This window comes from Mobula birostris, chromosome 18 (assembly GCF_030028105.1).
Source record: "Mobula birostris isolate sMobBir1 chromosome 18, sMobBir1.hap1, whole genome shotgun sequence".
In the NCBI taxonomy this organism is placed as follows: domain Eukaryota; kingdom Metazoa; phylum Chordata; class Chondrichthyes; order Myliobatiformes; family Myliobatidae; genus Mobula; species Mobula birostris.
In genome coordinates this window covers 30,637,949-30,926,306 of record NC_092387.1, presented here as the reverse complement: position 1 = coordinate 30,926,306, position 288,358 = coordinate 30,637,949, and the positions used below count along the sequence as shown (strand labels likewise).

Here is a 288,358-nt window from a genome sequence, read left to right as displayed (position 1 = left end):
ACCCTTGGAGGTCGACGGGGGGGGGGGATATGGGGTTGCATGGGGTGGGGGTGCTACCTCCCTGAAATGGTGGTGATACCTCACTGAAATAAGTTTTTGCAGGGTGGGATGTCTGCTGCAGCAACCAGTGGCCCTGTGATCTCTGTCTCGGAGGCCGAAGCCAGGCTGTCTTTCAAGGGGGTGAAACCACACAAGCTGACAGGCCCCGATGGAGTACCTGGTAGGGCTTTGAAAACCTGCGCCAACCAATTGGCGGGATTGTTTGCTTTTCACACTTCCATACATTACAAATACATATGTCAGAATGCTGTTTATTGAGCTCAGCATTTAACACAATCATTTCTACAGTTCTGATCGAAAAGCACCAGAACCTGGGCCTCTGTATCTCCCTCTGCAACTGAATCTTTGACTTCTGCTCCGGGAGACCACAATCTGAGCAGATCAGAAATAACATCTCCACTTCATTGACAATCAACACTGGCACACCTCAGGGATGTGTGCTTAGCCCACTGCTCTACTCTCTACACTCATGACTGTGTGGCTAGGCACAGCTCAAATGCCAATCTATAAATTTGCTGATGTTACAACTATTGTTAGCAAAAGTTTAGATGGTGACGAGAGGATGTACAAAAACAAGCTATATCAGCTAGTTGAGTAGTGTCACTGTAACAACCATGCACTCAATGTCAGTAAGGCCACAGAACTAACTGTGGACTTCAAAAAGGGCAAGATGAGGGAACACACAAAAGTCCTCATAGGAGGCTCAGAAGTGGAAAGAGAAAGCAATTTCAAGTTCCCGGGTGTCAATATCTCTCAGGATCTACCCTGAGCCCAACATATCGATGTAGCTACAAAGAAGGCACAACAGCGGCTATATTTTATTAGGAGTTTGAGGAAGTTTGGTATGTCACCAAAGACACTCACAAATCTCTACAGATGTACCATGGAGAGCATTTTAACTGGCTGCATCACCATCTGGTATGGGGGGTGGGGGGCTACTGCACAGGTTTGAAAGAAACAGCAGAAAGTTTTTTTTAAACTTAGTCAACCCCATCATGAGCACTAGCCTCCACAGTATCCAGGACATCTTCGAGGAGCAATGCCTCAAAAAGGTAGCATCCATCATTAAGGACCCCCCATCACCCGGGACATGCCCTCTTCTCATTATTACCAGGAACAGGAACCTGAAGGCAGGCACTCAGTGATTCAGGAACAGCCCATTAGGTCTGCTCCACCATTCCATCATGGCTGATTTAATACCCCCTCCTGCATTCTCCCTGTAACCTTTGACACCTTTACTAATCAAGAACCTATCGATCTCTGCTTTAAATATACACAATGACTTGGCCTCCATGGCAATGAATTAAGAAACTCCTCCTCATTTCTGTTGTAATGTAATGCCGTTGCATTCTGATCCTTCAAATCAAAGAAACAATAGCGTTGGAGTTGTGGTTATGTGAAGGGTGGAAGAAATATATCTCTCTGTTTTTCTTGAATTTGCCTTAATTTGAATTAAAATTTATTGAATTACAGCAAGTGCTGGGAACATATCTTTCAGATGCGAATTATATGTGCATAAAGCAAGTTAAAAAACAATTCATGTAAATGATATCTATATCAATTATTCTTTACCTCAGGATCAGTTCCTTCAGCTTGTCCTTCATTGAATAAAAGATCAGATTGAATTAAAGCTTGCTCTCACTTAGACAAAACAACTTTAAACTAGTTCTATTTGGAAATCTTTCCCATGTAAAGTACATGGAGAAAGTAAGGAGGCATGGGATCCAAGGGGACACTGCTTTGTGGATCCAGAACTGGCCTGCCCTCAGAAGGCAAAGAGTGGTTGTAGACGGGTCATGTTCTGCATGGAGGTCGGTCACCAGTGGAGTGCCTCAGGGATCTGTTACTCTTCATGATTTTTATAAATGACCTGGATGAGGAATGGAGGGATGGGTTAGTAAGTTTGCTGATGACACAAAGGTTGGAGGTGTTGTGGATAGTGTGGAAGGCTGTCAGAGGTTACAGTGGGACATTGATAGGATGCAAAACTGGGCTGAGAAGTGGCAGATGGAGTTCAACCCAGGTAAGTGTGAAGTGGTTCAGTTTGGTCGGTCAAACATGATGGGCAGAATATAGTATTAATGGTAAGACTCTTGGCAGTGTGGAGGATCAGAGGGATCTTGGGATCCGAATCCATAGGACACTCAAAGCAGCTGCACGGGTTGACTCTGTGATTAAGAAGGCATGTGGTGTATTGGCCTTCATCAATCGTGGAATTGAATTTAGGAGCTGAGAGGTAATGTTGCAGCTATATAGGACCTTGGTCAGACCCCACTTGGAGGACTGTGCTCAGTTCTGGTCGCCTCACTACAGGAAGGATGTGGAAGCCATAGAAAGGGTGCAGACTTTCAAGGATGTTGCCTGGATTGGGGAGCATGCCTTATGAGAATAGGTTGAGTGAACTCAGCCTTCTCTCCTTGGAGCGACAGAGAATGAGAGGTGACCTGATAGAGGTGTATAAGATGATGAGAGTCATTGATCGTGTGGATAGTCAAAGGCTTTTTCCCAGGGCTGAAATGGTTGCCACAAGAGGACACAGGTTTAAGGTGCTGGGGAGTAAGTACAGAGGAGATGTCAGGGGTAAGTTTTTACTCAGAGAGTGGTGAGTGTGTGGAATGGGCTGCCGGCAACGGTGGTGGAGGTGGATACAATGGGGTCTTTTAAGAGACTTTTGGATGGGTACATGGAGCTTAGAAAAATAGAGGGCTATAGGTAAACCTAGTAATTTCTAAGGTAGGGACATGTTCGGCACAAATTTGTCGGCCGAAGGGCCTGTATTGTGCTGTAGGTTTTCTATGTTTCTATGTTACCTGCTGTGCCAAATGTACCACAATGTTCTGCCTTCTGCATATTCGATCTCAATCATCAGTACACCATCCTCTTCAAAGCTGTCAATAACGATTGATGATATTGGGGTGGTCCAGCAGAGAGAGCCGCCTCACCTTATTCAATGTGCAATACTAGTTGCCCAGCTACAAGAAAGATGTCACTAAGTTGAGAAAGGTTGCAGAGAAAGATTCACAAGATTTTTACCAGGACTGGAGGGCTTGCGTAAAAAGGAGACCCTGATAGGCTACGAGTTATTTCCCTGGAACATAAGAGACTAAAAAGTAATGTTATAGAGAATATAACATAACGAGCACCATAAATAGTCACTTCTTTTCTCCCCAGGGAAAAAATCAAAAACTCCGACCTATTTACTTCTGAGTTTTCAGAATGACACAGGGAATAAAACGTAATGAAAATATCGCCTTGAACTTGCGTACTTCTACATTTTTAAATTTACCAATTAAGAAACTATTTTTGAAAAAAAGCGTTGTTCCCATGGAAACGAATATTACCAACTGTGTTGGAAAAGCATGAGCACAGCAAAAGCCCCTGTGATCTGCCCGATACTCTGGGGGTGTAAAGCGACTGACTCACGGGTGCAGAATGCACTGTGATGCGATGGAGCTGGGTGCAGCGCTGCAAAGCGGAAAGTTGAGGTAATGTGTAAAAAAAGCTCCTTGTTGCCGACGTGCTAATATTAAATATCATGGCGACATAACATCGCTGATTCGACCTTTGGATTTGTGTACACTACACAACTTGGACGGAGAAGGTGGGCGCGGAGCCGGTGCTGATGTGGACGGAATTCAGAGCTGGGCCGGCGGAAGCGGATAGTTCCACCTATCTCTTCTCCTGCCCTGCCCCCTCTGTCAACCCCGCCCCTCCAGCCCGTCTCCCTCCTGTGGCCCCGCCCCTCCAGCCCGGCTCCCACTGTGGCCCCGCCCCTCTGCCCGTCTCCCTCCTGTAGCCCCGCCCCCTCTAGCCCGTCTCCCTCCTGTGGCCCTGCCCCCGCGCGGCTCCGCGGAGCGGCCGATGACGTGGCGCTGCCGGAGCCGCTCGGTGGCGCGCGCCTGCTGAGGCCGAGCCAGAGCCGGAGCCAGGAGCGCAGCGGCCGATCTCGTAGCTCAGTGCCGCCGATATGCCGCTCTGGACCGTGTCTCTGCTGTTGGCGTGTATTAGTCTCAATGTGCTGCGCGGTCGAGCAGATGAACACGACCACACGGTAAGACTGGGTGGGCTCCTTTGCCTCCCGCTCCCGGGGTGGTGGTACAGGCCCCGGGCCGCCCTCATCCCTGGCCTAGTGGCAGTCTCCGATTCCCAAACCTGGTGGCGTGCCCGCTGACCTTCTGCAGTGGCGGCCCAGGGATTGGGGCCCGCCCTTTCTGGCATTTGGTGCGGCCTCAGACCCGAGGCCTAGGGAGCGGCCTCAGGTGGCTAATGGTGTGGATGTGGCGGCTGAGTGACCGATGTCGGCGCGGTACCCAGGCCTGATACAACTATCCAGCGTGTTGGGTAGGAGGAGAGCGATCCGAGATGGTTTAACCTGAAGTGACAGGCTAATTGGTGTTATAGCTGATGAAAAGGCAGCTGGCTGTTAATTCCCTAATTCCAAGTATTAATTGTCTGCATCAGAAACTGTCAATTATTTGATGGTCTGTACAGTATACATTGCACCCCCCCCCCCGCCACTCTGTTTCTGTTGACAGCTCGGGGACGCGTATGCTGAGTTGGTGCTCAATTTTATATACGAAGACAACTCAATTATATTAAAAACTGCCTGTGATGCGTACAAGAGCTATTTGGAAAATTGCCTGTCATCAAAGCCAGTTTCTGTAACAAATGTGGTGTTGAATCTTATAATGGCTGAGAATTATTTAAAAGTTAACTTAAATTCTACATATTCTCCACGTTGAGATCAAATATTTGCAGCTGTAGTGAATTAAGAGGACAGGTCTAAACTTCAAAGAGTTGCAGTTGATTGGGTGGACAGGAAGTAGATGTAATATAATCTTAAGAGGTGTGACAGTTTGGAAGGAAGAAGGAACAATGGCAGCATAGACCAGAGGGCACAATTCTAGCAGGGGAATAAGAACAGAACATTCTGAAGTGTAGTTGTAGGTTATCTGAGAAAATGATAAAATTATAAATACAGTTGAGAATGTCAGTGCAAAATAGCCATCATCTATAGTTACAGCTTCAAGTTTTGCTGTAGTTATGGCTGAAACTGGAGCATTGCCTCTGGAAGCAGATCTCTGAGAGGGTGCAGATTTAATATGATTGTAGGGTGAAGGATAGAACATCAAAGCACAGTACAGGCCCTTAAGCCCATGATGTTGTTGCGACCTTTTAATCTACTCTAAAATACATTGGACTCTTCCCTCCCATAATGCCCTCCATTTTCTATTGTCTATGTGCCTATCTGTTAATGCTGGTAAGTCTACCTCAACTGCCACCATTGGTAGTGCTTTCCATTCACCCAGTACTTTCTGTAAAAACAACTTGTCTTTGATATTCTACCATATTCTTTCTTCCATTTACCTTAAAATTATGTTCTCTTGTATTAGCCATTTCTCCCTGGGGGAAAAGTCTCTGGCTGTCCGCTCAAACTTTGTCTCTTATCATCTTATACATATCTAGCAAGTTCTCTCTCATTGTTCACTCCAAAGAGAAAAGCCATACCTCAATCAATTCTTGCAAAATATGCTCTACAATCTAGTCAGTATCCTGGTAAATCTTTGCACTCTCTCTAAAGTTTCCATATCCTTCCTGTAATTGTTGTTAGTTAGTATGGCATTCACACTTCTAAAGTGGCCAGGGAGGGGCAAATGCGAGTCTGTCCTTTCGGGAGCTGAGATTGGCTCAGTCTTCATCTGGCACCTCATCCATAGCCGTTCCAACATTGGTGGTCCTGAGCTAGCATCGCCTGATGGAGTCCTTGAAGCACACAAGTCTCCACACAACATCAACATGTTAATCCAGGTTGTGGAGGTTTCCTGTAATGAGGTGACCAGAACTGAACACAATATTCCAAGTGTGACCTAAGCAGGGATGTGAATAGATAAGGTGAATTAATCTGATGTAAATAACTAAGGGTATGGACAATTATTGGAGAATCAGTTCCAGCTGCTATTGGGTTCAGTTTAAGGGGCACACAATGAAGCAGGTGTGAAGAAACAAACGTAACTTATTTTTAAGCAACACACACAAAAAATGCTGGTGAACGCAGCAGGCCAGGCAGCATCTGTAGGAAGAGGTACAGTCAACGTTTCGGGCCGAGACCTTTTGTCAGCATTTTTTGTGTGTGTTGCTTGAATTTCCAGCATCTGCAGATTTCCTTGTGTTAACTTATTTTTAAATTCAGACCTTATCTAAAATTTGAATTTACTGGGATCTGGGCACCGCTGGTAAAATGGAATTTATTGCCTAATCGTACATTATTTACATAAGGCACTGTCTTGCACAACTGAAGTCCATCATTTCAATGCTGGTGATTTGTTCTGTGTATTCTCAAGTATTAGGTTCTGTACATCCACTTGAGAAGTACTTCATCACATTCTGAGCACACTGTGCCGATGATAAAAGACTTTGGAGACTTCACCAATAGGTTGCTTGGTGTAGGATACTCAGCCTCTGAGCTCCTTCAAACGCAATGAGTTTCTGGTTAAAGTTAACCACTAGGATATTGATAATAGTGGAGTTGGAATGATTTGGGAATGTTTGGTTTAAAAGACAACTGCATTTGTATCTAAAGGGAACAATTTGCAGGGTTCTGGGGTGGGTTGGAGAGTAGAGCAGGCTGGGTTGTTCTTATTTTGGGATGATGTGGACTGGACAGAGTGAGTAAACCCATTCTGTGCTATAATGATTCAGTGGTTCTGGGAAGTGTATGAGCTTGACCATCAAAGTAACTGATTATTCTTGCCAGGGCTATCGATACACTGATTAGATATATTACATTAGATATGAGTTACAGTGTTCTGTCTCTTGAGAGAACATTGGAAATGTCTTGTATTTTATGGGTATAGTTGTTGCTGGCAGTTGGACTACTTGAATCTGCCAACCTCCACTTTAAATATACCTGGCACTTGGGACAGTTTGACAGTGAGGCAGTGGGCATCAAACAAGCATTGTGATAGTTAGTCTATTAATTAATATCACAATTAATTGATATTCAGAGTGATCTATGTCAGGAAGATCATCTGTATCCAAGAAAGATGTTAGTTTTTTTTTATCCCAATTTCCTTCCTTATAACAAAACAATCCAAATTGTTAAGGTCAATAATAAAAAGGGTGCCAACACCAACTTCTTTATTATATCATTAGTTACAGGTTTCTAATTACGAAATAAACCTTTCACCATCATGATCAGTCTCCTATTATCAAACCAGTTTTGGATCCAGCTTGGCAATTTGCTTACCTCCAATGGTGTCCAATCTCTTGCCTAGTCTCCCATGTGCGTCCTTTTCCAAGACCTTTGTGAAAAGTCATTCAGGCTTACATCAACCTGTTCTTCGTTCATTTTGTTACCTCTTCAAAACTTCACATACAATTGCAAGGAAAAGTTTGTGAACCCTTTGAAATTATCTGGTTTTCTGCATTAATTATTCAGAATGTGTTCTGATCTTCATCTGTCACAACAATAGACAAATACAGTCAGCCTAAACTAATAGCACAAGAACAATTTTACTTTTCATGTCTTTATTGAACACATTGTTTAATCATTCACAGTCCTGGCTGTACGGAGTATGTGAACCCTTGTATTTAGTAACCTCCTTTAGCAGCAATAAGCTCCACCAAACATTTCCTGTAGTTGCTGATCAGACTTGCACAACGGTGAGGAATTTTAGATTACTGCTCCATAGAAAAGCATTTCAGTTCATCGGTATTTCTGGGATACTTTGCAAGAACAGCCCTCTTCAGGTCATGCCACAGCATCTCAATTAGGTTAAGGTCTGGACTCTGTTTTGGCCATTTCAAAACACAAATTTTCTTCTTTTTAAATTGTTCTGTTGTTGATTTACTCTTGTGTTTTGGATCATTGTCTTGTATCATCCTACTTCTATTAAACTTCAGGTGACAGACCACTACCCTGATAGTCTTCTGTAAAATGTCTTGATACAATACTAAATTCATTGTTCCCTCAATGATTGCCAGCTGTCCAGGCCCTGAGGCAGCAAAGCAGTCCCAAACCATGATGCTCCTTCCACCAAGCTTCACCGTTGGGATGAGGTTTTTTGGGTTGGTGTGCATTTCTGCCTAAAAGTTCAACTTTTGTCTCATGTATCCACCGAACATTGTCCCGTAAGTGTTGTGGAACATCCAGGTGGTCTTTTGCAGATTTGAGATGTACAGCAATAGTTTTTTTTTTTGCAGAGCAGCAGTTTCCTCCGTGCTGTCATTCTCATTCAGTGTTTTTCTTATAGTGGGCACATGACAGGGACTTAAGCAAGTTCTGGAGATTTCTGCAGGTCTTTTGCTGTTACCCTTGGGTTCTTTTACACTCTTTCTGCATTACATGTTGTGCTCTTGGTGTGATCTTTGCAGGATGCTCACTCCTTGGGAGAGTAGAAATGGTACTGAAATTCCTCCATTTGTAGACAATTACTCTTACTGTGGACTGATGAACACTCAGGTCTTTAAAAATGCTTTTGTAGCCCTTTCCAGTTTCATGCATCTGTACAATTTTTCTTTTAAGGTCCTCTGAAAGTTTTTTGATCAAGGCATAGTGCACATAAGCAGTTCTTTTTCGAGAAGGGCAGGCAGTTTCAGTAACGTGAATTTGTGTGTCTTTTTTTATAGGGCAGGGCACCTCTACAACCCACACCTCCAATCTCATCTCATTGATTGGAATACTCCAGATAACTTTTGTAGACAGTATTATCCCAGAGATTCACATACTTTTTTGAACCTAGACTGATTTTTTTTTTTAAATCGTCAGTATTGCGGAGAAGTACAATTGTTAGTGTGTTATTTAGGCAGATTGTGTTTGTTTATTATTGTGACTTAGATGAAAATCAAACCACCTTTTATGAGTTATGCAGACCAACAGTTAACTGCAAAGCATTCACAAACTTTTTTCTTGCAACTGTGTACTACTTGGACAGGATGTCCCTCTATGTTTTCTATGTTATCTTTGATTAATCCTCGCTTTTCCAAGTACCCAATAACCTTGTTCCTTAGAGATTTTTTCCAGTGATTTCCCTACCACTGATGTTAGTCTCAGTAACTATGTGGCTTATCCCTGTTGCCTGGACAAAATGTTCATATTGTCCTCCTCCTCTGCTCATCTGGCACCTCAGCTTGGCCAGTGAAGACTTAAACATCTCTTCTACAGCCCCAGAAATGTTTTCCTTTGCCTCTCAGCAATCAGGGATACATCACTTACGGCCCTAGGATTTTATTCACCTTTGATGCTCCTAAAACATCTAATTTTTTTTTAACTAGTGGTTTGTTTTAGTATTCTCTGAATTCTCAAATTTTCTTTCTCGTCAGTGAGTACAGGAACTTTTGCACAGGTCCTGTCTTTTGGTATTGAAATTGGCTTTTTCCCCAACTTATGACCCCAACTTGTAGCCTGTAAGGAATTTGTAGCTTCTCATGACCACATAGGTTCCCTCTGGTTGCTCCAGTTTTCTCCCACATCCCATAGACATACAGGTTAGGTTAATTGTCACATGGGTTTAATCGGGAAGCTGGGGCTCATTGGGCCAGAAGGGCCTGTCACCGTGTTGGTAAGTCTAAAAATCGTCTATATACTCTCATAATTACCTTGAAACTTATAGTTGTGGTCAGTATCACCAAAATATACACCTTCTGACATTTTCGAATACTTACCAAATAAAACATTGAACAGTACAGCATAGGAACAAGTCCTTTGTTCCCTGATGTTTGTGCTGACCACAATGCCAAATAAAGCTGCATATCTGCCTATTCGTTGTCAATATCCCTCAATTTCCTGTCTATTCATCTGCCCATCTGAATGTCTCTTAAAAGATGGTATTATATCTGCTTCCATCACTTCCTCTGGAAGCGTGTTATAGGCACCTGCCACTCCCAATGTCAATAACTTGCCATGTAATTCTCCTTTAATCTTTCCCCCATCACCTTAAAACTGTGCCCTCTAGAGTTTGCAGTTTCCGTTCTGGGAAAAAGACTGTTAACTGTCTCCCTGATCATAAGTTTTTTTCTACTTCTATCAAGTCATCCTTCAGTCTTGGGCACAATTCAAAAATTCCACCTCTGATGCACCTTTCACGAGATGATCCCAGTTAATATTGGGGAAGTTGAATTGCTCCACTGCTCTATCCTTATAATTCTTACACTTCTCTGTGATTTGCCTATAAATCTACTTCTGTATGTACATGTACTCATGTGTCACTGTGCTAGGGTTCTCCCTGGGGCTTTATTATTTATTATGTAAGTCCAACTCTGATTTAACTTCAAAAAAGCATTACCTCACACTTGTTTGAGTTAAATTCCATCTGCCATTACTTTCCCATTTGATTTAGATCCTCATATAACTTTGGTGAACTTACTTCACTATCTACCACATAATTAATTTTGATGGCATCCACATCATTAATATAAATGGCAAATGCCAGTCCCTGCAGCAGAGTACTGGTCTTAGGTCTTCAATCTGAAAAAAGCAACCCTCTAATACCACCCTCTGACCCTCCCACCAAGCTGATTTTGTACCCATTTTGCTATCTCACCCTGGGTGACACATGAGTTCACCTTTCGGACCAACCTACCATGCTGGACTTTATTGAAAACCTTCCTAAATTCATGTAAGTATTTACTGGTCTCCCATTAATACTCTTGGTCACCTCTTCAAACAAAAAGTGAATTAAGTTCTCAAAATCACTATTCAAAACTATGTTGACTATCTCTGACCAGTCTTGCCTTTCCAAATCCAGGTAGATCCTGTATCTCAGGAACCACTCCGGTAACTTGCCTACTACTGATGTTAGGCTCACTAGGCTGTTGTTCCCTGGCTTTTTCCTTGCAGAACTTCCAGACTTCCAAATACCTCAGCATAGTTAAGGAGGATATAAAAGTCTTTGCCGGAGGCCAAACAAATTCTTCCCTTGCCGCCCACAGCATTCCAAGGATGCACCTTGACAGGTCATAGGAATTTATCTCCCTATGCACCTCAAGACTGCCAACACTAACACATCCTCTTTCTTAAGAATGATAGGTTGGTTGAGAAAGGGGTCAGTCTCATTTAGACAATTTATTAATTGATGTATATTTTCTTCTTTCATGTCTGTGTGGTGCTGGGAGTGATTACATTTATTTTCTATCTTCTAATTGTCCCTTAACTTGGATAAGAAAGATTGTGTTACATGGTGTTGTCTGAAGGTCAGGCCAGCTATGAATGTACCTGAAGGACATTAGATGACCAATTGGAATTTTATGTAAGTCCAGTATTTTAATGTATTTTAAACATTTCTTTTGAAATTATTTTTATTTCTATATTCTAGATTTGATTTTGTTGAAAGTCTGGTGGTTCAGTTGCATTCCTTGCAGATAATTGGAACTTTGAAAAGAAAATGTGGAGATGAAACAACCTGGAGGTGTAACCACCTGACTGGTTAATAACGTTGAGGGGACAAGGTGGTGGTTTGAAGAGAGCTGGATTTGGCATTCTGATTCAATAGAGCATCCTGACTGGGACTCCCAAGTCCCTTCGCACATCTGAATTCTAAATTTTTTCTCCTCTCCTGTTTAGAAAATAATCCAGATATTTATTCTTCCTAACAAAGTGCATAACCTTACACTTCTCTACGCTGTGTTCCATCTGGCAATTCTTTACCCACTATCCTAACCTGTCCAAGTCCTTTGGCAGACTTCCTGCCTCTGCAATACTACCTGTGCCTCCACTTATCTTTGGTATTGTCCACAAAACTGGCAGCTATCAGCTGTAAGTTCAAACAATCAAGCTTGCAACTATGGTGTTTTTATGAAATCTGGGCAAAATAAATAACCAGACTAAACTGCAAGCTGTTCTCATGCGAATTATGACTGTGGTCATTATCTATTGATGGTGATGAGACTGAGTGTCAAATGGAGATAGAAACAAAGGGTTTTCATAATATTCATTAGCTCATGTGGAAAATGAAACAGTGTTCAAGTTTTGGGTTGCCCAGTCTTTTATCAGAATAAAAAAAAGTAGAAAACAAACATTTAAGTTCTAAAGTTGAGAACAAATGGAATGCTTGTGATAAGGCAAAGGCAGACTGAACAATGTAAACAGTGGTGTTGCTGCCTAAGAGAAGATGAAGGCTTGTTGATCACAGCTACTTTCTGGAGGAGATATAAATTGAGGAAAATAAGTAAGGGCAGAGGAGTGGATTAAAACAAATATTGCTGAAATTGAGAGAAACAGAGCACATCTTTTGTGAAAATCTAAAAATAAAGCTGGATGGTGGAAATACCCAGCAGCTGTAGTATATCAGGCAGGCTGTGTTGTCTTGGATGATGTTGAACCATCCAAGGATCGAAGCTTCAACAACATAATTGACTTCAAGCAGCATTTGTGGGAAGAGAAACAGAATTGCTGTTTCAGTCCATGAGGTCATTGACCTGCCCCTACAATATAATAGTTTAACAATATACAGTTTAATGCCTCTGACTGGAAGATCATTGATTTGGAATGTTAACTCCCTCCAAGTTGCTATCTGACCAGCTTTATTTTCATTTCAGAGTTCTATGGCCTGTTTATTTAATATAAATTTTTGGTCAAGAGCAAGATGCACTTCAGGGCACAGTAACCTGTTTGGTTTCTATATGCATATCAGTTATGCCATTCACACTAATAGGATGAAGCTACAGATACACTGCAGCATTTACCAAGGCTACTTTGATAACGTTTGTCTAACTTCAATTTATCAAGAAAGACAAACACCTGGAAATATCACCACCACCATTCTCAAGGCAAATTATATTCCAACTTAGAAATACAATAGAATCCAGTCAATTGAGGTACATCGGGATCAGTATATTTTGGCCCAGTTAAGCAGCTGCCTAATTAGCTGAAGTTTCATGGCAATAGTTAAAAAGTAAAACTAAGTGGCAGAGTATGTATTTAAATGAAATACAGAACAAATTAGAACACTATCAGTACTATAGTGCTATAAAACTGTATTAGTTCCTAATAGTTATCAGTGGAGCTGCGGCGTTCGTTGACTGTAAATGAACAAAATCGGCACAGACACCTAGTATAAATAATGGACTTCATACAATGCTATCGACAATTGCATCCTCCAAATCTTCATTTTCATTGTAACATTTAAGATAATTATCGATAACTTCAAATTCTTCACAGTTCCTAATTCGTTGCAGTAGTGAAATCATTTCCTTTTCACTCCTACCCATTTCTGGCATCTCCAAGTTAAATGCCGGAAACCATGGTGAACAAAACGGTTCTGAATTTTCTTACTACGTATTTCTTGCCAACTTTCAGTGACAAAATTCACTGCTTTTTCAACACAAGCACACGCAACTGGCGCTATTTAAAAACTGTTTGCTCTATGCATGATGTAGAGTGTAACAATCACAAATGCACTTGACTGACACTAGTTAGAAACTGTCTGGCAACAGTCTCCAGCCTCAGTTAAGTGGCATAGTGTCCAAAATAAATGAAGGGAATCCCAGCTATTTTTTGGATTAGTTTTTCTTTTAAGAGTTGTCCCAATTAACCATAATCTATACTGTAATTTCTTCTGAGCTGCTGGGTCAGCATAATGGGCACTCCACCAACTGCAATGCTTTTGATCTAAGCATCGCGACAGGCAAGGGAGGCCGTTCATTTCAGTAAAGGTCTATCCAATTTTTTTAGAAATACTAATGTTTCCATATATAACTTGCTCTTTTTCCTCCACTCTTCCCTTTAAAATTGCCTGGTACTCCAGTTTCTGTCCTGTCTTTGAGCTCACACAGTTTACTGGAACATTTATTGTGTAATATATTAAAAGTAAATGTAAGTGTTAAAGTATTAATAGGAGGTAAATATGCCAGTGTGGTACCACCGAAGTTTTTTTGTTGGTGGGGGTAAGGTCGTTGCCTTGTTGCTGCTTGTGCTTGAGAGGGAGAGTTGAGGTGGTGGGCTTTGGGGTTCTAACGTTTTAACTGTCATTCATTCTTTGGGGCACTTCTCTGTTTTCGTGGATATTTGCGAAGAAAAAGAACTTCAGGATGTATATTGTATATATTTCTCTGACATTAAATGTACTTATTGCTTGTATTCCTTTTTTGTGGAAATCCTCTCATTGTATTAATAAATTCAATTAGTATACCCAATTATCTTTGAATGTTTACACTTACGCACATATGATCCACTGCTAATTTAATACAGAGCAGTGAATTTGTAGGCTAAGTACAAAGCAGCTGTTTATGAAGTCAGAGTTACATACCTAGCACCATCAGAAATATTGAAAATTGTTCAAAACTTAGAAATATTTATTTATTCTTCATTCTTTTGCTGTTTTATTTTACAGAATACATACTAGTGTAATATTCCTCAATTTTATTTTAAAAGTTTACAAATACTTAATTAGTTTGGCGTAGCATTGTAAGTGCTGTGCTCTGGTGTTCTTTGTGCATTATTTTAAGCGATAAGTTTCTGTCTCACAGGAATTTGGTGCTTTTTGTTTATGAAGTTATAAATCAGCTTTATTTGTCACATGTACTTTGAAATTTCAAAACATACATTGAAATGCATCATTTTCATCAACAACCAACACAGTCTGAGGATGTGCTGGGGGCGCCCCACTAGTGTAACCATGCTTCTAGCGCCAACAAGCATGCCCACAACTGACCAACCCTAACCCATATGCCTTTGGAATATGGGAAGATGCTGGGCTACCCAGAGGAAACCCACGCAGTCACAGGGTGATTGTACAAACCCCTTATACACAGTGGTGGGAAATGAACCTCAGTTACTGGCACTGTAAAGCAGTATGCTGAAGAGATATGATTAACTGCATTCTATGGTACAAGTATGTATGTTTCCTCCTTCCCACCCTTGTCTTCATTGGCTCTTTTTAAAATAAAAATCGGCTTATTTTGATGCATTGTAACTGCCATGTGGAATTTCCCAATTATCTGGCATTGTGTCAGTTGCTATTAAGCTGCAAATTAGCCTGTGTTTGTATATACAGAAATAAGGAGGGTGGGGAAAAATATGACCAAATAGCTCCTTTTGCAGAGAAGAGGAAGGGCTTTGAAACATTTTACTGGGGTAAGCAAAAAAATGTAAACAATTCTAAAAAGGGGATAAGTAGACAATTTTAATAAAATATTGGTTAGAACAGAATATCCAAATTAGTTTCAGTCATCACCCAGTGATAAAATTCAGTAACTCTGTTCGTTTTTATTTGTATTTTCAGTAAAATTTGGAGAGAATGAGACTAAACAATCAATGCAAAACTAGGAAAATGCAGTTAAGTTGAACTTTGCTACGTTTTCATGGAGGTCCCTGCAAACACCCAAATATTTCTGCTGGGCTAGTTTCAAAGACTGGAAGATCTTGTAATAGTTATTATCATGAGGGTCAAGGTATTAGAGAATATAATTGGACTAAATCTAGACAACTTATCAGGTCCCAATGGCCTGCATCCAGGGGCTATAAAGGAAGCATGCAGGAAGGGACCAGTTGATTGGAAAACCACATTTGGCTTGATTATTCAAGAAGGGAGGAAGATAAAAAGCAGGGAACTATAAGATCTGTTGTTGGCAAGATAGTGGCATCTATAGTCAAGGAAGAAATAGTTAATCATTTTTAAAAATTTCAAACAATCTGCTGGAGGACCTCAGTGGGTCAAGCCACTTCTGTGCACATCATCCAATTTGCCTCCTGCATTTGTTTCTCCTAATGTGGCCTCCTCTACAGTGGCAAGTGGATCAGGTGATGATCCACAGAGCATGTGCACTCTGTCTGTAGTGGTCATCCTGAGCTCCCAGTTGCATGCCATTTCAATTCCTCTTCCTCATCTCATACCAACCTGTCCATCCTTGGCCTTCTCCACTTCCAGAATGAGACGTGACACAAACTGGAGGAACAATTGAGTAGTCTATAACTGAATGGTACTAACATTAAATTTTCTAATTCCAGGTAATCCTTATCTCTTTGTTCTGACCCTCACCAAAACACTTTGTCCTTATGATGCACCTCTGTTCTTGCTACTTTTGTCTCCTTTTCCATACCCCTGCACCCAAATCATGAAGTGCCAATAAATCTAAGCATTTTAGTGTACAAGTCAGAAAACGTTAGAGGGCAGGTATATCCAATATTTGGGAAGCTAAATAACATATTGATCTTTATTGCAAAAGAGCTGAACTTTAGAAATAGGTATTCAGTTGTACCTTGTACTGATGTATTGATTTAAGCTAATTCATGGGATAAATGTTATCCTGTCAAAGTGGCTAAAAAACAGATTAAAGTTCTTAGGTGTTCAGAAAAATGTAAGATCCCTAGGAGGGCACTGATGGAGTAGATGTTGAGCAACAAACCATCTGCTGGATGGTTTCAGTTGTTTGTGCAGCATTTGTTCCTCCAGCAGATGGTTTGTTACTTTGTATTCCAGTATCTGTAGTCTCTTGTGTCTCCAGGGTAGTTATTGAGATATTTTCATTAAATGGTGAATCTTGAACAAGAGAATGGAGTTACAAGATTGGGGGCAGTCACTTAAAACTGAGTTGAATAGTTACTTCATTGAGGGCATTTGTAGAAGATAAATTTCTGAAAGATCCGATAATTGAGGACTATAGAGAAATGGCATAGAAGTGATGATGAAATAAGGGTAGATCAATATTGATCATATTGGAGAATGAGAGGCTGAGTGACCTGTGCTGTTACTTATGTGATATTTTCCTTGTGCCTTGTTGCCTCATTATACAACATGGGCAATTGAACTTTTTTTAGTTAAGGAATTCAGATTCCTTATAGATGGAATGTTAATTAAACAGAACTATGTTGCTATGACTTTGAAAAACCTTTCAAGACAAAAGGGAAATGGAACATATCAGAATTTAGTTTGGAGACAATTTGAGGTGAGTTGTATGATCAAGAAAGGCTGAAGAATGGTTCTTAAATGTAAGCATTTACTAGCATGTGTGCAGGCAGTTGATTGACAGAGGAATACTTTCTAGGTAGGTTTTTAAAAAACTGGTGCATATGTTGAATAAGGAATCATGAGTCTAGGTTTTAATTCTGATTATCGACATCAGAGACTCGTATGTGTGAGAGAAGATTCCTGATAGCAGCAGGATTGGGCCATTCATCCCATCATGTCTGCCCCATCATTCAATCATAGCTGATTGTTTTTTCTCAACCCTGTTACCTTCTACCCATAGTCCTTATCAATCTCTCCCTTAAATACACCCAATGACATGGCCACCACAGTCCTCAGTGGCAATAGGTTCCACACATTCACCACCCCGTGACTGAAGAAGTTCCTCCTCTTCTCACTTCTAAATGTATGTCCGATTACAGGTTTCCCCCACCATCCGAAGGTAGAGCGTTCCTATGAAACGGTTCGTAAGCCGGAATATCGTAAGGCAAAGAAGCAATTACTATTTATTTATATGGGAAAAATTTGTGAGCGTTCGCAGACCCAAAAAATAACCTACCAAATCATGCCAAATAGCACATAAAACCTAAAATAACAGTAACATATAGTAAAAGCAGGAATGATATGATAAATACACAGCCTGTATAAAGTAGAAATACTTTTCTACAATCATTGCCGCACTGTTCTCCGCAGTGAAAATCTCACGCAAGCGCTCTCAGCCAAAACACGGCGCAAGTGCTCTTGGCAAAAACACGGCGCAAGCACTCCCGGCAAAAACACTCTCTCCAGTAACCTTTAAGCTATGAAGCTGCCAAATCATACCAAATAACACGTAAAAATACACAGCCTATATAAAGTAAAAATAATGTATGTACAGTGTAGTATCACGGGAATGGGGAAGACAGCGCCGAGCACACTGATGATGAGTTGTTGGAGGTTGGGGTGGTACAGTGGTCCCCAACCTCCAGGCTGCTGACCGATACCGATCTGCGAAGCATGCAGGGGTGCAGCGGTGGCCGGGACGCACCCAGCACATCTTTAAGAAAAAAGCGGAAATAAACAAGCTAAATAATTAGTCCTTCCAGCTGAGGTGACACTTCACCTGTGAGTCGGCTGGGGTGATATACTGCATCCGGTGCTCCTGATGTGGCCTTCTATATATTGGCGAGACCCGACGCAGACTGGGAGATCGTTTCACTGAACACCTACGCTCTGTCCGCCAGAGAAAGCAGGATCTCCCAGTGGCCACACATTTTAATTCCACGTCCCATTCCGATATGATATCCACGGCTTCCTCTACTGTCAAGATGAAGCCACACTCAAGTTAGAGGAACAACACCTTATATTCCGTCTGGGTAGCCTCCAACCTGATGGCATGAACATTGACTTATCAAACTTCCGCTAATGCCCCACTTCCTCCTCGTACCCCATCCGTTATTTATTTATATACACACATTCTTTCTCTCTCTCTCCTTTTTCTCCCTCTGTCCCTCTCACTATACCCCTTGCCCATCCTCTGGGTCTTTCCCCCCTCCCCCTTTTCTTTCTCCCTGGGCCTCCTGTCCCTTGATCCTCTCATATCCCTTTTGCCAATCTACTGTCCAGCTCTTGGTTCCATCCCTCCCCCCCCCCCCCCCACCGTCTTCTCCTATCAATTTGGATCTCCCCCTCTCCCTCCCACTTTCAACTCTCTTACTAGCTCTTCTTTCAGTTAGATCTGACGAAGGGTCTCAGCCCGAAATGTCGACTGTACCTCTTCCTAGAGATGCTGCCTGGCCTGCTGCGTTCACCAGCAACTTTGATGTGTGTTAATTAATTAGGTGCTCCCCGGCACGTAAATGTCGGCCCAGATCAGAGGTGAGGCAATCGGCAGGAGGAGAGATAGCAGCACACCACACGTGCGCAGCCTTCCAGTGAAAATGATATCGTATCCGTTAAATAGGGGCCATGGACAATTCTGATTTGATGGAGACAGACATGAAAGCACAGAGGAACATCTGGAGAAATTTCTGAAATGCAGGTCTGCTGCTGTTGTTACTGCGCGATCAAGAATCTTTCCAGAGGAAAGGCCTCAAAATCCCCGGCTTTGCCGGCTGTTTGCGACAGAGTTTGAGGTCGAATCGTTTGGATAGAGATGGTGCTCGGTACTCTGTGTCGGAGAGCTGATTGGAGGCTCAAAGTTTTCGGACGACTCAGAGTCAGACTGTGGTCGGGTATGGCGGGGAGAGTTTTTCTTCCTTCTCTCCTCTGCGTGAGATGTGGGACATTTGAGAGACTTTGAACTTTTTACTGTGCTCATGGACTGTTCTTCATTAAGCTATGGTATTGTTGCACTGTTGTAACTATATGTTATAATTATGTGGTTTTGTTTGTTTTTTAAGTCTTGGTCTGTCCTGTGTTTTTGTGATATCACGCCAGAGGAAACATTGTATCATTTCTTAATGCATGCATTAACTAAATGACAATAAAAGAGGACTGCGTGTCTTCATAATCTAAAAAATTAATTAGCTTGTTTATTTCGGCTTTTTTTCTTAAAGATGTGTTGGGTGCGTCCCGGCTACTGCTACATTCTCCGCGGCAATGTATCGGTCCGCGGCCCGGGGGTGTCATCTCATTGTTGTCTGTTTCCATTAGGACAGGCAGGTCATCTTCTTCTATGTCTGCCTGCCTCGATGTCGAAGGTCAAGATTTGTCATCTGCTGTGGCTGATGTGGAAGGCTTGAAAAACGACAGTATGCTTGACTGCTTAGCCTCGCGCATTTTTTCTATCATACAGTTCTTTGTAAGGACTCAAACCATCTTGCAAATATGTCCTAAACCGACGAACCCTTTCAAAATTAAAGTCGTATTTTTCTGCAATCATTGAAGCAAAAATCTCACACAGTTGCTTCACGTTCAGTTCCTGGACAACTTCACTTTCGGTCCGTTCGCTACTGCATTCGGTTTTGATTGTTATACTTTCCTCTTCCAATTGCATCAGCTCTTCATTTATCAGTTCTTGGTCATGGGATGCCAAAAACTCTTCAACATCATCTTCGTCAACTTCCACAAGCCAAACTCACTTTGTCCTTACTTCGTTCACCATGATCAAAATGCTTAATTATGTCTAGTTTTACACTAAGTGTAACACCCTTACGAGCTCTTTTAGGCTTTTCTGATACCTTAGAACTCATCTTGCTAACGGCTGCTCACAGACACATGTTTAAGCAATGCCGGGTAGAATGCAGTTCCGGGGAGGGCGCTGCCTTTTATCGCGCACTGCCTTTTTTTTGTAACAGTGAAAACACCTTCTGTTAGCGAAAACGGGTGAAAACACCTGTTAGTGAAAACAGGTAACTAATGTAAGTCTTTCGTAACAGCGAGGTTTCGTAAAGCGAACGTTTGAAAAGCTGGGGACACCTGTATTCTGAGGCTGTGCCCTCATCTTAGAATGGCCTGCTAATGAAAACATCTTCTCCATGTCCACTTCAACCGGGCTTTTCAGTATTCTGTAGGTTTCAATGAGATCCCTCCTTCTGAATTCCTTCAAGTACAGGCCCAGAACCATCAAATGCTCTCGTATGTTAAGATATTCTGGCCTCTTATTGAAGCAACTATTGGATTTGAAACTTTAATTAGTGTTAAACTACTGCTTTTTAACTTCTCCAGAAAGTTACTCTTAATAGTTGAGGACAGTCACAACCATCTATGCATCAAAATCTACAGTCTGCTGATAATTCTTAAGATTAGAGGAGAAAGAAGTCACACATCAAAAAAAGCCAGGTGTACTTTTTGCTAGTTTGCTGCTTTTAGTATTTTTGCTGGTTGGTATTACACTTTGTCTAAGTGTCCTGAGTTTGATTTGAATTCTGCTTGAAATGTTAGGAATGCAAAGGTAAGTCATTAGTTTAAGCAGTCCATACTAAATTGGTTGCTGACACTTGCCTATGTGTAAGGGGCTGAATAGGTGGAATACTGGTAGGTGTACAAGTGTATGATAGAAAGGAGTCAAAACCTCAGGATTGGTGTTGAACATACACTTGTCACAGTAGATTGTACAAAACAAACTGAATTGGTGCACAGCTCAGATTCAGTGGTTTAAACATTACAGAACATGTGTTTCTAAGTAACATTTTAATAATTACATTTAACCACATAATTACAGTAACTGTGGTGGAATAAAGATCTACATAATACTTTAGTTTAAGTTTGTGCCTTTTGGAGAATTTCCTGTTTCTGATTTAAGCCGCCTGGAGTATTGATTCTGTATTTTCCTCTGGTGTTGATTTTGGTTATAAAGTCAGTGCCAACAGACAAAATCTGGTCTTCTAAGTGATTATATATCACCCACTTTTGATAGTTAATAAAATTTGCTCTTTAAGACATGAGAGCAGAATTGGTCCATTTGGCCCATTGAGTCTTTTCAGCCATTTTATCTTGGCCGATTTATTATCCCACCCCATTCTGCCTTCTCCTTGTAACCTTTGACACCCTGATTAATCAAGAACCTATCAACCTACACCTTAAATATACCCAATGACTTGGCTTGCACAGCTGTTGACAATAAATTCTATAGATACACCACCGTCTGGCTAAAAAAAAATTTCCTCCTCTCTGTTCTAAATGGATGTCCCTCTATTCTGAGGCTGTGCCCTCTGGTTCTAGAGACCCTGCTCTAGGAAACATCTTCTCCACATCCACTCCATCTAGGCATTTCAATATTCAATAGGTTTCAATGAGAATCCCCCCCCCCCACTCTTCTAAACTCTAGTGAGTCCAAGCCCAGAGCCATCAAACGCTCCTCATATGTTAACCCTTTCATTCCTGGAATCCTCCTGAGCCTCCTCTGGACCCTCACTAATGCCAGTACATCTTTTCTTAGATAAGAGGCCTAAAACAGCTCACAATACAAAGTACGGTCTGACCAATGCCTTATAAACTCTCAGCATTGCATTCTTGCTGTTATATACTAATCCTCTTGAAATGAATGCTGACACTGCATTTGCCTTCCTTACCACCAGCTGAACCTGCAAGTTAACCTGCAGGGAATCCTGCACAAGGACTCCCAAGTCCCTTTGTACCTTTGATTTTTGAATTTTCTCCCCATTTAGAAAACAGTCTATACCTTTATTCCTTCTATCAAAGTGGATGACCGAACACCTCCCTGCACTATATTCCATCTACCACTTTTTTGCCCATTCTCCCTATCTGTCTAAGTCCTTTTGCAGTCACCCTGTTTCCTCAACACTACCTGATTTATTTGGGAAGTCTATTGACAGAAGATTCATTTAATGTTTTACTGAAATGTTCATATGGTCATCTTATGTTAGAGAAGCCATTTATTTTTCGAGGTATAACTGAAGCACTAGTAATTTTATCTTCCAACTTGTTTTTTATTAGTACGAAGATAAAGAAGAAGTCGTCTTATGGATGAATACTGTTGGGCCCTACCATAACCGGCAAGAGACATACAAATACTTTTCCCTACCCTTCTGTGCAGGGAAGAAAAAGACTATTAACCATTACCATGAAACATTGGGAGAAGCTCTTCAAGGAGTAGAGTTGGAGTTTAGTGGTCTTGACATCAAATTTAAAGGTAGGATATCTTCCTTTTACCACTTTCTTTGATGTTATTCAAAGTACATGATGGGAAATGCCAAATGTAATTTCGGTTCCAAAATACAATGCCAGAGGATGCAGGCAAGACTGAAAACAGCCAAGAAGTCCTTGCTAAGGATGTAGAGGACTGTGCTGTTCTACAGAAGGTATAGTCTAGTTGATGACCAAAAGGGAGAAGAATGCCAACGGAATGAGGGCGAGGAAATCTGGGAACTTCTCCCAGCAAAGAGATCGGCAAAGATGGAAATCAGAGTTTGAATTCACAAGATCACAAGACAAAGGAGCGGAAGTAGGCCATTCGGCCCATCGAGTCTGCTCCGCAGCTCCCCCATGAGCTAAACTATTCACCCATCTAGTTCCAATTTCCAGCTTTTTCCCCATATGCCTTGATACCCTGACTAATTAGATACCTGTCAATCTCCTCCTTAAACACCCTCAAAGATTGGGCCTCCACAGCCGTATGTGGCAACGAATTCCACAAATCCACGACCCTCTGGCTAAAAAAATTACTCCTCATCTCTGTTTTAACTGGGTACCCTCTAATTCTAAGACTATGGTCACTTGTCCTGGACTCACCCACCAAGGGAAACAACCTTTCCACATCTACTCTGTCCAACCCTTTCAACATTCGAAACGTTTCTATGAGATCCCCTCTCATTCTTCTATACTCTAATGAATACAATCCAAGAGCCGACAGACGCTCCTCATATGTTAGCCCCTGCATTCCAGGAATCATCCTCGTAAATCTTCTCTGAACTCTCTCCAACATCAGTATATCCTTTCTAAGATAGGGGGCCCAAAACTGCACACAGTATTCCAAATGAGGTCTCACTAATGCCCCATAGATCCTCATCAACACCTCCTTACTCTTATACACTATTCCTCTTGAAGTGAATGCCAACATAGCATTCGCTTTCCTTACCGCCAATCCAACTTGGTGGTTAACCTTTAGGGTATCCTGCACGAGGACCCCCAAGTCCCTTTGCACTTCCGATTTTTGAATTTTCTCCCCATCTAAATAATAATCTGCCCGATTATTTCTTCTTCCGAAATGTACAACCGTACATTTGTCAACGTTGTATCTCATCTGCCATTTCTTTGCCCACTCTCCTAAACTGACTAAGTCTCCCTGCAACCTTTCCGTTTCTTCAACATTTCCTGCTCCTCTACCTATCTTGGTGTCATCCGCAAACTTGGCCACAAAACCATTTAATCCATAATCCAAATCATCGATATACATCGTAAAAAGAAGCGGCACCGACCCCTAGTCGGTGCCACGGAACACCACTGATAACCGGCAACCAGTCAGAATAGGATCCCTTTATTCCCACCCTTTGCTTTCTGCCTATCAGCGAACGCTCCACCCATTTCAATATCTTTCCTATAATTCCATGGGCTCTCATCTTATTAAGCAGCCTCATATGCGGCACCTTGTCGAAGGCCTTTTGAAAATCCAAATACACAACATCCACAGCCTCTCCCTTGTCAATCTTATTTGAGATTACCTCAAAAAATTTCAATAAGTTGGTAAGGCAGGATCTTCCATTCATGAAACCATGCTGGCTTCGGCCTATCTTGTCATGCACCTTGAGGTATTTCATAACCTCGTCCTTGAGGATTGACTCCAATATCTTTCCAACCACCGATGTCAGACTAATAGGTCTGTAATTTTCTTTTTGCTGCCTCCTTCCTTTCTTAAATAGCGGAACTATGTTTGCAACCTTCCAGTCCTCCGGAACCATGCCAGAGTCTATTGATTCCTGGAAGATCATTTCCAATGCTTCCACAATCTCCAAAGCCACCTCCTTCAGGGCCCTTGGGTACACCTCATCCGGACCGGGAGACTTATCTATTCTTAGTCCACTTAGCTTCCCAAGCACTTTCTCTCTAGTTATCTTGGCTGTACCTAATTCTATTCCCTGATACCTCTGGCTATCAGGTATATTGCTCATGTCTTCCACTGTGAAGACTGATGCAAAATAACTCATTCAGTTCCTCCGCCATCTCTTTGTTATCCATTATAATTACTCCAGCATCATTTTCAATCGGTCCCATATCTACCCTTGTCACTCTTTTACTCTTCATATATTTAAAAAAACTCTTAGTATCCTTTTTTATGTTAATCGCCAACTTCCTTTCATAATTCATCTTTTTTTTCCTAATGACTTTCTTAGTTTCTTTCTGTAAGTTTTTAAAGGTCTTCCAGTCCTCATTTTTCCCTCTAATTTTTGCTTCCTTGTACACCGTTTCTTTTGCTTTTATTTTTGCCTTAACCTCTCTCGTTAGCCACATTTGTGCCATTTTTCCATTCATGATTTTCTTTTTTCTTGGAATATATTTTTCCTGTATTTTCCTTATTTCTTGTAGGAATTTCATCCAATTCTGCTCTGCCGTCCCTCCATTTAGTTTACCTTTCCAATTGACTTGGGCCAGTTCCTCTCTCATACCACTGTAATTTCCCCTGTTCCACTGAAATATCAATACACCTGATACCAGCTTCTTCTTTTCAAATTTGAAACTGAACTCAATCATATTATGATCACTACTTCCAAGAGGTTCTTTTACCTCCAGTTCCCTAATCGCCTCAGGTTCGTGACACAGCACCCAATCCAAAACAGCTGGTCCCCTGGTGGGCTTCTGGACAAGTTGCAACAAAAAGCCATCCTGTAGGCATTCTACAAACTCCCTCTCCTGAGATCCATTACCTTCCCGACTTTCCCAATCCACTTTCATATTAAAATCCCCCATAATTATCTTGACATTGTCCTTCTGACACGCTTTTTCTATTTCCAGCTGCAACTTGTAGTCCACATCCCGAATGCTGTTTGGAGGCCTGTATATAACTGCTATTAGTGTCTTTTTATCCTTGCCATTTCTTAATTCTACCCATAAGGATTCTACCTCTTCTGATCCTATGTCCCTTCTTTCTATTGATTTGATATCGTTACTTACCATCAGGGCCACGCCACCCCCTTTACCTACCTTTCTATCTTTCCTGTACACTGTGTATCCTGGGATATTCAGCTCCCAATCACATCCATCATTTAGCCATGACTCGGTGATGGCCACAATGTCATACCTTTTAACCTGCAGCTGTGCAGCAAGGTCATCCACTTTATTTCTGATGCTGTGTGCATTTAAGTACGGTACATTTAGATCATTACCTGTTGCCTCTTGTGCTATATTTCTATTTTGCAGCAAATTATCCTGTATGTTCACCAGCCTGTCCTTCTTCCCATCTTTGCTGCACAGTATTTTTGACTTATTTCTATTTTCCTCTTCCTCGATCCTAACACCTTGGTTTTCTTCCCCTTGCCAACTTAGTTTAAACCCTCCCTAACAGCTATATTAAACAATCCCGCTAGGATATTAGTACCTTTTGAGTTCAGGTGTAATCCATCTTTTTTGTACAAGTCATACCTTCCCCAAAATAGATCCCAATGATTCAAGAATTTGAAACCCTGCCCCCTGCACCAGTTACTTAGCCACACATTCATCTGCTTAATTTTGCTATTCTTACCATCATTAGTGTGCAGCTCAGGCAGCAATCCTGATATTATTACTCTGGAGGTCTGGCTTTTCAATTTTCTTCCTAGCTCCCAGTAATCTTTCTTCAGGACCTCCTCTCTTTTTCTGTCTATGTCATTGGTACCAACATGTACCAAGACTTCCGGCTGCTCGCCTCCTCTCCTCAGAATACTCTGGACTCGATCTGAGACATCCCGTACCTTGGCACCAGGGAGGCAACACATCCGGGTATCCTTGTCCGGCTCGCAGAATCTCTTGTCTGTCCCCCTTACGATGGAGTCCCCTATAACTACCGCATTTCTTCTTGCTCTCTTGATTTTGGCACTGGGCAGAATGCTAGAGTCTCGTTCACTGTGGTCCTCCTCTGTCAGGTCTCCCTCTTCAACAGAATCCAAAATGATATATCGATTTCTGAGGGAGACTGTCACAGGGGTGCTATCCACTACCTCTCCATAGGTAGTATCTATCACCTCCTTACTTTCCCTAATTAGCCGAAGGTCATCTATTTCCATCTCCAGCACCTTAACACGGTCCTTCAGGAGCCTCATCTCAGTGCATCTGGTGCAGATGTAATCCTTGGGGAGGCTGGGAGTCTCCCAGGGTCCCCACATCTGGCACTCCAAGCACAACACTAATCCTAGATGCATACCTCTAATGCTACTGTTTGTACCAAATACCAAAAAAATAACTTACTCTGTTACTATGAGACTCAATCGTCACAGGAAGCCTCTTCCCGTCTCTGCCGAAGCCCGCTGAGCCAAGCCCTTTCACTCTGCACCCTCTCACTCCGCAGCCCGCTCCGACGCTGCCCGCTGGATATGGCGGTTTTCTTTTTAAACTGTTTGCACTCAACTGGCTGACGTCACGCGCCTGCGCAGTCTGGCCTCTCTCCTACTCCGAGAAATAAAATGTCTTCTCACTGGAAATCCTTAGCCTCTTACTGCTGTCTTCTTGATCCGAAGAGAAAAAGTCTGCGACTTTCTTCCCCTCTTTAGACTGTTCGCGCTCAACTGGCTGATGTCACGCACCTGCGCAGTCTGGCCTCTCTCCTACTCCGAGAAATAAAATGTCTGCTCGCTGGAAATCCTTAGCCTCTTACCGCTGTCTTCTTGATCCGAAGAGAATTGAGGGGGTGTTGTAGAGCAGAATAGCAATAAAAAAGAAATTCCTGATCTAGAAGGCTGAGGATAGATAGGACTATGAGAAGCAAATTCTTTCTTATAAGGAGCTCTGTAGTTCTAATTCACAAGTAATGAACATGTCACAGAACTTTTTATTGTCAACTTGGATAAATTACACTTGGTTTCTTCAGCTAAATCATTGACATAGATTATTGTGAACAGCCAAGGCACTTCCCCACCAGACAGAGCCTTCTAATCTGAAAATTATTTTCTGTTTTGTGTCTTTTAATGCACATAAGAAAATAAGAAATAGGGAGCAGAACTCAATGATTTAATCACATTTACAACCAATTCTCACCCTGCCCTCACCTTCACACGGTCAATCTTATTCTCAGTGTCCGGTCTCTATCTCAAGGACAGGCTAACCACTTACTATCCATTTATGACTGACTCCGACAGCTATCTTAACCTCTATCCAGCCTGCTCCCTGTAAGGATTCCATTACATTCTCCCAGTTCCTCCATTGAATTTGCTGCGATGATGAACCTACCTATACAGGTGCCTGTGAATTGTCTCCCACATCTTCCCTTCTACCATTGTTAATGAAGACCCTGGCTGTATCTCATCCCTTTCTCACAGCTTGATTCCACCCTCTCTCTTCAGGAACTGAACAAGTATACAATTCTTCTGCTTTACCTTCCATCTAATCCCTCCTCCCCCACTTTCACAGATTATTATCTTGTATTTCTGCCACTTTCTAAGAGATTCCACCATTAGACACATCTTTTCCTCTTCTCCCCTTTTGACATTTCACAAGAACCAGTTCCTTCACATCTCCCTGATCTACCCTTCTTCTCCTTTTTCCTTATGGCATGTTTTCTTGCCTCTGCAGGCAATGCAACACTTGGCCTTTCACCTCTTTCCATTCCCCCCCCTCCCCCACCCTGCCACTTGAATTTCCCATTCCGTTACATAAGGCATAAAAGCAGGAGTTGGCCATCTGGCCTGTCGAGCCTGCTTCGCCATTCAATAAGTTCATGGCTGATCTGGCCATGGACTTATCTCCACCTATCTGCCTTTCCCCCATAACTCTTAGTTCCCCTACTGCAAAAATCTATCCGATCTTGTCTTATATATATTTACTCAGGTAACCTCCTCTGCTTCATTGGGCAGAGAATTCCATAGATTCACCACTCTCTGGGAAAAGCAGTTCCTCCTCATCTGTCGTAAATCTACTCCCCTGAATCTTGAGGCTGTGTCCCCGAGTACTGGTCTCACCCACCAGTGGAAACAGCTTTCTTGCATCTATCTGATCTGTTCCTTTCATAATTTTATATGTTTCTATAAGATCTCCTCTCATTCTGAATTCCAGCGAGTACAGTTCCAAGTGACTCAATCTATCCTCGTAGTCTACATCCCCTCATCTCTGGTATCAACCTGGTGAACCTCCTCTGCACCACCTCCAAAGCCAGTATATCCTTCCTCAAGTAAGGAGACCAGAACTGCACGCAGTACTCCAGGTGCGGCCTCACCATTACCCGATACAGTTGCAGCAAAACATCCCTGCTCTTAAATTCAATCCATCTAGCAATGAAGGCCAACATCCCATTTGCCTTCTTGGTAGCCTGCTGCACCTGCAAACCAATCGTTTGTGATTCATGCACAGCACTCCCAAGACCCTCTGCACAGCATCATGCTGCAATTTTTTTAACCATTTAAATAATGATCTGCTCTTCCATTTTACCTACCAAAGTGGATGACCTGACATTTGCTAGCACTGTATTGCATCTGCCACACCCTTGCCCACTCACTTAACCTATCTATATCTCTCTGAAGCCTCTGCGTATCTAATGAACAATTCACTTTTCAACTCAACTTAGTATCATCAGCATATTTAGATACACTACACTCAGTCCTCTCTTCCAGATTGTTAATGTATATCGTGAACAGTTGAGGGTCCAGCACCTACCCCTGCAGCACACCACTCACCACTGATTACTAACCAGAGTATACCCATGTATTCCAACTCCCTGTTTTCTATTAGTTAACCAATTCTCTATCCATGCTAATGCATCACCCCCCAACTCTGTGCATCCTTATCATATGGGTATGCCTTTTATGCGGCGCTATATCAAACGCAGTCTGGAAATTCAAGTAATAAACGTCCATCTGTTCCCCTCTAACTACTGTGTATGTTATATCCTCAAAGTACCCCAAGTAAATTTGTCAAACAGGACCTGCCTTTATTGAATCCATGCTTCGTCTGCCTGATGGATCCATTTCTTTCCCGATACCTCATTATTTTTTTCCTTGCTGATAGTTTCAAGCATTTTCCCAACTACAAATATTAAACTATCTGGCCTATAGTTACCTGCCTTTGCCTGCATCCTTTTTTGAACAATGGCGTGACCTTTGCCATCTTCCAATCCGCCAGGACCAGTCCAGAGAATTTTGGTAAATTATCACCAAAGCCCATTGTGATGTGCTCTAATACTATTTAAATTCTTGTGTAGCACCTTATTTAAGGCCTTCAGTAGTGAAAGTTCATCAGTGTGTACTTCGACTAATTTGCCTATATTTGTTCTGCTGGGTACCGCCTCAAAAAAACTAACCTTTTTTAAATATTTTTCCCTTTGTCCATGTTGATACTGTGCAATAAGTGCTTTGTTACCACTCCCTTAATTGATTTCAATATTTTCCCACTGCTGATTCTTTTATTCCATTGTTCTATTCCTAACTGTTCTTTTGTTCTATTTCCTATCTCCTGATTTCTTGAATAATGTGGTTATGTTTGCTATGTTTCCATTCTGTGGGAGCTGCTTCAGAATCTATGGAACTTAGGAAGATCTCAACCAGTTAACTAGCACACCACAATCACAACCTTCAGAGCTCTAGAATGCAGATTATCAGCTCCTGAGAGCTGTCTTTCAGTTCCACCTATTTTTCAGGAACTCTGCAATTCTAAGAAGTTCACATTCACTCTGGGCCCACAGTTTAATATTGATTCTTGAGGGTGGGTGGAGGGGGAATATGTATTTAATTTGTCTGACACATTCAAAATATTTTTCATGGCAATCTACAGAGGAACCTTGTTAGGTTTTACCATTTGTTTTCTTTTTGCATATCTGTATATTGACTGAGAAAAGATAGGTTAGCTATTGTTTGGTTTGCTTTGGAATAGAGGAGGCTTAAAGAGAACTTTATTGAACTTACGGGAACTAGTTATGAAGTAGACCTACACAGTTTTAAATAATTAATTGGATGATTTGTAGATAGAATTTTCTTTCATCCCAAGGTCTAATATTTACTGCTGGAAAGGATTTCAAGGCTGTAACCTGGAGTTTAATACTTCTAATGCATTTGTTATAACTGGTAAGGTAGCAAATGACAATAGCTGGATGATAGCTTCATTGAACATTTCAGATTTGAAGTTAGAAATTTGCATATTTAAGAAACATGTCAGTATTGTGCAAAACATATAGTTAATAATTTAGTAAATAGTGTTGAATAAAAGATTATTTTGAGGAATGCTTACATTTTGCAATAGTATCATTCTCTACCCATTCCTAGTTATCTTGATGGGCATCACTATCTTGAATTGCTTTAGTCTGAAAGGTAATGATGTTCCCAAAGTGTTTTCTTTTGGGGGTAAGTTTGACTAGGGCAGAAATGAGATATAGCACAAAAACAGGCACTTTAGTCCAATCATCCATTGATACTAATCCATTTACCAGCACTTAATTATATACATTGGTGCTCCATGCTACAAAATTGTTGAGAATACCCTTCACCACCACCCACTTAGACAGTGATTTCCAGATTCCTATCACCTCAGTGAAAAAACTCTTCCTTAGATCCCCTCTATACCTCTTATCACTTCTCTATGTCTCCATGTTCCTGTCAACAACGCAACTGTTTTTGTGTCGTCTGCAAGCTTCCAATCTTTCCTTCAATATTCGTATTCAAATTTGTTAATGTCTATAACAATGAAGGTTCCAGCATTAATTCTTGTGCTATACCATTGGTCATAGGCTTCCAGTCCCAAAACCACCCCCCCCCCCCCCACACTTTTATCCAGAGCCTCCTATTACCAAGCTACTGTTGGATCCAATTTCCCTGGATCCCTTGGGACCTTGTCAAACTTTACTGATGTTCATATGGACTACATCAATTACTCTGCTTTTTTCAATATATTAAAATTTTCATAATCAGTCTCCTAATGAAGCCATACCTTTGATAAATACCTGACTTTGCAAGGGCAGATTAATCCTGTTCCCCAGATTTTTTCCCCCAATAAATTTCCCACCACTGATATTTGACTTGCCAACTTGTATTACCTGGCATATTCCTGCTGACCTTATTGAATAAGATCAGAATCAGGTTTATTAATACTGACATGTCATGAAATGTGTTGTTTTGTGGATAGCAGTACAGTGCAAGACATAAAAATTACTATAAACTGCAAAATCAAATGAATAGTGCAAAAGATGAATTGATGAGGTACTGTTCATGGACTGTTCATAAATCTGATGGTGGAAGGGAAGAAGCTGTTGCTAAAATTTTGAGTGTGGGTCTTCAGGCTCCTGTACTTCTTCCCTAATGAAGAATGCTGTCACTATCTGCTCAACAGAGCCTGCTCCCATTTGGATGAGCAGGGTAGCACTGTGAGGATCCTATTTTTTGATTTCTCAAGTGCCTTCATTACCATATAGCCCTCATTGCTGGGGGAAAAGCTTCGTTCAATGCAGGTTGGCACTTCCATTGTATCCTGGATAATGGATTACCTGACTGGCAACCACAATTTGCGCGGCTTCAAAGCTGTGTGTCAGACATGGCTGTAAGCAACACTCAGGCCCCACAAGGGTCTGTATCAGCTCCCTGCTTGTTTCCCCTTTATACCTCAGACTTTAGTTACAACACTGAGTCATGTCATCTGCAGAAATTCTCTGCTGACTCAGCAATAGTTGGATGTATGACAGGAGGATGAATACAGGGCCCTAGTGGAGAACTTTGTCAAATGGTGCAAGCTGAATCATCTGCAGCTCAACATCAGTAAGACAGAGGAGATGCTGATGGACTTTAGGAAGACTAAGCCTGCACTGCTCCCTGTTACTTTTGATTGTGAGGATGTGGTGAGGGACTGTAGGTACCTGGGGTTGCACCTGGATGACAGACTTGAGTGGAGCACCAACACCGAGGCTGTGTACAAGAAGGACCAGAGTTGCCTCTACTTCCTGAAGAGACTGGGGTCATTTGGAGTTGGCAGACCACATGCTCTATCAGTCTGTTGTTGCCAGTGCAATGCAGTGGTGTGCTGGGGCAGTGGCATCAACATGGATGATGCCAATAAGCTCAATAAAAAGGCTGACTCTGTTACAAGAGTCAAACTGGACACCCTGGAGGCTGTGGTAGAACAAAGGACTCTACTGAAAATCTTGACAGTTCTGGACACTGTTTCTCATCCTCTGCATGCTACCTTGGCTAAACATAGGAGCACTTCTAGTAATAGATTGAGACAACTGTGCTGCTCTGAAGAGCGCTATATGAGGTCATTCTTACCCTTGGCCATTAGGCTCTATAATGAGTCAACCTATAGCCCAGGAAGTGATGACCCCCTCCTGTTAGTGTTTGAGGTAACCTACTTGTTATTCTTTTTTACCTCTGTTCTAATATTTGTATATCTGTGCACTTGTAATGCTACTGTGACACTGTAATTTCCTTTGGGATCAATTAAATATCTATCTATCTATCTTGGTTCTTGGGACATATCAGTGTAGAATGGGGTTTGTGCTCAAGGTTCTTACAAAACCATCAGATGTAGGAGCAAAATTAAGCCATTTGGCTTACCAACTCAGGCTCATTTAATTATGGTGCTGCTTTTTTACCCCATTCTCCCACCTTTTCCCTGTACCCCTTAACTCTGGAGAATGGAGTGCCATGGGCATCCAATCCTCTAGATAGAATGGCCTGGGAACTTACAGTTGTAAATGAAGCTCTCATTCAAAAGTGAAGAATAAATATGACAATTTCAAGTCAGTCAGCTTACTGTTAGTGAGTGGATCTTTTAGTATAGTATTCCAGGACAAGATTAACATGGTTTGGGTAAATGTGAGCTATTTGAGGCTGTGCAATTTAATGGAAAATTGAGGTTGAATAACTATGTTGCAGTGACCATGAGAACGTTTGAAGGCAGTGCAGTTAATTTGTTCACACAGTCTTTCCCAGAAAAACTACTTGTTAACAAAGTTAAAGTCCTTGTGACAAAGGAGGTTGGCATGTATAACAAATGGCAACTGGGTAGAAAGTGAGTTGAAGTGATTGCCTCAGGTTTTTTTGCGTCATAAATTAAATGAGGTGAAAATATTGTCAATGAAGAGATAATGAACTTCAGGATGATTGAAACAGTGTGATGGAACTGGTGCACAAAAATTGAATTAAATTAAAAGCAGAAAAGTAAAGTGATTTATCAAGCAAGGCGAGCTGTTGAGATTTCAAGACAAACATACTCCTGTGAGGAATATAGGCAAGGATGGCGAGGTTTGAGATCTGAGGATGCTGAGAGATGTTGAAAATTTGGTTAAACATAATATTCAAAACACAAGTTTGTTTATCACGTGTACATCGAAATGCGGAGTGAAGTGTGTTGTTTGTATTTACAATGAACACACTCTGGAGTGTGCTGGGGGAGGCCCCCAAATGTCGCCACATATTGATAGAACACAACAGAACACAACAAAACCAAAAACAACTAACAACAAAGTAACAACAGCAAAACAAATCCCATTAACCTCAGGATAGTTCATCTTTGTCCTCCAGCCTCCAGTAGACTTGGCAAATGGTCACAAGCTCGCAGATGTTGGGCTTGGACTTAGACAATGGGCTCAGAGATTTGCAGATTCAAAGCTCTGGCCATTGGGCCAGACTTCTGATCTGACCCTCGTTGGGCCTCAATCCTTGGTATCAACCCTAGGACCCGCTGATCACCAAACATTAGGTGTCGAACTTCGGATTTGCCAGTTACCCAGCACTAGGACTCAAAAGTCGGGAGGAGAAGATGGCGGCGCACCTGCGTGTGCGCACCCCTCTGGTGAAAAATGATATCGTATCTGTTAAATAGGGGTCGTGGACAATTCTGATTTGTTGGAGAATGGACGTGAAAGCACAGAGGAACGTCTGGAGAAATTTCTGAAACATCTGTTGGCTGCTGTCGTTACTGTGTGGTCAGGAATCTTTCAGACGGTAGGCCTCAAAATCCCCGGCCTTGCCTGCTTTTGGTGACCAAGAAGGAGGGCGAGTCGTTCGGACAGAGATGGCGCTCAGTACTCGGTGTCGGAGAGCTGATCAGAGCTCGAAGTTTTTGGATGACTGAGTCGGATTGTGGTCGGCATGGCAGGGAGAGTTTTTCTTCCTTCTCTGATCTGTGTGAGATGTGGGACATTTGAGAAACTTTGAATTTTGCTGTGCTCATGGACTTCTTCATCAAGTTATGGTATTGTTACACTGTTTGTAACTATATGTTATAATTATGCGGTCTTGTCAGTCTTTTCAGTCTTGGTTTGTCCTGTGTTTTGTGATATCACACCGGAGGAAATAATGTATCGTTTCTTAATGCATGCATTACTAAATGATAGTAAAAGAGGACTACGTGTCTTCATAATCATCATCATCAACTTTGGGCTAGATGATTCATGAACCCTGGGGGTTATCAGGCCTTGTTCCTCCTGCCCGCAAGGAACTCCACCTTTGGGACCTGCTGACATCTCGCTGACTCTGGGGAGCCCATCAACCCTCATCCATGCTGGTTTGCCATCCTGACATCCAGCCAGACATTCTGACCTGGTGTGCAGATGTCACATATTCACGTCACTATCCTTCAAACATAGAGTGAAAACTTAGACTCTGACATAACCTATAACTCCCCAACATCCCAGTCCCTAAACCCTAATCTGATCCCCTCCCCAACTCCCCTGTCTGTCCCCCAAAACTCTACAAACCTAAAAGGAGCAAATAAAAACATCTAAATAAACAACTAAACCTGAGCTTCAAAGCCGAAGCACATGGAAGATTTAGGAAGCTGAAATCAGACAGGATCTTTGAGGAATATGAAGGAAAGGAGATAAATACTGTGTCAGGAGGCCTAACGAGTAGAATTGCAGACGTTAAAAGTAAGAGAGTAATTAGGAGCACTAAAACACGAAGGAAAGAATTTATGCTTGGGGCCAGAGGAAGTGGGCAAGATACTAAATGACTATTTCACATTGCTACTCTCCAGGAATAAGGATGAGAGGATAGTACGATCAGGAAGGGGTGTGCTGATGCTGTCCAGCATGTTGATATCAATAATGAAGAGATGTTGGGGTTCTTGAAGAATATTAAGTCCCCAGTATCAGATAGAATCTGTTCCAGGTTATTGAGAGAGGAAAAAGAAAATGTTGCTTAGGATGAGAGATCCCTCTTCAGCCGTTGGTGAGGTGCAAGAGCACTGGAGAATAGCTTAGGTTGTATATCTGTTCACAAAGGTCAGTTGAGACAAACCAAGAAACTATAGGACTGTGAGCCTTACAGCTGTGGTAGGAAAATTATTGGAGATGATTCTTGGGAATAAGGTTTACTTGCACCTGGCAAAGCATAGACTTATTAGAGATCATCATCATGCTCTATGTGGAACAAGTGATGCCTTCCAAATTTATGTAAGACTTTTTTGAGAAGGTGATGAAGATGATTGAGGTGGCGCAGTCAATTAGGTAATTTGTGATTCGGGAAAGCTTATGGTTATTTGGTATATTAGATTCAAAATTGGCTTGACCATAAAAAATGGTGGAGATGTGTCATTCTGACCGGAGTTCTATGGTAGTGATATTTGGCAAAGATTAGTGCTGGGATCTCTCTTGTTTGTGCTTAATATTTAGGCTAAAATGCAGGTAGGCTGATTAATATGTTTGCAGATGATGCAAAAACTGGACGAGTTATGGATAGTGCGGAGGGTTGTCAAAGGATTTAGCAGAATGCACACTAGTTGGAAATGAGGGAACAAAGCTCAGAACCCTGCTTATGTCGATGAGATCCCATTTCATTCTTCTAAGCCCCATTGAGTATAGATCATCATTAACAATCGTTTTGACAGAGCAAATCCATATTTAAGCTTGTCATAATTTTATTATTTTTAAAATAGTTATGGAAAGGAATAGGACTGACCAACAAATCAAAGCCCAAAATTGGGGTAAAGCTAATATTGATAACATTGGGCAGGAATACTGTATGCAGTGGTTGATTGGGAGAGGGTATTAGCAAGTAAAAGGACATATGCTAAGTTGGAAACATTTAAAAGTGAAATAAGATCTCTAGGCCAGCATGTTTCTATTAGAGTGTAAGATAAGGCAGGTAGGATTATTGAAGCCAGGCTCTAGTCAGGAAAAAGGTGGCATATGTCAGGTATAAGCATCTGGGACAGAGTGAAACCCTTGAGGGTCATAAGGATTGTAGGAGTATACTTAAGGAAATTAGGAGAGCAAAAAAAGAGACTTGAGGTACCCTGGGCATATAAGTTAAAGGAAAATCCTGAGGTTCTGTAAGTATATTAAGCATAACAAAGGAGAGAATGGGTCCCCGTAGGATTAGTGTTGCCACCTATGTGTGGAGCCACAGGAGATGTGCAAGGTTTTAAATAAATACGTCATCTCTATTGCCTTTGAGAAGGTCACATGATCTAGAAATTTGGGAAAGAGAACAGCGAGTCTTGATACTTAATCAACATTAAGAAGGTGGTGGTGCTAGTAGTGTTGAGGTACAAAAAGGTAGCTAAATCCCTGAGGCTTGACCAAATGTATCTTAGATACAACCCTGAGATTCATTTTCTTGTGAGCATTCACAGTAAGTTCAAGAACCACAATAGAATCAATGAAAGACTGCACCCAACAGGACGGACAAACTGTGCAAAGACAGAAAAAAACCTCATAATAATGATAATAAGTAATCAGTAAATATCAAGAACATAAGATGAAAAGTCATTGAAAGTGAGTCCATAGGTTGTGGGGACAGTTTGGTGATGGGGTATGTGAAGTTGTCTCTTCTGGTTCAAGAGCCTAATGGTTGAGGGTTAATAACTGTTCCTGAAGCTGGTGGTGTGGGTCCTGAGGCTGTTGTACCTTCCTGTGAAGAGAGCATGGCATTGATGGCAGGGATACTTGATGATGGATGCTGATTTCTTGTGACAGCACTCCATGTAGATTGTCAAAAGATGAGGGGTTTACCCATGATGGATTGGGCCGTATCCACTACTTTTTGTATGATTTTCCATTCAGGGGCACTGGTGCTTCCATACCAGACCATGATACAACCAGTTAATATACCCTCCACCACACATCTAATTTTGTCAAAGTTCAAAGGAAGTAGAGACGCTTATGTGCTTTTTTAATTGCACTTACATTCTGGGTCCAGGGCAAACCCTCTGAAGTTATATAATTGAGGAATTTAAAGTTGCTGACCTACTCCACCTCTGATCCCCTGATGAGGACTGGCTCGTGGACCTCCGGTTTCTTCCTCCTGAAATCAATAATCAGTTCTTTGGTCTTGCTGACATTGAGTAAGAGGTTGTTGTTGTGGCACAACTCAGTCAGGTTTTCAAACTCACTTCTATATGCTGACCTTTAATTCAACTAACAACTGTGGTTTGTCAACAAATTTAAATATGGTATTGGAGCTTAACCTCATAGTCATGAGTAGAGAAGGGGGCTAAGCACACAGCATTGTTTTATGGAGATGTTGCCAATCCAAACTGACTGGGGTTTGTAAGTGAGATAATTGAGGATCCAGTTCTACAAGGAGGTATTGAGGCCTAAGTGTTGAAGCTTATTGATTAGTTTTGAGTAGATGATAGTATTGAATGCTGAGCTGTAGTCAATGAAGAGCATCCTGATGTATGCATCTTCACTGCCCAGGTGTTCAGGGTTGAGTGAAGAGCCAATGAAATAGCATCTGCTGTTGACCTGTTGTGCTGGTGGACAGATTGGAGCGGATCCAACTTGCTTAACAGGCAGGAGTTGATATTACAACTTCCTGTAGCTTCTTTCGGTCTTGTACAGTAGCCCCTCCCCTAACCAGACGATGATTCAGCATGTCCGAATACTCTCCTGGGTATCTCAGACTGCCAAAGCAACAGGTTCGAGATATCGGTGAATACTAGACAGCTGAACAGCACAGGTTTTTAGTACTCGAACAGGTGCACCATCTGGGCTGGATGCTCTTCACGTGTTCACCCTCCTGAGGATGCTCTCACGTCAGCCTCAGAGACTGAAATCACAGGGTAATCCGGAGCTGTGGGTGTTCCACCATGTTTTGACGGTAAAAGTGAGCATAAAACATTGAGTTCATCTGGGGTGGTTTCACTTTGTAGGAGGTGATACATTCAAGCCCTCCTACAGCTGTCAAACAACCTTCAGTGATTCATGTTTGGTCTGGAATTGCCACTTTGCATGTGAGAAGGCTTTCTTGAAATTGTACTGGACCTCTTATATTTTACTTGATTGTCACTCTTGAATGCCACAGACCTGGCCTTCAGCAGATTGTGGATCTCATGGTTCATCAAGGGCAGTGATTCCCAATGGGGGCAGTACCATCCCCCCAAGTGGGTGGTTATGTATCTTAAAGAGGTGTCAGGGGAAATAGAAGTGATTGGGGGCATTCAAGATTCTTGGGAGGACGGTAAGCAGTACCTTAACTTGAGTCATGAGATCTGACTGGCTGATGGGCATTCCCAGTTTGTATTATTCTTTTACTTAAATTTAGCCCTGTTAATGACGGATAGATAAATCTCTGAGTCTGCAGGCGGTGAAGTCTTGAATTCTAAACCCGATAAGAAACAGAAACTACAGAAAGTTCTGGTGTATGGTTTTATTCCTTTCCCGTCAGATCAGCAACACCCCATGTGTTTCATTTGTAATACAGTAGTGTCTAATGAAGCCATGAAACCATCAAAATTGCAGGAACACTTCCTTAAAAGACACCCTTTAAAGGCTACTTAAGGTATTACTCAGTTCCAGAAGCATTTGAAAAGCATTGCACCCTCGAGTAATTTGCTAAGAAAGCTAACAATTACCTTAATAGTGGTCTCATTCCTTCTTATAACATTTCCAAAATGATAACAAAGTGTAGAAAATCTCAGACAGTTGGTGAAAGATTAATAATGCCTGCTGCATCAAAAGTGCTCAAAATGGATACCAGTATTTTAAGCAACACACATCAAAGTTGCTGGTGGACGCAGCAGGCCAGGCAGCATCTCTAGGAAGAGGTGCAGTCGACGTTTCAGGCCGAAACCCTTTGTCAGGACTAACTGAAGGAAGAGTGAGTAAGGGATTTGAAAGCTGGAGGGGGAGGGGGAGATCCAAAATGATAGGAGAAGACGGGGGGGGGGGGGTGGATGGAGCCAAGAGCTGGACAGGTGATAGGCAAAAGGGATACGAGAGGATCATGGGACAGGAGGTCCTGGAAGAAAGACAAGGCGGGGGGGGGGGGAGCCAGAGGATGGGCAAGGGGTATATTAAGAGGGACAGAGGGAGAAAAAGGAGAGTGAGAGGAAGAGTGTGTGTATAAAAATAAGTAACAGATGGGGTACGAGGGGGAGGTGGGGCATTAGCGGAAGTTAGAGAAGTCGATGTTCATGCCATCAGGTTGGCGGCTACCCAGACGGAATATAAGGTGTTGTTCCTCCAACCTGAGTGTGGCTTCATCTTTACAGTAGAGGAGGCCATGGATAGACATGTCAGAATGGGAATGGGATGTAGAATTAAAATGTGTGGCCACTGGGAGATCCTGCTTTCTCTGGCGGACAGAGCGTAGATGTTCAGCAAAGCGGTCTCCCAGTCTGCGTCGGGTCTCGCCAATATATAAAAGGCCACATCGGGAGCACCGGACGCAGTATATCACCCCAGCCGACTCACAGGTGAAGTGTTGCCTCACCTGGAAGGACTGTTTGGGGCCCTGAATGGTGGTAAGGGAGGAAGTGTAAGGGCATGTGTAGCACTTGTTCTGCTTACATGGATAAGTGCCAGGAGGGAGATCAGTGGGGAGGGATGGGGGGGACGAATGGACAAGGGCGTCGCGTAGGGAGCGATCCCTGCGGAATGCAGAGAGACGGGGGGAAGGAAAAATGTGCTTAGTGGTGGGATCCCTTTGGAGGTGGCGGAAGTTACGGAGAATAATATGTTGGACCCGGAGGCTGGTGGGGTGGTAGGTGAGGACCAGGGGAACCCTATTCCTAGTGGGGTGGCGGGAGGATGGAGTGACAGATCACCATGCGGTTTAGTGGCATTTATGAAAAAAGAAATTCCAAGTCTGTTCGCAATTCATTGTGTAATTCATCATCATTATCTCTCAGCCAAAAACCTCAGCCAGTGGCTTTTTTCAAGCATGACTCTTGTAATATCCGCCATCCACAAAATTAAGGCTCATCCATTAAATGGCAGAGTATTTCACCAGTTACGCCAAGATAACGATGAAGAGTTTAAACGCTTGCTTCTTCATACTGAAATGCGTTGGATGTCAAATGGCTGCTGCTTAAAAAGTTTCTTTGATCTTTTTGACACTGTGGTTGAATTTTTGCTCAAAGTCGAGAAGGGCTTGAGAAACAAGATTAAAATTCTATGTGGAGGTGTGTCATACCTAGCCGATCTGTATGACAAAATGAGCATTCTAAATATGAAGCTACAGGGTGAGAATTTCAATTTAATCTGGGCAAAAAGGGCAGTGTTCGCTTTTATCAGAAAATTAGAAATATATAAGCAAAACTTTGGGAGAAGAATATTCTCACAGTTTCCTTGCATGGAAAGTATAACACTCTCATTCACAAACATGATTTGCAAGAGTATTGCTTACACCTGCAGTCACTGAAGAAGGATTTTCAGAATTGATTCAAGGATTTGAACGATCTGGAAATTCTGGACCAGATAATTAACCCATTTCTTTGCAAGGTGGAAGAACAGGAAGAGAGCTTGCATGAAGAAATTATAGAAATTCAGAATAATGAGGAAGCAAAAATACATTTTGAAAATAGCAGCTTTTGTGGAATGTGGCTACACTGTCACATAAAGCTTCCTAGTCTTTGGTGAAAAGAGCCAAACTGCTCTTCATTGCATTTTCATCTCTTACCTTGTTGAAAGAGGCTTCAGTGCAGTGAACCACATACTCAGAAAAAACAGAAACTATTTGGACATTGTTATGCGTGGGGACTTAAGGCTTTTGCTGTCACAACTTGAACCAGATATTTCAACTCATGCCTGGCTTGGAGTCCTCCCCTCCTCCTCCTCTTTCAGCCATAGCAATGTACCTTCATCCACTTAAAGGTGCTCTACCTGCATACTTGAGAGTTAAGTCTGCTGAGTCCTTCAGAAGATCTTGAAATCTCTAGTTAAAGGCAAATTACAGACTGCGGATTGCTGTGAGAGTAGTTCAGAGTAGTATATTTAGAAGTTTTGTAAGCTGCTCACAGCACTTTGTCATGGTTCGCCAGCGCCATCTTGCCCAAGTAAGAGACCAAGAGGGCAGGATGGCAGATGCTATCTACATGGACAGGCTTTTAATAAGGCCGGTGTCCAGAAGGTTAAATCTCATGGAATCCATGGTGAGCTAACCAATTGGATACAGAATTGACTTAGCGGAAGGAGGCCTGTTGTTTGGTATATCCACTTGGATGAAGAACTTTGTCTTCCATTTTTAGTAGGCAGCCGTCGATCCCAGAGGATCATGGGTTTGCGTCTCTGGTGGACTGTGTCCTCTCCAGGGCGCAAGCCTGGGCGGGAGGATTTGAAGAACTGGCTGTTGCCTATGCAGCGGGTTCCCCCTCTCCACGTCACTGATGTAGTCCAAGGGAAGGGCAAGCACGATACAGCTTGGCACCAGTGTCGTCACAGAGGTTGCCAGAGTGAAGTTGTAAACAACATCAAACTGCCTTAGAAACCCCGGCTCTGGATTTCTTCCTCGGGCTTTACTCCCAAAGTCTTTCCTATGGTGAGTATGGCCGCAAGGCAGCGGGGTTTAAAATCAGAGTTTTCGTTCTCCTAGGTGGACTGCCGTAAATGCTGATGAGCCCCACCTGCCCGAGGCAACTGGTTTTGAGGCGCCAGTGGTCTGCCTTGCCCCTTGTCAGTAGAAACAGTAACCTAGTAGCTAAGCCACACGTGAAGGCCAAGAATTAGACTTAGTTGTCAGATGCTGTTAGAGACGCGCCATTTGGAGCATTTTATAGGTAGTGAGAGCTTATCCCCACAACCACCCCTGCTATGACAATCTTAGAAACCTCTTCCATTATTATGAAGCTGAAATTCTAGGTCTACACACGTCAGTGGAAACATCAAGTTTCTTCATACATGAACCTTCAATGGTTTCTCCTTCCTATTGCAACAGTTTGAATATCAACATTCCTTGAATTCTGGCTACTTGGTTATTTTTGAATTAACTTATTCACATTTGACTGCCATGAGCGAGTTCCTAAACCCCAGAATTACCTGAGGTTCTCTGCTTCACTATCTTTTCCACCTCCAAAACACTCTATAGAACTTAGTTACAAGCTTTAGGGTATCTTTTCTAATATCCCATTTTGATCTGGTGTTGAGGATTATTTGGAAATGTGCTTTTTTTTTAGAAGTGCCTTGGGGCTCCACCAACAACACACATAGTTTATTGCAAAGTCTACGCACCATCACAGACTTCAAAGCTGAACGCAGTGGTGTTTCCAGCATTGCTGCCTCTCTCCCAGATGAGCTAAATCTTTTATACGCTAGGTTCAATATCACCAACACTAAGTCCGAGGAGAGCCACTGAAGCGGCCTGCACCTTAGTCATCTCTGAGACTGAGGTACGCAAGTGCTTCCAACGAGTGGACAGTCACAAGGCTGTGGGACCAGACGGCATCCCAGCACAAATACTCAGGATGTGCACAGCACAACTGTCAGATGTGTTTACAGACATTTTTAATATCTCCCTCTCCCTCTCCCTCTCCCTCTCCCTCTCCCTCTCCCTCTCCCTCTCCCTCTCCCTCTCCCTCTCCCTCTCCCTCTCCCTCTCCCTCTCCACTAATAGTCTCCAAACAACTGATACTAGAACGTACAATCATCACAGCGATATTTGATTCTGTGCTTTGCGCTCCCTGGAGTACAAATCAATACTAAGTATTAAAAATTTAAGTTATAAATCATAAATAGAAAAGGGAAAGTAAGGTAGAGCAAAAAAACTGAGAGGCAGGTCCGGATATTGGAGGGTACGGCCCAGATCCGGGTCAGGATCCGTTCAGCAGTCTTATCACAGTTGGAAAGAAGCTGTTCCCAAATCTGGCTGTACAAGTCTTCAAGCTCCTGAGCCTTCTTCCGGAGGGAAGAGGGACGAAAAGTGTGGCTGGGTGGGTCGTGTCCTTGATTATCCTGGCAGCACTGCTCTGACAGCGTGTGGTGTAAAGTGAGTCCAAGGATGGAAGATTGGTTTGTGTGATGTGCTGGGCTGTGTTCACGATCTTCTGCAGCTTCTTACGGTCTTGGACAGGACAACTTCCATACCAGATTGTGATGCACCAAATTGTGTAGTGTTCCTTCCTGCTTCAAAACATCCACCATTGTCCCTGTACCTAAAAGGACCAAGGTAACATGGCTGAACGATTGGCATCCTATCGCACTCACCTCAAGCAAATGCTTTGAGAGGCTGGTTAAGGACTACATGTGAAGCATGCTACCACCCACACTGGACCCTCTACAATTTGCCTACCGACACAACTGATCAACAGATATCGCAATAGCCACAGCTCTACTCACCGTCCTTACACATCTGGAGAAGAACGATGCTTATATGAGAATGCTGTTGTTGGACTACAGTTCGGCATTCAACTCCATAATTCCCTCCAGGCTTGACAGGAAGCTCAGAGACCTCGATCTTCACCCTGCCTTGTGCAGCTGGATCCTGGACTTGCTGTCAGATTGCTGGCAGGTGGTAAGAGTGAGCACCCTCACCTCTGCCCCTCTGACCCTCAACATAGGTGCCCATCAGGGCTGTGTCCTAAGCCCCCTCCTTTACACTCTGTATACCCATGACTGTGTCGCCACCCACAGCTCCAATCTGCTAATTAAATTTGCTGACAATACTGCATTGATTGGCCTAATCTCAAATAATAACGAGGCAGCCTACAGAGAAAAAGTCATCACCCTGACACAGTGGTGTCAAGAAAACAACTTTTCCCTCAATATCGCAAAAACAAAGGAACTGGTTGTGGACTACGGGAGGAATGAGTTAGGCTAACCCCTATTGACATCAATGGATCTCAGGTTGAGAGGATGAACAGCTTTAAGTGCCTCATCATACGCATCACCGAGGATCTCACATGGTCTGTACATACTGGCTGTGTGGTGAAAAAAGTACAACAGCACCTCTTTCACCTCAGATAGTTGAAGAAGTTTGGTATGGGCCTCCAAATCCTAAGAACTTTCTGCAGGGGCATAATTGAGAGCATCCTGACTGGCTTTATCACTACCTGGTATGGAAACTATACTTCCCTCAATCGCAGGACTCTGCAGAGAGTGGTGCGGACAGTGGTGAACTTTCCACTATTCAGGACATTTACAAAGACGGGTGTGTAAAAAGGGCCCAAAGGATCATTAGGGACCCGAGTCACCCCGACCACAAACTTTTCCAGCTGCTACCATCCGGGTAACAGTACCACAGCATAAAAGCCAGGACCAACAGGTTCCAGGACAGCTTCTTCCACCAGGCCGTCAGGCTGATTAATTCACGCTGATACAATTGTATTTCTATGTTATATTGACTGTCCTGTTATACATCTATTTATCACGAATTACTATAAATTGCACGTTGCCCATTTAGACGGAGACATAGCGTAAAGATTTTTACACCTCATGTATGTGAAGAATGTAAGAAATAAAATCAATTCAATTCATATTTCTACATTAAAGGAACTGTTGAATCAAGTTCTTGTTTTGTGTGTTACTCTTGTAAAATGTTTGCTTCATAACTATCTTCCCCATCTTGTAAATATGCTTACAGCTATTTTAACGTGATGATAGGGTGTGCCAAATTAAATATAACAATCAGCTTAATCAGTATTTGAAAGAGTATTGTTAAAATAGTGGTTGACGTTTTACAAGAGAAGGCTTTTAATTGGACATAAAGCTGACATTGAATCTCAGAGGGGTAAAATTAAAAATATAAAAGCAAAATGTAGAAGCATCAACAAAATTTGAATTAATACTCAGTGAGTCAGGCAGGATCTGCAAAAAGAGAAATGGAGTTCATTTGCATTGATATTTCAGCCAATATGAGCTAATCATCCAAAATTGAATCAGCTCCTTCCTCTCTCTTGCTCTTTCACTCTCTTGTGCGTGTACACATACACACACACCTGTGATTTAGAGGTTAAGATTCCTGGAATCGTACAATATGGAAATAGGCCCTTTGACACAACTCATCCATGCCCAACCAAGTTGTGTACCTGAGCTAGTACCATTTCTCCACTTTTGGCTCAGACTTCTCTAAACCTTTCCTGTCCACATACCTGTCTAAACATATTTTGAATGCTATAGTTGTTCTGACCTTTATCACTTTCTCTCACAGCTCCCTTAATATACCCACTACCGGTAGGGGGGAGACCTTGTCCTCAGATCTCTTGTAAACCTTTCCCCTCTCACCTAACCCTATGCGCTCTAGGTTTAAACTCCCCTATCCTGGGAAAATGACTGTGATCATTCACCTATGACCCTCTTGATTTTGTAAACCAGTTGAGGACTCCCCTGAACTTCCTATGCTCTATGGGAAAAAAAAGAGTCCAACTTATCCATTATCTCGTTTATTGGTCAGGCCTTCCAGTCCCAATACATCCTTGTGAATGTTTTCTGAACCCTTCCTATCTTTTAACGTTCTTTGTATACCTCAGATATTATTGCAAGTGTGATCTCACCAATCATTTCTACAGCTGTAACATGATATCTTAGCTCTTGTACTCATTGCTCTCTGCTTCCTTCCCAGATGATCGTTTTAGCAGAGATGTTGCTTATTTAATTTTTTTGCTAGTGCTTAAAGGAAATACAGAAATGACTTTTGTCACCTCCATAATTTCCTTGGTGGTTTCTTACAGTTCTATTTGTTTCAAAAGGTTATATTTTACATCTCAAAATTAAAGATGTTGTTAAATTAATTACATTAATTAAATAAATTATAATGAATATATTTAATTTAAATAAAAATATATTAATATTGCATTAGAACACCTGTATGATTTACTTTATTGTCTTTAATTTGAATTTGTTCCCTTTTGGTTTGAAGTTGAACATAAAAAATAAACCAGTACGGCAAAGGAGCAGGCCCTTTGGCCCACGGTGTCTGACGAATGTGATGCTGAATTCAACTAAATCTTTTCTGTTTGAACCTGACATACACACCTGCATTCCCTGCATATTTGTGTATCAGTGTTAACAACCTCTTAAACACCACTACTCCTTGCAGCTGGTTTGAGGCACCTATGACTCTGAAAAAATTTGCCCTGTACTACTTTAAATTTAATGCATATATTTGATTTTTTTCTACCTCTAGGGAAAAAGATTCTATCTTTAACACAGCACACACAAATGCTGGAGGATCTCTGGTCAGGCAGCATCTATGAAAATGAATAAACATTCAATGTTTTGGGCTGAGTTGCGATGCCAGAATATAAAGGTCGGGGTGGGAGGGAAGGAGGACTAGCTAGGGATGGGTGAATCTAGGTGAGTGGGAAAAGTAAAGGGCTAGAGAAGAAGGAATCTGATAGGAGAGGAGAGTGGACCATGGGAGAAAGAGAAGAAGGCAACATTTCAGTTGTCATATGTCCCTTGCACGATGAAATTCCTTTGCTAATTACTTTGACCTTTCCCTATCCTATCCCAATTTTTTATGTTGCAGTAAAATCTATCTTTCCATCAAAAGCTTTAATTAGGTTCTAGGTGTTCCCTGATATTTAATTTTTTAAAAATTCTTCTTTGTTTATCGCCCCTTGGGATGTTTCCTTTAATCTACGTGTTCAGTGAATTGTAGAGCTTTCATTGTACTGACATAGCTATTATATTTTGTAGCAGAAAGTTACATACTGTAAATGGATACTTTTTTTGGATGCAGTGCCAGATCCAAGAAGTAAATTGATAATACTACTAATTGACTGCAGTTGTTTGATAATTTTATGAAACTTGCTTTTGGAATTGTTTGGGGGGTGGGTGAGTGAGAAAACCTATTAAAGTCTAAGATTTCTAGACCAATCAAGATTTTTATATGTTATATGTGTATATGTTTGCAATGCTAATTGATAACATTATTTTATTTAGATGATGTCATGCAAAGTACTTACTGTGAAATTGAGCTGGATAAACAAAAGCGAGATGCCTTTATTTATGCCATAAAGAACCACTACTGGTACCAGATGTACATTGATGATTTGCCAATTTGGGGTAAGTGACTATTAAATTATTAAATTCAGTTCAATCAAGTACGTTTACAGGATTGTAAATTAAGTCTTACTTCTTCCCCTTTTTTTGGAGGGGGGGGGGGTGGTAAATGCGTCTCTTTCACTCTTTGCCAAAAGTATCACAATAGGAGCAGAGCCAGTCAACTTTGGTGCCTGCTGTAATGTAAAGTTAGTTTAACACCAATCTGCTTTGGTTTCATAACAACTACCTTAGTTTTAAAGTGTTAAATTATTTCTCCAACTGAACTGTTAGGTGAAGAGATCTGAATTTCAGTGCCCATTATGTATAGAATGAATGCTTCACCCCCGAATGGCTTTAACCAACAACAGAAGAATGATCTTCATTTTGTTTTGTACCTTTTTCCATATCTTTTCGTTTAAAAATAATCTACAATCCTGCATTTAATAATAGAAAGGCTAGCATCATTTGTAGTTTGCAGAAGAGTGCCAAATTTTTGTCATCATATTTTGAAACATTTCTCAACTTTATATAAAAGGTATGGCTTTAAGCTTTCAGCTGCATCTCTTAATTTTATTTTTCCCAATGAACAGAATTCTTTTTGTCATGTTTCTGCACAAATTTCTTGAAAACTTCAATTAAGTCACCCTTTGCCTTTACAGTTCTAGGGAAATTAGTCCAAGTTTGTGTTTTTTTTTTCTGATTCAGATCCATGACATCATTCCCAAGGTTGCCCAGAACTCTACTTCCAAGTGCAGACTAACCTTGGTTGTAGAGCCTTTGAAAGACAGTGTACAGAAACAGGCCCTTCAACCCATGCTGACATCAACCATCCATTTACGCTAATCCTAAATTAATCATACTGCATAGAAACAAGCCATCTACTTATGTTTGTGCCAACCATTAAGCAACCACTTATGCTAATCTCATTTTATTCTCCCTATATTCCCATCAAGTCCTCCAAGATTCTCCCACTCTTATATACTCTAGTGAGTGGTAGAATTTGGGAAGTGTTGATGGGAACTAGGGGCAATTTGCAGTGGTTGATTAACTTACTATCCAGCACATCATTGAGATGTATGCATCTATGCATAGCTGCAACTTGTTTCAAACCACTTGCTTTCTCAGACTGTAGAGGGAAGAAACTAATGTTTCGCCATTTGAATTCTGTTTTCAATACTTGTCCAGGACTTTTAGTGAATTATGTGTTGCATTTATATTGTTGAATATGTCACATTTTTTTGATTTATCCCTTGATTCTATCATTTAAAGGATTAGTAAATGCAAGGTATCATTCAAGTTCCAGCTTATCCCTAGCCTCATCTCGTGAATTGGACAAAATCTTTAATTTTGAGATGTAAAGTATAACCTTTGTGTTCCAGATATTTCTTCACCAGTGTCTTGTGCATGATGTCCCAATTCCTATACTCTGTTCACCAACTTATGCTTACAACTTCTTTAGTGTGCCTGAACTATATGCTTGTACCCCTAGATCTTTCCGTTCTACAACACTCTCCAGGACTCTGAAACTCACTGTGTCAGTACTGTACTGGGTTAACTTCTGCAAAGGCATCACTCAGTACTAGTCTTGAGTTAAATTCTATCTGCCATTCCTTTTTGCCCATTTTTACAATTAATCTAGATCCTGTTGGAACTTTAAACAACCTTCTTCACTATCCACTGTACTACTGAATTTTGTGTCATCTGCAAACTTATGCCATCTACAGTATGTTTTCATCCAAATACTTAATATTTTTGATAAACAGTAGTCGACCTAGTATCAATCCCTGTAGTACAGTTCTCATCATTAGTTTCCAATCTGAACAACAGCCCTTTGACTTCTTCCACTATGTCAACTTTGTATCCAAGTAGCTAGCTCACCTTGGATACCATGTGATCTTGCCATCAACCTCCTAGAACAGGGGTGGCCAACCTTTTATATTCCATGCGTCAATTTTTTCATGCACGAGTTCAGGTGTGCCATACAACTCTTGTACCCCCATTCAATTCTTGTGAAATAATGTAAATATAGACATATTTAGCATTTTTACATGATATATTGATTTAATATAAAAACAAGATAAACGTTACTTAATGAGACTTCTAACAAATATATTTTGTCTTAATTTTGATTTCTCCCTTTTTCTTAATCACATATTCTTTCCATAACTCAGACCCAGGCACTAGCTTCAGTTTTCTTTCTATTTCAGTCTGGTGTTGTGTTTTATAGTGTCTATTAAGATCATGTCTTCTATCATATGAGAAAGTGTTTTCACAAACAATACGCAACGGTTTTCCTGGCGGACCTGCTATAAATAAGAACTCATTTTCCCACTGTTCATTGAATTCATGCTTACTATCACTTTCTGCTTTTACTTTGCTCATTTTCTTTTGCACTGTGATGGGTAATTGAATGTAAAAACAAGGCTTAATTTTTGAAAAAGTACAAAACTGCAAATGTTCACAAAGGACGAACAAAGCACAACTCTGTAACTCACGGGTGTCAATTGTAAACTGACCGGCAAAAATCTGTGACACACCGCTGGTGCAGACGCCTGGCGCCTCAGGATCAAACAAGTATCAAACGTGTATTGAACAGTTATGGAACTACTGCAGAACAAAAGTCCTCCTTTCCTAGTTTGACTCATTGAATATTTTTTTTAAAATTGAAAACAGATTAATGTGAAAGAAGATAATATTTGCCAAAAGATGCAAACGAAATAATAAAATCACTAAAAATAATTGCTGTGTTTTAGATTTATTCTCAGTAAAACCCATTTCTAGCTCTAAGCTACTTGAATTCCTGTTATAGATTTTTTTATTCTACAAATTGGTTTTTGGTTAATACTTTTTGCATGAGTAGGCTTACTTCTTTATTATTATCACTGGGGTGCGATGCGCCACTTCTAATCATCCAATGCGCCACTTTTGGCTTATGCGCCATGGGTTGGCCATCCCTGTCCTAGAAGGACAAAGATAACAAGCATATGGGGAAACCTAACTTTTCAAGTTCTCCTCCCAAGTGGCATATCATCCTGGTAGAAACATCGCCTCCCTGCTGTGCATTTGTTTCTTGATTGCCTGTACATATGCATTAATGAAGCACAGACGTAGTAATTTTTTATCTCGATGGCACATTTTGAGAGTCATTTACTCATTAAGTCATGTGCAGTGTATTTGTATATACAGTTGTTTTTGGAAACGATGTTACAATGAGGTAAAGCAATATTCAACAAATTAACTATTTGCAAAGAGAAATGGAAATGCTTTCTAACTAGCAAGGTCCGGTGCATGTTTTTGTTTGTGCAGGGATTGTAGGTGAAGCAGATGAAAATGGAGAAGACCATTACCTCTGGACCTACAAAAAACTTGAGATAGGTTACAATGGCAATCGAATTGTAGATGTCAACTTAACCAGTGAAGGAAAGGTCAAGTTGGTGGCCAATACAAAAATTCCAATGTCTTATTCGGTGAGTACAATTTTTTAAAAATCTGAGTTTTTGCATTATTAGAATAAAATGTTGCTGAGAATTCAACTAGTGTTCATTTTGGGCTTCTCTTACATATTATGGGTGGGAGGATTGAGGTATGTATTTACCAAAAGTGATGTAAGGCACTCCCTCCCCTTCCCTCTGCTAGCTTGCAGGTCACACTTGGGCAAGGTCTAGTACCTGCTTAGCACCTCCCACTGTTTTCTGGGATTTTTAGCATGTTTCTGTATCTGAGGTAACTACACTATCTTATTTGTAGTTTGCTCATTTTAAGGTAATATCTAATTCCATTTTTTTAAAACTGTATTAATTTGATATTTTACCACCCTTTGTGCAAAAGTACTTTTACAACCTTGTGCTTCTGATTACTTCTGTGTCTGCTGTCACTGTATAAAGGCAAGTGCAAAACATGTTGCAGATCCCTTGGTTAATAATGTAGAAACAGAACTAATCTATCCCATTCCCTTCCCCTCCCTTTGTGTTGTAACCTGCAGTTTCTAATGGTCAATCTTGTTATTTTTAGCCTTGTAATTTATGAATGTGCCTGGGCCTCATGTAAAAGAAAATTTGCTTAACTTCAACAATTGTTTGAAGTCATGAGAACTTGAGGTCTCCATTTGTCACTTACTTTAAAATATCTTGTTTGTACTTAATTGTTTCAGCTTGCTGAATTTAAGATTACACTAAAATTAGTTTTTTTCGAGCAGAACACAGGTAGCTATTACTGGATGAGCAAACTAGCGGTTCACCATTGAAAATTTAAAAGTTGCAAGAAAATGTTTGTGAACCCCTTGCAATTACCTGGCTTTCTGCATTAATTACTCATAAAATATTGTCTGATCTTCATCTAAGACACAGTAATAGACAACCACAATCTGCCTAAACTAATAACACACAAGCAATTGTATTTTTCATGTCTTTATTGAACACATTCTTCAATCATTCACAGTCCAGGCTGGAAAAAGGAGGTGAACCCTTATATTTAATAACTGTTAAAATCTCCTTTAGCAGCAATAACCTCCACCAAACATTTCCTGTAGCCGCTGACTTGCACATTGGCGTGGAGGAATTTTAGACCATTCCTCCATACAAAACAGCCCCATAGCATGATGCTCCTTCCACCATGCTTCACAGTTGGGATGAAGTTTTGGTGTTAGTGTCCTTCCATGAACACCATCCTTTTCAGTGTTTTTCTTATAGTGGACACATGAACAGAGACTTCAGCAAATTCTACAGTTTTCTGCAGGCCTTTTGTTTTTCCCCTTGGGTTCTTTTTCCCCTTCTTCAGCATTGTACATAGCGCTCTTGGTGTGATCTTTGCAGGACACCCACTCCTAGGGAGAGTAGCAACCATACTGAGGTTCCTCCATTTGTAGACAATTACTCTTATTGTGGACTGATGAACACTCAGGTCTTTAGAAATGCTTTTGTAGCCTTTTCCAGTTTCATGCATCTCTACAATTTTTTTTCTAAGGTCCTCTGCAAGTTGTTTTGATCAAGGCATGGTGCACATAAACAGATCTTTCTTGAGAACAGCAAGCTCTGTCAGTAACCTGACTTTGTGTGTCTTTTTCATAGGGAAGGGCACCTCTACAACCCACATCTCCAATTCATCTCATTGATTGGAACACCTGACTCAAAATAGCTTCTGTAGAAGGCATTACCCCAGCAGTTCACATACTTTTTTGAACCTCGGCTGTGATTGTTTAAATGGTGTACTCAGTGTTGACAAGAAGTAGTACAATTAGTTTAGGCAGCACCTACAGGAGCATAAGCCACTGACAGTAGCTCCCCGGAGTCCTCAGTTCCAGGCCATTCTTTCACGTTGTTTATAGGAGTAGCCCAGCTTCTTTGTATATACTTCCTTTCCCAGGCCTTTGGAGATTTGGTTGGCAATTTTGTTGCACTGGATTTTTGCAGGATAAGGTTGCTGTCCCCATGCCCAACCCTCCTCCTTTTGCAGCCAGGCTTGGGACCATCTATGGTGGAGTTCTACCCTATCTATGCCTCATAATATTTTATACTTCGAACAGATCTGCAAACTCTCAATTGTTTAAGTTAGTCGCTTAAGAAGGGTAATAAATGATTATTGATTGCTACAAGAAAAAGTAATTTGCAGGGCAACAGGGGATGATGGTACAATAAAATATTTTAATAGTTCTTTGGACAGGTGGATGCTGTAACTAATGTAATCACCGTTATGTTTTCCTTGACTCAAATGCCCATCCATATTTGTGCTAAGAAAGATAAATTACTTAATCATTGTAAGATTGATAGCTTAACAATGAGGCAGTATTTTAGATCTTAACATAAATGACATGGAATTTTGTACACAAATATTTCAGACATAATGCAAATTGTGAAGGTGTGTTCCTATTAAACATATCTCTGCCAAATTCATCTTGTGTGTTGTGTATTGTTTTAAACTTTTTTCCCTGTTTTTGTTTAGATGAAATGGAAGAAATCTGATGTGAAGTTTGAAGACCGATTTGATAAATATCTTGATCCATCCTTTTTTCAACACAGGGTATGTTGCATTTACAAGTTACTATTTTCACGTTTTCCTCCAGTTTATTTTCTTCTCTCTGTCCTTGAATCATTGTAGTATAAGCCTCACTATTTCTTCGAAATGCTTACGTTGAATCTGGGTAAATAACATTCTGAAATCCAGGGTGCAGGTTGTTGCTTTAAGTGTTAGTTTTATTGTAAGTTTGTCCACGGACATTTATTTTAAGATTGTAGAACTTAGAAGATTAAAAAGATAAAGACTATTTTGTCAGGTAAATTGAAACACAGTGAAATATGTTGTTTGCTTCAACGCCTAGCACAGTCCATGGATTGTGCTGGGGGCAGCCCACAAGTGTTCCCACACATCTGGTGCCATAATCGCATGCCCACAAGTCACTAATTTTAACTAATTGGAATGCGGGAGGATACGCAGTCACGGAGAGAGCATACAAACTTTTTAGATAGCCCAGGAATTGAACTCCCAATTGGTCAGCACTGGCGCTATAAAGTGTTGCCCTAACACTATGCTACCGTAAATATTTTAAGTCAGAAAATGTATTTTTCTGTATTGACAGATTCACTGGTTTTCTATCTTCAATTCCTTCATGATGGTTATTTTCTTGGTTGGATTGGTTTCCATGATTTTAATGCGTACATTGCGAAAGGATTATGCTCGGTACAGTAAGGAAGAAGAAATGGATGATATGGTAAGGGTAACTTCTAAGATAAAGATTATTTTGTCAATGATAGCTATTTCTCCTCTACTTGTGGGAACTTGCTTTATTTTATTCATATTCTTCATGTTTTCAAAAATATTTTATCATTTCTACTTGTAATCATCTAAATTCCAAGGAGATCAATCACAGCTTTTGCACACTATCCACATAAATGAATCTGCACTCCCCCATCAATCTTTGAGTTTATTTTGTTACATTTCTGTGGCTCCCTGCCACATCTTTCTAAAAGTGTGGTACCCAGAAATAAATGTGAGCAGAAAATGTAGAGATGTTGGTAATTTAGCCATCTTTCCTGCAGTAACCTCTTAGCCTTTGATTCCCTTAGGATCTTATAGATTTGTGTTTTGAATATATTCAGCAACTGAACATCCTCGGCCACCTTGAGACAATGATTTAGTTGTAGCCAAATCAATGATGATAAAGATCCTGTATTTATGAACACAAGATTCTGCATCCTTATTGTGTAACCCCTTGTAACCTAATTATTATCGTTAATCTGCTAGCACCCTACACACCCCCATCACCATCTGCACCTCCCAATTACCATGTAAAATATAAATGGCCTTACAAATCTGCCTTTGCATTATTTCTCCTGCTTGTCCCCACTGAAAAAAACCTGTACAGCTCAAGTATGGATCACTACTCTGGATGAAAGAATGGTTGTGCCACAACATACCTGAAGATCCTGTTGTTGGAGTCTTCTGTGATGTCAATAGCCGAAGTGTTTAAAGTTTATACAGTGTAGTTCTAAAGCATTCAAATAATCCAGCCCATCCAAAATAGCAAAAATATTGATTGTAATTGTGCTGGCTAGAATTTAATGATAGTTCTTTGTATATAATTGCTAGGCACTCTTTTTGGAAGTTAACCCTTTTTAAAATTATGTTTTAACAGGACAGAGATCTGGGAGATGAATATGGATGGAAACAAGTTCATGGGGACGTATTCAGGCCATCTAGTCATCCATTAGTATTTTCATCGCTGATAGGGTCTGGTTGCCAGATTTTTTTTGTGTCCCTTATTGTCATCATTGTGGCAATGATAGAAGACTTGTACACAGAGTAAGTACACATATTGCATTATTGGTCAGTTCATTTTAAAGTGGTTTGAACAGTAAGCATTTTGGCAGAAATCTTTTATGCATTGTTCTTTTTGTACTGAGAAATAGACAGCTGTAACTGTATACTTGGAACACAACAGCTGACTTTGACAAGCCTAAATCTCATTTGGTGGGTTTCTTACTGCCTTGTGTGTCTTTGTACTTCCCAAGCAAGAAACTCCCTGGTAATGCTGACCATCGAGGTCAAGTTGCTAATGGCTAGTACTGGGTATGAGGCAGAGGTGGTAGCAGATGGAGCATGTTCTGCCTGGAAGTTGACGACTACTGCAGGGATCTATCCTGTGACTCCTGCTCTTTGTGATTTTTTTATATGTGACTTGGATAAGAAAGTAGAGGATAGGTTCGTAAATTTGCAGATGACATGAAGGTTGGAGGTGTTGTTAACAGTGTAGAAGGTTTTCATAGTTTACAGTGGGTTAGAGACAGGATGCAGAGTTGGCTAGAGAAGTGGAAGGTGGCGTTCAAGCCAGAAAAATATGAAGTGAAATGCTTTGGAAGATCAAACTTGAAGGCAAGGTTAGTGGCAGGATTTAAGCAGTGTGCAGGAACAGAGTGATGTTGGCTCCAAGTCCACAGACCCTCAAAGTTGCCAGATAAGTTGATCGGGTGGTTAAGAAGGCTTATGATGTGTTGGCCTTCATTAGTTGCGGGAGCAGGGGAATTAAGTTTAAGAGCCATGAGGTAATGTTGCAGCTCTATAAAACCAGTTAGACCAGACTTGGAGTATTGTGTTCAGTCCTACCTGCTTTGTTATAGGAAGGATGTGAGAGCTTCAGAGATGGTGCAAAGGAGATATACCAGGATGCTGCCTGGATTAGAGAACATTTCTTATGAGGAAAGGTTTAGTAAGCTAGGGTTTTCCTTTTTGGAGCAAAGGAAGATGAGTGGCAACTTGATAGAGGTGTATCAGCTTATAAGAGGCATAGAGTGGACAGCCATTATCTTTTTCCCACAGAGGCAATGGGAAATACCAGAGGACAACCATTTAAGGTGAAAGGAGAAAAGTTTAGGGTAGATGTCAGAAATAGTTTTTTTTAAACACAGCGTGGTGAGTGCCTGGAGCTCACTGCTTGGGGATGGTGGTAGAGGCTGATACAAAAGGAACACTTTAAAGACGCTAGATGGCACACGGTTGTATTAAGAGACTTCCCATCAAGATGTTGCCAATGTATAGTGCTCCTTCAGTTGACATCTTCCAGAGAGCTCACAAAAATGTCTTTTTTTACTTCTTTTACATCTACTTTTCACCTTGAATGTGTTTCTGGGACTGTTAGAGCCTGCGATTTACAGTTTGAAGATCCTTTGAGTGATCCAGCGCTTGCTGTCTCTGAGAAGATTCCAGGAAGCGAGCATGTACTCAGATGGCCTTGATGTGAAGAAATTTCGAGACAGGGTGTGAGCGAATGTTTGACTCTGTTTTGCCGGTTAAAGTGCCCATTAATCACTGATTAAAGCGTCGAGGAAGATTGAAACATTGAGGCAAATGCAGAAGGCGAGTAAGAGCTCAGTGCTGACTGCCTTCCTTTTGATTGCTGCCGGAGAAGGAATCTGTGTGTGGCCTATTGCTGCGTGGTTCACTGGCAGACGAGTAGGCTGTCTGCCTCATGGTGTCCCTCGTTTTTGATGAATGTTAGTGATATCGTAAGATGGTATTGTGGTTCTGTGTTTATAGATTGGACTTCTACGTTTTTGGACTGAGGACTTTTTCAGACTTAGTTTTTATACTTTGTGTTTTTTATGGCCCGTTCCTTTTCTGTTTTGCTGTGTGAAGGGAGAGTGTGCGTTAATGTGTTCTGTTGTGTTCTTTTTGAGCGGTGGTGGGTTGTTTTTTGGTGGTCGGTGTTCCTTTTCCTTTGTGTGGGGAGAGGGGTTTTTGGAGTTGATGAACAGGATGCTGTTTTTTTTTGCAGAGGGGGTGTAGGTTTGATGTTTCACTCTGAACAAGTCTTTGTTTCGTGGCTATCTGGAGAAGACAAATTTCAGAGTTGTGTATAAATACATGCTTTGATAATAAATGAACCATTGAACAATGGGGGGTTATGAACTACGTGGAAGGAAATGGTTAGATTGATCGTGGAGTAGGTCTCATATTGTGCTATACTATTCTATATTCTATAGTAACCAATGATGGTTGAGTAAGTCTGTGTTCACATTCTTTGTACTATTTACCTGAACCTGGAGAAGAAAGTTTGTGTTTGAATGTTGCTCGTAGTTTGATCTGACTTCCTGCCACACCTTACTGAGCTTCTGAACTGACTGATATTACTTCCAGTAGCTTCACAATAGCTGATAGGAAAATACATCTTTATCCACATTTACAATCGCCCAGTGACTCATTTGTTACCTTAGTGCTATCAAATTTGTGATCTTCATTTTATTCTATGTAAAGTAGGCTGCTTCTCAGTAGGTAGCTTAACTGCCACGTGCTTTCGTGCATCCTCTTTTGGGAGTTATTGATATGGATATAAGTTGAAATTGTATGGTATCTGGGCATACAGCCACAATTTATTTTAGCTTTCGTTTCCACATGCACAAAGTGTTCCATTGTTCCATGTGGTGTAGGGAAAAAGGCATAGAACTTAACATTTGAGGATGAATGTTTGAAGACCTGATTGTATTGAGGTCGGTATAAATGTCATTGGAGGGGGAAAATGAAGTGATCAGGGAAGAAAAGGTGTGACCCTGAAGGGAAAGCTATAGAAATGGATTTGTAGGGTGTCCTTATTTAGCTACATTATGATTAGTCAAAAATGTATACAATTTTTTATGGTAGGAATGTTGCTGTATTTGAAATGAACCTCATAATTTCAAAATAATTTTAAGCAACTGGCCTTTAAACATCCCTCTGGCCTAGGTTTTCATAGAAACCAACTCGTATGTTGTGATGATATTGGGTTTGCTGACCATGGAATTCTAAATTCAAATGAAGATCTTAAGTCCTATCCAATATCGATAGATAAGGGTGCCCTCACTAAAGGGAGGTTATACTGTAACTACCTAATCTTCAAAGAGTAGTTCACTTCCTTGTCTATCCTCCAAGGTGAGTTTAGCTGCCAATACCCACTATTTATGCAGTGCCCCCCACCAAGGAGGAAATACAGTAGCATGCAAAAGTTTGGGCACCCAGGTCAAAATTTCTGTTACTGTGAATAGCTAAGCGAGTAAAAGATGAACTGATTTCCAAAAGGCATAAAGTTAAAGATGACACATTTCTTTAATATTTTAAGCAAGAAAACTTTTTTATTTCTATCTTTTACAGTTTCAAAATAACAAAAAAGGAAAAGGACCCGAAGCAAAAGTTTGGGCACCCTGCATGGCAGTACTTAGTAACACCCCCTTGGGCAAGTATCACAGCTTGTAAACACTTTCTGTAGCCAGCTAAGAGTCCTTCAATTCTTGTTTGGGGGACTTTCGCCTATTCCTCCTTGCAAAAGGCTTCTAGTTCTGTGAGATTCTTGGGCTATCTTGCATGCACTGCTCTTTTGAGGTCTATCCACAGATTCTCAGTTATGTTTAGGTCAGGACTGTGAAGGCCATGGCAAAACCTTCAGCTTGCGCCTCATTGTGGATTTTGAGGTGTGTTTAGGATCATTATCCTGTTGTAGAAGCCATTCTCTTTTCATCTTTGGCTTTTTTACAGACGGTGTGATGTTTGCTTCCAGAATTTGCTGGTATTTAATTGAATTCATTCTTCCCTCTGTCAGTGAAATGTTCCCCGTGCCACTGGCTGCAACACAAGCCCAAATCCACCCGCGTGCTTAACAGTTGGAGAGGGGTTCTTTTCATGAAATTCTGCACCCTTTTTTCTCCAAACATACCTTTGCTCATTGCGGTCAAAAAGTTCTATTTTAACTTCATCAGTCCACAGGACTTGTTTCCAAAATACAGCAGGTTTGTTTAGATGTTCCTTTTAACCTTTTGAATAGAACTTTTTGGCTGCATCATCGAGAATCTGTGGATAGACCACAAAAGAGCAATGCATGCAAGACGGCCCAAGAATCTCACAGAACTAGAAGCCTTTTGCAAGGAAGAATGGGCAGAAATCCCCCAAACAAGAATTGAAAGACTCTTAGCTGGCTACAAGAAGCATTTACAAGCTGTGATACTTGCCAAAGGGGGTGTTACTAAGTACTGCCATGCAGGGTGCCCAAACTTTTGCTTCGGGCCCTTTTCCTTTCTTATTATTTTGAAACTGTAAAAGATGAAAATAAAGTTTTCCTGCTTAAAATATTAAAGAAATGTGTCATCTTCAACTTTATGCCTTTTGGAAATCAGTTCATCTTTTACTCGCTTAGCTATTCACAGTAACAGAAATTTTGGCCAGGGGTGCCCAAACTTGTGCATGCCACTGTATTACTAGCTAACAAAGTTGTTTAAACACAGTTCATTTATTTTCAGTGATAGGCAGTTAAATAGTTAAATCCAAACACAATTCTTAAAACTCATTTAAAACTCAGAGGATTTCTATCTTATAATAGACTTCTAGATTGCAGACCATTTCTAAAACTCAATTGATTTTTCAAATCAAGGTATGATTCCTATAAGTCAAAAAAAATATACCCCACGAACCGTAGATGAATCAGTCGTCCATCGCAGATGTCAAAGGCAGAGGACTGGATTCTCGTGTTTCTGTAATTTTTCTTGATGTTCTTTAACAATTCCAAATAAGTCTGAAATGGTGGCTACATTTTTGTCCTTTCTCTGCCACTTGGGTGATATCATGTGTGATATTTTTTCAGATACCTTTTAACACAGTGATCTAAAAGTTTACGGAGACAGAGATCCCAGGTGCCCACAACTAATGCTCTGAAGCTGACTCTTTGTGCGCACAAACTTTTCAACTTGTACCTGCTTGTGCAACTGGACCACTCAATTTCCACACTTGCAGACCCCATTGAGATTGGATTATTAACGACCCCTCCTCATCACCATCAGCATAGGTGCGTCACAGGGCTGTGTGCTCAGCCCCCTGCTCTACTCTATACTAATGACTGAGGCTAAGCACAGCTTCATTGCCATATTTAAGTATGCTGACAACACCACTGTCGTTGGCTGAATCAAAGGTGTTGACTCAACATATAGGAAGAAGATTGAAAATCTGGCTGAGTGGTGCCACAACAACAACCTCTCAATGTCAGCAAGACCAGGGAACTGATTTTTGACTTCAGGAGGAGAAACAGAGGTCCACAAGGCAGTCCTCAGTGGAGGATCAGAGGTGGAGTGGATCAGCAACATTAAATTTCTTGGTGTTTCAGTTCACAGGATCAATCGTGGATCCAGCACGCAAGTGCAATTACAAAGAAAGCACAGCAGTACCTCTACTTCCATAGAAGTTTATGAATAGTTTGCTTATCTAAGGTTTTGACAAACTTAGAGATGTGAGGTGGACAGAATATTGACTGGTTGCATCATGGCCTTGTATGGAAACGCTAATACCCTTGAATGGAAGAGCCTACAAAAGGTAGTGGATACAGTCTATTTCATCCCAGATAAAGCCCTGTCCATCCATGAGTACATCTACACGGAGTATTGTCATAGGAAAGCAGCATCCATCATCAAACATCACCCACCATTCAGGCCATGCAGTCTTCTTACTGCTACCATCAGGAAAGAGGTATAGGAAGGACCCTCACCACCAGGTTCAGGAACACTTATTACCCCCTCAACTATTGGGCTCTTGAACCAGAGAGGATAACTTCACTCAGTTTATCATTGAACTGTTCCCACAAAATAAAGACATTTTCAAGGTCTCTTCATCTCATGTTCTCGGTATTTATTGCTTATTTATATTATTATTATTATTATTATTATTATTCTTTTTTTCTTTTTTATTTGCAGTTTGTTGCATTTTGCACATTGGTTGTCTTCCATTGATTCTATTGTCCTTTGTATTTATTGTCAATATCTGCAAAAAAATGTATCTCAGTATTTTATATGGTGATATTTCTGTACTTTGATAATAAATTTACTTTGAACTTTAAACTTGTTAATATATCAACTATTGATATGCTAAATTATAATCTACTCTTCAAACTTCCTTGAACTAAGCAACTTAGCCAGTCTTGTCTAGTTTGAAATATGCCAAATTAAATAACCCCTTATCTTGTACTGCTCCTCTTCAGCAGTTAGACTAAGTTCTGTGGGACAGCAATTCTGTGGCTCTTGTTTTCAAAGGCTTGTTTTTTTACTTCAAACTGATTACTGTTTGCTATTTACATTAAGAACTGAGGAATGACTTCCGTTTACAACAAGAAGCTGAACAAAGAATATTAGTTGGGAGTTTAACTTACTCAAAAACATCATTATGATCCTTAGTAGTGGCAGCTGCCAGTGTTTAGAAAACTGAGCTTTGCAAAAAACAAAGCTTCCTGGACCAAAAGGCAGTGAATATTGTCACAATGTATAGGTACTCTATATTGTTCAGTTTGTCAATTAGTTCTCTGCCCTCACCTTCAGTTGCTTCCTCAGAAAACTGGTACAATTGAATAATTGACAGATGAATGAGTAAGGTAAATAATAAATCCATAGGAAAGGTCAATTTGGAACAGAAATCTTGGGAACCAGTGACAGCTGGACAACAGAACACAAATTTAAATGGCTTATATAGATCTAAGTAAGAAAGTTGTTCGCATAAATTCTTGGAGTCTAATGTGTGTCCTTTCCAACTTCCCTCAGTCAGTTTGTGATGCTGAGCAGGAAATTAGCCCTTAATGTTCTATATTTTTATAATAAGTGAACATAAAACTTATTGATGTGCCTTCATCACTCTCCTCATACAAATTGGTTTCCATCATTTCAGTAGCTAGCAAAATATGAATTTTATTAGCGATTGCTTATTGTACCATCCAACAGCAGGCACCAGTGGTCTGTGACACATCCACATGCTGCACTAAACAGCATTATATGGGGTGAATTGTGCTGCTGAGATGCTGTAGCAGGCCTCTGTTCTTTTAGCTGACTATAGCAGAGCAATAGCCAGGGAAGACCACTTTTGATCCCTATCTCATGTGCTAAGAAGTGTGTCATTTGAAGAATCACTGAGATACTCCGGATAGCTGCTCAAATTATCATAGTAGTCAGCGAGCAAGATCCCTGTAGCTCACCATGGTGTCATGGAGCAAAGGGAAAGGAGATGGCTTCAAAGTTGATGCATGAAAGTTACTTGGTTCTGATCCTTGTCTTTAGTGCCTCTATGCTGTAGTGCCAAACTGTATTGGTCTCTGCTGTTCCTTTGGATTCATCAGCTGCATGGAGAGGGGGAGCCTGCTGCATGGGCAATGGCTTACTCTCCATGTCATACTGCCCTGGCTTGCGTATCACATCAACAACTAGGATGTAATATCCATGGTTGACCCCGAGTAATGGAGGTCTTCAAGTGCTATTTGATGCTTACTGTGCAAGATTTGCAGCTGAAAAATGAGACCTTAATTCACATTTTCCTAATTGGCTTAAAATACTGCTATTTTTTCTGTTCTTGGATACTGCATGCAATTTCTATTAGAAGTATTGATGTTAAGCAAGGCACTGGATCCCTTTTTGGATTTTGTTTTATAATGTCACTAAAATTTTTTTTTGTTACTAATATTTACCATTGCTTGGCTATTTTGTCAAAAGATCAAAACAAAACTGAAATGCTTGAGATGTGGATTACAAATTACAACAGGAGATAGAAAAGGCGTGTCAGAAGAGGCACTAAAGACAAGGATCAGAACCAAGTAACTTTCATGGTAATCATTGGGGATTTTAACATGGAAGTGTACTGAGAAACCAAGGCCAGTACTGGACCTCAGGAGAGAGAATTTTCAGAATGTCTGTGGGATGGCTTTTTAAGAACAGCTTCTTGTTGAGCCCACTAGGGGATTGGCTTTGCTGGATTGGGTGGTGTGCAATGATCCAGAGGTGATAAGAGAGCTTAAGGTTAAGGAACCCTTAGGGAACAGAGATCGAGTTCTCTTTGAAACTTGAGAAGGAGAAACTAAATTCCAGTGTGTCGGTATTTCAGTGGAATAAGGGAAATTACAATGGCGTGAGAGGGGAACTGACCAAGGTTGATTGGAAAGGGACTCTAGCAGGAAGGACAGCAGAGCAGCAATGGCCGGAGTTTCTGTGAAAAATGAGGGAAGTGCAAGACAGATATATTCTAAATAAGAAATTTTCAAATGGAAGAAGGACACTACTGTGGCTGACAAGTGAAGTCAGAACCAAAGTAAAAGCAAAAGAGAGGGCATACAAGGAAGCCAAAACTAGTGGAAAGATAGAGGATTGGGAAGCTTTTAAAAATTTGAGAGGGAAAAGATGAATTATGAAAGGAAGCTGGCGACTAATATCAAAGAAGATACTAAAAGCTTTTTTACGTATATTAAGGGTAAAAGAGTTGAGGGTAGATATAGGACTAATAGAAAAGGACACTGGAGATATTGTAATGACAGATGCAGAGATGGCAGAGGAACTGAATGCGTATTTTGCATCAGTCTTCGCAGTGGAAAACATCTGCAGTATACTGGACATTCAAGAGTGTCAGGGAAATGAAATATGTGCAGTGAAAATTGCGACTGAGAAGGTGCTCAGGAAGTTTAATAGTCTGAGGGTAGATAAATCTCCTGGACCTGTTGGAATGTACCCTCGGGTTCTGAAGAAAGTAGCTGGAGTGATTGCGGAGGTATAACAATGATCTTTCAAGAATCGATAGATTCTGGCATTGTTCTGGATGACTGGAAAATTGCAAATGTTAGTCCGCTATTTAAGAAGGGTGGGAGGCAGCAGAAAGGAAACTATAGACCTGTTAGCCTGACATCAGTGGTTGGGAAGTTGTTGGAATCGATTGTTAGGGATGAGATTACAGAATACCTGGAGGCACATGACAAGACATGCCAAAGCCAGCATGGTTTCCTGAAAGGAAAATCCTGCCTGACAAACCTACTGAAATTTTTTGAGGAAATTACAAACAGGGTGAGACAAAGGAGATGCAGTAGGTGTGGTGTACTTGGCTTTTCAGAAGGCCTTTGACTAGGTGCTGCACATGAGGCTGCTAAGCAAGATAAGAGCCCATGGAATTACAGGGAAGTTACTGACATGGGTGGAGCATTGGTTGATCGGCAGAAAACAGAGAATGGAAATAAAGGATCCTATTCTGGCTGGCTGCCAGTTACCAGTGGAGTTCCTCAGGGACTGCTGCTTTTTACGATGTATGTCAATGATTTGGACAATGAAGGCCTTAGATAGTTTAGGGGAATGGGCAAAGAAGTGGCAAGTGAAATAGAATGTTGGAAAGTGTATGGTCATGCACTTTGGTGGAGGAAATAAACGGACAGACTACAAGGGGTGATTGATAAGTTTGTGGCCTAAGGTAGAAGGAGTCAATTTTAGAAAACCTAGGACACTTATTTTTCAACATAGTCCCCTCCTACATTTACACACTTAGTCCAGCAGTCGTGGAGCATACGGATCCCTTCTTTGTAGAAGTCAGCGTCTTGGACCTCCAGAAAGTGGTCCACAGCAGGGGTGATTGATAAGTTTGTGGCCTAAGGTAGAAGAAGATGAGTTATTACCTTAAAACTTTCTGCATAATCACTCAAAGAGTTGAACTGCACATGCATGTAACAAGAGCTGTATAACTCATCTCCTTCTACTTTAGGCCACAAACTTATCAATCACCCCTCATATTATTGAGATGGGGAGGGACTTCAAAATGCAGAGATGTAAAGGGACTTGGGAGTCCTTGTGCAGGATGCCCTAAAGGTTAACCTCCAGGTTGAGTCGGTGGTGAAGAAGGCGAGTGCAATGTTGGCATTCATTTCTAGAGCTTAGAATATAAGAGCAGGGATGTGATGGTGAGGCTCTATAAGGCACTTGTGAGACCACACTTGGAGTATTGTGTGCAGTTTTGGGCTCCTTATTTTAGAAAGGATATGCTGACGTTGGAGAGGGTTCAGAGAAGATTCATGAGAATGATTCCAGAAATGAAAGGGTTACCATATGAGGAACGTCTGGCAGCTCTTAGGCTGTATTCCCTGGAGTTCAGGAGAATGAGGGGGGCTCTCATAGAAATATCCCGAATGTTAAAAGGTCTGAACAGATTGGATATGGCAAAGATATTTCCCATGGTAAGGGAGTCCAGGGCAAGAGGGGACAACTTCAGGATTGAAGGACGTCCATTTCGAACAGAGATGCGAAGAAATTTCTTTTGTCAGAGGGTGGTAAATCTGTGGAATTTGTTGCAACGCGTGGCTGCGGAAGCCAAGTCAATGGGTGCGTTTAGATTAGATTAGATTAGATTATGAGGACACGCAGTCCTCTTTTATTGTCATTTAGTAATGCATGCATTAAGAAATGATACAATGTTCCTCCAGTGTGATATCACAGAAACACAAGACAGACCAAGGCTGAAAAACTGACAAAAAAAAACCCTACATAATCATAACATATAGTTACAACAGTGCAAGCAATACTGTAATTTGGTAGAGAACAGACCATGGGCACGGTAAAAAAAAAGTCTCGAAGTCTCTCGAAAGTCCCATTATCTCACGCAGACGGTAGAAGGAAGAAAAATCTCCCTGCCATGAGCTTCCAGCGCTGCAAACTTGCTGATGCAGCACCCTGGAAGCACCCGACCACAGTCCGACTCTGAGTCCGTCCGAAAACTTGGAGCCTCCGACCAGCCCTCCAACACCGAGCACCATCTCTGCCGAGCACTTTGACCCCAGCCCCGGCTGCCAGCAACGGGCAAAGCCGACGATTTAGGGCCTTCCCCTCCAGAGATTCTCGATCGCAGAGTAGCAGCGGCAGTGAACCGGGCATTTCAGAAGTTCCAGATGTTCCTCCGTGCTTCTCACGTCTGTCTCCATCAAATCTGAATTGTGCACGGCCTCCTACTTACAAATACCGATATCATTCACTGGAGAGGCCGTGCAGAGTTAGATAGGTTCTTGATTAGCCAGGGCATCAAAGGGTATGGGGAGAAGGCAGGGGAGTGGGGATGACTGGAAGAATTGGATCAGCCCATGATTGAATGGCGGAGCAGACTCGATGGGCTAAATGGCCTACTTGTGCTCCTGTTTCTTATGGTCTTTAATTATCTTAATAATGTCTATTGTGAGATATTCCTGGTGGTTCACAGACTTGTTTCTGATGCTGGGTTGTAAACATCAGGGTGGTCCTTGGTTCAAGCCAAGCTTGTTCTAAGTCAGTTGCTCACACAGCTGTTTGCTACTTCAGATAACTGGTGTTCTTTTGCAGGAAAGGGAGATTATGAAATTCTGATCTGATTGAAATCATAGAACCATCATAACACTGGGAATTGTTCTGACCATTATGTCTTCACTGGTTCCAGTCCGAGCAACCCTGGCAATAGCAGTCCCCCATTCCTTCCTTGGTCCTCCAAATTATTTTCCCTCAGTTCCTGATCAAAATTTGTTTGATTCTATTCTCACCCTTACAAGCAGTAAGTTCCACTTCCTAACTGGTGCCTTTATATTTTTATCTTGCTACTTGTCCAAAATTTCAAACTGCCCCAGATCCTTGAATCATGAGCTAACAGGAACATCTCTCTTTTTGTCCTGTTAAAATCAGTCATGATCCTGTATGCTTATGTTAAATCTGATCGTCATCCCATCATCTGTGCTGGAGCCAGATTTTGGCATTGGTGGCTTATGTATTAAATATACTAAGTTTGACTGTTAAGCTAATGTGAAAACTATCTGCTTATGAAGTACCCTTGCCTTATCATTGATATTCTGTTCCTCATGTTCCTATAGTTATACCAAGAAATATCCAGTACTGTGCAAAAGTCTTAGCCACATAAAGCGAAGATGCTGTCAAAAATTATGAGAAGTTTCTAAATATCAAAAAATTTACCATGAAAAGCAGTAACAGTAAAAAACTAAATGAAATCAATACCTTTAAAACTGCATCAATTCTCTTAAGTTTACTGTCGTGCCTTTTATTAGAAAATCAGCTGATGGGTTGTTCCAAGCATCTTGGAGAACCTATCACAATGTTGCAGACTTTGGCTTGCATCTGTCTCTCCAGGTAATCCCAGACAATGTCAATGATGTTGAGATCAGGGCTCTGTTTCAGAACCCCTTGTTCTTCTTTTTGCTGAAGATACTCCTTTATGATCATTCCTGTCATTGTCCTGCTGCAGAATGAAATTGGCATTGCATGATGGATGAGAATCTGCTCGTACTTCTCAGCATTGAGGATTCCATTAATTCTGACCAGATCACCAAATCAAATGAATGCTTTTAAATCTAAAATTTGCGGTTTTATAGTGACACACTAATGCAGAAGACAAAAAATAATAACCTGAAACAAAATTTATATAAAAAATCTAGGGTGCCTAAGACTTTTGCACAGTACTGTATTTGTATGAAGAATATAATTTATAATTTTTTCATCCTCTATATGCCAAAGCATTTGCAGCATAATAGAAGCAGCTGTAGGATGGAATTATGGGGGTGTGGGGGAAGTTAAATTCCAAGCGAGAATGAAGTCATTCATTTAATATTTCATGAGGCGGCCTTCTCCATGTTTCTGTGAAAAATACGTTACTCACAAATGTCTTTGGTAATAAGCTCTTATCCATTTTCTGATTTTTTTTCCCCCCCCCTTTCCAGGAGAGGATCCATGCTAAGTACAGCGATATTTGTGTTTGCTGCAACATCGCCGCTGAATGGCTATTTTGGAGGGAGTCTGTATGCTCGACAAGGAGGTACTTTAAATGTCTGATATTTTTGCAATTTCCCAGTTTTCCTTCCTGGGTATACAGATTGTATTTGTATTTCAAGTGTTTCACTATTAACCAATTAATATGTGAACTAAAAGAGTGAAATTGACATGCCCCTCTATCAACCCAAGTTTTTGTTTACTTGTTACTTGTAACAAGTCTTTCATAGCCTTCCAGCACAGATCTTCTTTGTTTTGCAGATTGGAGCTTCCATTTCTTTATTGCTTCTTGATATTTATTACCTTACCCAAATATTAGTTGTTTTTAGTGCCCCCTCCCCATATTTCCACACAACCATTTGTACGTTTGGTTACCCAATCTTTTTCACCTTACTTATCTGTGAGCATGTGCACAGTTTCAGTATTTGTATTCCTTAAATCCTTCCTACTCTGCAACCTAATATGCTGCTGCCTCCTCTACTGTTGTCCAACAAAATCCCAAAATGCATCATCTTGCACTTAATCAGAACTAAATTCATTTGATAGCACTCTGTCAAACTGTCCGTCTTGATTTACATTCTTTATAGTATTAGAAAATTCAGTGAATAAATAAGATAAATAGTAAAAATCCCTTTCTCATTTTAAGGGTATCAGGAGCCAAAGGACATGGTGTGGGGAAGTTTTAAAAAGGATTGAGGAAAAGAATATCAGGAACATACTGCCACAGCAGGTAGTGGAGTCAGATGCAAGCACATTGTAGAACATAGAACAGTACAGCACAATGCAAGTCCCTCGGCCCATGATGTTGTGCGGACCCTTTAACCTAGTGGTTGCCAACCGCTCGATCGCGATGGACTGGTTGATCTTTGAGACTTTCCCAATAGATCCCGAAAAAAATGAAAAATAAATACACAAATACTGTTGTAATGTGAGCATTATAAAAATAAGTAATACTAATTAGGATAATGGTAATTTTAGCAGTACTTCCGCTACTGAAAGCTGTTTGTACAGAGAGATTGTTCCCAGGTTGCGGGGTTTTAGGGTTTTAGCTCCGTTCTTTCTGCCTAGTGCACATGTGCGTAGCTCCCCTGCCATGCACCGTGGTAGAAAAGACTGAAAGTAAAACCCTGCAACCCAGAGATACTATCATAATTAGTATTACTTATTTTTATAATGCTCACATTACAACACCTTTAATTCTATGTTTCATTATTTAATTTTATTTCAACACAAAAAATAAATGAATAAAAATTGACTGTTGCACTCAGTATGATGACTGAAGCTGAATATTTTTTGCTAGTTCCCTGAAATTTGGCTCATAACTACAGATAGCCAGTTTGAGACAGTCTGTGAGGTGTCTGTCAGTAAGTAGGGTTGCTAACTGTCCCGTATTAGCCGGGAGATCCCATATATTGGGCTAAATTGGCTTGTCCCATACGGGACCGCCCTTGTCCCATATTTCCCCCGCTGAGGTAGAGCGTTCCGATGAAACCTTTCGTAAGTGGAAATGGCGTAAAGTGAAGAAGCAATTACCATTAATTTATATGAGAAAAATTTTTGAGCGTTCCCAGACCCAAAAAATAACCTACCAAATCATACCAAATAACACATAAAACCTAAAATAACACTAACATATAGTAAAAAGTAGGAATGATACGATAAATACACAACCTATATAAAGTAGAAATAATGTATGTACAGTGTAGTTTCACTTAACAGAATCGGGAAGATTAAACCAAAACCGATATGTAGAAAAAAATCGGCACCTACACGCATGCGCATACAGGTGCCCACACAAGGCTTCATGGTCATGGTAGTCTTTCTCGGGGTAAACACGAGTGTCCCATATTTGACTGCTACTTTTGTCCCTTATCTGGGAGTGAGAAAGTGGGCAACCCTATCAGTAAGACAGCTCCTATACTTAGATTTCATAATTTTCATCTGTTGCAGCACAGCACCCTCGCAAACCTCCTGACGGACCGAATATTTGAATGGACAGTTTCCTTTGTTAGATTGAATGTTGAATCTGCCATGTTTTCAGGTGTTTTGTATTGGTAAACTGTTACTGAGACACTAGTATAAGTTTCAGAGGTACACAAGATAATGACACCGCTGTTTTTTGTTTCCCAGTTCTTTTACATTTGGGGAATGTTGGAATTTAAAGGGGGAGAAGTGTTGTAATGTGAACATTATAAAGATAAGTTAATACCAATTAGGATATTGGCAATATAGCAATACTCCCGCTATGGAAAGCTGTTTGTAAACAGAGGTTGTTTCTGGGGTTGCGGGGTTTTACTTCTGGTCTTTTCTGCGCTTGTGTGTATAAGCCCCTCTGCCGCATTGGTTTTGCCGTCCCAGATAAAGTTGTACCTTTGGACATGAAGTTGTCGAGTGGTCCTTTTCAAAGTAGAAGTTACTGCAAAAGGTATGAAGTATTGTAATATTCTTAAAGAAAGACAGTTATGGCCTGTTTGATATGCTAGTTACAGTGTTTTCTTGGTTGAATTAATTTGAAAGTTTGACAAAAGCATTTTATGTAATTCAAATACATTTAACCCAAATAAAAGGCGTCAAGTTGGAAGTACAATCTGAGTTGTTTTTTCTCTAAACAATTTAGTGGGTAGATCTTGCCTTTCACTAAGGCTGAGGTAGGGGATCTTGGGCTTAAAAAGGTTGGCGACTACTACTTTAACCTATTCCAAAGTTAATCTAACCCTTCCCTCCCATGTGGCCCATCATTTTTCTCTTCATCCATGTGCCTATCTAAGAGTCTTATGTCAGTAATGTATCTGATTCTACCTCCACACTATGCACTAACCACTCCCTGTGTGTGTAAAAAAAAAAGAGAGGAACCCTATACTTTCTTCCAAACACCGTAAAGTTATGCCCTCTTGTTTTAGCCATTTCTGCCCTAGGCTGTCCACTTGATAAATGCCTCATCATCTTATCCACTTTTATCAAGTCACCTGTCATCCTCCTCTTCTCCAAAGAGAACATAGGACAGTACAGCACAGGCTCTTCAGCCCACAATGTTGTGGTGAACCAATTAAATTCAGAATCAAATAGTCATCTAAACTAATCACTTCTGCTAATACAATATGCATATCATTCCGTTTCGCTGACATTCAAGTGCCTATCTAAACATCTAAGGTCCCTAATGTATCTGCTTTTACCATTATCCCAGGTAGCACATTCCAGGCACCCGCCACTCTGCATTTTCAAAAATAAACAACAATTTGCCTCTCGTATCTCCTTTGAACTTACCCCTCTCACCTTAAATGCATGCTCTCTAGTATTAGACATTTCAACCCTAGGGAGAAAGATACTGTCTACTCTATCTGTGAGTCAGGTTTACTATCAGTAGCATATGTCTAGAAATTTGTTGTGCAGCAGTAGTACAGTGCAGTACATAAAAAATTATAAATTACAGTAAGTATATATGCGTGTGTATGTTAAATGATAAGTTAAATATTTAATATAAATTAAATAATAATGCAAAATAAGAAAAAGTGTGGCAGTGTACATGAGTTGTTCCTGAAAAATTGAGTATGTCTTCAGGCTCATGTACCTCCTCCTTGATGGTAGCAATGAGAAGAGGGCGTGTCCTGGGTGATGGTTGTTGGCTTTTTGGGGCATCACCACCCTTCAAAGGTCTTCTGGATGCTCGGGAGGCTAATGTCCATCATTAATCTGTCTGAGTTTACAACTTTCTGCGGCTTTTTCCGATCCTGTACAATGGCCCCTCCATACCGGATGGTGATAGAACTAGCTAGAATGCTCTCCATGGGTCATCTGTAGAAACATGCTATAGTCTTTGGTGACATACTTAAGCCTCCTCGAGCTCCTAATATAATACAGCTGGTGTCACGTCTTTGTAATTGCATTGATGTGTTGGGTCCTGGATAGATCTTCAGAGATGTTGACATCGAGGAAGTTGAAACCTCTCACCCTTTCCAATGCTGATTCTTTGATGAGGATTGGTGTGTGTTCCCTTGGCTTCCTCTTCTTGAAATCCACAATCAATACCTTGGTCTTACTGACATGGAGTGCAAGGTAGTTGTTGCAACAGCGCTCACCCAGCTGATTTATCTCCCTCCTGTATGCCTTTTATTATCATCTGAAATTCTGCCAATAAGAGTTGAGTCTTCGGCAAATTTATAGATGGCATGTGAGCTGTGCCTTGCCATACGCTTATGGATGAAGAGAGAGTAAAGCAGTGGGCTAAGCACACATCCCTGAGTCATGTCAGTTTTGATGCCTCTCATAACCTTATAAACCTCTATCAGATATCCTCTCAGTTTCTGCTGATCTAGAGTGAACAACCCAAAGTTGTCCAACCTCATTATAGCACATGCCGTCTAATCCAGGCAGCATCCTGGTTAGCCTCTCCTGCAAAGCCATGGCATCCTTCCTATAAATAGGTAACTAGAACTGTTGCAATAGTGACGAGGTGATAGTTAAAGAAAAGGGGTGACTTGTCAGGCCACACTGTTACTTGAGTTGCAAGCCTTGTCATAACACTAAACAACACTGGCTTTCTGTTGAGTGACATTGACAAAAATGAGATAATGTAAAGAAAAGCTGGATTTTGTTAACACAAGATTTGCATTTATTGCAAGTAACCCTGATTGAAATTGCTAATTATAAACGTGGAAGAAGTCAGTTGAATACCTGCATGTTTTACAAAGCCATTTTTCAGATAGACATCACTGATGTAATGCTGAAGCACTTGACTATTAGAATGTATTTGAATTTGGTCCTACAGTTTTATACTTCATGTGTATAAAATCATGACTGGTGTACATAGGGTGAATGCATACTGTCTTTTTCCCAGGTTTTGTGTATCAGGAGCTAGAGCGCATAAATTTAAGATGAGAGGGGGAAGGTTTAATAGAAACCTGAGGAGCTTCTTTTTCACCCAGAGGATGGTCAGTATATGGAATGAGCTATAGAAGTGGTTGAAGCAGTTACATGAATGGCATTTAAAAGGAACTTGGACGCTGCATGGGTAGGAAAGGTTTAGACAGATATGGGCCAAACAGAAGCAAATAAGACTAGCTCAGATGGGAATCTTGATTGGCATGAACCAGTTGGCTGAAGAGTCTGTTTATGTGCTGTATGACTAATGATAATAATATCAGTACTTCTTCATCCACTAGGTGGTGCAAATGCACTAATTTTCTTCTAGTTTCTAACAGCCTGATTGGCAAAGACATGGGCAAAATACAAGTTTCCCTATTAACTCTTGCTGTATTAAGCATAGCCTGGAAATATAGGTTTACCCCGCCATCTGAAGGTAGAGTGTTCCTATAAAATGTTCATAAGCCGAAATGTTGTAAAGCGAAGAAGCAATTACCATTTATGTATATGGGAAAATTTTGTGAGCGTTCGCAGACCCAAAAATAACCTACCAAATCATGCCAAATAACACATAAAACCTAAAATAACAGTACCATATAGTAAAAGCAGGAATGATATGATAAATACACAGCCTATATAAAATAGAAATACTTTTCCACAATCATTGCTGGCACAGATCTCCGTAGCGAAAATCTCATGCAGGTGCCGTCGGCAGAAAATCTCACACAAGCGCTTTTGGCAAAAACATGGTGCAAGCGCTCTCCAGTAATCTTTAAACTATGAATCTGCCAAATCATACCAAATAACATGTAAAAATACACAGCCGATATAAAGTAGAAATAATGTATGTACAGTGTAGTATCACTTACGGGATTTGGTTCAGCACCAAGCACACTGATGATGGTGCGTTAGACTGAGTTGTCACAGGCTGGGTGGTGCAGTGGCCCCCACCCTCCGGGCCACCAACCGATACATTGCCGTGAAGCATGCAGGGGTCCAGCGGTAGCCAGGACGCACCCAGCACATCTTTAAGAAAAAAGCCGAAATAAACATGCCAATTAATTATGTGTGGGGCGGCACCTAATTAATTAGCATGTTTATTTCGGCTTTTTTCTTAAAGATGTGCTGTGTGCCTCCCGGCTACTGCTGCATTCTCCGCGATTCAGTACAGTATCTGTCCGGGGCCCGGGTGTTGGGGTGGTGGGACACGGGGGTGTCATCTCATCATCGATCAGGGCAGGCAGCTCATTTTCTCCTATGGCTACCTGCCTCGATGTTGAAGGTCGAGGTTCATCGTCTGCTGTGGCTGATGTGGAAGGCTTGCTTGACTGCTGAGCCTTGCACATTTTTCTATCATACAGTTCTTTGTGAGGACTCAAAGAATCTTGCAAATATCCCCTAAACCTATGTACCCTTTCAAAATTAAAGTCGTACTTTATCATTACTCATTCGGTTTCAATTGTTATCCTTTCCTCTTCCAATTGTATCAGCTCTTCTTCTATCAGTTCTTGGTCATGGGATGCCAAAACCTCTTCAACATCATCTTCGTCAGCTTCCACAAGCCAAACTCATTTTGTCCTTGCTTCGTTCACCACGATCGAAATGCTTAATTATGTCTAGTTTTACACTAAGTGTAACACCCTTACGAGCTCTTTCAGGCTTTTCGGACACCATAGAACTCATCTTGCAAACGACTGCTCACAGGCTCGTGTTAAAGCAATGCTGGCGAAAATGCCGTCACGAATCCGGGGAGAGCAGCTGCTCTGGGCGCGCGCTGCTTTTATCGCGCGCTGAATTTTTTCCGTAATAATGAAAACATCTTCTGAAAGCGAAAATAGAGTACTAACGTAGGTCTTTCATAACAGTAAGGTTTCGTAAAGTGAATGTTTGAAAAGCGGGGGACACCTGTAGTGACTTTTCTAAGTCTTCACTGTTTATTAGGTGGTTTTTTAAAATTTAAATGGGCATACATTCTTACCAGGAGCTGACTGTAACTACCTTCAGTTTTATGTCGAAATGCAACTGATAGCAGAGACAGAATATCTCAAATTATTCATTTGTATGAGTACATGAGGCCATTCAACCTATAGTGTCAGAAAGCAGAGTGGAACTCTGTCTTTTTACAAAAAAAACCCATGCTCTGACTTACTAATAATATGATAGTTTTCCCTCAAATTTTCACATAAGTCACTAAAAGAGAAAGTTTTTTTGCTTGATAAATACCCTAATACATTGGTACCAACCATCACTAAATCATCTGTAATATTCTGATTTCCCCCAGAATAGTAACTTATTGTTCCTCCCCTCTGCAGAATTTACTGCTGGGTTTGAGTTTGCAGCTGTTGCTCACCCTTTTGTACAAATTGCCCTTGATGGAAGAGTGAGAACTCTGATGATTCCTGGAGCAACTTAGAGGGAGCCGAGTGGAATCTTTGTTCAGGGAAAAAGTACAGAGAACTTGAGTCATCCTTGTGGCAGAAGTTAGGAGCAGGAGGGCTATAGAGATGGAGGTCTGAAAAATTGATGGGTAGGCGTGGTATCTGAGGGATGAGCTACAGGTGTAAATGAGAAAAAAAATAATCAGGATTAGAAGAAACTTGGTGTAATTGCTCCAGGAGGGAATGGAGACCCTAGTGTTCAATCTCCATCAGGTAATGTCAGAGAGAGATTGGAATGTATATGATGAAAATGCTTAATAAGCTGTAAGGCATCTTAAGTCATCTTTGGCTTTGAGGTGCTTTGTAAATTTAGATACTGACATTCTTTTTTAAGTTAATATTATCCTGCATTAGTTAATAAGAATATGACTCCAAAATACAAACCATAAGGATAAGATTCTGCAGATGATAGAAATCCAGAGCAACAAACACAAATTGCTAGAAGAGCTCAGCAGGTCAGGCAGCATCTCTGGAAATGAATTAACATTCTACATTTCAGGTCGAGAACCTTCATCAGGACTGGAAAGAACGGGTGAAGAAGCCTGAATAAAAAGTTGTGGGGGTGAAGGGGGTTGGAGAAGAAGAACAAACTAGAAGGTGATAGGTAAAGCCAGGTGGGTGGGGGAGGGGGATAAGAGGCTGTGAGGTGTTAGATGGAAAAGATAATAAGCTGAAGAAGAAGAGAGTGGACCATGGGAGAAAGGGAAGGAGGAGGGGCACCGGGGGAGGTGATAGGCAGGTGTGGAGGAGAAAAGAACTAAGAAGGGAGCCAGAATTGGGAATAGAAGAAGAGGGAAAAGGGATGGGGAAAATTACTTGAAGATGAGAAAATCGATGTTCATGCCATTGGGTTGGAGGCTCACTCCAAAATATAAATCTTTTACTGTAGTTTAATACTAATGTGACTGAAATTAATATTGAATTTGTGCTTTTTTCCCATTTAAACAGGCAGAAGATGGATAAAACAAATGTTCATTGGGGCTTTTCTGATCCCAGCTATGGTGTGTGGAACTGCATTCTTCATAAACTTCATTGCGATCTATTATCATGCATCCAGGGCTATTCCTTTTGGAACAATGGTGAGCATGACAGCACTGAACACAAACATTAGAGGGTATTGGGCTTTAGCAGTGATAAGTGAAAATTAAATTTGCTCCTAGCTCATCCTTCCGTAGAAAATAATGGTTGCTACTCCTGCATGAAAATCGGTTTTCTGAATTAAAGCAGAAAGCAGGTCAGTCAGTATTTGTGGGAAGAAGAAATGGATGCTTCTGACTCTTAAGGGTCATAAACACAAGAGATTCTATAAATTCAGGAAATTTTAAGCAACTCACATAAAATGCTGGAGGGATTCGGGGAAAATTGATTTTTTGTTGCAAGGTTAAGTGGGGAGGAATGGATATAATAAAGAACATATCTCTGATAGAATGAGGTCATGTTGGCCATCATGCTAAGCTGTTTACAGAACCATCTGGTTGATAAAAGAATGAAGGTTGTTAGAAAACAAGGGGCTATGTCAAAACTGTAAAATGCAGGTCTGAACTGTTACAAAGAATGGAAGTCAAAAGAATGCTGGGGATACCAATCAGATAAGGCAACATTTATAGAGTAAAGAAACCGAGTTTGTATTGAAAGTAGATAACCTTGTATCAGGGCTATCAAGTGGAAAAAGCAAATTACAGATTGAGGACCCCTTATCCGAAATACTTGGGGCCAGAAACGTTTCAGATTTTGGATTTTTTTTTATTTTGGAATACTTGCATCTATATAATGCAATATCTTGGGAATGGGACAGTCTGATGTGATGGAGCTGGATCGACCACAGACAGTCGGAGTTGAATCACTGTCCCCAGCCACATCTATTACTGGGTTCCAGCGATGTGATTGGCTTCATATCCACCATCAATTACAAACAAGTGCCTGTTCCACAGACAGTACGACTGGAGGGGAAGTTTTATATAACATCTTTAATAATTTTGGTTCATGAAACAATAACGTGTACATTGAACCATCAGATAGATAAGCTACGAGGAGTGATTGATAAGTTTGTGGCCTAAGATAGAAGGAGTCAATTTTAGAAAACCTAGCACATTTATTTTTCAACATAGTCCCTTCCTACATTTACACACTTAGTCCAGAGGTCGTGGAGCATACGGATCTTGGACCTCCAGAAAGTTTCCACAGCAGGGGTGATTGATAAATTCGTGACAGAAGGAGATGAGTTATACAGCTCTCATTACATGCACATGCAGTTCAACTCTTTGAGTGGTTATGCAGAAAGTTTGAAGTTAATAACTCATCTGAGGTGATTGATAAGTTTGTGGTCTAAGGTAGAAGAAGATGAATTATTGACTTCAATTTCTGCATAATTGCTGCAGGAGGGAATGGAGACCCTAGTGTTCAATCTCCATCAGGTAATGTCAGAGAGAGATTGGAATGTATATGATGAAAATGCTTAATAAGCTGTAAGGCATCTTAAGTCATCTTTGGCTTTGAGGTGCTTTGTAAATTTAGATACTGACATTCTTTTTTAAGTTAATATTATCCTGCATTAGCTCATAAGAATATGACTCCAAAATACAAACCATAAGGGTAAGATTCTGCAGATGATAGAAATCCAGAGCAACAAACACAAGTTGCTGGAAGAGCTCAGCAGGTCAAGCAGCATCTATAGAAATGAATAGACATAGAACATTTCAGGCCGAGAACCTTCATCAGGACTGGAAAGAACGGGTGAAGAAGCCTGAATAAAAAGTTGAGGGGGTTGGGGGAGAAGAATAAGCTAGAAGTGATACACATCAAAGTTGCTGGTGAACGCAGCAGGCCAGGCAGCATCTGTAGGAAGAGGTGCAGTCGACGTATCAGGCCGGGACCCTTTGCCAGGACGTTGACTGTATCTGTTCCTATAGATGCTGCCTGGCCTGCTGCATTCACCAGCATTTTTTGTGTGCGTTGCTTGAGAGTATTGTGAGTAGTTTAGGCCCCTTATCTCAGAAAAGATGTGTTGGCATTTTAGAGGGTCCAGAGCAGGTTCATGAGAATGATTATGGGAGTGAAAGGGTTAGCATATGAGGAACATTTGGCTCTGGGCCTGTACTCACTGGAGTTTAGAAGAGTAAGTGATGATATCATTGAATCCTATTGTATATTAAAATACATCTGCATTATATATTTGCTGCAATTATGATACACAAGTAATGTTAGACATAGTAACTGCCTTTCTATTTCCTCTCAAAGAATATTTTAATTCTTAATGTCGAAGAACCTAAATAGTTAAATCTTGGCTTGGAAGGATATAGCTCATTAATTTTTCTCTTCTTAGTATCAGACTATAATGTCATATTCTGGCTCATTAAATGGGCTCTGGTGTTATATTTTAATTGATCCACAACACCTATTCTGACACTATACAAAAAAGTTTCTTGGTTTGGAAATTTGTTTTGAATCAACCTGTCTTTTATAAATATTCTGTGACGCAAGTGGTAAAACTGATTAATATCGCACACAATATTTTAGTTATTGCAGTATAAACGTGCAGCAAAATTGTATTGACCTTTAAGTGCTTGTTTTCCTCCTTTGAAGGTTGCCGTTTGCTGCATATGTTTTTTTGTCATCCTCCCACTAAACTTAGTGGGGACTATTCTTGGCAGAAACATGTCAGGACAGCCCAACTTCCCTTGCCGTGTAAATGCAGTACCACGTCCAATTCCAGAGAAGAAATGGTAAGTACAGATCTGTCAACTCTACTCAGTTGTACATTATATAATTTGAGAAAATGAGTTATGTTAAATTCAAGGCAGACTCATACAAGCAGTAGAATTTATTTTTGGGAGAAAACTTAGTAGATAAAACCGTGCTGCGGATTCTGTTTTTAAAATTGGTTGGACTTGGTGAGATTGATCACTTTTGGTCAGGGGCTCTTTGTCAGAATTTAGTTTTCAGTCTTGTAGGCATTAGTATATGTGGCTGTGTTGCTCTTGTGTTTTCTCGGCACTTTAAGCAGTATCTACTATGAAGGAAAACAAAGGGACAGAAGTGAAATCCTAGTTTTATTCTCACTCTGTCATGTGCACACACATGGTTAATCTTGCAATACTTAGGACTCAGCAGTTAGACTGGAGCCTACGCAATATCCATTGCTCCCGGGGCTAGTTGTAGGAGTCTTTGCTGTGCTCCAAGAGTCCACATTATCTGCTCTTCACAACTGCTAGTCTCTTGACTTGGATGATGACAATGTCATCATCATTCCCTTGGTTGGAACTCTCAAAGTCTTCACTGCTGAGCACCAGAAATATCACTGATCTGGCTTGCTCGGTGGGAAGTGGGGAGGTGGCTGTGAGTTTCTGGAAACTTCTCTTGGCTTGACAATTGGTGGGCTAGATGGAAGAACACTAATAGTTTCTTTTAAAGATGAATGGGTGTGTGGGGATAGGACTCTGGGTGCAACCCTCTGGACCAGGTTGACCCAGCAAACTGTTGCTCCATTTAGTCTGCCTATTTTTTTCCCTCATTTCCTAGACTAATACTTGTGTTAAATATTGAAATCAGCTGATAGATCTGCATTATGTCATTATCACCTATTCTTGTTAATAGTGTCACTAATCTGTGAGTTCAGACTGAATGTCTGACTCAGCTAGATTTTGTGGGATTTGCATCCCACACTTGGCCAAGATCAGCTTGGCCAGCCTCCCTATGATTCCCAGCTCCCTGTTCTGAGGAGCTGCTAGGCCACAGTCAGCTTTCAGTACCACTTCAATTAGGGGACAGCTTCAGAGGACAAATTTCATGTTTTCTGGAAGCTACAGTCATTATTTTGACCAATGACTTTTGGGTAAGAAGACAGATTTTGGAAGACTCGAGACTGCAGATTCTGGAAACTGGAGCAAAAGAAACTCTGGGTCTAGCAGTATCTGTGAGGAAAAGAATTATCAACATTTTGGGTGGAAAAACGTACATCAGTGTGAAATAAGGTGAAATAGCTAGTATAAAGTGAAGGGAAGTGATGAGACAGGAGTTCAAGGTGATTGGTGGATTGAGGAGGGGTTTAAGGTTACAGGCAGGTTGAGCAGGGAGGTGAAGGGGTGGAGTTAGGAGACAGTGGCAACCCATCATCACCTATCTTCATCCCCCCTCCCTCCTGGTTCTATAGCTATACACGTTTTATCCACATCCTCTGTTTCTAGTTTGATCTGTCATTCACCTCACCACCAGTGGTTCCCATCTCATTTCCTTATCTATCTACAACGTTTGTAATTGCGGCACTGGTAACATTTGTAATCTTCCTTATCCTGCTATGTCCTCTGACTTGTCACAATTCCTTTCCTGATGCTGTTCAACATGCAGGGTTCCTCCAGAGGTTTGTAGTGAGACACAGTGCTCTATGCTCCACCTTCCTTTCCTATCAGATTGCATCAGCTAAAATGCTGGGGGAACTCAGCAGGCCAGGCACCATCTGTGGAAAAAAGTACAGTTGAAGTTTCGGGCCGAACCCCTTTGGCAGGACTGGAGAAAAAAACAGGTGGGGTGAGGGGAGAGAGAAACATCAGGTGATAGGTGAAACCTTGGGGGGGGTGGGGGGTAAAGAGCTAGGAAGTTGATTTGTGAAAGAGGCATAAGGCCATGGAAGAAAGAAATGGAGGGGAGGGGCACCAGTGGGGGCAATGGGCGGGCAAGGAAATATGATGAGGAAGCGAAAGGGGGGTGGAAAATGATGAATGGAGAGTTGGATGGCTGGAAGTTTGAGAAATCGATGTTCCTGCCATCAGGTTGGAGGCTACCCAAATGGAATATTAGGTGTTGTTCCTCCAACCTAAGGTGTAGCAGGTGAAAGGATACATTGGAGGAAGCTCTCACTTAAAACCAGACTAAAAAACTATTTTATAGTGGAAATATCAAAAAATGCCACATCAATGGATAAGTGTATCTGTTGTAGTATTGTTAGCTGATGCTTACTTTGATCTTATATTACAGGTTCATGGAGCCAGCTGTTATCGTATGTCTTGGTGGAATCCTACCATTTGGTTCCATTTTTATTGAGATGTAAGTTTTGTTTTACTGTTGTACCTCAGCAATTTTTTTGTTGGCCTAGTTTTTGTAGAATCAACTTTGAAAACAGCCAAAATTGATCAAATAATTTCTGTGGCATGGGTTTCATCTTTCCTGACAGTAGCTGCTGTCAAGTGTCTGTTCAAAGATAGACAAAAGAAGGCATAAGACATCCTTGCCTTCAGTGGATGGAGCCCTGGGTACAATGGTTGGGACATGATGTTAGTTGTATGGGTTTTGGTGATCTGGTGTATTATGTGTACTTCTGGCCCCAAACTATAGAAAGAACATGATTAAGCTAGGGCGGGTGCAGTAACCTCATAGAAATTTATAAAATCTTAGGAGCAGAGATAAGGTGAATGGTCACAATATTTTTCCCAAAGTAGGGCATAAGTTTAAGGTGAGAGAGGAAAGATTTAAAGGGGACTCAAGGGGCCATTTTTCCCACAGAAGGTCGTGGTGCATGGAACAAGCTGCCAGAGGAAGTGATAGAGGTGGGTACAATTATAACACTTAAATGATATTGGACAAGTGAATGGATAGGAAAGGATTAGACTGAAATGAGCCAAACAGAGGCAATTGGCTCAGGAAGGCACTTCAGTTACCAATGGATAAGTTAGGCTAAGGGGCCTATTTCTGAGATGTTTAACTCTTTGGTTGTTTGGTGTAAAGTAACAAAAGATGTGATCAATTACCCTCACTTATCCAAATTGTTGGACATGATCTTAGATATGCCATTTTATCAGTTTATATTCTCAAAAATCTAAAAATTCTGTCCATTTCAGGGAATTGTTTATTCTTAGCTATTCTGTTGTAAATAGCTATCTAATTTTAAATCAGACCTTTGGAAATACTTCATTGAAGCTTTCTGGTATATTTATTTATGTGTGTATAAACTGAGTATAATTGCTGATGTGTATATGCTGGAGAGAGGTGACAGCACTTCAAGATGAGTGCAGAAGAAAGGCATTGCCTATTATTAATAGCAACCTTGCCGTGGTGCTAATACACTGAATTAATTATGACCTATGTAGAGAGTAGATTAGTGTGTAAATTTGTACAGTTACTAAAAGTCTAGAGGTGCTCTGTTCACTAAATTTTAAGCAGATCAATTGAAAGAGTGATTTACTATTTTTTTCTCTCAGGTACTTCATCTTCACTTCTTTTTGGGCTTACAAGATATATTATGTCTACGGTTTCATGATGCTTGTTCTGGTTATTCTCTGCATAGTCACAGTCTGTGTTACCATTGTCTGCACTTATTTTCTGCTAAATGCTGAAGACTACAGGTGGTAAGTTATTTCCAACCTGTCTTTTTGAATGTTGGTTGAATGCTCATCTATTTGAGTCTGAGAGGTTTCAGAACAGTTGTTTCCTGCTAATGCAGTGAACCAGACTCAGAAAGAACCTGATTCTGCTTTTGTTTGTTGGGCTCAGTTCTGTCGATCCCATGTGCTTCCAGTACCCTGTCCAATTGGCTCTTCATAACCTAACTATGCAACTCAGAAAGCTTTGTCACCATGAAAGGCTTTGTGTCCTGAGTGTTGACTGGTGCTCACCTACAGTACATTAGCATATGGACTGTAGCGTTCAAAAGGAGGCCTGGTCTTGGTGAAATTCTTGTACAGTGCCTATAAAAAGTATTCACCCCCTTTGGAAGTTTTCATGTTTTATTGTTTTACAAGATTGAATCACAGTAGATTTAATTTGGCTTTTTTGACCTCAACAGAAAAGATTCTTTCGTATCAAAGTGAAAACAAAATTTCTACAAATTGGTCTAAATTTATTACAATTATTAAACACATTGTTGATTGCATAATTACTCACCTCTTTCAAGTCAGTATTTAGTAGATGCACCTTTAGCAGCAATACAGCCTTGAATCTGTGTGGACAGGTCTCTATTAGCCTTGTACATCTGGACACTGTAATCTTTCCCCATTCTTCTTTATAAAACTACTCAAGCTAGCTCTGCCAGATTGCATGGGGATCATGAGTAAACAGCCCTTTTCAAGTACAGCCACAAATACTCAATTGGATTGAGGTCTGGACTCTGACTTGGCCACTCCAGGACACTAACTTAGTTGTCTTTAAGCCATTCCTGTGTAGCTTTGGCTTTATGCTTAGGGTCATTGTTTTCCTAGAAAACAAATCTTCTCCCAAGTTGCAGTTCTCTTGCAGGCTGCATCAGGATTCACCTGTATTTTGATGCATTCATTTTACTCGCTACCTTCACAAGCCTTTCAGGACCTGCTGCAGTGAAGCTTCCCCACAGCATGATGTAGCCAGCACCATGCTTCACGGTAGGGATGGCGTGTCTTTGATGTGTAGTGTTTGGCTTATGCCAAACATACCGTTTAGTTTGGTGGCCCAAAAACTCAACTTTGATTCTGTCAAACCATAGAACTTTCCAGCTGACTTCGGAGCTTCCCACATGCCTTTAAGCAAAGTTTAGCTGAGATTTCATATGAGTTTTTTTCAACAGTGGCTTTCTCTTTGTCACTTTCCCATAAAGCTGCAACTGGTGAAGCACCTGGGCAACAGTTGTTGTATGCACAGTCTCTCCCATCTCAGCCACTGAAGCTTGTAACTCCTCCAGAGTTGTCATAAATCTCTTGGTGGCCTCCCTCACTAGACCCCTTCTCGCACGGTCACTCAGTTTTTGAGGATGGCCTGCTCTAGGCAGATTTACAGCTGTGCCATATTCTTTACATTTCTTGATGATTGACTTAACTATACTCCAAGGTATATTCAGTGACTTGGAAATTTTCTTGTATCCATCTCCTGACTTGTGCTTTGCATAACCTTTTCGCAGAGATGCTTGGAGTGTTTCTTTGTCTTCATGGTGTAGTTTTTGCTAGGACATTAACTCACCAGCAGTTGGACCTTCCAGATACAGTGTATTTTTACTACAATCAATTATTTTGTGTTTTATATTTGTAATTAATTTAGATCACTTTGTAGTGATCTGTTTTCACTTTGCCACAGAAGTGTCTTTTTCTGTTGATCATTGTCAAAAAAGCCAAATGAAATCAGCTGTGACTCAATGTTGTAAAACAATAAAACATGAAAACTATCAAAGTGGGGGGGGGGGGGGAATGCATTTTATAGGCACTGTATGTTCAACTACAACTGCCAGTCTTGTCCTGTTGTAATATGGAATTAGTTTTATTTGTGTTAAGGTCAGCTTGCAACATTAAAATACTTAATAAATTGCTTTAATATAACGATTGGTTAAGCTAAGATTATAACAGCTTGTTTTGTACGCTGACGTTTTGTGTGAAAAATGTTGTTTCTTCAATTTTCATTGAAGCAGGATTGAACCATCCACCACCTTTGTGGTGTGATCCCCATAGAAAATGGGGGTTCCTTTTCACCATGCAATTCCAATTCCTGGCGCAGCTCTTGGTTCAGGACAAAATCCCTGTAGTGTAAGATTTAAAATAAGCTGTAGCTATCATAATTTGGACTGCTTTTGATTATAAAGTAATATCTAATTATAACATAAATGACATAAATTAATTTTCTTCTTAAGATGCATTGTCTTTTAGGTACGTTCCATGTACAGAATGTTGTAACACATAGAGTGGTTTTAAACAGGAGTTTTGTCTCACCGTTAAATTTACTGATCTTGCAGGCAATGGACAAGTTTTCTTTCAGCAGCGTCTACTGCAGTCTATGTTTACATGTACTCCTTCTACTACTATTTCTTCAAAACAAAGTAAGAAAACAAGTTTAATTTGCTAGCGTATGGTTGTACTGTCATGCTAAATAACAGTCTTTGCTTCCTTGTTAATTCGGATTAATTGATTCTAGATAGTGGAAAAATTGGTTATGTGAGCTTTTCATTCAATTATCATTTTGTTCACTGTTTCTGTTTTTCTCTGAAAGTCTCCTGAAAACTTTTCAAAGGAGTAACAGGGTAAGGTCTAACTGGGGACAAGAGGCTGCAGATGTAATTGCCTGGAGTGAAAAACCAAACTGCTAAAGGATCAAGCAGCAACATGATGGTCACATTTTGGGTTGAGACCCTGCATGCTGATTGAGAGTATAAAGGGAAATAGACAGTATAAGGAGGTGTGTCAGGAGCAGGAAAGCAATAGGTGGAACCAGGTTAGGGGTGTTATGAAGGGCAGATGGAGCCAGGTGGGAGCAGGGGGTGGTAGAGATAGAGGCTGAGGTTTGAATTGCTAATGCTGAAATTTGCTAAGTAAGAGAAGTGATAAATGGTACTAGATAAGAGAGGGGTAATGGGCAGGTAGGGGTAGGGACTGAAGCTGCAAGGTAATCTGGGTGGGTGGAGAAGGAGAAAAGAGCACAGGAAATGTGGGTTACCTGAAGTTGGAAAATCTAGTATTCATACCATTGGGTTGTACGTTACCCAGATGAAATGTCGTTGTGTTCTTTCCAGCAAGCATTTGACTTCTGAGTCATGGGCTTAAATCTAATCCTAAGTGTGGGAAATGAAAATTTTATACAAGTGCAATGATGGATTTACTTTGGAAAAAAGAGAGGCAGTCTACCCTGCATTTAATAACACAGTTTGTTGTTGGCATGGAGCTATTCTTTAAAGAAGTGCTTTCCATTACCTGCTGAAATTGATTTTGATATTTACCTGTAGTGAAATGCCAAAACAGAGAAACAGAAGTAACCTATTCAAGTACTCAATTCTGATCAACCATTCATTCTCATTACAGCATCTCAACTCAAGTTAACTGCTTACATCCATGTTCCTTCATAGCATACCTGTAGTGTTAATCTGCCTTGCTCTTGAGGATTCAATTTGCTGATGACACAGAAGTTGGGGGTGTTGTGGATAGTTTGGAGGTCAGAGGTTACAGCGGGACATCGATAGGATGCAGAAGTGGCAGATAGAGTTCAACCCAGATAAGTGTGAAATGGTTTATTTTGGTAGGTTGAATTTGAAGGCAGATTATAATATTAATGGTAAGACTATTGACAGTGTGGATGATCTGAGAGATCTTGGGGTCCGTGTCGATAGGACACTCAAAGCTGCTGTACGGATTGCCAGTGTTGTTATGAAGGTGTATGGTGTCTTGGCATTCATCAACTGTGGGATTGAGTTCAAGAGCCGTGAGGTATGTTACAGCTATATAAGACCCTGGTTAGACCCCACTTGGAGTACTGTGTGCAGGTCTAGGCACGTCACTACAAGAAGGATGTGGATACTATAGAGAGAGTGCAGAGGAGATTTACGAGGATGTTGCCTGGATTGAGTGAACTTGGCCTTTTCTACTTGGGGTGACGGAGAATGAGAGGTGACCTTATAGAGGTGTGTAAGATGATGAGGGGCATTGATCGCGTAGATAGCCAGAGGGATTTTCCCAGGGCTGAAATGGCTAACACGAGGAGGCATCCGAGGGGATGTCAGGGGTAGGTTTTTCCTCGCAGAGAGTGGTGGGTGTGTGGAATGCACTGCTGGTGGCGGCGTTGGACGCGGATAGAATAGGGTTTTTTAAGAGCCTCTTAGATAGGTACATGGAGCTTAGAAAAATAGAGGCTTGGGAAACTCTAGGCAGTATCTAGAGTAGGCTGCATGGTCGGCACAACGTGGTGGGCCAAAGGGCCTGTAATGTGCTGCAGATTTCTATGTTCTATGTGATGTAATTTGGACAAAAAGGGTGTTTGGTATGTTTGCAAACAACACAAATTAATGGATTTGTGGATAGTGAGGAAGGTTATCAAAGGGCTCAGCAAGATAGAGATCATTTGGAAATATGGGCAGAAAAATAGATGGAGTTTAATTTGGACAAGTGAGGTGTGCATACTGGAAGGTGAAATGTAAGAGGAAGTGTACAGTTAATGGCAGGACTCTTGGATGCATTGATGTAGAGAGGGATCTTGGGGTGAAAGTCCAAAGCTGCTTAAAAGCAACAACACAAGTAGATAAGGTGATAAAGAAGATGTATGGCCTTCACCATTCAGGTTATTGAGTATAAAATTTGGTACGCCATGTTGCAGCTATATAAAACTTTGGTTAGCCCATATTTGGAATTGTGTGGAGTTCTGGTTGCCGCATTACAGAAAGAATGTGGAGGCTTTGAAGAGTGTGCAGAAGAGATTCACCAGTATGTTGCCTCGATTAACGAGGATTAGTTGGACGAACAAATTAGTGTTTCCTCTGGACTATTGGGTTCTGTGAGGCGACCTGATAAAGGTATGCAAAATAATGAGAGGCATAGATAAGAGTCTTTATTCCCCAGAGTAGAAATGTCAAATACTAGAGAACATAGATTTAAGGTGAGAGGGGGAAAGTTGATTCAAAGGCGAGTTTTTCTTTACACAGTGGCAAATGCCTGTAACATGTTGCCAAGGGAGTTAGTGGAAGCAGATACAATAACAATGCTTGAGACACATGAACAGATAGGAAATTGTGCGATATAACCCATGTGCGGCAGATGGGAGTATTTTAATTTGGCATTATGGTTGGCACTGCCATTGTAGACTGACTGTTCTGTGCTCTGAGAGATGAATAATTATATGCAAGATTAAATGTATGTATATTGTGCACTAATAAACATTCTTTACTTTTCTCATGCAAAAGGATGTATGGACTGTTTCAGACAGCATTCTACTTTGGGTACATGGCAGTATTCAGCACTGCACTTGGGATCATGTGTGGTAAGTGTTGTATTGGAAGTGTACAGAAGCGTAATCAAGGTCTAGAGGTGATATATCCAGCTTTGCGCCATTGTATTTTTATTTCTAAATGTGGACTATCAGAATGAAACTTCATGAACAATCTCAAATTTAGCACTGGTTTCCATTCATCCTTAGGCATAAAAGCTAGCAATGCTTTCTGTAGATAAGGAGCTCTGATTTATTTCTTTGTCCATTAGACCTTGGTCTCGCCTTTTTTTAAACCAAATAAGAAAAATGTACCATGTCTGATGAGAGCAGCATCAGACTGCACTGAAACTGACTGTTTTGTAGATTGTTAAGACCAGATGTCAAGGTTCTGTGAGTGGCCTATTTGGTGATAATCACCTGAGCAACAATGTCCCACTTAGACTCTAAGGAATAAGTTGCCTGCAGTCCTTCAGCAGTGACAAATTCATCCCCATCCATCTTGCCAGTGTCCCAAATGCCCAGCCATATGTAGGCGCTGCCATATGTCAGGCGTCCATTACCTAGAGGTTTCTGGTCTCTGGTCTTTATCACTGTCTGTGGGAACTTGCTGAGTGCAAAAATGGTTGCAGTATTTCAACTGGGTTCAAAGAAAACAGATTAATTGGCAGTCAAACACTTTGGGACTGACTCCCTGAGGTTGTGAGTCTCGCTGAAATTTTAAAGTTTTATTTTTCTTTTATTAGGCAATTAAGCATTTCAGTGTAATTGGAATGGAAACATACGAAGATTTTTTAACATAAGGTTTTATCAGCTTCAGTACTCGACATGAACTGTGGTACATATATCTGAAACTACTTAGTGAATATACATCTGAAACCAGATTTACTGCAATTAAAATCAAGCCTATCATGCTTGAACTGCCTGTTGTTAGGTTTAAAATCTTGATTCTTTATTTTTTCTTTTTCTCTTCCTGTTTTCCTACCCTTTGCATCAAATAGTAATTATTTTTGCTGTCTGCCCCACTCTGTGGTACTCTCTTTCACATCCCAAGGAAGCATCTGAAATTTCCCCAAACCCTTTCCTCAGCCGCCCTATGACTTTTAACTCAATAATTCTTCACAGTTGACCACCCAACTGGAGGAAATTGTTTTTCTATATTATATAATAGAGCATTTAACTTAATAAAAACAAACTACCTTGAACTGCTAATACCAAACTCGCTTTCCTGGTGCTGTTAAACCTCAGCCATCCCTGCTTACAACTCCTTTTGTTTCATCACTTCTGTCAAAATGTAACTTTACATACTCTAAGCAACAGAACAGGAAACTTTTCCCAGCACTTGACCTATTTTTATTTACCTGACTTTCCCAAGCATATTTGTTAGTGATTATTATATCATTTGTGCAAGTTTTTTTGCTGGATTTCATAAGTGATGAGTTATTCGTTAGTTAAAATGAGTTCTGGCATGACAAGACACCTTTTGGAAAAGAATTGTCACATTGTATCTATGTTATAGTAACAAAGGTGGAATCTTGAACACCCAGGGTTTCTGAGATATTGAGACAACATATTCAAATGATTTCCAGATAGTTATCTTTTCCCTTCCAAACGATTTCAGTACCACTGTGTTTTAATCATCCCATCAATTAGTTTCGATGGTGATTGCTGTGATTAATCAAGCATTCCTGTTTTTTTTTTCAACTTGGCTTGCTCATCTCCTTTAAACTTCCCTTCACCCTAAATCTAGCCCTCTGGTGTTTGACATTTCCACCATCAAAGAAAGACTCTGCTTTCTACCCGATCTATGCCTTTCATCATTTTACAAACTTCTCCCCTCAGCCTCCAACACTCCAGAGAAAGCAACCCAAACTTATCCAACTTCTCCTGACAGCTAGTACTCTCGAATACAAACAGCATCCTGGTAAACATTTTGTTTTTGCATCCTCTCCAAAACCACCACATCTTTTCTGTAGTACGTGACCAGAAATGAACACAACTGAAGTGGGAGCCATGGTAGCATTGTGGTTAACGTGACGCCACCACTAATCTCCGTGGAATGCATGGGTTTTCTCTGGGTGCTCTGGTTTTCTCCCACAGTCCAAAGACATATTGGTTAGTAGGTTAATTGGTCATGGTAAATTGTCCTATGATTAGGCTAGGGTTAAATCAGGGGTGTCTGAGGAGGGGGGCTTGAGGGGCCAGAAGTGTCTATTCCACACTGTTTCTCTAAATGAATAAGAAAGTGAATAAATGACAATGCTTCCAACTGTGGCCTAATCAAAGTTTTATACAACTACAGCACTCATTTATACCAGTTACTGTATCAACAGACTTGACTACTGTAGTGCTCTTCTGACTGCTTTACCCTATCTAACCTCCAACAGTTGAGGTCTGTGACTGACTTGTGCTAAGTCCACCTGTACCATGAGGAGTAACCTCTGTTTTAAGCCCATTTATGGATTTGCATCTTTCTTCCTCAGATCTCTGCAAGTCTTGTCACCTTCAGAATCAGAAACAGTTTTAATATTACTGGCATGTATGGTGGAGTTTGTTGTTTTGCAGCAGCAGAACATTGTAGTACATAATAATAAAAATTTACACTAAGTATATATAAATCAAAGAAAATTAAATTAAGTAAATGGTGCAAAAAGTGAGGGAAAAAAATACTGAAGTAGTAGGCTCATTGTGCATTCAAAAATCTTTTGATTGAAGGGAAGAAGCTGTTCCTGAAAAGTTCAGGTTCATTTGCTTCCTCCTTGCTGGTAGCAATGAGAAGAGGGCATGTCCTAGGTGATAGAGGTCCTTAATGACAGATGCCAACTTTTTGAGGCATTACCTTTTGAAGTTGTCCTGTATGCTGGGGAGACTAGTGCCCCTACGGAGCTATCAAAGTTTACAACTTCCTGCAGCTTTTTCTGATCCTGCGCAGTACCCCCTCCATACCAGACATTGATGCAAACAGTTAGAATGCCCTTCACATTACATCTGTGGAAATTTACAAGCGTCTGTGGTGACATACCAATTCTCCTCAAACTCCGAGTGAAATATAGCCATTGTCATGCTGCCTTGGGTAATTGCATCAATCTGTTGGGCTCAGGGTAGATCATCAGAGATGTTGACACCCAGAAATTTGAAACTGCTGACTTTTTCCGCTTCTAATCCTTTGATGAGGACTGGTGTGAGTCCTCTTGACTTCTCCTTCCTGAAGTCCACAATCAATTCCTTGGTCTTACTGATGTTGAGTGCAAGGTTGTTGCTGCGACACCACTCAACTGTGCAAGACATAAAATATTATTATAAATTGCAGGGATAAATAAATAGTGCAAAAGAGGAATGGTGAGGTACTGTTCATGGACCAGTCAGAAGCTGGTCCGGGCAGAGGGAAGGAAGCTGTTCCTCAAAGGTTGAGTATAGGTCTTCAGGCTCCTCTACCCTCTCCTTGATGATGGATGCTGCCTTCTTGAGGCACTGCTTTTTGAAGGCCTCCTGAATAGTGAGGAGGCTTGTGCCTTTGATGGAGCTGGTTGAATTTGCAATCCTCTGCAGCCTCTTTCAATCCTGTGCATTAGAACCTCCATACAGAAGGTGATGCAACAGTCAGAATGCTCTCCATGGTACTTCTGTACAAATTTGCTCGTCTTTGGTGACAAACCAAATCTCCTCGAACTCCTAATGAAGTATAGCAGTTGGTGGTGCCTTCTTTGTACTTGTATCAATGTTTTGTGCAATGCATTGTGTCTGACTGCCTTCAATGAAAATAGCTTTGCCAACATTAGATAATGCATTGAATGATAATCATTGTCCAGTTTTTAAAACTGTGCTTTTCAACAGATGTCTTTTTTTTCCCCCAGGTGCTGTTGGTTATATGGGAACAAGTGCCTTTGTCAGAAAGATCTACACTAATGTGAAAATTGACTAAGAAAGGCCAGACCAGGGGAGCTGAGGATCATTTATTTTGTTTGTTAAACTGGAACTTGCACAGTTTAAACTGCAAGGAGACATTGGGTTAACTCTGGGTAAAATGTGGGTTCCATTCATGGAAGTTTAAGGCAACATCTGTTTCCCTTGATCCTGAGTTCATCGACTGCTTTAACCAACTCTTCAATAAAAGCTTGGATTATATGCAGTAAGCATTACCACAACACAGTGCTAATCTTCCCACACAAACATAGCTCATTAAAGAAGAATAGACTAGCTCTCTTCAGTGAAGAGGACAAAGTTTATTTAAAATTATTTGTTCCATTGTAAAGGAGGGAAAAATTTGACTACTTAAAATTATTTGAGCCTCTGTTCTGAGATGGTTAGCTTTCTGAACCAAATAGAAAGGTAACTTCTGAAAAGTTGTGTATCCTAGATTTTGTGAACCTTACTCAAAATCTTGCTATGTTTTTGTATTTTATCAATGTTGGGAACTTGCTGCATTTATTTTAATTTGTGTAAATTTGAAGGTTTATGTATACAGTAATAGAGTGCACATCAGTCATGAATATAATTGGACCAACTCAGCTTCTATATCTTCTATATGAAACATAATTAATTCTCGACTTCAGTCCATCCAAAGAGTGAAGACTAAGGACAGAGGTGATCATCTGCACTGAAATTCACGGTAGTTAGTGTATAAGAAATGATTACGCTGTTAGGAAGGCTGGTGATCTGTTGGTGTTTTATTAGACAGGTCTAAATAAAATATAATTGGGCGTGTAAACTAATCTTTTCATTTTGTTTTCCTCCTCTCCAAGAGTTAGTCTTGCGGCTTAGTCTTGTTTTATGTTGCGGTGGGAATGAAGGCTTACTTAAGGTAATATGAAAGGGGGTAATAAATGTATATAACCTTATAATGTAACTTTAGACGTAGAACCCAGATTTATTTGGATGTACAGATTTATTACATAGTACTTTTTCTGATAACAAATTAATTTGGTGTATAAATGTGTGACAATTTTTGGGTGGCTTTTTACATCTTGCCTGCCATTGCATGAAGATGGTACCTCCATTATAGGTGTGGATGTTACTCTTGACTCCTTTAGTATTTTTCCAATTCTGTCTCTGAAGGCTCAACAAAATTGTAATTTAGAATCTAAAATTTTGTTAATCCTACCTGAGCACTCAGCTCATGCATTGTCAGGAGCATTACTGCTTAAAGGAATGTTCAGGAATAATGAAAACAAAATAAAACTTTTCAGATGTAAGTCTTTTTTGTTGTCCTTGAAATGAAATGGTTGCCGAGCATGTAGATTAGTATCAAAAACTGAAACACAATGCTGCAGTATTGAAATCTGAAAGATTGGCTAGACTAGGGGTGTTGCCTTCCCAGTGAAGCTGACAGTGTAAATAGGGTCACAATATTAGCAATATCATCCATGTTTCGGATCACCACTGTCCATTAGTCCAGGGGTTTTGTTCCAAGTTTTGGGTCTTTAATTTTACTCTTCGTCAGATGGTCAATGGATGTATGGAGGTATTGAAGGTAATGGATGAATTTTATGATTGATGTCTACCTCCTTTACTGAGAGATGCCTTCATGGATATGACAAATGGTCCAGGCTTTCCAGGGCCTCGTCATGATCTTCATTGTTGTTCAGATCTGTTTTTCAGTTGTACAAATTGCAAGATGACATTTATGCTTCTTATGTTAAGTGCAAGGCCCGTCCTCTTGTATCTTCAGTGACTGCATCACAGCAACTTGGGACATGCCTTCAATGCCCACTGGAGCTCCACTTCCAGAGTTGGGGTGGTGTTGTAATTGAAGTTTGAACCATTTGCCTTTTGTCCTGTCGCCTTTTTTCACAAAATCGTTTGGTATAAGGTGCAGCATTGTGGCAAGGAAAATAGATTGATGTGGGATAATGGTGTGCCTAGCCTGATGTCAGTTTGCACTATTAGCTCTATTTTAGATTCATTAGTTAAGATCATCGCGTGCAGCCCATCTTGACGTTGGCATAAGACAGAGGTGAATTTCTGTGAGCTAGATTTGAGAATGGTGCTCCATTGAGTGATTCAGCTGAGTTACAACCTTAAGACAGCATTACATACAATGATGTTACTCTCTGCATTTTTCTTTGAAGTTGTTGAACAGCGATCATATCCACTGTGCCTCTCGATCAGGAGTTCCCAACCTGGGTTCCACAGGCCTCTTGTTTAATGGTATTGGCCCATGGTATAAAAAAAAGTTTGTGGATTCCTGCTCTAGGTGGAAGGAATTCACGCTGGTTAAGGGAACAGCCCTACAACCATCGAGGGAAAGTGAACAAGAACCCTGGCAATGATTTTCCTTCTGGTAGATAGTAGGAAGTTCCTCTGTTGTTTCTGCAATTCAGGAGCTAATTCATTATAAATACAAAGCATTCCTGGTTTGGAAGAATCACTATGCCTTTTGGAAAGAGACACTTGAAGGCAGAGATCCACCGGAAAACCTATGAGCCAAAGGACCTAGTGGGTGAGAAGAATGCAGGATGTTTACCATGAATTAAATTGATTCTTCATTTGTGTCATGTTTGTCCACAGCCGGAAATCCTCAACATCCCACTAACTGAGAGCGAAGAATGGTATGAGTTAATCAAGAACAGAGAAGTGGTCAGCATCCACTAGAATGGATACTTTGAGTGCCTCTACAATAGTCACTTGAGCACCCTCGACTCCATTCCAAAACAAGCTATGCAATCGTGCTCACCAACAAGATCAAAACAGCCACATGCTCAATGAAAAACAAGATCTTGGGAGCAGATGGTATCCCTGTTGAACTAATTAAGCACAGTGGAAAGGAATTTCAGTCACAAATTCCCCATGTCTATGAAGACGGCAGATGGTCTCCTAAGACAGCACTTCAGATGTTGTAACTATGTACTATGGATCTGAAAACAAACAGTTAGGTAATTCCTTAACCAATTGACTTAAAAAAAAAAATCCTTTGGCCTAGGGACCCTGTTCAAGGGTGGTTGTAAGGGATCAATGGTACTGCTTTGAATAAGAGCTCAGGGAAGTTATTAAGGTTCAAGGTTCATTTTATTGTCAAAGTATGCATGTACAACACAACTTTAATACTTGCCTTCTCCAGAAAACCATTTAATACACACTAAAAAGTAAAAGAAACAAAACTCGCAAACCCCGGAATCCCCCAGCCCCTCCCCCACAGAAAAAAACAGAACAACCATAACAATCCCTGACATCCTCTCCCGCAGGAAAAACCACAATACAATCCTCGATCCCCTTGCTCGCAGAAAAAAAGATAGCAACCAACCCCTCCACCACACAAAAAAAAACAACCAACCCCTCACTTGCAAATAACAATAGTGACAGTGGCATCAAAAAACCCCTACCACACACAAAGAAGTTGCAGATCACTCATCCCATCCACCAATAGGGCACAAGAAACAAGACACCGAAAAACTGAAGGAAACCAAGGTATAGGCCAATCTCGAATATTTCAGAACATTGAACTGCCCCCCTGTGACTCAGATCACATGCCTGTCCAAATGGTGGCTCCTTTGGGAGTGATCGCTGACCAGGTCCAAATGCCTTCAGCTCGATGCTTCATTCTTCCTCACTGCTCCAAGATGGAGTCATCCATGACCTCGTGTCCCATCTTTATCTTTTCCATGAGTTAGCTTGTGTTCTCAGTCCTTTTCAGGCCCTCGTCTCTGATCTCCACGAGGCAGCTCTCTGGGCATAGCATAGTGCTGGATCTTTGGATGAAGATCCAAACTGTACATCGTAGGCACCAACAGTTTCTGTAACACAAGCAATACAAAAAGAACAAGCAGAAGGCGTAAAAAAAAAAGTGAAATAATTTAAATGATTTTCTATCTGGAAGATGTCACCAGAGGAATTATTGTTCACTGGTGTCATCTTGATTGTCACTAAACCAAAATACTATATATACTACAAACCGGATTGGGGGAGAGGGGTATGGGGGAACTGGAAGCTTAAAGTAAAACGCACAAAATGCTGGAAGAACTCAGCAGGTCCGGCAGCATGTACGGAAATGAATAAACAGTCACCATTTCGGGCCGAGACCCTTCATCGATGTTTAAAGTACTCAGTACATGGGGTCAGAACAGCTACTGTCTCATAAGCTCTAGGACCTGGACTCGTGGAGTTTGCATGTTCTTTCTGTGACCGGATTGGAAGGTTAATTGGCCTCTGAAAATTGCCTCTGTTGTGGTGTTGAGTCATGAAATCTGAAGGGGGGGTGGATTTTCATGGAAAGTGAGCTTAATAAAGTAAACTTGCTTAGTGGTCAGCCTGGAGTTGATGGACAAAGTGTCCGTTTCCATGCTGTATCACTGACAGAAGCCATTACATTTCATGCAGTGTCATGGTATTAGTGGTGACTAAATACTGGGTGTTGGAGTGGGCAGATGTGTGGCAGCAGACTGCAGATGATACTGAAATTTTTTTCAAGGTGCAGCGGAAATGCTCAGCAGGTCAGGCTGCATCTGTAGGAAATAACACAGAATTAGCATTTCAGGCTGAAGACGCTTCGTCAGAACTCATGACATTAAAAGATGAGAGAGCATGAATTGGGCTGGATTGGTTAGAAGCAGAGGCATTACCTTTGAAATTTCCCAATCCATTGCAACTTTTCTCAGCTTATCTCTTGATGCTTTTACCAGCTGATTCCAGTTGTATTGAAAGTAAAATGTATGTCTCAACTTGAGCCTGGTAATAGCCTTTTGAATCTACACCATTTCTGTTGCCTTTACATTGTTAAACAATTTGAAGTACGTTTAACTGTTGAAATTTCCTGTTGTATTCTTGGTTTCACTTTTATGCCTCTAGTCTAAAACTCTCTTGATATTATAAAATCACATACTGTTTATTGTGACACTGAGCTACAGATATATTATTTTTATGTAGTACATATGGAACCATTTTAATTTTGGATTGTTGCTATGTTTAAGCAGCATCTGTTGTATATTTGTGTAAAAAAAAACAAAGGGTAAATCAGAGGGCAAATGAACTCCTGATTCTCATGGAAATTATTGATTTGTGCATCACTGCATCCTGATGATGCCTGAACTGAGGTGGCATTTTAGACTTAACCACATTATTTGTAGAGAAATATATACTGTATTCCTTTAAGGTACAAAAACCCAATAGGAAAAGTGGTTTGTCCATGGCTGATGGGAGCGTAATTAAGTACTTAATTAAATATTTATTGAAGAAATAGTGGCATTAGGGGCATGTAGAATGGCAGTGCCATTGCTCTTTTTCAACAGCCATCTCTGGGATGTAAATTAAAAAATTTCACGACACATGCCAGTGATAATAAACCTGATTCTGATTCTCAACTCAAACCTATGAGTGCTTGTGTAAATTATGTAATGTGTCCTCATTAAAATACCAAAATCTATTTGGTGCTTCTAAGTGCTGAGAGGTCTATGATATAAAATGACAACGTAGACCCCTATACCTATAACGGTTTAGGAAAGTCCTAACTCATTTCCTGGTTTGCTGGTGTCCAGGAGCACCAGAGCTGTAGTTCATAAGGAAGCAATGGAATAAAGCTATTATCTAGGGGATATGTTTAATTTCTGACCCAGTGGTGAAGCCATGTGCTTTTAATCTGGGCTTTAAAGTACAGAAGGCTCCAGATCAGATCCCGGAGGTACATGGGTGCTAAACAGCCCACTACATAAGTGGCAGGCTAGGGATTCTGGAACGTTTGTGCTGTGGGGTTGAACGGGTACCAATGTTGGAAGGAGTGGAGTAAAGCAGGAGTACCAAGGCAGTGGGGAGGAATTTGCTGAGCAGAAGTGTTTGTTCTTGCAGAATGCATTGAGTATCATTGCTGTGCGTGTGATTTCACTTTGTCAGGTCCATCAACAAGCTGATGTGCAATGGTCATCCCACCTTAAAATTATTCACACAAGGCATTTCACCAAGAGGGACTGTCAAAGAAGAAAAATCTGATTTATAAAGTGACCATTTTGTCAATGAGTTTATTCCACTCAGCAAAGGCCTTACTTGACTCATTCCCATCTTCCAGTATGCATTCTATAGTCCTGCATGTCACAACTCTTCAAGTAAGCTGCTGCACAAGCTGACAGTGTTGTTAAAAAGCCGTATGGTGTGTTGGCATGGGACTGAGTTCAAGAGCTGAGAGGTAATGTTACAGCTATATACGACCCTGGTCAGACCCCACTTGGAGTACTGTGATCAATTCTGGTCACCTCACTACAGGAAGGATGTGGATACTATAAAGAGAGTGCAGAGGAGATTTACGAGGACGTTGCCTGGATTGGAGGGCGTACCTTATAAGAATAGGTTGAGTGAACTTGGTCTTTTCTCCTTGGAGCGATGGAGAATGAGAGGTGACCTGATAGAGGTGTATAAGTTGATGAGGGGCATTGATCTTGTGGATAGCCAGAGGCTTTTTCCCAGGGCTGAAATGGCTTACACAAGGGCGGGGGGCATATTTTTAAGGTACTTGGAAATCAGTACCGGGGGACTTCAGTTTTTCACACAGAGAGCGATGGGTGCATGGAATGTACTGCCAGCGGCAGTGGTGGAAGTGGATACAATAGGGTCTTTTAAGAGCCTCTTAGATAGGTACATGGAGCTTAGAAAAATAAAGGACTATGCGCTAGGGAAATGAGAGCCGAAGGGCCTGTAATGTGCTGTATGTACAGTCAAGTGATTTTTTAATTGTAATGAGTCTTTTGCTTCTCTTACCCTTCCAATTGTGGATTTTCAACCAAATCCTCCACCCCCCCCCCCCCCCCCGGATGTCTCTTCATAATATACAAAACTTGCAGTGCTGGAAATCAATAAACACAGAAAACTGGAAACACTCAGCAGCTCAGGGAGCATGTGAAGAGAGAAATATTTCAGGGCCGAGATCCTTTGTCACAAGTGGAAATGAGAAAAGATGTATTTTATTTTGATAGCAGAGAAGGTTAGAAAGGGTTAGAACTAGAAGTAGTGTGAGGCAAAATGGATTAATGCCGTAGTTAGAAGCACTTTGTGGTGCTAATAGTAGGGCTCTGGGATAGGATGAGCAGGCTATAGTACCCATTCCAGGTCATATCTCCACCTGGTCTTCTGCATTGTCCCAAGTGCACATAGTTATCATGGGTGCCCTGCCCATCACAGCCTTTGGTCCGATTCTGAAGTCTGTCTTGTTCTGAGTGCTTTGACCTTTTTTGTATATTTTGTTTTATGTCACCTAGAGTGCACAATCCAATGGCAGTCTACAGTATTGTACCAGGTACCTGTACAGACCTTCTGTTCTAACTTGATTGGATCCCCCTATCCCCCTATCCTACCGGATGAACTGTGCCTGTGCCGGATGAACTTTACCATCCTACATGACTCTCCTACCCTACACCTATAGTTCAGCATAGCTTAAAGTTATTTATCCCTGCATAAATGTTATAATTTAGTCCAATTTGCACTATTCCATCCTTATCATCTTCATGTCTTCAGTGACATCCTGGACTTTTGACCCATCCTATGCTCTGTCTTCTGCCCTGTCCCAGGTATTCAATCCATTCTGCTCTTTCATATATTTCCAAGTGTATAGTCCAGTTTCATGTGCACTGGTTCATCCCACTCTTGTGTCCCATTTCAATAGACAATAGGTGCAGGAGTAGGCCATTCAGCCCTTTGAGCTAGCACCACCATTCACTGTGATCATGGCTGATCATCCACAATCATTATACTTTTCCTGCCTTCTCCCCATATCCCTTCACTCTGCTATCTTTAAGAGCTCTATTTCAGTTGTCTAACCCTATCACTGTTCTGTCCCGGTATCTGGTCTGTACCAGGTGCTTTGTTTCATTGTCATTGCAATGATTTGTGGTCTTTCCCAGGTCTGCTTTGAATCCATTTTGCCACCTTGCTTCAGATCACATGGGCACCTACTTTTTGTGTTAGTTTTTTATATGGAGCTTTGTCAAAGGCTTACTGAACTCCATACATATATTAACTGCACTGCTCCCATCAATACCTTCAAAAAGATACAGTCAGACAGGATCTCTCCCTAACAAAGCTATGCTACCTACCCTTAAAAGTTGCTGGTGAACGCAGCAGGCCAGGCAGCATCTCTAGGAAGAGGGGCAGTCGACGTTTCAGGCCGAGACTCTTCGTCAGGACGTCCTGACGAAGGGCCTCGGCCTGAAACGTCGACTGCCCCTCTTCCTAGAGATGTTGCCTGGCCTGCTGCGTTCACCAGCAACTTTTAATGTGTGTTGCTTGAATCTCCAGCATCTGCAGAATTCCTGTTGTCTACCTACCTTTGATTAATTCCAGTTCTTGATTAATCCTGCCCCTCAGATCATTACCCAATAACTTTCCCACCTCTGACATTATGTCCACAGATGACTAACACTTGTTTATCTCTACTGGCCTTCTGTGACCAAAGAGGATGTAAACATCACCTAGCTGACCATCCTAGGATTTAGGTCAAAGTGTCTAATATCTCCCCTTTTTTAATGATAACACTTCTGGAATTCCACCCAACCTCTCCTTGAATTCTTCCAACTTTTGTAAAATAAGAATATTTACGAAGATCACCCAAACCCTCTCATTGCAGAAACACACACACTGCCACTCTGGTCCCTTTTTGGAGGGCTACATTGCGAGCAGTCATTTTTTTGGGTGAGACGAAACCTGGTCTGTCTTTTGACAGGCTGTAATCATAATGATCTCTTAAGCAGTCAACAAAGGCCAATAAAAAGCAAGGTGTTAGTGGGGCAAACATTGTAGGAGTGGACAGGGTCAGAGTAGTCAGGTTTTTGCCCAACACAATTAGACGAGAAAAGACAAAGGCTCTGAGTTTCCAGTAAGCACTTTTTTTGATCTCTCTTTGTCTATTGGTACATAGCTAGTGTGGTGAGAATGGGTCCAGAGTTAGTGATATGTTCTTTGTGTGAGACATGGAAACTCCAGGAGACCTCCAGTCTCCCTGATAACTACATCTGTATGAAGTGCATTGAACTCTAGTTGTTTAGAGATTATGTTAAATACTGGAGCTGCAGCTCGATGATCTTCAGCTCATATGGGAGAATAAGAACAGTGATAGATAAGAGCTACAGGGAACTAGTCTCCCCTAAGTTGCAGGTCCCTAGGTGTCTGTTAGGAGCGGGAAAGAGAACAGTGCAGAGTACCCTTGTGGCTATTTCCCTCAATAATTACTGCTTTCGATACTGTTGGAGGTGTGGTCGACCGGGGGAAACTGCGAGATCAGGTCTCTGGTTCAAAAATGAAGGGGGTGAAGATGCGTGCAGTAATGATGAGGAATTCCATAGTTAGGGGAGCAGACAGGAGATTATGTGGATGTGAAACAGATGTTATGTTGCCTCCTAGGGTCAGGGATGACTCAGGTCAGGTCCACAGAATTTTAAAGGGGTGGATGAGCAGCTGGAAGTTGTGGCATATATTCGGTCCAATGACAAAGGTAGGAAAAGAGAGGAGGTCCTGAAGAGAGAATATAGGGAGTTAGGTGGAATGCTGGATTGCTGCCTGTGCCAAGTGCCAGTGAGAGAACAAAATGATTTGGCAGATGAATGTGGACTGAGGAATTGGTGTAGGGGACAGGGTTTCAGATTTCTGGATCATTGGGATCTCTTGTGAGGGAGGTATCTTCTTAAGCCTCTTAATTCCATCACCCTACTAGAGCATAAGCTGCCAACAGCAGCTCGCTGGGGTCTTTTGTCCTAGGCCAGTCTTTCAAGTTGTCCCCAGGTGTCACCATCTTCTTCCTCTCCCAGGGATGAAATCTTTGGAGCTTCTGTCGGTGTTACTGAAGCTTTGGGTTTTAATGCAATGGGGTTGCTTGCATCATACCCACCTCTCCTCTTTTCGAAGCTGAGCTTGGGACTGTCCATGGTGGAATTTGGGGAAGTAATGACCTGTATAAAAAGGATGGGTTACACCTGAATCCGAGGGGAACTAATATCTATGTGGGCAGGTCCGCTAGAACTGTCAGGGAGGCTTAAATTGATTCGGCAGGGGTGTTGGAACCAGAGTGATGGGGCTGAAGATGGGGCAGTTGGTATACAAGTAGATGCAATATGTAATGAGTCTGAGGCTGAAAGATTATAGTTGGGAGCTTAGCATCTCAGAATACACATTGTATCAAAAGGGCATGCAGATAGGCAGAGGGGATTGGGAGGCTCGGTTAAAAATGAAATCAAATTCTTAGAGGTGTGATAGGATCTGAAAATGTAGAATCCTTGTGGGTAGAGTAAAGGAACTGATGGGAGTTAAATCTCTGCCTCCAAACAGTAGCCAGGATGTGGGATACAAATTTCAGTGGGAGATAGAAAAGCCATGAAAAAAGGGCAATGCTATAATCGTCATGGGGGATTTCAATATGCAGGTGGCTTGGGAAAATCAGGTTGGTGCTGGATCCCAAGATAGGGGATTTGTAAAATGCCTATGAATTGGCTTTTTTAGAGCAGCTTCTACAAGGATTCCACTGGGGGAAAGGAAGTTCTGAATTGGGTGTTGCGTAATGAACAAGATTTGATTATAAATCATATGTAATCATAATATGATTTGAATTCATCCTGCAGTTTGAGAGGAATAAGCTAATGTAAGATGTAACAGTATTGCAGTGGAGTAAAGGGAATTCCAAAGTCATGAGAGAAGAGCTGGCCGAAGTTGATTGGAATGGCGCATGAGCAGGGATGGCATAAGATGGCTGGAGTTTCTGGCAGCAATTCGGAAGGTGCAGGGTAAGTATAATCCCTAAAATGGAGAAGTATTCTAAAGGGAAGATGACACAACCATAGCTGCTAAGGTAAGAAACATAGAAAACCTACAACACAATACAGGCCCTTTGGCCCAAAATGATATGCCGCTCATGTACTTTAGATATTACCTCAGGTTACCCATAGCCCTCTATTTTTCTAAGCTCCATGTACCTATCCAAGAGTCTCTTAAAAGACCCTACTGTATCCAAGTTAAAGGCAGCATAAAAGCAAAAGAGGGCATATAATATGGCAAATATTACTGGAAATTTAGAGGATTGGGAAGCTTTTAAGAACCAATAGAAAACTAAGAACACCATAAGGGGAGAAAAGATGAGATATGAAGGTAACCTAGCCAATAATATTAAAAAGGATATCAAAAATTTATTTCAAATATTCTGTAAAAAGAGTAAAAGAGAGGAGTGAGTGGATATCAAACTGCTAGAAAATGGGGCTGGAGTGATGGTACTGATGTCAAAGAAATGACAGATGAACTTTAGTAGTTTGCATCAATCTTCACTGTGGAAGACAATAACAGTATGCCATAAATTAAAGAGCATTAGGGCAAAAGTGAGTGTAGTTGCTATTACTAAGGAGAAGGTGCTTGGGAAGCTGAAAGTCTGAAGGTAGATAAGTCACCTGGGCCAGATGGACTCCATCCCACAGTTCTGAAAGAGGTAGATGAAGAGATGCTGGGTATATCAGTAATGATTTAGCAAGAGTCACTATGTTCTGCAGTGGTTCTGGAGGAATGGAAAATTGTAGATGTCTCTCCACTCTTTAAGAAGGGAGGGAAGCAGAAGAAAGGAAACTCAGGCCAGTTAGCCTGACTTCAGTGGTTGGGAAGATGTTGGCATCCATTATTAAGGATGAGGTTTAGGGGTGTTTGGAGGCACATGATAAAACAGACCAGTCAGTGTGGTTTCCCCAAGTGGAAATCTTGCCTTGTAAATATGTTTAAATTCTTTGTGTGTGTGTGTGGGGGGGGGGGGGGGGGAACCAGCAGGATAGACAAAAGAAAATCAGTGGATGTTTTTTACTGGATTTTCTGAAGGCCTTTGACGAGGTGCAATACATTAACAAGATAGGAACCCATGGTATTACAGGAAAGAACCAGAGCATTGGTGGGCAGGAGGCAAAAGGTGAAAATAAAGGGTGGCTTTTCTTGTTGGCTGCCATTGATTAGAGGTGTTCTGTAGGGTTCAGTGTTGGGACGGCTTCTTTTCATGTTATATGTCAATGCTCTTAATGACAGAGTTGATGGATTTGTGCCCACATTTACGGACAATAAGAAAACAGGTGGAGGAGCAGGTAGTGTTGAGGAAGCAGGAGGCTGCAGAAGGACTTAACAGATTGAGAGAATGGAAAAGAAATGGCAGATAGAATAGTGAAGTGTATTGTCATGCTCTTAGGTAGAAGGAATAAGATGTCGACTATTTTCTAAATGGGGAGAAAGTTCCAAAAAGCAGAGGTGCAAAGTGACTCAGGAGTCCTCATGCAGGCTTCCCTAAAGGTTAACTTGCAGGATGGGTCTGTGGTAAGGAAGACAAATGCATTGTTAGCATTTATTTCAAGAGGACTAGAATGTAGAAATGAAAATGTAATGCAGAGGCTTTATAAAGCATTGGTCAGACTGCACTTGGAGTAGTCTGAGCAGTTTTGGGCTCCTTAAATAAGAGAAGATGTGCTGGCATTGGAAAGGCTCCAAAGGAGGGCCATGAGAATGACTCTGAGTATGAAAGGGTTAATGTATGAGGCTTGTTTGATGGCCCTTTGCCTGAATTTATTGAGTTTAGGAGAATAGGGGTGGGGTGGGAATCTCACTGAAATCTATTGAATATTGAAAAGCCTAGAGTAGAGTGGATTTGTCCTATATTGTGTGAGTCCAGGACCAGAAGGCACAGCCTCAGAACAGAGGATGTCCATTTAGAACAGAGATGAGGAATTAGTTTAGCCAGAGGGTAGTGAATCTGTGGAATTCATTGCCACAGATGGCTGTGGAGGCCAAGTCATTGGGTAAATTTAAAGCAGCAGTTGATAGTTTCTTGATTAGCCAGGGCATCATAGGTTACTAGCAGAAGTCGGGGGAACGGGGTTGAGACGGATAATAAATCTGCCATGATGGAATAATGGAGAAGATTGAATGGGCTGAATGGCCTAATTCTGCTCCTATGTCTTATGGTCTCATAAACTTTACTCATTCCCTAGAGTCCCTCCTTACCCTTAATGTTCTTACAGAAAGTTTTTGGCGTTTTCTTACAAACGTAAATTGAATCGCCAGTGATATTTCACGTACCGTACCTTCCCTTTTTCCCACCCAAATTTTAAGGACTTTCTGTATTCTTTGTTTTTAGTATGTATCGGCATATCTACTTTTTGTCTGCATTTGGCCCTCCTTGTCTTTCAATGTCATTTAGAGCTACTTCTTTCGCCTTTTACCTTCACTGGAGTGATATCGGGCCTGATCTCCCACTACAGTACTCTTTCATTTTGCCTGCAAGTGGCTGCTCCTTGTCTTTTTTGGCTAGCGCCTGCCTTATTGAAAGCAGACCTCCCCTTTTCAAACCGTGATGTCTGGACCATTCTTCCATTAATTACCTTGAAAGCTGTCAGCATCAGCGTTTGCTAAAAATTCTCCCCTACTGAAGCTGTAACCACTCGCCTGGTTACGTTCTCTAACTCCAGTAAAGCTCCTTCCCGAGCACAGTTACTGGTTCAGTTTAAATTGAAAATTCTGACCTCTACAGTTTTTACACCAAGGCGGTCGCAGTTAGCACTGAAGAAGTTGCAATCGCTTGCAACATAGTGCCATTGCTTGTGCAGTACACCCCTCTCGGATGTGTCGACGATCTGCTCTACCTCCTGCTGACGGCGAAGGCCTGGCCCAGTTGCCCTGCCGTGTCTCGAGCATGTCTCCGGTCTTCATCTCCTTTTTTTGCCATGGGTGCGCTATGGAGTACCGACTTCTAACCTGTCCATTCCTTGGTCCCATATACCCCGTCCCGGGTCACTTCTCTGTCAAGATCTTCAGTTTTGCTCCAGGTCTTTTCCCTTCTTTCCATCTCTGCAGCCTCGGTGCACTGATCTATTCCAAGTCTTCGGTTCCCTTGGTTCTTTCTCGAGTGTAGCGTCCTGCCCTAGGTGAACCTCCCGCCCCATTCTTCAGTCCCCCTCCCCGGAGTATTGTCCTGTCCCGATCATTGGAACTGTTCTCGCTCGGTCTCCTGGATCATTCTGGGTGTGCTTCCTGCTCACAATCCTCGGAATGGGAATCATCCAACGGAATAATATAACCTTAACCGATATGGCAAGATTTCAGATGTTAAATGGATTTTTATGCAGTAAGCTGTACATTGTTCAGATGTATTCTGATTAAACATACTTATGTCAAATTCACTGCAGTATATTGTGCATTGTTTTAAAAATATTTTGTATTTCTTGCTTTGTATATAAGAAATCTGACGTGAAGTTTGAGCACGGATCTGATAATGAACCCTATTTTTTAAACTTTTTTTTCTGATCGTTCCCAGTTTTATTCCCATTTCCTCGGTCCTTCAGTAGTCGAGTAGTATTCATTTCGTCTCTCTTTCACCCAGGTGCCCATTTTCAATTTGGCACTGTATCATGTATCGAAATCCAGGTGCGGGTTGTCCTTGTAAGTGTTGTTAATCTTTCTGAATGCTTGTTGGTGGAAATTTGTTCGAGACCGCTGCCTTGTCCCGCTGTACGGTCCGTCTCGGTTCCCTTGTTCCAGCGGGTTGCCCGGAGCCCGGGAGCGCAGCGTGCGCTGATTGGTGGGTCTGTGATTGACAGGGGCGGCAGCGCAGGGTGCGGAGCTCGCTTTGCAGTATTCGGGCCGCATCTTGACCGGGATAGTCTGCTGGAGTGCACACCCGTCCCTCCGCCCGCCCGGCTGCTGTGCTCGCTCCCTCATGCTCTTCCGCCATGAATCCCTGCCGCCTGCTCGTCGCCCACCTGCTGTTGCTGTGGAGCCGTGGGCTCGCCGCCGGAGCTTCGGCGGACCCTACCGATTACGCGGACCCCTGTAAGGCGGGTGAGTGCTTTAGCTGGGGCGGGTGGAGGCTTGGTCCCGGTCAAGAGATAAAACTCGCGGGCAGGGTGCGGGGAAAGTTTGGGAACCTTCCTATGGTCAGTGGTCGGGCTGTGTCTGCGCTGTACCTTAGGATTCATGGCTACGCAGTGAGAGTCTGACGGAGACCAGGCTTCCCGGCCCCTCGGTGCACGGTGTGAGCGTCTTACCGAATGAATGGGTTACGGTGTTCCAGCGTAGCTGTCTGTATCTGCTCTCTGGGTGTACGAGCATCATTGTGTCCACCACTGTGGCTCATTTCTTTTGTCATGTTTGTTGGTTCGACTTTTGTTATTTGCTCAGATTTGTTTCAAAACTTTAAATGAACCCAGTTAGGTAATGAAATGCCGATGGGGAACACCGCCCATTCTCTGAGTTTCAAACAATGTACTGTGGGAACTCAGATGATGCTAACCCGCTGAGTTCCTCCAGCAGATTGTTGCGACAGAATCCAGTGTCGGAAAGTTTCAAGGTGATTAGGGGAAAGAACCTGGTCCTCAAGTTAACATCTTGGATTGAGGAAAGGTGAGGTAAGAGAGGACGGAGTAAGTTGGGAAGAAAAACTTGCCAATAAAGCTATGTCTGACTAGTCAGGGTCAGGTAACTAAAGTTCGGGGCAGCATGTTCCAGTAAGGGAGGAAGGCAAAATCGGCCGGTATAGAAGCCAGAACCTTTTTTCCCCAGGGTGTAAGTGACAAATACTGGAGAGTACAACTTTAAGCTGAGAGGAAAAAAGTTTCCAGGAGGAATGGTGGGTACTTGGAACACCCTGCCAAGGTGGAAGCAGATCAGATAGTGGCATTCAGGAGGCCTTTAGTTGGACAAATGAATGTCCAGGGGATGGATGGGTATGGATCAAGTGCAGCACAAGACAATTGAATTTGGCATCCTGTTTGCTGAGAAATCATGGGCTGAAGGGTGTGTTCTCAGGCTGTGCTCTTTTGTGTTCTACAGCAAAATGACGGAACCTAGGATGATTAAGGTTTGATCAAGAAAAATAATGAAGTGTATCACAGGTACAAAGAATTGGAATCCTGGAAGTCTCTTGAGGAACATAGTGTAGGAGAGGATATACAAAAGAGTGGAGGGCAAAAGGAGGCCATTAAATAAAGAGGATCCCAAGGTATTGAAGTATAGAGGCTCCTGGGTTACTGAATGACCTTACTGTAGAAGTCGAACTCTACTCAAAATTCACCCCTACATTTTTAATGCATTTTTCAAGATGATAAGGTGTTTTGTGGTGTTCATTAATGACTGAATACATTGTATGGTTTAATTATGTGTAAATATCCCATGATATAAATGAGTTGCAAAAAGTGTATGTTGGTGATATGATATGGGTAACTGTAGAAAACAGATGTTTCCGATTTGTCAAAAAAAAACTTTCCTTATGGGCACTTGTCTGGAATGGAACATCTGTGTAACCCTGGGACTAACTGTTTATCGGGAACAAGAGCCTACTGTGGAAAGGATATGTTTCTTAGGGAAGAGAGAGTTAATCTGTGTTTGGAGCCAGAGGATACAGTATAGGCAAGGTCGTAACTGTGGGCTGTCATCTGTATTCACCAAGGAGAAGGATGTGAACGGTGGCAAGTTCAGGGAGGGCTACATGGGTGATCTGGGACAAGTCAGTTTAAAGAAGGAGGAGCTATTAGATGTAATGGAATGTGTTAGAGTTGGCAAACCCTAAAGGGTGGTGTTGGTTTATTATTATCACATGTACCAAACTACAGTGAAAAGCTAATCTTGTTACTGTTCATCCAGATCAGTTCATTACACAGAGCATTTAGCTAGCATAAGGTAAAACAAATAGCAATGCAGAATGAAGTGTAAAGCTACAGAAAAAGTGCAGAGGCAGATTGTGAGGCCAAGAGTCCATTTTATTGTACAAGATGTCTGTTCAAGAATCTGATAGCAGCAGAATAGAAGCTGTCCTTGAACCTGATGGCAGGTGCTTTAAGGCTTTTTTACCCAATGGGAGAGTGGAGACTAGATTGGGACTTTGATGCTTCCTGCTTTACTGAGGCAGCAAAAAATATAGATGGAGTACACAGAGTGGACGCTGGTTTCTCTGATGCTGAACTATGTCCGCAACTCTGCAGTTTCTTGTGGTCACATGCAGCCATACCAAGCTATATTTCATCTAGTCAGAATACTTTCTATAGTGCATTGATAAAAATTGGTAAGAGTTAACAGGGCAGGGAAAACTTCTTTATCCTCTGAGGAAGTAAAGCTTCCTTAGAAGAACTAAGACCTTTCCTAGGAACTTGAAGCTCTCAACCTCAACATCATTGACATAGACAGCAGCAAGTGCACCATGAGGAATTCTGCAGATGCTGGAAATTCAAGCAATGCACATCAAAGTTGCTGGTGAGCGCAGCAGGCCAGGCAGCATCTCTAGGAAGAGGTACAGTCAGGATGAGGGAGATATCCTTTTTTAAAGAAAGGGGCTTCCCTTCCTCCACCATCAACTCTGCTTCCTCCCACTTCCTCCAAACTAAAGGTGTAGCTATGGGCACCCGTATGGGTCCTAGCTATGCCTGCCTTTTTGTTGGCTTTGTGGAACAATCTATGTTCCAAACCTATTCTGGTATCTGTCCCCCACTTTTCCTTCGCTACATCGACGATTGCATTGGCGCTGCTTCCTGCACGCATGCTGGGCTCGTTGACTTCATTAACTTTGCCTCCAACTTTCACCCTGCCCTCAAGTTTACCTGGTCCATTTCCGACACCTCCCTCCCCTTTCTCGATCTTTCTGTCTCTATCTCTGGAGACGGCTTATCTACTGATGTCTACTATAAGCCTACTGACTCTCACAGCTATCTGGACTATTCCTCTTCTCACCCTGTCTCTTGCAAAAATGCCATCCCCTTCTCACAATTCCTCCGTCTCCTGCCGCATCTGCTCTCAGGATGAGGCTTTTCATTCCAGGACGAGGGAGATGTCCTCCTTTTTTAAAGAGAGGGGCTTCCCTTCCTCCACCATCAACTCTACTGTCAAACGCATCTCCCCCATTTCACGCACATCTGCTCTCACTCCATCCTTCCGTTACCCCACTAGGAATAGGGTTCCCCTGGTCCACACCTACCACCCCACCAGCCTCCGGGTCCAACGGGATCTCACCACTAAGCACATCTTTCCCTCCCCCCCACCCGCTTTCCGCAGGGATCGCTCCCTACGTGACTCCTTTGTCCATTCGTCCCCTCCATCCATCCCTCCCCACCGATCTCCCTCCTGGCACTTATCCTTGTAAGCGGAACAAGTGCTACACATGTCTTTACACTTCCTCCCTTACCACCATTCAGGGCCCCAGAAAGTCCTTCCAGGTGAGGCGACACTTCACTTGTGAGTCGGCTGGTGTGATATACTGCGTCCGGTGCTCCCGATGTGGCCTCCTATATATTGGCGAGACCCGCCACAGACTGGGAGACCGCTTTGCTGAACACCTACGCTCTGTCCCCCAGAGAAAGCAGGATCTCCCAGTGGCCACATGTTTTAATTCCACATCCCATTCCCATTCTGACATGTCTATCCACGGCCTCCTCTACTGTAAAGATGAAGCCACACTCAGGTTGGAGGAACAACACCTTATATTCTGTCTGGGTAGCCTCCAACCTGATGGCATGAACATTGACTTCTCTAACTTCCGCTCAATGCCCCACCTCCCCCTCGTACCCTATCCGTTATTTGTTTATATACACACATTCTTTTTTTCTCTCTCTCCTTTTTCTCCCTCTGTCCCTCTCACTACACCCCTTGCCCATCCTCTGGGTTTCCCCCCCTCCCCCTTTTCCTTCTCCCTGGGCCTCCTGTCCCATGATCCTCTCATATCCCTTTTGCCAATCACCTGTCCAGCTCTTGGCTCCATCCCTCCCCCTCCTGTCTTCTCTTATCATTTTGAATCTCCCCTTCCCCCTCCCACTTTCAAATCTCTTACAATCTCTTCTTTCAGTTAGTCCTGACGAAGAGTCTCAGCCTGAAACGTCGACAGTACCTCTTCCTGGAGATGCTGCCTGGCCTGCTGCGTTCACCAGCAACTTTGATGTGTGTAGCAAGTGCACCAGCCCCCTTTCTGAAGTTAATCATTACATAGAGCATTGAGCTTAAATAAGCTGTTTTGCTGACATTGAGGGAAGTGTTGTTATGACACCATGCACTAAGATCTCTATCTCCCTCCTGTACTGGACTCATTGTAATTTGAGATACAGCCCACTACAGTGGTATCATCTGGACTTGCGTAGATGGAGTTGGGGCAGAGCCTGGCCGGGCAGGCACGAATGTACAAGGAGTAGAGTCAGGGCTGAGAACAGTTTAGGGAGCACCAATGTTTAGAATAATTGTGGAGGTGTTGCTTCCTATCCTTACTGATTGCAGTTTGTTGGTAAGGAAGTCAAGGATCCAGTTGTAGAGGGAGGCACTGACTCCCAGGGTCCAGAGTTTGGAATAATAGTATTGAAGGCAGAACTGTAGTCAATGATGTCTAGATGCTCCAGAGATGAGTGTAGGGCCAGTCAGATGCTGTACCTGTTTTAGTTGTCAGCAAATTGCAGTGGGTCGAGGTTGTCTGGAAAGCCTGAGTTGATGCAGGCTCTCAAATCACTTCATGATAGTAGATATCAGAGGCACATTATCTTGTTTTCTTGTGCACTGGGATGATGGTGGCCTTCTTAAAGCAAGAGAGAACCACAGCCTTAACCAGGGCGTTATTAGAAAAGTCTGCAAGTACCCCTACCAGCTGATCTGCGCATAATCTAAGGTCACAGCCGCGACACTGTCAAGACCCAATACTTTCCACAGGTTCACCCTCCGGAAGACTGATCTTACATCCGTGATGGTGACTGTAGATTTAAGTGTTGTGGAGACTATCAGGGTGGGTGGTAACATACCTGTTCCCTTCTGTTCAAAACATGCATAGAATGCATTGTGCTGATCAGAAAAGATATGCTGTTGTCAGCAATGTAGCCTGGTTTAATTTTGAAGCCTATTATAGCATGTGAGCCCTGCCACATGACTGAGACTCGATCTTGGGTTAGTATTGTTTCTTAGCATCTCTTATAGTTTTATGGAGGTCATATCTTGATTTCTTATAAACGTCGGGGTGACCTGATTTGAATGTTGCACTCCCAGACTTCAGTAAGGAGTGAATCTCCTGGTTCATCCATAGATTTTGGTTTGGGAACATCCAGATTGTCCTCTTTGATACACAGCCTCCTACACACTTGCTGATGGTCTAGGCTGGCAGCTGAGTCTTTGAATGTAGACCAATCTACCAATCAAATTGGTTATGAGACCAGCTCTGTCTGACTTTCTGTACTGGCTCCTGCCATTTCAGCATCCTGAGTTTATTCCAGATTGCTGTTGGAAACAGCGGTTAGCGGGAGCCCAGACAGGTTTTTGCATCTACTTTAGCCACTGATGAGATGCCAGAAGACTCAAGGATAGCTAATATTCTTTCTTTACTTAAGAAAGTCAGCAAGGTTAAGCCAGGTATCTACAGCCTGGTGATCCTTAACCAGAGGAAGAGAAATTATTGGAAATAATTAAGGGATAGGAGTATGTATGTTTGGCAAGGTAGGGGCTGATCAGGGATAGTCAGCATGGTTTAATGCTGTCTCATCAATTTGCTTAGGTTTTTTGGGCAGTATCAAATGATGTTGAGGGAGGCAAGGTGAGCGATGTTGTCTATATGAACTTTCATAAGGCATTTGACCAGGTCCCATATGGTAGACGAGTCCAGAAGATAAAGATACATGGGGTCCAAAGCAATCTGGTTAATTGGATCCAAAATTGGCTTATAGGAGGGATGATTAGTAATGCTCCTCACTTCCTCCTTCCTCCCCAAGGGGTGGATTTCTCAGTGTCTGTTGTTACAGGAGCTCCTTGCTCAGCTGTGACACCTATCTGCATTTATTTCATAGAGTTACAGAGGATGGAAGCAGACTGTTCAGCCCAACTTGTCTTTCCTGATACGGTGCCTTCTTTGCAGAGTTGTCCCTCAAAATTGGCTTGATGTGGAATCGTAGATTCTTTGTGGGAGGGAATCCAGAATTAAAGCAAATGGGATTGTAGGTTCTTCCCACCTCTCCCTCCAAACTTGCTCCTCTGCCACAACCTTGCTGGGTTTGCACTCACTCACGAGGGGCTGGAGATGGTACTCCTGGCACTCCTTCACCCCTGTCCTTCCCACTTGCTAACCTCAACCACCCTCCTCAGCTGGTGTCCACTCTGTAATTATTCTGTTGCAGTCTTCCAACATGATATCAGTTCCATGACATCCCTACATAATGTCTGCTGTAATGAGATTAGTCCCACCTTGTGCACTCTCTCTCATAGCAACACAGACAAAATGCTGGAGGAACTCAACAGGATCTATGGAAATGAATAGATTGTTGACATTTCAAACCGAGACCCTTGTTCAGGATTGAGAAGGAACGGAGAAAATGCCAGAATAAAAAGGTGGGAGGAGGGGAAGGAGGCTGGCTTGGACAGTGATAGGTGAAGCCAGGTGGGTGGGAAAGGCCAAGGGCCGGAGAAGAAGGAATCTGATAAGCAAGGAGAGTTGACTATAGGAGAAAGGGAAGGCGGAGGGGACCCAGGGGAAGTAAAAGGTAGTAGATGACAAGAGGTAAAAGTTCAGAGTGAGGGATTTTTTTTTTTTTTTACAGAGAGAGTGATGATTGCCTGGAACGTGTTGTTGGAGGAGATGGTTCCCTAAAAGTTAACTTGCAGTCTGAGTTGGTGATGAGCAAAGGCAAATACAATGTTAGCATTCATTTCCAGAGTACAAGACTATAAAAACAAGGATATAATATTGAGCCTTGTAAGGCATTGGTCAGACCACATTTGGAGTATTATGAGCAGTTTTGGATTCCATATCTAAGAAAAGATATGCTGGCATTGGAGATGGTCCAGACAAGGTTCACAAGAATGATCCGAGGGATGACGGGATCACATGAGCCGTGGTGTTGAATGGTGGGGGAAGGTGTGGTAATCCATCAGGGGCCGGATTCATGTGGAGCCACTTATTCTGCAGGGAGCATTTGTCTCCCTCCTCCATCCAATGCATTTACGGCTGTGCTCCTGGCCAGTTCCGCTCTCACCTTACCTGCCCTGCCCGCTCCACCAGATCAACTGTCGGGTTGGGTGCCCTTGGGCAGAGCAGAGGCATATCTGTTTTCCCCCATTCAGGGTCCTGTCCCACTCAAAATAATGTGGCCTCGTAAAGGTTACAAAGATTTCAGGAGATACTTGCTTTTAACTCCACTGCTCCATAAACAACTGCTCCAGTCAAAGTGACTGGTGTTGATCAGTCAAGCAAAATAGATGGGTTCTCTGGGCTCATGTAGCATCAGTCTGCTCAGTAGGGTGGCAAGATTCTGGGGGAAGAGATGGTAAGGTAATTACTTTTAAAATTCAGCAGTGTGATTTCAGACCATGTACGGATTAGAGAAGAGGTGCTGCTTTCCGTCTTGAGGTAAATGAGGATGGATAAATCTCCAGTCCTGATAAGGTGTTCCCTTAAACCTTCTGGGACACTAGTGCAGAATTGGCAGGAACCCTTGCAGTGGTTTTTAAAACATCTTCAGGGATGAATCGAGGATAGCTAATTTTGTTCTGTTGTTCAAGGAAGGTTCTAAGAATAAGACGGGAAGTTATAGGCTAGTAGTGGGTATATTATTCATAGATAGTCTAAGGGACTGGATATATAAGTATTTGGATAGACAGGGAATGATTAGGGATAGATCAGCGTGCTTAACTGATCTTAGGTTTTTCAGGAAGTTACCAGGAACATTAATGAAGGAAAGTCAGTGGATGTTGTCTATGTGGACTTTAGCAAGGCCTTTGACAAGGACTCATGTGGGAAGCTGATCAAGTAAATTCAGTCACTTGCCATTCAGGATGAGGTGAATTGGATTTGAGATCGGCTTCATGGGGTAAGTCAGAGAGTGTTAGTAGATGGTTGCCTCTCTGACTGGAGGCGAGTGACTAATGGTGTGTCACAGGGGTCAGTGCTGAGCCTGTTGTTGTTCGTTATCTGTACCAACAAACTGGAAGGTAATGTGGGAAAATGGATCAACAAACTTTTGGATGAAACCAAGACAGTGGTGTAGTGAACAGCGAGCAAGGAGATCAAAGCTTGCAGGATCAAGACCAGCTGGAAAAATGGGCAGAAAATGCTAGGTGGAATTTAAAGCAGACATGTGTGAGCGTTTGCACTTTGGGAGGACAAACCAGAGTAGGGCTTACAGTGTTAATAGTAGGGTACTGAGGAGTGCAATAGAACAGAGGGATCTGGGAATACAGATCCTTGAAAGTATATCACGTGTAGATGGGGTTGTAAAGAGAGCTTTTGAAACATTGGCCTTCATTAATCAAGGTACTGAGTACAGGAGTTGGAATGTTATGTTGAAGTTGTATAAGACATTGGTGAAGCCTAATTTGGAGTATTGTGTGCAGTTCAAGACACCAACCTACAAGAAATGTGTCAAGATTGAAAAAATGCAGAGAAATTTTACAAGGATGTTGCTGGGACTTGAGCTTAGTTATTGGGAAAGTTTGAATAAGTTAGAACTTTGTTCCCTGGAGTGAAGGAAAATGAGGGGTGATTTGATAGAGGGATACAAGGGGCATGGATAGGGTAAATGTGAACAAGCTTTTTCCCCCTGAGTTTGGGTGAGACTAGAACTACAGGTTGTGTGCTAACAGTGAAGGGTGAAATATTTAAGGGGTAAATGAGGGGGAACTTATTCACACAGAGGGTGGTGAGAGTGTGGAAGAAGCTGCCAGTGCAAGTGGTGGGTGTGGGCTTGATTTCAAATTTTAAGAGCAACTTGGATAAGAATGTGAATGGGAGGGGTCTGGAGGGCTATGGTCTGGGTGTGGGTTGATGGGACTAGGCTGAATAATAGTTCAGCATGGATGAGGTGGGCCAAAGGGCCTGTTTCTATGCTGTAGTGTTCTATGACTATGACTCCTTGTTGAATGTGGAGGGTGAAATCTCTGCTGGTTGGGCAGTGGAGGGTAGGGTTTGTGAAGCTGGGGAGGACGCCCCTGTGGAAGGATTGGGTACTAGTGTTGTGAGTGAAGGATTGGAGAAACATCATGTGCATCTAAGGTCCACTCCTGTGTCCTGAAATTGAAGATGCATGTTGCATACTCATGCATTCAGGAATCTAAAGGCCACTGAAACCAATCCATGCTGCCTCATTCTGCTATCTCTTTGACTTTTCACTCATCTTCAAATCAGTCTACCCTTTCACTTGGTCATTGAGTCTGCCTTCCATACTGCTTAATGTGTTATCTGCTATGGTGCTGTCTGTACCTTGGATATCTTGCCCACCATTTTGTTGTATCATTAAAATCAGTGGGATAGCATCGTCACTCCCTCCCAGTTCAGAGACACTGACCTCTACTGCTTAACTTCATTTGCTATCCATATTGTTAACCTGTTTTCATTCCAAAAGGCTGTAGTCTTTGTTAACAATCTCCTGCGGTGACCCTTACTGAAGACCCTCAGGATTCCATACAATTGCTTCCTTGGACAGTTTCCACCTTGCTACTTAGTTCTGCAGAAATTAGATTAGATTTGTTCAACACAACCTCATTTCACAAATTCATTAAGCTTTCTTAGTCCGCATAGCATTACATAAATGCTCACTACTTCCTCCAGTTATTTGTGTCAATAACATACAATAATTTCTAGCTAAAGTACGTGATTTTTTGAACTGAAAAGTGTGACAGTCAGTGGCCAGAATTTAAAGGAATAATATGGAATGTGTAAAACAAACATTCTTAAAAGTGCAACCATGAGGGAGGAGAACTGGTTTGTGTGTGGCTGACAGTGACAAGTAAATTGTTTTAAATCCAGATATTTAATACAAGTTGCTGCAAGTAACAATAGCCCGAGGATTGGAAGCATCTTAGAACCCAGCAAAGGAGCATTAAGAAATTGATAAAGTAAAGAAAGAGTCAGTTGGTAAGAAACAAAAACAGATTGCACAAGTTCCTATACATAAATTAGAAAAAACTAATATAGGCAAATGCAAGTTCTGTACATTTGAAGAGGGAAGTTTAGCAGGGAGCAAAGAAATAGCACAGGAATTAAATGGCTCCTCCATGGTTAAGTTCAAAAATATCTGATTGCCAGAAAGAATGAGGAATAAAACAACATTGTTCGGGCAATATCCTCCTCCCATATTTCACTTCCTTATTGCTTGTATATTGCTCCCTTTGGTGCTGCTCCCCCTTCCCTTTCTTCCATGATCTCTGTCCTCTCCTATCACATTTCCCCTTCTCCAGCCCTTCATCTCTTTCACCAATCAACTTCCCAGCTCTTTACTTCACCCCTCCCCCTCTCCCAGATTCACCTATCACCTACCACCTTGTCCTTCTTCCTCCTCTTCCTTCCCCTCCACTTCTTACTCTGACTTCTCCTCTTCCTTTCTCATGCTCTTTCCATAGATGCTGATCTCCAACTTTGTGTGTGTGTGTGTTGCTTCACATCTTTTTGAAGCCTCTTTGTAGTCTCCCCTGTACTCAGAACCCTGTCTAGTTTTGTATCAGCACACTTGTCCCCTCAACCACAGAAACCATTCCACAATCTATAGAGCCAAGCCCTGTAAGAAGATAAACACAGCATCCACCATCTCCTTCAAGTCATTGGGTCCTTAGAGTTATTGGCTTTCAGTCTCACCAACTTCTCCAATACATTTAAAGTGCTAATTTCATTTTAGAATTAGAATTTTTTATTTCTTACATCCATCTCACAACATGAGGGATGAGAAAAGAAGGGAAGTCAGAGTAAGAAGGTGGAGGGGGGAAGAGGAGGAAGAAGGACAAGGTGGTAGGTGATAGGTGAATCTGGGAGAGGGGGAGGGGTGAAGTAAAGAGCTGGGAAGTTGATTGGTGAAAGAGATGAAGGGCTAGAGAAGGGGAAATGTGATAGGAGAGGACAGAAGTCATGGAAGAAAGGGAAGGAGGAGCAACACCAAAGGGTGGTGATTGCCAGGTAAGGAGATAAGGTGAGAGAGGGAAACATGAATGGGAATTGATGAAGAGGGGGAAGTTATTGGAAGTTGGGAAAACCGATGTTCGTGCCATCAGATTGAAGGCTACCCAGACGGAATATAAGGTGTTGCTCCAACCTGAGTGTAGTCGCATCACGGCATTAGAGGAGGACATGGACTAATATGTCAGAATGGGAGTGGGAAGTAGAATTGAGATGGGTGGCCACCGGTAGATCCCACTTTTTCTGACAGACAGAGTGTAGGTGTTCGGCGAAGCCATCTCCCATTCCACGTTGGGATATACAGGAGGCCACACTGGGAGTACAGTTGGATACAGTAGATGACCCCCAACAGACTCACAGGTGAAATGTTGTCTCACCTGGATGGACTGTTTGGGGACCTGAATGGTAGTGAGGGAGGAGGTGTAGGGGCAGGTGTAGCACTTCTTCCACTTGCAAGGCTAAGTACCAGGAGGGAGATCAGTGGGGAGGGATGAGTGGACAAGGGAATCGTGTAGGGAGCAATCCCTGCAGAAAGTGGGGGGGGGAGTGGTATCCCGTTGGAGAAGGTGGAAGTACAGAGATTATGTGCAGGGGTGCAGTGCTGCCAGAGCTCACCGGAGAGCCACTCCGGCACCTCTTTAAAAAAAAAAAGTCAAAATAAACAAGCAGAGAATTTAACAGCAGCTGCATATTAAATAGAGGGTATTTTACAGAAGTGGGGGTTGGGGACAGGGGGTGGTGGCTGGTGGGGAAAATACCACTAATAACATTAGGATATTTGATTGTTTTTGGTGAAATCCTGGAGCCGTGACTTCTGTAAAATTTCTCCTCGCTCAATCCGTTGTCCCAGCATACCCTGCTGTAGCCTCCCGCCATTTCACAGATCCTCAGTCTCTCTCCTGCACTCGATGTTTGAGCATTGTTCGCTGAGAAAGTAAAAATCTTAGGTCTTTTGAAAAGTGGCGTGTCGCTTGCTGAAGTGGGCCGTAAGAGCGAATCAAGCATTCGCACAATAAAGCAGAAAGAAGCTGAAATTCGTGGAAGTGTTAGTGCTACCCCTACAATGGCAAAAGTGGTCTCTCTGGTCCATGATAAAGTGGTTGCAAAGACTGAGAAAGCATTAAGTGTGTGGCTGGAGGACATGTCACAGAAGCATATCCCTGTCAATGCAAAATTATGCGTGAAAAAGCACTTAGTCTCTATGAGCCCTACTGTGAGGGGGTTGAGGAGAGCGAGAGGAAGGAGCTTAAGGCTAGTAAGGGATGGCTGGCTAGCTACGTAAAGCACTACAGCCTCAAGAACTTAAAGATCACGGGAGAATCGGCATTGGCTGATGCCAAGGTAGCAAGAGCATTCGCAGAAGAGCTCAAGAAACCCTTGTCATTAATTCTTGTGATAATTAGTGAGTGCAACCGTGCAATACTTTGTCATATTATTAAATTAAGTATTATATGTTTTATTGTACCAATTATACTCTGAAATGTAGTGATAGGCTATAATCTTGTTAATAGAAACATAGAAAATAGGTGCAGGAGTAGGCCATTCGACCCTTCGAGCCTGCACTGCCGTTCATTATGATCATGGCTGATCATCCAACTCAGAACCCCGCCCCAGCCTTCCCTCCATACCCCCTGACCCCCGTAGCCACAAGGGCCATATCTAACTCCTTCTTAAATATAGCCAATGAACTGGCCTCAACTGTTTCCTGTGGCAGAGAATTCCACAGATTCACCACTCTCTGTGTGAAGAAGTTTTTCCTAATCTCGGTCCTAAAAGGGGAACCTCTATCCTCAAACTGTGGCCCCTCGTTCTGGACTTCCCCAACATCGGGAATAATCTTCCTGCATCTAGCCTGTCCAATCCCTTTAGGATCTTATACGTTTCAATCAGATCCCCCCTCAATCTTCTAAATTCCAACGAGTACAAGCCCAGTTCATCCAGTCTCTCTTCATATGAAAGTCCTGCCATCCCAGGAATCAATCTGGTGAACCTTCTTTGTACTCCCTCTATGGCAAGGATGTCTTTCCTCAGATTAGGGGACCAAAACTGCACACAATACTCCAGGTGTGGTCTCACCAAGGCCTTGTACAACTGCAGTAGTACCTCCCTGCTCCTGTACTCGAATCCTCTCACTATAAATGCCAGCATACCATTCGCCTTTTTCACCGCCTGCTGTACCTGCATGCCCACTTTCAATGACTGGTGTATAATGACACCCAGGTCTCGTTGCACCTCCCCTTTTCCTAATCGGCCACCATTCAGATAATAATCTGTTTTCCTATTTTTGCCACCAAAGTGGATAACTTCACATTTATCCACATTAAATTGCATCTGCCATGAACTTGCCCATTCACCCAACCTATTCAAGTCACCCTGCATCCTCTTAGCATCCTCCTCACAGCTAACACTGCCACCCAGCTTCGTGTCATCCGCAAACTTGGAGATGCTGCATTTAATTCCCTCATCCAAGTCATTAATATATATTGTAAACAACTGGGGTCCCAGCACTGAGCCTTGCGGTACCCCACTAGTCACTGCCTGCCATTCTGAAAAGGTCCCGTTTATTCCCACTCTTTGCTTCCTGTCTGCTAACCAATTCTCCACCCACACCAATACCTTACCCCCAATACCGTGTGCTTTAAGTTTGCACACTAATCTCCTGTGTGGGACCTTGTCAAAAGCCTTTTGAAAATCCAAATATACCACATCCACTGGTTCTCCCCTATCCACTCTACTAGTTACATCCTCGAAAAATTCTATGAGATTCGTCAGACATGATTTTCCTTTCACAAATCCATGCTGACTTTGTCCGATCATTTCACCGCTTTCCAAATGTGCTGTTATCACATCCTTGATAACTGACTCCAGCAGTTTCCCCACCACCGATGTTAGGCTAACCGGTCTATAATTCCCCGGTTTCTCTCTCCCTCCTTTTTTAAAAAGTGGAGTTACATTAGCCACCCTCCAATCCTCAGGAACTAGTCCAGAATCTAACAAGTTTTGAAAAATTATCACTAATGCATCCACTATTTCTTGGGCTACTTCCTTAAGCACTCTAGGATGCAGACCATCTGGCCCTGGGGATTTATCTGCCTTCAATCCCTTCAATTTACCTAACACCACTTCCCTACTAACATGTATTTCGCTCAGTTCCTCCATCTCACTGGACCCTCTGTCCCCTACTATTTCTGGAAGATTATTTATGTCCTCCTTAGTGAAGACAGAACCAAAGTAATTATTCAATTGGTCTGCCATGTCCTTGCTCCCCATAATCAATTCACCCGTTTCTGTCTGCAGGGGACCTACATTTGTCTTTACCAGTCTTTTCCTTTTTACATATCTATAAAAGCTTTTACAGTCCGTTTTTATGTTCCCTGCCAGCTTTCTCTCATAATCTTTTTTCCCCTTCCTAATTAAGCCCTTTGTCCTCCTCTGCTGAACTCTGAATTTCTCCCAGTCCTCAGGTGAGCCACTTTCTCTGGCTAATTTGTATGCTTCTTCTTTGGAATTGATACTATCCCTAATTTCTCTTGTCAGCCATGGGTGCACTACCTTCCTTGATTTATTCTTTTGCCAAACTGGGATGAACAACTGTTGTAGTTCATCCATGCAACCTTTAAATGCTTGCCATTGCATATCCACCGTCAATCCTTTAAGTGTCATTTGCCAGTCTATCTTAGCTAATTCACGTCTCATACCTTCAAAGTTACCCTTCTTTAAGTTCAGAACCTTTGTTTCTGAATTAACTATGTCACTCTTCATCTTAATGAAGAATTCCACCATATTATGGTCACTCTTACCCAAGGGGCCTCTCACGACAAGATTGCTAATTAACCCTTCCTCATTGCTCAAAACCCAGTCCAGAATAGCCTGCTCCCTAGTTGGTTCCTCGACACGTTGGTTCAAAAAACCATCCCGCATACATTCCAAGAAATCCTCTTCCTCAGCACCTTTACCAATTTGGTTCACCAATCTACATGTAGATCGAAGTCACCCATTATAACTGCTGTTCCTTTATTGCACACATTTCTAATTTCCTGTTTAATACCATCTCCGACCTCACTACTACTGTTAGGTGGCCTGTACACAACTCCCACCAGCGTCTTCTGCCCCTTAGTGTTACGCAGCTCTACCCATATCGATTCCACATCTTCCCGGCTTATGTCCTTCCTTTCTATTGCGTTAATATCTTCTTTAACCAGCAACGCCACCCCACCTCCCTTTCCTTCATGTCTATCCCTCCTGAATATTGAATATCCCTGAACGTTGAGCTCCCATCCCTGGTCACCCTGGAGCCATGTCTCTGTGATCCCAACTATATCATAATCATTAATAACAATCTGCACTTTCAATTCATCCACCTTATTACGAATGCTCCTTGCATTGACACACAAAGCCTTCAGGCGCTCTTTTACAACTCTCTTAGCCCTTATACAATTATGCTGAAAAGTGGCCCTTTTTAATGCTTGCCCTGGATTTGTCGGCCTGCCACTTTTACTTTTCTCCTTAGTACTTGTTGCTTCTACCCTCACTTTACACCCCTCTGTCTCTCTGCACTGGTTCCCATCCCCCTGTTGTGAACTAACCTCCTCACACCTAGCTTCTTTACTTTGATTCCCACCCCCCAACCATTCTAGTTTAAAGTCACCTCAGTAGCCCCCGCTAATCTCCCTGCCAAGATACTGGTCCCCCTAGGATTCAAGTGTAACCCGTCCTTTTTGTACAGGTCACGCCTGCGCCAAAAGAGGTCCCAATGATCCAAAAACTTGAATCCCTGCCCCCTGCTCCAATCCCTCAGCCACGCATTTTATCCTCCACCTCATCGCATTCCTACTCTCACTATATTGTAATATAATATACTATAATGTCTTAACTATCACTATATTTCTGTGGAGCTCTGGAATTCATACATTTCTTTCATCTTGGTTTTGTGCTTGACATTATAAGAAGCTCGGTTCATATATATAATTTTCTGTACCTGCTCATTACATGAATGGAGCAAGGAAGTTGCCTGGTACATGAAATGAGCAGGTACACATATTGGGTGTGACATATATATATATAGAGAGAGGATATTAGGAAATGGCAAGCATTTTGTCAGCTCTGGCACGTAAAAAATTAGCACTGCACCCTTGATTATGTGCTGGATACAAAGGGTAGTGGGGTGGTAGGTGAGGACAAGAGGAGCCTTATCCCTGGTGTGGCAGCTGGGAGAAGGCAGATGTGCACAAAATGGAAGGGATGTGTGTGAGGGCAGCGTTGATGGTGGAGGAAGGGAAGCCCCTTTCTTTGAAGGAGGAGGACTTCTCAGTAGCTCTGGGATGAAAAGTCTCGTCCTGCGAACAGATGTGGTGGAGACGGAGGAACTGAGAGAAAGGGATGGCATCTTTACAAAGTGACATGATGAGAAGAGGAACTATATAGTCCCGATAGCTGTGAGAGTCAATAGGTTTATAAAAGGTATCAGTAGATAGACTGTTTCTAGAGATGGAGACAGAAAGATCGACAAAGGGGAGGGATGAAATGGACCAAGTAAATTTGAGGGCAGGGTGGAAGTTGGAGGCAAAGTTGATGAAATCAATGAGCTCAACATGGGTGCAGGAAGCAGCACCAATGCAGTCATCGTTGTAGTGTAAGGAGATTTGGGGAGTGATGCTGAAGTAGCTTGGAACATGGGCTGTTCCATGTAGCCGAGGAAAAGGCAGACATAGCTATGCAAAGGGATATGGACAAAGTGAGTGAATGGGCAGCTTCATGGCAAAGGAGTAAAAGGTTATCCTTTTATTCAAAGCAGAGTACTTTGGTATTCAAAACAGAACAGAGTATTTTTTAAATGATAAGAAACTGGGATATCTGCGTTACCTGAACACAAGTTGCTGAAAGACAATCTGCGGGTTTCAACAAATAATTGTGAGACAAATGGTGCGTTAGCCTTTTAAGAGAATTTAATTAAAGTGGTAATGTGTAGTGCCTTGGAGAGTCTATACCAGACCATAATGTGAGTCTTACTACATACAAAGAATATACTTGTCATTGAGGGATGCACTGAAGTGGTTAGAGTGGTTCAAGGATTGGTAAGTTTGCCAGATGAGGTGAGATTGTGTGAACTAGGCCTACATTTTATAAAGTTTAGTAGAATGAGAAATGATATTGAAATCTGCAAAAGTCCTTGTAGACTTTCAAGAAGGAGCAGAGGTTTGCCAGGTTGAGAGAGCTTATCTTATGAGGATAGGTTGAACGAGCCAGGGCTTTTCTCTCTGGAGCAAAGGAGAATGAGAGTTGTCATGATGAAGGTGTGTAAGATGATGAGAAGTGTAGAGAGGACAGCCAGAGACTTTTTTTCTAGAGCAGAAATGGCTAATACATGGCATAATTTTAAGGTAACTGGTGGAAAATATAGTGGGGGGAGAATGTCAGAGGTAGGTTTTTTTTATACAGAGTGGTGAGTGTTGTGGGTCATGCTGCCAGGGATAATATTAGAGGAATGTACATTAGGGACATTTAAGGGACTCTTAGATAGGCACTTGGATGATAGAAAAATAAGGTAAAAAGATTAGGTGAAAAGGTTGGCACAACATTGTGGGCCGAGGGGACTGAACCATACTGTTCTATGTTCTGCAGTCAATTGCCACTTTATTAAGTGCACCTTGTTAATGCAGATATCTAATCAGCAAATCACGTGACAGCAATTCAATGCAGAAAAGCATGCAGGCATGGTCAAGAGGCCCATTTGTTCAGAACAAGGAAGAAATGTGATCCAAGTGACTTTGACCACGGAATGATTGTTGGTGCCAGATGGGGTGGTTTGAGTTACTCAGAATCTGCTGATCTCCTGGGATTTTTACACACAACAGTCTCTAGAATTTACAGAGAATGTTGCGAAAAGCAAAAAAGAAACATCCAGTGAGCTGTATTTCTGTGGGCGAAGATATCTTGTTAATGAGGGAGGTCAGAGGAGAATGGCCAAATTGGTTCAAGCTGCAGGAAGACGACCGTAACTCATATAACCACATGTTACAACAGAGGTGTGCTGAAGACTATCTCCGAATGTATAACATATGGAACTTTGAAGTGGATGGGCGACAGCAGCAGAAGACCACACTGAGTTTGACTCCTGTACCTAATAAAGTGGTCATTGAGTGCACGTTCAAGACTGTGGATGAGGGGGAGGGGGTTACCCTTGGTTGAAACAACATCAGAACTCCAGAAGAATTCACCCAATTCAGTAGCATCTGTGGATTGAGAAACCAGTTAATGTTCTTGGTCAACAGCTCTGCCTCAGAACTAGGGTGGATAATGAGAATGAAATGGTTACAGTTTTCAATGCAGAGCTATGAGGAGTGAGCTGCCAGCCAAAAGACCGTGTGGGGATGGGTTAAAACAGATCAGATAAAGAACATGAACACTGACATCCAAAAGTAAGGCATTCAAAAGTAAAGTTGTGAGGAAGGACTATCAGCATAATAATGAGAAACAATGCAAAAGCAGTTTACCTGATGCTGGAGAGTTCAGTGTTTATTGCTGGAGGCTACAAAGTGACTAGACTGAAGAGAAGATTGTTCCTTCATTTTATGTTGGGCCTCACTGAGGAGGCAGGGAAGGCCACAGAAATATTGGAAAAATTAGAGGCATCTCCCTAGAGATGGTCTGAGAATAAAGTACTTTGAAGAGAATCCTCCACTTCAGGCAATAAATATTTATATTTTTTTACCACAGAGGACTACGGAGCATCAATCATCACATTCATTTGAAAGCTATAGAGAAATATCTGGATGTCAGTGGAATGGAGGACCACGGGGTGATGCAAATGTAGATCATTGACTCCTAGAGCACTACAACACAGAAACAATGGCGCCACAGTGCAGTATGCCAGCTGCAGAGCCGCTGAGCAACAAGACCTGCATCGTGTGGTGAAGGCGACCCAGCGAATTGTCAGGATGGAGCTCCCAGGACTGGACACCATCTATTCCAGCAGACCCGGGAGGAAAACAAACAGCATAACCAGAGACGCCACACACCCCGGCCACTCCCTGTTTGACCCACTGCCATCCAGCAAAAGGTTCAGGACACTAAGAGCCAGAGCAAATAGACTGAGGAACAGCTTCTATCCCAGAGCTGTGGCCTCCATCACACCACTCCCACAGAACAATGACTGAAACTGTGAGCACACACATGCACACACAAGGACTCAAATACTTGCACTAACGGCACTTCGTGCATTACTGTGATATTCTGGTGCTGCTGCAACTTAATTTCTGCTACTTATCTGTTTAATACTGCTTTTCTATTACTGTCTTGTTTTTATCTACCACTTTATTTAATTGCCTGAGAGGAAGCCAAACAGAGTTTCATTGTACCTCTGTATAATGACAATAGCGATCATTCAATTCAATTCAAACCCTTCATCCCATCTAGTCTGTGCCAAACCATTATTCTGCCTCGTCCCATCAACCTGCACTTAAGCCACAGCTGTCCATCCAAACCTCCCTTAGGTGTTGAAATTGAACCAGCATCCAACACATCCACTGGCAGCTCATCCCCAAATTTTCATGACTCTTTGAGTGACGGAGTTCCCCTTCATGTTCCTCTTACACATTTCATCTTTCACCCTTAACCCATGGCTTCCAGTTCTAGTCTCACCCATCCTCAGTGGAAAAAGCCTGCTTGCATTTACCCTGTCACCTGTAACTTTGATGAATAGCAGAGTGGATTTGGGTGGAATGGACAACCATTTCCCAGGTTCTTTATCTAAACAGCCATTCCCTGAACTGGAACAGGTTAAAGGATACAGCTGAGGTATCTATGATGTACTTGCCATTCCCTTGGGGTGATAACAAAGAGCACTGCAGGATTTATTATTCTTTGGTTCTTTATTTTTCTCTGCATGTTATTTGCTTTAATTTCAATGAATTCTAGACTTTGATATATTATTCATTTTCTTGAATGCCATATTTTCTCCATTTTTAGTAAGAAACCTGAACAAAAGTGGTTCATAGCATCAGTAAAAGATGTAACATTTGGTCCATCACATACATGAGGGCCCTCTGGAAGAGCTGTTGTGTGTTTAGCCCTTTTCAAATCTTTTGCACCTACTCCAGGAAGTTCTCGGGTACTTGTCCAACTCTGTGGCCTCCATTTTTTGAACTTGTTTGCTGTTTTCTTATTTTAACTTGCATCCCTATTGAGATGAGTTCCAAGACATGTGTACTCTTTCTCAGTTTAAACAGTTAAATAGAAACAGAAATGCCGGAAATACTCAATAGGTTAGGCTGCATCTGTGGCAGGAGAAACAGACAATGGTTCTGGTGAAAGATTCATCAGAACTGGGAAGATCAAGTCAAGTCAAGTCGCTTTTTATTGTCATTTCGACCATAAACTGCTGGTACAGTACACAGTAAAAACGAAACAATGTTCCTCCAGGACCATGGTGCTACATGAAACAACACAAAACTACACTAGACTACAGACCTACACAGGACTACATAAAGTGCACAAAACAGTGCAGGGCAGTACAATAAATGATAAACAAGATAATAGGCACAGTAGAGGAAAATTACAATATAATAAATGATGTAGATGTCAGTCTAGACTCTGGGTATTGAGGAGTCTGGTGGCTTGGGGGAAGAAACTATTGCACAGTCTGGTCGTGAGAGCCTGAATGATAAAATAAATGTAAAGCTCAGAGATGGTAGGGGAGGGGATGTCTCTGATAAGAGTAAAACTAGAACGATTGTGGGAATAAACAGGTTATGTGGTCAATATGTGAATGAGAGCAGCTTGAGAGTGAGAACAAGCTGGTATACCCTGGTAGACCCGTTGTTACAGCTTGCTCTTGCTCTGCTGAATATTCCTTCTACTTTTTTTCCCTCTGGTTCAGTCCTTTCCTACTTTACCTATGATACTTTTGATGCCTTCTGCCACTCTACCCACTTCTAGTCCCCTTGTCCCCACAGGCTCATCCTCACCATGGACCTATATTCTCTTTACACCTCATTCCCACATCAGGATGGTCTGAGGGACCTCTCCTTCCTCCTGTAGAATGTCCCGACCGGTTCTCTACCACCAACACCTTCAATGGCATGGCTGCACTTGTTCTGATATTGAACAACTTCTTCAACTCTTCTCACTACCTTCACATCAAAGGTGTAGCTGTGGCTTTCATGAGGGTTCAACTCACATTGGTCATTTTATGCAAAGCGTGGAACAGTCTTTGATTCAATCCTACCCATGCCCACTCCTTCAGCTTCCTCTCCAGAGCATTGATGACAACATTGGTGTTGCTTCCTGGGCTCCTAAGGAACTCAATAACTTAATCATATTCACAACCAATTCTCACCCTGCCCTCACCTTCACACGGTCAATCTCTGACTCTTACCTTCATTCTCAATGCCCGGTCTCTATCTCAAGGACAGGCTAACCACTTACCATCCATTTATGACTGACTCTCACACCTATCTCAACTTCTATCCATCCTGCTCCTTGTAAGGATTCCGTTACATTCTTTCAGTTCCTCCACTGAATTTGCTGTGCTGACAAGCTTACCTAAACAGGTGCCTGTGAAATGTCATCTCCATCTTCCCTTCTACCATTGTTAATGAAGACCCTGGCTGTATCCCATCCCCTTCTCACAGCTTGGTTCCACCCTCTCTCTTCAGGAACTGAATAAGTATACAATTCCTCTGCTTTACCTTCCATCTAATCCCTCCTCCCCCACTTTCACAGATTATTATCTTGAATTTCTGCCACTGTCTAAGAGATTCCACCATCTTTTCCTCTCCTTCACTTTCAACATTTAAGGAGAACCAGTTCCTTCTCTTTTTGACAGTGGCTTTCTCTATGCCACCCTCCCATAAAGCTGTGACTGGTGAAGCACCCAGGCAATAGTTGTTGTATGCACAGTCTCTCCCATCGCAGCCACTGAAGCTTGTAACTCCTCCACAGTTGTCACGTGTCTCTTGGTGGCCTCCCTCTCTAGTCCCTTTCTTGCATGGTCACTCAGTTTTTGAGGACAGCCTGATCTCAGCAGATTTACAGCTGTGCCATATTCTTTTCATTTCTTGATGATTGACTTTACTGTACTCCAAGGGATGTGTTGGTGCATGGCCAAGTGGTTAAGGCGTTCGTCTAGTGATTTGAAGGTCACTAGTTCGAGCCTTGGCTGAGGCAGCGTGTGTGTCCTTGAGCAAGGCACTTAACCACAAGTTGCTCTGCGACGACACCGATGCCAAGCTGTATGGGTCCTAATGCTCTTCCTTTAGAAAACATCAGTGGCATGGAGAGGGGAGACTTGCAGCATGGGCAACTGCTGGTCTTCCATACAACCTTGCTCAGGCCTGCGCCCTGGAAACCTTCCAAGGCGCAAATCCATGGTCTCATGAGACTAACGTATGCCTAAAAAAAACTCCAAGGGATATTCAGTGACTTGGAAATTTTCTTGTATCCATCTCCATCTGCTTTTCAATAACTTTTTCAGAGTTGTGTGGTGTTCTTTCGTCTTCATGGTGCAGTTTTTGCCAGGATACTGACTCACCAGCAGTTGGACCTTCCAGATACTGTTGTATTTTTACTACAATCAATTAAAACACCTTGACTACACACAGATGATCTCCATTTAACTAATTATGTGACTTCTAAAACCAATTGGCTGCACCAGTGATGATTTGGTGTGTCATATTAAAGGGGCATTTCCATTTGCTCTCATCTATATACTACTAAAACTCTCATGCTCTGTCTGTTTGTGACCTCCAATTAGTGCAAACGATGCATTACAGTGGCACTTATTTTGGTTAAATCAAATTAAAATGTGTTAACTTACAGAATGCAGGCAAAGTTCAGGGTTATATATTGGTATAAAATTGCTCATTCGCCAAAAATCAACAGACTGGCTTTCACCTGAGACCCGATCGGCCATCATGGAAATGCGCACGGCCAGCTTCAGCAGCGACACCTACCAGAGCAGAAAGGCGGGGCAGCTCTATTTCGAGGGGTCACATTCTGCTAATCACCATCAGCATGTGCAGAATTGGGACAGATCTAACTGCCATCCATCAATAAGAGATAATTAAATCTTATTGTAATGATGTACTTTGAGACACCCATAAAACCCTTTGCTGCAGTCAAAGGACAGCGGTGACTACATCACATCCATTTAGGAGAGTGCCAACCACATCATCAACAATAATCAGCATCCTTTGGTGTTAGTGCTTCATATCTTCTATCCAGCATTAGGGTAAAAAAAAATGGTCAGCCTAATTATGCCGCGTGGAAAGGGGACATTATGTTCAAGAGAGCATGCCAAACACCGTCGGGAAGCGGCAAGGAGAGGGAAATAACAAGAATCGGATGAGGCCAGGGCTGTACGACTCCAGGATCAAAGAGTCAGGACAGAAAAGGATGAGAGAAGAAGAGACAGAGGAGGAGAGGTATGCACGTCTCCAGGATCAGAGAAAAACAACAAACAGCAGAAGAGCTGAAGAGACGGGGGATGAAAGGGCTGCACATCTCCAGAATGACAACGAGAGGCACAAGGGTGGCAGATAAGCCAGGAATGATGCCATCAAAAATGTACTTCGTTAAATGAGGAGCAGCTATATTTGCTTTGCTACGCGTCGTTCTTCTTTAATAAACTGAGGTTTTCTACTTCAGTTTCCAAAGCAAAGTGATACCAATAGCATTCAGGAAAATTTAATGTTCATTCTGGTCACATCAGACTGCACTACCCTTCTCTCAAAGGGCGTCCCAACGGGTCACCCCGTTGTCTAGTTAGTACTGTATCTCTCTGCACCTTTCCTATCCAAGTATCTGTCCTAACACCTTTTAAACATTGTAGTTGTAAAACCTTTTAAACATTGTAATTGTATCTGCCTCCACCACTTCCTCCAGCTTGTTCCACATAACCACCACCCTGTATCTGGAAAAACATAACCCCTCAGATCTTTAAATTACTCCCCTCCCACCTTACACCTGCACTATCTAGTTCAGACTCTGCTGCCCTGGGCAAGAGATTTTAACCATCTGTATGATGTTAGTTGTTACTATCTGACACATTCAGCTTAATGAGGAAAGTACACATTTGGAATCAAACTCAGAAAGTAAATTTATTATCGGAGTACATATATATTACCATTTACTACCTTGAGATTCATTTTCTTGTGAGCACTTACAGGAAAATAAAGAAATAGAATAGAATTTATGAGAAAAACTGTTCAGAAACAAAGCGTGTCAAACAGCCAATGTGCAAAAGAAGACAAATTGTGCAGCTAAAATACGGAGAACACGAGTTGTAAAGTGTCCTTGAAATTGAGTCTGTAAGTTGTAGAATGAGTTCAAGATTCAAGATCGTTTAATGTCATTTCTTGTAGACAAGTGTAAGGAGAATGAAATAATTGTTACTTCGGATCCGGAGCAGCATAAAAAAAAACACAAAAGGTAAAGAACAAAATAATAATAATGAACAAAAAATACACAATAAATACATGATAACTTGTACACAGTGTACTGAATGTCCATAACATGACGTTATGCTGTTCTGATAGACCAATACTATAAGACCATAAGACATAAGAGAAGTAGGCCATTCAGCCCATCGAGTCTGCTCCGCCATTCCATCATGGCTGATCCTTGATCCCACTCAACCCTATACCTGCCTTCTCGCCATATCCTTTGATGCCCTGACCCATCAGGAAACGGTCATTTTCTGCCTTAAGTATATGTGTGACAGAGCATTCTACAGATTTACTACTCTCTGGCTAAAACAAAATTCCTCCTTACCTCTGTTCTAAAGGGTCACCCCTCAATTTTGAGGCTGTGAGCTCTAGTTCTGGATACCCCCACCATAGGAAACGTCCTCTCCACATCCACCCTATCTAGTCCTTTCACCATTCAGTAGGATTCAATGAGATCCCCACGCATTCTTCTAAATTCCAGTGAGTACAGGCCTAAAGCTACTAAATGCTCCTCATATGTTAACCCCTTCATTTCCGGAATCATCCTCATGAACCTCCTCTGGACCTTCCAGTGACAACATATTCTTTCTGAGATATGGGGCCCAAAACTGTAAACAATATTTCAAGTGCAGCCTGATTAGTGTCTTATACAGGCTAAGCATTATCTCCTTGCTTTTCTGTTCAATTCCCCTTGAAATATATGCCAACATTGCATTTGCCTTTTTTACCACAGATTCAACCTGTAAATTAACCTTCTGGGAATTTGCATGAGGACTCTAAAGTCCCTCTGTACCCCTGATATTTGAACCTTCTCCCCATTTAGATAATAGTCCACACTATTGTTCATTTTACCAAAATGCATTATCGTACATTTCCCAACACTGTATTCCATCCTACACTTTTTTGCTCATTATTCCAATTTTGTCTAAGTCCTGCTGCAATCGCATTGCTTCCTCAGCACTACCTACCTCTCCACCCCAAACTTTGCCACAAAGCCATCAAATCCATTATCTAAATCATTGACAAACAAGGTGTGAAAAGTAGCAGTCCCATTACTGACCCCCTGAGGAGCACTATTAGTCACTGGCAGCCAACTAGAAAAGGCTCCTTTTATTCCCACTTGCTGCCTCCTGCCTGTCAGTCATTGCATTATCTATGCCAGTATTTTTCCTGTAACGCTGTAGGATTTTATCTTGTTAAACAGCCTCGTGTGGCACCTTATCAAATGCCTTCTGAAAATCCAAGTAAATTACATCCACTGACTCTCCTTTGTCCACCCTGCTTGTTACTTCCTTGAAGAATTTTTAATAGATTTGTCAGGCAAGATTTCCCTTTACAGAAGCCCTGTTGACTTTGACTTACTTTATCATTAATCTCCAAGTACCTTGAAATCCCATCCTTAATAATAGACTCCAACATTTTCCCAACCACTGAGGTTAGGCTAACTGGCCTATAATTTCCTTTCTTTTGCCTTCCGCCCTTCTTAAAGAGTGGAGTGACATTTGCAATCTTCCAGTCCTCCAAAACTATGCCAAAATCAAGTGATTCTTGAAAGATCATGACCAAAGCATGTTATCTCTTCAGCAGCTTCTCTCAGGACTCTGGGATATAGTGTATCTGGCCCAAGTGACTTATCCACCTTAAGACTTTGAGTTTGCCTAGCACTTTTTCCTTTGTAGTAGCAATGGCACTCACTCCTGCTTTCTGACACTCATGGACCTTTGGCACACTGCTAGTGTCTTCCACAGTGAAGACTGATGAAAAGTGCCCATTAAGTTCATCTGCCATTTCTTTGTCCCATTGCTACCTCATCAGCATCATTTTCCCGTGGTCCAATATCATCTCTCACCTCGCTTTTCACTCTTTATATAACTGAGAAAACTTTTGATATCCTGCTTTATATTATTGTCTAGTCAGTCCTCATATTTCACCTTTTCCCTTCTTATTGCTTTTGTAGTTGCCTTTTGTTGGATTTTAAAAGCTTCCCATTCACTTGCTACCTTACATGCCCTTTCCTTGGCTTTTATGCAGTCCTTAACTTCATTTGTCAGCCATGGTTGCCTACCCCTGCCATTTGAGAAGTTCTTTCTCTGTGGGGAAATATCCATCCTGTGCCTTGTGAACTATTCCCAGAAACTTCTGCCATCTCCGCTCTGCCATCATCCCTGCAGGTATCCTCTTCCAATCCACCTGGGCAAGCTCCTCTCTCATGCCTCTGTAATTCCCTTTATTCCATTGCGATATTGATACACGCAAACACGAGGAAATCTGCAGATGCTGGAAGTTCGAGCAACACACATCAAAGTTGCTGGTGAACGCAGCAGGCCAAGCAGCATCTCTGGGAAGAAGTACAGTCGACGTTTTGGGCCAAGACCCTTCGTCAGGACTAACTGAAAGAAGAGCTAGTAAGAGATTTGGAAGTGGGAGGGGGAGATCCAAAATCCAAAATTTGGATCTCCCTCTCCCCCTCCCACTTTCAAATTTCTTACTATCTCTTTTTTCAGCTGGTCCTGAGGAAGGGTCTCGGCCCAAAACGTCGACTGTACTTCTTCCCAGAGATGCTGCTTGGCCCGCTGTGTTCACCAGCAACTTTGATGTGCATTGCGATACTGATACATATGAGTTATGCTTCCTCCCTTCTCAAATTGCAGAAATATTATGATCACTGTCTCCTAAGGGTTCCTTTACCTTAAGCTCTCCAATAAGATCTAGGTTATTACACAACCCCAATTTAAGATAGCCTTTCTCCAAGGAGGCTCAAGCTCAAGCTGCTCTAAAAAGGCATCTTGTAGGCATTCAACAAATTCCCTCTCTTGCGATCCAGCACCAGCCTGATTTTCCCAATGCCCTTGCATATTGCAGTCCCCCATTTCAATTGTTATTTCATGCCTTTTCCAGCTCCATTTGCAATCTCAACCCCACATCTTGGCTACTCTTTGTAATTCCATCTGTAGATGTAATTCCATCTCTTACTAACAAAGCCACACCACCACCTCCGCCTTCCTGCCTGTCCTTTTGATACAAAGTATATGCTTCAATGTTAAGCACCCAACTATGGCCGCCTTTCACCCACTACTCAGTGATGCCCAAAAAGTCATAATGACCAATCTGTACTTGTGCTACGATTTCATCCACCTTATTCTGAACGCTATGTGCATTTAAGTGCAGCACCTTCAGTCCCACATTTTTCGCCCTTTTGAATTTTGCCTCTATGGTACAATTTAACTGTTTGGTCTGTCTGGATCTGTACCCAATCATTGGCTTGTCCTTCCTTACATTCATGTTACACCCCTCATCTACTTGTAAACCTGTTGGTTCATCCTGAGCTCTATTATCCTGGTTCCCATCCCCCCTGCCATATTCATTTAAACCACTCCCAATAGCTCTAGTAAGTCTGCCCGCAGGAATATTGATCCCCCTTGGATTCAAGTGCAACCCATCCTTTTTGTATGGGTCCTACCTGCCTTTGAAGAGGTCCCAATTATCCAGAAATCTGAATCCCCACCCCCTGCTCCAATACTTCAGCCACACTTTTATCTGCCACCTCATTCTATTCCTATCCTCACTGTCACATGGCACAGGCAGTAATCTTGAGATTACTACCTTTGAGGTCCTGCTTCTCAGCTTCCTTCCTAACTCTCTGCATTCTTTTTTTCTGGACCTCCTCCCTTTTTCTTCTGATGTCATTGGTATCAATATGTACCTCGACTTCTGACTGCTCACCCTTCCTTTTCAGGATTTTGTGGACGCGTCCAGAAACATCTCGGACCCTGGCATGTGGGAGGCAAACATCTGTGTTTCCTTTTTTTGTCCACAGAATCGCCTATCTGTCCCTCTAACTGTAGAGTCCCCTATTACTGCTGCCATCCTCTTCTGTTCCCCACCATTATGAGCTATAGGCCCAGACTTGGTGCCAGAGGCACAGCCGCTGGTAAGTCATCCTCCCCAACAGTACTCAAAATGGAATACTAACTGTTGAGGGGAACAGCCACAGGGGAGCTTTCACTGTCTGACATTCTCCCTTCCTTCTTCTGACAGTCACCCATTGTCTGTTTCCTGTAGCCTAGGGGTGACAACCTCCCTGTAGCACCTGTCTCACTTTCCCTAACAAGCCGAAGGTCATCGAGCTGCAGCTCCAGTTCCCTAACACAGTCTCTAAGGAGCTGCATCTCGTTGCACCTGGTGCAGATGTGGCCGTCGGGAAAGCTGGAGGTCTGGAAATCCCACGTCTGAAACCCAGAACAGGTCAGTGATTCTGTAGACATATCCCTTATTCGCTCCAGAGTTGAATAAGAAAAAAGGAATAAACTTACTTTGCCTCCGCCTGTTCTCGCTGAAACCTTGTTGAGCCAACGCCTTACTACTCCGACTCAAGACTACTTTGACAATGACCGCTCCGCTAGGCGGTACTTCTCTTTTATAGAGACAGAGTTTTTAAAAGGTCTTTGTCAGACCTGCTTGGGACCGCTCCTGTTGTGTCTCTGCAGTACTGCATTCAATGACTCCCATCGAAAAACTTGCTGCTTTTTCAAGCTGTTTGCTGGACCTGCGTGGGAACACTGCTGTTGCGCCTGCACGGTAGTCCAGTATGTATCACCCTTTCTCCAGTTGGGACCTCTATGTATTGATTAAGGAAACTTCCTTGAACACTTTTGACAAACTCTATCCCATCCAGCCCTTTTACAATATGAGTCCCCATCAAAATGTGGAAAGTTAAAATCACCTACCATCACGACCTTCTGTTTCTTGCAACGGCTTGCAATCTCCTTGCATCCCACAGACTGTTTCATTTGGAAAAGTGAATGTTTCATGAATAGCCCTGACTATTGTTCTCAAAGGTTTGAACTCCCATCACAACGGGAAAACTCTATAGTCCACAGGTCCAAGGACGTCAGCAAATTTTTACAGATGTTCCATGTTGAGCTTTCCTTCTGGCTGTATCACCATCTCGTAGGGAGGGGCCACTGGGTCAGAAAAGGCTGCATGAAGTTGCAAGCTCAGCCAGCTCCATCAAGGGTCCGAGCCTCCCCAGCATCAAAGACACCTTCAAAGGCAGTGCCTCTAAAAGGCGGCATGCATTATTAAGGACCCTCGTCATCAAGGACATGCTCTCTTCTCATTGCTACCATCAACAAGGAGGCACAGTCGTCAAAAGACATACACTCAACATTATAGAACATCTTCTTCCCCTCTACCATCAGATTTCTGAGTGGACAATAAGCCTATGTACACTACCTCACCATTTTTCCCTTTTTTTTGCTCTTTTTGCACTTCTTATTTAATTTTTAATACTTGTTTTCTTCTTGTAATTTATAGTTTTTATTATATAGATTTCATGACATATATCAGTGATAATAAACCTGATTCTGATTCTGAGATGTCTTCACCTCAGGCCGAAACCCTTCGGCAGGCCCCAAAACATCGAGTTTACTTTTTTCCATAGATGCTGGCAGCCTGCTGTGTTCCTCCAGCATTTTGTGTGTGTTGTTCCAGATATCAACCAGTCTTTGTTTTATGAAAAAAATACAACAAACTGTCCCCTCAAATTTCTTCCCCTCATGAAACCCTGCTATATTTTTGATACTCTAAATATGGACTGAGTATTTAGTCTACCTTATGTATAACTTTTATAATTTTATACACCTCTATCAGATCACCCCCAATTCTCCTTCACTCCATAGAAAACAAGCCCAGCCTATCTTGACTGTCCCTGTCACTGAATTACTCAATTGAGTTAACATGCTGGTGAATCTCATTTGCACTGCAGCGCAACCATATCCTTCCATATAGTGTGGCAGACAGAATTATGCACAATACTCAAAGGGCAATCTAACCGCTGTTTTATAAAGTGGCAACTTAATGTCCCAACTTTTATATTTTATGCCTTGACACGGGAAAGCATATGGATCAGATTCCCGGTTCAGTGGTCCTATTTTATATCGTAGAATGTATGCAACATACAACTTGAAGTTCTTACTCTCTACAGACATCCTCGATGAAAAATACCAAAGAATGAATGACAGAAAAAGCACACAAGCAGCATCAACTCTCCCCTCCCACCCCCCCCACTTAATCTAGCAGAAAGCACCAGTAGTCCCACCAACTACATGCAAGCAACAGCAAAGCCCCAAAGGGAGACCATGGTCACCTGTCCATCAAAAACTACCGTTCATCCCAAAAGTTCATCTGTGATCAGAGATTAAAGGAGCTAGGGCTTTACTCTTTGGAGAGAAGGAGGATGAGAGGAGACATGATAGAGGTGTACAAGATAATAAGAGGAATAGATAGAGTCGACAGCCAGCACCTCTTCCCCAGGGCACCACTGCTCAATACAAGAGGACATGGCTTTAAGGTAAATGGTGGGAAGTTCAAGGGGGATATTAGAGCAAGGTTTTTTACTCAGAGAGTGGTTGGTGGGTGGAATGTACTACCTGAGTCAGTGGTGGAGGCAGATACACTAGTGAAGTTTAAGGGACTACTAGACAGGCATATGGAGGAATTTAAATTGGGGGCTTATATGGGAGGCAGGGTTTGAGGGTTGGCACAACATTGTAGGCAGAAGGGCCTGTACTGTGCTGTACTATTCTATGTTCTATGTTCTCTCCCTCAAGCACTCTCTCTCACTAATGAGGGAGAGAGAGTGATATCACTCCTTCCGCAGCAAGAGGGGAGACAGGCAGTCGTTTCGATGTTGCAGTCTGTAGCACCACTTGTATTTTGAGTGCCCGTGACTGGAGAATCGGCAGCAAACTCTCACTCACAGTCGAAAGAGAAAGGGTGATCACCCAAGTACGGAGGCCTATGATAGCCACACCGGCTGTCTCAATGTTCCAGCTCACCTCGATGCCTCAGTCCACAACACCGGCAAGAAATTGGGTCAACAGGGCCACACTCCAAAGGTGCCCATCTTCCAGGCCACTCCTGGAGATAACGAAATGCGGCTGATCGGGGAGCTCCAAGAAAGGGAGCACGCCACCGAGCAGAACCGCAGTTTGAGTGTAGCTGTAGATCACGGACTCCAACAGGACCCAGCCACCTTGAAAAGAAAAATAGAGACATTAGAGGAAGACTGATTTAAACTACTCCACTGATGGGCTGGGAGAAGCCACCCTCTGGTGTCACCTTTAGCCCTGCCTCCATCTTTACCACTTGTCTACCTGTTTTGCAAATTGATCTTACTTGCAAAGGGTATTTTGTGGCCCCATTGTGCCCTCTTAATTTCTTAAGTTCTCTCCTACTCATTCTACATTCCTTAAGAGACTCCTTCAATCCCAGTTGCCATTCTTGCCATCTGCTTTTGTTCCCTGATCAAACCTTCAATATCCTATATCATCCAAACTCCCTTAATCTTGTCATCTTTCACCCTGACAGGAACATGCTGGTCCTGAATTCTTACTAATTCTCTTTTAAAGACTCCCACTTGTCAGATGTTGTTTTCCCCACAAGTATCTGCTCGCAATCTGCTTCCCTCAGGCCCCGCTGAAATCAGCCTTCCCTCAATTCAGGATCTCAACTTGAAGACCAACCTTAACCCTTTCCATAAATACCTTGAAACTTACAGGATTAAGGTCGCTTTTCCCAATGTGTTCCCCCACCAACACTTTCCAAAACTTGCTCAATTTCATTTCTGAAGGTAAGGTCGAGTACTGCCCTGTCTCTTGTAAGAGTCTGTACATCTTGTCTCAAAAAGCTTTCTTGGATGCACACAACACATTTCGCCCCATCTAAGTCTCTTGCTGTAAGCCAGTCCCAGTCAATACTGTAAACATTAAAATCCCTCACCTTGACTCAATTGCTCCTACATCCTTCAGTCATTAGCTTACATATGTTCCTCTCTCTAATCCCTGTTGACTATTTAGAAGCCTTCTGTGTTACCCAGCAGTATTATCATTTCCTGGTTATTCCTATATTCCACCAATAGGGCCTGCTTGGCTAATCCATGGAGGATATTCTCTTCAAGTACTATTGTGATGTTCTAATTAGCTCAGAAATTTCCTGTTCTCCCACTATCACTGATTACTAATGCCACTCCAGTATTTTTGCAATTTTACCATCATTTATTGTTTATATATTATCCAATTCAATACCAGAATAGATAGGCATATGGATGTAGGAAAATGGAGGGTTATAGGCTGCGTGGGAGGGATGGGTTAGATTAATCATGCAGTAGGTCTATATAGGTGGACTTAGCATCATGAGCTGAAGGACCATAAGGCATAGAGCAGAATTAGGCCATTCAGCCCATTGAGTCTGCTCCACCATTTCATCGTGGCTGTTTTATTATCCTTCTCAACCTCATTTACCTGCCTTCTCCCCATAACCTTTCATCGAGAACTTATCAATCTCAATGACTTGACCTACATAGCCACTCCATGCAGTGAACTCCACAGATTTGTTAAAGAAAATCTTCCTCATCTTTGTTCTAAATGGACATCCCTCTATTCTGAGGCTGTGTCCTCTGGTGTGCAGCTCATCCAATATAGGAAATATCCAACCTACACCCACACTATCCAAACCTTTCAATATTTGATAGATTCCAATGAGATTCCCTCCTCATTCTTCTAAACTCCAGTGAGAGCCATCAAACACTCCTCAGACATTAACCCTTTCATTCCCAGGCTCATTCTCATGAGCCTCCTCTGCACCCTGTCCAGTGCCAGCATATCTTTTAGATAAGGGGCCCAAAACTGCTCTCAATACTCCCAAGTGTGGTCTGACCATTGTCTTAAAAAGCCTCAGCATTACATCCTTGCTCTTATACTCTAGTCCTCTTGAAATGATGCTAACATTACATTTGCCTTCCTCGCTACTGACTCAACCTACAAGTGAACCTTTAAGAAATCCTACAAAAGGACTCTCAAGTCCCTTTGCACCTCTGATTTTTGAATTTTCTTCCCGTTTAGAAAATAGTCTACGCCTTTGTTCCTTCAAGTGCATGATCATACACTTCCCTACAGTGTATTCCATCTGCCACTTCTTTGCCCACTCTCTTAATCTAAGTACTTCTGCAGACACCCTGCTTCCACAACGCTACTATTAACCGAGGGATCAGTTGACCCAGGTGTGGAACCCCTGATCTAAATCTTTCCTATCGATGTATTTACCCAAATGTCTTTTAAATGTTGTTATTGTACCACTTCTTCTGGAAAATAATTCCATAAATGCACCACATTGTCAGTGTGAAGAAGTTGTTCCTCAAGTCCTTTCTAAGGCTGTGCCCTCTCACCTTATACCTGTGCCTTCTAGATTGTAGTTCCCCTTCTCTGGGGAAACTAGACGATGTGCGTTCACTCTATCTACTGTATTTCTCTCATGGTTTTATATGCCTATGAATGCAACCCGTTCCTAGGAATGAAATCCGAGCCTACCCAACCTCTCCCTATAATCCACAGTCTCCTGAGCCCTGGTAGCATCATCATTGAGTCACCTGTATTGGTAGCATATTGGAAGTTGTCCCTACGATGAATTTGTTTGGGTTATTAAAGAAAGCAGAGATATGGTAAACTTGTGGTAGAAGGCACTGGAAAATGATTGGAGAAATGGATATAAAAGAGAATGTATTCTGAATTTGATAAGTTGTGTCCTCAGCCTTGGCTTATGCTGCACCTTGGCCGGAAGAAGGGAGCAATACGTTATATAAGTGGAGGAGGAAGTTACTTTTTATTATTCTTTTTTCAAGATGCAAGTACAAGTACCAAGGCCAGCTTTTATTTCCCATATCTCATTGCACCTCAGAAAGTGTCTTAAATGGAACTTTAATTCCGATTCCGATTCCTATTCCCATTCCGACATGTCGGTCCATGGCCTTCTCCTGTGCCACCCTTGGGGTGGAGGAGCTACACTGGGTAGCCTCCATTGGACGGCATTTCTCTTTCCGGTTTAAAAAAAAAATTCCCTACCCCTCATCTCTTCCACTATTCCCCATTCTGGCCTCTTACCTCTTCTCACCTGACTATCACTTTCCCCTGGGTCCCCTCGTTCTTCCCTTTCTCCTAATGTTCACTCTCCTCCACCGACCTGGCTTCACCTATCACCTTCCAGCTAGCTTCCTTCCATCTTTTTATTCTGGTGTCTTTGCCCTTCCTTTCCAGTCCTGAGGAAGGGTCTTGGCCTGAAACGTTGATTGTTTGTTCATTTCCGTGGATGCCACCCGACCTGCTGAGTTCCTCCAGCATTTTGTGTGCGTTGCTTTGGATTTCCAGCAGCTGAAGACTTTCTTGTGTTTAAGGTGTCATTGAACGCTTTCCTGAGTGACTGCAGTTCCTCTGGTGAAGTGCTATTGGGTAGGCAGCTCCAGAGTTTAAACCCTTCCACAGTATATTTCCAAGTCAAGGTGGTGTGTGGCTTGAAGGGAGCTTGCTGGTGATGTACCTTCACGTGTTTAGGATGTTGTGTTGAACTAGCTAAAACTAGTAACTGCATGCACTCCAGGTGGTTTACACTGAAGTCACTGTGATGGAGGGAGTGAACATTCAGGTTGGTGGATTAAGTGGGCAGCTCTGAGCTTTCTGAGCGTTGTGTAACCATGGCAATGTAAGCAGGGTGATAGAATATCTCCACTTGCTTCCCCAAGGTAGTGGCGAGTATTCAGACACACTGCTGGCATCAGTTGTAGATGGTGGAGAGTTTAGAGGTGACTCGCTTGCCGTGTGAAGCCAGTAGATAAACAAAATGATGTTTGAGTCACTGAGTATGCTGACCACATGTTAAACAAAGTGGATTCACTGTCTTTTGAAATTAGAGCAAACTGTCCGTGGATGAAAGGAAACAACTCTTCTCCCCGTGCATACAGTGCACAGCATCGACTGGTGCAACTGGCTGACAAAGCACACAGACACCAACTTCGTACCTTTGTGTGTGACACAAGGGAAGAGCCAGATGTGATCGGAATGAAGAGGGTTTGATCTGTTGCTGTACGGTGGTTGCAGAACGCACCAGGAGCAGGTAGATTTACTGAGGGAGGAACTCCAAACCTGCCACCTTCCATACTCCTCTGACTGGTTGTACTTGGTGAGGACCACTATCTCATTCAGCAAGTTCACCCCCCCCCCCCCCCCCACCACCACTGCAAACATTGCTGAAGTCCACATGGCCAGCCCAAACAGTGAACTTTTACGCTGCTTCAGTAATAATCCATGCATATCATGAGGGTGGGTGGTGGAATAAATGACCCCTGCAGGAGTTCAGGCAGAGATGAACATTCAGTAAGAAACAAGCTGAGGCAGGCAGGGTGTTGGGTGATGTGACTGAGTTGGGTACAGTGTAGAGATGCAGCTGGCAGCCTCAAAGAGGACAGCAAGGCCGTGACTAATCTAATTCAGCATTGGAAGTTGCCCAGGGGATGCATAGAATTGGAGGCTGGGTAACTGAGTCCGTGAAAAAGATTTTCATTGTTGCCACTATAAAAAACTGAAAGCCAAACTACATTGTAGGTGGTCTTGATGCCTCTCTCTCTCATCTTGAAATTTATTAAGTTTCATCGTGTGTAATTTTTTGCTGCTAGTTGGGCTTTGAACTGTCCCTTGGACTGTGTGCTGTAATTTGCATCATAAACACGAGAGACTCTGCAGATGCTGGAAATCCAGAGCAACACACAAAAACTGCTGGAAGAACTCAGCAGGTCAGGCAGCATCTATGGAGATGAATAAATATCAGCTGTTTATTCATTTCCTTTGTATTATAAAATTTAATAGTTGAGTATCCCTTTGGATCCAATCCCTATCCTGAAACATTCACAAGTTACAAAGGCTTCAGATATTTTTGAAATCTAATTGCCGAACGTACATTGGCTTTGAATCAGACCAAATCCTTCCTCATTAATCATTTATAATAATGGGCTCCAAGCCAGTATTTTATAACTTCATGCTGGCTGTGTGGGATGGTTTGAGTTGAGTGTGGTTTGATCTGAAGCCACATCTTGTAATAAATCCCATAAACCACCAGGCATGTTATATGCAGACTACCATCTGCCCACAGCTTTGAGGAAAATGCCTCCGGGGTTGATGAAATTGGCATTCAGTTCAAATGCTCAATGTGCAAAATGCACAGACTTCCCCTCCCCAGTTCATCTGAGAGAAAGTTCAGCCCCAATGCAGGGGATCCATTTTCAGGTTAGTTAACCAATCTCTCATTCTCCTGCCTGGTCTTCACAGCTGAAACTTCAAAGGACAAAATCCTCCATTAAAGCCATATAGTGCTGGATCCCATGAGGTCTACCATTGTGGGAGGAGAGCAAGATTACATAACACTATCAGAAGGTGAGAGGTGGAAGAGGAGGTCATTCAGTTCCTCAGGCCTTCTCCGAGATTCAGTCTGCTTTCAGTATCCCTATCTCACACTCACACCTTATTGCTTCATTCCAAAGATATCTAACCTCTGTCTCCTGTCAGAATTTTGTCTGTTTCTAAGATCACTTATTCTTCTGAACTTCCAAGAGTAATAGGCTGATTGTGTCAACTTTAATGTGGCAAATCAAAATGTATGTCCTTAGGTTTTTTTACATTATATTCCATCGACCACATCCTCTCCCACTCACTGAGCCTCTGCAATTTGGGGAAATATTTTTATCTCACAACAGACGGTGGTTGGAATATGGAACACTTACTTCCCTTCAACTACTTAGTTCTTGAACCTGCAGCACAACTCTAACCACTAGAGTTGACCAACTGTATGACTTTGATGATTTTGCATTAAAATGGACTGTTTTGTTCTAATTGTATTCCTTTGTGTAAAAAAAAATGTTTAATTCTCAAGAGGTACTTGATACGTGGCATGAGTGATGGGCTGAAGCATGTTTCCCTGTTGTATGACTATAGCTCTCCATCTTTGCCCAAAACATTAGTGAAATCTCTTAATAATGCAGACTAGCAACGTGCACAAATTGCTGGAGAAACTCAGCATATGTCGTGAAATTTGTTGTCTTTGTGGCAGCAGTACAATACAATCTATAATAATAGAGAAAAGTAACTGTGAATTACAGTAAAAATATACAAAATAGTTAAATGAGTAGTTGAAAAATAGAAATAAGTGGTGAGGTAGTGTTCATAGGTTCAGTGTCCATTTAGGAATCAGATGGCAGAGAAGAAGAAGCTGTTTCTGAATTGTTGAGTGTGTGCCTTCAGGCTTCTGAACCTCCTCCCTGACAGTAACAATGTGAACAGGACATTTCCCAGGTGATGGGCATCCTTAATGATGAACACCACCTTTCTCAGGCACCGCTCCTTGAAGGTGTCCTGGATACTACGGAGGCTGGTACTCATGATGGAGCCGATTAATTTTACAACTCTCTGCAGCTTACTTTGATCCTGTGCAGTTTCATCCTTCCCCCATACCAAATGATGATGGAGCTGGTTAGAATGCTCTCCTTGGTACATCTGTAGAAATGTTGCAAATGTTTTTGGTGACATACCAAGTCTCCTCAAGCTCCTAATGAAATATAGCCACTGTCTTGCCTTGAAAGAATTGTGTCTGTTTCCTTGTACGATTACAACTCTCCATCTTTGCCGCAACATGAGTGAGATCTTCTAGTGACACAGACTAACAACACTGGGAAAGTACTGGAGAAACCCAGCAGGTGACACGACCTCTATGGAGGGGAATAAACTGTCGATGTTTCAGGCCGAGGTCTTTCATCGGGAGTGGAATGGAAGGTGACAGAAGCTAGAATAAGAAGGTGTGGGGAGAAGGAGCATGAGCTGGCAGATGATTGGTGACGCCAGGTGAGGGGGAAGGGAGGTGGGTGGATGAAAGGTAATGATGTAAGAAAGTGGGAGACGAAAGTCAGATGAGGTAAAGGGCTGAAGAAGAAGGAATCTGACAGGACAGGATGGTGGAATAACAAAGGAGGTGGAGAACCAGATTGAGGTAATGGGCAGGTGCTGAGGAATTCCAGCATCTTTTTTTTAGATTAGATTATGAGGACACTCAGTCCTCGTTTATTGTCATTTAGAAATGCATGCATTAAAATTGATACAACGTTCCTCCAGAATGCTATCACAAGAAAACACAGAACGAACCAAGACTAAAACTGACAAAACCACATAATTATAACATATAGTTACAACAGTGCAAAGCAATACCATAATTTGATAAAGAGCAGACCATGGGCACGGCAAAAAAAAAGTCTCAAAGTCCCGATAGACTCATCATCTCACACAGGCAGCAGAAGGGAGGAACTCTCCTCACCATGAACCTCCAAGCGCCACCAACTCGCCGATGCAGCACCATTGGAAGCACCCGACCGCAGCGGACTCTGAGTCCATCCGAAAACTTCGAGCCTCTGACCAGCCCCTCTGACACAGTCTCTCCAAGCACCATCGTCCGAGCGCTTTGACCCCGCCCCGGCTACCGAGCAACAAGCAAAGCCGAGGACTCGGAGCCTTCTCCTCCGGAGATTCTGGACCACACAGTAGCAGCAGCAGCGAAGCAGGCATTTCAGAAGTTTCACCAGATGTTCCTCCGTGCTCTCACGTATGTCTCCATCAAATCAGGATTGTGCACGGCACCCTACTTGATCTTCAGAAACACATTGTAGCTGCTGCCCTTGGGAGAGGTTCCAGAACACTGTAAGTGTTCTCCAACAAAGGCACCTAAGGCTAGAGACCACCAGAGGCAAAAAACTTACAATCTGCTGGAGGAACTTGGTGGGGTTAAGAAGCATCGGGGGTGGGGGGGGGGGAAATATCAGCATTTCAGGTTAAGACTCTGCATCAGGACTGAGGAGTTACTGGTGCCGTCTCAAAATGAGTCGGACATGGTCTGCACAGATAACAAGCAGAAACAACAACCAGATAAAACAGTCCCCTGGACAGTACAGTTCTACTGGTGGGGTCCACAATCCTTGGTTCCACTCGTGGGGATGAAGACTAGACAATGGAGGCTCAAAAGGTTCGTTTTTTTCCAGTCAAGATGGTGCTGGCGAACAATGGCTCCTTGGGCGAGGAAGGTTGAAACATTGAGGTGAGTGTGGAGGGGGCCAACGAGGGCTCCCAAGAGAGACAGTCAGCAGCTCCGTCCCCTGCGGGATCAGCATGTTTGGCCCCGGATCGGTGGCGTTCGGACCCAGGTTGCAGCATTTGGCACATCAGGTGCCGGCTCAGCGGAATTAGGATCGGTGGTCATTCTTCACAGAAGGACCAAGTTCGTACATCTGCTCTCCTCATATGCATTTGAAAAGACGTTTCCCATATTCTGAGATTTATGTGATTTTTGGACTGTACTTTATATTGGTTTCCTTTAGTTTCTTGGTGTTCTGTTTCTTGTGGATGATTAGTGGGCGGGAGATCTGTTAAATTTTGTGTGTAAGTGGGGGGGATTGGTGGTATGGTGTCATGGTTGCTGTTCTTTTCTGTGAGTGGGGGGGTCAGGGACTGTATGTGTAGGGGTTGTTATTGTGGCTACAGGCGAGGGGAGGGGGGATTTTGGGGTCTGCAGGTTTTGTGTCTTTTTCATGATGGTTGGAGGGGAGTTGATGTCTTTCATCAACACCCATGTCTTTCTATATTCAATGGTTATCTGGGGTAGACAAATATCAGAGTTGTATTGTACATGTATATTTTGACATAGAATGAACCTTCGAACCTTTAGAAAGAATGAGACCACAAAGACTACAGCTTTCCATGGGAGTTCACTTTTCTCATGCAACTATGGGTCCTCATAGTTATTGACTAGGTTCCAAGCTCCCATTCTTAAAGCTTTGAGAGTTACAAGTTACCGCAGGAGGTTGAATCCTATTTGCAGAAACTAGTTTGTGACAATGGAACTCAATTCATCGACAGACTTTAGGGAGTTCGTGGAGAGGATGGCACTTGCAAAGGGTTCCTACTCTGAGGGACATCTGCTGCATCAGGGAGTGGGGCAAGTGGTTTAGCATTATCCACTTTTACTGACAGTTTTTTTTTTAATCTAGGTATTTAATTAATTGAAAGTCAGTTTCCAAAGGCCACGGTTGGTCTTTGAACTGGAGACCACCAAACTCCTTTCCTTAAGTCCTCATCAGATGTTTGCAAAAATGGACCGTGCTGAAGTAATGCGGAAATAAAACTGTCCGATATGGCTCTCCTGGTTACCCCTGTTGTGCCGCTCACTGAGTGGAAAGATTCAAATCCATTCATTAATGCTTGTGTTGTGTGTTACCAGTGGCTTTCTGGGGAGATATTGCTCTGGATGAAGAGGATCTGAAGTATTTTCATGGTGACAGAAGTTCAGATTTAATGGGACAGGGAACTGACAGAACAGGACACACAACTGGTAAGTGTTACTAAACTGAGACTGTAATGATGCTGGGTATGGGTAAGGTGATTGTGAAGGAGCCCAATAAAAATGGGAAACTTGATTTATGATACAGATGTAAGAAATCAGTCAAAACTGAAAAATTAGAGTCACCTTATTTGCCGGTATGTGAAACATACCAGAATTGAATGTGGTTCGGTGCCAAGCATAAAACACAGGACACTACTGTGGCAGAGACTACAACAGCAACCAGCAATTTACAAGATAATTGTGCAAAATGCCATGAACAATCAACAATTAGCAGAATGGCCACATGCGTAAGCATCAAAGATCAAACTTAAAGAAATGTGAACATATGAACAGACTCAAACAAGAGAAAATCTGCAGATGCTGGAAATCCAGACAACGCACAGAAAATGCTGAAGGAACTCAGCAGGCCAGGCAGCATCTATGGAAAAAAAGTACAGTCGACGTTTTGGGCTGAGACCCTTCAGCAGGACTGGAGGAAAAAAGATGAGTAGGCTCAATAGTTATCAACAGAACAAGGAGCATAAGTAAGACCATTTAGTGGATGTTGTGTAGGGTATTATACCTGAGTGAGTTATGTTGAGAAGCTGGGTAGCTACAGGAACGAAGCTTCGGAGATGGCACATAGTCCTGGTGGTGATGGACTTGTAGCATCTCCCCGATGGTGACTCTAAGGGTGGATGGAGTCAGCAGTAATTTTTTAAGCTCTTTTCTTTGCCCTGGTGATGAATAAGTCTTTTAATGCCAATGATCAATGCTGAGTGGACCGCTCACTGCAACCTGGACTTGGAGGAAGGAGGCGGTGGGAAACCAAATGGAGATAGAGGTGGTTACAGCACTCTCAATGACGACTGAATAAAAATTCATCAGGATGTACCCTGAGATGTTAAGCTTCCTAAGCTTCTGTAGGACGAGCAATCTCTTCTGGGCTTTCCAAGTGATGCCCCACTTCAATGTATTGCTTTACGGTAAGCGTAAAGGAGTTGGGGGCTTGCTGTTCTGGTTAACAACGGATGGTGCAATCCTGGTCATATTACGATCGAGGAATGTGTTTGTAGCCCGGATATTGAACTTTTTGCTCTTGGACTTTGGCCATATTCCACTGAGATACAACACTGGGCGTTCCTGCCTGTGGACATCGAACTTTGCAGCCCCTTGAGTGGAGGGTCAGACACCCTGAGCCAATAGGCTGGTCCTGGACTTATTTCCATCTGGCATAGTTTGCATACTGTTGTTTGATTGTTTGTGGTTTTTGTACTGCTATATTTATGCTCTATTCTTGGTTGGTGCAGCTGTAACCAAACCCAATTTCCCTCGGGATCAATGAAGTATGTCTATCTATCTATCTGTCTAATGGTAGTCCCCATGAATTTGAATGACTTGCCCACAGACACAGCCTGACCACTGATTCCCAAGGGGAGGATGCAAGTAGGGGTTGTCGTCAGGTTTATCCTCATTTCCACTATCTTGATAGCATTAAATTTTTACGAGCGCACCATCCTGCAAGATGGTCTACCTCTCTTTAATAACAGGTCACATCATTATTAGAGATGAGACCAACTACAGTCATGTCATCCACGAACTTTAGGATTTAAATGGATTTGTCTTTGGAGATGTAGGAGGGGTGAAAAAGCAGCCCTGGGGAGAGCCTGTGCTTATAGACAGAAGTGTTTTGGTCACCTATCAGCAGGAAGATAATTGTCAGAGGGAAGAAACTGAAGAGTTGGAGTTAAGGATGAAATCTGGAGTCGTGCAAGGCTTCACAAAGTTATACAGCACAGAATCACATCCTTCAGCCCATCACAACCACGTTGACCTTTTTTTTTGACCTATCTACGCTAATCCCATTTGCCTGCATTATGTTGATATCTGTCTACGTCTTGTCTATTTGTTTAAATTCTTAAACACAGTGATTATATCTGGTTCCACCTCCTCCTTTGGCAGTGAGTTCCATCCTCTGCATACAAATAAGTACCCTTCAGATCCCCTTTAAGGAAAGGGGTGAAAAGTCCCACAGCTCTCACCTCTGTAACTAGCCCAATACCCTGTTCAATGCTGGGAAGGTGGTGTCAGGAATTGCAGATGATCCCAGGATGGTTCACAGGACCTACTGTTAATTCTGTGACTACCAGAAGAATACTGATTACATGCAACGCTGGACTAAAGACAGCAGATGGAATTCACGGCAATTCTAGTCTGAGAGGGTATGTTTTTGATGCAAGTGATAATTATATTTGAATGGCAGCGGGCTTCAGTTCCACCGTAGAGCCTGTGTCAGTGATACTGGAGGGAAAGATCATGGAATCTGAGAAGAGGATCATTTGGAAATGTGTCAGTAACTAGTGTCAGGTTGTAACCAGTCCAATTCCCGGAGTGCTGAATCTCAGCCAAGTTAATAATCTCTGTTGCTGCCATGGAGATTACAAGCTGAGCAGGCAGTTTTTCCAGGTACTTTGTAGAATCTTCTGACCAAAATTTATCTTTCAATCAGCATAATTTTGAAACCTGATCACCTATCTGCTCACTACATCACTGGAAGCTCATTGCTGTTTTACATCAGAAAATGTGACAACCTCAGAAGCAACTTGAGTGCAGGAAGCAGCTGAATGTCCTGAATCTGGGAAAGTCTAGGTTTACCTTCCTCTCTACTGGGACCATCTTACATGTCCACATAGTTAAGAAGTTTGCTGATGATGCAAAAATTGGCTGTGCAGTTGGCAGAGAGGAAGAAAGTTTGAAAACCCAAGAAGGTATCACGTCAGGTAGGTTAAACCTGGCAGCAAATAAAATTCAGTTTGGAGAGAGAATATGCTTAGGGACGGAAAGCAATCTAAGGATACACTGTGATAGGATGCTGAGGTGTGTGTCTATCAATACCTGAAACTGACAGGGAGGAAAATGAAGTGGTTTATTATCATACAAGAGCATAGCAAGAACTAAGTTGAAGTTCATGTTTAACTATCTTTCAACCATAGATATGTATGCAGCTAGACGAAACACCGTTCTTCCAGAACCAAGATGCAGAACACGGTACACACATTTGCACACAGCACATATAGTTATGATATCACACAGTCAGAAAATAATATTAACACAAGTCCCTGAGTGGCATGGTCTGAAGGTTAATGGCACACAGGAGCCACGTTCCTGCAAGAACAAGCACAAGTTCCTTGTCTCGAGCTGGGCCAGCCGCAGACAAAGCAAGTGCACGCTGGGTACCAGTATCAATGGGGCAGCCGGCCTGTGGAGGCCAGCACCAATTCCAGCGTGCCCGCTGTGTCTCTGTTCTCTCCCACGTTGCCTCTGGTGCCTCGTCCCTTGGGTGGCAGTGACAGACAGTGCCGCGGCACGAAGGCCTGGTCTGTGCAACAACCAAGACCATGCAGCTCCCCTGCCACCGGTCTCCCCAATGAACCACACTTACAATATTTTGTGTTACCAATTTCCAACAGGGTCTTGTGATCACAAGAAAAATGTTTAAGACAAGCATTTGCACCATTTGTTGGATCCAAAGAAGCCAAGCGTGCCACCATCTTACTGGAACCGTGAAGAGGATTAGTTAGGCCGCAAGGTGGAGTACTATATACAATTAGTCGCCACATCTCAGGAATGATGTGACAGTGCTGGAGAGGGTGCAGAGGAAGTTTGAGGGATGTTGTCAGGACTTATTTACTGTGGAGAGAATGGTGAGCTGTTTTCTTTGGAGTGGAGGAGATTGAAGAGAGAATTGGTGTACCCGACCACTCTGTGTGTGATTAACACTACCTGCCCTTGTACATTGTACTTGGAAAATGTAATATGTTACAGGTTTCTGCAAAGCAACAGAGTTTTAATTTCTGTGGCGTCACTCACAACCTCAGGATGTTCCAATGTACTCGCAGCCATTCGAAGAGTAGTGAAAAGGCCAGGAGCCCATGGCCTAGCAGTTGTTTGATTGCTTCCTGGGATAAGTTAACAACAGGCTGAGACCGTTCCATACTGTTCTCCAGGCTACTGCACAGACTTGAGTTGGATCTACGGTCAGAATCTGAGGAGATTCTCATGAGGTCATAGCTCCAAAAGGGACCTGAGACCAGGAGAGTTGTGACAATGGAAATATTGAAAGTGATGGTTAAAGTTGAGACATTGCTCAGGAGCTGAAATTGGTCAGTAAAGTGATTGGCAGCAAGAGTGTTGCAGCATAGAGAACAATGGGCAGTTCATGCAGTGTAGGTCTTCCTGACTACTGACCCGTCACAGTGCAGATCTCCCCGACTACCGACCCCTCACAGTGCAGATCTCCCCAACTACCGACCCCTCACAGTGCAGATCTCTCCGACTACCGACCCCTCACAGTGCAAATCTCCCTAACCACTGACCCTCACCATGCCAATCTTCTCAATCACTGATGCCTCACAGTGCAGATCTCCCTCAGTACTGGCCCAGTCATAGAGAATTGTATGAACAAACCAGAGAGACAGCGTAGACTAAATAAAACTGTTCTCCAGGGTGTGCAGAGGGAACAAGGGTGCATGCATGTGTTCTGAGTTTGTTTTTTTACAGTACGTTCCATGGGTTCTTGGGATTCACTAATACAGGCAAAGAATCTGAATCAGAATCATGAAATTTGTTAACTGAGCTGCAGCAGTACAATGCAATACATGATAAATATAGAGAAAATAAATAAGTAAAACAATTACAGTAAGTATATATGTATATTAAACAGTTAAATTAAAAGTAGTGCAAAAACAGAAATAATATTAAAAAAATTGTGAGGTAGTATTTACGAATTGGATGGCAGAGGGGAAGAAGCTGTTCCTGAATCACTGAGTGTGTGCCTTCAAGCTTCTGTACCTCCTTCCTGACGGTAACAATGAGAAGATGGCATGTCCTGGGTGCTGGGGGTCCTTAATAATGAATGCCGCCTTTCTGAGGTACCGCTGCTTGAAGATGTCTTGGATACTACGGAGGCGAGTACCCCTGAAGGAGCTGACTAATTTTACAACTCTCTGTAGCTCCTTTCAATCCTGAGCAGTACCCGCCCCCCATAACAGACGGTGATGCAAACAATCACAAAGCTCTCCACAGTACATCTGTTCATATTTTCGAGTGTTGTAGGTGACAAACCAAATGTACTCAGACTCCATATGAAATGTAGCCAATGAGATATTGACACCCAGGAACTTGAAATTGCTCACTCTCTGCCTGTCTGATTCCTCTATAAGGAATGGTTCACGTTCCCTCATCTTGCCCTTTCTGAAGTCCACAATCAGTGCTTTGGTTTTACTAACATGAGTGCAAGGTTGTTGCTGTTATACCACTCAACTAACTGGTATACTCACTCCTCTCATCACCATCTAAAATTCTGCCAACAATTATTGTATCATCAGTAAGTTTATAGATGGCAATTGAGCTGTGCCTAGCCACACAGTAATGGGTATAGAGAGTAGAGCAGTGGGCTAAGCACACACCCCTGAGGTGCACCAGTGTTGATTGTCAGCAAGGAGAGGTATTATCACCAATCCACACAGAATGTGGTCTTCTGGTTACGAAGTCAAGGATCCAGTTGCAGAGGGAGGTACAGAGGCACTGGTTCTGTAATTTTTTGATCAGGAATGTAGGAATGATAGTGTTAAACGCTGAGCTATAGTCAATAAACAGCATCCTAACATAGGTGTTTGTGTTGTCTAGGTGATCTAAGGCTTTGTGAAGAGCCATTAAGTTTGCATCTGCCTATCACCTATTGTGGCGATATGCAAATTGCAGTGGGTCCAGTTCCTTGCTGAGGCAGGAGTTGATTCTGGCCAAGACCAATATCTCAAAGCATTTCATCACCGTAGATATGAGTGCGACTGGATGATAGTCATTAAGGCAGCTCGCTCTACTCTTATTGGGCATTAGTATAACTGTTGCCCTTTTGAAGCAGGTGAGAACTTCTGACTGTAGCAGTGAGAGGTTGAAAATGTCCTTGAATAATCCTGCCAGTTGTTTGGCATATTTTCAGAGCCTTACCAGGTACTCCGTCGGGGTTTGCTTCCTTGCAAGAGTTCACCTTTCTGAAAGGCAGCCTAACATCGGCCTCCGAGACAAGATCACAGGGTTACTGGGTGCTGCAGCGATCTTCACGGCTGCAGTTATATCCTTCCTTTCAAAGCGGGCATAAAAAGTGCTGAGCTCTTGATGTTGGGTTTGACTCTGTCGGAACTAATGTCCTGCAAGCCCTGCCACAGTTGACGTGCATCTCCTGTCGCTTCCAACTTCGCTCGGAATTTTTTCTTCACTCTTGGTATAGCCCTCTGCAAGTCATACCGGGCTTTCTTGCACAGACAAATACCACAGATCTAGCCCTCAGCAGACAACAAACCTCCTAGTTCACATCGCTCAGACCATGTAGAGCCTGTTTTATTAAAGTGGGGTAGCTATGTTGAACTTATATGAAAAACTCTTTGGGTCACAAACAGATAATTGCATCTAGTTCTTGTTACTACACTGCATGCGGTATATATGAAAGGACTTGCATTTCTCAGAATCAGTATCAGGTTTAATATGTGTGAAATTTGTTTTTTTTATTGCAACAGTGAAGTGCAATACATTAAAAAGCTATAAATACATGTTGCACAAGGGAGCAAATAAAAAGTGAGACAGTGTACATGGGTTCACTGACCATTCAGAAATCTGATGGCAGAAGGGAAGAAGCTGTTCCTGAAAAGTTGAGCCTGTGTCTGCAGGCTCCTGTACCACCTCCTTGATGGTATCAATAAGAAGAGGGCATGGTTCTGGGTGGTGTGGAACCTTAATGATAGCTGATGCCTTTTTGAGGCTTTGTATTTTGAAGATGTCCTGGGAGGCATGATGCAGGTGGCTGAGTTTATAACTTTGTGCAGATTTTTCCAGTCCTATGCAGTGGCTCCTCCATAACTGATGATGGTGCAAGCAGTTAATATTTCTCCACAGTACATCAGTAGAAATTTGCTAGCTCGTTTGATGGCATACCAAATCTCCTCAAACCCCGAATGAAATATAGGCACTGTCATGGCTTCGTTGTAATTGCATGTTAGGCCCAGGATCGATCTTTAGAGAAGCTGACACCCAGAAACTTGAAACTTCTCACCCTTTCTACTCCTGATTCCTCAAAGAGGACCAAGCTGTGTTTCTATGATTTTCCCTTCCTGAAGTCTACAATCAGTTCTTTGGTCTTACTGACATTGAGTGCAAAGTTGTTGTGACACCACTGAACCAGCCAATATATCTCATTCCTGTACGCCATCTGAAATTCTGCCAACAGTAGTTGTGATATTGGTAAAGTTATAGATGCTGTTTGAGCTGGGCCTCATCACACAGTTGTGGGTGTAGAGGGAGTAGAGCAGTGGGCTAAGCATGTGTCCTTGAGGTGCACCAGTGTTGATTGTCAGCAAGTTGGAGATGTTATCTCGAATCTGCACTGACTGTGGTTTCCCAGTAAGGAAGTCAAGGATCCAGTTGCAGAGGGAGGTACAGAGGCCCAGGTTCTGGAGCTTTTTGATTGGAACTGAGGGTCCAGTGAGATTGCATCCACTGTAGACCTATCATGGTGATAGGCAAATTACAGTGGGTCAAGATTCTGGCCCTGACCAGCCTCTAAAAGCAATTCATCACACTACAACTGGGCAATAGTCATTGAGGCAGCTCTCCCTACTCCTGGGCACTGGTATGACTGTCACCTTTTTGAAGCAGGTGGGAACCTCCTACTGCAGCAGTGAGAGATTGAAGATCTTCTTCAATATTCCTGCCAGTTGCTTTGTTCAGGTTTTTAGTGCCTTATCAGGTACACCACCAAGGCCTAACGTGTTGCAAGGGTTCACTCTCTTGAAAGATATTCTTATGTAAAACCCTGAGACAGAGATCAAAGGGTCAGCAGATGCTGCAGAGATTCACACAGGTATAATTTTATTCACCTTTTCAAAGAGTGCAAAAAGGTTGATGAGCTCATCTGGGAGTGAAGCATCACAGCCATTCATGCTGTTAAGTTTTGCTTTGTAGGAAGTAATGGCCTGCAAATGCTGCCAGAGCTAATGTGCATTGGATTCATCTCTAACTTCAATCAGAATTGTTTTTCAGTGCCTTCCATAGGTCATACCCAGACTTCTTGTATGGTTCTGGATCACCAGTTGTGGATGCTACAGATGTAGCACTCAGGCGATTACCAGCCTCTTAGTTCATTCAGAGCTTGTGGTTGGGGTGTGTCCGGTATGTTCTCAAAGGCACACACTCATCCATACAGGTCTTGATGAAGTCAGTGACAACTGTTGCATATTCATTATTTTTGAAAATGAGCTCTTGAATATTCCCCTGATTGAAAGCAGTCCTGTACACACTCCTCTGCCTCCCTTGACCATGTCTTTCCAGTGCTCACCACTGGTGCTGCATTATTAACCACTTTTAAAGTTTAATGATTTCTCTCATATAGCATCAATTTCTATAACTTCTGGTATCAACACCCCCTCTCCACCCCCACCTCTCTTTTTCCATTCCCCATTCTGGTTACCCTCACCCCTTGTCCTCCTCTACCCTCATGACCTGCACATTCCTTCCCTCTGGTTCCCCTCCTCCTTCCCATTTGCATCAATGCTGCAGAACAGTCCAAGGGTGTGCTGGGGCAGCTCACATGTGTCTGGTGCCAATACAGCACACCCAGAGCTTGCTAACCTTGACCAGTGCTCCTTTGGAAATGGGTGAAACCAGAGCGCCCAGAGGAAACCCATGCTGTCCTGGAGAGAACACTGAACCCCAATCACTGGTGGTGTAAATCTTTACACTAGCCACCACCACTGAAAGTACAAGCCTTTTCCTTTCATCTACAGTTTATGTCAATTTCTGTTTTATGAGCCAGGGCTGAGCCAGTTTTCATTGGGTTTTTGGACCTTAAAGCTGTATGTATTTGTTGAAGGCAGTGTGCTAATTCTTCACATCAGTTAGTCCCTGGTTCCTGTCTTAACTTTTCATTTCCTAATCTGCAGTTGTCAACTAATTAGAATCAGATTTAATCTCAGGGGCATATGTCATGAACTTGGTTGTTATGCAGCAGCAGTACGTTGCAATACACATTGTAATTTATACTTTATGAATATAAAAAATAAACTTAAATAAATAGTGCAAAAACAGAACAAAATACAAAGGTAGTATCCATTCAGAAATTTGATGGCAGAAGGGAAGAAGCTGTTCCTGAAACATTGAGTTGCATCTTCAGGTTCCAGTACCTCCTCCTCGATGGTAGTAAAGAGAAGGTATGTCCAATGGACAAAGGAACAGAATTCAGCTATTCAGTCCATCAAGTCTGCTCTGCCATTCCATCATAGCTGATTTATTATCCCTCTCAACCCCATTCCCTTAATCTTTGATGCCCTGATTAATCAAGCACTTAGAACCAAACACTCAGAACTATCAAACACTGTCAACACTTTCATTTCCAAAATCACTCATTGTGAACCTCACCTGTACCCTCTCCAGTGCCAGCACATCATTCAGATCAGGGGCCCAAAACTGCTCACAATATTCAAAAAGGTAGATCAATCATCCCAAAGAAAATTACCATGCTAACATTGTATTTGCCTTTCTTACCATAGGCTCAACCAGCAAGTTAAACTTTAGGGAATCCTGCATGAAGACTCCCAGGTTGCTCTGCATCTTAGATTTTTAATTTTTCCCCATTTAAAATATAGTCCACATCTTCATTTCTTCTGTCAAAGGACATGATCATCATCCACTACCCTTCATTATATTTTATATGGACAAAGAAGTGGCAGATAAGTATACAATCTGCATGAGCAGGCACCCTGCTTCCTCAACACCACCTGCCCCACCACCTGTCATATGGTCACAACCTTAGCCAGAAATCCATCAATTCCTTCATCCATATCATTCCCATATGACTTGAAACAGTCCCAACACAGAGGCCTGCAACACACCACTAGTTACCAGCAGCCTACCAGAAAGGGCTCCTTTATTCCCGCACTGCCTCCTGCAAGTCAGCCAATCTTCTATCCATGCTTGTACCTTTCCTGTAAAACCATGGGCTTTGCCTTGTTAGCAGTCTCATGTGGTCTTCCAAAAATTCAAACAAACATCCATTGACTGTCCTGTTATTTCCTCAAAAAAATTCCCACAGATTTATCAGGCAAAATTTCCCCTTTAGAAAACTATGCCATCCAAAGTTTGTCAGTCTTGAGCATTGATAGATTATATTAAACATCTTAAAATGATGCTGCTTACTGATGTACCCATGGCTGTGACAACAGATTTCAGCTGTATTAGTCCAAAGTGGGGATATTTGATGATTCCCATCAGAGCTGCATGCAAACAGACACCATTTATGTCACAGTGGGGTGCTGGTAACAGACCCAAATGCAAGACACAGACACAGAAGTACAAGGAACAGGACTTGACTAGAGTAAGGACATGACAGGATTCAGACCAGGAGCAGGGACAAAAACACAGACTTGGGTTAGGGAAAGTGGGACCAGGACAAGAAACCATGGACTAGGAGACAAGGCTTCAACTCCAAGTCTAAGACTGGACAAGGACCCAGAACCTGGGTCTTGCCTTGGGCTTGGACCCCAGAACCAGGCAAGAAAATGACATGGCTTCAGGACAGGACATGGCTGGGGTCTAGAGGCCTGAGCTTGGAGACAGGCTGGGGTCTTTGCTCTTGAGGCTGGGGCCTTGGGTCATGTGCTTGGCTGTGGGATCTTCATCTTGAAATGTGGAGGCTGATAACAGAGGCTGGAGCTGAGACCAACTAGGAAATGAGCATCAACATAGAGCCCAGACTTATCCTTCAAAAAGCCAGGACTCATCATTAACACAATACCAACATGAGATAGGACTCAACCTCTCCACACCAAGGTGGGATAGGTCCACCTGTTGGGTAACAGCAGAACAGCCAGACTTACCCCACAGAGGCAAGGACAAGACAAGACAGATCCCCCCACAGGGCAACAACAAAACAGCCTGACTTCCCCCACAGAGGCAAGGACAAGAGACCAACACCAAAGAACAACATACAGGTCCATCTCTGCTTCAGGGTTGCTCTAAGTCACAGTTACAGCCAGCAACCTCAGCTGGCTACAGAAACAGCCAGATCCCTACCTAGCTCAGAGTGGCTGGCAGCCACTTAGCTGGCCCAGGAAACAGCCAAATCCATACTGCAAAGTCTACTCCAACAAATGGCAACAAGACTCCATGAAGCAGTGGTCCACCAACCAGCCCTAGAGATCACAAATGGTTTCACTAGACTTCCATTAGCAAGTTGCTCTGAGGGAGACTGACAAGACAAACCAGCAGCCCATACTTAACCCCAGAACTACTTATATTCCAAGCCCAAAGATGGGAATCAGGTGCCTATGATTAACTCAACCAAACGAGGGACAGCTGGAAGACCCAGAGTCTTGAGTCCACGGACCAGACCGTGAACCGGAATGCAGACTTTACGGACCGGACCATGACAATTTAAGGGTGCCATCTTTGGTTCACATCTCCAAACTTTGTTTTGTTTACATATATGACCTAGTTTTAGATTGAACCAAAACAATTTCAATCTTCAAGTAAAAGTTCATATCTCAGCAAATGTATTCAGAGTGACTTCTTGATGTGTACAGTTGCTGAAATCAGTCACAGCTTCAGAAAGGGAAATGAGTCAAGCTGTCTGAGGAGGTAGAGGAGGCAGGTGCAATTATAACACACGAAATGTAGTCAAATAGGATTAGCATAGATGGGCATTGTGGTTAGCATGGGTATTGTGGGCTGAAGGGCCTTTTTCTATGCTGCACTTTCTATGATTTGGTGATTCCCCATCTCCCACCAATCACCCTCTCTCCTCACCCTCCATCTACTATTAATCTAACACTAGACTCTGTGAACACAATACTGTGGCTGTATTGGGCAGCGTAAGCCCAAGCTCCAGCGGTGTAGTAAACCACTCTGCTTCGGCAGGGTCCTGGGAGTGGAGTGATGGTTAATTCAAGTTGAAGGTTATTGGGGGGGTAGGTGTAAAGTAGAATATGTATGAGCAAGGGTGGAACTCTAATACATCTGTGGCTAAGGTGTTAGTCTCGCATTTTCTCATATCAGGAGCTGAAAGGAGAAGTTTCAGCCAGTGAATTGGTGCCAACCCCATTCGCTACTAATTGACTTGTCTCCTGTTCTTTCCCACACACTCGTGAGTTCCTCCGATATGTCCACACATACTAAGGGTAAGATGCCCTTTGACCCACCTCAACATGCTTGTGATGGTGGGAGGAAACCCAGTGTTTCACAGGGAGTACTTGCAAACTCCACACAGTCAGTAACAAGAGAAAATTTGCGGATGCTGGAAATCCAAGCAACACGCACAAAATGCTGGAGGAACTCACCAGGCCAGGCAGCACCTATGGAAAAAGGTACAGTCACCATTTCAGGTGGAAACCCAAGCTGAGTCCTGCCGAAGGGTTTTGGCCCGAAACGCCGCTTGTGCTTTTTTTTTCATAGATGCTGCCTGGCCTGCTGAGTTCCTTCAGCATTTTGTGTGTGTTGCTCCACCCGATCAGAACCCAAGGTCGGGATTGTGAGTCAGTGGCTCAAGATGAAGCCACATTCAGGTTGGAGGAACAACACCTTATATTCCGTCTGGGTAGCCTCCAACCTGATGGCATGAACATTGACTTCTCTAACTTCCATTAATGCCCCTCCTCCCATTCTTACCCCATCCCTTATTTATATATTTATTATTTTTCCCTTTTTTCCTCTCTCCGTCCCTCTCACAATAACTCCTTGCCTGCTCTCCATCTTCCTCTGGTGCTCCCCTCTCCCTTTCTTTCTCCCTAGGCCTCCCACCCCATGATCCTCTCCCTTCTCCAGCCTTGTATCCCTTTAGCCAATCAACTTCTCAGCTCTTAGCTCCATCCCTCCCCCTCCTGTCTTCTCCTATCATTTTGGATCTCCCCCTCTCCCTCCCACTTTCAAACCTTTTACTATCTCTTCTTTCAGTTAGTCCTGACGAAGGGTCTCGGCTGGAAACGTCAACTGTACCTCTTCCTAGAGATGCTGCCTGGCCTGCTGCGTTCACCAGCATTTCGCCCAGAACGCCCAGAAGACCAAGGAGATCATTGTGGACTTCAGACATGCTAGGAGCCACACTCATGTTCCCATCTACATCAACGGAGCTGTAGTGGAGCATGTATCAAGCTTCAAATTCCTTGGTGTCCACATTTCCGAGGATCTCACCTGGTCCCTGAACTCCTCCATCCTGGTCAAAAAGCCTTTATTTCCTGCGGAGCATCAAGATAGCTCACCTCTGTCCCAGGATACTGACGGACTTTTACCGCTGTACCATTGAGAGCATACTCACCAACTGCATCTCAGTGTGATATGGCAATTGTCCCGTATCAGACCGCAAAGCACTCCAGTGTGTGGTGAGAACTGCTCAGCAGATTATCGGCATCCAGTTGCCCACCATTGAGAACATCTACCATAAACGCTGCCTGGGCAGGGCGAAAAGCATTATCAAGGATGCATCTCACCCTAACCATGGACTTTTTACTCTCCTCCCATCCGGTAGGCGGCTACAGGAGCCTCCGCTCCTGCACCAGCAGGCACAGGAAGAGCTTCTTCCCTGAGGCTGTGACCCTGCTGAACCTCACATCACAGCGCTAAACAGTATTGCATCCATATTGTACTGTCTCAGTACTTTTATATTCGTGTGCTGTAGCACTTACTTTTTATTCGTAGTTATTATGTATATAACACTTTTTTGCATTTCTGGTCAGATGCTTACTGCATTTCATTGGCTTTGAATCTGTACTCGGCACAATGACAATAAAGTTCAATCTAATCTAACCTAGTCTAATTTTGTGTGTGTGGCTTGAATTTCCAGCAGCTGCAGATTTCCTGGTGTTTGTGTTTTTGACATTGATATTGACTTTGTCTTGCTGACGCTGAGAGAAAGGTTGTTGTCATGACACTATGGGGTGCCACAGTAGCAAAGCAGTTAGCTCGATGCTGTTACAGTTTGGGGCGTTCCAGAGTTCAGAGTTCAATCCTGGCATCGTCTGTAAGGAGTTTGTACATTCTCTCCCATGACCACATGGGTGTCCACTGAGTGCTCTGGTTTCCTCCCAAGTTAGTAGGTTAATTGGTCATTGTAAATTGTCCTGTGATAGGCTAGTGTTAAATAGATGAGTTGCTGGGCATTGCAGCCCTGTGGCCTTGTTCAGAGCTGTATCTTAAATTAAATCAATCAATCAATCAATAAAAATAAATATGTCACTGAGTTCTCAGTCTCCTTCCTGTAATCCCAACAAGTATTCACTCAAAAATCCACTAACCTTCTCATGCTTCTGATTTGATGTTCCTGTGTGACTATTGGAGAGCAGGGTGATTAATTCTGCTCAAACAACAGGAATTCTGCAGATGCTGGAAATTCAAGCAACACACATCAAAGTTGCTGGTGAACGCAGCAGGCCAGGCAGCATCTGTAGGAAGAGATGCAGTCGACGTTTCAGGCCGAGACCCTTCGTCAGGACTAACTGAAGGAAGAGTGAGTAAGGGATTTGAAAGTTGGAGGGAGAGGGGGAGATCCAAAATGATAGGAGAAGACAGGAGGGGGAGGGATAGAGCCAAGAGCTGGACAGGTGATAGGCAAAAGGGGATACGAGAGGATCATGGGACAGGAGGTCCGGGAAGAAAGACGGGGGGGGGGGGGACCCAGAGGATGGGCAAGAGGTATATTCAGAGGGACAGAGGGAGAAAAAGGAGAGTGAGAGAAAGAATGTGTGCATAAAAATGAGTAACAGATGGGGTAGGAGGGGGAGGTGGGACCTTAGCGGAAGTTAGAGAAGTCGATGTTCATGCCATCAGGTTGGAGGCTACCCAGACGGAATATAAGGTGTTGTTCCTCCAACCTGAGTGTGGCTTCATCTTTACAGTAGAGGAGGCCGTGGATGGACATGTCAGAATGGGAATGGGATGTGGAATTAAAATCCATCCCCCATCAGGAAGGTCTTAAAGCTCTATGCTTCTTTTTGGATTCCAGACCTAATCAGTTCCCCTCTACCACCACTCTGCTCCGTCTAGCGGAATTAGTCCTTACTCTTAATAATTTCTCCTTTGGCTCCTCCCACTTCCTCCAAACTAAAGGTGTAGCTATGGGCACCCGTATGGGTCCTAGCTATGCCTGCCTTTTTGTTGGGTTTGTGGAACAATCTATGTTCCGTGCCTATTCTGGTATCTGTCCCCAACTTTTCCTTCATGACTGCATTGGCGCTGCTTCCTGCACGCATGCAGAACTCGTTGACTTTATTAACTTTGCCTCCAACTTTCACCCTGCCCTCAAGTTTACCTGGTCCATTTCCGACACCTCCCTCCCCTTTCTAGATCTTTCTGTCTCTGTCTCTGGAGACAGCTTATCCACTGATGCCTACTATAAGCCTACTGACTCTCACAGCTATCTGGACTATTCCTCTTCTCACCCTGTCTCTTGCAAAAACGCCATCCCCTTCTCGCAGTTCCTCCGTCTCCGCTGCATCTGCTCTCAGGATGAGGCTTTTCATTCTAGGACGAGGGAGGTGTCTTCCTTTTTTAAAGAAAGGGGCTTCCCTTCCTCCACTATCAACTCTGCTCTTAAACGCATCTCCCCCATTTCACGTACATCTGCTCTCACTCCATCCTCTCGCCACCCCACTAGGAATAGGGTTCCCCTGGTCCTCACCTACCACCCCACCAGCCTCCGGGTCCAACATATTATTCTCCGTAACTTCCGCCACCTCCAACGGGATCCCACCACTAAGCACATCTTTCCCTCTCCCCCTCTCTCTGCATTCGGCAGGGATCGCTCCCTATGCAACTCCCTTGTCCATTCGTCCCCCCCATCCCTCCCCACTGATCTCCCTCCTGGCACTTATCCGTGTAAGCGGAACAAGTGCTACACATGCCCTTACACTTCCTCCCTTACCACCATTCAGGGCCCCAAACAGTCCTTCCAGGTGAGGCAACACTTCACCTGTGAGTCGACTGGGGTGATATACTGCGTCCGGTGCTCCCGATGTGGCCTTTTATATATTGGTGAGACCCGACGCAGACTGGGAGACTGCTTTGCTGAACATCTACGCTCTGTCCGCCAGAGAAAGCAGGATCTCCCAGTGGCCACACATTTTAATTCTACATCCCATTCCCATTCTGACATGTCCATCCACGGCCTCCTCTACTGTAAAGATGAAGCCACACTCAGGTTGGAGGAACAACACCTTATATTCTGTCTGGGTAGCCTCCAACCTGATGGCATGAACATCGACTTCTCTAACTTCCGCTAATGCCCTATCTCCCCCTCGTACCCCATCTGTTACTCATTTTTATGCACACATTCTTTCTCTCACTCTCCTTTTTCTCCCTCTGTCCCTCTGAATATACCTCTTGCCCATCCTCTGGGCCCCCCCCCCTTGTCTTTCTTCCCGGACCTCCTGTCCCATGATCCTCTCGTATCCCTTTTGCCTATCACCTGTCCAGCTCTTGGCTCTATCCCTCCCCCTCCTGTCTTCTCCTATCATTTTGGATCTCCCCCTCCCCCTCCAACTTTCAAATCCCTTATTCACTCTTCCTTCAGTTAGTCCTGACGAAGGGTCTCGGCCTGAAACGTCGACTGCACCTCTTCCTACAGATGCTGCCTGGCCTGCTGCGTTCACCAGCAACTTTGATGTGTGTTGATTAACTCTGCTTATCCTGTTCCTTCCTCAGCCAATATCACAGTAATTCAGTGACTAATTATTAATCTGTCTGGTTCGTTAGTAATTTAGGTCCCACATTTTTGGTTATCTCTTCTTTCACTGAGATATCATTTTCTGTCTCTGGAGAGCCTGGGGCTGTTTTTTTCCCTTAAGGAAAGGTGTGCTCTGTAATTCAAGAGGTTGTTGTTATACTAGCTGTGACACCGATTTCTCAAAAGATGTGAAAGACTCCTTGAACAAAACAACTCTATAAATGTCTCCCACTGCCCTCTGCAGAGTTGAGCCTGTTTACAGGAGTGGCTTTTTGTTTGTGGCAATCCTGATCCCATCAGCTGAGCTGGGTGTCAGTGTCCTCCCATTCAGTAGATGCAGTCCTTGTGTTGGAAGCTTATTCACTTCAGTCTGCTAGGACTATTAAACACTAATGGTGTAAACAACGAACAGACAAAGGCTATTGCTGGATCCTTTGTTGCTCTGATTGAAAGGGCTGGGGCTGGTTAACAGTCTGTTCTGTGCCCTATGTCTTAGTGCTGCTACCATTGACGAGCTTTACTGCACGTCTCTCACACATCTTCCAGCTTTTATTGGGTTGCTGTTTCCAGTCTTGGCCAGAGGGCACCTTAACCACCTGAACATTCCAGTTGCAGTCCTTTGAAACAGCAGAGGAATGAGAATCGAGTTTCTTATCACGGCAAAGACAGAAATTACTATAAACTACAGAATAAATAGTGCAAAAAATATTAATGAGGTATTAGATCAGAAGCACGATAGATTACAAGAGATCCACAACCAGGAGAAAATCTGCAGATGCTGGGAGTCCAAAGCAACACACAAAATGCTGGAGGAACTCAGCAGGTCAGGCAGCATCTCTGGAAAAGGGCTGACACCCTTCAACAGACTAGAAGAGATCTTTTAAGCTGCAAGACCTAGGCCTCCATACCGCCTTATGCAACTGGATCCTCGATTTCCTCACTTGCAGACCCCGTCAGTATAGTTCAGTGCAATGGCATCAGCGCCAGACTCCAGAGCGAAGGCTCCCGAGTTCGAATCTAAGTCGGGCCACCCCTCCACGAGCATGCTTTCCATCTGTGCAGGGTTGAGCGTCGAACTAGCCACTCGGCCTCATTTAAAAAAAGGTTCTAGTCAGGAATGTTCATATTGTGACCTGGTTAATCCAAAAGGAGACCAATCCTGACACCGATCACCATCAGCACAGCTGCACCACAAGGCTGTGTGCTTAGCCTCCTGCTCTAGTCACTGTGTAAGCAGTTTGTGAAATTTAATTGCCAGTATCTGAAACATTGTGGTTTGGTGCCAAGCATAAAACACAGGACAATACCACAACAGACAACATAATAGCAACCAACAATTTACAAAACAATAATACAAACAGAATCAGATTTAATATCACTGGCATATGTTGTGAAATTTGTTAACTTTATGGCAGCGGTACTGGGGAATACATGATAAATATAGAGAAGAAAACTGAATTACATTAAGTATATATATGTCTATTAAATAGTTAAGTTTAATACAAAGTAATGCAAAGTAACAGAGATTTGAAAAAAGCAGTGAGGTAGTGTTCATGGTTTCAATGTCCATTTGGAAATCGGATGACAGAGGGGAGGGTCCTCAGTGATGGATGCTGCCCCACTCCTTGAAGATGTCTTGGAGGCTGGGACCCATGATGGAGCTGACTAGTTTTACAAGCTTCTGCAATTTATTTTCATCCTGTGCAGTAGCCCCACCCCCTACCCCATACTAGATGGTGATGCAGCCTGTCGGAATGCTCTCCATGGTACATTTGTATAAGTTTTTGAGTGTTTTATTTGACAAACTAAATCCCTTCAAACTCCTAAAAAAAATATAGCAGCTGTCTTGTCTTCTTTATAGCTGCAACAGTATGTTGTGTTAGGTCCCCAGAGATACTGACACCCAGGAACATGAAATTGCTCACTCTCTCCACTTCTGATCCCTCTATCAGGATTGGTTTGTGTTTCCTCATCTTACCCTTCCTGAAGTCCACAATCAGCTCTTTGGTCTTGTTGACGTTGAGTGCAAGGTTGTTCTGCGACACCACTCAAATAACCGGTATATCTCACTCCTGTATGCCATTTTGTCACCATCCGAAATTCTGCCAACAATGATTGTATCGTCAGCAAATTTATGGATACTGTTTGAGCTGTGCCTAGCCATACAGTCAAGGGTATAGAGAGAGTAGAGCAGTGGGCTGAGCACACATCCCTGTGCTTAACCATGAGCAATTACCAATTAACAGTCCCATGTGCAAACTTAAATACACTGCATATAAAAAGTATTCATCCCCTTGGAAGTTTTCGTGTTTTATTGTTTTACAACATTGAATCACAGTGGACTTTATTTGCCTTTTTTTGACACTGATCAACAGAAAAAGGCTTTTTTGTCAAAGTGAAAACACATCTCTACAAAGTGATGTAAATTAATTCAAACATAAAACACAAAATAATTGATTGCATAAGTATTCACCCCCTTTAATATGACACACCAAATCATCACTAGTGTCGCCAGTTGGTTTTAGAAGTCACATAATTAGTTAAATGGAGATCACCTCTGTGCAGTCAAGGTATTTCAAGTGATTATATTAAAAATACACCTGTATCTGGACGGTCCAACTATTGGTGAGCCAGTATCCTGGCAAAAACTACACCATGAAGAAAAAAAGAACACTTCAAGCAACTCCAAGAAAAGGTTATTGAAAAGCACGTCAGGAGATGGATACAAGAAAATTTACAAGGCACTGAAAGTACAATTAGGTCAATCATCAAGAAATGGAAAGAATATGGCACAGCTGTAAATCTGCTGAGAGCAGGCTGTCCTCAAAAACTGAGTGACCGTGCAAGAAGGGGACTAGTGAGGGAGGCCACCAAGAGACCTGTGACAGCTCTGGAGGAGTTGCAAGCTTCTGTGGCTGAGATGGGAGAGAGTGCACATACAGCTGTTGCCCGGGTGCTTCACCAGTCATAGCTTTATGGGAGGGTGGCAAAGAGAAAGCCACTGTCAAAAAAAATTCTCATGAAATCTCAGCTAGAGTTTGCCAGAGACATGTGGGAGACTCTGATGTCAGTTGGACGAAGGTTCTATGGTCTGATGAAACCAAAATTGAGATTTTGGACCATCACACTAAATGCTATGTTTGTCGTAAGCCAAACACCGCACATCATCAAAAACACACCATGAAGCATGCTGATGGCTGCATCATGCTGTGGGGATGCTTCACTGCAGCAGGCCCTGGAAGGCTTGTGAAGGTAGAGGGTAAAATGAATGCAGCAAAATAGGGGGAAATCTTGGAGGAAAACCTGATGTAGTCTGCAAAAGAACTGCGACTTGGGAGAAGATTTGTTTTCCAGCAAGACAATGATCTCAAGCATAAAGCCAAAGATACACAAGAATGGCTTAAAAACAACAAAGTTAATGTTCTGGAGTGGCCAAGTCAGAGTCCAGACCTCAATCCAATTGAGAATTCGTGGCTGGACTTGAAAAGGGCTGTTCACTCATGTTCCCCTTGCAATCTGACAGAGCTCGAGCAGTTTTGTAAAGAAGGAAGGGGAAAAATTGCAGTGTCCAGATGTGCCAAGCTTATAGAGACCTATCCACACAGACTCAAGGCTGTAATCGCCATCAAAGGTGCATCTACTAAATACTGACTTGAAGGGGGTGAGTAAATGTGCAATCAATTATTTTGTGTTTAATAATTGTTATAAATTTAGACCAATTTGTAGAAATTTGTTTTCACTTTGACACGAAAGGGTCTTTTCTATTGATCAGTGTCAAAAAAGTCTAATTAAATGCACTGGGATTCAATGTTGTAAAACAAAAAACTTGAAAGCTTTCAAGACGGGTGAATACTTTTTATAGGCACTGTAAATGCAAACATGTGAGCAGATTCTACAATTATCAGCAGAATAAAAATAACAAGAAAGACCATTTAAGGGATTTTGTGTAGGGACAGTTAGGATAGTACACCTGAGGGATTTTTGTTGAGAATCTGGATAGCTACGGGAAAGAAGCTTCGGAGGTGACACATAGTCCTGGTGGTGATGGATGTAGCGTCTCGCCGATGGCAATTTGGTGAATAGGGTGACTGCTAGGGCGGATGGAGTCAGCAGTCATTTTTTTCATCTCTTTTCTTTGCTCTGACAATGAATAGATCGATGATACTATCGGAGCTGAGAGCAGTCCTGTTTGCTGGGTGACCCACTTGCTGCAACCATTTATGACTGTGACCAATGTACTTTTAACTGTGAGGCTAACTACAGCTCCAATGCCATATTTAAGTTTGCTGACAACGGTACTGTTTGCTCAATCAAAGGTGGTGATGAATCCCTGCAGCATCCGGTGACTTTGTGATCTCTGTCTCGGAGGCCGACGTCAGAAAATCTCTCAAGAGGTTGAACACTTGTAAAGCATTAGGCTCCGATGGGGTGGCATCTGATGGTCTACCTGTACCAACCAACTTCTGGGAGTGTCGAAGAGCATATTCAATATCTCACTGCTGCATTTGGAGGTTCCCACCTGCTTCAAAAGAGTGACAATCATACCAGTGCCCAAGAAGAGCATGGTGAGCTGCCTGAAGGACAATGGTCCAGTGGCACTCAGATCTGCTGTGACGAAGCGCTTTGAGATATTGATCATGGCTGAAATCACTCCTGCCTAAGCAAGGACCTGGACCCTCTACAATTTGCCTATCACCACAATGTGTCTCCAGTGGCTCCAATCTCACTGGCTCTCCGTTCGGCCTTGAATCACCCGGACAATAGCAATACATACTTAAGGCTGCTATTTATTGATTACAGCTCAGCATTCAGCACAATCATATCCTAGGTTCTAATCAACAACCTGTAAACTTGGGCCTCTGAACTGTATCTTTGACTTCCTCATTAGGAGACAACAGTCAGTGCAGATTGGGAATTACATCTCACTGGTGCAGTTCAAGGATATGTGCTTAGCCCAAGCTCTACTTTCTCTGCCATCACGATGGCATGGCGGTACAAACACGATCTGTAAATTTGCCGATGATGCAACTATTGTTGGCAGAATTTCAGATGGTGGCGAGGAGGTGTACAGGAGTGAGATAGATCAGCTGGTTGAGTGCTATTGCAACAACAATCTTGCACTCAACATCAGTAACACCAAGGAATTGATTGTGGACTTCAGAAAGAGGAAGTTGAGGAAACCCTCACCAGTCCTCGTCAATGGATCACCAGTGGAAAGTTTCAAGTTCCTGTAAGTTGACATCTCTGAACATCTATCCTGGACCCAATATATTGATGCAATTACAAAGAAAGCAGGGCAGGGGCTATATTTCTTTAGGCGTTTGAGGAGAATTGTTATGTCAGCAAAGACTCTAGCGAATTTCTGTTTCCACTTTCAAATCTCTTACTAGCTCTTCTTTCAGTTAGTCTTGATGAAGGGTCTCGGCCCGAAACGTCGACTGTACCTCTTCCTAGAGATGCTGCCTGGCCTGCTGTGTTCACCAGCAACTTTGATGTGTGTTGCAGCACATTTCTCCAAATTACTATGGAGAGCATTCTGACTGGTTGCATCACCGTCTGATATGGAGGGGCCATTATAAATTGTAAATTCTCCCAGCTCCATCACTAGCCTTCTCAGCATCAAGGAGAGCTTCAAAGGTGATCCCTCAGAAAGGTAGTATCCATCTTTCTCCAGAGGCACTGAAGATGTGTTGCCATTCCTGGACGTAGGTGATGGCTTACTTTTCCCCTCTGGCCCTAGGCCCTGTGTGTCTAACCTTTGCCATTTGGTCTTTGTCTTTCAGGTGGGACGACTGAACTGCTACGAAGGCCTCATACCAACACCATGGCAACTGGAGGCAGCAGGGCACTGAGAGGGGGTAATGTGTTCCCAGACGTGTGGGTAGTTTTTGTTTCCAGTTGTACCTCCATCTCTTCAGTAAGGACCCAATACAATTAACCTTGGTGAATTCACTAAGCATCCAATTGATCCTTGCATTGGATTCCTCAGTAACTGCTGTCAGAAGGAGGTGTGATGATTTTAAGAAGTTTGAACCAGTTTTAAAAGTAAACAAGTTTGTTGGATATGGTAGACTCATGAAACTGGCAGCACAGACAGGAGTTCTTTAAGTACATCATATCCATGCCAATCAAAAAGGAGCCAAACAGGCAAACCAATCCCAGTTCTCAGTCCGTAGTCTTGTAGCTTACAGCTCTTCCCCTTATCCAGGTATTCGTAAATGTAGGGAGAATTTCTGTCTCCACCACCTTCTCTGGAAGTGAGTCTCAAAACCCACTGTCCCTTGGGTGGAAGATGATTTACTTAGCTCCTCCCTAATCTTTCTGTTGTTGACTTAAATGTGTTCTGTCTGGAGATTGTTCTATGTGGAGGAAAACATATGCATCTTGTTCACCTCGTCTTGGTTGTGTGTACAGTCATCAGCCTGTTTTGCCTGATCCTGCTCAAACACAAGGTTGAAGGAGAAGGCGTCTGACAAAGTTGGAGGTGGCAAATTGAACAGTGTAGTGAAAAGCCCCAGGATCTGAGAGAAAGTGGCTGGAAAGTATGCAGCCAGTAGCGTTTTGACCTCAGGCAAGGACCAATGCGGCAAGTATATGCATCAGGTAGGGGCGTTATGTAGTCAAAGGCTCTCCACTGACTGCACACAAAACATGGAACAGGCCCTTCAGCCCATCGTGTCTGTGCTGACCATGATGCCCAGTCCAAACTGTGACTTCATCCACCTGTACATGCTTGGAGCTTACTGATCTAAGATGACTGTTCCCAAAAGGTTTCTCCATATACACTTCAATCCCTATAGGAAGTCGTCCAATTTTGGCTGTATGTGGCCTTGAATTTTAATGTTAGAGGGCAGAGTGGTGTGGTCAATACAGGTGATACAGGAATTTAGTCTTACAGATGTTCAAGCATATCGATATGACCTGATCAACAATCCACCAATTTCCCTTGAATTCCTAAACCTTCCTTCACTCGACTGGATGATTAGAGAACAGTTGCTGCATTGTTGTGGCAACTGTTCCATCCTTGAAATCCTCAAATTGCATTGCAGCCAACAGAGTTATTAAAATGGATTTGCTGCTTTAATATTTATACACAGTGATGTGTTGGTGATGTTGGTTGAGGATAAACATTAGTCAGGCTGTAACGGTAGCGCAGGTCTTCAACATAATGGCTATGTTACTGAACCAGCAGCAGGGGTTCAGGAGCTTTGTTTCAGAGATGCTCATTAACCCCGCTGCGTTAGCTAAGGAATTTAAAATCAAATGACATCCAATTTATAATGAGCTTTAAGTATCCACCTAATAAAGAAGGGGAAACCTCTAAGAAAAGCCTGATGTAGCTTCAGGTGGTCAAAGGATGATGCTGGTGGGGGATCTCTGCCTGAGAGATCAGAGTGCTGCCACTGACACCTGAGATGTCTGAATAGCAAAAAGCCGAGGCACAACTCTCCCTCCCCGAACGCCAGTGTGGTCACTGAGCATCAGACAGCAACACCACAGATGTAGACCAGAGCAGAGAGCTTCACCCTTCGCAGGCTTCCCTTGTCCCTGAGCCCAATAGAGTGCACTCAGTCCTGAACACATGGGTCTAGTTCTCTCAAAGCATTTGGAGAGAGTGGTGTGAGCCTACCTCCCTTACCCTGGCCAGCCATAGTCAAGACGGGAAGGACCAAAAGTTTGAGAATCTCACTAAGGACATCTTTGAGTCTGTGTTTCCTTTGTCCAATAATTGCTTAAAGAAAGCTGACGAATTGTTAACATTTAATCTGTTCATTAAGCAGAAGTCCTGAGGTTTAGCAGGAGTCTAATGGTAAAGTTACCAGCCTGTAACTAAACTAAGGAGCATTAATTCAAAGAGGAATTAATCACACTATTTTATGAAGAAGTTCAACCCAAATAATTAAAGTTGCAATTAAACAAATAAAGGCTCTATGATTCTGCTTAATGAACTCAAACCCTTGTACTTAAAATTCTATTATTGGCATTGTGTTGCCCTCCAAAAGGAGGAAGGGAGCAGCCATCTTGAATGGTTGCAGCCGGTGTGGTGACTGTGCTCCAAGGGAGTTCCGTGTGGCAGTGATTTATTTTCAAGTCAGAACTGTGTGTGATACAGAGAGGAACCTGCAAGTTGTGGCCTGCCAACCTTGTCCTCAGTGGGAGAGCCTCTGGTTTGGTAGAGCCTGGGTGAATATCTGTAGATGGCGCACACTGCAGCCAGCAGCTGAGGGATGCCTGTCAATGGTGTGGAGCTGTTTAGAGTTGGATTTGCTCTCGTCTAGGCAAGTGGAGAATCTTCCATCACATTTCTGATTTGTCCTGTGCTATGGGATATTCAGTTGTCCAGCAACCTCCTCCCCATTCCTGAACCCAAACCTTGTGCCTCGCATCTGGGAAAGTCCCGGTGGATGACCTCGCGGATAACCTCCTGAGATGCTCGTCTAGCAGCTCATTCAGGACGCAGTGGAATCCCTTTCTCATGTTGTAGAACAAAAGAGGCGCCATCAGATTGTCCAGCAGGACAATGACTCTTAGTCTGAGACCTGAAGCATTCTTGGCAACTCACCTCACAACACCTTACACTAGGGTAAACAGAGTGAGAACTCCGGCATACACAGTAACTTACCCACTCTGACGCTGGAAAATTCACATCATGTCACATAAGCTGCAGTAAGTCAGTACAGGAGCTTCATTACAAGTACCACAGGACGGTTACATACACTAAGTGCTCAGTGTGTATCTGCAGTAAAACCACTGTTTCTGTCCTTACAGGTAACCGGGTCAGAGTGAGACGGAAGAACCAGCGTCGGCAAGCAGGAGCTTCCCACAGAAGAGTTGGCCGAGCTGCAACGTCGAAGCCAGAACGGATCTGGCCCGGGGGAATCATTCCCTATGTTATAGGGGGCAATTTCACCGGTCAGTGTGAGTCTGAAAGATAAAAGTCTTAACTTTTACTGTGACATTCTTTCTGGATGTGGTAGCGGCAAAGGCGAGCATTTTTTTTACTTTACATTTCAGTGTCAGCATCAGCTATAACCCTGGCAGCTGTAGGGTGGGTTGGTGTTGAAAGGACAGTATAGCTCGACTGTGTCCTATCCAAGCTTCACCTGCCCTGACAGTGTTTGACGAGGTGTGGCAGTGAGCGAACTCAGTGCCCTCTCTGTCCTCAGAGTGTTCGATGGGGCTTTGCTGAGGGGGGTCTCAAACCCCACGGTGCTACCCCACGAATGTTTGAAAGGACAGTGTGGAAGACTTTTCACTCTGTACCTGATATCTTGGTAGCAACTGTGTATTCATCGTTACAAAATGCTGTAATCAGTAACAGCAGTCAGTTCGAGGGAACAGAGGCCGGGCTGAGGTGGTGCCCAGCGGTAACACCTCTGGGCTGTAAGTTCCTAACTCCTTCTGACTGATTGGAGCTCACTCCAGGGAGTTGTTTGAGCTTCATAATGTGGGATCTGGAAAATGCGATTGACTGCTGAGTTTTCCTGATATTAGTTACACAGGTGAGGTCATTAAACAACTTCTGGGGCTGTGGCAAGATCCCAAAGGCTCATGTCCAAGATCTTCCTCTTTGGCAACCTTTCCCCATTGTGTGCCTCTGCGGAAAGCCCTCCACCCACTTGTTCTGGTTTTTACAACCCCTGTACCAGGACCGGCTCCTGTCATTACTGTTGCCGTGGAAGCAGTGTGCTTGGCACTTTGCGAATCACAATACTGACACAAGGTGTGCAGCAGTTTTGTGCGTGAAGGGCAGAGGTGCACATCTGGGCTTAGTTCCTGCACTTCAGCATCCTCCAACTGGGGGGATTTTTCCAGCCACAAGATGAGCCATGCCGAACAGGTAGACATGAGCAGCTGGGGTAAAGTAGAGGCACAGGTGGGGAGTTTTAATGGGGCATCTGAGTGGAAAGGTTGGACAATTATAGGGGGACAATTTCACCGGTCAGTGTGAGTCCGAAAGATAAAAGTCTAACATTTACTGTAACATTCTTTCTGGATGTGGAAGCGGCAAAGGCGAGCATTTTTTTTTTACTTTACATTTCAGTGTCAGCATCAGCTATAATCCTGGCAGCCTGAGGAAAAACTTCTTCACCCAGAGAGTTGTGGTTCTGTGGAATGCTCTGCCTCAGAAGGCAGTGGAGGCCAATTCTCTGGATGCTTTCAAGAAAGAGTTAGATAGAGCTCTTAATGATAGCGGAATCAAGGGATATGGGGAGAAGGCAGGAATGGGGTACTGATTGTGGATGATCAGCCATGATCACAGTGAATGGCGGTGCTGGCTCGAAGGGCCGAATGGCCTACTCCTGCACTTATTGTCTGTCGTCTACTTGGCACAGAGAATAGTTGTCATCTGGAACTTGCTGCCAGAGGAGGTGGTGAAGTCAGATACAGTCACTGTTTAAGAGGCATTTGGGCAGACACTTGATGTAGGCTTGGATACAGACTGGATGTGGGCAAATTGGATTAATGTGGAGAGGCAGGAAAGGTCAGCATGGACAGATGGACTGAATGGCACGTAGCCTTCTTGTCTGTGGCTTCTGTCTGTCCAGCTGGGCTCATGAGCAAGTGAAGGACTAAAACTGAGGAGTTTCTGTGTGTTGCATGGGTGACCAGACTAACTTGGCACTTTTGTGTGCAATGGTTTAGGAATGCAGAGAGCCATATTTAAGCAAGCAATGAGGCACTGGGAGAAGTTCACGTGTGTCACGTTTGTGGAGCGATCGACTGAGGACAGCTTCATCGTCTTTACTTACAGACCATGTGGGTAAGTCATTCAAGTGAAGGGGTTAGGAAACCCAACACCCAGGTGAACATTCAAGTCCATGGACTTCTTCGCTCTGGAGCTGTCAAACTGTAGGAATCCCTTGATTGTCTCAGCTCTGGGCCGCATTGGGTGGGCTTCCAACTGTACTGCAGCATGTGAGCCCATGTAGTGAGGAATACTGTACTCTTGCTGGTGCCCAGGGTTCCACAGCATCTTCTACAGCAGGGACTCGTAACCTGGACTGTGTCCCTCTCAGATAATAAGGCCATAAGATATAGGAGCAGAAACAGGCCATTCGGCCCTTCAAGTCTGTTCGGCCATTCCATCATGGTTGATTTTAATATCCCTCTCAACCCCGCTCTCCTGTCTTCTCCCTGTAACCTGTGACGCCCTGATTAATCAAGAACTTATGAACCTCCACTTTAAGTACCCGATGACATGGTCCAAGTGTGGAAGATGGTGGAGGAACCCGTGGTCAGGAGAGTGGGAGAGGTGGGGTTGGGACGGCAGGAAGGGGCAGTCGGAGGGTGTGAGATGCTGGGGACCTGGGGCCAGGAGAGTGGGAGATTGGTTTAGGAGGACGGGGAGGGGACGGCTGGGAGGATGGGTAACAGTGCGGAATCTATGGTCAGTAGGGTTGGGGTGTGGGGTCCCAGTGTCAAGAAGGTGCTGCACTGCCTCGGGTAAAGCCTGCTTCACCTGATGACCTGGGTGTTTGGTGTGGGATCAGACCTTGCTCTGGTTGACATCCCAGTGTGACTGGTCCCCAGGTGCTGCTCGTACGTGGGTCGCAGAGGGGGTGGACCCCAGGCCATCTCCATCGGCAAGAACTGTGACAAGTTTGGGATCGTGGTGCATGAGCTGGGCCATGTGATTGGGTTCTGGCATGAGCACACCCGGCCCGACAGAGATGCCCATGTCAGCATCATCAGAGAAAACATCCAGCCAGGTAAGTCAGCACCCTTGCCCAGCTCCTGGGCAACATCTGCACAGAGCTAGTCCAATGCACATCTGTAACTAGAACATGTCAGCAGCCCAGGGAACACACTTTAAGTACCAGAACACAGCCGTGCTAAAATCTGCATTGGAACCAGGGAACATATCTGAACCGACCCACCGTCACCAAAACCCAGGGCGTACGCTTCCCTCAGAATCTGGGGAAACATTTGTATTGGGATCTAGTGAACACATCTGTGTGCACCTGTGGGATGCATTGACCTAGGGGAACCGCTGTACAGCGGGACTATCTACACATCAGCGAGCTGGGGAATATATCTACACTGACACACAGAAAATGTTGGAGGAACTCAATAGGTCAGGCAGCATCTGAAGGTCTCAGCCTGAAATGTTGTTTCCAGTAAGATGTTGGTACAGCGGCCACTGTAGGTCCAAACAAAGGTGTAATGTTCATTATTTGCATCTTTTTTTGGGGGGGATCACAAGACACTGTTGGACATTGAGATCATCAAGTGCTGCAAGTCTGTCTCACTGGCAAGTTGCTCGATGGTGGTGGAGCTGGACTCGTTGCATATTGCATTGCTCCCTGCTACAACCAGCCAAGGAGGAAGGCATCAGAGCCGGTGTGCTACCTAACAAGTGGTGCAAATGAATGTCTTGGTCATTCTTCTTGTGGTCGCAAGACCCTTCTGGACATTGGTAATGTTGAATACGGCAAGTCAGGTTCATTGGTGAGACCGATGGCGGGGAGCTACGTGGCCTCGGTTGTGGTGTGGACCAGGCCTTCGTGCCGCGGGGTTGCCTGTTGCAGCCGCCCAGGGGAAGGGATGCCAGACGCAGTGTGGGGAGAGCGCTGGAGTTTGTGCTGGGTTGGAGGCTGACCCTCCCATCGGTGCTGCCCTCCAGTATTCGCTCAGTGGTAGTCAGGCTGGATTGCGTTTGTCTGCGGTGGCACTAGCCTATGATGACAACTGCTGCGCACTTGTACTTGGAGAAATGCGGGCTCTAGGAAAACATCCCATGTACCACCAACCTACAGGCTGTGACATTCAGGGACTTGGGCTGTATATTTTTTGCGACTGTATGTTTTCTGCTATCGTAACTAGTTCAAGTTTAATTGCCATTCAGCCATACACAGGAATACAGCCGAATGAAAGAGCATTAGCACAAATAATTATGATAGCAGAAAGACGTACAGTTACAATTTTTTAAAATAATAATATAGCCCAAGTCCCTGGTGCATGGATTGTTCTGGAGCCATGTTTCTGTGAGAACAAGCTGCACCAGTTCCTCATTTCGCACAAGTGCAGCTGCAGATGAATGCAATCCAGCTTGTCCTCCTGGGAGAGAACATTAGAGGGCAGCACTGATGAGAAGGGCCAGCTCCCAACCCACTGTGGAATCTAGTGGCACACAGGCGGCTCTGGCATCTCCATCCCCTTAACCGCAACAGGTGACCTTAGGCACGAGGCCTTGTCCGCACAATGACCAAAGCAACACAGCTCCCCCACCACTGATCTCGCCAATGAACCAGTGAATTGGACTTATGATTTTCTACATCACCAATGTTGAACAGGGTCTCACGATCACAAAAAAAAAAGTCCAAGCCAATCATTTCCACTGTGTGTTGGATCGCGCGCTGCCTGGGTGGCTGAAGGAGGCTGCAACCCAGTGCACAACAAGTCCAGCTCCGTCGCTGTGCAGCACCCGTTAGTGGGATAGACCTGCTGTGCTCGATGCCCTTAATACCCAGCAGCGCCTTGCGACCATAATGCACACAGAAAAGGACGAACATTTGCACCTTCGTTTGGACCTGGAGAGGCCACCGAGCACTGCCATCTTACCAGAGCTATATGTGCTGTGTGCTGTGTTTGACTGTTGGTACTGTGTTTTGCAGCTTGTCCCCAGAGGAATGCTGGTTTGTTTGGCTGTATTCGCGTGTCCTCCGCTGCCTTGCGGCCATACCCACCCATGGGAAAGGCTTCGGGAGTAAACTCTGAGGGAAAACCTGGGGCTGGGGTTCCTGAGGCAGTTTGATGTTGTTTACCTTTTCACTCTGGCAGCCTCTGCAACGACACTGGTGCCAAGCTGTATTGACGCTTGCCCTTCCCTTGGACACAATCCACCAAGGCCCCTGGGATCGACGGCTCCTCACCGTTCATGTGTATGGTTGAATAACAATGTTTGAACTTGAACTTCATTTCCATCATGGATGCTGTCTGACCTGCTGAGTCCTCCAGCATTTTATGTGTCTCGCTCAAGATTTCCAGCATCTGCAGAACCTCTTGTGCATCTACACTACGGTGTCCACCAGTGGGACCAGAAGAAGGGTTGGGTTCATTGGGATGCAGAACACAAGGGACCCATCTCCGTTGATATAAGGAAACACCAGCCTTGGGCTTTGGGGAACAACTACACAGAGGCACATCTGCACAGATTTTAAGTGGGACATGTCTATCTGCCCATCACCCACACTCTACTGTCCCCTCCCCCCTACTGTTCCCATCGGCAGGCCTTTGGTGCCTCCACCCATCCCCTCCCAGCCCTCCTCACTACCTCCACCTTCCCTCCCTCGTCTGACTCCCATCTGTCAATCAAACCATCTTCACCTAGGTCCACCTATCACTTGCCAGCCCTTGCCTCACCCCTCCCCCTCAGTACTTCATACCAGCTATCTCTTCTTTCAATCCAGATGAAAGGTCTCAACATGAAATATTGACTGAACAATTCCCTACACAGATGCTGCCTAATTCACTTACCTCCTACATCTGCTGGAGGAACTAAAGCTTGACCCAGAAACTGAAATTTCAGCTGGGCTTAAACAGAGTCTCAGGCTCAAGCTACCTCAGGGACCCCAGCTCCAGATTCTTCCTCAGGGTTTACTCCCGAAGCCTTTCCCATGGGTGGGTATGGCTGCAAGGCAGCGGAGGACATGTGAATACAGCCAAACGAACCAGCATTCCTCTGGGGGCAAGCTGCAAAACACAGTACCAACAGTCAAACACAGCACACAGCACATATAGTTAGTTTAGAAAATGACTTGTTGGCTAAATTTCCTGCTATCATTTTGCCCCTCACTGGCTGAGACTAATGTACCCTGTTTCTGAGTGCTCTGAGATATCACCCCAGTCCAGCTGGGTATCACACACCAAGGATCCAGCCACACGTGCTGGGAGGTGTGGTTCATGAGAAAAGTTTCAGCCTCAATGTGACAAAGTGTGTGGTTCCTCGTCATACCTCTCCCGGTTACACAGTAATGCTGATTGTCGTTGTGTTTGTAGGGCAGGAATACAACTTCCTGAAGATGGAGCCCGCCGAAGTGAATTCCCTTGGAGAGACTTACGATTTTAGTAGCATAATGCACTACGCTAGAAACACCTTCTCCAGGTTGGACTTTAAGGTTATGTGGATTTAGTTCTTCACACCTCCTGTACATGTTGATAAGTGGTTACAGAGCATTCACAATGACTCACCAGACCTGATTTAGATGCAACCTACCCAGCCCGTATAGTCTCACCTCACCCAGAGCTGGTCCATGTGCCCCGCAGATCCAAACCCCTCCCCCTCTTTTGCTTCTGTGCTCATTCTGACCGGGAGTAATCTGAACACCACTTCCCTTGGGTCCCCTCATTCAGTCTCCTCCCCGGCTCCGTGTTATGTGCCTGAGGTACTTCCACCATCTCTTGGGCACCGAGGTGGGTCAGAGCCTTTGGTTGGTCACCTTCCTCCCTCACTAGCTGCTCGGTAAGGTCTTGACCTTGGCACCTGGGAAACGAGATATCATCCTGCAGTCACATCAGCTGCCACAGAGGCCCCTGTTACCCCCAGCCATCAGGCGTGGCTCTCCTGCCTTCCACCCCGTACAATTGGGTAACCGTTGTACTGTGGGCTTGGCTCTGACTTTACTGACCAGAGTTGGGGGGTGTTGGTCACTCACTGTCCCAGCCCAGCAACACTCTCCACACCAGGCTGACCCTCCACTTTAATTATTATTTTCTGATTAATTTAACAGAAGGATTATTTTAACTGGATGTTTATGGCTTGAAGTCATGGACAAATAGGGCCTATGACAGTCTGTTCTATGTTAATTGGACTCTGTTAAAAATACCATAAAAAAACACCTCCCAATTTCACTGTTAACTGTCCAGCTTTTAGACACCATTGAAATTGGATTTCCTGTTGCCATTATTCACAAAGGCACAGTCAGATCCCAGGGAATGCTAGGGATTTCCCGGACCTTGCCAGCATTCTGTTATGCCATTGGGTAGATGGCAGTGAATCTGACCATACCCCAGCAGCACGGGCAAAGGTTTGCAGCTGTGACTTCTCTGCCCGTCCCACCCCAAACCCTCCAGAGATCTTTCCGTCTCAAGGCAGCCACGAGATGCTGCTGGTGTTGGTGAAGCCTCCATTATCAGGACTTACGGTTTTAGATGGCGATGCTGATTAACCCGAACACTGCGGCATTTCTGCACCACCGTGCCTGAAATTGGCTCTGTTTTAGAATGCAGACTGTCTCTCCTTAACGGAGTATGAACAGGTGGGGGCTAACTCAGAATCAGAATCAGAATCCTTTATTATCGCCAAGTCTGTGGACACATACAGGGAATTTGATACCGGTTTCCCTGAGCTCTCGCTGTACAGAGTCAAAAAGCAAACAAAGCAATAGTGCAAATAATCGTGAACTATATACAATGAGGTATACCTGCGTATGTACGGGTGGACTTGGTTTATAATAGACTAAAATTCAAGTGTTCATAAGACTGATGGCATACGGAAAGAAACTGTTCTTGTACCTATTTGTCCTGGCATACAGTGATCTAAATTGCCTACCAGAAGGAAGGAGTTGGAACAGGTGATGTCCAGGGTGTGATGGGTCTACAATGATGCTGCTTGCTCGCTTCCTGACTCTAGATGCATATAAGTTCTGGATCAAGGGCAGCTTCACACCAGTAGTCCTTTCCGCAGCCCTGACGGTTCTCTGGAGTCTATTCTTGTCTTGTTTGGTAGCTGATCCAAACCAGACAGTGATGGACGAACAGAGAACAGACTGGATTATTCCTGAATAGAGTTGAATCAGCAGCTCCTGAGGCAGGTTGTACTTCCTGAGTTGACGTAGGAAATACAACCTTCAGTGGGTTGGGAGTCCTGCAACTGTACAAACTTTCTTAAAGGGGAGTCTTTGGGCATGAAAGGGAATACTATCCAGCCTGTCCAGAGTTTGAGCCTTATCTACGAGGTCTCTGTGTCCCAGGGAGACTTCTGCTCCAGGTCTGAATACAAGAACAGCAAAGGCGCTGTGCACATGGAGTACGTTAAGCAGAGATTCACCATAATCACAGCAGAGCTTGAAGGTTAAGTGTTTGTAATCCCTCAATGAAGAGAGTCGTGGGGTCACATTATCGCAGTTTGTCAGTGCTTAAATGAATTGAACGGGAAAGTCGAGGAAAGCCCAGAGCAAGGGCTGGATATTCAGGTGTAATGTGAAGTCACTTTTTTCTGCTGCTTATTTTACGATGGCAATCTGGAACTAGCCCAGGAGGCTGATGTGTGCAGACTACTGAAAGAAAACCAACAGTGCTAGAATTACGCTAGAATCGTCAAGGAACATGGATATGAGATAGGGGTCTATCAGTTTAATGAATGCCAAGCAATTTGAAAGAGCAGGTGCGAAGCAGATTTAACTACACAAGTTTTGGTCTCTGGAGAGCATGCAAAAAGATTTACCAGGAATTTGCCTGGATTAGAGTGAATATGGTAAAAAGAGAGGTTGTATAAACAAGGGTTGGTTTCTCTAAGGTGGCGGAAGCTGAGGGGAGACCTGATAGAAATATACAAATTTTTGAGAGGGATTGGGTCGAGTAGACAGCCGGGGTCTAATACTAGAAGGCATGCTCTCAAGGTGGGAGGATGCAAGTGTAAAGATGTGCGGAGCAATTTTTTTTTTACACAGTGGTGGTTGCCTGGAATGCACAGTCAGGAATGCTCAGCCAGGAGTGGTACTGGAGGCACTTTAGAGGCTCCTGCATAGGCATATGAATCTGCAGAGAATGGAGGGATATGGACAATGCGCATGCAGAAGAGGTTAGATGTTATTGCCTTAATTAGTTATGTTTCTCTGCTGTCTAACTCTGACAATGGAAGAAGCCGAAACCTCTTCTCTGAATATCTTGGAAAGTATGATTTTGCTTATCAATCAGCTGATGTGTAAATGGAAATCTGTCCGATATTCAATGAGTGATTCTCCCTCAGCCCATCCCCTGGTTGCACCAATGATACCACACTTGCCGCTCCAGATGCTTCCCTAATTACCAACAAAAGCTCAGCTTGGTTCATCTTCAGCCTGATGTTTGCCGTGCCCTCTTGGGCCAACTTTGCCATATTCACAGCCCATTGCTCTCCGTTCATTTCAAAGGGGTGTTTTTCTGGATACCATCCTTCCTCGGAGAGATGATCATGGCACGAGACCTACTATTGGGCAGAGAGTAAAACTGAGTCAAGGAGACATCAGCCAAGCCAAGAAACTGTACCAGTGCCCAGGTAACTTTCCAGGAATCTGACTTCTATTTTCAGAAAGGGTTACATTAGAAAAAATCTAAGAATAGACATCAGCATCCTGTAACATAGGGATATTGTCCTCTAGAGGACCGGGTGACTGGACAACCAAATTCCAGTCATTGACCTGTTGTAGTCAAAGGAAATGAAGGAAGCAGCAGGGATTGGTACACTGGTTTTGCGTCATTATAAGTTGCACTGGACCACAAATTTTTTTTCAAAAGTGTTGCTTCCTTGGAATTTTTGTTTGGTTATGATAGACTGCTTGAAGCTGAACACAAATAGAATTTCAGACTACTTCAATCATGTAGGAATTTGGAGAAATAAGAAATTAACTTTTATTGAATATAATGCATTTAATTGCATAACAATGCTGACTTTGCAATAGTTCAAATGTTTTATTGACGATTTTCTTTTGTACTCAGTGTCTGAGGCTTCTCACTTGTGTCCAACAATAATCAGCCAGCATTGATGGATTCCAATTTCCCTGATACCATTCCTCCATGACTGCAATGTCCTAGTGAAACCTTTCACTCTGCTTGTCACTGACAGCACCAAAATTTGCAGGGAAGAAATCTAAATGGGAATGCAGAAAATTAATCTTTCTTGACGTTTTGCACTTCATGGTTTTGTATGCTTGAAGCATGTTGTCAACCAGCTGCACGTGGTTTGGTGCTCTGTAGTTGCCAAGAAAATTCTCAACAACATCTTTGACTGCCTTCCATGTGATTTTCTCCAGTCCCACTAGAAGGTCCTAGAATTGCCTGTCATAAATGTTTGATTTGTGGACCAACAAAAATACCTTCCTTAATCAGTTATTCTGACTTGAATTATAAATTGAAATAACAAACTTAAGCGATTTAAAAAAAAGGGTGCCTGTTAGGAAAATTTCATAGTGATTTTCATGATCAACAGCCGAAAATATCTAAGATACGCCCAAAAGTATTCAGGAAGCAAAAACGTTGTCCAGTGTAAGCTGGGCATGCACAGGTCACATATATAAATGAGAACTAGGAGATGCAGAAGGCATCTCAAACCCTTAATCCTACTCTACCACTCAGTCAAATAATGATCTCAGTATATCCCTTGTCTCTGTAACTCTGCCTTCATGACTACCCCAAGTAACCTTCCATCTCTGTGCTTATCTTCTCCTGCCTTACGTTGTCTCACGAGTCGATACACATCCTTCACATTTATCCTGATTGAGGTCTGGTATGTTTCCAACATCCCCTCTTCCTCCTGTCTCCCTCAGCAGCTACAAGCCTGGCCAGAACAGCAGCTCATTTGAAGACAACCTTCAAATTCTATGAGTCCAGTAAGCCTCTCTGAACTTGCTTCACAAGAACACAATGAAACAGCAGCACCTGACCCCTCAAGCGGGTGCCTTGATCCTGCGATTGTGACTGTTCCGCTGTATGCCTCAGCTCCTTTCTTGTTGCATCCTGGCTGTCTGGATATGCAAACCTGGGCCGTATGATATGGAGAGCAATCTGTTGTCCATGCAGCAAGTTCCCCCTCACCACACATCTGATGCACCCAAAGGAACGGCGGAGACCGATACAGTTTGGCGTCAGCAGCATCGCTGGAGTTGCCAGTCAATGCTGAGCTCAATGTAGGACTGCCTTAGGGAGTCCAGCTCTGGATTTATCCTTCAGGGTTTGCTACTGAAGCCTTCCCCATGAGTGGATCTGTCCGCAAGGCAGCAGAGGTTTGAGATCAGAGTTTTCCTTCTCCTAGATGAGCTGCCAACCACGGGCTGACGAGCCCCCTGTGCCTGAAGTGACTGGTTTTAAGGCGCCAGTAACCCACCTTTGTCCCTTCTACTGTCCGTAGAAACTGTTCCACTGGGCTTAGTATCTAAGCCACACGTGAAGGCCAGGATCTGAACTTTGTTGTCAGAGGCTATTTGAGGCACATACCATTGGGAGCATTTAATAGATGGTGGGAGCTTATCCCCATTATCACCCCTGGCTATAACAACCTTAAAGAAGGACCTAATTAAACACACAGTGTAGAATTAAGTGTTGTCCCTCAAGTTCCTATGAAATCTTCCTCTCTTCCCTTAAATCTAGTTCTTGTACTTGATTCCCCAGGCCTGGGAAACTAACTCTGGGAACCCTGAAGATCTCCCACAAAATGCTAATGATGTTCGCAGAGTTGATATATGGCAAATCTTTTTCAATCACACTGCCGCCAGAAAATGTTCTTTTATTCAAGAAGGGCAGCAGAGATAAGCTAGGTAAATGCAGGCTTACGAGTTCCACATCAGTGGTAGGGAAATTACTGGATAAAGCACTGAGCAACAGGATTAATCTGTAATTGGAAGGAAAGGGATTAAGCAAGGTGATCCACACTAGTACCCTTTGTACTCCTACTTGTTACCCACCCAGATGTCTCTGCCTTCGCCTCCCATCCTCCCACTGGCTTCTGGTTCCTTGTAACATCACTCCATTTTCTCCCAGCTCCACCCTTCCCCATCCCGTATCCGGCTTGATCGTCCAAATACTGTAGGATACTTTCCATAGTGCATTGACAAAACTTGGTAAGGGTTGAAGGGGAGCAATATGCCAAATTTCTCTGCCTCCTGAGAACATAGAGGAGTTGGTGAGCTTCCTTGGCCTTGGCCTTGGCGTCATCGTGGGTGGACCAGGGCAGGCTGTTGGTGTTGTTCATTCCTGCAAGCCTGAAGCTCTCGATCCTCTCAACATTGCTGATTCGAATGCACCTTGTGCACTGACCACTCTCTGAAGTCAATGACCAGCTTTTTTGCTTTGGTGTATTGAGGGAAAGGTTGTTGTTACGATATTATGTTAATCAATTCTTTGTCTCCCTCCTGTATCCAGCTCATTATTGTTTGTGATGTGTGGTCTATACAGTGGTATAATCTGTGAATTTGTTGATGAGCTAGAGCAGAATCTGGCCATACAGTAATGACTGTGCAGGGAGTAGAGTAGGGAGCTGAGGATTCAGTCTTGTGTATAGAATAATCATGGCAGGGGAGTTGCTACCTATCCTTACTGATTATGGTCTCACAAACACCAGGAACTCTGCAGATGCTGGAAGTCCAAAGCAACGCACAGAAAACACTGGAGGAACTCAGCAGGCCGGGCAGCATCTATGGAAAAGAGTGAACAGTTGACATTCCGGGTGAGACCGCTCATCAAGATTCAGGACTGATTACTGTTTTCCATTGATTCTGCCTGGCCTGGTGGTAATGGTCTGTTGGTCAGGAAGTCAGAGTGGCAAGGTAGAGATACATCTCTATCAGAGGAGGGGTTAGACACTGCTTCCCTCTGCTAAGCTGCAGCTCACCTTGGATAGAATGTACCCCCTGTTTAGCCCCGCGATCAGTATCACATGAAGCCGTGGGAGCAGGTGATGGACGTTCGTATGAGCAACTGGTGCATAGCACAAGTCCTGGTTATGCAACCACTGTTGCCAGGCAGGCAATCTCTGAAGAGTACTGCCAATGGCTTGGGTCACTCTTCTTGTGAAGACACTGCCCAGAAGAAGGTAATGGCTTGCCATGATCGCCTACGTCATAAGATGCAGCACATAATGGTGATCATGGTGGTCGGGAAGTTATGGAGCAACACACACAAAATGCTGGAGGAACTCACCAGGCCAGGCAGCATCTGTGGAAAAGAATTAACAGTCGTGGGTCCTGATGAAGGGTCTCGGCCTGAAATGCCAACTGTTTATTCTTTTCTATAGATGTTGCTTGGCCTGCTGAGTTCCTCCAGTATCTTGTGTGTGTTGCTTGGATTTCCAGCATCTGCTGCTTTCTCTTGTTTGTGTTAGGACGTTATGGATCAAGTTGCAGAGGAAGGCACTGACTCTCAGAGTCTGGAGTTTAGTGACGAGTTTGCTTGGAGTTATAGTATTGAAGACAGACTGTTGTCAATATTAACAGCAGTCTGATACAGATGTATTTACAGTCCAGATGCTCCAGAGATGAGTGTAAGGCCAGAGGGATGGCATCTGTTTCAGCAGTGGATGAATTGCAGTCTGACAGTGTTGCCTGGAAGGCCAGAGGTAATGCGTGCCATGAGCAGCCTTTTGAAGCACTTCATGATGGTAGATGTTAGAGGCATTGGGCAACCATCATTAAAGCAGATTATCTTGTTTTTCTTGCATACCAGGATGATAGTAGTCTTCTTAAAGCAGGTGAAGTAGGGGAGAGGTTAAAAATATGTGCAAATACCCCCACTGGCTAATCCACACAGGATTTAAGTACGGGATCAGGTGCACCATCTGGGCCAGATGCTCTTTGGTTTACTGTCCAGACTGATCCTCAGCAGTGACTGTGGGTTCAGGTGCACTGGAGACTGTTGGGATGGGTGGTGACATATGTTGTCGTGTGAACAAGTTTACTGGAGTGATACAGCTGGTAGATGTGAAGTAGTCTTTTATTTGACAAAAGGAGACACAGCAGGCATCATATTGAGTCCCCTTCAGAGAAAGAGGCCTGCTCGACCCAAAATTACATGATATGCTAAAGATCAAAGGACAATTTTATATTTGCAATGTATCTACAGTGCTTTCTTTGAGTTGCATATAACTTTCACAATTCCCTCTTCGCACCCACACTACAGACACATAATGAATGTTAAGTCAGCATTATCTGGTTTTCTGATTAACTGTGGTTCACAGCTCTTAGGAATCCATTGTTCAAAACTGCTTTTTAAATTTAATCCACAGCCAACATTCAGATCTGAAGATCGGTGACTGAAGTTAATATTTTGCTATACACCCTAAGTCCAGAATATGCACTAATATCAAACCAGTCACCTTCTGTTCAAAACGTATATAGAACGCATTAAGCTCCTCGTGAAGGGATGTGCTGTGTCAGTGATGCTGCCTGACTTTGCTTTGTAGTCTATTAGAGCAATCGAGTGTCCATGTTTAAGGCGAGGTGTACTTCAATGGGAAATATTACAGAAGCGTCCCTGGATTGATTTCTGGGTAAAGAGGTTGGTGTATGAGGAAAGGTGAAACAGTTTGGGCCTATCTCAGTGGACTATAGGCCAATAAGGGGTGTTGTTATAAAATTGATTCCGAGGGGGATTGACAGGATGATGGAAGCAGAGGGTATTTTCATATTGGAGGCAGAGGTTTAGAAAATGGTGGTGTTGGGCCGGCTGGTGGTGCAATGATATCAGCGCCGGACTTTGGAACGGAGGTTCCCGGGTTCGAACCCAGTCGGGTCCGCTCCCGAGTACGCTTTCCATCCGTGCCGGGTTGAGTGTCGAGATCGCAACTCGACCTCGTGAAATAAAAGGGAAAAATACTGCGAAATGTCTGTGTGAGGAGTGGGGCACCACATAGTCTCTCTCTCTCTCTCTCTCTTGCTCCATGCCTTGTAAGAAAGCCATGAAAAAGGCATTGTCCCACCAACATTGCACATGCATGCTCGCAGACGCGCACGCACGCAGACGCACACGCACGCACACGTCAAAAAAAAAAGAAAATGGTGGTGTTGTCTAAGATAGCAATATCTTTTTCTTCTCTGAAGATGGCAAATTTTAAAAATCTCTGTCATTCAGAAAGGTGTATTTATCCGATGTGGTGCCCAGCAGTCCCAGAACTCATCCACGGTACACACATGCTCTTTCTTCAGGCTTACCCAGGCAAGGATGTATTTCCAGAAAATTGCTAGGCAGTCAGCCTGGGCAGAACCCTTCACAGTACATCTCTGGGACCCACAGTTAGCTACTTTTGCCAGCCCCAGGGACATCCTCCTCTTCCTCCCCCCCACTGTACTGGATGAACAAATATGAAGAGATCCCCCTGCCCCACGTAGGTGAGCTGAGAGCATCCCAAGGACCCAGTGTTGGGTGACCATCGGGCATGCTAGCTCTGCCCAAGACTCATTGTTGTCAGTACGCCTGAGAAGGGCAGAGAGCCAGGGGTGATCCACGTTCTGCAGGATCCTAGAAAGAGAGTCTGCTAGTTTCTCAGGGCATCCTCCAGCTGTGCACGGGTTTGCAGAGGGCTGTCATTTGATAGTAAGCAGCAGTTTCAGCCTGGCTGAACTCTGATTGATCGCACCCTGAGCACACAGACAGTGTCAGACACCGGATCTGCATCTGTTGCTCCAGTTCACGTCTGGCAGCAGCCTGTGAAGCAGAAAGTGATCAGCCTTTGTGAGCTCTTTGAACATTCCCTCCTCATTAAGTTGCCCTAATTGTGCAGAATTCTCATGAAGTTCTTGTAGAACACTTGATCAAAGTGGCGCCCACCTTCCACTCCAGCTGTGTGACTGGTACTAACAGGTGGCACGGGTGTCTGGTGTGAGCCATTGGTGTTCAGCACTGCCCAGAAGCATTAACAAACGCCTGCCGAGCCTCAGGTAGCCCAGTGAGCACAGTGGCAGGGAAGCCCAGGGACGTGTCCACTCCAAGCCTCCTGCAGTGTGGTGGGGCTGTGTTATGCTGCTCTCTCACCATTCATCTGCAGGTACAGGCCTTGGACGTGGCTGCCTTGGAGCTTGTTTGCTCTTTGACTTGGGGAGGGGCTGGGCTGGCAGCTTGACGTCACGTCTGGTGGGTGGTGGACCCAGCCTCTGAATGGGTGGTCTTTTGAGCTACGTCCTAATACATACTAAGCTTTTCTGGTCACCAGCACCCTTGGAAGGGTCATGTAGTCACAGAGATAAGCCTTGCGGCCCTCACATTCCAGTCATCTCCTCTCTCCCCCCCTTAGACCAGGGACAATTTGTAACGGCCAATTAACCTTTCACCTTGGAGACAGAGAGGTTGGGTCTATGAATGCATGGGCCTTCAGAAATCCCTGTTCCTTGTTTCACTCTCACTTCGCCCTTGTCTGACCATTCCACAGCAGGGTCAAAGTTCAAAGTAAATATATGCTCAAAGTACGTATATGTCACCATATGCTACCCTGAGATTCATTTTCTTGCAGGTGTTCACAGTAGAACAGAATCAGTGGAAAAACTACACACAAAGACTGACAAACAACCAACATGCAAAAGGCAAACTGTACAAATACAAATAAATAAATAGTACTAAGAATATAAGTCGTGGGGTCCTTGAAAGTGAGCCAGTAGGTTGTGGAATCCGTTCAATGCTGAGTTAGGTTATCTGATCACGCTGGTTCGGCAGCCTGATGGTTGAAGGGTAATAATTGTTCCTGAACTTGGTGGTGTGGGACCTGAGGCTCCTGTACCTCCTTCCTGATGGCAACATTGAGGAGAGAGCGTGGCCTGGATGGTGGGGATCCCTGGTTATGGATGCTGCTTTCTTGTAGCAGCACTCCTGGTAGATGTGCCCAGTGGTGGGGAAGGCTTGGATGGACTGGGCTGTGTCCAGAAGTTTGACCAGGGGAAGAGGTCCCTTTATTGGAAGATAAGATGAGAGAAACGTGGTGGAACATGAGCTGGGCTGTCTCAGAACAGGCAGCCTCACCCATTGCACACACTCCCCTCCGATTCTGATGCTGACATGTTCTCGGACTCCTGAGACAGCTGGAGGCAGTGTTCCTAGCAGCTGGAGAACTCCGCAGAGAGAGTAAAAGCTGAAGTAGGGATAGTGTATATGCAGATGGATGAGCTAAGGGCTCTCTGTAACTCTGACCAAGGTGTGGGCCATGGGTGCAGATCACTCTGCACTGCTCTTTGCCTGTCTGTGCAACTCCTGCCCAGAACTCCAGTCCCAGGGGGGGCTCCACTGGCCACTCGATTGTGGATGGAGCAAACATGTGGACAGTAGGAAGGTCAGAGCAATAGCAGGGTCTGGATGATTCAACAGCCATCCACCCAGCAAAACCCGCATTGCTTGCCTCCCCCTAAGATGGTCCCTTTACCTTACTATCGACTTCATTGTTGCCTTGCACCTTATTGTCTGTTTGCACTGTACTTCATCTGTAATTGTAACGCTTCATTCTGTATTCTGCAATTGCTTTCCTCTGTTTTGACGTGAGATAATCTGCATGGATGACTTTTCACCGTACTTCGGTATATGTGACATTCATAAACCAATAACCCGTTCTCCCTCTGCCTCTCCCACCTGCAACTCCACAGGAATCTCCCTTCCCGCAGCTCCCCACTCCTCCCTCCTGGCTCCGTGCCTCCACTCAACCATTTCCCACTCCCTCACCCCTCCTCTTCTCCCCTTCCTCTCAATGTAACTCTTAACCTCAGTTCCTTTTCCTGTCGTGTTGACACCACCTCCTTTAATTGCAAAGTGTTCCCTGATATTTTGTTTTTCAGACTGTGGTGAAAGTTTGCAGGACTCGGTTGGGAATTTCTCAACCCCTGGGTTTCCAAACAGCTACCCGTCCTTTTCCCATTGTGTGTGGAGAATATCAGTGACACCAGGAGAGAAGGTGAGGCCCGGCCAGGGACTGGGCTGGGACGGGCCGTCTCGCTGTTGCGTTCCGCCTCTGGTTCTGTAGCAGACACCCTCCCCTCTGGATGGGGTCTGGTAGATCTGCTGGCATTTGGTTAGCAGCCACTCGACCATGCAGTGGTCTGGGCTCCTTGGGTTTGAGCTGAGGTATGGTGCTCATAGAATTGGATGAGTTAAACCCATACAGCTCTACAGCTCTGCAAGCAGGAAGATCTGAGCACATCTCTTTGATCCATTGGTTATCCATCTTTCTAATTGACTCTTATTATTGTGTGTGTGTGTGTGTGTGTGTGTGTGTGTGTGTATGTATGCGTATGTGTGTGTGCGCGCGCCCTTAACTCCTGATGGAGTCGTCAGGGCGCCGTCATGACAAGCCACTTGCACTGATCTTTTTGGTATGCTCATCATACGGCGTGTCTTGAGCATCTGAAATCTGGCAAAGCCCATCCAATTCCAGGTTTTTTCTTTAAGAGGTTGAGTTGTTAGCTCGACACTCAACCCAGGCACGGATGGAGAGCGTGCAAGGGAGCCAGCTGGATCTGAACTCGGGACCTCTCGCCCCGAAGTCCAGCGCTGATGCCACTACGCCACCAGCTGGTTATCTCTGTTTATTATTAAGGAGAGGATTTCCTGAACAAGCCCTTAAATTATTACTTAATTTCCTTTAGCCTGTCTCTGCACCAGTGGTTCAACGTAAGGCCATAGTTTGGGTGTAGCTGTTGTATTCACTGATCGAATGCACTGCTCCTCTTGCACACAAAGAGTCACCTTTGTCTAGTACAGGACTTCCCAACCTTTTTAATGCCATAACAGAGAGATCCGTGGACTCCAGGTTTGGAACCCCTGGTCCAGTGTCTGATGTCTCCAGTGGGTTGTTCACCTGTTGTGGAAGCCCTTTCGTCTCCAGCTGCTTCTTTCCAGTGGAATGAGCGAGCAGTTGCGTGGTGCCCTGCCCATGCACTCAGAGTGATGCCTGGCACACCATTCTCTCTTTGGGAGTTTTCAAAACTCCACTCCCAAGTCTCTCCTGCTGTCCTAATCTCCATCAAGAATGCAGATAAAGTCAAAGTTCAGCTTATTGTCACCTGCACAACTACATTTCCGCACAGGTGCAGTGAACAATGCAGCTGCAGCAGCGTCACAGGCACAGAGCATCGACGCAGAACATTCACAGGAAGTACAAAAAATTAAACCTAAAACTAAACACCAGTTGTACAAAATCAGTGCTGAGCGCAGGAAACTCGGAGTGTGATTTGGGCCCTCAAGCCTGCTCCAACATTCATGGCTGATCCGCCCCAGGCCTCATCTCGTCCTCTGTGCCTGTTTCCCACAGCTCTCGGTTCCCTGACCTTTCAAAGTGTTATCTGCTCCCTTTTTGCATGCTTGCAATGGTTCCAGCCTCCACAGTCCCCTGGGCACAAAGTCCCAGCATTTATTGCCCTCTGCTGATCAGTTGTATGTCATTCATGGTTAGAGCTAATGAGTTGCTGCACACCAGGGCTGATACACAGGGGCAGATGGAGCATGGGTTGGATAGAGTGGTGCTCCAGCGAGATATTTCCTCAGCCCTGACTACAGAAGGGTGTGTGTACATAAGGCTGCCCACTATCTGTGGTGTGTCTTTGCCCTGTGTGATTAATTGTCAGCAACAGCTTGTATGCTTCTCTCTATTCCTTGTCTTTCACATGTTTGTTTGATGCAGTTGTATTTCACTGTGCTCACTGAGTTGTCATAAAGCACTGATTCCCAGCAATCTGTTGGTGAGCTCAACTTCACGTCTCAATGTTTACTGTACACAGAGAGGCCATTCAGCCCTTTGGGTCCATTCTGAATCCATGTAAGAGCTCTCCAGCCAGCCCCATTACCCACCCATCTCCCCATAGTCTTAAAGATTCTCGTTTTAAGTATTACTGTTTTGAATACATTGAACAGTACGGTACAGAAACAGGCCTTTCTGCCAACGTGGTGTTCATTTCCCTTCATTCTCTGCACATTCATATATCTGTCGAAGAGTCTCATAAGTGTCTCTATCGCATTTGTTGCCACCATCGGGCACCTACCTCTGTCTGCATAAAAAATATGCCGTGCTCATCTCCTTTGAACTTATACCCTCTCAACTTAAGTGATGACCTGTGGTGTTGGACGTTTTGACCCTGGGAAAAAGATACCAGTTTCCAACTCCATCTCTGCCTGACATAATCTTGTATGAAATCTCCCCTCAGCTGCTCCATAGAAAACAACCAAGTTTGTCTGACCTTTCGTCATAGCATGTGCTGTCTGGTCCAGGCAGCACACTAGTAAAACTGTCCTGCATCCTCTCTAAAGCCTCCACAACCTTCCTATCATTGGGTGACCAGATTTGAATGCAATTCTCCAGAGGTGGCATAACCAGTGTTTTGTGAAACTGCAACATAACTTCCTGACTCTTGCATTCAATGCCTCAAATAATAAAGGCAAATATATGCCATCTTACTGCCTTTCAACCTGTGCAGCACTTTCAAGCAGCTATCGACTTGGACCTCAAGACACCCCTGTACATCAACTCTGTTAAGATTGTCTGTCTATTAAGAGTGTACGTCCCTTTACAGTGGATCTCTCAAATGGAAAAATATAATATTTGATGGATTAAATTCCATCTGCCATTTCTCTGCCCATATCTGCAACTAATCTATGTCCCACTGAATCCACAATACCACCAAACTTTGTTCCCTTTGAATTTTACTAACCCACTTACCAGCTTTTTCATTGGGGTTAATTATTCCAATCCAAACAGCAGAGGTCCCTCCAGAACACTAATAGCCACAGAGATCCAGCTAGAATAAGTCCCATCAGCCATTTTACTCTGCTTTCTATGGGCAAGCCAGTTCTGAATCCAAATTACTAAATTATGGTAAATCCCATATATTTTAAACTTCTGGATGAGCCTACCACAGGGGACCTTGTCAAGCACCATACTGAACCCCTTATAGACATCATCCACAGCTCTACCTTTATCAATCATCTTCAACTCTTTGGAAAAACTTAATCAAATTAGTAGGACGTGACTTGCCCTACACAAAGCCACGTTGACTGTCCCTAATTAGGCTATTCTTTTTAAAATGCCCGTAAGTCCTGTCCCTAAAAATTGTCTCCAAGAGCTTCCCTCCCTCTGATCCAGGAATATCCCTGTTCCCTCTTGAACAATGGAACAAACTTGGCTGCTCATCTGTCTTCTGGGTCTTGCCTGTGGGCCAGAGAGGATGTGAACACCAATACTGAATCTCCTCTCCACTCTCCAACAGCAGTGCATTCCAGATCTTAAGCGTCTTCTGTAGACTAAAATCCCTCCTTCTATCATCCTTTTCACTGTTACGTACCCCATAACTGAGTTGTCAAACCAGCAGAAATGGACCACTCGTTGGAGTCTGGATTACAAGGAACTAATAAAGTTTTATTAAAGAAATAAGTAACACAGTACTCTAATCGTAAGGATATAAATGCAACAGGTTAGCAATGATAATACACACGTACACAGAACTAGGGTAATAGGGATCAACCAAGCTCTATTGCAGTCTAGGGGTAAAATTATCAGTCTTAAGTGACGTGGACTTCAGTTCAGCTTAGTACAGTTTGCAGTAATGGCTTTTGTGCTGTTGGAGAGAGAGGGGGGGGGATGCAATTTGGTTCAGACAGACCTTTGATGTCTTCTATCCCGCTGTGGTCACCGACTGTGACCCCTCCGTTCCAGAAACGATCGTTCTTCCACCGTGAACCCGGGACCCAGGCAAGGGCAGACACACACACCAGGTTCCCACCGATCGTACCTTTACACCCTGTGAGCCTATGGTCGGTTCCCACGAACCGGACCTCCAAACTCCCACCAACTTGGGGCATACCGCTCTTTCCAGGGTCTCATTATCTCGTGATCTCGTGGTGTGTCGCGTGCCTTAGCGAACCTGCTCTTTTTATCCCCCTGCTGGGGTATCACCTGTCCATCAAACTTCAAACAGTTCAGGTTCAAAGTAACTGGTCTGTCAATATTCTGAATTGTGTTTCTTTTCCGTTAATCCCTCTCTCCTCTCTTATTAGCATTTTGAATGTTTCTCCATTGTCTCTCTTATCTCTCCAATTAGCATCAATCGTCTGATAGCTTGGTTTGGCGTCACACCCCTACTCTGCAAAAGATTTTTACCGGGGCAAAAATCATGGGCATGAATGCACATTATTAGATACACACTAATATACAGGGTCATCAGCTATTCGGCTAATACAGAGAACTTTAAGTTTCAACACCTTGACAGGCAGTCAGCAATCACATTGTCCGTTCCTTTTATATGTTTTATTTTAATATCAAATTCCTGTAAGAGCAGGCTCCAACTTAGTAACCTTTTGTTTTTATCCTTCATAGTGGCCAAAAACACTAATGGATTGTGATCAGTGTAAATTATCAGTGGTTTCCATGCCGGACAAATATAAACCTCAAAATGTTGTAATGCTAGTATGATGGCCAGTAATTCCTTCTCCACAGTGGAGTAATTTCTTAGAAAAATAAGCCACTGGGTGGTCAACCTCCTCTTCGTCTGTCTGCAACAGCACCGCCCCGGCTGCTTCGTCGCTAGCATCTGTTGCTAGGGAGAAGGGTTTTGAAAAGTCAGGCGCATTCAGCACAGGATGGTGATACAGAATCGCCTTCAGACTCTCGAAGCCCTGTTGACAAAGGTCGTCCCACACAAACTTCGCATTCTTTGGCAAGAGCTTAGTAAGAGGGAGGGTAATATCCGCAAAGTTTTTGCAAAACTTCCAATAGTACCCCACCATCCCCAAGAACCTTCTCAGGGCTCTCTTGTCTGTGGGGTGGGGACTTCACCTTAGCCTGCATCAGTGCCAGCTGCCCCTGTCCTACCACAAATCCCAGATAAGTGACCTTCGCGTGGCTGAATTCACTTTTTGCGAGGTTCACTGTCAGGTTGGCTTCAGACAGCCGTTTAAACAGTTCTTCTACCGCCATAATGTGCTCCTCCCACGTATCACTCCAGACCACTAAATCGTCAGTATAGGCTTCTGCGTTTTTTAGCCCTTTTGTCACTGAATTAATCATCCTATAGGGGTTTTGCTTACTAGGCCAAACTAATGTGACAACAACATCATGTACCGTCCCTTTGCATCGCCTCGGGACACCCGGACATACGTCTGCGTGCCGGTTAATTAGCTTTATCAGTGGCTCGCTCTGTTCGGGGGTTAAGTGAGAGAACTCATCAGCAAAGTTGGCCAAAACAGTAGAGTTCTCCAATCTGGTTGGCACCATACTTACCTTTTCAAAATGGGTTTTCCCATTATCAGATGGCACCCTAGCCTCATTAATTTTCGTGATAACACCGACTAGGTCTGCTTCCTTATTGTGGTAAGCGGTTAACATATTAATAGGCTGTGTCGGCTCATGTCTACAATACTCAACAATATCCTCCCTCATGCTCGGCCAGTAAAACTCTTTCAAAATTCTATCGACTGTCTTCCTTACCCCAAAATGTCCACCGAGGTGTATCTTGTGGGCCAGGTTCAAAATCTCATCCCCATAATTTTTCAGCACCACCACCTGGTGCACCACCCCCCTTCCCTCATCTGCGGGCACGGTACTTGGTCTCCATTTCCTCATCAGTGCTCCCTCCTTCACATAATAGCCCACTGGCTCCCTTTTTAACTCTGCTTCGGAGAGAGCTGTCTCCGTCAAAACCATCAGCTCCTGATCTCGTTCCTGTGCCTGTATAAATTCCTTCCTTGCTAATGATAAATCTACCTCAACTGCCTCACTTCCTTCCACTTCACTATGCTCCTTCTTCTCACTTTCTAACCCCTCCTGGTACAAGGCTGGTAAAAACGTCTCAGCTAAATCTACATTCGCTTCGGCAGCCTTTCTGGACATGCGCCGAGTCACTGCGTAAATGGGATAAACCTGTGAGTCCATGGGCGGGGCCTCAATGCTGGCAGGCTGGCTTGTCAGTTTTACTGCTGAGCACACATCTCCGCCTGCAAGGTCATTACCAAGTAAGATCTCCCACGTTTTCCATTGGTAGTTCGGGCCTCACCCCTATCGTGACCGGTCCGGAGACCAAGTCGCTTTTTAGGTGTATCTGGTGCAAAGGTACTGCTTCAGTCCCTTTCCCAATGCCTTTTATCACACTGACCTCCCCAGTCTCAGTCTCTGAACACACTCCTTAAGATCAATGACTGACAAGCCCCAGTGTCTCTCTAGATCCGTACTGGAACTGGCTTTAACCCCTCCCTCACCGACACCAATCTGACCAAAATAAACTTCTTGCACTCTTCCTGAACTCTAACAGACCTCTTCTCCCCGGCGGTTTGTTTGCCAGCTCAATACAGCCAGCGGAGTCGTCGTTTTTCCTTTCCCCGTCTCCTCCTTTGGGGCAAAGCACCTGGACGCAAAGTGACCGGCTTTCCCACAATTATAGCATACGGCCCCAGGAGACTTCCTACCAAACTGCTCCCAGTCTTCCTTATCCTTCTCACTAGTCCCCGGCTTACTTTCTGGCTTTTCCAGCAGACTCTCTCCGCCCTCTCGACTACCCTTCTGGTAGCTTTTCACTCCGGGTAAACTTCATTTTGTGTGTTAACACGTACTCATCCGCTAACTTAGCAGTTGCGGCTAAGGTTTCTGACTCTTTCTCATCTAGATAGGGCCTCATACCTTCAGGGACACAACCTTTAATTTGCTCAATCAGTATTAGCTGTAGCAGTCTGTCATAATCCCCATTGACCCCTTTCGATGCGCACCAATGCTCACGATACATCTGCATCTCACGGGCAAACTCTAAATACGTGCGGCCCCACTGCTTCCTCGCATTCCGGAACCTCTGCCGGTATGCCTCTGGGACCAACTCATAAATCCTGAGTATCGCCTCTTTCACCACATCATACCTCTGAGCATCTCCTGCAGGCAATGCCGAGTAAACTTGCTGAGCCTTCCCTTTAAGTACGCTCTGAGGCAAAACAGCCCACTTATCCCTCGGCCAGTCCTGACTTGCAGCGACTTCTTCAAAATGTAGAAAGTACCGATCAACATCGGCCTCCTCAAATGGGTGAACCAACCTAACCTCCTGGGTCGCCCTGAACCCTCCACCTTGGTTCGGCATGGGGCCCTGTGCTAGCGTCATCCTTAACTTCTTCAGCTCAAATTCCCTTTCCTTCTGTTTCTGTCTCTCTTGTCATTCTAACTGCCTGTCTCTCTCTTCTCGTTCCAACTGCTTTATTCGGAACTCATGCTCTAGTCTTAATTTTTCCATCTGCAGCTGCACTGCTTCTCCACCAGGTTTGCTCATAGACACCACCTCCAGCTCCCCTTGGGGAAACACACCTTTAGCTACATAATGCTCAATGACAGCTCTGTGCACCTCCGCTCTCCTCATTGTCGACTTCTCCTTGAAAAGATTCAACTGTTTGGCAACAGTTGCCAATTCTGATTTCCTGGCATCCTGTAATGCCTCCAAGGTTGGCGCCTTTAGAAATTCCTCAATTTCCATTTTTGCTGTTTGCCCTTTCTTTCTTTTGGGAATTTTAACCCAATCAATTTATTGAGTCCCAAATTTGGCGTTCAAAATCCCAGACGAGATCCCCACTTATGTTACGTACCCCGTAACTGGGTTGCCAAACCAGCAGAAATGGACCACTCATTGGAGTCTGGATTACTAGGAACTAATAAAGTTTTATTAAAGAAATAAGTAACACAGTACTCTAATCGTAAGGATATAAATGCAACAGGTTAGCAATGATAATACACACATGTACACAGAACTAGGGTAATAGGGATCAACCAAGCTCTATTACAGTCTAGGGGTAAAATGATCAGTCTTAAGTGACGCAGAGTTCAGTTCAGCTTAGTACAGTTCGCAGTAATCGCTGTCGCACCGTTGGAGGGGGGGGATGCAATTTGGTTCAGGCAGATCTTTGATGTCTTCTATCCTGCTGTGGTCACCGACTGTGACCCCTCCGTTCCGGATCCGATCGTTCTTCCGCGGTGAACCCGGCACCCAGGCAAGGGTGGACACACACACCAGGTTCCCACCGATCATACCTTTACACCCTGTGAGCCTATGGTCAGTTCCCACGAACCGGACCTCCAAACTCCCACCAACTTGTGGGGGCACACCGCTCTTTCCAGGGTCTCATTATCTCGTGATCTCATGATGTGTCGTGTGCCTTAGCAAACCCGTTCTTTTTATCCCCCTGCTGGGGTATCACCTGTCCATCAAACTTCAAACAGTTTAGATTCAAAGTAACCGGTCTGTCAATATTCTGAATTATGTTTCTTTTCTGTTAATCCCTCTCTCCTCTCTTATTAGCATTTTGAATGTTTCTCCATTGTCTCTCTTATCTCTCCAATTAGCATTAATTGTCCGATAGCTTGGTTTGGCGTCACATCACCTTGTCCCAATCACGTTCATTCTATCTGCTTTGCTCAATGACTCCTCCACCAATAAGGACACTTTCTCTCTCAACAGCATGGGTTGACGCAGTAGCATAGTGGTTAGCACAACGCTTTACGGTACTCACTGCTGCTTGTAAGGAGTTTGTACATTCTCTCCGTGACCGCGTGTGTTTCCTCCGGGTGCTCTGGTTTCCTCCCACAATCCAAAGACCTACCAGTTGATAGGTTAATTGGACATTGCAAATTGTCCCATGATTAGGCAGGATTTTATCAACAAATAGATAAATAAATAAATAGCTGGAAGAACTTACTGGGTCAGGCAGCATCTATCAAGGGAAATGAGCAGTCGATGTTTCGGATTGAGAACCTTATTAAGAACTGGAAAGAAAGTGGGGAGGTAGCCAGTTTTTTTTTAAAGTGGAAAGGATGGAGTTAGTGCCGATGGGTGGATATGGTGATAAACAGTTGGAGGAGGGGAGAGTGGGGATGATATAAGAAGCTGGGAGGTGTCAGGTGGAACTGACAAAGTGCTGAGAAGATGGAAGGAGAGGACATTGGACTATGGAATTAAAGGAAGGAGGTGGGGTAAGGGAAGGAGTGGGAGAAACGTGTGGGTCATGGGCAGATGGCGAGGGTAGGGAGGGGGAAATAATAAGAACAGAGGAAAAGGAGAATGATCTTATGGATATGGGTACCAGAATCGGTGTTCATGTCATCAGTTGGAAACTACTAAGGTGGAGTATAAAATGCCATTCCTCAAATCTGTACCTTCCCTCAACTTTGTAGTGGACATGGTTGTGAACAGACATATCTGTCTCTCTCACTCTATGCTGTCTGTACCCTTCAGGGTTTTAAAAATCTCCGGCAAATCTCCTTGCAGTCTTGTGTTCCAACCCCAGCTTTTCCACATAACCCCATCCCCAGGATCATTTTGTTAAGCTTCTTCAGCCTCTCCAAAGCATTCTCATCATTCCTGAAGTGTGGTCCCAGACTGGGCACAGTGCTGCTCTTGTGGAATAATCGGTATGTTAAGATGGTTAATCCAGTCTGGAGTCCGATGTACTTTTAAACCCCTATCTCAACCTGCCCTGCCTCTTCAAACAATTCATGCACATCTACCGCCAGATCCTCTATCCCTTATAGAACCAGGCTCTCTAGTTTGTAGTTCCTCACCTTGTACTTCCAAGATAAATATTCAACTTAGCAATGTTCTGTGTTAATCTTTATCTCCCACATATTTGAACATTTCAGGTTCATTCTTTATTACTTTCTTCCTTACTGGACTTTCGGGATTAGGTCTTAGAATGTTTCTGAAGAGGAAAGTTCTTTATTAATGGAGTGAGGAGTTGGAGACCTTTGTCACTAAATGGCCTACTTGGTCATAGACTGGTGATGGGAAGAACTGGAAATCTGACCAATGTGATCATTTTCACCACACCACAGCAGACTGCTCAACAACACATCTGGACTTTCTTCCCACAGCTTATGATTTGTGTGGGGTAACAGGAGTCGGAGCATGAGATGAGGTGTCACAGAAACCTTCCTGATCCATATGCTTCTGGCCTAGTGAGGAAGGCAGTATTCCTGCAAAATAAGCCAAGTCAGCAAGTATTCTAAGGTCACAAGAAAAACACAGCAGGGGGAGCTGCAGGGAGAACCAGTGAGCAAAACAGAGCAGAAGGAAGTGCAGCATGTCACATTGGCAAATTTTAATCAGAGCCCAACTGAATTCAGAAAGTTAAGCAAAGTTGTTATTGCGACTGTACTATAGTCCGCTAAGGGTATTTGGAGACCAATAGAGAAGTAAGTAAGTAGGGAGACTGTAGAGAGTTGCAAAAATATCAGGTTATCATAGTAGGGGTTCTTAGCTGTCTTAGTATAGAGTGGGACCTCCACAGTACTAAGCACTTAGCTGGGATTGAATTTGTTAAGAGTGTTTTCTTATAAATTTTCTGTATGGTCTGCCACAAAGTATATGAAGTGTCATCTCTGAAGAGAGAAGAACATTTCAGGTCAATGACTCTTTATCAAAGTCGGAAATTATATTCTAGTTGTAGAGGGGGATGGAGAGCACAGAGACTTTATACCTGTGATAGGTTGGAAATCAGAGGTGTCCAGATACTGATTACAGACACAGAGCATTTAAAGGATCAGTAGGAAGTCAGATGCAGATCACAGCAAGTACTGGAGATCTGCAACAGAAGAACATGCTGGGACTACCCAGCAGAACAGGCAGTGTTTGCAGGGGCGGAGAAATATTAATGTCACCTATGCAACACACGTAAAAGTTGCTGTGTTCTAGAGATGCTGCCTGGCCTGCTGCGTTCACCAGCAACTTTTATGTGTGTTGCTTGAATTTCCAGCCTAGAGATGCTGCCTGGCCTGCTGCGTTCACCAGCAACTTTTATGTGTGTTGCTTGAATTTCCAGCATCTGCAGAATTCCTGTTGTTTGCGTTTTTAATGTCACCTATGAGTAATTTTGAGTGGCCAGTGCAGATATAAACAGAAAAGTCAGGTAGCTGGAATTGTGATTTTGTAGTTGAGGTCCAAGGGTTATGGTCTGTTCAGTCAGAAGTTAACTTGAGCTTACTTTAGGCAGTACAGCAGAGCAACAGGTCCTTTGCCCAATGTTTCTCGAATAGACTGAGGCCAAAAACTCATCTCCCTCTTTGTAATTACAATACTTTTCCAATACTGATGAAGAATCATTGGGTCCAAATATTAACTCTGTTTCTCTGTCTGCTGCTTTTCTTAAATTCCAGTATTGATTTTGACTTCAGTGTGTGGGGCACAGTATCCAAGTTCCAGATAACACAAAACTCAAAGGTATGGTGAACTGTGAAGGGGGTCATGTCAAGGAGATGCGGCGAAACCAGTGGAATGAGTGGACAAGTGGCAGATGTTATGCGAAGAGTTACATTATGGTAGGAAATTATTATAGAAATAATAATATTTGAATAATTATAGAAAGCATCGTACAGGGGTATCTGGGGATAAATGTGCAGGGTCTGTTGAGGGTGGTTGGACAGATTGGAAGAACTATTTCAGAAAGCGTAAATAATATTGAACTTTATAAATAGACTCATAGATACTGAGACGTGTGGCCAAGTGGTTAAGGCGTTCGTCTAGTGATTTGAAGGTCGCTAGTATGAACCTTGGCTGAGGTAGGGTGTGTGTCCTTGAGCAAGGCACTTTACCACACATTGCTCTGCGACAACACTGGTGCCAAGCTGTATGGGTCCTAATGCCCTTCCCTTGGACAACACCGGTGGCATGGAGAGGGGAGACTTGCAGCATGGGCAACTGCTGGTCTTCCATACAACCTTGCCCAGACCTGCACCCTAGAAACCTTCCAAGGTGCAAATCCATGATCTCATGAGACTAATGGATGCCTATTCATAGTTACTGAGGAAGAAGGGAGAGCCACTATTTGAGGAGGATAAAGTAAACAACAGTACAGCTTAAGAACAAGCCCCTTGGCCCACATTGTGCTGACCATGATGCCAATTTAAACTACTCCCACCATGTCTATAGCAATATGAAGACTATGGGCTTGTGGCTGGAGAAGCTGGGACTGCTGTCAGTGGAGCACAGGAGGTTACGTGGAGGGATTTAGAATCAGACAGTGCAGATGGAGAGAAGCTGTTCCTATTGGCAGATGAGTTGAGAACAAAGGGATGTAGGGTGAAGGTATTTAACAAAATCACCAAAAGTGATCTGAGGAACGATTCCTGAACCGAGTGAGGGCCCAGCAACCCCCGATTTAACCCTAGCCTAATTACAGGGCAATTTACAATGGCTAGTTAACCTACGAACCAGTTTGTCTTTGGACTGTGGGAGGAAACTCACACGGTCACGGGGAAAGCAGACAGACTCCTGACAGACAGCAGCAGGGATTGGACCTGGGTTGCTGGTGCTGTAAAATGTTCTGCCAACCACTACGCGACCGTGCCACCCAAGATGAGGTAACCAGGAGGGAGGAGAAGATGGCAGCGCGCGCGACCGTTACGAATGATATTGATATGTGTTAACTAGGGGGCTGTGCACAATCCTGATTTGATAGAGACAGCCGTGAGAAGCACGGAGGAACACCTGGAGAAACTTCTGAAATGCCTGCTTCCCTCTCGCTGCTACTGTGCAATCAAGAATCTCCGGAGGGGAAGGCCCCAAATCCTCGGCTTTGCCTGTTGCTGGGGCCGGGGTCGGGGTCAAAGCGCTCGGCAGAGATGGTGCTTGGTGCTTGGTGCTCGGTGCTTGGTGCTCGGTGTCAGAGAGCTGGTCGGAGGCTCGGAGCTTTCGGACGGACTCGGAGTCGGATGCTTCCGGGATGCTGCATCAGCAAGTTTGCGGCGCTGGAGGTTTACCGTCTGCGTGAGATGATGGGATTTTTGCGAGACTTTGAGATTTTTTACCGGGCCCATGGTCTGTTCTTATCAAATTACGGTATTGCTTTGCACTGTTGTAACTATATGTTATAATTATGTGGTTTTTGTCAGTTTTTCAGTCGGTTTGTCTTGTGTTTCTGTGATATCTTTCTGGAAAAACATTGTATCATTTCTTAATGCATGCATTACTAAATGACAATAAAAGAGGACTGTGTGTCCTCATAATCTAATCTAATTGTCTGCCAAGCAAGTTGTGTGGGGTTTAGGAGGGAATGGGATTAGCTGGATTGCTCTTGCAGAGACTTGGGAACTTGAGGGCTGAGTGGCCTGCCGTGCTGTGGTGCTGCCTTGCCTTGCTCCTGGAGAGAGGCTGGGCCCATCTGCCTCGGCACTTGCTGAAGCGACAGTGGGCTGGAGGTGAGCCAAGTTACCACCACTCCTTCCACACCGCGAAGGCACAGGTAGCAGCAGTGCTATAACGCAGTAAGGTAACGCTATCAGACAGTAGGCAACAGAGCTGGGATCTCGGGAGGTGGAGGTGTGTGCAAGGTTTAAACAAAGTGCTCCATGTTTTGCAGATCATTTTAAACTTCACCACCATGGACCTGTTTCAGAGCCGTCTCTGCTGGTACGATTACATTGAGGTACGGAATGGGTACTCGAGGAAAGCACCACTCCTGGGTACGATTTCTCATGCTGGCTCTGACCAGCTCAACCATTTTCCTTGTGTATTCTCTCTTTGTGTTACCTATTACGCCTGAGCTGTTAGTAGTGTTCCTTGGTTTGTCCCTGTTGAAGGTGCTGGTTTGTGTTGGAGTTCGATGTTCCTTCCCTTCCACCCTTCTGGAAATCTGCACAGTGCAGTCTCAACAATATCATACTCAAACGCGAGGAAATCTGCAGATGCTGGAATTTCAAGCAACACACATTAAAGCTGCTGGTGAACGCAGCAGGCCAGGCAGCATCTCGAGGAAGAGGTACAGTTGACGTTTCAGGCCGAGACCCTTCGTTAGGACTAACTGAAAGAAGAGCTAGTAAGAGATTTGAAAGTGGGAGGGAGAGGGGGAGATGCAAAATGATAGGAGAAGACAGGAGGGGGAGGGATGGAGCCAAGGCTGGACAGGTGATTGGCAAAAGGGATATGAGAGGATCATGGGACAGGAGGCCTAAGGAGAAAGAAAGGGGGGAGAGGGGAATCCCAGAGGATGGGCAAGGAGTATATTGAGAGGGACAGAGGGAGAAAAAGAGAGGGAAAACATTTTTTACCTCTTCCTAGAAGATGCTGCCTGGCCTGCTGCGTTCACCAGCAACTGTAATGAATATCGTACTCAGCTGTAACATGACGTCCCAACCACTGTACTTGGTTTCCTGACTGTTCAAAGTTAGTAATGCCAACACCTTCTTCACTGCCCTGTCCACCTGCGCCTCCACTTCCAGGGAACCATATACCTGTACTCCTCGGTCTCTGTTCTACGACACTCTCCAGGACCCCTGCTATTTATTGTGTACCTCTTGCTCTGGTTTAACTTACCAAAGTCCAACACCTTGCTCTTACTTGAGTAAAATTCCGTCTGCCATTCCTTGGCCCGCTTCACCAGTTCACCTAGATCCCGTTCTCATCTTGGATAACCCTCTAAACTGTCCACTGTACTTCCAACTTGTGGTGTCATCTGCTAACTTACTTATTGTGTTAACTACATTGTCATCCGAGTCGGAACGGATGACAAACACTGGTGGACCCAGCAGTACCCCTCTGGTCACCATCACCACTACCCCACCGTCCGCAGTGCTGTAGCTGGTCAGTGCTTCCCCCAGGTGCTGCACCCAACCCTGGTGCGCTGCCCTGGGTGGCTGGCACAGAATGGTGTGGCTTTGTCTCTGTGGTACGGACGGGGAGGGGCTGTAGAAACAGGCACCGCAGTGTGAGGCCTCATTGATGTGCTTGTGGCTGATGCTCAGGCAGAACCTGTGCTTTGAAACCATTTTATTGATGGATTGGATCATCAGCAGAGTGTTACTGCCCAGGTTAAGTCGGTCCCTGAGATACAACCCAAGTGAAGCGTTGTCTGGAACTGGCCGGGGACTGGCAGGAGTGTCACAAACTGGGCATGGGTCGGAAATCTCCACGATGTTGAGCATGGTGAGGGGGGGTGTCGGTCCTGCAGAGAGCCTGGGGTGTATTCACACAGTCTGCAGGTGAAGCAAGTGTGCGCTACCCTCTCCTCACCACTGGGAGGAGCAGTGAGCACAGCTATTGTCTCAGAGAGCCAGAGACATGGGTTAAGTCCTGTCTGTGCTGAGTTTGCATGTTCTCCCTTTAACTGTGTGGCTTTCATCCTGATTTTCCAGATTTATGCTATATTCCAGAGATGCGTGAACATAGAACATAGAAATCTACAGCACATTACAGGTCCTTCGGACCACAATGTTGTGCTGACCATGTAACCCACTCTCGAAGCTGCCTAGAATTTCCCTACCGCATAGCCCTCTATTTTTCTAAGCTCCATGTGCCTATCTAAGAGTCTCTTAAAATACTATATTGTATCCGCCTCCACCATCGTCACCGGCAGTGCATTCCACACACCCACCACTCTGTGTGTGAAAAACTTACCTCTGACATCCCCCCTTGCACCTACTTCCAAGCACCTTAAAACTGTGTCCCCTCGTGTTAGCCATTTCAGCCCTGGGAAAAAGCCTCGGGCTATCCATACGATTGATGCCTCTCATCATCTTATACACCTCTATTAGGTCACCTTTCATCCTCCATTGCTCCAAGGAGAAAAGACTGAGTTCACTCACCTATTCTCATAAGGTGTGCTCCCCAATCCAGGCAACATCCTTGTAAATTTCCTCCTTCTGGGTGGGATAATTGGCTGCTGTTCATCGCCCCTGATGGTTTGGAGGGAGCTGCAGATAGCAAGTGAACTTGAGGGGAAGTGACAGCGAGTAGGTTGCAGGGATGGGACTATAGGAGTTGCAATGAGCCAGTACGGACCTGATGGGTCAAACGGTGACCTACGGTGCAGCAGATACGTTGCAAAGGATAGCTGCAGAGGTCAAACCCAACAACCTACAGTCCCACAGTTTTGTGTGGCAGCCTCAAGCGTGGTCAATGGCAGAGAATTCATTTTTGCAGGCATCGAATCCACTGCCGTGCCTGCCAGCGGCTTCATTCACATTCAAGTCCCTCTGCCCTCACACTTGATCCCCAGACCGTATCCCTCTGTGCCCACATGGTGCCTCTCCTATCCTCTCCCCCACACACACTCACTCAGCCAGCGAGTCAGTCCAGACACAGCGCTTGGCACTCACTACGCACCTCTCTGGAGGCTGCCTGTCCAAACCTCTGTGGCTGCTATTACTGGGGCTGTGGGTGCTGAGATAACTCAGCAGTGCCAGCCTCCCCGTCTCCAACCCTCACCGCACTAGCTGGTTCACGCATAGGCTCACTGTCCCATCGCCCACCTACCTCCACCCATCCCGTTAACTGGTCCAAAGCGTGCTGTGCCTCAGCGATTCAAGTGCTGATGCAGGTACTTAAATGTGCGTCTCTGCCTCCAGCAGCCCCGGGGCAGGGTGTTCCCGATCCCAGCACCCGCTTCCTCCCCACCACCCAGTGGGGAGCGGGTCCCTGGTTGGCCAGACTGCAGCTGAGCTGCCGTGAGGCGGGGGCACTGAGCTAGGCATCTCACGGAACAAGTATCTGTCAACGGAAGAGTCTTCCCCCAGTGTTAGCCCCTGGAGTTAGAGGGGAACCTGGGGGAAGGTGGGTCGTCCCAGGGTAGAGTTGCCGGGATGCGGGATGCATTGCAGCGGAGGTTAGAGTCGGCTTTTGAACCCGTGGAGGAAGTGAGCAGGTTGGGGAGTTTAGTCTCGCTGATCCCTTTCAGTGACGGTAGCTAACCAGTTGTTCAGCAGACTCGCTCTGGACAGTGGGTGTGCGAGGGGGCACTGCCCCCCGGCAAGCTGTCAGAGCCAAGAGTATCTCCAGAGGTCCCGAGATAACGCTGTGCCTTGCGCTGAACTGCCCCTGGCAGTGCCAGGGAGTGGAATGTGTGCCACAGCCTGACCTGAGCAACAGGACCTGGGCCACAATCCCATGTTCTTGTGGAAGGCAGTGAATTACATGTAAAATGTGCCCCAGATCTCCAGGCTTTTGCCCGAACAAGGTGCAGTGCCTTCATTCCAGACACAGGCCCTTCCTATCCTGGGGAGAGACTGGCTGTTTGTGATGGAGCCGGTGTGGGAGAGACGGGATGTGATCACCTCTCCCTGAGGCTGATTGAGGGCTGGAGACTTGGCGAGCGGTCGCTGGTGTTTGGCGTGGTTGATGGGAACTGTACCATCGGCCAGCTCCTTGTGAAGAGCTTCCAGCACTGTGGCTCTCCCGCTGAACCACAAGGGAGCCCGTGCGGGGGCTGCAGCCGCCACTCTGCCACCGGTGAGGGCGGCCAGCGAGCTGGGCCGCCAGGGTCTTCAGCTCTGGGACCATGCCGTGACTGAGTGTGCTTTTGTCTCTTCTCCCAGGCAGGTTCTGTGGTGGGAAGATTCCGGAACCCATCGTGTCCAGCGACAGTCGGCTCTGGGTCGAATTCCACAGCAGCAGTAACTGGGTAGGCCGGGGATTCTCCGCTGTTTATGAAGGTGTGGACCACATTGCTTTTTCTTTTAACAAAGATACATTTATTTCAAATTCTACATTACTGCGATGCTACAATAAAAACACCAGAGATAGCAATAATAATCCCAAACTAAATCATCCCAGAAGATGACTCCCATTATTATCTCAGAAGCCTGCAGTCCCAGAACACCTCTCTTCTTGCCTTCTGTGGACACCACATGTCCTTTCCCCAGCAATAATCGGACAGAGACGTACTCCCGGAAAATTGCCAGAAAGGCAGCCCGGAGGAACCCTCCACTGCCTCCAGGACCCAGGGGTAGCTAAGTCTGCCTGCACCCCTGGGGTCTGTGTCAAACATTCTCTCTTCACCCCTGTCCCATTGGGTAGAAGATACAAATCGCCCGAAGGCAGGTATCATCAGGCTTGAGGACAACTCTTATCAGACTTGAACAGACCTCTTGTATGATAAGATGGCCTCCTGGCCTCACAGTTTATCTCATTACAATCGTGAACTTCATCATATACCTGCACTGCACACTTTCAGTAGCTTTATTCTGCATTGATATTGTTTTACCTTACTCTAGCTCAGTGCACTGTGTAACGATTTGATCTGTATAAACAAGCTTTTTCATTATATGTGACAATAATAAGCCAATATCGAAGCCAGCCTGCCAATAAACCCCTTTCAACATTTCACAGTTAAAAGTGCTGTATTAATACAGGTATTTTATTTCCAAAAGTCTCTAAATAATGTTTCATGAAGAAGATGGCAGATTTGACCTTCTCCTCTTGTGTTCCAGCGATCTGTGGAGGAGAACTCCACAAGGACACTGGCCAGATTCAGTCTCCCAACTACCCTGATGACTACCGGCCTTCCAAGGAGTGCATCTGGACAATTAACATCCCCAAGCATTTCCAGGTGGGCCTGGTCTTCCAGGCCTTCGAGGTAAATCTGTTCCCGTCATCGCTGACCGGAGAGATTCTCATAGTCATAGTCATAGTCATACTTTATTGATCCCAGGGGAAACTAGTTTTCGTTACAGTTGCACCATAAATAATTAAATAGTAATAAAACCATAAATAGTTAAATAGTAATATGTAAATTATGCCAGGAAATAAGTCCAGGACCAGCCTATTGGCTCAGTGTGTCTGACCCTCCAAGGGAGGAGTTGTAAAGTTTGATGGCCACAGGCAGGAATGACTTCCTATGATGCTCTGTGTTGCATCTCGGTGGAATGAGTCTCTAGCTGAATGTACTCCTGTGCCCAACCAGTACATTATGTAGTGGATGGGAGACATTGTCCAAGATGGCATGCAACTTGGACAGCATCCTCTTTTCAGACACCACCGTGAGAGAGTCCAGTTCCATCCCCACAACATCACTGGCCTTATGAATGAGTCTGTTGATTCTGTTGGTGTCTGCTACCCTCAGCCTGCTGCCCCAGCACACAACAGCAAACATGATCGCACTGGCCACCACAGACTCGTAGAACATCCTCAGCATCGTCCGGCAGATGTTAAAGGACCTCAGTCTCCTCAGGAAATAGAGACGGCTCTGACCCTTCTTGTAGACAGCCTCAGTGTTCTTTGACCAGTCCAGTTTATTGTCAGTTTGTATCCCCAGGTATTTGTAATCCTCCACCATGTCCACACTGACCCCCTGGATGGAAACATGGGTCACCGGTACCTTAGCTCTCCTCAGGTCTACCACCAGCTCCTTAGTCTTTTTCACATTAAGCTGCAGATGATTGTGCTCACACCATGTGACAAAGTTTCCTAACGTTGCCCTGTACTCAGCCTCATCTCCCTTGCTGATGCATCCAACTATGGCAGAGTCATCCGAAAACTTCTGAAGATGACAAGACTCTGTGCAGTACCCTCACCGCACCGGGGCCACCCTCTGCGGATTGATCCCGGCCGATGGATCAGTTATCCCAATCACCTGTCTGGCATGCTCTCGAAACCCCATGTGCTCACCACATCTGGCACAGCTCTGTTCAGTGTTTAGCAAAGGTATGGATCCATCGGTAAACATTGGTAGCAAGTGAGGAGAATGCGGTGAAACTTAAGTTGGTACAAACTGACTGGACAACAATTGAATCAGAATCAGGTCTATTGGTCATTGACATAAGTCGTGAAATTTGTTGTTTGGCAGCAGTATAGTGTGATGGGTAAAATCACCATGGTTACGATAAGAAAAATAAGAATAAATAGTGAAAAAAGAGAGAACAATAGTGGGGTAGTGTTCACGGACCGTTCGGAATTCTGATGGCAGAGGGGAAGCTGCTGCTAAAAGGTGTGTGCACCCTCAGGCAGCTGTACTTCCTCTCGGATGGTGGTAATGAGAAGAGGATCAGGAGGGTCCTTAATGATGGATGCCACCTTCCCGATTCAAAATGTCCTCGATGGTGGGAAGGCTGGAGCCCATGATGGAGCTGGCTGAGTCTACAGCCCTCTCGAGCTTTTCGATCCTGTGCATTGGAGCCTACGTACCAGGCGATGATGAAACCAGTCAGAATGCACTTCACAGTAAATCTGTAGAAATTTGCTGGAGTCTTTGGAGACCTACCAAATCTCCTCAAACTCTTAATGATGTATGACCACTGGTGTGCCTTCGTGATTGCATCAATATGTCGGGCCTTTGAGATGCTGACGTTCGGGAACTTGAAGCTGCTCACCCTTTCCACCACTGACCCCCTCAAGTAGAAATGTGTGTTCTCCTGACTTCCCCTTCCTGAAGTCCAGAGTCAGTTCCTTGGTCTTACGGTTGTTGTTGTGACACCACTCAGCCAGCCCCACTATTTCACTCTGTGTCATCGGCGAATTTATAGACGGCAATTAAGCTGTACCTATCCACTGAGTCATGAGTGTAGAGAGAGCAGTGGCTTAAATAAAAATCCTTCAGGTGCACCTGTGGTGGTTGTCTTTGAGCAAGAGATATTGTCATTTGGTCCCTTGAATTCTAATTTGTTAAACAAAGCCAGTGTTGGACTAAGAGCTTCCCATGTGGTGTGCACGGTAGCTGGTGAGAAAGGAACACCTCATTCTAGAAGAATCATTCTGTAGAAGTGGTTCACCATTCTTAAAGAGACCATCTGTAAAGAGACCTTCCAGTGTTCCTGACTCTCCCTCAACTAACCCAGAAGGAAACTACGTTGCACAAACATAGAACATCGGCCCACAATGTTGTGCCAACCCTCAAACCCTGCCTCCCATATAACCACCCCCCCCCCATATAAATCTACTGAAGTTTCCTGAAGAGATATCTGGTGGGAGAGGTACCTGGTGATCAATGGGAGTTGTCTGCTCGGATTTTCAGATGGCTTCTGCTAAAGTTCTGTATAAACATCTTTGTGAAAGTTGAAAGACTGGTATGGCCAGATTTGGGAACAGCTTCTTTCCGACTGTGATAAGACTGCTGAACGGATCCTGACCCGGATCTGGGCCGTACCCTCCAAATATCCGGACCTGCCTCTCGGTTTTTTTGCACTACCTTACTTTCTATTTTTTCTATTTTCTATTTATGATTTATAATTTAAATTTTTAATATTTACTAATTTTTACTATTTTTAGTATTTTTAATATTTAATATTTGTACTCCAGGGAGCGGGAAGCACAGAATCAAATATCGCTGTGATGATTGTACATTCTAGTACTAATTGTTTGGCGACAATAAAGTATAAAGTAAAGTAAAGTAAAGCATGATCGGATGGGACAGTCTGAAATCCATTGGCAGATAGGAAACAGAAAATAAGAATGAGTGGAGACACTGACTACTGGATTAGCGTAGCAATCAGTGCTTAGGCCCACCTGTTTATAATGTGAATGATTTGGTTGAGGAAACAGACCATAATATTTCATTATTTGCCTGTGAGACTTAAAGAGGATAAATTATGAGGAAGCTGCAAAACAGTTTCAGGATGGCAAGCAGTCTGAACACAAGGAAAAGGGTTCTGAGAGCTGTACAACATGGAAACAAGTCCTTTGGCCCAGCTATCTATTTGCATGCATTTGGCCCTTGCCCTCAATGTCATTTAAGGATTGTAACTGTACGCAGCTCCATCACTTACCCCGACAGCTCTTTCCGTATACCCAGTATCCTCTGTGAAAATCCTGTCTCTCAGGTCCCCTTTGCAACCAGTCAGTATACTCTCCACCACGCGCCTATTGAAGTTTGTGAAAATCTTAGGTGACAAGCCGAAGCTGGAGAAAGTGGAGACGCTGCTGTGCCATCTTTGTAATGCCACTTGCATGCTGGTCCCAGGACAGATCCTCTGACATGATAACGCTGAGGAGTTTAAAGCTGCTGACCCTCTCTACCTCAAACACAGGGAAATCTGCAGTTGCTGGAATTTCAAGCAACACACATAAAAGTTGCTGGTGAACGCAGCAGGCCAGGCAGCATCTATAGGAAGAGGTACAGTCGACGTTTCGGGCCGAGACCCTTCGTCAGGACTAACTGAAAGAAGAGATAGTAAGAGATTTGAAAGTGGGGGGGGGGGGGGGTGAGATCCGAAATGATAGGATATATCCCTTTTGCCAATCAACCTTCCAGCTCTTGGCTCCATCCACCCTGCTCCTGTCTTCTCCTATCATTTCGGGTCTCCCCCTCCCCCTCCCACTTTCAAATCTCTTACTATCTCTTCTTTCAGTTAGTCCTGACAAAGGGTCTCGGCCCAAAACAATGACTGTACCTCTTCCTATAAATGCCCTCTACCTCTGGTCCTTTGAGGAATGGTTCATGGACCTCCGGTTTCCTCCTCCTGTAGTTAACAATCAGCTCTTTGGTTTTGATGACATTGTTATTGTTGTGGCACCGTTCAGCCAGATCTTCAATCTTCCTCCCATATGCTGATTCATCACAGCCTGGGATTTGGCCAATGACAGTGGTGTCATCAGCAAACTTAAATATAGCAGGGGAACTATGCTTGGCCTCACAGTCATAAGTATAAAACCTCAGCACTGCCCCTGAGTGGAGAGGAGTCGTCAGACATGGGCCTCTTGTCCTGAAGCATTTCTGATGGAATGGAGTGCGGCTGTCCCAGTCTGTGAGCCTGCCCCTTGGACACAGAGCAGCCCAAGAACAGTGCAGTCCCCGGTGAGTTGGGCTATCAGTACCAAGGGGTGTGTGTGGAGCTAAAGGCGAAAGAGTTCTCTGTAACCTTCACTGGGAAAATCTATGTGCTGCTGGGATCCCCAGCTGGTTCTCTGCACAAACGCCTCCCTCTCCAACATCTGTCTTTTCCAGATGGAGCGGCACGATACCTGTGCGTACGACTTCCTGGAGATCCGTGATGGTGGCGGCCCAGAGGCTCCCCTCATTGGCCTCTTCTGTGGTTACACTAAACCCAACGATATCAAATCCAGCTCCAACAAACTCTGGATGAGGTTCTCGTCAGATAATTCAATCAACAAGGCGGGATTCGCCGCAGACTTTTTCAAGGGTAGGTTTGATCAGTTGGGCTTTCAGAATCAGGTTCATTACCACTGTTGTGAGATTTGTTGTCCTGTGGTAGCAGTACAATGCAAGACCTATAAAATTCTATATGCTACAAAAATAAATAGTGCAAGATTTCCAAGTTCACGGTGATAAGATGGTAGTGCAAGAATTACCAAAATATTATACAATAAGGGGTGCATACTCACACTGTCCAGATAAGAAGTGATGGTAGTATTGCACAGGGTGCCCACGATAGCAGGGTGTGGTAACCAGGGCTAAACAGCTTAAACAGAGTTCTGGTAAACAGAGGGTCATAACAGTCTAACTGGGGGAGGGGTCAAATATGATAGAGGCATTTAAGAGGCTTTTAGATAGACACATGCATGTACAGGGAATTGAAAGGTATGAACCATGTGTAGGCACAACATCTTGGGCCAAATATGTTTTATCTCAAAAACCTGACAGATAAATCTTTGTTTCCCTCTCTCTTTTGGAAGTGCATTTTTTCTTGTTTAAGCTGAAGAGACTGCAATTACAAAAATACACTATGTGAACTGTCTATATAAGACATTTTATTCTTGCAATTACATTTTATTGCAGTAAAATGTCAACTTAGCCGGCTGGTGGTGTAGTGGTATCAACACCAGACTTGGAGGCAAATGGTCCCGAGTTCGAATCCAGCCAGCCTCTTGCACACTTTCCATCCATGCTAGGTTGAGTGTCAAGCTAGCAAATCGGCCTCATAAAAACAGTCCAAAATGCTACGGAAACGGCAAAAATGCCGCTTGATGTGCCACAAGGTGTGGACACGGGTGGGAATTGAACCCGGGTCGCTGGTATTGTAAAGTGTTGTGCTAACCACAAGGCTATCATGCTGTCCTTCACCTTTGACAAAAGCTTCTCATCAAGTTTGTAAGTTCATACAAGTCTCTTAAGGCAACGGACAGTCTCTCAGCATTTCACAGATACTCAACAATTCCGCTACTTCTATCAAAGTAAATGACTTGACATTATTCTCTATCTGCTATGTGCACCCAGTTTGTCTACATCCCCTGAAGCCTCTTGGCATCCTCACACGTTTTTATGTCAAGTGTTTTGGTCCCTCAGCCATACACAGTCCTACTGCGCACTGCCATACTGGGCTGAGATTGCTAATGGGGTTGCTCGGTCACTACCCACCACTGCGAGCGCTAGCACCACGTGTTGTGCGAAGTTCAAAAAAAGATTTTTTTAAAACTCATGATCTCTCGCGGAAGCCTTCGCGACCTCTTATGGAACCCTGTTTGAGAAACCCTGATCTGGAGGGTGCAGAGCCCTAAGATGTTGTGTGTGGTGGGTATTCTACTGATTCGTCAAAGAATAATATTTAGGAAAGCAAACTGCACGTTACTGTGTGGTAATTAGTTATTGTCAGATGCTGGCTGCTTTACTGAGGCAGGGAGAGGTGTAGACAGACTGCCTGGAGAGATGCAGTCTGTTTCCGTGATGTGCTAAGCTGTATCCACGGTTCTCTGCAGTCTCGTGCGGTCTTGGGCAGAGCAGTTGCCATACCAAGCCATGATGTAACCCAATAGGATACGTTTGCGGCGTATCTGTAAAAATTGGTGATCAGCCATGGGAACATGCCACATTGACTTATCCTCCTGAGGAAGTAAAGGTGCTGGCGTGCTTTCTTGATTGTGGCATAAATGTGGTTGGATAAGCTGTTGGTGATGTTTGCAGCAGGAACCTGAAGCTTTCATCACTCAGCACGTTGATGTAAGATAGAAACATGGGCACTGCCTCCTTCCTGAAGTCAATGACCAGACCCTTGTTTTGCTAACATAGAGGAAAGGTTATTGTGATGACACCATGTCCCAAGGCCTCTATCTCCTTCTTGAACTCCAACTTGTCATTGTTTGAGGTTTGGCCTACTGCAGTGGTATCATCTATAAACATGTAGATACAGTTAGAGCAGAATCTGGCCACGCTCCCCTGAGTGAATAGGGAATAAAGAAGGGCGCCAAGGATACAGACTTCTTGTGGGACACCAGTGTTGAAGGTAATCATGGCAGAGATGTTGCTATCTATTGTGACTGATTGCTATGTGTTGGTCACAAAGTCAGTTGCAAAGGCAGGTCTTGAGTCCCAGGCCTAGGGGTTTAGAAATAAGTTTAGAATTATGTTATTGAAGGTTTATAACTGGAGGAAGTGAATACAACTGAATTGAAATAGGCTTCATTGTCCAGGCCACGGGTGAGACGATGTCTAGATGACCATAAATGGAATTCAACAGCCCCAGAAGTTGGAAATCTAAAATAAGCAACTCAGCAGGTGAGGTGGCGTCGGTGGGAAGAGAAGTAACTAAGGATCTGCAGATGCTGGAAATCCAAACAACACACACAATAATGCTGAAGAAACTCAGCAAGCCAGGCAGCATCTATGGAAACAGTGCAGTCGACGTTTCGGGCTGAGACCCTTTAGTCGACTGTACTTTTTCCCGTAGATGCTGCCTGGCCTGCTGAGTTCCTCCAGCATTTTGTGCCTGTTGCAAAGAGAAATGACTGATCCAGGCGGGAGATCCTTCAGGAAAGGAAGAAGTCCACTGGGTTTCAGAGGTTCAAAGGTTAATTTATTTTCAAAGATACTGGTGGGGGAGGGACGGAAAGAGCAAATTGAAATCTCTGTTGGGTGAGGCAGGGTTACCACGGGTATAAACTATGAACAAGGTCATTTGATCTATGAGTTAACAGTATGTAAGCGGGCGGCACAGCGCTATTACAACGCCAACAACCGGGCCTCAACTCTGCCGCAGTTTGCAAGTTCTCTGTAAGTTCTCCTCATGACGATGCAGGCTTCCTCCAGGACTTTGGGATTCCTTCCACATCTGAAGATGCATGTTGGCTAATTGGTCACAAAGCTGGCACGGGATTGTTGGACTGGAAGGGCTGGTTACTGTGATGTATCTCCAAACAAAACTTAAATGAAATTCGCAGGGTTAGAGAGAGGACAGTTAACACGGAGGCAATGAAATGAGGGAAGTTTGACAGTGAAACCACATACAGGAATGTAGGAGTTGCAGAGTGCAATTTAGGGGCCTCTGTAGGGAAATGTGCTTTGAGACAGGCAGCACTTGAGCTCCATGCACTGGGGTGACAGAGACTGGTGATGCATTGACAGCACCATATTCCTGCGGTCCAGTTACTGTAATGCCAGGGGAGAACCTGGCGTGTAACAACGACCTGCTGCATTTATGTGGTGCCATTCAAGCAGCAGGGACACACACTGATCCTGCTGTGTTCCATCGCAGAGGAGGACGAGTGTGCCCGGCCGGAGCACGGTGGTTGTCAGCAGCGATGTGTCAACACCCTGGGCAGCTACAGATGCTCCTGTGAACCGGGCTATGAGCTGGCAGCAGACCGCAAGAGCTGTGAAGGTAAGTGTACCCAGCCCCGAACCCTCCAACAGGGTCATCCCCACCTGCTCCGCACCCAAACCAAACCCCACAATCCCCCACGACTGATCCCTTGTCAGAGTGTCACCTACCAATCACCTCGCCCCGCCCCCCATCACCGGGTCACCCCCCCCTCCCCACACCTTCCCACTTATCACTTATCTTCCCTCCCACTTCTCTACTCCTTGCTCAATCCCCCTCCCCGGGCTTTGCTCTACAGTCAGGGGTTCAATACGAGAGCTGCCACACTGCTCTGTGTGCTTGGGGAATCAGGTAAATGACCTTAACTTTGCACAAAGACCAAGTGATGGTTTGCAGCTGCTGGTTGTTGAACTCAAGACTAGCATGCGGAGGGTCAGTCTCGAGGTTAAGGTGCGGAGGTCAGTCTCAGGGTTAAGGTGAGGAGGGTCGGTCTCGGGGTTAAGGTGAGGAGGTTTGGTCTCGGGGTTAAGGTGAGGAGGGTCAGTCTCGGGGTTAAGGTGCGGAGGGTCGGTCTCGGGGTTAAAGTGAGGAGGGTCGGTCTCGGGGTTAAGATGCGGAGGGTCGGTCTCGCGGTTAAGATGAGGTTCTGTCTCGGGGTTAAGGTGAGGAGGTTCGGTCTCGGGGTTAAGATGCGGAGGGTCGGTCTCGCGGTTAAGATGAGGTTCTGTCTCGGGGTTAAGGTGAGGAGGTTCGGTCTGGGGGTTAAGGTGAGGAGGGTCGGTCTCGGGGTTAAGGTGCGGAGGGTCAGTCTCAGGGTTAAGCTGCAGAGGGTCGGTCTGGGGGTTAAGGTGAGGAGGTTTGGTCTCGGGGTTAAGGTGACGAGGTTCGGACTCGGGGTTAAGATGCAGTGGGTCGGTCTCGGGGTTAAGGTGAGGAGGGTCGGTCTCGGGGTTAAGGTGCGGAGGGTCGGTCTCGGGGTTAAGGTGAGGAGGTTCGGTCTCGGGGTTAAGGTGCGGAGGGTCGGTCTGGAGGTTAAGGTGAGGAGGGTCGGTCTCGGGGTTAAGGTGCGGAGGGTCGGTCTCCGGGTTAAGGTGCGGAGGGTCGGTCTCGGGGTTAAGGTGAGGAGGGTCGGTCTCGGGGTTAAGGTGAGGAGGTTCGGTCTCGGGGTTAAAGTGAGGAGGGTCGGTCTCGGGGTTAAGGTGAGGAGGGTCGGTCTCGGGGTTAAGGTGAGGAGGGTCGGTCTCGGGGTTAAGGTGCAGAGGGTCGGTCTCGGGGTTAAGGTGCGGAGGGTCAGTCTGGAGGTTAAGGTGAGGAGGGTCGGTCTGGGGGTTAAGGTGAGGAGGGTCGATCTCGGGGTTAAAGTGTGGCAGGTGGGTCTCGGGGTTAAGGTGCGGAGGGTCGGTCTGGGGGTTAAGGTGAGGAGGGTCGGTCTCGGGGTTAAGGTGCGGATGGTCAGTCTCGGGGTTAAGGTGTGGAGGGTCGGTCTCGGGGTTAAGGTGCGGAGGGTCGGTCTGGGGGTTAAGGTGAGGAGGGTCGATCTCGGGGTTAAAGTGCGGCGGGTGGGTCTCGGGGTTAAGGTGCGGAAGGTCGGTCTCGGGGTTAAGGTGCGGAGGGTCGGTCTCGGGGTTAAGGTGAGAAGGGTCGGTCTCGGGGTTAAGGTGCGGAGGGTCGGTCTGGGGGTTAAGGTGCGGAGGGTCGGTCTGGGGGTTAAGGTGCCTAGGATCGGTCTGGGGGTTAAGGTGAGGAGGGTTGGTCTCGGGATGAGGGTACAGAGGATTGGGTGCTGTTCACGTGATGTCTCCGCGATGTGCAGTGGTGGCACCAGTCCAGCTGGAACCACGTCTATTGGGTGTTTTTACCCTGGGTGCTTGGGTTGTATTGGATGCTGTTACCCCGGGTGCCCAGACTGTAATGGGCACTGATTACAGTAGGTGCCTTGTCTGTGTTTGATGCCCGGGTTGTGTTGGATGCCATTGACCGTAGGTGCCCGGGCTGTGTTGGATGACGTTGACCGTGGGTGCCCCGGCTGTGTTGGGGGCTGATTACACTAGGCACCTGGAATGTGTTGGGTGCTGTTTACCCCGGGTACCATTGACCACAAGCACACTGATCTCTGCTGTCTTGCTCCCCAGCTGCCTGTGGTGGATTCCTCACTTCTCTGAACGGCACGGTGAGCAGCCCTGGCTGGCCCCACGAGTACCCTACCAACCGGAACTGTGTGTGGCAGCTCGTCGCCCCAGCGCAGTATCGCATCTCCCTGCTCTTCGAGGCCTTCGAGCTGGAAGGAAACGACGTAGGTCGTGGCGGTGTCACTGGGGCACCGCGGGGGGAGGGGTTGTGTTGGTGTGGGGTGGGGAACGTGGTGACTGTCACGTATTAGTGTGCCACCTCAGATTGGTGTCAGTATGGGGACCCCAGGGGGGTAGGTTCTATTGTCAGTGTAGTGAAGGGATTATTCGTCTTCCAATATCGCCACACCCCTCAGCTGATCCCGTCACAGGCAGGCGTGGAACTTGTCACTGCTCATTCCACGAGTTTCTGTAGATTGCTGGATTTGGGACAGGGTTGGGGTTGGGGGTGATGTCTGGTACAGGGTGGGTATTAGGGTGGAGGATGGTCTCGGAGGGCTCCCACTGGCCCCTGAAGTTACCCCTCCACCCTGGGTGTGGGCGAGCAGAGGTCGGCTGTGCTCTGCGGGATTAAACATCAGAGACTGAAACACGAAGTCACACCAACACTGCCCCACACACACACACACCACCCCAGCACTCTGCACACACAGACACACGCCTGCACAGGCACAGGTAGACTCCCTTACAACACACGTACACCCACAGACTCACACACACACACACAGATGCACTCCCCTACAACCCTCCCGCGTGCTCACGTGCACACACACGCTGCCCCCCCCCCCCCCCCCGTCCTCAGGGTGGAAGCTGTGCTGACAGTGTTGTGCCTCTCCCCAGGTGTGCAAGTACGACTACGTCGAGGTTCACAGCGGGCTCTCCTCTGGATCCAAACTGCACGGCAGGTTCTGTGGCACCGAGAGGCCTGACATCATCACCTCACAGTTCAACAACATGCGGATCGAGTTCAAGTCTGACAATACCGTGTCCAAGAAAGGTTTCAAAGGACAGTTCTTCGCAGGTGAGCGCTGGTTCAGGAGACGATGAGGTCTGGTGCAGTGGCAGGCGTGACGTCCTGAGCAAAAACTCTCACGCCTGCTGTGACTGGAGATCTTAGCCCGCTGACACCTCCCGTACCGCAGTTGGGTGTTGGGCACCTCAGCCACTAGGGGGAGCTGCAGTCCTGGACGGTGGGCCTCTCCACTGGGTGAGTGCGGTCCCTACACACTGAACATCAGCCACCAGTAATGCCGTCGAGGGCTTCTGTCCCAGTGACCAACCTTGGTCATGTGAAAAGTTGTGACATCCTTAATGTTATCCTGATCTGGTGCCTTCGAGAGGGTTTAAAGCCAGCCTTCAGCAAGTCCGCAGCGTAATGTATCACTCATAGTGCTTTGCAGTCAATTACAGATTCTGCATTAAACTTGTTACATTAAATGTATTTATATATATATATATATATATGTATATCTTGTAGTTATAACATACTTCACTTGCAGAGGTCGTGGAAGCAGTGTTGAGGGAGCTCTGAGGGGCTCAGGAAGCAGATATGTAGAGAAAGGTAAGGGGTCAGGGTCATTGACACCTAAGCAATCCATCAAACTAGATGCTCTGGGGCCACACTGGTGCTGGAAGGAGTCTGGATGGTGTGGAGAGAGGGAATGTGAGCACAAGCGCTCTACTTGTGCCTCGGTGCCGTAGAGCCCAGGAGCTGGGAGCTGTGCTGCCCTGCGTGTTATTACAGAGATGACGTGATCTATTTAAAACCACGCTAACCTAGCAGAATGACACAACGCTCTGCTTCTGGTTTGATGGACTCATAGCAACAGGCTTCCTAGGTTAAAGTTGTTTGCTCCAGCTTCTGTCTGTGAGTAATGCGTGCCATGCCTTTTGCTGATGTCAGCATTCATGAGAAGGGAGTTGGTGCCAGAGCTGGAGTAAATCACAACTAGATTTCAACAGGAAATGTGGTTAGAAGCTTCAAACCGCGTGCCAAATGCTGTTGTGCACGCTTGAGTCCTAATGCCAGCCTTCAGGGGGGTTTCATTTCAAGACCCAGCTGTCGAAGACGGCTTCACAGCCCAGAAGCTTCTCCTGTCGGCTGCGACAAAGGGCTGGCTTGTAGAGGACATCGTGCCTGCCCAACCAGAAAGTGGCACGTTGCTGGCCCCACGTTGCTCGTGCTTGATCCCCGCTCACTACAGACCAGTGCCTCTCCCGGGGCAACTCCTTTGCTCGTTTTGATGAGGGCTTTGCCAATGACCTCCCTGGAGTGTGTCCATCTGGTGAAAGGCAGGAGGATGGTGTACCTTGTGGGGTGAAGTGAACTTCGCCTTCGTGAGGAGAGAGTTTTCTGTAATGTTGCCAGAAACTGGGTGACACTGAGAGGACCTTTAACCCGCGTCCCTCCATTTCCCCCTGCTGCTTGGAGCATTCCTTCGCCTGCCGTGGCCTTTCTCAGACCCTGGCTGCGAGCTGATCACCTCACTCCTGCTGCAGGCTTCAGCCAGACCATGCTCTGTTGGCTTCCCTGAGCTGGGCACCAGGTTCCATGTCATCGGATGCTCTTTGCCCCTCTACGAAGGGCACCTTTTTGTCTGACTTGCTGTTCCTCCCCCTCAGATAAGGACGAGTGCTCGGTGAACAACGGGGGCTGTCAGCACGAATGCGTGAACACGGTCGGGACTTACGTCTGCCAGTGTCGCAACGGGTTCACGCTGCACGAGAACGGCCTCGACTGTAAGGAAGGTGAGGGACTTGGCATTCACTGCCCACCGGCCACACCAGCACACGGTCTCCAATCTACCCACTCATTCACCCCCATCAGCGCACTCTCTCCCCACCAACACATTCTCCAATCCCCCGCTAGCTCCGTGCCAGGCTGAGGAATTCCTGCCATGAGGAGGAACTGAGGAGGTCACTTGTGTCAGCCTCACCTGCAGCTCCTGACTTTGTAGTAATGAGGCGTCTTCACAGGGAGCTTCTCCCACCTTGCCCCTTATGTATAGTTATGTAGGCAGCTTTTCATAACGACCTGTGTTTACCTTACATCTTTGATGTGAAAACACATTCTAGGCTTTTTAATGGAGGGACGGGGGGGGGGAGAAAAGTATCTGAGAAGAGCACAGATATGTCCTTGTAGTCGAGCTGTCTCTGAGATGCAGAGGGGTGACGTGGTTTGGCAGGGTGTTTGAGTGTCGGCACACGGGAGTGGCAGAAGAGGCCAGAGTCCGAGAAGTGGGAAGTCTGGCTGCTTTGTAGAGATTGGGAAGGGCAACGGAGAGTGCTGCCATAAAGAGGTGAAGGACCGGAGGAGGTCAGTGGGTCTTTGCTGAGGGCCAGCTTATGTAGAGAAGATGAATTGAATAGTGTTGGGGGACTCCTCTGACTCTATTGTAACGAGGAAATGAGGAGTTGGAAAATTGGTTTGAGAGCTCACTTTGATGCAATAGTATATAATGGGGATGGGGCGGGGGGGAGAAAACGCACAGAGCAGTCAGAGGAAATGGAGTTTGTGGATGTGATGTTGTCTGTTCAGTGCCTCGGGGATGGCAGCTGCATTCCAGCAGAGATGTACTACCCAGCCAGGTGCTCTGTTACACAGTGTAGCCGATGCTCCTGGCTCCACAGCCTCAGGGCAAAGTGAACCGAGACCCTGTTGCCACAGTGTATTCTACATGTACGTGTTCGCAGAGCACACACACGTGTGCTGTATGACATGTATAGATGTGTAGGGTGTGTGTATGTATATATCATGGATAAGGTAAATGTAAGCAGGCTTTTTTCACTGAGGTTGAATGAGATGAGAATTAGAGGTCATGGGTTAAGGGTAAAAGGAGAACTGTTTAAGGGGAACATGAAGGGGAACTTCTTCACTCAGAGGGTGGTGCAAGCTTGTAACGAGCTGCCAGCGGAAGTAACTGGGTGTAGGTTCACTTTCAACATTCAAGAGAAATTTGAATGGGTGCTTGCATGAGGGGGTGTAGAGAGGGTTATGATCTGGGTGTGGGTTGATGGGACTAGGCAGAATAGATGGGCTGAAGGGCCTGTTTCTGTGCTATCGTGTTGCCTGGCTCTGACATGGACACACCAGCGTGGGACATGTTGTCTTTCCTGACGTGCAATGCAGCAGCTGGCAAATCAGATGCTGAATTTTTTGAAGCCTGTATGAAGTGGAGCACAGCTCCCGAGACTCACTTTCGATCCCATCCCCCAGAGCTGTTTGTGTGGAGTTTGCATGTTCTTCCTGTGATTGTGCTGGCTCCCCCAAATGTAGGAGTGACAGGAGAATCAGAGATAGGTCACAGGTAATTGAGGGCCAGCACAGACTTTAGGCTGAAAGGAAAGTTAAGAATGTGAGTGTCAGGCACTAGGACCCTGGGTGGAGCCCCACATCTGGGCACTCGGCAGAGATGGTGTCCCATTCGGAAGTTACACCCCATTTGGAACTCTCTGGCTCACTCGATTAATGTCCAAAGTGATCTTAAATTCCTTCCTCCCTTTCTCCTACAGCTGGCTGCAGAAATACAATAAGCAGTGTGGAGGGAGTGATCACCAGCCCCAACTGGCCGGACAAGTACCCCAACCGCAAAGAGTGTACCTGGACCATCTCTGCCCCCCCCGGGCACAGGGTCAAGCTGGTAAGTGTTTCCGTTGCGACTCCAGGCGCCACTCGGAGGGAAGGGTCTCCTTCGTCGTGACCGCAAGGCGTCCTGACGTTCTGCAGGCCTGCACAAACAGCGGTGAGATGGGCCTGAACTTGCCCAGTGCCCGAGGAGGCGCGGTGAATGGCAATGTCTGGTGAAAGTTCTGTTTGAGGAATCCCTGCATGTTCTGCCGTGCAGAGAGCTGAGGCAGTGGGGTGGAACTCTAAAGCCCGTAGGTGGAGTAGTGGGGGCGGGGGGGGGCACTGGCACTGTGTCTACGCTAGTCAGATGTGGGCTGTCTGCAGGGTGGGGAATGTTGGAGATGGGGTTTGGGGTTTGGGAACGGGGAACAGGGGGAGGCTGCCTGGATCTGATCTGGGGATGATAGGTGAAAGAGAGGCGGCATTAGCGAAGGGGTGGTGGAACTCAGGGGATTCGGGTGGTCCTTGGAAGAGGGCGGTGTCGTGGCCTTGTTTGGGATGAGAGGGGGGCAAGCTGTTGAGTGGTCTTACCTGAAGCAGGTTTCCACTGCTAGACTGAGCAGTGAAGGGCACTCAGGGTGAGCTGACCTTGTCTTTACCCAGTCCTCTCAATGCCATCTCAGGAGTGACACTAAATTGGAAATATCATCTCAAGTGGTGGCCTGGGGTTTGGGAAAATGTTGTTGTTGGGAGGGGGTTGAGCTGAAATAGGAAGAATCTATTCTTTCCAGTCCTCAGACTAAATCCTTCCAACTTGGATCCATTAGGCCTTCAGCGAGTTTGAAATTGAGCAGCATCAGGAATGTATTTATGACTATCTCGAGGTCTACGATGGTCTTGGTGCAAGGTCCTCCTTTCTGGCCCGATACTGTGGGAGTAGAAAGCCAGAGACGATCATCACCACGGGGAATAAAATGTTCATCAAGTTTTTCTCTGATGCCTCGATCCAGAGGAAAGGATTCCAGGCAAAACACAGCACAGGTGAGATGTGATCCACAGGCTAAGTGCAGCCTAAAGGACGTGGCCTTTGTGACAGTCAGATAGCAGATTTTCTCAGACGCTGTAAGGCTGAAGTAGACAGAAAGCACTGGGGGAAAAAGACAATAACCTGAACGCCAACCCTCACTTTCAAGTACTGCATGACCTGCTGTGTACCCCCAGCGTTTTTGGGTTTATATTCATGGTTTTGATTTCAGTCCTTGGGTGATGAGTGAAATTGGTTACTCCAATGTTCAGGCTCACCCATTTTCTACAAGTTCTCTGACCTTGTCCCACATTCCCCCCTTTTTCATCCAGCTAGCCCCCACCCACTGAAATGTCCCCCGTGAGGGATCGTTGCCATCTTCCACTGATCCTGCTCTCATCTCCACTGCTGTACGTACCTCCAGCCTTGGGCTTCGGCTGGTGGAGCTGAGGGCTTGGCATGAGCAGAATCAGCTGCCAAATCCTCTGGCTCATCCACACGTTATGGGATAGACTTCCTGCTACCCTTCACTCATACCTGGCCTGGTACAGCACTGGTCAAGACTGCGATGAAGTGCTCCTCACTGTTTAGTTTAGGTACATCATCAGCAATATTCCAGTTTGACACCAACAAGGACAAGGAATCCACTCAGTCATTCTGAGCATTTCACCATCACTGCCTTTGGTAGGCTAGTGGTTAGGTTACTGAACCAGTAAAGAGAGCTCTGGAATCTTGATTCAAGGTCACAAGTTCAAAGCCCACTAGTAAATTTGAATAATTAAATATTAATATTTTTAAAGGCAATTAAGCCTCTTTCTCAGGCTGTAGTGAGGGGCTTCCTTCATCGTGTCAGTAGCTTCCTCTCAGTTTTCACTACTGTCAGTCACGCACGTCCCAGATGGAGACTCAGGAATACCATCGCACTCAAATATAGAAGGATTCTTCATCGCTGTTTCCATAACAGTTTTGTTTTACCAGTCAGGGTTGTTAGCCCTGAGCTGAACCCCCGAACCTGGAGGAACAGTTGACCACTCTTGTTCTGACCTCTACCCTTTGACCCATTCGGCATGGGGACCCTACCAAGAGCCAAAACATAAAGCTCAGACTCCAGCCAACATAGCTGTCCAGGTCATTGAGGCACGCAAGCCTTCAAACCCAACAGCAAGGTTGTGCTCCTCTTGGAGGACAGGGAAGCTGTAGCTGTTATTAATGTCATAGTCCAGCCAAGTTCACCAATGCCTGTCGGGAGGCTGTTTACCATTCTTACCCGGTCTGGTCTATTTTATGTTGGGAAAGTGGGGAAAATCAAAATGTGAGTAGACAAGTCAAATTACCATGGGGCAAAAAAGGGTCAGCATGGATGTGATGGGCCAAAGGGCCAGTTTCTCTGCTGTACAGCACAATGACTCTGAGGTAAGTGTAAATAGATGCTGATGGTGGCCCAAAGGCCCTCTCTTCATCTCTGCTCCAGACCCAAGATTGTGGTTCACTTTCAATGCTTCTTGAGATGGGGTTGGACAACCAGTCCTGGCATTGTTTGTTTGCTTCACACAGGGCAATAACTCTTGTTTTTCAGTGTGTGGTGGGCATCTCAGAGCCAAGGTCAGAACCAACGACTTGTACTCACACGCACAGTTTGGAGACAACAATTACCCTGGTCAGCTGCATTGTGACTGGGTGATCATGGCAGAGGATGGCTATGGAGTGGAGCTGATATTTCAGACGTTTGAGATCGAGGAAGAGGCTGACTGCGGATACGATTACATAGAGATATACGACGGCCCTGACAGTGCGGCCCCTCGACTTGGGAGATTCTGTGGATCAGGGGTAAGGTTTACAGAGTTAGTGGGCAGGACAAAGTCTGCAACGTCCCATGCACACTGACACTTTGGAACATTGTCTGGGACAGGACTGGACATCCCTGTGTGAAATCACAAGAGATGGGCAAGGTTTCCAATGAATATTTCTCCATGGAGCAAGACTCAAAAATTTGGGAATTGGGGATAGTCGGCATGACAGTAGAGGAAGTACTAAATAAATAAAGGCATCCGTTTGTCTTGCGAGACCATGGATCTGCGCCTGGAAAGTCTTCTCTCTCTGGGCAAGGTTGTATGGAAGACCAGCAGTTGCCCATGCTGCAAGTCTCCCCTCTCCACGACACCAATGTTGTCCAAGGGAAGGGCATTAGGACCCATACAGCTTGGCACCAGTGTCGTCGCAGAGCAATATGTGATTAAGTGCCTTGCTCAAGGACACAACACGCTGCCTCGGCTGGGGCTCGAACTCACGACCTTCAGGTCGCTAGTCCAATGCCTTAACCACTTGGCCACGTGCCCACACAGAGGAAGTACTATATGTCTTAAAATTTATAAAACTAGGTAATTCTCCAGGGCCTGACCAAGTATACAGGTATCTGGGAACATAGCAGTTAATTGAAGGTGGCCAATATGGCTTTGCTTGTGGAGATAGTGTCTTTTGAGCTTGACTAAATTTTTTGATGACGTGACCCTGGAAAATCAGTGAGAGCAGGGTGTTAGGCATGGTTTATATGGATTTCAGTAAGGCTTTTAATAAGGGACTTCAGTAGAACCTTTACGTGGTAGGCTGCTCTGGAAAGTTAGAGTACATGGGACCCAAAGAGAGCAATTTGCTAGACGGTAGAAAGCAAAGGGTGATGGTGGGAGTCTGGAGGCCTGTGACGAGTGGTGGGCCTCAGGTTAGCCCTAGGCCTGTTTTGTCTTTATCAACAATTTGGATGTGAATGTACAGGCCATTTTCAGATGACACTAAAGCGCGTCATTGACACGGAGGGGGTAGTATGTATGTAAGCGGAATAAGCTTCCAGAGGAAGTGGATGAGGTAGCTATAGAAACAACCTTTAAAAAATAGTTGGACAGATACATAGATAGGAAGGGTTTAGATGGATACGGGGTGAACCCAGACAAATGGGACTAACTTGATGGACACCTTGGTTGGCATGGACCAGTTGGGCTGAGGGGCCTGTTTCCATGCTGTTTGACTCTGACTGGGGCCTGGGAAAGAAGGGTGGGACTGAGGAGAGTCAGGTGAGCTACATGCAGGAGGGTCCTGTGATTGGCTGGTTGATTATGTGCTTTTTGTGAGAGAGTCCATTTAATAAGCAGTGTTTGATTCTCATATGCTTATAAATGCAGCAAGTTTAAACAGATAAATTTTCAGAAAACGCCATTGCTCATTTTCCAATCTGGCAACGAACAGATCAGATCACAGCTCTGCAGCCCCACTACAGCTGGCCATGAATGGGAGCGGCATTGAAGCAGCTCACTGGGAGGAGGCAGCCCCAGACAGCTACATAGTGAGGGCCCAGCTCATGAGGGCAAAAGGGAGAGCTCAGGTCTAATGACTATTCTGTCAGATGTACCAGCAAGGTGATCCGTCTCGACTATTCCTGAGATCGCCACCCTTGTCCAAGCCAGCCTCCAGTTAAATCAGTTCATCAGTATGATATCAAGAAATGTCTGGAGAAGGCAAAGATCACAGGACCAGGCAATATCCCTGTAGTACCGAAGGCCTGCACTCAGGAACTAGCTGTGCCTCTAAGCCAACCTCATATCATTTAATTTGTTATCCTGGCATCTACCTAACAATGTGGGGAATTTCCCAGCTATGCCTGTGATGGAATGGTGGAGCAGACTCAATGGTCTAATTGGCTTAATTCTGCTCCTATGTCTTATGGTCACGTTCTCCAAAGACTTGACAAATCCAATCTGGTTCATGACCACCTGGCCTACTCGGAGTCACCGAAGAAATGATTGGAGTTGTACTGACGGTACTGACAAGCAGCACTTCTTCACCAGTCAGCTGCGGACTGATGGCCATTGTGGCTTTTCCAGGGCCACTCAGCTCCAGGCTTTATCACAGCCTACGTCCAAGCATGGGCCAAAGAGCAGATGGCAGAGCTGAGGTGAGAGTGACTGCCAGTGGCATCAGTAACATTTCACCAAGTGTGGCATCAAGAAGGCCAGGTAAACCTGAAGTCAGTAGGCATGAGCAAGGAAACACCCCACTGCTATCCTAGTAGACAATGATTGTGGTGGTTGGAGGTCAATACTCCCAGTCCCAGTATATTACTGCAGGAGTTCCCCTGGGTGCCTTACATCCAACCATTTGGATGTTACTTCAGCAACAACCTTTCATTAGTATGAAGTGGGGTGTTCTCGGATGACTCCACAGTGTCCAGTTCCTCAGCAGGTGAAGCAGCAAGAACAGGACAACATTCAGGCATGGGTTTGATTAATGAAGTGTAACACAGGTGCCAGGCAAAAGGAGAGAGTTGAAACACCTATCCTTGACGTTGACTGACATTACCATCTCTGGGACCCTACCATCAATATCCTAGGGACCACCATTAACCAGAGACTTACTACCCATTGAGAGCAGATTGGAAGCTGGGTGTCCTACACTCACTTCCTAACAGCCAAAGGTTTTTCACGATCTTCAGGGCATAAATGAGAGGCCTTGCCTGGTTGAGTGCAGGGCCACCAACTCCAGAAATAGTGCCATTCACGACAAAGCAGCCTGCTTCATTGGCACCTCATCTGCAGCCCAGAACAATCCAGCACTTGGGCATGGTGGCTTTGTAAAGTGCACTCGAGTTACTCTCCTCACAGATCCCACGGCCTACACCACCAAGAGGGGCAAGGCCGGCAGGGTCATGGGAGTGCCACCACGTGGAGGTCTCCTTTCAGGTTAACACTGCCCTACTCTCCCTTCACTGTCATCATCTAAATCCCGGAGCTCCCGCTCCAGCAGCACGAGGGAATCCCTTCACCTGAAGCACGACAGCAGTGTAAATCAGTGGCCTACCACAGAAAGGGATGACCTGGGAGCAGTAGCCAATCAGCCTCTCAATCCAGTTAATAAACCTATGGTTTGTCACCACCACCTCTCAAAGACAGTTAGGGATGAGCAATAAATGCAGGCCCCACTCGTGACGCTCGGTCTTCAGCCCAGTTGTGATATACCCAGTTTAAAAACAAAGTTCCTCTTGAATCCAACTGCGAACAATTTCTGTCTCTTGGGAAGTTAAACCAGTTCCTTAACCAGCTTGACTGACTCTTCATTTCTCTTTCCCTAGCTCCTGGAGGACATGTACTCTGCAGGGGACTCGATCATGATCCGATTTCACACTGATGACACCATAAATAAGAAAGGTTTTCACGCTCGATACACCAGCACCAAGTTTCAAGATGAGCTGCACATGAGGAAATGACCACACCCCACTGGTGGTACGCTGGACTTTAAAAATGCGGCTTACTTTACCTGTACTTTGACCAAGGAGGGTTGAGAGGCATTTCTGCTTTTGGTTCAAATTGAACATGATTCCAAAACAGGAAACAAATCCTCCTTCATCCAAACCATTGATTCAGTGTTACTTATGATTCTATTCTGAAAGCTCTGCCCTGTCAGACTGACATCTCTGTCCTCATCCCCATCCTTTCCTCCCTGTCCCTTTCCCCTTCCCCATTCCTCTCTCCCAACCTCCCTTTCTCTGCCCTACCCTATTGGCTCCTTTCTCCTCTTCCTTCCCCTGCATCTGTCCAGTCTGCATTTATAAGTGTGATGACTCCTTGCTTTTTGCTTAAATATGAAGGCAACGTTTCCAACCTGCCTCACTGGCTGGGAGGTTTACACTGCTCTGGCTGCCGAAAGGACACAGCTAGTTATGGATCCCGGTAGGCAAACTGCATGCAAATATAGAACTTCGAAGAGCCGGAAACCTTTGAAACATTACAAGAAATAGGGCGGTCTGATCATCTTTAACAGTGTTTATGATGTTCAAGCTCATCGCATGTGAATATGTTGAGAATTGGGCACTGTGATATTCAAAAACAAATGGAGATAGTTCGCTTAAAATAGAATGTGGTATTCTGTTTAATAAGAAAAAAGTAACGCTGAGATACTTCAGAAATCCAAATTTTTAATGAATTATTCCATGCATGGAAGCCACTGGTGTTTCCATTAACCCTAGGTGCAGGAAAAGAGCAGAAACATATTTATAGTAAAATATTCAACATTACAGTCTGTTGCTTCTGTATGTCTGAAGCTGTATCTGGTAGTTGGTTGTAGATGGTTAGTTTGTTATTTATTCTCAAGAAACACAGTGTGTGGCTGGGTCAGAGCAGGCACAGCTGTGCTCCCTACTGTGTTGTACATGAAGCAAGGATGTATCTGTATGCATTCAACAGTAAATTCCCCAGATCTTTACCTATCACCATTATACAGAGGACAATTCTCTGCGCATCACTGATTCACCTATCAGGAAAAACTCTGGGACTATAATCTTGTGGCCTTTTTGTGAAGTGCCTGAAAAGTACTGTTTACAAAACAATGCATCTTTTCTGAATTTATAATTTTTCTGTTGAAAGTTAAAATAAAGAATTGCTTATTTAAAAAGTGCAATTAAGATAGAGAAGTCAATCATTCAGTGATGAGGTCATTCAAAATACTGTTGTCCAGTAACATCTATTGCTGCCATTCAGAGTTTCATCTCATACTGGCAAGATTTTTTAATAGATCTGCAGTTCCATTTGCTACCTTCCGACAGTGGGAACGATTCTGGACTCTGGAATGTTGGGAGATGGCAGTCAGTGAATCCACAGTCTCCATGGCCAACTCCAGTATACAGATTATCAAGTCCTAGAAATTTCAGCACCCACCATGGCAAATATGAAGTGGACTTATCTTTTTTCTCTCTTGGGTTCCTCCATTTTTAGAAACCTTTTCACAGTCCATCTTACATATCTGTTTCTCCATCTCTCGGTGGTTATTGGAGCTCTGCCCAAAATGACCCTGTGGATGTGCCCTCAAGTGTGTCCTCTGAATACTGCTGTGGCATTAGCCCTTATTGGGGCAGAAATGGCTAGAAATGGGGCATAATTTTATGGTGATAGGAGGAAAATATAGAGGGATGTCAGTGGTAGCTTTCTCATAAGGCAGTGAAGCGGTCTTTAATTTTTAAAACAGGTAGATAGATTCTTGGTAAGTAAAGGTCTGAGAGGTTACTGTGGGGAGATGGGAATGTGGAGTTGCGGTGATAATCAGATCAGCCATGTATTAATTGCTGGTAGAGGGTTGGGGGCGAGTGCCCATCAATAGATTTGTATGTTATGTGTTCCATTGCTATTACTTTCCTACTGTTCTTTTTCAGTTCTTCATTCCCCACTGTTTTCAGGAGTTACTTTTTGTCTTATTCTATGAAGGACACAAACTATTTGATTAATTTTGCTCTGTTTCAGAATCAGGTTTATTATCACTGACTTACATGTTGTGAAATTTCACAAACACAAGAAAATTTGCAGATGATGGAAATCCAAAGCAACACACACACACACACACACACACACACACACAAAATGCTGGAGGAACTCAGCAGGTCAGGCAGCACCCATGGCAAAAAGTAAACAGTCGACGTTTCAGGCCGAGATCCTCCTTCAGGACATGAGGTAACAGAGTCCTTAAAGTGAGATCATTGGTTGCAGGAACATCTCAGTGGACAGGCAAGTTAGTGTAGATATCCCCTTTTGTTCAAGAGCCTGATGGTTCAGGGGTAGTAACTGTTCCTGAACATGGTGGTGCAAATCCTGAGGCTCTTATACCTTCTCCCCAATGGCAGCAGTGAGAAAAGAGCATGGCCTGGGTGGTGGGGATCCCTGATGATGGATGCTCCTTTCCTACGACAGCGTTTCATGTAGATGTGCTCAATGGTTGGGAGGGCTATACCCGTGATGTACTGGGGCGAGTCCACTACCTTTTGTAGTTCTTCTGAATATACCAGATGTCACAGCCCCAGAATAGAGGGATATCCATTTAGTACAGAGATGAGGATGAATTTCTTGCAAAGGATAGTAAACCTGTGGAATTCATTGCTACAGGTGGTTGTTGAGGCTGGGTCATTGTGTGTATCGAAGGTGGAGGTTTTATTGATTCTTGATTCGTCAGGGCATGAAAGGTTATGTGGAGAATGAGGTTGAGAGGGAAATGGATCAGCCATGATGAAATGGCAGAGCAGTTTCAATGGCTCATGTGGCCCAATTCTGCTCCTGTGTCTTATGGTTTTCTTGCCACATGTTGCTATTTTGGACTCTCTGAAGTTTTCTATTACCACAGTGTGGTCTTTATGATCCTCTGCACCTCCCCTGCTGATTTGCTCCACAATACCTCATTCGATATGGACCGATGTAAACAAATACCGGACCAGAGTCTGCAGGACTCTTTAAGAGAATGGATGGCAGGATCCAACAGAGGCCGTTGTATACAGCCTCACCTGAGGAGCGGTCTACCTGAGGAGGGCCAAGCCAAATGCTGAGCCTAATATCCCCACACAGATACTGAGACAATGCTAGCAGCGTGCTCTCTTTTCCCAGGAAAAGCCAGGCGACCCTGAACCCTGCTCGACGTCCCAGCCCATATTCCACTTTGGCGCCGGGGGTGGGTTGGAATTTGACAGAAAATGTCGTGCAGAGAGAGGCTCAAACCCCAGTCATCTGCAGGTGTCACTTGCCTTGGGAAGCTGGCCAAAGCCATCAAAGGTAGGGTGCCTGGTGAGAAATGGTTGTCAGCGGTCGCCACAGGCTCTTCAACCCTCAGTGGGTAGAGGGAAGGAGGGGCAGTGGCTGGAAGAGGGTGTGACCCACTTTGGAGCAGTGAAGAAACTGGGAGTGGATACAGAGCTGAATAATTGGGAAGGGCTCCCGATAACCGAAATCAGATCCTCGAGCTACCACACACATTCTAACTGTATCACTGTCACTTGACAATGAAATAATTAGATAAAGGAGCAGAACATAGGCCATTGAGTCTGCTCTGCCATTCAATCATGGTTACAATTCATTTTGACTCCAGTCTCCACCTCTCCCCGTCATCATTAACCCCTCCCACCCCATATCAATCAGGAACGTATAAATCTCTGCCTTAAATACATCTTGTGACTTGGCCTCTGTGACAGCAGATTCACCACCCTCTGGTGAAGAAACTCCTCTTCATGCCAATTGTAGAGAGGCATCCCTTTATTCAGAAGCATCCTTGCCACCTCCGCACTATCCAGGCCTTTTAGTATCTGGTAGGTTTCAATCAGATCGTCCCCTCGTCCTTGTGAACTCCCATCGAGCACAGGACCTGAGACATCAAACACTCCGCATATACTTTGCAGGCAAGCCCAGCCAAGTGTGTGCACAGAGAGATTCCACAGACTGCAAACCTAAGTGTCATGCCTTTAGAAAGGCAATAATTCAATCTTCAGCATTGTTTAGTTCTGATGAAAGGTAAGTCACCTGAAATGTTTTCTCACCACAGACACTGCCTGACCTGTGGAGTGTTGCTCCAGGGGTGCCAGCCCTACACTATTCTGAATAGTGATGAGCTATTTAAACCACTGACACATCCTCAGTTCACTGGTTTCAGGCAATGTCTTTGGTAAGCATGTAGTCTCAGGCAGAGAGTTTCCATGCCTGCTGAGCGTTGGGTATGGTCTAACCCTCTGGCACTGGAATGCGGCCCAAATCCCATCCAGGGTCAGAGCATGCCTACTCAGGATGCAGCTCCTGGCTGCGCTAAAATCTCCACATCTGTTCGTGTTATTCAGAGCACAACATTGACTAAATACAAGAAGCTCTTTGCTTCCTGATACTGAACAATGTTCTAAGTACATTGTTCAGAGCATTCTGCAGTTATTTCATATGCAAAACTTGTTCATTATGTCCATACCCAGCCACAGAGCTCTAGTATTTAATTTCCTTATTAGATCTAATCTGGTTATTCAGTTTACGTTTTGATTTTTAGTTGAATGCTGTTTACTCTGTGTTCTTCCATCACTGCAGCTTACGACGTCGGGCAATGGTGAGTTATCAACTCTTCCCTGGTTTGCTAGTGACTGAGGGAGACTGTGTGTTTCTACTGGGCATTGAGTAATATTAGCAGGTCACAGATTTTTAAAACTGTATCAGTCTTCCCATGATATTTTGTCCATTCCTGCAACTCTGGTGCTAAAGCTGAGCATCTTCTGAAAGCCCTTCACCCCAGGGGTGTATGTTTCCCCAAGGTGATGGTGGAGGTAGGAGGAGGCCGTTCAGCTCTTGGTGCATGATTCATCACGGTTGACCTTTTACTCTGGCACCACTTCCCTTGCAGCCACCTTATAAATCCCGCAAAGCCTACCAGTCTCCGTTCTGAATAGGGGTCAGTCCTTCAGGTAACGTAGCCTGTTGGGGCCATCTACTGTATCCTGTCTTCCTAACGCAAACTCCTCTACAGAGTGAGACCTGACCTAGTTTGGGGGACTGTTTCGTAAAGCACTTTCACTCTGTTGACAACAGGCAGGAATTCCGGGTGGTCAACCATTTTTAATACCACTCCCCGTTCCCATTCTGACATGTCAGTCCATGGTTCTTACTGCCACAATGAGGCCACTCTCAGGTTAGAGGAGCATATTCCATCTGGGTAGCTTCCAACCTGGCGATATTATATCAATTTGCCCAACTTCTAGTCATTTCTATCCCCTCCCCTTCCTTTTACATTCACTACTTTGGTCCCCTCTTCCCACTTCTCTTCTTCTCAGCTGCCTATCACCTCCCTCTGGTGCCTCTCCTCCTTTCCGTTCTCCTATGGTCCACTCTCCTCTGCTATCAGATTCCTTCTTCTCCAGCCTTTTACCTTTTCCACCTATCACCTCCCAGCTTTTCAATTCATTCTCCCCTCCCTCACCCCCCTACCTTCCCCCTCATCTGGTTTCACCTAGCACCTTTCAGCTCGTACACCTTCCCTTCCCCCCACTTTCTTATCCTGGCTTCTTTCCCCTTCATTTCCAGTCCTGATGAAGGTTCTTGGCCCAAAATGTTGACTGTGTATTCCTCTCTATTCCTCTCTATACATGCTGTCTGGCCTGCTGAGTTCTTCCAGTATTTAGTATGTGTTACTCTGGATTTCCAGCATCTGCAGAATCTTTTGTGTGAATGACACAAATATAACTTGTCACCTATTAGCCTATGCCTGAAGTCGTCTGGGTCTTACACAACATTCGATAACCCTTGGAAGGCCCATTGCAAAAGGTCCTGATTATAACCCAGTTTCCTCTGGTTCTGCCATGTCTTGTTCCTGGTGTGACACAGCTGCCAAAGGATAAAACTGCCCAGTTTTTGTCATTGCCATTTATTTCACCCTGCTAATATTTCTAACTCGTTTCCAGGAGATCATAATCAGCTTGCCATTCTGATCGTCATTTTTTTCAGCAACAACACATGTATCATCGTGAACTTCCCACCTCACACTTCCTCCTTCCCTCCCTCGTACATTCCTCTCGTCCTTCCCTCACTCCTCCCTCATACACTCTTCGCCTCATCCTCGCACGTTCTTCTGCCTCTCCCTCACTCATCCTCTCCTGTTGCAAACTCTCTTCTCCCTCACACACTCCTCCTCTCCTCTCCTCGCACACTCCTCCCATCCTCCACCTCGCACATATGTCCCCTACCTCACACACACACATATCCCGTCCCCTCCCTCCCTCACACGATCCTCCCCTAATCTTGCTCACACACCACTTACACTGCCGTTACGCCTCAGCCTTGAGTATCACTTCGGGGTCTATATTTAGTGGTGGTTCTGCCTGCACCGGCTGTTCAGTGACTGTAGTAGATCTCTGATAGATACTGTCTCTTATTTGGAGGCTGTGTGTCTGATGGCTGTGATACAAGACCACATTATTCTTTGCACTCTGTTTTCATGAGCCCTCTGCTCTGGCTGAACGTCCCCAGAGTCACTCAAAATACCGCATTAAATTCAGATATTGAAACCTCTGCTCCCCAGCTGTAGGAGAGCAAACTAAGGCTTTGTTTGGCGGGGGTGGGGGGGAGGGTGTTTACCATCGACAGGCTCACTGCATGCAGTTTTTTCCTGCGTAGTCACACTGAGGGAGTTGGGGAGAGTGTACTCGTCCTCCTTGTGGGAGCTTCTGGGCAGTACAGGTGTCAGATTGTCAGTGTCTCCTTCCCTGATCTTCACAACCCTGAACTCTTGGTGTCAGCAACCATTCTGTTGTGGTTGTGAACATTATGATTCCTGAAATTCTTTGGACCTCTGTCCATCTTTTAGAAACAACACTGAGTCATGTCATCTGTAGAAACTCTCTGCTGAGTCAGCAATAGTTGGGTGTATAAAGGGAGGACGGGAGGATGAATACAGGGCCCCGGCTGAGGACTTTGTCAAATGGTGCAAGCTGAATCATCTGCAGCTCAACATCAGTCAGACAAAGGAGATGCTGATGGACTTTAGGAAGACTAAGCCTGCACTGCTCCCTGTTACCATTGATGGTGAGGATGTGTATGTGGTGCGGACACACAAGTACCTGGGGTTGCATCTTAACGATAGCCTTGAGTGGAGACGAAGACTGGACAAGAAGGGCTGGAGCCCCCTCTGCTTCCTGAGGAGACCAAGGTCTTTTGGAGTATACCAGCCTCTCCTTCACATGTTCTACCAGCCTGTTGTCACCAGTACGATCTTCTATGCGGTGGTGTGCTGGGGCAATGGCATCAACACAGGTGATGCCAACAGGCTCAATGAATTGATTAGAAAAGCTGGCTCTGTTATCGGAGTCAACCTGGACACACTGGAGGCTGTGGTAGAACAAAGGACCCTCTGGAAAATCCTGGCAATTCTGGATAATGTTTCTCACCCTCTGCATGCCACCTTGGCTGAACAGAGGAGCACTTTTAGCAATAGACTAAAACAACTGCACTGCTCCAAGAGTGCTATATGAGATCATTCATACCCTCGGCCATTAGGCTCTATAATGAGTCAAGCTATAGTTGGAGAAGTGATGACCCCCTCCTGTTAGACTGTTTGAGGTAATTTTTTTCATTCTTTCTTACTTCTAATATTTGTATATCTGTGCACTTTTAATGCTACTGTGACAGTGTAATTTCCTTTGGGATCAATAAAGTATCTATCTATCTACCCGGTAGTTGAGAGCTGACACTAGTTTGTAATCATTTTGTTTGCTTCAATCGTTGTCCAGCAAACCCCATCAGCTGGCATCATCCAGGCAGCCTGGGCTTCAAACCTCGATGTAGCCCTGAGGTCCAAACCATAGCTGTTTCTTCCCGATGTTGGGGGAGTCCTGAACCAGAGGTCACAGTTTAAGAATAAGGGGTAGACAATTTAGAACGGAGTTGAGAAAAAACTTTTTCACACAGAGTGTTGTGGTTCTGTGGAATGCTCTGCCTCAGAAGGCAGTGGAGGCCAATTCTCTGGATTCTTTCAAAAAAGAGTTAGATAGAGCTCTTAAAGATAGCGGACTGAAGGGATGTGGGGAGAAGGCAGGAACAGGGCACTGATTGTGGATGATCAGCCATGATCACAGTGAATGGTGGTGCTGGCTCGAAGGGCTGAATCGCCTACTCCTGCACTTACTGTCTATTGATCACTTGTTCCTCAGCGAGTCAACCTTCCCACTGGAGTTTTTGGAGTTCAGCCTGGCCATTCTCCTCTTCCTCACCTACTCTGGAGTGATTGAGCTCTGCACAGCTCTACCTTTATCACCTCCTTCATATTGGAGCTGAAACGGCCCCAAACCTCCAGGTTCCACCAGTACATGTGCCAAGAAAAACGCTGACTGAATATCCCATGGAACACAGCCCGTGGTCAGCTTCCAGGTATGATCCTGTGATCGCCCAGCATGCATTGGCCCTTCTTGGCCTCATTTAAAGTGTTTAAAGTAATTCTACACAACAGTTAGACTGAGGAGTGGGAACTTTGTTGTCAGCACTGAAGCATAGATCAGACCTTTCTTTGTCAGGGTACCTTCTGTTCATCCAGTGTTTCTGCCCTACACCCCGGTCTCCTCAGCACATGACTGTCAGGGCGATGACCTACAGTCTTGATTAACTCTGCTTTGAGACTGACATTGTGTGTCAGTGTGCGGCCTGTATCATGGGTCAGTGTATGATCTGTTTTGCGGGTCGGTCTGAAGCCTGTATGTGGGTCAGTGTACAGACTGTGCTGTGGTTCAGTCTGTGACCTGCGTTGTGTGTGGTCGGGGGTTTGTATTGTGCATGCTTTGGTGGGGTCACTCTCCCCACTGCCTCACTAACTCTCCCCTCCCCCCCACTATTGTTTGTTACCTACACAGCCCTTCCCCAAGTCTTTGTTTTTGTGAATTTTCATAACCAGGATATTTGGGAATGTGACCATGATCCAAATTTCCATCTGACACCCCCACTGCAGTCAGTCATCCTGACAGTCTCCCAAATGCTCGCTGGTATGTTTTGACTGGGCATTAGTGAGCTGGAGAGGATCTGTACAAAACTGGATGAGTAGAATGTTGTCCAGTTATCAGGAAGCCATTCTCTTCAGTTTTCATAACAAACTCTAGCTCAGCAGTCCCGTCCAACTCCAGGGCCCCTGTCTGAAACTGGAGAAACTCCGGACTTTTCTGTGCTGTCCTCTCCACTCTGGCCTTCCCCCTTTCTCCAAAACCTGGTTCTATTCATTCCCCCCCCCCCCCCACTCTTCACCTAGTGTGGGTCAGGACTGATTTGATGTCAAAATTCTCCATGACTCCAGTCCTCCAGGGGCCATCATTCTTGCCTTGGGGTTTAATGCTCTCTCGGAGGTGGCTATGGCCTCAATCGCCGATAAATGATGTGAATTTTCTTTTGCTGCAGCAATGCAGTGCACAACATAAAGATTGCTGCAAGTCACAAAAATAAGCGATGTAAAAGAAGAGTAATAATGTAGTGTCCGTGGGTTCATGGACCATTCGGGAATTTGATGACAGAGGGAAAAAGATGTTCTTAAGACGTTCCTTTCAGTGAGATCAAGCAGTCCCTGTTCTGATCCCCTTTGTGCATAGTAGACCCCTCACCTGTATAATTCCTGCATCACCACATTACCATCAGGTGAATCTGGATGATTACAGTCCACTGGTAACTCTGAGCTTTCCTGCTGTGCGTCAAGTTGAAATCTATGCAAAGTGTTCCAGATTGTCAATTCATTGGCGAGGAAAGTTAATTTTTCAGTTCATAGTCTGATTTGCTGCATTAGCATATCCCAAACAATTGGCGTTTTTCTATCATCCGAATAATCTTCATGATGTGTTCCATTTTCAAACTGCAGCAGAATCAGATCAGATTTGTTATCTCTGACACATGATGTGAAATTTGTTGTTTCTGCAGCAGCAGTAGCAGTGCAAAGGTGTAATGATCAGCAAACTATTCCTTTTTGTGCACGATTTGTTTTTTATAATAAGGTACCGTTCATGCACTGTTCAGGAATCTGATGGCAATAAGGAAGAAGCTGTTCCTAAAATGTGGAGTGGGTCTCCAGGCTCCTGTGCAACCTCCCTGATGGTAGATATCAGAAGAGGGCATGTCACGGTTGGTGAGGGCCCTTAATAATGAATGTCTCCTTCCTGAGACATTGCCTTTTGTAGATGTTCTGGATGGTGGGGAGAGCTGTGCTATTGATGGGGCTGCTTGAGTCAACAACCCTCTGTATCCTTTGTAGTCAGTCCAACAACAGAAACAACTATTGCCTTTGCTTCAGTCAAGTGTAACTCCAATCTGTGTTGTGATTAAACTTCGGTGAGATACTGTTCCTGGTAACAGCTCAATTTGTTGACTTTACACCAATTTAAGTTTTGTTTTCCGAGGAGACAAGCTCTGTGAGCACACAGAGGGGAAGCAGCAGCAGGTGCATTGAGCAGGAAGTTGTGCGTGAAGCAGGTGTACCGGCTGCGAAAGTGTGGGAACCTCACAGAACAGCGGGAACTGATCCCAGCCCGGAAATAATCCTCTGCAGTGGAGCCATGGCCACGGAGGACCATATGGGTTGTTGAAAATGTTTGAAAGGGAGTGGTGAAGGGTCCGTTTGTTGAGGGTCAGAGCGATGGGAAGGGAAGATCACGATTGGGACGGTCAGTGTGACATGGCAAACTGTCTCGGATTGAGGGTGGCTGACAAAGCTCCCCCTTTGGAGGTTCTGGGAAGTTTGTTAAATGTTACTGTTTTCCTGAGTCCTGGGACTGACTTGTTCCACCAGTCCTTGCTGTCGTTCTGGTTCCTTTGCCCTGGGACCTGTTCTGCCAACTCGCAGCACCTGATTTCTCTGACCACCTACAGTTCCCATAACACCAGTTAGCCTCAGCCTCCAGTTACATCCCTGTCCGTGAGTCTGCTCCCCTGGGCATCATTGACTATGCTGCAGCAGGCCCAACCACCAAGACCAGCCTTTCCCTGCCCACACTGAGAACGTCACCTCCCCTCTAGGGCATACACGATAGTTTCCACTCCTCACTCTCGCTCCCTTGCTGCATCCCACAAGATTAATTTTACCATCTAGGATGCTCTCCCTGTCCAAACTGTTCCTACAAAACAAGATGATCCTCACTGAGTGCTGAAACCATTGTGTAAACTTCCCCTTGAGTGATCCGCCGTGAACCATACCCAAACTCCCACAGTCTGGCCAGGGGACAGAAACCAGGAAAAGACAAGAACTATTTTTTGGATCTTTTGTTAATGGACTCGGTTGCACTGCTGTGTTCCACCCTCTCAACGTCGTCTCAGTGAGTGAAGCTGCAGCTTGGTTTGTTCTCTGATGTAAATTACAGCTCCAGAATCCTGAAGTGCAGACCGAGGAGCAGACAAAATCGGAGTCTAGTCATATATAGTGTTTAATAACGTCCACTCTCATCTATCCCCGGCCAGCACCTCTCCTTATCCTCATGGTACCTTTACATATACAACAGAGACTCAAGGGATTCTGCAGAAACTGGAGCAGACACAAAATGCTGGAGGAACTCAGCAGGTAAGGCGGCATCTATGGAGAGAAATAAACAGTCACCATTTCAGAGTCCTGATGAAAGGGTCACATCCTGAAAATTCAGCAGTTAGTTCTCCTCCGTTGCCGAGTTCATGCAGCATTTTGTGTCTGTTACTTTTTTATGCATGGTGGAGTGGAGCGACGTCTCTACCAAAGGAGGTGTAAGGCACTCCTTCCCTTGGCTAGCCTGCAGGGCACCCTCGGGCAAAGTGCAGCAGCTGCTTAGCCCCCCGATCAGAGACACAAGAAGCCATCGGTACAGGTGGTGGATGGTTGTATAAGCAGCTGGTCCATATCACAAGACCCGGTGAAGCAACCACCTACGCCAAGCAGACAATCTCTGATGAGTGTTGATAATGGCTGGGGTCATTCATCTTGGAAAGACAGAAGAGGGCAATGGCAAACCACTTTTGTAGAAAAATTTGCCAAGAACTATCCCGGTCATAGACCATGATCGTCCACGTCATACAACACAGCACATAGTGTATGTAATGCTCATTCATTGCTGCTCTAGCGCAGTATTTTTACAGTAGCAAGTGATTTTTGAATTTTGTCAGCTCTGATAATCGACCCAACTAATAATAGTGTGATGTCAGTGCAGAGCAGAAAAGCTGATGCCCTCCTCCACTGTCAAAGCCTCTCGGTGCCCGTGCATACCTTCCTACATGCCAGGGCTGCTTGGCGCCACCAGTGTTCTCCCCAGATGGTCCTCTCTGACTGTGGATATGAATCAGGCAGTGAGCCCTCCCAGTCGGCGCAAGCCTGCAGTTTTATATCTGTTCTCTGGTGATGCTGTGAAGGGTTGTCCATTCTGCTGGTCCTGAGGAGCGGAGACTTGTGACAGCATTAGATTCAGCTGAGTAACGTGACACTGAGGAACTGCTGGAAGGTTCCTTTTCTCCAGTGATGTGTAAACAGAAACAGGAGTAAACACAACCAAACCATGGTTCTTCTGCCTCAATTTTACCTTCCCACCCAATCCATATCTCTTCCAATTTTCCCACCAATCTTGGCCTTAGAGTAGTTGGAGGGACCATAGCTTCCTGTAAGAGAATTCCAAAGGCCCACAACTCCGCGACAGAAGATTGTCCTTTCCTCGGGTGAGCCCCACAGTACTCATCTTTTACAGTCAAGTGCTTCAGCTACTAATTCGCAGAAGCCTGAAGTTTCTGTAGCACCAGTCCCAGGTGCTTCACTATCATGGCCCTGGTGAATTATTAACACTATATTGCAGTGTGTGGAGGTTTTCTGAGCCAAGTGATCTATTTTCTGGCTGGGTGATCTATTCTAATGAGGGAGCATCACCCTGGCCAAACTAAGTTCCTGGCTCCTTGTCCATACAAGACTGCGGGATGCTCCGCATCCTGGGAATCCTCTTGGTCTACCTCCGTGGAGAGGGGCTGCGAAGAGTGCACATTCCTTCGATGGAGAGGGGACCTCAAGGCAGTCCTTAAACCTGCCACTGCTCCACTTGTTCGTACCGCTGGCATGGTGAGCTACTGAGGCAGTGCCCAGGCCTCTTCACTCTCACACACTGGAGCTCAGAGTTTGTCCCACAATTAGATTAGATTATGAGGACACTCAGTCCTCGTTTATTGTCATTAGAAATGCATGCATTAAGAAACGATACAATGTTCCTCCCGAATGATATCACAAAAAAAGGACAAACCAAAGACTAACACTGACAAGACCACATAATTATAACATATAGTTACAGCAGTGCAAAGCAATACCGTAATTTGATAAAGAGCAGACTATGAGCACAGTAAAAAAAAGTCTCAAAGTTCTGATCGACTCCCGATAGCAGGTGGCAGAAGGTGGAAACTCTCCCTGCCATAAACCTCCAGGCGCCAACAACTGCTGACGCATTGGGAACACCCGACCACAGCTGAATCTGAGTCCATTCGAAAAGTTCAAGCCTCTGACCAGCCACTCCGATACAGCCTCCCGAGCACCATCCTCTGCCGACGCTTCGACCCCACCCTGGCCGCCGAGTAACAAGCAAAGCCGAAGACTCAGGGCCTTCTCCGGAGATTCTGGATCACACAGTAGCAGCGGCAGTGAAGAAGGCATTTCAGAAGTTTCTCCAGATGTTCCTCCCTGCTCTCACGTCTGTCTCCATCAAATCAGGATTGTTCGCAGCACCCTACCTGACAGAATACAGATATTCACCGCAGTGGCCGCTGTGCGCTGCGTCGCACCGCCATCTTCTCCTCCTCCCGAAGGAGAAGGAGAATTAATGTAGAATTACCCGCTCAAGCCTGACAGATTGCCAGAGCTCTGATCACCTGCAGCATGGTCACTCAGTACTCAGTCACACTCATTACCAAGTGTCACAAACTAAATGCTGGAGGAAATCAGAGGGTCAGGCAGCATCTATGGAAAAAAGTACAGTCGACGTTTCGGGCCAAGACCCTCCAGCAGGTCCAAGTATTACTACATTGACTTTATTTTGGTAGCATGGTGTCAACTGAGCTGTGAATAAATGATTTTACTTTGTGGTGGGGAGATGCAAACAAACTGTGCTTTGTGGGCAAGGTGACAGAAGATACCGTCTTCAGTGTCCACTGTCTACTTTACTCTATTACCGCCAAACAATTGATACTAAAGCGTACAATCATCACAGCGATATTTGATTCTGTACCTCGTGCTCCCTGGAGTACAAATCGATAGTAAATATTAAAAATTTAAATTATAAATCATGAATAGAAAATAGAAAAGGGAAAGTAAGGTAGTGCAAAAAAAAACTGAGAGGCAGATCCAGATTTTTGGAGGGTACGGCCCAGATCCGGGTCAGGATCCGTTCAGCAGTCTTATCACAGTTGGAAAGAAGCTGTTCCCAAATCTGGCCGTACGAGTCTTCAAGCTCTTGAGTCTTCTCCCAGAGGGAAGAGGGACGAAAAGTATGTTGGCTGGGTGGGTCGTGTCCTTAATTATCCTGGCAGCACTGCTCCGACAGCATGCAGTGTAAAGTGAGTCCAAGTGTAGTCTACCCTGCAGTTTGAGAAGAAGCTAAAATTGGATGTATCAGTATTACAGTGGAGTAAAAGGAATTACAGAGTCATGAAAGAAGAGCAGGCCGAAGTTGATTGGAAGGGAACACTAGCAGGGATGACAGCAGAACAGAAATTGCTGCTGTTTCTGGGGGAAATTCAGAAGGCACAGGAAAGATACATTCCTAAGATGAAAAAATATTTTAAAAGGACAATGACACAACTGTGGCTGACAAGGAAAGTCAAACACAGCATAAAAACAAAAAACAGGGCATATAATAGAGCAAAAATATCAGGGAAGGTGGAGGTGGTGGATTGGGAAGATTTTAAAAACCAACAGAAGACAACTAAAAATCCATGAAGACAGAAAAGATGAAATATGAAGGTAAGCTAACCAATAATATAAAAGAGGATGCAAAAAGTTTTTCAGATAGATGAAGAGTAAAAGAGACGTGAGTGCATATCAGACTGTTGGGAAATGATGTTGGAGAGGTTGTAATGGAGGACACAGAAAAGGCGGAAGAACTTAATAGATGTTTTGCATCAGTCTTCACTGTGGAAGACACTAGCAGAAAGTCAAAAATGCAGGAGTGTCAGGGGGAAGAAGAGAGTGTAGTTGCTATTACTGAGGAGAAGGTGCTTGGGAAGCTGAAAAACCTGAAAGCAGATAAGTCACTTGGACCAGATGGACAACACCAGAGGGTTCTGAAAGAGGTAGCTGAAGAGATTTGGAGGCAATAGGAATGATCTTTAAAGAATCCATAGATTTTGGAATGGTTCCTGAGGGCTGGAAAATTGAAAATATCATTCCACACTTTTGTCATCATGCTGTAGTTTTTGCCAGAATACTGACTCACCAGCAGCAGACCTCCATTCAGCTAATTATGTGACTTCTAAAACCAAATGGCTGTGCCGGTGATGATTTGGTGTGTTATACTAAAGGAGGGTGAACTCTTAAGCAATCAATTATTTTGTGCTTTATATTTGGAATTAATTCAGATCATTTTGTGGAGATCTGTTTTCACTTTGACATGAAAGAGTCTTTTTCTGTTAATCAGTATCAAAAAAGCCAAATTAAATCCACTATGATTCAATGTTGTAAAACAATAAATTATGAAAACTTCCAAGGGGTGTTGATACTTTTTATTAGCACTGTATATATGTGCCTAAATCTTTTGTGCAGTACTGTAATTCCATGCCCTTTGGTTTATTTTTGCCAAACCCTGGGGAAAGATTGTGCATGTTCACCCTATCTATGACCACCATTATTTGTACACTGCTCAAACTCATGAGAAATGATGGCCCACGCACAAAGTGGAGCTGACGATCCTTAATCAACTCTGTCAATCCAAAGGCTGATATATCTTATCCCCCTACGAACTTACCTCTCACAGATGTTAAGCTTTCTGCTCTATATTTCCCAGGTTTTACATTGCAGCCCTTATTAAGGGCTGGGGTTGGGTGGGCTGATCAAGGTTGTGAATGATACAAATATTGGTGGTTTTGTAAATAGAGTGAAAGGCTGGCAAAGGATGCAGCAGGACATTGATAAGTTGCAGATATGGGTGGAGAAATAGCAGATAGAGCTTAACTGGCCAAATGTGAAAGGTTGCTCTTTGGGAGATCAAGTGTAAAGAGGGAGTGCACTGTTAATGACAAGGACCTTAATAGTGTTGATGAGCAGTGGGTTCTTGGTGTCCAAGCTCATAGCTCCTTGAAAATGGCTACACAGGTTGATAAGGTGGCAAAGAAGGCATATAACATGCTTGGCTTTATTAGTCAAAGAATTAGTTCGAGACTCATTTCAGGAAGTTATGCTGCAACATTATAAACCTCTGGTTAGGACACATCTGAAGTATTCCATTCAGTGCTGGTCACCCCATTATACGAAGGATGTGGAGGCATTGGAGAGGGTAGAGAGAAGGCTTACCTGGATGCTGCCAGGATCAGGGATATGTGCTATGTGGAGAGGTTGTACAACCTTGTGATGTTGTTTTCACTGAAGCAGCAGATGCTGAGTGGAGGTCTGATAGAGGTTTATAAGATTATGAGGGATATAGGTAGAGTAGACAGCTAGCACCTTATTCCCCACGTCTGTTGCTAGAGGATATTCATTTGAGGTGTAAAGGGATAAATTCAAGGGAGATGATTTTACACAGAGAATTCCGGGTGCTTGGAATACGCTGTCTGGGTGGTGGTGGAGTCTAACACGATAGGGGCGTTCAAGAGGCTGTTGGATAGGCACACAAATGTGCAGGGAATGAAGGGATGTGGCCATTGAGTAGCAGAAGGGATAAGCTGAGTTGGACATTTGAATACTAATTTTATCAGTTCGGCACAACAACACAGGCCAAAGGGCCTGTTCCTGTGCTGTACTGTTCCATGTTCGTTGTTCAGTCTTCTGGCACCTCGCTCGTCGCAGATGGTGGTGCATGTATCTCAGCTGGGGCTCCAACAGTTGTCCCTGCACCCTTTGGCATTCTCCATGCCTCTAAGTCCCATTGTTCCTCTAATTCCCATTGACTATTTGGGGTCTATAGAACAACCCCAACAAGGTGATCACTGGCGACTGACCTTATATTGCTGAGTTCTGTCACAACTTCCAGCCCCCCTCCTGCTTCACTTCTGCTTTGGATCTCAACTCCCTGCCAATCTAGTTTAAATCCTCCCTAGCGGCACTCCCTAACACCCTGCTCTCAAGACTATACCCCTTCCCCACACGAAGCCACCACCGTGGGCTTCACAGCTGAGCAGGTGAGAAGACAGCTGAAACGTCTCAACCCAAGCAAGACTGCAGGACCAGATGGTGTCAGTACCAGGGTGCTCAAAGCCTGTGCCCCTCAGCTATGTGGAGTACTTCGCTATATCTTCAACCTGAGCCTGAGGCTCCGGAGGGTTCATGTGCTGTGGAAGACGTCTTACCTCGTCCCTGTGCCGAAGACGCCGCGCCCCAGTGGCCTCAATGACTACAGACCAGTGGCATTGACCTCCCACATCATGAAGACCCTGGAGGGACTTGTTCTGGAGCTGCTCCGGCCTATGGTCAGTCCACACTTAGATCCCCTCCAGTTCGCCTACCAGCCCCGATTAGGAGTTGAGGATGCCATCGCCCACCTGCTGAACCATGTCTACGCCCACCTGGACAAACCAGCGAGCACTGTGAGGGTCATGTTTTTTGACTTCTCCAGTGCGTTCAACACTATCCGCCCTGCTCTGCTGGGAGAGAAGCTGACAGCGATGCAGGTGGATGCTTTCTTGGTATCATGGATTCTTGATTACCTGACTGGCAGACCACAGTACATGTGCTTGCAACACTGTGTGTCCGACAGAGTGATCAGCAGCACTGGGGCTCCACAGGGGACTGTCTTGTCTCCCTTTCTCTTCACCATTTACACCTCGGACCTCAACTACTGCACAGAGTCTTGTCATCTTCTGAAGTTTTCTGATGACTCTGCCATAGTTGGATGCATCAGCAAGGGAGATGAGGCTGAGTACCGGTCTATGGTAGGAAACTTTGTCACATGGTATGAGCAGAATTATCTGCAGCTTAATGTGAAAAAGACTAAGGAGCTGGTGGTAGACCTGAGGAGAGCTAAGGTACTGGTGACCCCTGTCTCCATTCTGGGGGTCAGTGTGGACATGGTGGAGGATTACAAATACCTAGGGATGCGAATTGACAATAAACTGGACTGGTCAAGGAATACTGAGGCTGTCTATAAGAAGCGTCAGAGCCGTCTCTATTTCCTGAGGAGACTGAGGTCCTTTAACATCTGCCGGACGATGCTGAGGATGTTCTACGAGTTTGTGGTGGCCAGTGCTGTCATGTTTACTGTTGTGTGCTGGGCCAGCAGGCTGAGGGTAGCAGACACCAACAGAATCAACAAACTCATCCGTAAGGCCAGTGATGTTGTGGAGATGGAACTGGACTCTCTGACGGTGGTGTCTGAAAAGAGGATGCTGTCCATGTTGCATGCCATCTTGGTCAATGTCTCCCATCCACTACATAATGTACTGGTTGGGCACAGGAGTACATTCAGCCAGAGACTCATTCCACCGAGATGCAACACAGAGCGTCATAGAAAGTCATTCCTGCCTGTGGCCATCAAACTTTACAATTCCTCCCTTAGAGGGTCAGACACCCTAAGCCAATAGACTGGTCCTGGACTTATTTCCTGGCATAATTTACATATTACTATTTAACTATTAAGGTTTTATTACTATTTATTATTTATGGTGCAACTGTAACGAAAACCAATTTCCCCTGGGATCAATAAAGTATGACTATGACTATGACTATAAACACATCTGCTCAATAAGATCAAAAGTCAGAAGTAAATTTATTATCAAAGTTCATATATGTCACCGTATACTACCTTGAGATTCACTTGTTTTGCAGGCATTTACAAGAAAATAAGTGCAATAGAATTTATGAAAAACCATACCTAGACAAAGATTAACAAACAATCTGGTACAACCGCTCCCCCTCCAGTTCAGATACAACCCATCCCTCTTGTAAAGGTCTCCTGTGGCCGAGAGATCTGAATGATGCAAAAATCTGAAACCATTGATTTGTCAGTGGTGTCTCAGTGAGTCCTGGCTTTTGGAACAAGGGGGTGGGATCCTTTGAAATAAGGTGATCCCTCATTGTCCAGTGACTAACCTGTGCCTTCCCTCTCTCATGTTCTAGGTGTCAACTAATGAGAATAGCACTCAGGTAAGGATGCTGGAGTGATGATGGCTGTGGGCACTGTCCTGTCCCAGTGCGGGAGGTACGAGGACGGGATTCCCTTAACGGGGAGGTCCATTTCCCATTAGGAAATATAACCCTTCCAACTGTTGGTCCAAGAACGGGACAATTGGAAGTTTCAACCACGAGATCTCCCAGGTCTGGCGTGAGTTGGGTTCTTGGAGCCAATAGTTCCTCTGTCCTACCAGAGTTCAAAGGGTCATGGAGATTTCCTTCCCCACCCGAGAATCTAAATGTATCCTTACCCATCAACACCAGCGGCTCCAAACATCCCACTGACAACCTCTGCCTCACTTGTTTGCCTCCCAGTGCCGCTGCCACATACCTGCAGAACAGTGTGCTCCCTTGCAGTGCGCTGAGCAGTAGCTGTGGTATTGGTGTGGGTGATGCCAGTAGGAAATGCCACCTCCCCCCCCCCCCCATTACTGGGTGATGGAGTGCTGGCCATGGGGGGGAGATCCTGAGCATTTTGGAAAGACTGAAGGAGCTGGAGATGTCCTCGTTCCCACAGAGAGAGTCAATGACCTAATAGAGGGACTAAATGTGAAGGGAACAAGCAGAGGAGAAGCAAAGGGGTGGGTCACAGAATGGAGGTGTTGGCAAACAACCTAAAATGACACCAGGAAGCATTTGTATGACAAAGGGAGCAATCAGTGTCAGGACTGTCCTGAGGAAGGGGAGTGCAGGTGAATTTAAGTGTACCACTCAGAGGGAAGTGGTTAATTGCCTGAAAGTAAAGATTATCATGTCTTTGAGGAGAAGTTGTGGCAGAGTGGGATGAGCTAGATCATACTTGCGTGAAGCCAGTATAGACTCTATGGGCCAAATCTCCTTGTGAGTGATGTTACTCGACTCATTCTGTTCAGACGGGGCTGAGTGAGCCGGCGAAGTGCCAGTTTCTCCATCCCTGCCAGTGGTGTTACCTGCTATCACCCCCACCCCATTATGTCCAGTTGATGCAAACTGATGCAAAGAAGGCACTGGCTTCCACACCAAATGTAAACAGACTCATAAGGTTCGGGACAATGAGAACGTCAATAAGTCTTGGTTAGGGAAGATGCTGTGATCCTTCAGCAGTGAATTCTGACAGATCCCCAGAGCTTGTGGTTAAAGAAAGGAGAATGTGTTGGAATGAAAGGTACAGTGTGTGTCTGGTGTTGTCCTGCTCGACTCAGCACAAACGTACACTGTGTGACAGGCACCAGTGGCTGAGGGGAGGAATTCACAGGCTGACCCCTCCAAAATCATCTGTAGGCCAGTCAGCCACACTGTCATCAGTGGGGTCTCTGTGAGTCTTGGGTTTTGGTACAAGGGGCCGTGTTCCTTGGAAATAGAATGATGCTTCAATGTCCGGTGACTAACCTGTGCCTTTCCTCTTTCCTGTTCCAGCCTCCAGTTATAACGAGCACTGAGGTAAGCTTGCAGGAGTGTTGGTGGCGGTGGGTGTTGCCCTGTCCTGGAGCGGAAGGTATGAGGAAGAACTTCCCTTCCAGAGGGGACAAAGCAGTATGGCAGAGGAACAGGCACTTAGCTCACTATGTCCGTGCCGAACGCAATGCGGAAATTAAACTACCCCTTCTACCTTTATATGGTCCATATCCCTCCATTTTCCACATATTCACATGTCTGTCCATGGAACCCACATTGGGACACCATCATATCTGTCTCCACTACCATCTCTGCAGTGCTTTCTAGGCACCCTTCACTCCGTGTAAAAAAAATCTTGCCCTGTGTCTCTCCTTTAAACTTGTTCCCTCTCACTTTAAGGTTATGCTAGCTAGTGTGTGATGTTAAACACTGAGAGAAAGATTAACCATAAGACCGTAAGACATAGGAGCAGAATTAGGCCATTTGGCCCATCGAGTCTGCTCCAGCATTCAATCATGGCTGATCCTTTTCCCCCCTCCTCAGCCCCACTCCCTGGCCTTCTCCCCACAACCTTTGATGCCATATCCAATCAAGAACCTATCAATCTCTGCCTTAAATAAACTCAATGACCTGGCCTCCACAGCTGCCTGTGGTAATAAATTCCTCAAGTTCACCACCCTCTAGCAACTAAATAATTTAAAGAACAATAGTTAATAATTTAATAATTATTCTACAAGGTTTCCCCTCTGCCTTTGTGCAGAGAAAGCACTCCAAGTTTGTGCAAACCCTCATATATTCTAACATCTTGGTGAACCTCTTCTGCACCCTCTCCAAAGCCTTCATGTCCTTCCCCCAACGGGGTGACCAGAAATGTACACAATACTATAGGTGCAACCTAACCAAAGCTGCAACATGACTTCCTGTCCATTATTCTCATTGCCACAACAGTGAAAGCAAGAATGCCATACATAATTTTTTTTTCCATCCTATCAATCTGTTGAACCACTTTTAGGGAGTTACAGACTTGGGCTCCAGTGTCCCTCTATACATTAGTATAGTTGAGGATCTTGCTATTAACTAGACACTTTCTCTTTATACCCCCTACGAAATAGGAAGTAGGAGGAGGAACAGGAGCTGGTCAACTGCCCATCAAGCCTACTCTGCCATTTATTAAGATTATGCCTGATCTGGCATGGACTCACCTCCACCTGTTGCCTTTTCCTCAAAATCCCTCATTCCCCTACTACTCTCAAAATGCAACACCTCACACGTAGCTGGATTAAACTCCAACTACCATCTCCTCACCCACGCCTGTAATGGATCTAAGTCTGTTTACCTTATTTACTTACCAAAATTTCACCTATCCTTGTGTCATCTGCAAATTTACTAACCCACCCATCTAACATTTTCATCCAAGTTACTCATATATACAGTATATATATCATAAGCCATGCAGGTATAGGTAGTTCATTTTCCAGTGGATGTTGTCTGGAGTTTAGCAAAGCATTTGAAAAGGTGCTTCATGGTAGACAGATTGAGCAAATTAAGTCCCACAGGATCCATGGAGAATTGGTAAATTGCATGCAAAATTGGCTTGGCCTTGAAGACAGAAGATAGTGGTTTCTCTGACTGGAGGTCTGTGACCATTAGTGTTCCACAAAGATCAGTGTTATATACAAAAATATCTATTGTTTGTGAGATATATATACATATAGATCGGTAATCTAGATGAAAATGTAGAGGATCGGATTGGTAAATTTTCAGACAACATGAAAAGCAGTGAAATTGTGGATACTGAGGAAGGTTGCAACAGGATACAGCAGGATATAGATCAGATGGAAATTTGGGTGGAAAAATGACAAGTGTGAAGTGTTGTATTTTGAGAGGTCAAATAGAAGAAAATAGAGAGTAGATGACAAGACCCTTCTCTGAGCTGCTTTTAACATATTAGCATCCATCTTTAAATATGGAGACTATACTGCACACTGTACTCCAGATGTGGTCTTCCCAGTGCCGTCTGTAACTGAAGCAAACCTCCCTACTTTTGAACTCAATTTTGCTCAGAGCAAATGATAACACAATGTTTTCTTTGTTCCCTGTACCTGCCTTCAAGCCTTCTGTGAATCATTCGCTGGACACCCAGAGCCCTTGCATCTCACAACCCTGCAGTCTCTCACGATTTAGAACATAGAACACTGAGCAGAGTATCGTGTTTGCTTTGCTCTCTGTACCTGCATCAAAGCTTTCTGTGAATCGTTCACATGGACAGCCAGAGACCTTGCATCTCGCAACTCTGCACTCTCTCACGATTTAGAACAAAGAACAATGAACATTACAGCATAATACAGGCCTTTAAGCCCATGATGTTGTGCTGACATTTTAACCTACTCCAAGATCAATCGAATCCTTCCCTCCCATGGGGCCCTTCATTTTTTCTTTCATCCATGTGCATATCTAAGATTCTCTGAAATGTTCCTAATGTATCTGCCTCTACCACCACCCCTGGCAATGCACTTCACACACTTACCACTCGCTCAGTAAAAGATTTACCTCTGACACCTATATCCCTATACTTTCCTCCAATCACCTTAAAATTGCATCCTCTCATATCAGCCATTGCCGCCCTTGGAAAAAGGCTGGCTGTCCACTCCTCTTATCATCTTATACACCTTTATCAAGTCACCTTTTATTCTCTTTCAGTCCAAAATGAAAAATGCTACATACAAAATTTACAGTTTTATTTTTTCTGTCATGGACTATTCACATTTCCTCACATTGTGTCCCATTTGCCAAACCTTTGTCTTCTCACTTAACACATTCCCATGCCTTGGTCCTCTTCACAACCTAATTTCCTACCCATCATTCATCAGTGACTTTAGCACCCACACCATTGGTGCCCTTACATGCAGATAAAAACATTGAATCTGAAACACCAGTTACCATGGAATCAGAATTAACTTTATTAATGGAGTATAACCTGGCCAAATGTGAAGTGCTATGCCTTGCTAGGTCAAGTGTAAAGAGACAGTACACTGTTGAGGAGCAGAGGAATCTTGGGATCCAAGTTCATTGCTCCTTGAAGGTTGCTGCACAGGGTGGATTCTAAGGCATATGGCATACTTCGCTTTATTAGTTGAAGCATTGAATTCAAAAGTCAGGAAGTTGTGTTGCCCCTTTATAAAACTCTAGTTAGGCTGCATCTGGAGTATTGCAAATCACCGAAAATGCTGGAGGAGCTCAGCAGGTCTGGCAGCATCTATGGAAATGAATAAACAGTCGACATTTTGGGCCACCTGCAGAATCTCTTGTGTTCTGGAGAAATGCATATGGTTCCAGTCGCCCCATTAGAGGAAGGATGTCAGGGCTTTGGAGAGGGTGCAGTAGAGAATGCTGCCCGAACGAGAGTGCGTGAGAGTTTGGACAAACTTGGGTTGTTTTCTGTAGAGCAGCAGAAGCTGAGAGGAGATCTAATAGAGGTTTATAAGATTATGAAAGGCTTAGATAGAGTAGATAGCCAGTATCTTTTTCACAGGGTTGAAATATCTATAATTAAAGGGCATACATTTAAGGTGAAGGGGAATAATTTCAAAGGAGGCGTGAGGGGCAGTTTTATTTTACACAAGGAGTGGTGGGTGCCTGGAGTGGGCTTCCTGGGGTGGTGATAGGGACAGATGTATTAGGGACTTTTAAGAGATGTTTGAGGTAGGCACATGAATGTGAGGATATTGGAAGGATATGGACATTGTGTAGGCAGAAGGCACTAATTTAGTTGGCCATTTGATTACTAATTTATTTGATTCTGCACAACATTGTGGACTAAAGGACGTGCTCCTCTGTGCTAATGTTCTATGGTCTGTGTAAGCTGTTCCTAAAATGTTGCAGACAAGAAGAAACACCTTGTATTCCTTGTTAGCCAGACAATCCTGTTGTCATAATGTGTTATCACCTCTTGCATTTATTTTCCTCAACAGCTTTGGATGACATCATCAAATGTGAATTGTCCAAACAGTGATTCTTTCCCAGTATGAGAATGGCTGATGTAAAAGCTACTCTGATTTCTATCTGCTAACTAATCATCAGACTTAGTACAATGTGACCACTCATCCTATATAGTCTCATTTTGTTTCAAAACTTCTGTGTGGCTCATTATTAAAGATCTACTAGATCACACCACCTATAGTATCTTCCTCTTCTCTGTTTTGCAGTTACATTCCCCTGGTTTCCATTTCATAAACAATTGTTGATTATATTCTCAGTTACCCATCTCTACGATCTCAATAATGGAGCCCAGCATCTTTCCAACTACAGCAACCAGGCTAACTGATCAGTAGTCCCTATGTTCTCACCCCCTCTCTCTGATGTGGGCGGGGGTGGTTACATTCTGATTCTCTGGAGCCCTTGCAGAATCTGTAGAAGATGGCAACCACTGCATCCACTGTACCCCCAGCCATCTGAGTCAAACCCAGGGCTGCAGGTCACCAGATTTGGGGTGAACAACTTTCCAGCCCATTAATTTGTCCTTGACTATCTTTTTACAGCTTCCAGCTCCTCACTCTCTCGGGACCTAGAGCCCAGCACTACTTCCCGTATTTTGTCTTCTCCGGAGGCAGGCACAAGATATTTAATTTTTTTATTACCTTTTCTTTATTCCTCATTATTATTTCTCCTGCCTCTAGTTCTTCATTTATTGATGCTGATGAATTGGTGAGCTAAGTGGACGTTGCACAGTACTCATTGGTACTCAATAGGCATGCTGAGCTCTGCTCCTGAATTCAGGTCCTGTTTCAACTTCAACAGAATTGGATTACAGGAGCAAAGCAGAGCACACAGACACACGTTGCCAGATGCTCTACTTACCAGAAGTACCCATTACCACACATACAGAGAACCACATTATGCCTTTTTCCATCAACACATATACAAACACACACCAGAATGCACCATATACCTGTGTGGCTATTGCGCACACACACACACAAACAAACACACACACACACACACGTATTACTGTTGATGCAGACGATCTTCCACCGAATGAGTTTCCACAGCACTGTGAGAAATTTCCAAAGATTCACCAACACTACCTCCACCTTATTTGCCAGATTGTGCCTTCAGGAGCTCAACATCCGGCCAAGAGAACATACTCCCTGCATCTAGTCAGTGCACTTCTGTAGTCAGTCTTTCCCTCACCTGTCAGTTCCTCACTCCTCCCCTGCTGAACTCTAGGATGCTCTCAATCCACAGCCTATCTTCAATTTTTTTGGCAACTTTATTAACATTTTCCTTGAATTTCACACCATCTTTAATTTCTCTGCTCAGTCATGAATAAATTGCTTTACTTTTTGGGTTTTTATCACTCAATATCTTTCTTCTGCAATTTATGGATTATTTCTTTAAATGCTAACCTTTGCTCATGCATCTTCACACTTGTACTGCCCCAATCCACCACAGCCAAATCCCATCTAGTGTCTTCCTAGTTTCTTTTGATTAGATCTAGTTGAACTATGTTAGATTCAGACTTAATTAAAGTGCTGTCTCTTTCTCAAAGGCCCCTCGGCAGCAAGACTATTAATGAACCTTCTCTCATTTCATGTAACAAGATTCATAATTTTTCCTTATTTGATTCCTTACTCAAGAATCTTTAAAATGAATATAAAGGCAATTAGCAATTTAAATTTCCCCACATTCCATCAACTCTCCCAGATTCTACCACCCACTTACACACACAGGGCAATCTATAGTGGCAAATTAACCCACCAATGGAAGAATTAATTAGGCTAAAAGTTCAGTCACAACTATTTTCAACTCCACAGTCAGTGGTCCATGACAGACTCAGTGATCACTCTGACAAAGGGTCTTGGGGAGAGACATTAATTAGTACTGCCTGACCTGCTGAGTGTTTCCAGCAATTTTTGCAATTATTTCAGACTTCCAGCACCCTGCTGTCTTTTTTTTCTTTCCTTCACTCAGTGACCACATGTTTTGAGAATTATTCCACAGAGAAATACAGAGAATTCCAACAGGCCCCCTTACAGAGATGGCCCCTGACACAGACACCACCCCCCACCCTTACACAGATGCCACCTTACACCAATGCCCTCTTTCACAGACATCCCCTTACCCAGGAGTCCCTGCTCCTTCAGGGGATGGTGCTTTCAATGGTTTTGTAGGGCATCTGAGGTGTGCAAGAGACCACGAGGAAGAGGGGGGAAAGGGAGCAAAAGAGTTGAGTCTCCGGGAGGCAGGAACAGAATCAGAATCAGGATTAATATTACTGACATGTGTCATGAAATCTGTGGTTCTGTGGCAGCAGTACATTGCGATACAGTAATAATTTAAAAAGCTATAAATTACAGTAAGTATATATAAAAATTAATTTAAATAAGTAGTGCAAAAATAGAGGAAGGAAATATTGACATGGTATTCATGAGTTCATCATCCATTCAGTAATCTGATGGCAGAAGGGAAGTCACTGTTCTTGAAATGTTGAATGGGTGTGTGTGTGTGTGTCTTCAGGCTCCTGTACCTCCTCCTTGATGGTAACAATTGAAGAGGGCACATTCTGTTGTCCTGTGTGATGTGATGGATGCCACCTTTTTGAGGCATCACTTTTGTACGTCTCTTGATGCCGGGAAGACTAGTGAACATGATGGAGCTGGTTGAGTTTACAACTTTCTGCAGCTTTTTCCGACTCTGTGCAGCAGCCCCTCCATACCAGACAGTGATGCGTCCAGTTAGAATCCACAATACATCTGTAAAAAATTGCCAGTGTCTTTGGTGGCATACCAAGTCTACTCAAGCTCCTAATGAAGTATAGCCCCCGCTGTATCTTCACTGTAATTGTATCAATATGTTGGGCCCAGGATAGATCATCAGAGATATTGTCACCCAAGAGCTTGAAACCATTCACTCTTTCCACTGCTCATTCCTCAAAGAGGACTGGTGTGTGTTCCCTTGACTTTCCCTTCCTGAAGTCCACAATCAATTCCTTGGTCTTACTGATGTTGAGTGCAAGGTTGTTATTACAACACCACTCAACCAGCTGATCTATCTCGCTCCTGTACACCTCCTCATCATCATCTGAAATTCTTCCAACAATTGTTGTGTCATTGATAAATTTATAGATGGCATTTGAGCAATGCCTAGCCACACAGTTATGGATCTAGATAGATTAGAGCAGTGGGCTAAGCATGTATCCTTGAAGTGTGACAGCGTTGATTGTCTGTGAGGAGGAGATATTATTTCCAATACACACTGACTGTGGTTTCCTAGTGAAGAAGTTGAGGATCTAATTGCAAAGGGAGGTACACAGGCTCAGGATTTGTTGATTAGAACTGAGAGTATGATTGTGTTGAACACTGAATGAAACCAAAGAAAGGGCAAGTTGAAGAGAGGCTGGGAATAGGCTGTGCATTGGGAAGTGGGTGGGCAAGTTTCTGGGAAGGAGTGGGAACTGGTTCTGTCATGGAGTGGGGTTAGAGAGAGAGTGAGAGAGATAGAGAGAGTGAGAGAGATAGATAGAGGGAGAGATGGAGAGATCAGCACAGAAACAAATCTTTCAGCCCACTGTACACACTGACCATCAACCATCCATTTAACTTATCTGGACTTGTTTCTTTTTCTCCCTTCATTCTCATCAACTCCCCCGAGGTACTACCATTCATCTACACACCACGGGACTTTACAGTAGCCAATTCATCAACCATCTCACATTATTTATGGGATATGGGAGGAACCCAGAAGATCTGGGAAGGGAGAATGTCCAAACTCCACACAGACAGTGCCCGAGGTCAGGATTGATCTGGGTCTCTGGGGCTGTGGGCAGAGGCTCCATCAGCTGTGTCACACGCAGCCTGTTGTACATGGGAAATGGATATCAGTTGGAATGGGGACAGTGCTGTGATCTGGTGTGAAGATGACACAGCAGAATACAAGACAAGATCGGGTACAGTCAGTATGGTTTCCTTAAGGGAAAATCTTGCCTGACGAACCTGTTGGAATTCTTTGAGGAGATTACAAGTAGGGTAGATAAAGGGGATGCACCTGCATATTGTATATTTGGATTTTCATAAAGCCTTTGACAAGGTGCCATGCATGAGGCCATTTAACAAGTTAAGAGCCCATGGTATTACAGGAAAGTTACTAGCATGGTTAGAGCATTGGCTGATTGGTAGCTGGCAACCAGTGGGAATAAAAGGATCCTTTTCTGGTTTGCTGCCAGAGACTAGTGGTATTCCGCAGGGGTCTGTGCTGGGACCACTTTTTTACTCTGTATGTCAATGATTTAGATGATGGAACAGATAGCTTTGTTGCCACGTTTGCAGATGATACAAAGATTGGTGGAGGGGCAAGTAGTGTTGAGGAAACAGGAAGGCTGCAGAAAGTGGCAAATGAAATACAATGTTGGAAAATGCATGGTCATGCACTTTGGTAGTAGAAATAAATACACAGACTATTTTCTAAACAGGAAGAAAATCCAAAAATCTGAGATGCAAAGGGACCTGGGAGTCCTTGTGCAGAACACCCTGAAGGTTAACTTGCAGGTTGAGTTGGTGGAGAGGAAGGGAAATGCAATGTTAGCATTCATTTCAAGAGATTGAGAATATAAGAGCAGGGATGTGATGCTGAGGCTCTGTATGGGACTGATGAGGCCTCACCTTGAGTATTGTGAACAGTTTTGGGCCCCTCATCTAAGAAATGATCCGTTGACATCAGAGGAGGCTCACAAGGCTGATTCCAGGAATGAAAGGGTTATCATATAAGGAACATTTGATGACTCTGGGCCTGTACTCACTAGAATTTAGAAGGATGGGGGGGGGGGGATCTCATTGAAATCTTTTGAATGTTGAAAGGCCTAGATAGAGTAGATGTGGAAAGGATGTTTCCCATGGTGGGGGTGTGTAAGACAAGAGGGCACAGCCTCAGGATAGAGGGGCGGCCATTTAAAACAGAGATGCGGAGAAATTCCTTTAGCCAGAGGGTGGTGAACTTGTGGAATTTGTTACTACATGCTGCTGTGGAGGCCAGGTCACTGGATGTATTTAAGGCAGAGATTGATAGGTTCTTCATTGGCCATGACATCAAAGGTTACAGGGAGAAGGCCAGGGAGTGGGGCTGAGAAGGGGAAAGAAGGATCAGCCATGAATGAATGGCAGAGCAAACTCAATGGGCTAAATGTCCTAATTCTGCTCTTATGCCTTTATGGTCTTGTAGATCTGTTGAGCTGATCGTGGAGTTTGGGGCAGGATGGGGTGGAGCCTCCAGGAGTAAACTGGGAAGGGCTGTGGGGGAGGAGAGTACACTGGGGCGGAGAGGTGTCCCACCCCATTACTGATGAGTAGGTGTGGTTCTTTGTTTCAGAAACCTGTGGATAACCTGGCCACACCTGTGGGAGTGAGCTTCATGGTAGTTCTGCTGCTGATCGTGGCCCTCGCTGTCAGCATTTACCTGTATCTGAGGAAGAGAAAGCAGGTAAAGCACTACCTTCAGTCCTTTTGAAAAGCTGGAGGTGTGCTGAGGCAAACCCAGTCCAACTTGGAGAGGCTTTCATCAAGTCAAGCTGCACCTATGGAGGGGAATAAATAGCCTTGATGAAGGGTCTCAGCCAAAACATCAACTGCCTTTTCCCCTCATAGGTGCTGCCTGACCTGTTGAGTTCCTCCAGCATTTTGTGTGCGTTGCTCAGTATTTCCAGCATCTGCAGGATCGCTTGTGTCTAGAATTAGGATAGATGAAACGTAGACAAGGCAAGGGAATCCACGGTAAATGGTGGGTCCAGAGATCTTCAGGCACATGTCCATGGATGCCAGGAGCCTGCAGGACAGACAGGGAGACAGGGAGTTAAGAAGAAACAGGGATTTAAAATATACCTTTATTGGTGAGGCATAGATTAGAGAGAGGTTACACCAGAACAGTACAGTACAGTACCACGGTTCACCCACAGCACTGGAACAGAACATAACGTGGAAGAGTGAGCACAAAGGGAGGGTGTAGAGGATGTTTACCAGAGTGTAGACAGGGCTGAAGCATTATAGTGAAAAAACTTTGCCTAGACGAGGGTTTTGGAGACTTAACTGAAGGCAAGTCGTCACTTTTTATTGTCATTTCCACCATAACTGTTGGTACAGTACACAGTGAAATCGAGACGACGTTGTTTCAGGACCATGGTGCTACATGAACAATACAAAAACTACACTGAGCTACGTAAAACAACACAAAAACTACACTAAACTACAGACCTACCCAGGACTGCATAAGGTGCACAAAACAGTGCAGGCATTACAATAAATAATAAACAAGACAATAGGCACAGTAGAGGGCAGTAGGTTGGTGTCAGTCCAGGCTCTTGGTATTGGCTCTAAGGAGCCAATTGAAGAGGCAAACTATTTCCTTTGTCAAGGAGACCAGTAAGCAGAAGGCAGCGATTTGAGGCATTGGAAGGAACTGCTGGAAGGAATTTAAAAACAAAACAGTTCATCTAAAGTGTAGGAGCGATCTAGAGCTCACGGGCTGGAAGTTGTGGTAATTGTCCGCGAGGTTCTCCAGTTGGTCCTGAAGAGAGAGGCCCACAGCAGGATCTGAAGAACAGGAACGGAAACAACTGGGACTGGGACAGATGATCAAATTGCAGACTGAGGCTGTGAGGGTCCCGGGGAACTGAGTCAGATGAGGACTCTGAGGGGCATGAGGTTGGGGGTGGGTGTTTAGGTATGGAAGGCCAAAGCAGGGAATGGGTGACATAGGTAATGAGCGGGGGTTGGATGGCATCCAGGTCCCCGAGGTGGCGTCCAGCGAGGGCTTGAGTGGACTGGGAGGGTGAGTCTATGCAGTGTTGCAGTTACAATGTTGTTTTGGAGGGAATGGGATCCTGATCGTAAAAGCTGGGAGCTGAAATTGCAGGAAAGTACTCAGCGATTGGTAAGTGAATATAACTTTCTTTTCCTCAAAACAAGGGCATTTCTTTTAAAGCAAGAATGCAAATTTAATAAGTTCAATGGTAAAATCATAGGAGTACTGTAGGCCTTTATTTATATCTGTTAAGTGAATTAATCTGATAAATAGAGATGCTGTGGGGCACCACTGATCTGTGAATTGTCCATCCTTTTCCCTCTGGGGTCTGGGGAACTTCCTTAGCTGTATTCTCTCAGGACACATGGCAGTCTGTATGTGGAGCTCGAAAATATAGGTCAGGTCTTAGACTAATACTTCCGTGTTCATTATGGAAAAGAACAGTCAGAGAATTTGAGAGGGTCCTGGTGGAGTTCTGGAACTGTTTACCATCAAAAAGGAAAATGTGGGACTAACGATTGTTACCTTTGTCGTTCTGCTTTCAATTTGATCCCAACTCCCGTGTTCGCCTCCGTCAACTTCCCCATCACTGAGTCACATAAAGACTGTAGCAGGCACTCACCTACTGACACCTGCCCACTATCTGTAAGCACAGGTCAGGGGTCAGAACGAACACTCTCTCCACTTCCCTGAGGAGTGAAGGTGCAGGAAACTCAGCATTATCCCCGACAGGGCATCCTGCTGGGTTGGCATGCCATCCACTCCCTAAAACACCCATGTTCTCCTCCACTGGCCTCTGCCTCCGGGAAAGACAAAGGCAGCAGTAGATGATAATACCACCCATGCCCTGCAGATTGCCCTCCTTGGAAGGGTACCTTCCTGAATTGGAAATACCTTTGGTCCTTCACCGTCATAGGTCTGAGTCCTAGAGCTCTCTCCCCACCACTCTGTAGGGGTTCCAGGTGCACCGGCTATGCCCCCCACCCCAGAAGGATTACCACTCTGTGCCAGCTCTCCCCCCCCCCACACACACACATCACCTGCCAAGTGCCACAAATATTTCCTTGCAGCCCCCGACCCTCTTACAATCCAGCTTCCCTCAGCCCCCTCTACATCCACCAGCAGCACCCTCCCGAACCCGCATGGGCTAACCATCTGCATGCACGTGTGCACACACTGGGCGATATAACGTCCCACCACTCCCCCTTCTATAAACCCTGTCTCACTCCCAAGTTCCTCATATCTGCCCCTACGTTAACCTGCAGTTAGTGAACCCCTGTCTGACCTCACATCGAGCACAATGGTCTCTCTGACAGTAGGACCTCTCTTCTCTCCATTCACCCTGCAATGCCACCTTCCACTTGCTCCTCCTTGCCCCATTGCCCTCCCTCTGGTCACCAGCTGCCCCATGGGAGAGAGGGTACAATCTATTGCTGTTGATTTCAGATCCTTATAAAGAAAATTTGAAGATATCCCAAGACCCCCACTCAGCATTTTAGAAACAGCATCTTCTCCTCAGCCATCAGATTTCTGAACAGTCCATGAAATCATGAACACTACCTCAATATTACTTTTTGCACTTTTTAAAATTTCTGTTCTTGTTGTAATTTGTTGTGTTGTGTTAGTGAGTGGCCAAGTGGTTAAGGTGTTTGTCTAGTGATTTGAAGGTTGCTAGTTCAAGCCTTGGCTGAGGCAGCATGTGTGTCCTTGAGCAAGGCACTTAACCGCACATTGCTCTGCACTGGTGCCAAGCTGTATGGGTCCTAATGCCCTTCCCTTGGACAACATCGGTGGCGTGGAGAGGGGAGACTTGCAGCATGGGCAACTGCTGGTCTTCCATACAACCTTGCCCAGGCCTGCGTCCTGGAAACTTTCCAAGGCGCAAATCCCTGGTCTCATGAGACTAACGGATGCCTGTATTGTAATTTAATAATAATTTATTATGGTTTGCAATACACTTCTGCCAAAAAAACCAAGAAATTTCTTAACACATGTCAGTGATTATAAACCTGATTCTCATTCTGATCTGTTCATCTTTCTGTTTCTTTGGTAGAATAAACAGACCACTAGAGATGACCACCTTGCACACTCTGACACTCATCCCGGTCAGGTGAGAGCTCAATGGAAAGCTGTTGTTGTCTGCTGTTACTTGTCACTCCTCTCGTGGCCTCACTGCTGAATATCACAGCGTTTGGGGCTTTATTACCCACAGGCTTCATCCACAGACTGAACTGGCATCCGCACTGCATTCATTCACCAGTTCACACCTTGTAGAGCTGTTGACCACATCTACTGAAGCTAGTAAAGTTAAAAGAAAAGTACTTTGTTTCCAAGGTCCTAAATCACTGAAGGGTTATAGCATAGATAAAGGCCATTTGGCCTGTGGTCCAGTGGCAGCCCTCTGCAAGTGTGCTCCCATTCCCATCCTCCCATCCTTCTATTTCATCCCTTTCAGGTGCTTATCCAGTTCCCTACATTTGAGCCTGTCTCCCTGCTCCCTCTGGCCACTATGTTCCAGATCTAGCCACTCCATCCAAACAAAATCTCCTCCAGCCCCACTTGAGATCTTACCAGTAAACACATCCTTCCCTCTCACCTCCCCTCCCTCTCCTACCACCACCACTCTCCCCTTTCTGCTGGTATCGCTCCCTATGCAAATCCCTTCTCCATTTGTCCCTCCACACTGATCTCCGTCCTGGCACTTAACCCTGGAAGAAGGACAAGCATCACACCTGCCCATTCAACTCCTCCCTCACCATAAACACAAGAGTCCACGGATGCTGGAAATCCAGAGCACCACACACACAAAGTGCTGGAGGAACTCAGATCAGGCAGCACCCATGAAAAAGAATACAGTTGACATTGCTGTGCGAGAGCCTTCATCGGGACTAGAAAGGAAGTGAGAAGACGCTGGAATAAAAAGCGGGGGGAGGGAAAAGAGGAAAGAAGGTGATAGGTGAAGCCAGGGGTGGGGGTGGGAAAAGTAAAGGGCAAGAGAAGAAGGAATTTGATAGAAGAGAAGGGTGGATCAAGGTAGAAAGGGAACTAGGAAGGACACCAGGGACAGGTGAGAAGATCAATAAAGTATGACCATGACTAAGAGGTAAGAGGCCAGACTGGGGAATAGAAGAGGAAGGAAGAGAGAGAGGGGAAAAGAAAAAAGGAGAAAAAGGGCAAGGGGATTACAGGGGGCGAGATCCCTGCAGAAAGGAAGCCAACACATCATTTACTGCAACTTCCATCATCTTCACTGGGATCCTACCACCAAGCACGTCTTTACTTGAAAAAGCATCTAGAGCTTTCCCAGCGTATGTGACGAATAAACTCTTCTCGGGTTTCCAGCCAGGTACAGATATCGATTTTAACCGACATTTCGATTACAACCTCTTTATCAGGAATGACACCTGGGCATGTCCAGTCCGGTGGTATTTATACCCCTGTTGTCCATCCCTCCTGATTGATTAGTCTTCATCCAATCAGGTTTCCGCTGTCCCACTTGCTTACAATTGAATTCCATTTCTTACTTAGAGCGAGACCTTTGTCTTTGTTAAAATTCTTTTTCTCTACTTTTATTTCAATGCCTTCCTTCACCAGGTGGTCCCAAAAGCCATTGGCACAGCACAGTATGTGCCTTTGGAGTCAATCCTATGGCCATTGTGAATGCAATGTTTTGCTACTGCCGATTTCTCCGGGTAATCCACACTGATACACCTCCTGTGCTCCTTGAAGGGGGTTTCTACCGTCTGGCTGATATACGCTGCTCCACATTCACAGGGAATCCTGTAAACACCAGCCGTCCTGAGTCCCAGATCACCTTTGACCCACATAAGCTGTGACTTGAGCTTCCTTACGGGATTGTGGATGGTATTAATATGGTATTCCTTCAGGATCCTGACGATCCTTCCAGAAACTGTGGAAACAGAGACAAGACAGGCAGTAGCGATGGGTTCCGCCTCATTGTTAGGATTCCTGATTTTTTTCCGGTTAGTCCTTTTATGGACCTGATTGATATCCTTCACCTTGTAGCCATTCTGTAGGAACGTCATACATAATTGTCTTATTTCCTTGGGGAGACTCTCTGGGTCCAAAATAGTTTGTTCGTGGTTAATCAAAGTAGAAAGAACTGCTCTGCATTGGGAGGTGTGATGGTGTCTGTTATTGTTGAGGTATAAGTGGGTTTCTGATAGACTACTGTCCAGTTTCTGTTGTACTGGACTAGAATGGAACACAGTTAATGCCGAACTTTTCAGAGAAAACAAAGGCTAGTAGGAAAGAATCTGACACGTGGATGGTGCAAATTTGGGCTGCACTCTGAGTTCCCCCTCTTGCACTGACATTTTGTGGAACCTTTGACCTATCTGACCCGCTATGGCTAAGGCCATCCCAGGATATGATGATTCAATGAAGGCTGAGCCTCAGGCCGCACCCACGCCCAGACTACCCCAACCCTTTACCAGCTCGAGCAGCTGGAAGCCGTTAGAACCCAATGGTAATCAAATCACGGAGATTTGAAAAATGATTAGAAAATAACCTCCATGATGACCACGACCTTGTCGTAGGGTTTGGGGGCTTGCATGCCCCAGTGACCTGGGGAGCTATGTTGGCTAGAGTCAGAGCCTTGTGGTTTGATGGTCTGATTCTTGGTAGGGTCACACATGCCAAACAGGTCAAAGGGTAAAGGCCAGATAAAGAGTGGTCCACCAGCCCTCCAGGTACGGAGGTTCAGCTCAGGGCTAATAGCTTGATTGGTTAAAAAAAAATGTTATGGAAGCAGCAATGACGCTGGAGTAAGTAACTTAGAAAGTAAGTTAAATGCAGAAGAACTGTGTTGTATTGTTCTATGCTGTGCTGTACTGTTCTATGCTCTCAACTATTTATTTTATGAGCTTGCGTAGATAATTAGAAACATTAACATTAATTAAAACGATGCAAGGAGCAGAGCCCGGTGCTCCATCACCAGAATGGTGAATGGAATGAATAGACATATGACACACAACGGGTGTTATCCGATACATGGAGCTGACAGACCCCTCTTCTGTCATGACTGAGCCCTGCCTCCCAGCTGGCACATCTAGTACAAAATGCGTTGGATGTGCCAGGCCAATCTGACCGTGCCTACCTGAGCTGATTCCACTTACCTGCATTTGGTCCATATCCTTCTCAGTCAATAGACAATAGACAATAGATGCAGAAGTAGACCATTCGGCCCTTTGAGCCTGCACTGCCATTCTGAGATCATGGCTGATCATCTACTATCAATACCCGGTTCCTGCCTTGTCCCCATAACCCTTGATTCCCCTATCCATAAGATACCTATCTAGCTCCTTCTTGAAAGCATCCAGAGAATTGGCCTCCACTGCCTTCTGAGGCAGCGCGTTCCACACCTCCACAACTCTCTGGGAGAAGAAGTTCCTCCTCAACTCTGTCCTAAATGACCTACCCCTTATTCGTAAACCATGTCCTCTGGTACTGGACTGTCCCAGCATCTGGAACATATTTCCTGCCTCTATCTTGTCCAATCCCTTAATAATCTTATATGTCTCAATCAGATCCCCCCTCAATTCCAGTGTGTACAAGCCCAGTCTCTCTAACCTCTCTGCGTAAGACAGTCCGGACATCCCAGGAATTAACCTAGTGAACCTACGCTGCACCTCCTCCACAGCCAGGATGTCCTTCCTTAACCCTGGAGACCAAAACTGCACACAATACTCCAGGTGTGGTCTCACCAGGGCCTTGTACAAATGCAAAAGGATTTCCTTGCTCTTGTACTCCATTCCCTTTGTAATAAAGGCCAACATTCCATTAGCCTTCTTCACTGCCTGCTGCACTTGCTCATTCACCTTCAGAGACTGATGAACAAGTACTCCTAGATCTCTTTGTATTTCTCCCTTACCTAACTCCACACCGTTCAGATAATAATCTGCCTTCCTGTCCTTGCTCCCAAAGTGAATAACCTCACACTTATTCACATTAAACGCCATCTGCCAAGTTTCTGCCCACTCATCCAGCCTATCCAAGTCACCTTGAATTCCCCTAACATTCTCATCACATGTCACACTGCCACCCAGCTTAGTATCATCAGCAAACTTGCTGATGTTATTCACAATGCCTTCCTCTAAACCATTGATGTAAATCGTAAACAGCTGTGGTCCCAATACCGAGTCCTGTGGCACCCCACTAGTCACCACCTGCCATTCCGAGAAACACCCATTCACTGCTACCCTTTGCTTTCTATCTGCCAACCGGTTTTCTATCCATGTCAATATCCTCCCCCCAATGCCATGAGCTCTGAATTTACCCACCAATCTCCTATGTGGTACCTTATCAAATGCCTTCTGAAAGTCAAGGTACACCACATCCTCTGGATCTCCTGTGTCTATCTTCCTGGTTACATCCTCGAAAAACTCCAATAGATTAGTCAAGCATGATTTGCCCTTGGTAAATCCATGCTGGCTCGGCCCAATCTTATCACTGCTAACAAGATATGCCGCTATTTCATCTTTAATAATGGACTCTAGCATCTTCCCCACTACTGATGTTAGGCTAACAGGGCGATAGTTCTCTGTTTTCTCCCTCCCGCCTTTCTTAAAATGTCTGTCCCATCCATGTTCCCATCCAAATACCTTTTACGCCTTGTAGTTGTACTTGCCTCAACTATTTCCTCCGGCAGCTCATCCACATACCCAACACACTCTGGTCCCTTTTAAATCTTTCTCCTCTCACCTTGAACCTATACTCTCTAGTTTTAGATTCTCCTACCAAAGGAAAAGGCTGACTACCTGCCTTATGTGTGTGCCTCATGGTATTATAAAGCTCTACAAGGTCCCATCTCAGCCTCCTATACCCCAGGGAAAACAGTATCAACCTATCACACCTCTCCTTATAACTCAAGCAGTCCAATCCTGGCAAAATCCCCCATGAATCTTTACTGCACCCTTTCCAGTTTAATAACATCCTTTCTGGTCAATCAGAACCATGCACAATTGTTCAGGTGGAGTCTCACCAATGGCAGTTGCAACATGACACCCAGCTCCTGTACCCAATGCCCTGACTAATGAAGACAAGCACGCCAAACTCCTCCTTCACCACCCTCCCTCCCTATGTCTCCACCTTTAGAGAATTAGGTACCTGTACCTCAAGATCATTCTGCTCTACAGCACTCTCCAGGGCCCTGCTATTTACCATAGAAGCCCTGCCTTGGTTTAGCTGACCAAATTTCAACACTTTGCACTTGTCCAAGTTAAGTCCATCTGCTATATTTTGGCCCACTTCCCCAGGTCATTAAGGATCTGTTGTAATCTTGGGTAACCTGCTTCACTCTCCTTTACACCACCAGTCACCCACAAACTTCCTAACCATGTTAACAACATTGTAATCCAAGCTGTTGATCTAGGTAACAAACCACAGTGGACGTGGCACACTACTGGTGACAAGTCTCCAATCTGAATAACAGCCCTTCACTACCACCCTCTGACTTCCTCCACCAAGATAACTTTGTATGCAAAATTTTGGGTACAATTTTGCTTGCTCATCCTGGATCCTATGTGATCTGACCTTCTGGGCAAGACTACCAGATTGACCAGTGAGGCCACGTGGGCTGAATTTAGGAAGTAGTGATATACCATTGCTGGCAGTGTACTCTACGTCTTCAAAGAGTCGGGGAGGATCAGAAGTGTGGGCAGGCTTCTGAGGAAATGCAGGAATAACAAGACAGTGAGATGGGAGATTTAATACTGTAATTTTTAAGCTTGAGTATAACAAAGCAGAGGGCATGCAAGGATTAGAATGCTTGAGATGCTTCAAAAGACTACTATAATCTGTCTGTAAAATGCAGCAAATGAAAGGCCAATGCTCAGCTGTGATAGGGAATGAACAAAGACAAATTAAAGATAACAACAAACAAAATTGGAATTAGCGTAGTTATAGAAAAGACGAAAGGTTGGATAGGAATGAACATTCTACACCAGGGAGGGGTTAAGTTTCACAGGGATGAAAATTTTAAAAAATTGCAGATATTGGAAATCTGAAACAAATATGGAAGATGCTAGCAAAACGCAGCCAGTCAAAAGCATCTGTGGAGAAAGGAATAGTCAATGTTTAGGATCTAACACCGTTTGCCACAGCTAGGAAAGAGAGCAATAAAGTGAGAGAAGGACATATAGATGAAAGGGGATGCCTGTGATTGAAGTGAAATAATGGTTGCTGTTATCAGCACATTAAGTGTAGAGTTATCAACAAACAGCAGTGTGTCCTGCCTTGCAGAATAGACTTACCGGGGTAGGTTGTGAAAACTGAGCCACCATGATATAGAACAGAAAATAGAGATTGCTGAGAAAAAACGAATTGTGTCAGGCAGCACCCGTGGAGAGAGAAATATTTAACCTCTAAGATGCACGACCCTTCAGCAGATCTCCAGAGGAAAAAAAAGTTACTGTGGGTAGCAGTGAAAGGTGGGTGAAGCCAATGCAAGAAACACAAGAGATCTGTAGGTGCTGGAAATCTTGAGCAACGTACACAAACTGCTGAAAGAACTCAGCAGGTCAGGTAGCATCTATGGAGGGGAATAAACGGTCAACCTTTCAAGCCAAGAGCCTTCAGCAGAACTGCAAAGGAAGGGATAGACCTCAGATTAGGAAAGTGGGGAGAGACAGCAAAAGATAAGTGAGACCAGGAGAGGGGAATATGGGTGGTTGTTAGGTAAAAAAGCTGGGTGGGGATAAGTGGAAGAGATAAAGGACTAAAGGAAAAGAGGACTCTAATAGGAGGGGACAATGGACTGTGGAATAAAGAGAAAGAGGAGGGGACCCGAAGGGAGGTGATGGGCAGGTCATCAGGACAGGGAAGAGTCACAGAATGGTCGAGAGAGTAACCAGAATGGTGAATGGAAAAAGTGAGGAGGCAGCAGAAATGGTCAGAAGTTTGAGAAATCGATGTTCATCCCATTAGTTTGGAGCTCAGACAGGATATGAGGTGTTGCTCCTCCAACCTGAGTTTGGCATCATGGTGGCAGTAGAGGAGGTCACAAAACAGACCTTTTGATATGGGAATGAGAAGTTGAATAGAAATGGGTAGCTACTGGGAGATTCTGCATTTTGCATTGGACAGGGTGAAAGTGCTCGACAAAGTAGTCCCCCAAATTGCATTACGTCTTACTGACTTACAGGAGGCCACACTGGGAGCACTGGATACAATAGCTGACCCCGAAAGACTTGCAGGTGAAGTGTCGCCTCACCTGGAAGGACGGTTCGGGGCCGTGAATAGTGGTGATGAAGGAGGCGTAAGGTGTAGCACTTGTCGCACTTGCAGGGTTCCCCTCCTCCCTTCTTCTTTTTCCATTCCCTATGTTGGTTACACTGTCCCATCATCCCAGGACCTGATCTTGTAAACCATCACTGCACCTTCGTGGAACCTCTAAGGAACCAGATCTGTGCACAATATTCCAAGTGGAGTCTCACCAGGGCCCATCTTTTTGCAATAAAATGTCTTCAATCTAATGCTGAAATCCTCTTGCTATAAGAGCCAAGATTGTGATTACCTTCCCAATTATTCAACATAATTTCAGGTTAACTTTCAGCCCCTCTTAAACAGAATACATCAATCCCTCATCATTTAAAAGCTTCTCAACTCAATTATTCAGTGGATGGTCTAACATTTTTCACTGCAAAAGGAATTATTTTCCAATATAATTTCTTTGCATCTTTGCTAATATTTTGCCATTTTACATACCTAAAAAAACCTTTTCTGTCTGCTTGTCTGTTACTTCCTAACTTGCTCACATATTCTACCTTCCCTTTCTTCTATTAGTTTTCTGGTCCCTTTGTACTGATTTTTTCAAATATCCCCAGTCCTTTGATCTACTGCTCTGTTTAGCAACTGCGTAAGCCATTATCCTTGAACTAATCTTAAATTTACATTTCTCTGTTAGCTATAGGTGAGCTAATTTGTTCCTGGTGGAATTTTGTGCCATAAAGAGGAAAATAGTGATGGGTAAATTATTTACTAATTCTTCATAAGATAGCCATTTCTTGTTGGTGGTGTTGTGATCACTATTTCCCAAAAGCTCCTCCAATGAAACAGGATACACTGACCAGACCAAGTCTACCCTGAATGCTTTTCTCAATGAGCTTGGATCAATGCAGACTATATCTTTCGCTGTTTTTCTGATAGCAGATGTGAATTCCAGAGGCAATTAATGAAAATTCTATGGAACAGGTCAAGAATTGGAGCTAAGTTTAGGCCTGAGTAGACATTGATTGGAAGTTGGCAGATGAAAGTGTGTGATCTGACCACCAATATCTGACCCTGGTGTTTTCTAGGGATCTCAACTTTTCATCCTAACTGTTTTCAATGTGGGGGATAGATCAGAGCATTATACAGATAGGTTTCAATGATATAAGCCAGTTTATCTAATTGTCTCTCCTTGGAGGGTATAGCAGTTCTCTGTGTTATGTTGTAACCCCACAATATGCAAAACGAATTTGCTTATTGGTGTTTGATTTAAGCCTGGATTGGTGACATGATGGCTGGGTTTTGATCTCTTGCTTCATATGTAAATATACTTGTCTGCTTTCCATCCCCCAGGCTGACGTTTATGAAAATACAAACCAGCCGGTAAGTTGATACCCAAGCAATTGTTTAATTAAATCTCCGTTATTTTAATTCCTGCTGCAGTTTTCTCATTAAACACACATGGACAGAGATCCTATCTTTGTCTGAAACTAGATCCACGGAGAAGAAGCCTGGCTTGACCTGGCTCACAGCTGGGAACTCTGCAAGCAACATGGCCAACAACCTCACTCCACGATAAGTGATTGGGACTCAGTCAATCTGAGACTAGACCCTGGATTTGGGTGGAATCCAGAAGCATTCCAACCTGCTCTGCCAGGCTTTTCTGAAATCCATTGAAACTTGCTACCTCTAACCTTGTTTCCCTTCACTGGGGAAACCTAATTTCCTTGTCTACTCTCTAATCCTCCCAGATTACCTATAACCATCTCCTACATTTATCAGCCTCTCTGCCAAGACATGCTTCCCCATCACTGTATTTCAGCCTCATATAATTTTATACATTGCAATTAAATATCCCCTCAGCCTTCCCATCCAGAAATAAACAGCCCGTGCCGCCTCCAGCCCAGGCAATGTCCCTGTGAGTTCTCTCTGTGTGCTTTCTGGTGTACTCACATCCTTCCTGTACTGTGCTGACCGCAGGGTGCCCCAGTTGTGGACAAACAAGTTGAATGTCAATGATACCTCATTACCAGATCCACCGTCACCAATATCTAGGAGGTTACCACTCATCAGAAATTGAACTGAACCAGATACATACAGTAAATACCTTGGCTACAAGAGTAGCTCTGAGGCAAGTGGCTAACCGCCTGATACCTCAAAGATTTCGCAACATCTACAGGGCACAATTTCGGAATGTAATGGAACACAGGATGTAATGCTGAAGTTGTATAAGATGTTGGTGAGGCAAATCTGGAATATTATGTACAAGTTTGGTCACTTAGTTACATGACAGATATCAACAAACTTGAAAGAGTGCAGAGAAAATTTACGACAATGTTGCTCACATTTGAGGACTGGAGGTCCAGGGATAGATTAATTAGGCTAGGACATCATTCCCTGGAGCGCATGAGAATGAAAGAAGATAGATCTATAGATCAACAGGGGGATGGGAACAAGTGCAGAGAGACAGAGGGGTGTAAAATGAGGGTAGAAGCAAAAAGTAGTAAGGTGAAAAGTAAAAGTGGCAGGCCGGCAAATTCAGGGCAAAAATCAAAAAGGGCCACTTTTCAACATAATTGTATAAGGGCTAAGAGTGTTGTAAAAGAGCGCCTGAAGGCTTTGTGTGTCAATGCAAGGAGCATTCGTAACAAGGTCGATGAATTAAAAGTGCAGATTGTTATTAATGAATATGATATAGTTGGGATCACAGAGACATGGCTCTAGGGTGACCAAGGATGGGAGCTCAACATTCAGGGATATTCAATATTCAGGAGGGATAGACATGAAAGAAAAGGAGGTGGGGTAGCATTGCTGGTTAGAGAGGAGATTAACGCAATAGAAAGGAAGGACATTAGCCGGGAGGATGTGGAATCGATATGGGTAGAGCTGCATAACACTAAGGGGCAGAAGACGCTGGTGGGAGTTGTGTACAGGCCACCTAACAGTAGTAGTGAGTTTGGGGATGGTATTAAACAGGAAATTAGAAATGCGTGCAATAAATGAACAGCAGTTATAATGGGTGACTTCAATCTACATGTAGATTGGGTGAACCAAATTGGTAAGGGTGCTGAGGAAGAGGATTTCTTGGAATGTATGCAGGATGGTTTTTTTGAACCAACATGTTGAGGAACCAACTAGAGAGCAGGCTATTCTAGACTGGGTATTGAGCAATGAGGAAGGGTTAATTAGCAATCTTGTCGTGACAGGCCCCTTGGGTAAGAATGACCATAATATGGTGGAATTCTTCATTAAGATGGAGAGTGACATAGTTAATTCAGAAACAAAGGTTCTGAACTTAAAGAGGGGTAACTTTGAAGATATGAGTCGTGAATTAGCTAAGATAGACTGGCAAATGACACTTAAAGGATTGACGGTGGATATGCAATGGCAAGCATTTAAAGATTGCATGGATGAACTACAACAATTGTTCATCCCAGTTTGGCAAAAGAATAAATCAGGGAAGGTAGTGCACCCGTGGCTGACAAGGGAAATTAGGGATAGTATCAATTCCAAAGAAGAAGCATACAAATTAGCCAGAAAAAGTGGCTCAGCTGAGGACTGGGAGAAATTCAGAGTTCAGCAGAGGAGGACAAAGGGCTTAATTAGGAAGGGGAAAAAAGATTATGAGAGAAAGCTGGCAGGGAACATAAAAACGGACTGTAAAAGCTTTTATAGATATGTAAAAAGGAAAAGACTGGTAAAGACAAATGTAGGTCCCCTGCAGACAGAAACGGGTGAATTGATTATGGGGAGCAAGGACATGGCAGACCAATTGAATAACTACTTTGGTTCTGTCTTCACTAAGGAGGACATAAATAATCTTCCGGAAATAGTAGGGGACAGAGGGTCTAGTGAGATGGAGGAACTGAGGGAAATACATGTTAGTAGGGAAGTGGTGTTAGGTAAATTGAAGGGATTAAAGGCAGATAAATCCCCAGGGCCAGATGGTCTGCATCCCAGAGTGCTTAAGGAAGTAGCCCAAGAAATAGTGAATGCATTAGCGATAATTTTTCAAAACTCTTTAGATTCTGGACTAGTTCCTGAGGATTGGAGGGTGACTAATGTAACCCCACTTTTTAAAAAAGGAGGAAGAGAGAAACCAGGGAATTACAGACCGGTTAGCCTAACATTGGTGGTGGGGAAAATGCTAAAGTCAGTTATCAAAGATGTGATAAAAGCACATTTGGAAAGTGGTGAAATCATTGGGATAAAGTCAGCATGGATTTGTGAAAGGAAAATCATGTCTGACGAATCTCGTAGAATTTTATGAGGATGTAACTAGTAGAGTGGATACGGGAGAACCAGTGGATGTGGTATATTTGGATTTTCAAAAGGCTTTTGACAAGGTCTCACACAGGAGATTAGTGTGCAAACTTAAAGCGCGTGGTATTGGGGGTAAGGTATTGATGTGGATAGAGAATTGGTTGGCAGACAGGAAGCAAAGAGTGGGAATAAACGGGGCCTTTTCAGAATGGCAGGCAGTGACTAGTGGGGTACTGCAAGGCTCAGTGCTGGGACCCCAGTTGTTTACAATATATATTAATAACTTGGATGAGGGAATTAAATGCAGCATCTCCAAGTTTGTGGATGACATGAAGCTGGGCGGCAGTGTTAGCTGTGAGGAGGATGCTAAGAGGATGCAGGGTGACTTGGATAGATTAGGTGAGTGGGCAAATTCATGGCAGATGCAATTTAATGTGGATAAATGTGAGGTTATCCACTTTGGTGGCAAAAACAGGAAAACAGATTATTATTTGAATGGTGGCCGATTAGGAAAAGGGGAGGTGCAACGAGACCTGGGTGTCATTATACACCAGTCATTAAAAGTGGGCATGCAGGTACAGCAGGCAGTGAAAAAGGCGAATGGTATGCTGGCATTCATAGCAAGAGGATTCGAGTACAGGAGCAGGGAGGTACTACTGCAGTTGTACAAGGCCTTGGTGAGACCACACCTGGAGTATTGTGTGCAGTTTTGGTCCCCTAATCTGAGGAAAGACATCCTTGCCATAGAGGGAGTACAAAGAAGGTTCACCAGATTGATTCCTGGGATGGCAGGACTTTCATGTGATGAAAGACTGGATCGACTAGGCTTATATTCATTGGAATTTAGAAGATTGAGGGGGGATCTTATTGAAACGTATAAAATCCTAAAGGGATTGGACAGGCTAGATGCAGGAAGATTGTTCCCGATGTTGGGGAAGTCCAGAACGAGGGGTCACAGTTTGAGGATAAAGGGGAAGCCTTTTAGGACCGAGATTAGGAAAAACTTCTTCACACAGAGAGTGGTGAATCTGTGGAATTCTCTGCCACAGGAAACAGTTGAGGCCAGTTCATTGGCTATATTTAAGAGGGAGTTAGATATGGCCCTTGTGGCTAAAGGGATCAAGGGGTATGGAGGGAAGGCTGGTACAGGGTTCTGAGTTGGATGATCAGCCATGATCATACTGAATGGCAGTGCAGGCTCGAAGGGCCGAATGGCCTACTCCTGCACCTACTTTCTATGTTTCTATGTAGATCTAGATCGCCACTGCACAGAAACAGGCTCTTTGGCCCATCTAGTCCATGCCAAAACTGTTAGTCTGCCTAGTCCCATCAGCCCGCTCCTGGACCTTAGCCCTCTGTGCCCCTCCCTAAAGGTCACAAGTTTAAGGTGTAAGGCGAATTATTTAAGGGGAACTTGAACTTCACTCAGAGAGTGGTCCGATTGTGGAACAAGTGGAAGTAGTAGATGGGGGTTCAGGTGAAACATTGAAGAGAAGTCTGGTTAGGTACATGGATGAAAGGGGTATGAAGGACTATGGGCCAGGTGCAGGTAGATGGGAATAGGCAGACCAGGACAGAATGGACCAGATGGGCCAAAGGTCCTGCTTCTGTGCTATAGTGCTCTATGACTCTATGACTGTCCATAAGACCCTGGACAAGTGTAGTGTCAACAGCTCTCAAGAAGTCCATTACAATCCAAGACAAAGCAGCCCAGTTGCCTAGTACCCCATCAACTACCTCATGTATTAATTTTCTCCGCCACAGCACACAGTGGATGCAGTACATATCTCCTGACAGCAACTCCCAAATGTCACGTTCATCCTCAAGAGCAGATATAACCGGTGTATGGGAAAGCCATCCCCTGCAGCTTCCCCTCCAGGTCACACGTCAGTATAATTTGGAAAGGTTCTGGACCTCCGTTTCCAACAGCACAGTGGGAACACCTTGACCAGCTTTATTACAGCTACTCAAGAACCTTCTCCAGGGCAACTGGATTGACTACAAACTTTGGTCTCACCAGTGTTACCTAGATCCAGCAAATGAATTTACACTTCTGTTGGTAACTCGGTGTTCTTGATTTCTCTGCCTTAGTCAAACATATCTGACCCTGTTTGCCCCACTCTTTTCAGGGATCTGTGAATATGCATACCAGAGAATCAACACATTTGCAGACCCAGAAATTCCTGGAGCAATGAGACATCCATATTGGACACTCAGTTGCACCTTGCCTCTTGTACCACATGCCTGCAGACACCTCCTTTGACCCTTGTTGGTCCATCCTACTGAGCCCTTGCCTAATATTCCATCATGTGAAGGGGTTCAACCAACTGAAGGCAAAGAGATTACCCTTGACTTTGCCTGTTGTCCAAATGGTCAACAAGATTTTGAATGGCAAGAATGTCAAAACCATTTAAATTATGAAAACTGTTACATGACTTTTAATCTAGATCCCCTCTAACTGTCCCTGCCCAATGGCATAAGTGGACATAATGTGATACACCAGTTCAGGAGTTGCTTCCCAGTTTGGGTGAGAAGAAAGGCCAGGATTTTGATCCTGACACTGGACAACATGAGTCCAATTGTCAATGCTATGCAGTGGCAGGTTTGAGGTCCCGTTTGCAGCTGGGGACATGCAGGGTGTTTGGGACATAAGGGAATTGACCTGCACTGGTTCAGTAATGCAAGTATCAGCGCACAGAAAACTAAAAGTGCCCCTTGCAAAATCAGAAATCAAGGCAAGAATGTTGGGAATACTCAAGAGCTCACACAGGATTTGTGGAGGGAGAACTGATAGTAGATTTCCTTTCAGCAGGCTACAGAAATTTAATTTAAAGATGGTTTTGCTGTTTTGCAGGTATATGGTAACACAATGAATGAGGCTGTGTATATGAATGTTTCAGAGGAGGCAGCCCAGAGTCCAAGGCAAGAGCCGGATCTCAGCCGGAAAAAGACTGGTGGCAGTAACAGGAGGAACCCCACATCTCTCCAGGGAGATTCAGAAGCCCAAATTTCATCCTCCCAAGGGAATCAGCAAATCTACGAAACTATGTCGGTTGGAGCCATCTACGAAAATTTATAAAAACATCAGTGGAAGGTTCAGTGCAACTATTCCAAAAAGTTCAAAAACTTCTAAAGGAACTTTATTATCAAAGTACATATATATATATATATATGTAACCATATAGTCCCATGAGGTTCATTTTCTTGTGATTATGCATGTAGGTACAAAGAAATACAAAAGAATCTAAGAAAAATCAAAGTTCAAAGAGAATTTATTATCAGAGTTCATATATGTCAACATATACAACAGTGAGATTTATTTTCTTGCGTGCATATTCAATAAATATGTAGAATAATAACCATAACAAAATCAATGAAAGACCACACCAACTTGGGCATTCAACCACTGTGCAACAGACAACAGACTGTGCAAGTACAAAAAGAAAGAAATAATAATATTAAATTAGCAATAAATATCAAGAACATGAGATGAAGAGTCCTCGAAAGTGAGTCCATGGGTTGTGGGAACATATCAATGAAAGGAAAAGTGAAGTTGAGTGAAGTTATCCCCTTTGGTTCAAGAGCCTGACGACTGAGGGATAATAACCTGGTGGTGTGAGTCCTGGGACTCCTGTACCTTCTTCCTGATGGCAGCTGCGAGAAGACAGCCTGGCGTGGGTGGTGGGGGTCCCTGATGATAGATGCTGTTTTCCTGCAACAGCATTTCATGTAGATGTGCTCAATGGTGGGGAAGGCTTTACTTGTGATGGACTGAGCCTTATCCACTACTTCTTGTGGGATTTTCCATTCAAGGACAGTGGTGTTCCCAAACCAGGCTGTGATGTAGCCAGTCAATATACTCTCCACCACACATCTATAGAAGTTTGTCAAAGTGTTGGATATCATGCCAAGTCATCACAAACTCCTAAGGAAGTAGAAGCATTGCCATGCTTTGTTTGTAATTGAACTTCCATGTTGGACCTAGGATGGGTCCTCCAAAATAATAACACTGAGGAATTTAAAGTTGCTGTCCTCTCTACCTTGGATCTTCTGATGAGGACTGGCTCACAGACCTCTGGTTTCCTTCTCCTGAATTCAATATTCATTTCTTTCATCTTGCTGAAATTGAGTGAGAGGTTGTTGTTGTGGCACCACTCAGCCAGATTTTCAACCTTCCTCCTATATGCTGATTCATCACTGCTTTTGATTCGACCTACAACAGTGGTGTCATCATTAAACTTGAATGTGGCATTGGGGGGGGGGCATCACGTGATGACGTGGGATTGAGATGCGTAAATCCAGCTCTCCCGTAAAAAATCAGCGAAGTGCCGTTTAAACAAAGTAAAGTTAATAAATACTTTCCGAAAACTACTTATAAACTTCGTAAGACTACTCTACGACATGCCTCGTAAACCGCAACAGAAGAAGTCTGTTGTTGTGAAGTCGCCGCAAGATGGGAAGAAAAAAGGGACTACTGCAGCGATGGAGCCTCGGATTCAGATTGGATCTCCTTCGGAGGAGACGCAGTTTATCTCTGGCGTAGAAGAACAAGGAGCAATGGCAGCAGTAGCGGTCTCTCGGAAGAAGATGCCAGAAATACGCATGCGCAAATCGACACAACTTAAACTACAAGAACCGACTGCCACTGCAACTGAAAGTAACTCAGAGTCAGAATTGGATTCCACAGAGAATACAGATGAAGAAGAGGAGGAGGAACTGGAAGAGACTGGAAGTAAAGGAGACGACAGAGACATAAGAGAGGCTTTATTGCAATTAACGGCTAAACTAAGAAAATTAAGAACAGAGCTTAGAGACGTGAAGATGTGCTATGATAAAGCTATGAAAAGACAGGATAAAATGGATAAGAAACTTCAGAAGATGGAAAGAACAATGGAACATATTAAAGAGAGTGGAAAAAACAGAAAATGATGTGCTCGTCTGGAACACGGAAAGAAATTGACTCTTGGAGAAAGTGGACGTGTTGGAAAATTTTAGTAGACGTAATAATATTAAAATTGTTGGTCTTAAAGAAGGTATAGAGGGAGATAATCCAATAGAATTTTTTCAAAGATGGATCCTGAAAACCTTGCAAATGAAAGAGGAAGACCGATCAATTGAAATTGAGCCGGGTACATAGAGTAAGACCAAAACCACAAGATGACCAATATCCACGATTAATGTTAATAAAATTCTTAAGATTTCAAGACAAAGAAAGGATTCTACAGGCGGTTGCCTAAGCTGCCAAGAAGAGAAAAGGGCCATTGATGATAGAAGGGAAGAAAATTTTTTTCTACCCTGACATAAGTTATGAACTTTTGAAGAGAAGGAAGAAATTTAATCCAGTGAAAAAAGCCCTATGGGATCACGGTTATCAATTTATATTGCGTTATCCTGCAACCTTGAAGATTTTTTTGACTGGTGGAGAAAAAAGATTTTTTGACGATTACCGGAAAGCGGAAGAGTTTGTGCGAGATTCTTCGAATATTCACCAGATACAAGAACAAACCCAGGGGAGCGAGATGGATTGAAGATGAAGACTGGATCAAGGAATAGGCCTGTTGGATTTTTAGGCGAATGAATATATAAATATACTATTAATTATATGAGGGAGGGGAAGAAAGGTTAAAATTTGAGGAATACTAGCTGGGAATAATGACATTAATTTTTTTATATATATACAATTTTTTGTTACCGGGGAGCTGGAAGAAACACTGACCAATCACTACGTTATTCATGTGTGCAAACGTGGCAATAGCTACGACCCGCAAAATGGAGGGGGGTAGTGTTGTGTATCTTTTCATTCACAACATTAGTGGGGGGGTATTTTGTTTTTTCTTTTTTTGTATCTCATCTATCTCTTTTTTTTTCTTTTTGCCTGGATGATTGGGAGGGAAACACATAGCAACATGGTGAAGTTCAAAGAGATTCCCCAGGGAACTATGAGAGTTGAGAAGCTAAGTAATGTTTTAGATATGATAAAGCTCTTGGTTCCTTGGGGAAAGTAACAAATATATATTAAATTTATTTTTAATCCCATGAAGCATCTGGAAACCTTCCAATATTCAGGCGGTTCTTTTTCTCTTTTTTTTCTCTTTAGATAGTAGTATATATCGGGGGGGGGAGGGTAGATTTTTTTTTCTCCTCTTGTATTTACTTTGAAAACTCAATAAAAATTATATTAAAAAAAAGAATGTGGCATTGGAGCTGTGCTTAGCCACGCAGTCATAAGTGTAAACCGAGCAAAACAGGGAGTTAGGTATACGGCCTTGTGGTACACCTGTGAGAGTGGAGATTATGGAGGAGATGTTGTTGCCAATCGGAACTGACTGGGGTCTGCAAGTGAGGAAATCGAGGATTCAGTTGCACGGGGTGGTATTGAGCTCAAGGTCTAGGAGCTTATTGATTAGTTTAGAAAGAATGATGGTATTGAATGCGATAAAGAGCATCCTGGTGTATGACCCTTTGCTGTTCAGATGTTCCTGGGTTGAGTGAAGAGCCAGTGAGATGGCATCTGCTGTGAACCTGTTGCTCCAGTAGGCAAATTGGAGTGGATCTAACTTGATTCTCAGGCAAGAGTTGATATGTTTCATTACCAGCCTCTCAAAATACTTCATCGCTGTGAATGTAAGTGCTACTGGGTGAAAGTCATTGAGGCAGGTCACTACGACAAACAAAGTCAGACAAACAACTAACGTGCACATGAAAACAAACTGTGCAATTACAAAAAACATAACAATAAATAAATACTATTGATAAGATGAGTTGTAGGATCTTTGAAAGTGATTCCACAGGTTAGGGAATGGTTTAGTGGTGAGGTGAGTGGTTATCCACGCTGGTTCAGGATTCTGCTGGTTGAAGGAAAACTGTTCCTGAACCTGGTGGTATGAGGCCTCAGGCTTCTGTACCTCCCTCCTGAGAGCAGCAGTGAGAAGTGAGCATGGCCTGGATGGCAGGGGTCCTTGATGGACGCTGCTTTCTCGTGGCAGCATTCCTTGGAGATGTGCTCCATGGTGGGGATGGCAGTTCCTATGATGGTGTGGGCTGTATTCACTACTTCTGACTTTGGGGTAATAAAGTGTGGGTCAGTAATGTCATTTCATCAATCGTATTACAGCACAGAAAGAGTCCACTAGGCCTGGTCAGTAACGTCACTCAAAACTCTTCTCGATATCACCCACGTGCCAGTTACTTCCACTCATCTCTTTCTGGTGCAGTTGTTTCCTTGTGAGTGCATATGCTGCAGTACTGAATATCACATTCTGGTCATTCCATGGACAGAGAAATAGACTCATTGTCAAAGTGCACAGCAGCACTGAAACTAGTCCTTCGGCCCATCTAGTTCATGCTGAACTGTTACTCTGCAAAGTCCCATCGTACCACACCTCTCCCATCCATGCACGGTTCTTATCCAACCTTCTCATAAATGTTGAAATCTAGCCCGCATCCACCACTTCCGCTGGCAGCTCATTCCACACTCTCACCTCCCTATGAGGGAAGAAGTCCTCCCTCGTGTTCCACTTCAATATTTTACCTTTCACCCTTAACCTGTGACCTCTAATTGTAGTCTCACCCAACCTCAGTGGAAAAAGTCTGCTTGCATTTACTCAATCTATGCCCCTTATAATTTTGTATACCTCTGTCAAGTCTCCCTCATTCACCTATGCTCCACGGAATAAGTAGGAATCTATTTAATATTTCCTATAACTCAGGTCTTCAGGTCTTAGCAATATGCTTGTAAATTTTCTCTGTACTCTTTCATTCTTATTGATAGCTTTCTATAGGTATTTGACCATAACTGCACATAGTACTCCAAATGAGGTCTCACAGTGCCTTATACAACTTCAGCGTAAGATTCCCTTTACTCAACACTTTGATTTATGAAAGTCAGTGTGCCAAAAACTCTCTTTACAATTCTGTCCATCTGTGATGCCAATTTCAAGGAATTATTCGAACCACAAAAAAGAAAATCTGCAGACAATAGAGAATAAATCTGCAGACAATAGACAATAAATCTGCAGGAGTAGGCCATTCGGCCCTTCAAGCCAGCACCGCCGTTCACTGTGATCATGGCTGATCGTCCACAATCAGTACCTTGTTCAGATGCTGGAAGTCCGAACAACACACACCGAAAATGCTGGAGGAACTCAGCAGGCCAGGCAGCATCTTTGGAAAAAAGTACAGTCACCGTTTTGGGCCGAAACCCTTCCAGTTTCAAGGAATTATTGATCTGTATTCCCAGATTCGTCTGTTCTACTGCATTCCTCGGTGCCCTATCATTACTGTGTATGTAAGTCCTACCCTGGTTTGTCCTCCTAAAGGGCAACAACTCACATTTGTTTGCATTAAATTCCATCTGCCCTTTTCAGCCAATTTGTCCAGCTGGTCCAAGTTCATCTGCAAGCATTGGTAGACATCCTCACAGTCCACTGTGCCCCAGTCTTGGTGACATCTGCAAATTTGCTGATCCAGTTTATGGCATTATCGTTCAAATCAAAACAACAACAGATCCAGCATGAATCCCAGCAGCACACCACAAGTCACAGGCCTCCAGTCAATGAGGCAACAGTCTAATACCGCTCTCCGGCTTTCCGCAAAGCCAATGTCAAATCTAACTTACTACCTCATCCTAAGTGCCATGAGAATGAACCTTCTTGACCAACCTCTCATACAGGCCCTTGCTAAAGTACATGCCTTTCCTTCATCAGCTTTCCTTCTTGTTGTTGTTCCTTTCCATGTCTTGCAGTGCATTAGACAGCAATCTTGCTGTTTCTTTATCATTTGTCTGTTTTTTATGAGGTTGAGTTGCCAGCTCGACGCTGAACCCAGCATGGATGGAAAGCATGCAAGGAGCCGGCTAGATTCGAACCCGGGACCGCTTACCTTGAAGTGCGCTGTGGATGCCACCACACCACCAGCTGGCATAACTTTTCTTGTAACTTCCTTGAAAATCTCTACAAGATTGATTAGACATGACCTACTTTGCACAAAGCCATGTTGTCTATCCCTAATCAGGCTCTGTTTATCCAAATACTTGTATGTCCAGTCCCCTAGAATACTTTCCAATAATTTACCCACTACTGATATCAGGCTCACTGGCCTATAAAATCCCAATTTATTCTTAGAGACTCTCTTAAACAACAGATCAACATTAGCTATTCTCTAATCCTCCGGCACCTCACCCACGACTAAGGACATTATAAATACTTCTGCAAGGACCCCTGCAATTGTTGCACTAGCCTCCCACAAGGTCGAAGGCAATACCTTCCTAGGCCCTGGGGATTCATCCACCTTAATTTGAAACAAGACATCAAGCACCTCCCCCTCTGTAACCTGTATATGGTCCACAATCTCACTTTGATAGACTGTGTTGATAGTATCTGCTGACTAAGTACTTAAGCAAAAAAAATACTCCATTTAAGATCTCCCCCATCTCGGTTGGCTCCATGCATAAATGACCATGTTGATCTTCAAGAGGACCAATTTTGTCCCTTGCTATCCTTATTCTCTTAAAATGTATGTAGAAGCCCTTGGGATTCTCCTGCATCTTGCCCTCCAGAGCAACCTCATGCCTTTGTTTAGTTCTCCTGATTTCCCTCAAGTGTTCTCTTGCATTTCTTATGCTTCTACATATTTCATTTATTCCTGGCTGTCAACACCTGCTAGGCACCTCCTTCTTCTGAACTAGGGGCTCAACATCTCTTAAAAACCAAGGTTTCCAAACCCTGTTAGCCCTGCCCTTTATTCTGGCAGGAACATGCAAGATCTGTACTCTTGAAATTTCACTTTTGAAGGCCCCTCCCCCCCACTTTTCAAGCACGCCTTTGCCAGAAAACAACCTGTCCTGATCCACACTTGCCAGATCCTTTCTCATACTATCAAAATTGGCCTTTCTCCAGTTTAGGATCTCAAACTAAAGAACTGATCTATCCTTCTCCATAATTATCTTGAAACTAATGGAATTATTCCTCTCCTTTCTATAAGTGTACACCTCAGATAAATATTATGTGCAGATTTGTGACAAATATGATTATATGATATATATGTACAGTATCTGAAATACATCTTATGGAAATGTTTGATGATGAAATTCAATAAAAAATAAATTTTAAAAAAGAAACTAATGGAATTATGATAACAAGATCCAAAGTGTTCCCATATGCACACTTCTATCACCTTCCCTGTCTTGTTCCCTAATAGGAGATCCAATATCACACCCTCTCTGGTTATGACCTCTATATATTGATTAAGGAAATATTCTTGAACATATCTGACAGATTCTGTTTCATCCAACCCTTTCAGAGCATGGGAGTTCCAGTTAATATATGGTAAGCTAAAATCACCTACTTTCACAACCCTGTGTTTCTTGCAACTGTCTTCTATCTCCCTACAAATCTACTCCTCTAAACTCCACTGACTTTTGGGTGGTCAAAAAATAACCCCATTAATATGGTTATCCCTTTCTTGTTCCTCACTTGCACCCCTAGAACCTCAGTAGATGATCTCTCCAGTCTGTCCTACCAGAGCACTACCACGACATTTTCCCTGGCGAGTAATGCCACTGCTCCCCTCTAATCTCTTCCATTCTATAATGTCTAAAACAATGAAGCCACAGGACACTGAGCTGCCAGTCCTGCAACCAAGCCTCATATCCAAGACTACAATGTCATAATTTCATGCTCTAAGGTCATCACCTTGTCTACATTACTCCTTGTATTGAAATAGACCTATCTCACAACATTATTCCCACCACTCTCAACATTTCAATTCCTGTCTCTGTGTGTAGTTGTAACAGCTATATTCCCCACAATCACTCCACTATCTGCCCTGGCACTCTGGTTCCCATCCTCCTGCATCTCCAGTTTAACCCAACGGAGTTGCTCTCACAAACTTTCCAAAAAAGGATATTAGTTCAGATGCAAACCTTTCCATCTGTACTGGTCCCACCTTTTCTGCATGCCCAATGATCCAAAAAATCTGAAGCCCTTCCTCCTGCACCATCTCCTTAGCCATGTATTAAACGTGTTCTTTTTCTGGTCTTGTGTAGCAATCCTAAGAACATAACCCTGGAGGTCCTGTCCTTTAACTTAGCACCTAACTCCCTGAACTCACTTTGCAGGACCTCATCACCCTTCCTGTCTACGTCATTCATACCAACTTGAACCATACCTCTGGATGCTCGCCCTCCCACTTAAGAATGGTGCCTGGGAGACAACATACCATCTGGCATCTGGGAGGCAACATAACAGGCCTCCTGCCTGGCAGAGATGGTGCTCGGTGCTCAGTGTCGGAGGGCTGGTCGGAGGCTTGAAGTTTTCGGACAGACTCAAGAGTCGGCTGTGGTTGGGTGCTTCTAGGATGCTGCAACGGCAAGTTTGCGGCGCTGGAAGCTCATAGCAGGAAGAGTTTTTTTTTCTTCCTTCTACCATCTGCATGAGATGATGGGACTTTCGAGAGACTTTGAGACTTCTTTTTACCGTGCCCATGGTCTATTCTTCATCAAATTACAGTATTGCTTGGCACTGTTGTAACTATATGTTATGTTATATGTTATAATTATGAGGTTTTTGTCAGTTTTTCAGTCGGTTTGTCTTGTGTTTCTGTGATATCATTCTGGAGGTACATTGTATCATTTCTTAATGCATGCATTACTAAATGACAATAAAAGAGGACTGTGTGTCCTCATAATCTAATAATCTAATCTAATCTCTAACATGATCTCTAAGTAGTTACAGCTGGATGCACTTCTTGCAGATGAGGTCATTAGGGTCACTGGAAATTTTCCTGTCTTCCCACATCCTGAAAAAGGAGCTTTCCACTATCCTGCCTGGTATTCCCACTGCTCTAACTGTGCAATAAGAAGAAAACCTACCAGAGAGCTACCTTGACCACCCCTCTTCTTGTTGAATCCCCTTTTAGCCAAAACCTCATGGACTGTCCCACTCACACAATGGCCTTCCGCTTAAACCTAACTTCTTTTATAGGTCCTTGTCTATTTACCCTGCATTCTTAAGCATGTCAAGTGTCCCAAATGACCCCACTCACATTTTCAAGTCTTGCTCCCACAATGCACAAGCCAAAAGCTCCTTGTGATCTCAACCACGCCAGATCATGATCTCAACTGTAATAAAATAATAAAGCTGACTTGAAGCTAATGTTTTCTTCATTGATTTCTAGAGTCTGTGAGCTACAGTGAGTGTGGCTGTTTGTGCTGGGGTTGAACTTTGCACTGAGTCATTTTCACACCAGTGGGGTGTAGTATCAGGGTGGTGATATAGCAGGTCCAGAAGTCTGGCACCTCCGCCCCATCTGTGGAACAAACAGCATCTCCCAAATAAGTTCACCATTCACCTCCAAACCCACAGCCCGATGGCGTGAGAGGGAGGGTGTTACTTATGATCTCATTCAGAACCTGAACGAATCCTTCAGAGATTTCTCACACAATCTTCAATTCAGAGCTTTTTCACAGACTTTGTCATGCCTTTTTCCCAGGGAAGGGGAACCAAGAACCAGAGAGTACAGGTTCAAGTTGAGAGTGGAAGATTAAAAGGAGTCATGAGGATCAGTTTCTTCACACAGAAGTTGGTGGTTATGAGGAACGAGATAGTGGACAGGTACTTGGACAGAAAATGCTTAGAGGGATTATGGGCCAATTGCTGGCAACTGGGACGAGCTTAGAGAGGTATCTTGTTCAGCTTGGACAAAGGCCCAAGGTCTTTTTCCATACCGTATATCTCTATGTAATCTGGAACTTAAAAAAATAAAAGTTGCATTATAAACAAATAGTTTTCTTGAGAAATTCACAGCTTCAGAACATCCTGAATTAAGTACTAGGGAGTTTCTCTAGAAAGCCCCATGCTTATAATGAAGCTGTACTTAAATAGACTTTTAATTCCAGGTAACAAAGAGGCATAAAACATGGAAACAAGCTCGTTGGCCCAACTTGTCCGAGCTGAGCTAGTCTTGTCATTTACACTCACAACCAAATCATTTACATGAATAATGGAGGTCCCAAAACTGATTCCTAGGGTGCCCCACTAATCTCCAGTCAGAGTGAGGACCTTCAACCATCACACTCTGTTTCCCATCATTGAGCCAATTCTGAATCCACCTCACTAACTCCCACCAAATCCATTGCAATACTAAACCTCCAGAACAGCCGACCATTTGGGACCTTATCAAATATGAGCCCTGGAAAGCTATCAGAGA

The 288,358-nt window shown here is 44.2% G+C and overlaps 2 protein-coding genes across 2 annotated transcripts; both read left to right on the top strand.

Annotated features, from left to right (window-relative positions):
* The first annotated feature begins 3,909 nt into the window (after window positions 1–3,909).
* tm9sf3 (transmembrane 9 superfamily member 3) lies at window positions 3,910–97,392 on the top strand. The gene is made up of 15 exons (XM_072282393.1): window positions 3,910–4,111; window positions 22,341–22,536; window positions 47,548–47,670; window positions 50,956–51,116; window positions 53,587–53,664; window positions 54,221–54,352; window positions 55,277–55,443; window positions 68,117–68,211; window positions 76,412–76,542; window positions 79,046–79,185; window positions 81,434–81,502; window positions 82,654–82,800; window positions 85,143–85,226; window positions 88,071–88,147; window positions 91,948–97,392. Exons 1-15 carry the CDS (start codon window positions 4,028–4,030, stop codon window positions 92,013–92,015), a joined length of 1,752 nt encoding a protein of 583 aa, XP_072138494.1. The 5' UTR covers window positions 3,910–4,027; the 3' UTR covers window positions 92,016–97,392.
* Window positions 97,393–106,737: 9,345 nt separating this feature from the next.
* LOC140211821 (tolloid-like protein 2) lies at window positions 106,738–231,295 on the top strand. Its single transcript, XM_072281985.1, has 21 exons — window positions 106,738–106,846; window positions 147,473–147,583; window positions 170,117–170,191; window positions 173,103–173,246; window positions 174,981–175,098; window positions 175,869–176,047; window positions 179,337–179,442; window positions 182,471–182,595; window positions 190,838–190,953; window positions 204,360–204,462; window positions 208,309–208,425; window positions 209,203–209,348; window positions 213,651–213,846; window positions 217,132–217,257; window positions 219,330–219,490; window positions 220,167–220,347; window positions 221,949–222,074; window positions 223,839–223,966; window positions 224,721–224,934; window positions 226,494–226,744; window positions 230,034–231,295. Exons 1-21 carry the CDS (start codon window positions 106,738–106,740, stop codon window positions 230,166–230,168), a joined length of 2,967 nt encoding a protein of 988 aa, XP_072138086.1. The 3' UTR covers window positions 230,169–231,295.
* The last annotated feature ends 57,063 nt before the right edge of the window (window positions 231,296–288,358 follow it).

Excerpts from the sequence above, each read along its gene's own strand:
- tm9sf3 (XM_072282393.1), top strand. The coding sequence starts at position 4,028 with ATGCCGCTCTGGACCGTGTCTCTGCTGTTGGCGTGTATTAGTCTCAAT. Across the intron at positions 22,537-47,547 it reads TCTTGACATCAAATTTAAAG|ATGATGTCATGCAAAGTACT; the intron begins GTAGGATATCTT and ends TATTTTATTTAG. Across the intron at positions 76,543-79,045 it reads CTATTCCTTTTGGAACAATG|GTTGCCGTTTGCTGCATATG; the intron begins GTGAGCATGACA and ends CCTCCTTTGAAG.
- LOC140211821 (XM_072281985.1), top strand. The coding sequence starts at position 106,738 with ATGAATCCCTGCCGCCTGCTCGTCGCCCACCTGCTGTTGCTGTGGAGC. Across the intron at positions 106,847-147,472 it reads CGCGGACCCCTGTAAGGCGG|TGGCTTTCTGGGGAGATATT; the intron begins GTGAGTGCTTTA and ends GTGTGTTACCAG. Across the intron at positions 209,349-213,650 it reads TGGTCTTCCAGGCCTTCGAG|ATGGAGCGGCACGATACCTG; the intron begins GTAAATCTGTTC and ends TGTCTTTTCCAG.